We start from the raw sequence: 288,358 nt of genomic DNA on the forward strand, positions 1-288,358 counted from the left end.
GGTACCTTTTTACTTTTTGAGAGAAACAGAAATATTTTGCTCCCCCTAATTCCAAGCTCCTTTGAATACCTATGGTACAACTTTATCTCATCCTTAGTGTGGCAAATAAAACTCTTTAGTGCTTATGAGAATGCAGTTATTTGCTGTCCTTGCTGTTGCAGATTTACTGTTGTTTTCCCTCTTCCCTGAGCTGTAATGTCCTCTACAACTATAGTTGATGTTGAAGAGCAAGAAAACATTGTTTGAATTCATTTTATCATAGGAAACCCCATGGATGCTGGGAAGAGCAGGAGTTGACAGACAAGCCTTTACAAGCTTAGCTGAGAAGCAGAAAGGAGAGGAATGCATTAATCAGCACTGTCTCCTGTAGGTTTTTTTTTTTTTCTGCTAATGGCCAAGATATGCTATAACTCTAAACCAGCTGATTCATCCTTCCCCTTTTGTTGTCAGGATGTGCTAAGAGCTGCAGGGTGTCATGCCAAGAGCTGGCTGCTGCCTGCCCTGGAGCCAGAGGGGCTGTGGGGATGGTGCTTTGACTTTAATCCAGGAAGCAGTGACAGAAGGGGAAAGGCAGAAAACTTTGGCTACTGAGGGGGTGTGTGTGGGCATATGTGGTAGACAAAACCCTTGAGAAGGAGAGAATCTGATCTGAGAAGGGATTTCTGCTGGTTGGTTGGGGTTATTTTCTTTAACCTAAGTGCAGCTAGATTGATGATGCTGTCAGGCCCTTAGTGCCTTCTCCTCAGTGCCTTATCCCTGGCAAGTGGTGATGGATACTTCTCTTCAACATTACCCATATCACATTTGAGAGTCTTTTATGCAGAGAGATGACTGTAGGGTAAAAAAAGTGGGAAAACACTACAAGTGGTGTAAAAGTTACATTTGTCTAAGGGAAAATGAATGCTGTTGGTGTTTGTTCTGAAGCAGCTGGTACCACTTTAATTTCAAGATTTGTGAGAGACAGGGGGGAGAACAGGTTGTACTTTCATGGCCCTCAGAATACAGCTCAATGGGAGAGCACATTTGCACCTGCTGGCTGTAGAGGTTTACAGGTGATTTGTTGTGATCCATTCACTGAGTGGAAGGAGAAACTTTTGTTTTCACCACAAAACATGGTACATGTTCTTTGTATGCAAATAAAATACAGAAGCTGTTGGTCACCACTGAAGATCCCCACACTCTCCATTTGGGTTGAATCTTTAAGTGCTTTGCAGCAGGGCAGTGCTTCCACGTGATATCAGCATGGCATAAACATGGATTTAAGGTATTGGGTTGCTGCATTCCTTCAAGGCTTCCTTGGGCAAGCAAAGAATGAAAAAAATCAAGGGATTCTTCTTGTATAACTCTTGTGACATCAGTAGAAATGAGATCTCACAGAGGTTGGGCAGAAGTGAGTCTCAGATGCTGGAGAAAACTCTCTCCTGAGAATTTCTCCCCTGGTAATTCTGCAGGTGAATCTCTCTTTGTAAAGCATGTACATTTGGACTTCTGTAGTGAGAAGAAAGGGAATGGGGAGAGGAAATGGTTCTAAGTTCTGATGTCAGAGATTGTATGGTCAAAGTGATCACTTTGTAAGCCTTGCTTTGTAGGTTATTACTGAATATTATTCCATTGGAAGCCAGAGGGTGCCTGTATTAGCAAAGAGAGCCCTGATCAGGTGGAGAAAATGAAGATGGAAAGGCAGAAGAGAGTAACTATAGTGAAATACATAATCCCACAGGTCAAGAAGCATGTTTCACATTCACCTGCCTGTCAGTAGTAGCTCAGCTGCTGTGTGAGCCTGGGGAATCATGAGTTAAGGAATTTAGGCTCAGCCTGCCAGTCTGGCCTCTGCCTTGTTAGGATGGAAAAAATCTGCACACACTGATTCCACTCAACAGCTGATTCCAGGAATGCCATACAAGGATCCATGTATAAGGACCTTTATAGCAGCTTTCTGTATTCCAAACCTCTTAAACCATATTTTGGTGTCGTTCAGATTTCCCTGTTTGAGAGAAAGGCTGCAAATCTGTCAGTAAAAGAGCTCCATGTGTCACTAGTACTTTTTATGTTGGAAGGAGGAGGAAGATTTGAGTTGAAGGTTTGCAAGTCAGAAATTGGGGCTTGGATTGCTTCTGCAGCTCTGTTATGTGGCCTTAATTCTCATAAAAAATGCACATCATCTGACTCTTTACCCTATTTGTAACTTTGTTTTATGCATTCTGGATGCATGTAAATTTTCTGGTGAAATTTACATTCTTTCTGGAAACAACTGAAGGCAGATTTGAAAATGAATTGTCTGAAAAAACTGTATGGCTTTGGCTTTTACAGCTGCCATATTTTAAAGTATTCACCTGGATATGGAACAAAAAGCAAAAAAACATTTAACACCTCCCCACACTTCCTGTTTCTCATCCTTTCTGTCAGATGGCATTTCTCAACTCCAGCAAGAGGTAGTACAGTCTCTCCTGTAGTAATTCCACCCAGAGTTTATAGAATTGGTGCAGAGGCAGTTGCCCCTCTGGCTGCCTCTGTTCTCCCCCTAAATAACTCTTGCATTAAAGTATCCTGAGGCAGATTTAGTGTGCACAAAGTGTGCACTCTTCTGCAATGTGTGGACCAGCAGTGGATGAAAATAGAGATGCTGTGAGATTGGGAAATATGTTTGTATGTCCAAAGGAAGAGAGAAGGGCATTGCATTAATAGAACATAAATGGCATTGTTAATTTTGGCATTAGTGTTGTATGGCTTTTTAGGTACGTGGCAAATTGGCTTTGATTTTTTGGATTTCTTTATGTGCTGTGTTACCCCAACAGCTCTGTGTATTGCAATGGTTTGGAACATGTTTACTTGTAAATACATTTATAAGTCTTATTGTAATGGCAATTATTGCAATAACACTGAGCTGCAAATTAAGTGTCATGTCTCGATGCCCACTGGGATATTTTTTATCCATTCTCCATTAATTCTAACTATTTACTATCAGCAAACTTTCTATACTTGAACATCAGGAGATGATCTTGGAGGGGTTTTCTTTGTTTCTAGGTACTGTGAAGGAGAGCAGTGCAAGTTATCACTGTTTAGTAAAATCTAAGAGTGGACTTCAGAATTCAGGACAACAACTTTCTCTTTACAGTTGTTCTGCTACTGCTAAATATTGACTAGCCAGCCAGTATAATTTCAAATGGAAAATAGCCTTGTGATAACTAAGAAGGTTCTTCATTAAAATAACAAAGTAGAGGGAAGTGGTAGCTAGAAGCAGCTTGTCCAGAAGGACCATTTAGGAATAGGCAAAAGGTAGCCCTGAGCAAGATGTGAACAATAAACTTTCAGGAAGTGGTAAAAGGAAAAGGAACAGTGAATTTCACCCATTTAATTTCCTTTCAGATGTATTTGTAACCTATTTGCCTTTCCTTTTCCCTTTCATTTGATTTCAATAGATCACAAAGAGGACTTTTCTGTCACTCAGATGTATTGTTCCAGAACCTTGAGGGGTTTAAGTTGATACAGCATTAACTTATGCCATTAGAGTGTACCAGCACTCCCAGCCTGGCACTATTTGCCACTAAAACCACATTTTGTCAGCAGTAACTGCTTTTCTTTAAGAGTGAGGTTCCTGAGTAGATGCTCCTGCTCTTTGGCAAGGTGAACTGAGCTGTATCGTGGTCCTGATGATATTGCTGTTTGACTCATTCTGTCAGGTGAATTCAAAGATTTATTTTCTAGGCAGTGTCCCAGCTTGCATGACTCTGTTTTACTCCTACTTGTGGAAATCAATCACAGGGAGCATGGCAGAGGAAATTACCAGCATGAGCAGGGAGTTCCTTGAGCAGCAGCTGATGCCTGTGCCAATCAAAAGGTTTTGCTGTTTTCCTGCCCATGGTTGCAGGGGTCCATGTATTATTTGGGATCTGGCACGGGGTATAAAACAAGAGCTCACCCATAAGAGCTTGACTATGCTTTTTATATGCCCCAGAGTCTCTTGTCTATAACTTACTAGTATGATAATCATTATGAAATCCTTTATAAGATTATACATTGCAATCCAGCCATACATTAGAAAAGCATTAATATTTTATGCATTCCCTGGAGGTGAAAGTGATGCAATAGTTACAGATATATGGATAGAATATATATATATGTGTGTGTGTGTGTATGTTTCTCAGCTGAATAATGAAGGCTTTTTTGTTGTGGAACCATGCTGTAGTCCTGATAAACTCCAAGAGCAGGATGAGGCAGGGAATGTGTTGCCATGTGCTGGAGCAAGAGGCTTCTTGTGGGTTTGTAGGATGGCAGCACAAACTGTAAGAAATTCTATGTCACTGTGTGTGGCCTGCAGGAATATCTGAGCTGGAAGGAGGTGGAATAGCAGGGGTGGTGCTTGTGAGCTTGTCAGTGTCATATTCAACGTGTTCAGGAGCTTGAATGAAGCTTTCCACATCCAAAGGCTCTGGTTCCAGGGAAGTGGGGATGCTGCACACCCTGCTCCAGAGCCACAAGTCAGTCCTTGTAAGGTCAGTGCTTACCAGAGCTTGCAGGAGCCCTGTAGTAATTAAGCTGAAATCTTCAGTGGAGCTTGCAGCTGCTGCGTTACTGTTGGCAGAAAGCTCATTGCTGAAAATACAGCAGAGAGAGTTGTTGTTGTTGTTGTGGGCAGCACAGGCACGACTGAATCCCTAAATAACTGCTGCCTGTGCTGAGCTGCCTTCCCACTGCAGTGTATTTCCTAATCTCTGCTGCTTCGGTTTCTTGCCCAACAGTGACACTGCTTGCTTGCTGTTTAAATGCTGTTATTGGTCGATGGCTGGTGCTGACTGCAGTTCAAACAAAAACAAATGCTGAGGGTCGGATTTAATTGCTTTCTGATGTACCACTCTCTGTCTGAGAAGCAGGTAGCCTTGTTCTTAGACAAACTCTGGTTTAGTCTTGATTTTAAGTCAACCAGCCAATCCACCCAGATCTCCAGTTTCTGGTTCTGCTTATTGCCAACAGATTGGCATTTCTGTATCTTGGTTTCAGCAAATTCCCTCCTTGTAGAGGTTTCAAGGCTTGCTTTCCTCAGTTGGTGTGCACTGGTGCTCAGTGGCTCCAATAGGGCCCCTCAGTGGTGTGCATTTAGGGATGTGAATGTCCTTTCCAGAAGTATGGCCCCATCATTTTTATGGATCACTAAATTGCAATGCTGTCCAAGGCAAAACCAGCAACAGCAAAACCATCCCTAGTGTAATATTCAACGTGTTGTGGAGCTTTAAAAGAAATGGGAAAGAAATTGGTTTCTGTTAGACCATATAGGATAAAATGGCCCCAAGCAGCAAAACCACACCTTTCTGGAAACTTAATTAAAATTATGGTGAAACTGATTTGTCAGAGGGAAATAAAAGCTGTAGCCAAAGCACTGGAAATTTTCCAGTGGAAAGACATCTATTGCTGAGTAGTGTCATGTTTTGGGTGGTGATATGGGATACTGATGGACATCAGTAAATGCTGCATGTTGCTTACACTAGGTTTTAGATATTATTTAAAGAACTTGAGAGAACACATGGCTACCAAGTGAAAGATGATTGCTGACTGATAGGATTTGAAAATGGATTTAAAATCCATCTCAAAAATTGAGGTATATGCTCTTGATGCTTTGTTTTCTACACTGGCTGTGAATGCTCTCAAAAAGCTGCCCAAGGACTACACTATATGTTAGGGGTTAAAGAACTTTCTTATTATTGTTAATCTAATTTCCATTTGAACTTAAGCCCTTTCACCTGCCCATTCCTGGGGGAAAATGAAATATATTTACCATAATTGAACTGTAGCTTAATTTCTTTAGGTACACAGTAAGCCAATGATCTCTGGAGAATGTGCTTCTGTTCTAAGAGGCTTATGAACAGAGGAAAGCATTAAATAATAACACAACTTCCAGATATTTATGACTGCAGTGAAATCACCTGACATTGGAGGCTTTATTTTTTATAATCTGAAACTGAATTAATTCAGGGTATTTGGTGGTTCTTAAAGCATTCCATACTTTTTAAAATTATCAATTATCTTTTCTCACCCTGTAGCAAAGAGACTTATACAGTGCTCCACCAAATAAAAGCCATTAGCAAAGCACCTGAACTTTATGTGATTGTCTACAGCTAATATGATTTTGGAAAGTAGAGGATTTTACCTAGTACATACTGGAATTTGTTTTTATTGTACCCACATCAGCACAAATTACCCTTCTTTAGATATAAATCTACATCTGCCTCTCCCTAGTGTTGTCACTGGTGTTTCTGATGGTTTTTCACATGTTAATATGTCAGAATATGTGCTCCAGGGACCTCTTCCCAAGGCATCATGCCATGTAAACATGACCCAGACAAGCAAAAACTGGGCTTGCTGCTCATTAAGCATCTTTATTGCAGTGTGTCTGAGTGGTGATGAAATCCAAGTGCTCTGTGCAGGACCGTATGTCAAAATAAGGACTGCATAAAGAAAGAAATGCTTTTTAATTCTGGTCATCTTAAAAGCCCAATAATTAAGGTGATGGAAAAGATGGCTTTTACTGCCTACTCTCAGAAAAAGGAGGAAACATCATATATAATGTGCCCCCAAAGGAAAGGATGACTAGATATAAAGTTTTTTAGGAATAATTTTCACAAAACCTTTCCCAGGAAAAAACAAATCACAGCTATATTCATAGCCTGGATTTTATTTAGTTCCTCACTATTGCAGCATGACTATGGTTCTGGCTGCTCTTAGCAAAGTTAGGAAATGAGCTAGCTTCAGTATTAATATAGTGAGTTCCATTTGCAAAGCCAGTCAAGAGCTTTACACGGTGTTCCGAGATACCGGAATTCAATTCACAGCATTTGCCAAAGCTCTATTTTTATTTTGTCTTCATCTGATGTTATCAAGGTTGTTCATGTTCCAAAAATGGATGAGTTTAGCAATAGTTAGCAGTTGGTAATAGGAGTCAAGAAGACCAAGGCTTTTAACACATTCAGAATGTTTAATTTCCCCTCCATCTGATGATAATAACTTAACATGTAAAAAGAAAATAACACAAAATTATGTGGATTTAAAAAACCTCCCACGCACCTTATGGAATTAAAATAGTGTGTGGGCCTGGAACCACGAGTATGTTCACTAAGTATGATCTCCAGAAGCATGTTATATTTGAGAAAAAAAATTAAATGAAAAATTAATCATTGCTGTTTTATCCAAACACTTCATTTTCCTAACATTTTGCTATGCCCATTAGGTAATCATGCCATTTATGTTTAGCTACGTTTTTTTCCTTAGGGTGGCATCTGTAAAATTTAAATATCTGCTTATTCATTTGGGGTGTTTCTATAACTGGAACATAACATGGCAGTAAATCTTGAAGTATGTCCAAGGAAAGGTCAGATTCTGCTGAAATTTTTACTTATCTGAAGCTTTTTCACACCGAGACGTATTTCAGAGTGTAGTCAGCAGCGTGTTTCTGTAAGGTTGGGTGGTTTTGGTAGTGGCATGAGGAGCTGGTTGGGAGTGTGTGTTCCCAGGCAGGCTTGGCACAGCCCCAGGATGTGCAGCGAGCTTTGCAGAGTCACAGAACAGCCTGACGCAGGAGACACGCCGGAGATAAGTGTGGGAAATCCTCCCTGCCTCATCATCCCAGGGGATGTGCGGAGCGGGCAGGAAACAGCCAAACCCTTCTCCGAGATGTTTCTAGGAAGCAGTGCCATTGAAAAAAAAAAACAGCAACAAAAAAGCCCCCAAAAACTCAAACAAAAAAGCCCCCCAAAACCAAACCAACCAAAAAAAAAAAACCCTCACAGAAACCATTTATAGTATATATTTAATCATAGGGGGTAGAGCTCAGAAATTGTTAAAACAAGCCAGCATAGCCACAGTCGTAGTGGGGTACATATGTTAGGGTGTTTTATTAATAACTAGCCTTTTAAAATTTATCTAACAAAAATCCAAGATGGCTGTGGGAAAACTGTTCCTTGTAATGGCACTCCTAGTGCTGTAAAATGAGATTAGAACATGTTAAGGTATAGCCAATAATCCTGTTCTGACTGTTGTGACAGGTCTTTCAGGTTCTAAGAATTAGATCAGGTTAGAAACATGAGGAGGAGAAACTGGAAAATCCCCAGAGCTGAGAAAGGTGAAGCTGAGGGTGGGGAGCCTTCATTTCCTATGGCCACTTGTCCTAAAATGCTGCCCATTTCCCAGCAGAGCAAGTAATCCCAAAATCCAGAGCACTGCTTGTCTCCACTGTTCCCAGAGGCCCTACATGGATGCTGAACGTGTTTGTAACATGTTGAACATGTTGTTTGTAAATGCTCTTTATAGTGTCCCCACAATCACAACGTGAAAAGTCTAAAATTTGTGTTAAAATGTGCTCATTTTCTTGATCAAAAGGACAACGTTGCTCACAGTGAGCCCTTTGGAAATTTGAGCTTATCTGGAAATAGCATTGTAGCTGGTAGAGACTAGAAATAGAATAGAATGTGGGGGGTTTAGTAAATATATGTAGGATGCAAGAGTCAGATGCAGAATGACATGGCAAAGATGCAGGTACAAAATACAAATACATACTAACCAGGTTTTTCACTTAGTGGTGGTGGCTTTATGACAAAGATCACAGCCAAGAATTAAATTTAAAAGAAATTTAGCAATTTTTTTTTTTTTGTAGTACGTATACTTTGACAGGTTTCATTCATAAACCTCCTATACCAAGAGCATTTTTCCAGGTATTATTACGGAAGCACTAAAAAGATACAGTAACTGTGAGGAGGTTTTTTTTTTTTGCCAGAAAACATTTCCTGAAGAAGACAGTCGTGCCCAGCAAACCAGAAATATGCTATTTTTGAAAGAATTTGTATATAGAAAGCATCTTCAGGAGGAAGAGATGGAATGTAATCTTCCTTAGGTATTCGCCTGTTAAGATATTTTTTTCATGTACTGCAATCTAATGCTAGCTCATGTAAGAGGGGCTTTGCACATTCCTTTCTCATTTCTGTTAGGAAATTAAATCCTGATAAGGTTCTATATGATGTCTCTTATCACTCTGTAGAGTAGCAATTTAAAGACCAGAAACACATATGGTTTTTCATCTTTATGATCCAATTTTGACCACTGGAGTTTGTTTCCTGCTGCTGTTTTCACAGGGGCAGAAAATGCTTTGTCCAAAAAAACCACTTACCTCTCTGCTGGCCTTCAGTTTGAGGAATGTTCTGTTAAATCCAAAATACACGGTTGTAATACTGAGCAAAAATTGGCTTCCTGCTAATAAATTCATACAAATAGTGTTTGGGTTTCTCTTGGCTTTCTTGTTAGCTCCTCGTGTGAAGGGCCAGCAAACTGCAGATGAGAAATGGTGAGAAAAAATGAAGCATCGCTTAGAGTCAAAGAATTGACTGGGCTAGAATTTAAGCAATGAGAAGAGAAATTTGGGGGTGTGAGGAGTCTGTGGTCCCTGTAAAAAGCCAGGGTGGGTTTGGCAGCCTGGAGTGCCAAATTCAGCCCCCACCAGAGACCCTTCACCAGTGGAAAGCCAGGAGATGAAGGAGCAGCAGCACAGATGCAAACGTGTGCCCTGCATCCTTACATCCAATCTCATTTTGCAGTGGCACTCCCTGCACGTTATTTTTATTCTCCAAGACCCTCAGTGAGACAGTTTTGTTACAGCTCCTGCTTTTTGACCTTTAGGGTGTTATTCCAAAACTAATCCGTGTTTGGCTTTCTGAAAATAACATGGAGGACATAATGGAGATGAATATCCAATCAAAAAATCTTAAATTGCTGTCTTTAAGGGTTGATCTTTAAATATAATCTGCCTGCAAGTAGATTACACTTATGGTCATTTGGGTACAAATGCACTTTTATAAGAGAATAATTCACTCAGGAAAGCGAGCAGAGGGAATTTAGAGAAGATGGACAAAAATAACTAGGAAGCTCAAGGAATCAATTTATGTTCAAGCATTAAAGTAATGACAATAAAGCTTTACCAGCAGAGGCTACAGAAACTTCAGTGTCTTGCAGTAAAGCATGATTATTTATAAAAAAAGGAGAGAAAAGCTTGAAGAATATTTCATTTCAGTGTTAGGTCAAATAATTGATGGTGATTTCCAGCTGGCAAAAGGGTAGCAGCAAAGACATTTAAAAGTGGCAAGTTTAGGCATCATGAGGGACTGTCCTGCCAGTGTCTGAGTCTGCCAGGCTCAGGCTTAATAAATACAAGGTACAAATTCCAAGATGGGCTTCAAAACCAGTAGGGTTGGATGTATTTTTGTTGGTTTAGGAGGTGGGTTGTTTGGTTGTTGTTTTGTTTGGTTTTTTCTTGTTTTCAAGTTCTCAAGATAAGCAAGTTTAAGCATAATATTTCTCCATGAGTGGTGAGAATTTGGTGCAGTTATTTTTTTCTTTCTGCATGTATTTTTGGTTTGGCTGGTTTTTTTACAGTAAATGCATTTTCCTGTAAAGACTGCAGCACATGGGTTCCCAGGGAATAGTTCAGTTGTGTTTTGACTCTTAAAACATTTTATACTTTCTTTTCCTCTCAACTTCAGGCATTTAGAATGCATTAGGGTCACTGGTTCTAGTGGGAATGCTGATGTTAAGGTTAGTTCAAGGGTAATTTAATATATTTAGGTATTGAAATTCTGTAAAAGCCAAGATGCTTTATTTTGAGTGTAGGTCTAGATAATAGATATCTTGTATTGAATTCAGGTTTGGGTGGAGAAAAGGAAATATGCAGTTGCAGAAGTATGTCAAGTGACACTGGAGTGTACATAGGAATAATGAAAGTAGAAAATTAAGCTCCTATCTAAACATATATATGTGTGTGTATATATATATATATGCATGCATGCATTGTATAATGGTTAGGCAAAGAAGAAAGAAGAGGAGCATAATCTTTAATATTGGAGAAGGTTTTTCTTCTGTGATGCTTCCCATGTAACTGTCACAAGGAATTGTTGTTCCAAAAGGCCATGTGAACATATCTGTAGAGTAGAAAAATAATGGAACTAACCTGTTCCAATCTAATAATAAATAAATGACATCAGAGTGCTCATTATTTTAATTAAATTAATGAGAAGTCATTAATAGTTATGATACTTTTTTTCCCCATCACGTAGACAAGAGGGATTGTTAATTCAGGGCTCAGCAATACAAGAGCATCACAGCTCCAAGGCACCCCAAAAATTGGATGAAAAAACAACATTATAAGTTGTTGTTTGGACACAGATTTGTAGCTTATCCATGGCAGTTGTCTTGCTGTGGTATAGTTAATAGTATTTTGCCTTGTCTTCTGATCACACAGGTCTTACAGATACTCAAAGAAAATGTGCATTTGGTAAAACTTGGCATGATTTATATAGCTTGGAGCAATGAGTAAGTTCTTACTTAATTAAATGAATTATGTAGACATTTTTTAATTGTCGAAATGCCAAACCAGATACACTGGGCTTTGCAACTCCTCCCTATTTTTAGAGCAATACTGACTTTATTTCTTACTACATTTTTTTTCCAGGCTAGTAATCTGTAATGTACTTGAGCTATTTTGATATTGTTATCTTTAATTAAGCACATCACTTATTAATATTTTGTGAGTTGGATTACATTCTTTTGATAGTATTTTAACATGCCAATTTGTAATTATGTTATTTCACTAGAGCAGACAGATTGGTAAGTCATGAGTTATTAGGGAAAAGAAATTGTTCTAATGAATAAACAGGGCCTTGCAGACAGTAAGCTGATAGTGTCAAGCATCACTCAGGAGGGCCAAAATAAGGACCTGAAGGCTATTTATTACTGGACTGCAGGTATTTATCGTATTTAAATCATAATTAATACAAACTGTGTGGTTTTAAAAGTATGGCAATGCATCATATTATGTAATATTAAAAATATCCTTCCCCTGCACATGCTTGAAACTGTTCTGTGTTTTGGTTTTGTTACACCTAGTGCCCTGTGAAAGTGAACCAGTTAATGCCTGGTGTGATTTATGGTGCTTTAAGCTGGGAGGTCGTAACCATAAATATTGTAAAGGGCTTTGATTTCCAGATTATGCCAAACATTCCCACTTTGAAAAATGGATCTCGCTGAAACGTGCAACGCTGGAAAAGTAAACACAACATTTTAAATTTAATTTCCATTCTCTTCTGTGACAATTACAGATCACATGAGAAAGGAAGCCATCATAGCACATCACAAATTGAACTCGATGAAATGTATTACAATTTGAATCTCTGGAGTGGTTTTTCCTCCGGTGGGGCTCTAATTTATACCTGCTCATTCAGGAATAAATAGTGCTATTTTCTGACTTGTCATCTGTCTCACCTCACCTCTCCTCAGCTTTTACACTGAGAAAATGATGTCGTTGAACTGAATGCTAAAGCAGCAAACTGTGTTAAGATTAATTTCACACTCCAGCCCTTAACAACTTTAGAATGAGTCCATTAATTCTCTCATTGCTGTGACAGTAGATGTCCAGTGTGGCACACGTACACAGAGGGTAGGCACGTGTCTATAGAAGGAGAGACAGAACGATTGAATGGGTGAATACACAAATGAGGGAATGCTGGTGGTGCTCTGAGTTCCCCTGAACTTCCTGATCTCATTACCACCACCCAGTGGAAAAGTCTGGAGCTAATGCCAATTCCTGGTGTCAACTTGAGGACTTCTTCCCACGGAAATTAGTTCTCCTTCAACAAGTGAGCCCAAGGTCACAGATATGAAGTCTATAATTGACTACTGAATACTTTTGATCATTTTTTTAGACTCCATATTTTTGAGCTCTGGAAAAAAATTGTGTGGCTGTTTGCAGGGAAAATAATCTGTGTTTGTAACAAACGGCCATAAATAATCTGAGATCTATCCTAGATCTCAAAATTTACAATTTTCCTATTTATTTGTGGATTTCCTTTTATCAGGTTTTCCCCTTAATGGCTCATTTACTTTTGTTAAAAGATTTTCATTTCTTGAGAAGCTTTCTTACCTTGGGAATGTTGTATTTTTTAACTGGGTCAAATTAATTTTTAAAAATTAATTGCTAAAAATGACAACTTGGTGCTCATTATGTAGTCAAATTCATCTCCAGAAAAGTACCAGATGTAGAATGGCTGCTTGAAATCTCTTTGGATATTGTTTATGATGTTCATGTGCTGTTTGCTTTATTGTAATGCTAGTTGTGTACATTGCCTGCTGGATTTTATTGAGCTTTGGTTTAATGCTTGGTAGAATCACACCCATTCTGTGGTCTTTTGACTTCTGCTTTTTGATTTATGAAAAGATATAATTTTTTAATTTTTTTTTTTTGTGTTGCCACTGAATGATTGTTCCTTGCACTGTTGTGCTAGATTGTTGGAGAAGGGAAACTGAAGATGATTTTATATAGCAGTCATTTGGGAACAGTCATGGAATGGTTTGGATTGAGGCCATTTAAAAAAGATCATCTAAAAAACAAAAGCACCTGAAAACTCCCCTGCCACATGCAGGTATACCTTCCACTAGAGATGAAAACATTTCCTCTGAGATAAAATCAATTTTTTTTCTTATGGTTTTTGATATTTTAATTTCATTAATTCTTCTAGGTTTTGACTTGGATGTTTGGTTTGAGTGGATATTGGGAAACCATAATTCCATCATGGACTGTTTCAGGGATTCATTTGCTTTTCACATAGAGACACTCTATTTGATAGAGGATTTACTTCTAAGGCGGTGTTTAACATAGCACAGTGAGTTGCATTTTCAGTGTCTGAAATGCTCAGGAGTGCTTTGTGCAGCCATCAGGTGTTTTGGCTTGGGCCATCAGGTGTTTTCTGGCCTTTGTAAAAATATCTTGCTGTTTGATGCTGTTATAGTACATCAGTTCCTTGTTGGTGTCACCTCATGTTCAGTGTGCCATTTGCAATTTTATTTTAAAATTTTATTTGTCTGGTTTGGTTTATTTGTTAGGAATGGATTAGGGGAGAAAACAAAAAGATGCAGCGTTCATGTGCTGTTAGGGAAATTGTGCAGCACAAACATTAAGAAGGGAAGATAGAGAGAATGCTGTATTGTATCCACTAACAACACAGGTTTTCCCAGCAGTACCCTAAAGAAGACAGTGGTAATGTTGGTGATTGGGAAGAGCAAGGGCAGAGAAGTGTTTGCATTTCTGAACACTGGGATGTGGTGCAGGATACAGGTGCGGATATGTGGAAAGAGGGAGGGGATGATTCTTGCTGGACAAGCCTATTCTGCACAAGCAGTGCTATGAAACTGTGTGCTTTGCAGGGCTGAAGGAGCAGAGAAATGAAAACAGAGCATGTTTTAGTGCATCTTTGCTGCTACTTTTGAGGTTGAAATGCAAGTCCAAGCCTTCCCAGTGCTCTCCCTGTGACACAGCCCTGGGGGCTGCAGGCTTTAAGGCACTGCTGCCTTTCCTTATCTTTGTGATAGCAGAGCTGCACTCGGCTCAGGGGCTGGAGCAGGGAGCCCACTGTGCTGCTCCTCACACAGCACGAGGGATGTGCTGGGAACTAGGCTACCAGAGCATCCCAGTTTCCTCTTTTTCCTGCTGCACCACCCCCACAGCTGATGAATGAATGAATGCAGTTGTAATACAGTGTTAAATGCACATCACCCCTTAATGCCTTTTAAAAGGTACTCGGGATACTCCCAGCTTTCCTTCTGCTTCATGCAAGGATGATGGGCCTCTGAAATAGGGAAACACATGCAAGGCTCAGTAAAAGGAAAAAAGGACCAGCAAAAGGAGACTGAAAGTGCAGGAGATGGTAAAAAGGTGTGTCTCAGGCAGAAGATTACTTACAGGGAGATATTCTTAGGATAAAGTGAATTTTGTTGAATTCAATAAGAATTGCTATGGGAATTTAATTGGGTTTGTTGTGACTTGAGCACAGATATTCCTTTCTATCCTTGATGGGTATGTTTCAAGAGAGAATTTGTTTCAATCATTTGATTTGTCAGGATTTGTTAGTAACACATATGCTGTGCCATGCTTTAAAAACTGCTAACCAAAAGAGTTGATACTCTTGAATATTTTTTCTGGGTTATGCCAGGATTATTTCTTAACTAATGAATATTATTAAATATTGGAATGCAGAATATTGAGTATTTCTTACAGGCAGAAAAGCAGTAGAATGCACAGGAATCAGTTTCATTTGTTCACTGGCTTCTAGTTTGCAAGTTTTCCAGAAAGTCTCTCAAATCCATAGCCTGCTTCTTGAGTTGGTATTTGCTGTTTTATACAGGAACAACTCCTTGGAGATTTTTCCCAAATGGAAGAATAAAACAATGAGTAAATAAGCAGCACTGGTTATTACTACATAGCAGAGATTCATATAAATAGCAACATAAACAGCTGAAACCCCAGATACTTACCCAGGAGAACAGGACAGAGATGGAAATAGGGAATATTGATGGTCAGGGATTGATGAAATCAGCAATTTATTAAAAAGAAAAGATTTGGGAAGGAAGAAGCATCTTGGGCCTGTGTGATTATAATAAACAGAATAAGCATGAAAAGTTAGGTGAAGGCTTGAGATAGATCAGAGATCAGCTAAAAAAAAAAAAAAAAAAAGACAACCAGAATAAGCAGGACTAGAAAACATGTATTTTGCTTGTCAGGTGTTATTTGTTGTCCTTTGTTTATTCAGTGCTTTGGAGGTTTTTAATTGTTTGTTGTTTTAATTGTTTGCATTTTAAGTGTTTGTTTTTCCCTCCCTTAATAGAGGAGGCCAGTGGATTTCATGAGCAGGAGCTATAGCAGCTTTCAGTGCTGTTGCTCACTTCTGTTTGGTACAAAGCAGGGTGAACCTTTGAAACCTGAGCTGTGGGAGCAGATTATTTCTCTGCTGCTTCAAGATGTTCCCAAGTCCTTGGACTCTTAGCAAGAGCCTGCAAGCAGTGCCTGCATGGCTCTGAAGGGCCAGAGAGCAGCTGTACAGCCCTGAAGCTTTTAAAAAACCCTGAAAGGGCCCAGGTATGGCTATAGCAGCTGTGAGTAAGTGTGTCAGCAATGTGTCTGTGCAAGGATTTCTGGGACAAAGGTTCCAGTTTTTTGAGATGGTGGATGTGTGGAGTTTCATTCCCAGGCAGAAGGGTCCTCACCTACCAGTAATGTTCTGTTTAAAAGGTGGTAAAAAATTGTTCTAGTCCCAGTTGGAATATATTTATTCCCAGCAAAGAGTTGCCTAATTTTATTTCTTGCATAATTTCATGTCTTTTCTTCTGACATTTTTGAGAGGGATCCACACCCATGGTTCTGTCTTGAAGGGGAATCAGGCCTTAAGTGTGCTGTGTTTTTAAATTTATCAGGTATTTATAATATTGACTTGATTTTCACATGGCAACGAACTTGCTGGTTATTTCTAGATGTACACGTACATCCTGATAACCAGAAAAATCTGTGCATATAAATTATCACAATCTTTTTTTGGCTGTAACAAGAAGCAGCAAATTCTGATCTCTCACCTGTGGCTCAGTTGTCAAAACTTTCCACTTTTGCCATTTCCATAATTCCTTGCTAAGTGTTGGAATTGCTAAAGAATGAGTGACAGCTGTCAAAATTTACTATTCACTGTGTATGATCCGAGGCAATGATGTTTATCAGAAAGGGGCACATCTCAAAAAAATGGGGCTTCCTTCATGAAGGATGCAAGCACCTGAGACAGTAGTTTCTGCCAGGGAAGTGTTTGTGTGTGTCCCCATCCTCAATCATCTGGCAGCAGCTCATCAGTTTTGGAGGACAAGATGATAGGACACTGCTATTATGTTGCCAGCAGTAAATGCTGACTAAGAGACGTGTTCAGATGTTGCATCATGTTTCTGGGCTCCTTTTCTAAGGTGCTCCTTCTTTTGGCACTGGAAATTCATCCCATCAATCTTGATTTTTACAAAGCAGACTAAAGGTGAAGCAGGTTGGACGATGAGCCAGCTAAGAGCATTTGACACCTCACATGAGAAAAGCTGCAAATCACAGATACCTTATGGGGGGAGAAAACCCCCAACAAAACAACAAACCACACTTAAAGCATCTTCCTTGTGCACCTCTTAGACTGTGACAAATTCTGGTCCTGGAAGCCAGCTCCGGCTTGTGTGCTGCAAAAAAGAAAGGATCACTTGTGCTGGGGAAGGAGCAGGGGCATGCCACAGCTGCCTCATGCTGATGTACCTAATGGTTTTTAGCCCACTTTGCTGGGGGCTTTGTACAACCGAGCCGAGCACATCACACGGGCGCTGAGGCTGAGGATCGCAGAGTCTGCGCCAGAGCCTGCAAGAAACCATGCTCGGTGTCCTTTTCCTTGCAAACGCCCAAGCCCTGCGAGGCCGGGTGGGCAGAGCCGCCTGCGCCGGCGGGCCCGGCCCGGGAGAGCCGTGAGTGACCGCGGGGAGAGGCGGGGGAGCCCCGGGAAGGGAGGATGCGGGCACTCCGGGAACGGGGGATGCGGCCCCCAAGGAAGGGATGCGGTGCCCGGAGCGGGAGGGATGCGGGCACTCCGGGAAATGGGGGATGCGGCCCCCCAAGGACGAGGGATGCAGGCATCTCGGGAAAGGGGGGTGCGGCCCCAAGAGCTTCCCGTGACCCAGAAGTTTTGCCAGCCCGCTCCCGGTGCTGCGGGATGCGGCGGGGATGGGCTGCGGCGGCCGCAGCCCGGCGAAGGGCGGGATGGAGCTTACCCCGAGCGAGGATGGGGAATGACCGATTTCCCCCAGTTGCGTTGTCACGGGCCACAGGAGCCGAGAGCGGCGGCCGATGGGGAGCGGGGGGGCTGCTCCGGCCGGGCAGGTGGAGGTGCCTGTGAGTAGGGTGTTAGAGAAATATGTAACAAAAAAAGAGAAAAGGGCGCGGTGGAGGCTGCTCGGAGGAGGGGGAGGGCGGGAGCGTTGGGCTGGGGGCGTCGCACCCCGGGCATCTCTCCATGCCCACCCCCCCAGATCCCGCAGGAATCACACTGGTCGCCGTCCCCACCCCCGGAAAGAGGAGGGCACAGCCCACCTGCGGGGCTGGCTGCCTCGGGGCGCCGGCTCTGCCCCGTCCCCCCGCCCGTCCCCCTTTACCTGCCGGCGGCCCGTCCGCGGCGGGGGCAGCGGGGCGTGGGGCGGTGGGTGGCGGTGGAGGCGGCGTGTGACAGATGTCCTCCTCTGACAGCGCTCGGTACCAGCCCAGTGGCTCCCTGCCATTGGCTCAGTGCAGCCGACCGGCAAGGCTGCTCGCTATAATAGCACTATGCCTGCCAGCGGCGGCGGCAGCTCGCTCGGCTCCGCCGCGGCCGCCCCGCCGCGCATCCTCCTCACCCTCCTCATCCTCCTCACCCTCCTCCCGCGGCCGCGCCGCGCCTGAGGGGCCGCAGCCCCCGCCCAGCCCCGCCGAGCCCGGCCCGAGGAGGCGGCCCCGGCCCCATGGAGTGCTACTACATTGTCATCAGCTCCGCGCACCTCAGCAACGGGCACTTTCGCAACATCAAGGGAGTTTTCCGCGGCCCCCTCAGCAAGAACGGCAACAAAACTCTGGTAATGGCTTCTCCCCTTGCCTTCCCCTTCCTCCTCCTCCTCCTTGGCCGCGGCGGGGACGCGGTGCCCTGGGGGCAGGCGCTGCCGCGTCCCCGCAGAGCTGAGGGCGGCCCGGGGACCCTCATGGGCGGGGAGCCGCAGGGCCGGGGCTCCGCAGCCCGGGGAGCCCGGGGAGAGGCGGCGCTGTGCCCCGGTGCTGTGCCCCGGTGCTGTCCCCGGTGCGGGCACAGCCGCGGGTCCCGCCCGGGGAATTGCGGGGAGGCAGCCGAAACTTGTCCGCCGGCTCGTCCGAGCCCTTTGGGTAGGGAGGTGCGTTTGAGCAGAGCCTGAGAAACGATGCGCGTTTCGGTTTGTTGGCCGCCAAGTTCTCTCTGGAAGCAGAACTCGCGGTTTGATAGGGCTCGGTGGGTTTGGGTAATTTGGTGTGGCGGATGGTCCGGGAAGCCTGCACGGGCTATTGGGGCTGTTTCTGAATTGGTGCTCCGTACTCGGGTATCTGTGCATCTGTTGGGCTTGCTGTGGTTTTGCTGACTTGCTGGAACTCGCCTCGTGCTGCTCCTGAACTTTAATGGAAGAGTGACGGTGCAGTAGCCTTGGCAATGCATTTGCTCTCCTGCCTGCTCAGATAAAAGGGATGTGGGATAGCGGCAGGCTGGGTGAGCTGCATGGCAGAACATCTCAATCACGGCGCAGCACAGTGTGTGGACAGATGTCTGGAGAGGAGGATGGAGCCGAACGAGGGGCTTAGCCACGTTGTTTATCTCTCTCTGCCATCACTGCCTCATTCTGAAATCCTCTTTGGAGGAGATGGAGCAGAACTTACTCACCACATTCTTGTTCCCTCGAATGCACGACCTATATTGATGGGGAATTTACTGAAGTACTTAACATTTGCTAGAGTTGGCAAGCTTGCAATTTCTTCCTAAATAAAGAGATTAAAGCAAGTCTGAGCCAAGTCATAAAAATAGTAACTACTACGAGAGAATCTGAGGCAGATTTTTGGACTGTTTCAAATGTGAAGTTCCTGCTTTCACGTTGTAAATCCTTACAATATTATTTGCTGTGGATTCTGCGTATTTTTCTGTCAGGGATCGCGTTCTTGGAATTTTAAACAAGTATTTGTAGTATCCATGAGATGGCAATATGTGTGCAATATTTCACTGTTACAGTTGCAAACCCAAGACCTACTGCAGAAATATTTGGTACATTTCAAATAATGGCATGATACATCACCTTCTTCCTACTAAACAATTTCAGTAAAGATGCATTTGGCAGGACTGAGAATACTCTGATGTAACTTTTGGACTGTGCATTATCTAGCAGTTCATAATGGATTCTGCTTCAACAGCATTTTTAAAAAAATATTTTTATTCCCTTGGCAACAAAAAAGAAAAAGGCAACCTTGTATTCTCAATATTCCTGATTAATTTATTTCCTGATAAAATTATTTGTGACCAAAATATTTTGGGAAAGACTGGTGATAACTTCAAAGTCAAGTAAAAAATAATTATGTGGGCTTTTGAAGGGCTCATACTCTGAAAAAAAACGTACTCTGGGAAGAAATTTTAACTCAACCCTGCTGTTCATTGAGACAGATGTGAGGGGACACAAGGCAGAGTTGGCTGTGGGACTGCCACGAGAGCCCTTAGTGTGGGCACTGAGCACTGGTAAAGTTTTTGCTGGATTGAAAAGGAAGAGTTCTTGATGTGGGCTCTGTGGACAGCAAAATGAAATCCTTCCTTATGAAATAAACGGTGTAGATGCAGGCATGAAGGCTTGTGTTTCTGTTTGGACTATTTTTTAATTTATAGGAGGTAACGATGCCATGAAGTCGTGGTACTATCTCAGAATGGACAGTTCTGTGGTGCTGAAGTACCTTTACATCCATTTCAGTGGGAAAATCAGATGTTTCAGAGGGTTGGTCACTTTCACCGTAAACAAGCTTTTCAGACTTGGAAGAATGAAAATATTTGTTAGTGTAAGCTAGACTAAGTCTTGAGAAATTCCAGTAAGAACACAGCCTTTTAGTGTGCTCATGCTGTCTTCCACCACAGAACAAGACTAGGAGAAACAGCAATCTGTGAAGCTAAAAATCAGAATTTTTGAAGCTGCTCTGACTCAGACATATCTTCCTATTTGCTGTAAAGCATTCATTGTCTCTTCACCTGAGCTCCAAGCTTTCAAAAATCACTGCTTCCCCATGAACCAAGGAGAACCTGAAAGCAGCCTCCCTTTGTAGAGCACAGGATTGCTTCTGTGCAAAACTTACCCTTGTTAAGTTTTGGTTCTCCTTCAGAGTTCTGCCACCATGCTCTGCTCAGAAATAAAGGTGAGCGTGTGTTTCAGTGGAATTTCACATCAAGTAGAAAAGTGCTGGGTCTAGTCAGATGTCAGATGATGTTGTGGTTTTGAGGTGATTTTTTGTGGTGTATCTTCAAACCAGAGCTGGTCAGGTTTCAGGGGAGAAAGCTCCTTGGACCTGATCACTACTGTCCTATTCTAGAGTGACCTGATATTGCCCTAAAGCTCTTTTTTTCTTTTTATTTTTGGCCCTGCTCTCCAGGAGAGGTCACTGAGAGATTTTTCTTTTCCCCTGATTGTTTGTCTCTGTGGGCGATCCTTACGTGTTTGTCCTCTGCCTGTGTGCTGTCTCACACAAAATTAGTAGTTTCAAACTCTCTGAAGATTTGGTTCAAAACTCCCAGAATACAGCAGGAACAAAGAGCTGGTAGGGAGCATGAAACACAAAGCTTTGGCCTTCCATAAAGGCTGCTCAGTGGAGAGCATCAGAGAGTTACTTTTTGGTAGAAAAGATGGAGTGACAGTGTTTCTACTGCCTTGGTCTTTCTCTATCTGTCTTTAATGCCTAGTGAGTGTGGGCTTTGAGATGGGGTTATTTGGGAGGGGGAGAGAAGTACAAGAAGGGTAAAAATACAAAGTAGGAGGAGGAGGATGGGGAAAGCCACACTTCTATTCCTCAAGAGAAGGCATTGGGAAAACATGAGCTCAGAAAGTGGTGAAAGTCATAAAAGGGAACAAAGGAATGGGTGGATTTAGCAAACTTCGAGAGCAGGTTACTGTAAAAACTTTTAAAATTAAATAAAATAATAAAAGTTGCTTGTGAATGAACCTTTAGTCAGGTGAGGGTGGGAAAGGAAGGAATTTGTGTCTACATGCAGTTTGGGTATCTGAGGGCTTTGCCCAATGCATGTGGTCCCACTGGGGTATGGATCCCTTACCCCATTGTAATCTGCTATTTCCTGTCAGGAAAATAAATCTGAATAAGGAATTGATGGGAAATGGGCCCCTGTGGAAGAATAGCCTCCAAACTCTTATTAAAAAGTAACTTCAGAAAATGAAGTATGGTTAAAATAAATTGGTGGTGTTTGTGCTGTCAAATAAGAATTTATCCTCTCCCTGTGCAGTTTGTATTGCCTGAAATATCCTTGAAACATGCAGAGTCTCCTAACAATAGCTCATCTGCCACTGGAGTACTCCATGGCAGCTCTTTGGAAGGTTTTGTTGTTGTTGCTGAGTGCTGTCACCACCAGCCATGTGGTCCTTGTGTGGCAGATGGTTTCTGAGCTAGAAACTCAAGACTTACCATGTGGGTCAGTGCTATGCGATGATGTTTCAAATTTCTAGTTGTCTTTCTATATTTTCATGCTTTTTGGTGTTTTAATCAATGAATATTGGCCTGATTGCTTGGCCATTTCATGTCAGGGTTTGATATTATGGCTGTGAAGTTTTCCCAAGGATGTTCTTTTTGGCTGTAGCAGTTTAGAAAAATTTTTGCTGCAAACTCTTTGTTTTGCCTATAGTCCTGAACTTTTAATGCACTTACTGTGTTATTTTTTTTGGCCTTTTGTTATTGCTGCCAAATTACAGTAGTCTGTCTTTGTAATTCATCTTCCTTGCTGTGGCTGCTGTCTTGCAGTTTATAATCTCAAAAAATATTGCAACTTGTATGGAAAAAAAACACTTTCTGGAGAGAGAAATCAGTTGTTTGGAGTTGGAACCACAGGTGATTTTTTTAAATCCTTTAAATGTCTTTCAGTATGTAAACCCCAAACTAGGATAAAGTATTTATCCTGGTTAATACATAAAATTTTTGGTTGGTCAGCAAGAGAAGTGACTCTGGCTTTCTGAGTAGCTGGTATGTGGCTGGTGACTGAGTATCTGCTGTTTCACCTTAGGGTATTGCACTGGTGCAAAGGGCTCTGTTTCCTTGAGATTTACAGTGTGGAAGTGTGGGGATACTTCACATGTTTTAATTGGACAAATAGATTTTCTCTGGTGGTGATCAGAGTGAGTGAGGTGCTGTCACTTGGCTGAGGAGGTCAGGGAAAAGCTTAGACCTCTGTGTGGTGTAAATTGCTACTGTAATTCCAGTTTCAAGTGTCTTGTTGATAACAGATGGAAAGCAGATAAGATTTGAAGGTCCTGATAAGGAGTTGGTTAAAGGACCAAATACACCAAACTATTTTTGTGATTAGCAGTGACCTCTATATATGTAGGTATATACTTTGGTTAAAAGTGTGACCACAGGGCACTCCGGGGGTAGAATGGAAACAGTGGTCCCCAGATCCAAGTTAGTTAAACTGTTATTTATAACTATCACAAGTTATTTAAAACTGGAATCAAACTCTGAACTCCATGCCCTAATAATGTAATTAATTTGTTTATAACTCCTTTTAGAAGTCCTAGGGCATGCCTCTATTTTTGTGAAAAATTCCATGGAGTTCAAACACTGTCACACTTGTGCCCTCTGAAAGTGCCATCTGTTGCTCAGGCTGCCTGTTGTCTTCAGCTCTTTTACACTTTGTAGAATATTTCTGTATTCCCACACCTCCTAAAGTAAATAGGTTGTGGCAGACATAAAAATGTATTATATGAGAATTTCTATTACAAATACCATTCCCTACTACAGGAAGAAAGTATTAAACTAAAATATTTCCTGATGAATTACAACAGCAGCTGTAATTCTGCATGATCAGGGTAAATGTCCATTGGTTTCAAGCTATCTAGAACACATATAAAATAAACAATGGTTACCATAGGTTTATTTTAAATACTGGCAAAATGACATCCTGCACTTCTGTTTGCCATATTGTACATTACCAGTAGCAGGAGGGTAATTTTTCAATGCTATCTTACACATGCAGAATTTAATAGAACTATTGCAATACATTGTTTTTCATCGTTAATGTTGCAGAATTTGTAGGGTTGAGTTGCTAGGCCAGAGTTGTATTAGTTAAGGGAGAAAAATCACCTGTTACTTCCTTCAGTGGTTATGTTCCCTCTGGATCTGCTAATGTCTTTTTTGACCTAAGTTTGAAACTTGAAAACATTCACATCTTTTCTGTGAAAGAAGCTGAACAGCCCTAACTCATTAAAATATTAAAGTGGCAAAATAAATTTGGCCTCATTTAATTTTAATAATTAATAAACATTACTTAGATCGTGATTGAAAACCAACCACTCAGAAGGCAACAGAATAATCTGGTAAAGTTTAAGGAACAATAAAATCACAACTGTGTCCTACATCTAAAGTCCGTTTGTTTGATCTCAGGTTACTTGGTTTACTTGTGTGAAGCTGTCTCTTAACAGTTCTGGCTCAAAACATTATCAGCAGGCATGTTTTGGTGAGTTTACAGGAAACTTTCATCATTTAAGTGCATTTCCAGAGCAATTCAGAGAGGTCTCCAGCCTCGTGCAGCGAGCTACAGCACTCCTGTGTCCATCACACTCTGCGTGACTCCATCATCTGGTCCAAAAAATAGCAGGAGCTGGAGTCCAGCATGCAGCAGATTTAAATTGGGGCAGCTTCTGCTTCAGAGCTATTACTGAGCAGGCTTTTGTACTGTAAAAGCTTATTAAATGCATGGTAAGCTTCAAACACGTCGGTGTTCTGTTGAATGTAATTAGACTATTACCATGGTTAAATTAGTACACTTGTTTAGTTTTTTTCCAGATCCAGGCCTTAAAGAATAAGTCTGAGGAGAGTCTTTGCCTTGAATATTTTCTGATGCAAATATCCATAGCAATCTCCAAGCTCTGAGATACACAACGTTAATTTTAACATGTTGCTCGCACTTGGAAAATGGTGTTGCTGACATGTTGTTTACCATGCTGCTAACTGGAAAACAGCAAGCTGGCTCCTGTGTTTTCCAAACCACAGATTTTTTTTTTTTGAACTCTTTAATCAGACTTTTCCAAGGTGCAGATTGCAGTCCTAAAATTCTTGGCTTTCCTGTGGGCTCTGGGAAAATGCAGGTTTCTTGACCTTTGTATCAGCAGGGATTCACAGTTTAAAAAAAGGAATAAACTGAGTTATGGATCTAGAGGACACTGAGTGGTGACTGGCCTCTAAGCTGAGCACAGTGGGGTTTTATGTAGGACTTGACTAAGTAGCTGCAAGATCTCTGATGCCCCTAACTGGTGGCAGTTGCAATATTTCCTTTTCTGTATGGCGTTCAGGCATGTCAGCAGGAACAATTATTGTCTGCAAAAATCAAAGCCATTGAATAGATGCATCTTAAAATGTAGGTAGGGATGAGCTTGAAGAATCCCACAAAATCAATACAGAACATTTTCTGTGATTTAATATCTTAATGCAGTTAATAATTATTTATAAGGGAGATTCTTTAATGCTGCCTGGTGGTAGTGGAAAGTGAGTTGATTTCTTTATTTGCTCACTTGTGATTCAGTTGTAAACATGGGAGAAGAGGGAGTGAGCCTTCCTATTTTGGCCAGTCCCTTAAAAACAAATACTCATCAGACCCTTCTATTTTTCCACACATTTTTGGAATGAGAACAAATGCTTTTCCCCCAGCATTCTTGAGAGACTGTTATATGATGAGCTATGACTTACTGTTGTTTAAAAAACCCCAAAGTAAACAAAACAACATTTACTCACAAGGAGGCACAATATTTGTCATGTTTAACCTTGTTTGTTCAAGGGAGATAAGGAACTGTCTGAAGGCATCAGGAACCAGGAGATTTTTAACTCACAGTGTAATTAATTTATTTTGTTAAAATATGTTTACAGTTCCTTTCCTCTGAGGACTGGCCAAGGCAGGGGTACAGATGGGGCAGAGGGGTTTTTTATTTTTCTCCCTTGGCAGAAAATGTTTGTTCTGAACACTGAGTTATGTGTGAGCATGAATTTCTGTGGGAACTATATTTTTTTTTAATTTTAATTAATTCAGGGAATAAATTTCCAAATATTTTTCATATGGCATTTTAAATGGGTGGTAGTTATACAGACAGTGGTGTAAGAAAGGAAATGCAGATTCTTTCTTCACAGCTGTGAGAGCAAATCCAGAAATAATGCCTGGAGATCCATCTCCATGTCTCCCACCTGGCATTGCTGCCCTGATTGCATGTGATAAAGAACAGGTTTTGTGTTAAAATTCTGCAAGTGGCTTGGAGAATGTTGAGAATTGGCTTGAGGAACTGAGACATTTTTGTTGTTTGTTTATGTTTAGATGCTCATCAGCATTCCTGGTTTGTACCAATGACTTAGGACTCGTCAGGCTTTGTGTCTGACTGTGGTGATTTGCATTTTTGAAATGATTTTTTTATGTCTGTGAAAATGATATTTTTAGAGAGGCTTCTTTCCCCAAATAGCAAGTGATCAGGCTACCTCCTCTGGGACCCAGCTGAACTCAAATATTCATGTTGCAAGATTTCTCACAGCCAGCATTGAGCTTGATTGCCTACGTTGGCCAAGGCTTGGTCAGATTTTCTTTCAAACTTAGCAGTGCACAATATCTGTTAGAATTTGCCTCTTTGCCTTATGGAAATGAGTTTCTGGGCTTAGGAAAGGAGCTTCCTTTCCATCTAACTGATAGCATACTTCCACAATGGATGGAAATCAATGTAGGAGTCCCTGCCCATGGCAGTAGGGCTGGAACTAAATGATCTTTGGGTCCATTCCAGCCCACACTGTTCCACATTCTGTGATCTGACACTTGTGAGACTGTAACTGGGGCTGGGGCAGGATTTTCTATGTGCAAGTGTCCATGAAGTTTTTACATTTTTTTTATAACTACATCTTGATTTACGTGGCAGAACACAATTGTTTAAATAGCTGCAATTTCTAAGTATTTCATTTCTGCTGCAGCTGTTTTTGACAGGAAACCACAATATCCATTACAGAATATCAGCTACCTCTTCATCAAATGGGTTTTGATAAAATGTCTGGAGTGAAAACTTGGGGCACACTTGGGTCTGTAAAGGATTAGGATGCATAGGGATTCTGCCCAAGCAGTCCATGAGACAACCTGAGCCTAAATTTATATATAATGCCTTTTTTTTAAACTAGTCATTATTGAAATGTATAATTATTTAGTGAAGTTTGCCTAAAGTTATGTAATTGCATAGGCTCTTTTGTCTTCCCTTTTGGAATCAGTTGGCTTTATCATGAGAGAGTATAACAAAGACAAACATGTCCTAAAACTTTGCCAGCCACTAAAGCTGCCTGCCCCAGTTGTAGTTCTGAGCCTGTTTATAGAAGTTGAACCCTCATCTGGGTTGGTGTCTAAATTTTTAATAAAAGGGCAAAGTAAAGAAGTGGTCTAAATGTCTTTATACCAGAATTCTTGTGCTTCTTATAAACTTGAAGCAGAGTACGCTGTGGGTGTAGTCTCCATTTTTGTGGTTTTTGGTTTTTTTTTTTCAAGCATTCTATTTTTATAAAGTACTCATTATTGTAAAAAAAAAGTTTTTAGGTTTGCTTAAAAGTGAGACTCTGGTAACTTAATTTAATTGCATAAAGAACATTGTGCTCTTCTACATCAGTAGTAAACAACTGCTTCCACAAATGGAGCAAGGATTTTAGTAGCCTTTTTTAAAGCAAAATACCTTTTATGCTGCTAGTTTACAAAACATTCTTAAAATATAGTTAATGCTTCAGGATACTCTGAGGGTGGCAGTGGAATGTACTGCTGAATAAATGGGTTTTCTGGCTTCTTTCCATTGATATTTCTAATAGCAATGCTAATTTTTTTCTGATAGTTTTATGGAAATATTTCATGAGGGAGAAAAATCAAGATAATATTTGCTTGTCCTTCTGCTGTGCAAATGGGCCGGTAAATCATCTGACACCTGTTTGTTTGGCAAATAAGTGAATTTGCATGAACTAGCAGGTGGAATTAAGGATCAGAAAGAGATGAAAGCAGTTTTAAAGGAATACTTCCAAAGGTTTGTGGAGTTGTAGCCTCTTGTATTACTAATGCTGAGCAGAGAGAAAAGATTCCCACCAGCAGGATGTCAGAAATGTTAGAGGTTTTCTTTATGAAACACCTCAGAGTGCTCGTGGGTATGGAAGTGTCATGGCAATGTAATTAGAAAAGTCCAGCAAAACCTGGTGGCTGCACCACCAACTCCCTGTGGTGGCTGAGTGGGCCCAGAGTGGAGCTGCTTTATAAGGAATGGAGAATTAAAGATGGAAAAGTGCAGCTTCCCAGGGAAAGGAAACTGCAGCGAGCTGCGTGAAGGAAACCAAAACTGCCAAGGTATTTATTTAACAGAGAGAAGATGTAGAGTCACCAAGTGGTAACACGTCATTGGTGAGTAATGTCGTGATGGAAATGGAGAAAACCAGGACAAAGGTTTGCCTGGCCTTGTCACAGCAGTGGCACTGTCTGTGTTTTTTCAGGTTCTTGTTCTGGGAAAGGCTTGGAGAATTTTTGGTCAGTCAGGCTTGTCTTGGAGGTGTGTGATAAGAGGCAACAAGCTCAAGTTAAGAGATGGAAAATCCTGATCAGATATAAGGGAACAAAGTAAAATTGAGGGTGGTCAAGCACTGAAGGAGAGGCTGTGGCATGTCCATCCTTGGAGATGCCCAAAACTTGACAGAGCAGCATTAATTTAATTGTGTGTGCTTCTAAGCCAAGTGCAGGACTAAATATCCCTCTGTCCTCATTCAAGGTTGCAATTTCACATTTGATCTGTAGAAGAGTAGCTTTTAATGGAATCCTCTGTGGTGAGGTTCTTTGGGGAGTGAGGCACGTCCCTGCTGTGCCCTGGTCCCAACCTTTTGGGACTCCTGGGTGCTCCTGGCTCCCCTCATCCCAGCTGGCTGGAGCACTGAAATCCTCTGGAGAGCCCCTGATCCGTCAGGGGTCTGAGACACAGGGCTTGTTTCAGCTCTGAGGAACAAATAAATCAAATGCAGCTATTAAATCTGCTTAGGATTCCTTTGCAGGGATTCCCAGGCTGAGTCATGCCATTCGCAGTCAGTGACCCAACTTGTAATTAAGGGAGATGATAGACTCGGAACTTTTCCAAAACTAATTCGTATTTAGCTCTCACTTTCCACAAATCGTGTGCACTATCAGCAGGATTTTATTGATTGCACTTTTTCATATTGAAAATTACTGGAGTATATAGCCTTAATTTTGGGAAGGCTTTTTAAAGGTACTCAGGAACACAACTGACAGGGAAATTGAATTGTTGTCATTGGAACAGCTTTATGCAGAGGCAAGGAAAGCTGAAGCCAAGCATTGTGTGCTGCAGTCCTTCATTATAGATTGTTCCAAACAGGGGGAAAATGAGAAACAAACTATCAACCTTATCTTGTTCAGCCCACAGAGCTCTTGCACTGTGGCATGGGCAGTGTGCACTTCCACTGTTTGGGTATTTGCAGGAAATTTCTCAGATATTTTGCATCTTTTCATACAGTGGGTGTGGTGTACTTACAGTTTTGATATAAGTATATATTTATATACTTATACATATACTTTATATACTTTATGTACTTATATATATTTATATACTTGTATATGAATTGTAAAATATATTATAAAGTATAATATATATAAAGTATATATATATAAAATATATACTTAGTATATAAGTATATAGGGATATATATTATATTTATATAAGTATATAGGAATATATGATTATATATATATTAAGTCTATATTTACATACTTAGCTTACATTAAATATTTATATTTCAGCATGTATTTTTATACTAGCATACATATACAATATTATTAATATTTATTCTGTATATTCAAGCCCATTGTTTAACACAGTGGTGTGGCATCATGCTCATTTCCTGTAGCCCTTGATTGTCCTAAGGAAATGTGATCCTGGAGGAAGGAAGTGCCAGGGTTCTTTTTGAGTGGCTGAAACTCTATTTTCTGTGAGAGGGGCCTTGTTGACTCCAAGGGTCTCCACTCAGCTGACTGGAGCTGAGAAGTTCCCATAGAGAAAATCCTTGGAGAAGCTCCCATGGAGCAAATCAGTTACATGTGGGGATTGTGGATGTTCTCCCTCCTCCCCATCAGAGGTAGCAGAAATTTGGAGCTCTCTTTGAAGTGCCCTGCTCACTGCAGGCCAGGTAGGTTGTGGCTAATGCTGTGCTGTAGCCACAAGATGAATGTTGGATTTATTTTCAAACCAGTTAGTGGAGTAACTAGGGCCATGCATAATCACCTTCTTAAAAAAAAAACCAAAACAAAACCTGTCAGAAGTTTTATGCATAGTAAATGTGAAAGCTACAATATGGAATGAATTATCAAATGGCTCAAGTTCAGTGTCTCTCTGAAAGCTACAGGAGGGTGTGCAGAGGAAATTGCATTTGTATTTTACACCTGGCAAATTGAATTACAGCAACAAATCTGTATCATTACAATTCAGAGACCAGGATTTCTTCTTGGAGCTGGGTAATTAGAAGCAGAACTATACTTGAAGGTTCAAATTGGATTCTTAGAAAGAGTCCTTTACATGAATTTGACCTATGCAGAAATCAGTGTTTTCATCTCTTCTATTTTAAGAATTTTGAATCATAATGTAAAGTGACTCATCCATTATTTCCTCATCTCTTCATCAGCAAGACGCACAAGAAATTATTCCTTTGATTGTTTCTCTGCAAATGGGAAATCTTTACAGTTTCTTCTCTTTTCAGCAGGCATTCATAAATCCAATTAACATTAATGAGTCTCACATGTGTGCGTCGAGAGAGAAGCAAATGGACCCTTTGTCTCTCTGAGTGTGTGTTTAACTGCAGAAAATGAAATGAAGGAGAAGCTTTTGGTTAATAACGGGTTACCAAGTCAGGAGCTCCTGCCTCATTTTGCAGTAGCTAACACATTCCCCTGGTTCTCTCTCCCCTGTCAAGGGTCCATGTAGGAGCTGTAAATGCAGGATGAGCAGTGCTGTTGGTGAGGTGGAGAGAGCTATTATTACCTCCAGTTCTTAGATTAATTACTAATAGGTCATGTTTTCAGAGGAGTGGCAGGATTGCAGTGGGGTTAATGCGACTGTGCTTCTGTCTCATGACACAACTCCATGGGAACAGAGGTAGAAAAAGTAAAAAATATTAATAGCTCAGTGACCTATAAAGAAGAAATACTTAGTGCCCTTCTTTAGAGGTTCTGTTGTCTCTCTGAAGAGCAGGATTGATGCTGCAAGAAGTGGGTGACATTTTGTGTTATTCAGCAACATTTCTTGTTTACTTACAGGGGCTCTTAGAGCAGCTACGACTTTCCCAATGACACAGGAGGTCTTGATCAAGCTCAGTGCTGTTAGCAAGTGAATGGGGTCTTAGTAAATTAAATACTGCCTCTAGGAAAGCATCTGCTCCCGTTGCTGCCAAAACAGTCTGAGCACAGGGTATTTTGCTTAATTTAATTTGTTGCAAATTAGCACCAACATTCGATTACTGATTTGGGTATTGGGGTTGGGAAAGAGGACTCCGGTCGAGGAGACGTTTCCTTGGATTTGGCAGTGCTGAAGTTTGGGATGGGGTGGGTGGTTCACAGCAGTGCCACAGCCCACCAGAAGTCCCGCTAGGGTCCTCCCACAGTCTCCCCCACCCAAACCTGCTGTGTGTCCCCAGAAGACAGTCACAGCTGACATGTGGAAAGGCTCTGAACAGCTCAGCGTGGTATAAATACACTGAAACCATATGGTCTATCAGAATCATAATATCACTTCAGAGGTTTAGAAATAGTGTGTTTATTAGCTGTAATCACTTCAGAATTTTCATTGAAGTGAATAGCTGTAAGTACTCAATATAGCTGTATTTCCATACAAACCTTTCTGCGGTGTGGTTTGGAATAGAAGGCACCATCATTCACCCAGAAAAAGAGTAGAAGGCTCTTTGGGTATCCCCTGTGTCTGACAGCCATCCAGTGGATCAGGATTATGCTTTGACAGAGCTGTAGACTGTGGCTGGCTCCATGTAAGATGATCTAACGTGTACATTTATATCAGATGTTCTATGCTTTAAAATAACTGTTGCTGCACTTTTCTGCCATTAAGTATTTCCTGAAACTATTACTATTTTGCAACTGTGCTTCCTTTGTGTTATTTGGAAGGAAGCCCATTTTGTCCTGACTAATTGCTGTCTCCTTGATGGCTACATCCTTCAGATATTTGTCAGCTGGAAGAATCCTCATTACTTGCACCTTTTCCAAGCTTGGCATGCTCAGCTGTTTTCCCTTCTTTCATTTATCAGTTCCTCTGGTTTTGATGATGGCGTGGCTTTTGTTTGAACTCGCTCCAGCACTTCAACACAAATCTATCAAAATGCCTCCCAGCAGTCTGTTTAAAAGGTGAAATGAGAAGAATTCCAGGGGTGTTGCTAGTGCTTCCTCGATGTGTAGGTACCTGGGGGGGTGGATTGTGCAGTCTGCCTTTATTGTGGCATGTGCTTGTGCTATACATAGTCTCACCAGCATCACTGGGACCACTCACTTCACTCTATTCTTATCATTTCCCTGTCCCTCCTCCACTCCCCAGATTCCTTGTCACAAATGCTGTGTTGGGCTGCGGGTTGAGTTTTTTAGTTTCCTGGAGTCTCTGCTTGTGCTGTGACTTCTCTGTTGCCTTTGATGCATCCATTAGAATTTTCAGCTTCTCAAGAAGGTGCTTTGATAAATTCTGGGTTAAAACACTTGTAAGATAGGCTTGTTTGTATTTTGTAAGAATAATGTGATCCTTGTCAGGACCTGACAGATTTATTTCCTTCTGCACTATTAATTGCTCTAAGTTGTGTATGTGTGTGGCTATATTTGTTCTTTCTCTTGTGACAGAAGAGAATTAAACATGAATTACTTCTAGACAGAGACATAAGTCTTATTTCTGACCTCTTTGTCTTTTAATCTTTGTCTTCTTTTCCCCTGGTGTGTTTTTTTCTTTGTGGAAAATCTCCCTGGCTTGGTGAGCATTTTGTGCTGTCCTGCCTGGTGCAAACCTCACCTTGGTGTTTCCATTCATTTTGTAGCACAGCTCTTTGACCTCCCAGTCAACTTTAGCTGACTTTGCTCATGTGATTTTTTGTTGGGGATGATCTGAATCCACTGAAGGTTTCATTTTTTGGGGAAAAAAAACTCACTCAAATTTGCTACTTTCATGGCAAACATTTGGGAAATAGATGCATTTTGTTGGACTTAGATCTCACTGTTGATTCTCATGCAGTTGTACAGTTTAATTTTCTCAATTTTCCACCCTGACCAGATTGTCATTCTCACCACTTGCCTACTGCAGCCATCATTTCTTCATAGACTGAATTTTTCAAATGACAGACAGAAATTGAATGATGCTGAGCTTCACAACAGACAAATTCTAGTCACCCTAAATGCATTTTTACTTAAGAAAAAATACAAGGGCAGTGAAGACGTGTGGTTATTTAATCTGGAGAAGCATCTTGCTTTTGCAACATCCATTTCCCAGGGATGCTGTACTCTGTGAGGCTGCAGAAATACACATTATTGTCAACTTTCTCATAGCAGGATTAGCTCTTACATCTGCCTGTCCTCTTTCACCCTTCCTGGCTGCAGGGGGGGCACAGGACATAACTGGCTGTGATTTTGTGTTGCTCTGCTTTGGGGTGACCCTTCTGTTTCCTTCTAGTTTTCTCCCCAAAAAATGAAACCTTCAGTGGATTCAGATCATTCCCAAAAAATCTGATAAGGAAAGTCAGCTAAAGCTGCCTGGGAGGTCAAAGAGCTGTGCTACAAAATGAATGGGAACACCAAGGTGAGGTTTGCACCAGGCAGGACAACACAAAATGCTTTCACCCTGGGTGGAGTGCCAAGCCTGGCCATGAAAGGAAGGAAAGGAAACATCATAAAACACTAAAATGCAGTGCTGATGAGCTGTTATGCATACCTGAACACTTTAAAAAATGGAATAAAATCCTGGGCCTAGTGGGCGAGCGATTTTAGGACAGAGCTCTGTGTTTGAGAAGTACTTGGAAGAAAATAAACAGATCTAGTGATTACTTTCCTTGAAGTCACTGAACACTTGTTTTAAGGGGGAAAAAAAAAATTTAAACTTTAGTCTTTTATGTTTCTTGCTGCTTTATTTCCATTTGCAACTGTGCTTCCTTTGTGTTATTTGAAATCAAGCCCATTTTGTCCTGACTAATTGCTTTCTCCCATTTTTTTCCATTTCTTTTACATCCATGATTGGGAGGCATGGGAGCTGCCTATTACTGTGTTACTTGTAATGGAGAAGATGATTTGTTAAATGCAGCTCTGTTATGGACCCTGCACTTCTTTATGTCTGTCTGTCCTGGGCTTTGCTCTGCTTTGCTTTTCTTTTTCATGTACCTTTTCCCATATTTTTACTTTCTGCCCATTCCTCCCTTACGCTCGCCTTTTTAAATTTTAATTTTTATTTTTTGAGCTTTATGGTGTTTCATATCCCAGATCTTTCCAAGCTAGTTTTCAAAACTGGGTGCCATTTTAGAAGTAGATGAACTGCCTTTGCTCAGTCTGAAAATGAGAATTCCAGCTCTGAGATTTTGTTTTGACATTTATGGTTTTTTGTCAGGAGTAAAGAAGTGTTTTTGATTATGTTGTAAGAATAAGGTCTCTAATACAGTCTTAATTGCCTTGCTTGTTACTTTGTTAGACCTGCTACAGGTTTAATGATACCATTGCAGCTGGCATTTAGCTGATTGGAAAAACATGACAATTTTTGTATTTAGGTGTTGCAAATGAGAGAATGGTTTATGCTGCTCTTATTTTGCTGCTTGTGATATTCTCCATTTGTTCTTATATTCAAGTAGGGTGTGATAGAATGATAGTGAAAATATGTTTTCTAGAATTTTCTTGCAATAATTTTTCTTTTTTTTTTTTTTCTGGACAAGGAGATAATGGCGAAATTGAAGTCTGTTGTTTCAAACTGTTCTTCCTCATGATGGTGAACACTTGACCAGATTTGAATTCACTTTCAGGTCTGTAAGATAAAGACCTGAGCTTTTGTTCTTAACACAGAGGCACAAAGAAATGATGAAAAAGTGATTTTGAAGAAATGAGAGGGGGTGAGGAAGCAAAGCAGGACGTGGCTGGTAACAGAGAGTATGGATTTCCTAATTTTCATTGCCAGGAATGTTGAGGCGAATCCAGTGGCTGGTAGCTGGAAAGAGAGCAGGTTCCATGCTGGAAAGAAAGATGGACTTTTTAGGGAAGTCTGTGACCCTCTGGCCATTTCTTAAACAGATCCCAAGGACCTGTGGCAGGATGTGGCTTTAATGAAATTGGGAATTGCTCCTTGTGTTGTACTTGTGAGCTACAAAAAGTCCAAAAATGAAGGAGCTGCTTCAAAGTGCATGCTGAAAATTTAAAATGGATTAAACTTCGCGTTTGCTGGAAGGCACAGAGGAAAAACAAGATTGTGAAACTTTGGACCCTTCCTGTCAGATCTCATTAAAGCTTTCTTGATCAGTGTCCCTTTGCTGGCTGCAGCTTGTCTCCCTCAAGGACAGGATGTCCAGATGGCAGCAGCCATGCAGTACTCTGATAAACATTTTATGTGTGGTAATTCTGTACCTGTAACTCTGCAATTCTGTGTGTGTGCACACGCTCAGGTGCTGTGCCCGTGCATGGAGAATGGTCAGCTCTGAGCAGTCTGGCACCCTGTGCACTCCATTCATCACGCTGATGCTGGAGGGTGTAGGAAAGCTAAATGGCTGGAAAGCAGCTGCCTTGTTCAAAAAAGCCACTTAGTGAGACATTTACTAAGGAAGTAACATCTTGGAAAATATTTAGTGCCACTTGAAAAAGCAACTTTATGAAATATTTAGGAAACAGCTTCTTTGAGGGGGAAATCTAGCAGGTTTTTTTTGTGCAGTAATGTTCCCATCTTTTAATGTTGCAATCACTCAGCTGATAGGAAGAACATCTCTTCATTATTTAATACTTAGAGTCACTTACCACCTATAAATACAGTTGGTACTGGAATATATAAATTGTTTAAAAGTGTGAGATATTAGAAGAGAACTGGCTTCCTTACACTGTATTAAGTAGACTAATTGTTGAGTGTGTCCCAATTGCTGCACAGGCAGGGATCACAGGATGGGCCTTTCTAGCCCTTGAACACAGCACTCCTGACTCTCTTCATGTAACCTAAAAGTGGGTTTTTTGCAAAGATTCATGCTTATGTAGTGCACATTTTGCCTGCTTAAGTTGCATTAAATGCCAATTTCACTATTATATTTATTCTTTTTAAATGAATACAGTGGCTTTTCTCTTTCATTTAATGTTGCCTGCATGTAAATTTAATTAATCCCCTCATAAATACATACCTGCACCCCATCCTCTAACATCTAAGCTTTTGTTGTTAGTCTTGCAAACACTTCTTTAGCATCAGACTTAAGTGTGATATTTTGAGACCAAGACATGTACCAGCCATTCCCATCTCATCCTTCCTAAAGCCAAGTGTCTGTTTCACTCATTTTCAGTGTTTGTAACCACACATTACAAGTTGTCAGTAAGTGACAGCTTTTAAAATACGCTCCTGTCTTGCTTTTCCAGTAATAAAATGCACTGTAAATGAGATTTCTTGTATGGGCTGCTCCAGCTGGGCAGTGGTGAGTGAGTCACATCCTTATCTGGATGCTAGTATTTAATAGATATTTGTGTGTGTATATATATATATATCTTCCTTTCAATGCTTTAGGTGTATTTGAGCCAAAAAGAGCCCAAAGTTTGCTCCAGGCTGCCCAAAGTTTGCCCCATTGCCTCCAGCTCAGGGCAGGCACAAGAACAGCTCACGGGTGGAACTTTCTGAGCTGTGGGAGCTGCCCTGATGGGGCTTAAATGGTGTAGATTTATTTTTGCCAGTGCCTGCATTGATAATTTATTGCAGAGAGAGGCTGCAGTTTGGAAGTGAATGACCTTTCCCCCACGTGTTGGTGTGATTTGTGTGGCAGTGCCACCACAGGGGAACTGGGTGGAATCAAACTCCTCCCTGTGATTGTATCCCAGTGTAAATTCAGCCACCAGCAAAGATCCAGACCAATGGCTGCCCTTTGGATGGCTTTGGAACATGTGTGTTTGGTCTAGGAAATTGGAATGAATCTAATTTGCAGTCAAGTCTCTGATCTGCTCATGGTACATGTTTATTTACCAGAGTTGCATCGAGCTAGAGATTCATCATCTTGTGCAATTTCTTTATCATGTAGATGTGGCCATATGTCTGCACGCAATGTAGGCCGAGCTATTTCCAGAATCAGGATTTCACTCTGTAAGATGAAAGTGCAATAGATATTATGCTTATAATAGTTAAACTGTTTCCTTTGCAGTGTATCAGGTAATAAAGCAAGACACAGTTAAAACATATCACATTTTTTATGTGCTTGCATGCCAACATTCTTTTGCACAGATGCACACGAAGCACACAGAATTTCTTCCCTGTGTTGTTGGCAGTGTTTTGACGAGTAAGGAGGCACAAGAGGAGCAGGACTGTAAAGCAAAGAGCAGCAAACCCCTGGTGTGTGTGCAATGATGGGCCTGGGGGCTTTCCTTCCTGCTGGCTCTGATCTGCCCCGGCGGGCTGAGGGGCCAGCAGCAGGTGTGATGTGCTGGGCAAGTCCTGCAGAGCATCTTCCAGTGCCGCTGGAGTGCTCCAGGACCTCTGCATGCTGTGGGGAATGAGAGCAGCTGGGATGGAAAATAAAGCACTAATGCAGACACATCTGCTGGTGTGCTGGCTGCTGCCAAACAGCCTTCACTGGATTCAGGTTTTTTTCTTTCAGGTGAGAGATGAAAGTGTGGGCACAGGTGATGGTATGAAAGCCTGGAATGTCTTTATTAATTTATATTTGCAGTTGGGCTTGCTTTTTCTCCACTAGAATATTCATGTGTCCTTTGAAATTAATTGGTCTGCTCGTCATTAAAACCAGTGGGGATCTCATTTAAGTAAACACCCAAGAATTAAGCTTGCATGAAAAGTTCAAGTTATTCCAAGCATTTGAGAGCAGAATCAGTGCAGTGTCTGCCTGTCTTTTTTTTTTCCCCTTGGATTGTCTCTTTCTGGCTTCATTTAGGGGTAATTGCATAGACAGAAAGAACTACACCTTCACCATCCATCCCTGCAGTCTCCAGATCCTCTCTTAGTGATTGCATCTTTAAGTAGTTTATCCTTTCCACTTCACTTTATTGAGCTGGGTTCACAAAACAAACCTTGTGATTTTTCACACTGCATATGTTTAATTCCTAATCTCTTTCCATTTAGGACTGTACAAACCAGGTCAGAAAAACAAGGGCCCAATCTTTAGAAATGTTATTTTAGGATAGTTAAGCCCTTAATGCTGTTCCATCTGACACCAGGCAGAATTCATTGTGGAAGTTCAGCAATTAAGTCGAATCACACGCTGTGCTCCAGGGCTGGCAGAGGAGCTTGGCACCAGCAATGCCCTCTTGCATTTCCTTAGCAGCTGTTCCCACACCACTGAGTCAAAATAACTTTGTGCCTCCGTCCAGCCTTCTCTAATCACCTCCCTGGGACCCAGGCATGGGGAAAAAATGGAATTAGTGTAAGGATTTAAAAGTGAATAAATAAATCCAAGGTGCCTCTGCTCTGTCTGTGGACAGGAGCTCTGGTGGACGCTGTGGGATGTCTGAAGGGTCTGACTGCTCTCTCTGTGTCCTGTGCAGATGGAATAGGGATTTCTCCTGGCTGCAGAGCTCCTGGTGTGGCCAGGGCAGTGAGTGTTACTGCTCCTGATCTATGTTCTTGTTTCGGAGTCTCCTCCTGGCCGTGCCAAGCCGAGCAGCAAAGGTCGCTGCTCAAACTTCACCCAAGTTTGTGACAAAATGCCTGTTGACTTTAAAGCTCAGGCTCCTTCCTCTTGATGTTGACTGTTTGTGTGAGACTTTTTTCCCTGATTATGTAAAATCTGTGCAAATGTTTGCTTTAGATGATGAAATGTGTACAACATGAACTTCTGGGACATTACTGCTCGCTGTTGCTGTAGTAAAATGCTGAGATATGTATAAAAGCCTGCAGTAATTGTTAGAATATTGATGATTTCATGCATTAAGAGACTGATATTTTCTTCTTTAATTTCACAAATATATCTGTAGACTCCTGACTTTTTCAGAGAAAACCAGTAAATGGGCAAGCATGGTTTGTGTATGAAAGTACTTTACACTGACAGCATTTTCCTGTTGAATGAAGTACAAGTTACTTGTACATATTTTGAATTACAAGGTTGCATGGTTGGTAGGCAGATATTTTGCTGTTATTTTTAAGTAGGAATTAAACATATGCAACGTGAAAAATCACAAGGTTTGTTTTGTGAACCCAGCTCAATAAAGTGAAGTGGAAAGGATAAAATACTTAAAGATGCAATCACTAAGAGAGGTTTGTGTATAAAAGTACTTTACACTGACAGCGTTTTCCTGTTGAATGAAGTACAAGTTACTTGTACATATTTTGAATTACAAGGTTGCATGGTTGGTAGGCAGGCATTTTGCTGTTGTTGCTGATGTATAACCTGGGCTGGCAGCTCCCCTTAACAACTGGACATAACAGCCCTGAATGGGGTGGCTGTTACCTGCCTGTGCCGGCTCCTTCTGTTCAGCTGGCTTTTTGCCCGCCTTAGAAATTACTCAATAAAAATTGAGTCAAATATATGAGCCTGGAGTGATCTTTGTAAAATCCCTCCCCAAGCACCTTCCTTGTTTTACCTGCGACATTTCCTGTTGTTCATTGGATCACTAATGTTTTCTGTGAAGTTAAAGTTGGGGGGAAAAAAAGGACTGGCTCTTCTCAGTTAAAAAGAGGAGGATCAACCTGATTTTCTAATAGATGTGTAAGCTGAAAGAATAATACACAATTTCTGATATGAACTTGAAGTTTAATAGTGGCATAGCTAGAAACAGTCATTTATGAACTAATAATGTTGATGGAGGGGGGGGAATGTTGAGTTATGACAATGAGCAAGACCTGAAATTACAGCTCTAGTGACATTCTTTAAAAGAAAAACCAAACCAAATCCAAACAACACTTAATTTCTTTTGGCTTTAGTAAATATTGTGTGGGTTGTAAATGCACACTTCTAGGGAAAAGTTGTCTGTAATAGTGTATTTTTCAGAATATTTTGGTAAAAGTGTGACTATTTGCTGCCACTCCTTATAGGTGCTCTGATAACCTGGGGTTTGGTGGCTTTTGTTGTTGTTTGGTTGGATTTTTTTTTTTTTTGTTTGTGCTTTTTGTTTCGCTGGGGTTTTATTTTCCCTCATTTTCTGTTTCTAGCTGTAGATTTTGATGGAGAAAGACTCGTGCCTGAGCTCAGTTTCTCCAGGTGCACCTGAGGAAGGTGGTTTGGCTCTGGCTCAAAGCGAGCATAAGGGCAGGAGCAGTTCAGCACAGCTGGGTGCAGGGGAGGGGAGCCAAAGCCTGGAAATAGCCCTTGGCCATGTCCTGGCAGGCAGGAGCTCAATCTGATGACTCCCAGGCAGGGTGGGAGGGTGCTGCAGCCTCTTTGTTGTATGACATTGCAGAAACCTTGAGGTGATCTCATTTTCTTTGCCAAAAAGTGGTTTATTAAAAGCACTTTTGTGTTGCAGCTCCTCGCGATTCCAATAGAAAATTCCTGTAATTGAAATGAAGCTGCTTTGGTCTGTATCCTGAATACATCTGTTTGAAAAAAAATCTTGGGGGGGAGAAGGAAGAAGTGTTAGAGGAGATAATTAGAGAAAAACTAATTAAATGCATCGCTTTGTATTTCTGTGATCTCACTTTGGAAAAAAATGTATATTTAATACTTTTCACTACTGCCCTCTTCTCTCCTGCTCTCCTCTATTTCGTTTCAAAGATGCAAGTGTTTTATGAGAGAAGATTCTAAAATACATTTTCAATGCTTTGAGATAATTCTAAATATTCATCTTTTTTACCAGTTGACTGGACTCTAATCTCCTTGAATGCAAATTCTGATTAGGGCATTCAGATATATGAAAGGCCCAAGATGCATTCAAGCAACAGACTCTGTCTGAATTATTTTTCTCTCAATCTCTTAAAAAATTCCAGTATCTGCTAAATACTCGGAATGTCTTTGAGAGATCAGAAATTCCCAGTACCTGATGAGCATTCCTGGATGTATCTCTGATGGTTGAGGTTTAAGCAGCCAAATGCTTGGCAGAGGAGACACATCCCTCTTGCCTGTGTCCAGACTTAATACTTGTATATTTTGTTCTCATGGAAAGCCAACAGAGTACACATGCAGGCAGTTCAGCATGGAAAGCAAAAATGGGGAGAAACTTGCCGCTTTCCATGATGATTTAAAAGCTGCAAAGCTGTGATAAAGTCATTATTGCTGCTCTTTGCATGTGATGTTTGTTGGCAGGGAAAATGTTCTTGTTCCCCACAGGCTGCTCCCAAACTCCTGACACACCTTCAGCCCAGTTATCTGCAGTGCCATGGGAACACAAATCTCAGTTTTGAGGGGTAAGAAAATAAAAAGAAATAATAGTAAAGAACTGAAACAACGCTCCCACCCCACCCCTCAAAACCCCAAACAACCCAACCCCCCAAATTCCGCGGGATTTTTAGGTAGGAAACACACTGAGAAACACGAGAGCTCATCAGCTCCTTTGTTTTTGTCTTGTTGGGCTGGAGAAGTGGAGAATTTGCCCTTTTCCCTGAGAGTGTGTTCTCATCTCAGAGTGAGCCCTGCTCTACCCTGCTGTGGGGAGTCTCTTTTGCTTTGACCTGTTCTGCTCTTTTCAGGTTGCTCACAAGGCCTTGGGTTTTTGCTTCGTTTTGGTTTTCCTTCTTTTTAATTTAATCATGCTTTTAATTCAAAATCTACCCATGGAGTTTAGGGCATATAGTATTTATATATGGTAGTTTAAAATTACAGCACCTTCTTTTTTTCCCTCCCTGCAGATCCCTCAGTAATTACAAGAAGGATAGATTATTTTATCTACAGCTTTTCCAGGCACAGTAATTTAGTCAAGAAGGTCACCTCTTTGCTCCTATTCAAAAATCTGGTTTTGCAACTTTTAACATTGTGTATTCCTGTGGGTATTAGCCTAATAAGAGAAATATAGGGAAAACTGAAATTATTTTGTGGAGGTCTGATAAGGATGGAAGAGTTTAATTGTTAACTGTTGTTAAGATAATAACTATTTTACATTAATATACCTTACTGACAATTTACAAATAAATCAGCGTGGAAGTAAGGTAATCATATAAGGCTGCATAGCAGGTTTAAAGTAAATATTCCTGGAAATGTACAGTGTGAGCAGAGTCCCACTCATCCCTGACACAGAACTTTGAAAGAGATGCTGGTGTTTCATATTCCTGTCTTTTATTACTAAATAATGAACACATAGACACAGTGTGCCTCATGTCAAGAGTTTTTTTGTGGGCTGTAGCGAATCACTGACAATTCTGGCTGGCTTGCACACAAAGACTTTTTATCTGGCTTTTTATTTTTTTTTATGTCTATCTGAATGCAGATTCTTTGGGGAACAGTTGGGATGAATTCTGGGCTGGATGACAGACATTTTCAGCTCAGAAGACAGGTATTAGTCAACTTTGGGCAAATAAAGCAGGAACAGAATTTTGCTGTTGGGTGGAGGATGGCACGGCTCTCTCTCTAGTTTGTGCAGACTTCCTTTGAGTTCCCTGCCAAGCTCAGAAACATGTTTGGATGCAGCACAGATCTCACTCTTCGCTGGAATGTGAAAGGATAGCTCTGGGCAGTGGAGTTGGTATCCAATCACACACAGCCTGCCTGTGTCAGCCTCAAACTACAGCTGCTGTTTTCTGTGCTGCCAGGAGCACAAATCCAGCGTAAAATCCCTTTCACCTCTGCCTTCAGGTCTGAGCCAGCCCACGCTGCAGCTCCAGCAGGGGTTTGGTGGCATGCAGGTTTGGCATCCATGAACATGAATGGGGGCATCTTGGGCATCATCCACCTTGGATGAGTGGGATCTGCAGTGTCATCTTTGGTTTAAGAGTAAGGGAATAAAGTAGAGGGCGGATTCCTGAGAAGCAGAGAAGAAAGGCTGGACATACAAGCTTTGTTCTTAAAAGGCTCTCGTGAATCATAGCTCACCTCCATCTATGCTGTGGCCAGCTATCCACTGTGATGAAATCACAAATATGTGGGGGTTTTTTGGGAGCTGGGAAAGGATTTTTGTGTTAAAGATCAATAATTACATGATTTTATGTCCGTATCTTATATGCCTTCAATTTAAACAACTTTTGGAGGCTATATCAGCCTTAAAAATGCTCTGAGTACTGTCAAACTGTTGGATTAGAGGCAAATGAGATGGGAAATAATCAGTATGAGATGCTGAGGTGGGTTAGAATGGATTTTGGGGTTTGGCTGCATTAGCTGCCATCAGCAAGTTGGGGAATGAGAAGAAAATATACAACCATTTGTGTATTTTTTCAATCATACTGTTATTGTTGCACTGGAATTGAAAAGGGCCAATGTGTTCTTTAGGGCTGTTGTAAAGGGGAATTAAAAATACTACAGCAGGTATTTTTACAAAGGTTGTGGAGATGCCAGGGAAGAGCTGCCTGTGACCTGGCTGAGGATTGAGTGAGTTACAGCACCTCAGGGGAGACAGAGAGTAAAGGTTTGTCCAGAGGGACACTTTCCCAGGAGAGGGAACTGCACCTGGGAACAGCCCCGACAGCTCAGCTGGCTGATTCCAGGGCAGCCTAATGGGCTCATGCTTTCATTCCCAAGCAGTTCAAATTCCACTGTATTCAATTTTTAGTTCCTATCAGTGCCATAATTTGAAGCAGCCTAAACTGATTATTTTATAGAATAGATTCACATATTTGATGTAGACTATTACTTTAAAGTTTAATGTGTCTGATTTAGTCTTTCACAGTATAAACCAACATTTAAAAAAGGACACAGCTCAAGGAGAAGCTAGTCTGCCATGGCTCAGGTGTCTGTTCTTACAGCTATTCAATACTGTTTCATCCCTCTGACTGATGAAGGCATTTTGGACTTTGCCTTAGACCTATGTTCTCTTTTCCTCTCCAGTGTTTATTTGCTCCTCCAAGCTTTCCACTTTTAAATTTTAAAAATTAATTACTTAAAATTTTTTTTCTTTTGTTGTGTAAGTCAGCTTTTCCCAAATCCTGGATTTGTGGGGATGGGCACACATGTAAAGCTGACTGTGTATCGGTCTTGACAAACCAAAAGGGAAAAATTTGGTATTTTGGTTTTTACTGAATGGTTTAACTGTGAAATAAAAGTTATGTACGTTTGGGTAGTTCTTTTTCTTTTCCAGTTTGGGGGAAATCCGACATGGCACAACATTCAGTTACCACACCCTATTTCTTGCCATACTGATAATGTAGAGACTAAAAGGAAAACCCCAAAGAATGAAGGAATATGAGAAAAGTATGAAGCAGGATCATTTTATTTTTCTCTGCAATTTCAGGTCTGTTAAAACATCCACCACACCGGGGCAGCAGTCAGCAAGCGTAGGTTGTCTGAGCTCCTGCTCCTGCCTCCGCTGGTGTGGAATGTTTGGCATTCTGGAGGAGACCAGCAATTGATTTTGGTCGCCTGTGTGGTTTCTTTTGAGGCACGCTCATCTTCTGATCTAGCAGGATTACCTAGCAGTTGCTAACTGCTCGGGTTGGTGTGTATGGAGGGGAGAAAAGGTAAATAAATGTGTTACCAGCTGATGGTCCTGTCAGCATCTCTGTCTGCAGTGTTCTCATCCAGGTTGTGAGAGGCGTTTTGTGGATATGCACGTGGCAAATCAGCCATGTCTGCTTATCTGCCAATGGGAAATCTATGCTTTAAGCTCTCCTATTTCCTTCTCCTTTGGATTGCTGATGTTCAAAAGGTGATTCTCTCACTGTAACCTGTGCTTAGAAGGGGGTTTGCAGGCATTACAGGCTAGGTCCATTTTCACACCTCCAAGGTTCATACTGAACGTTATATCCCTCTCTTGGTGACACCTGTGAGGTTTTGTGCCATTGGCTCTTCAGAGCACATGGTAGGAACCTGATGGATGAATGGGGCACTGCAGGCTCCAGAGGCTCCTTCCATTGCTTTTGCTTTCACCGAGTCCCAAACCTCATTGAGAATGAGCCAAGGTATGAGCAGGAGTGTTTGTGTGTATTATTTCATATCGGATTTAAATAACGTCAGCATTCTGATAGCCTCACTGATAAAGTGTTGGGGTGTTTTTTTTGAGATTAATCAGTTATTTTGATCTTTTTTAGGGCTTATTTTAATGGACTAAAGGAAATTTTGTTTCCAAAAAAAAAAAGAACCATCAGCAGAAAATTCAGCTTGTCACAGTTCAGTAGATGCCTTAATAGAAGAAAGGCTTCTGTAATATTATTTAAATGGCTCAAAATAAATAAGTGCATGAGAAAAGCAAAAGTCTTAGGTGAAGTACTTTGCAACATGTGCTCTCTGGCTTAATCATGCCTATCCATGCTCTTGAGGAGGCTGCTGGGATTTACATGTGAATTGAGGGAGTTCATTATGTACCTAATGACTCTTTCAGGTTGGGTCCTTATATTTTAAAGCAGTTGTTATCCTCTGTAGATCTATAGCGCTGATTTAAACTATTGTGTGACAAATCCCATTAAGGTGATGAGTTTGTTATAATCTGTAATAAATCCTTTTGGAAACGTCGTGATTATCCCTGATGTTCTCTCAGCCCATAGATTCTATCATGCAGTGAAAGTAAATTAGTCTGGTGAGGGAGAGAAAATGAGGAAGAATCTGAAAGTCACATGTACAGTAAAGCATGGAGTGTCTAAAGAATGAATGTGAGTATGTTGTCAATGATAATATTCCATCAGAGCTATTAATAACCAGAGGGAAAGTAACTTATCCTTCTTTTTGCTGTTTTGGAAAGGCGGCACTGGATGTGCCCCTGGTTTTAGTCCCCATGCACATTGCCCTGCATTGTTTATCGCTGTCCTGAAGTGGTTACTCACTCTTCTCTGCATGTTGAGAAGATGGACAATTGAATACCAACATCTAAAGAAATCCTGATTTTTGTACTTACACCTTGTGTATGTGGCAAGGAGCCAGTAAAAAAATCTGACCTAGGATGACTGAAGCGTCTGGCTGCAACATTATTGAGAAAAAACGCAGCGCAAACATGGGAAAAAATGTAGTAATGTAGATAAATTAATTAATCTCTGGATGTCTTGGTAAGAGGCCCAACTTATTTGTAATAAATCTTGGAGCTTTTTCAAGAGGGAAGTTCTTTTGAACTGTCAGCTTGTATGTATGTCTAACAAAACCTATAATTAGATTGGCATAGTGAGTAGGTTCTGGCTTCACAGTATTGAGAATGCACAGTGGTTTCACCAGACTGAGGATGAAATAAGGGTTCTGTTGAAGTCAATAAAACATGTGTATAAATGTTAGTAGGGTTAGTATTTTATCTAAAAGTATGTGCCAGAATTGGCTGCTAGTAACTGGTTTTGTGTGTTAAAATTATTTAATTATTATATTATTGTTTAAGTGACTTGCAAATCTTGTATTAAGTTGACATGAATTATCCATTCCTGTTTTATCTTCCTAAAATAATTACAGGGAGAATGTTTTCTCCAAAAAGCCAAGTCCAGTGTCTACATACATTGGCATTGGTTATCATCCATCTGTACTTATGTGTGGGTAAAATACATGTAGGTGCATATGTTGTATGTTTTTAAGTATGTACAGGTGTCCTGCTCAACTTATAACCTCAGCTCCATAGTTTAGTATATCCCTCAATTATTGGCGCAAATATTTTATTGTTACAGGCCTACCAATATATTAACCTGCTTTGTTCTGCACGTGTCAAACCCTTCAGTGTTATGTTTTGGTAAATCTGCTTTGAGTGGTCCTCACTGCTTTAAAGCCAGAAGTGTCAGCAAAATGCAGGTGTATTCCAATGTACAAACATATTAATATTTTGTGGTTTTTTTCTTTTTTTTTTTGGTTAGGTGTTTGTTTGTTTGTTTGTTTGTTTTCCCAATGAGAATACATCGAACGGTAACATGTCTCTGCCAAGCAAAGATTACCAACATTTTAGTCTTCAATTTTCTCCTGCTTTAAGTCCTAAGTGGCACCTCCAGGCTGTCTGATGAGCAATGAACAGGGCACAGAATAGTCATTGTACTGTGTAATTTATTTTCTTTTCCCTTTGAGTTTCATGTGTTGGAAGCAGGGCTGTGTGCAGAAGGGTGAGGGGTTAATGTGTGTTTTCCAGGATGGGTTAAAGGAGGGGTGGGAGAGAAGAGTGAGGAAAGGCTGGAGAGGTGCAGGGATGGTTTAATGTTGTTTTTAAGGCTGAGTTGTGAAGGGAAGGTTTGTTGTTCCTGTAATCCAATTAATTGTTTTCACTGTTTGTTTGGAGGTTTACCAGCAGTAGGTGGGAAATGCCAAATAATGAAAATATCTCTTGAAATAATGTTATTTCCAGTAGGGCTCTGGCCAAAGCCTTCTGCCCAGCTCCTGATGCACCCTCTCACTGAGTGCAGGAATTGGGAAATCCTGTAGGAACTGGTGTGGTGCAGAGAAGTGTTCCACAGTCTGGCTGGTCCTGAGGTCAAAGCAAGGCTGCTATTTAAACCAGAAAAAGAAAATTCTTACTGAATATCCTGCTCATTGCGTTGCTCCTAAATGTCTTGGAAACAGATCCAAAGCTCCAGAAAATTCCTCTGTAAAGTTCCTTTGGGTTTTTTGAGGACTTTGTCAGAGGATCTTAACAGTCTGTTTTTGAAATTTGGTGTCTATTACCACTGATTTTTTTTTATTTAATTTTATTATTAGTTTTTCCTTTTGACAAGGTAGCAGTTCTGTGCCTGGGGCTCTCTAGGTGTTTTCATGGCTTGCTATCTCCAGCATAATTCAGCAGACTCCAGCAACTTTTGTTACAGATAGTCCTTTTTTTTTTTGCAATTATTAGGTTTGTGTGTATTAGATTGTATTTTGCCAAACAAACCCTCCAGGATTCTGTGAATATTGAAGTGATGCTAAATGTTGATCATTTAGGAGGAGCTGTCATTCTGCTGTATTGTTTTACTGCAGCTTCTTGAGGAAAAAAAAATATTGACTATGTTCACAATATTTAGTCAAGCATTTTTCCTCCTAAATTTAGGAGGCAATATCTTTCATGTACCCTCTCTCAATCTCTCTCTCAGTTTCTAACATTTTCTCTCTCACATAATATTTAATTTCCATGGCCTTACATTTGCAATTACTGGGTATCCTAGAGAAAGAAATGACCAAGAGTAGTAGGTAGCACTTTGCCAAGATTATTTATTTTTCCCCAATTTGCTCTGACTATTGTAGCAGTTCCTCAAGACAGCTGACCAGAAATTTCCATGTCCTTTGAGAGGAAGAGGCAAGATATTGAGAGAAAAGCTGATCTGTCCTTGGAGATGCCTGTTTGAAGCCTTTAAAACATGGAGCTCCACTTTTACTCATCAGGCTTTCAATTTCTCAGTTGAAAACTCCCAAATTGACCTCTGAGTGTTTCAAAAGCAATCTCAAAACACTAACCCAAAACTTCCAGGCATCTTCCAGCCTGCTCCATGGAAGGGCAGGTGTTTCACCATCACCCCTGCTCTCTAGGAGAAGATTTCTGCTTCTCAATCCTCATTTGTGTCCCTGCTAATTCCCAAAAAGCCTCACACCCACTCAGGGCTGGCTGATGTGCTGAGGATGCTCTTACAGCAGTGAGATGATGGGAGCAGCTCTTTAATGGGGGGTTATTTCCTTTGGTGCTATTACGTTTCATTAGAAGACTTCAGATCATCTGAAATGCAGAAATGTGGTCCATTAGGTAAATGGTGAGTTTGTGACCTTTGAGTCTTGGTTTTCCACTGGTTTTTATTTCAGCCACGTTAGTAGGTTTGCAGGGCTTTGTGCTCTGAATTGCATTTGAAAATTTTCATGTTAATAAATTTGGCCTGGGTGTGAGGAGAAACTTTAGGAGTTTAGGTGCTTGCTTATTTCCAGGTTTAGATGACTGGTGTGTTTGTTATGAGTATTCCTGATGGCAAAACTATTGTTAATCCTTACAGCTTCCAAAATGTTTGGAATCATAAATGTGAGTTTGTAGATTGTCTCTTGATATTTATCTATTCATTTCTAAGGAGGCACTTCCTTTATTTTTACCATCTGTCCTTAGAACATAACCAAGCAATGCTGGTTCCAGGCAGCTTGAACATGTCCCTGTTTTAAGTTAAACAATAAATGTGGTGACATGTCCCTGTTTTAAGTTAAATAATAAAGGTGGTGGTCTATTTGCTGGTGTAGATATGGATCTGGTGGCTCCTTGAGCAGCAGCCTTCAGGGATGTCTGGTGCCCTGTGAGGTGTGTGAGGCTCTCCACCCCATGGTTTGGGGCTCATCCTGGGCTTTGGGTGATGAAAATTCTGCCTTATTCTCCAAGTTAGTGACTGGGAGCTGCTCTTGGATCTGATTCAGCTGGGGTGGAACCCCTGGAGAATAAATATTGCTTGGGAGAGCAGGGAGCTCTCAGAGACCTATGAGATGTGACAGCATTCTGCTTAGCTGATAAATTGCAGTGTAGCAGGAAGGATGCTACAATGAGTATTGATTTCTTTTGTGCATGGAACTCATTTTGCTCCAGCTTGTGAATTGCCTTCATGAGCTGACAATCCATTAAGGATCACTTTGTGTGTCTCTTCCTTCATTATTGCTTCTTTTACTGCTTTCTGCTTTACTGCCTTTAAAATACATTGTCAAGGCAAAAATAAAATAGGTACAGGAGAAAATCTAATAGGAGCAAAGCAATTTGGCTTTTGGTAAATTACTTTATTGCAAAAAATATTTTACTGAGGGACAACCTGCAAAGACAATTTCAAGGAGCTAAACATATTATATTAAAATTATTTTAGAGTAGGGTAGCTCACTTAATGACTGTAATTTTGTGTCATAAAATGCACCTTTTATTGTAAGGTCTTTTTTTCCCCCTTAGTCTGAAGACCTAAAATATCAGTTTTATGTGGACATAATTTAGTCTTGTCCATTCTACATGGCCAGTTGGTGCCCCATATTCTGAATATGTGCCAATGATACCTTCAGAGATGCAATGCTTGGTTTTTTTCATGGACTGGAGAGTTGCTGCTTTTTAATCAGAGTAAACAGGGAAGCACTATGTTCTTCTACATTAAGTTTTTGCTGCTTCAAGGAATAAATAGGGAAGTTGTATGTTCCTATACATTAATTTTTTTGCTGTTTCAAGGAAGGAGACAAGCTTTGTGACACAAATGCATTAATTGTAAAATCATGGTTTTTTGCTCAAAAATGAGGCATTTTCTTTGGTCATGTAATTATATCAAGGGTTGTAATTAAGAATGTCTAGGTAAGGCTATCAAATGTTATCAAGTGTTATCAAAAGTTATCAAATCAAAAGACTAGGAAATTAACAGGACCAGTGCATTGTACTCCATTTTGGCAGGAAGTGTATTACTTGTGTCACCAAGATAATATTTTAACTTAAAATAACTTGCCAAGTGCATTTGTTTTGTATCCTTTTTGAGCTGTTTTGTTTGGTATTGAGGCAAGTTTTGTCCTCCCCTCGGTCTCCTTCTGTTAACAGTGTCCCAGTGTCAGGGATGGATGCTGCCTCTCTGCAGAGTGATTTTGATTTGTGTTCTGGTGGTGGAGAGCCCCACTGAGGAGCTGGACTCTGCATTTTTAGGAAACAGATGTTGCTCTTCAAAGCCACTTTAAACACCACAACTAACATGTCCTGTGGCCATTAAAATTCAGTTTAATGTAGCCAGTTAGACAAGCAGAGTGGCTTTCACATAGCAGGATTTTTTCTGGATTTCTGGTTTTGTCCCCCGGCTGGGACATTTGTGCGAGGCTCTGATTCATCTGCCTCCTGCAGCTCCCGGGTTCTGCTGCCAGGAACCCTGGCCCTGCTTGCTGCCAGCAGCTCTGTGCTGGGCACTGACCTCGTTGATGGCATCCCCTGGCTCTCAGAGCAGTGCTGCTCACTCAGCTCTGCCCCAGAGTGGCTCCAAGTGCATTAGGATGAGCTCTGTGCAGGTGCTCAGCCAGGCTCTTGGTACTTCTTCTTTTCCTCCCATCTCTTCTTCCTTACGCTTTTAGCACTGGCTGATCTCTGTCTTCCCATTTCTCCTGAGGAGTTATGTTCTAGTCTCTATCTATTATAAAATAATAGTAATTTAGGCCAATAAGCACCACCTGGAAACTTGATTGTGTCTTGCTTTGCTTGGAAGGTCGTGGCAAAGTACAGAGGTAAAATGAATGTTTGCTCTCCTTAAAACACATGGTGGTGTGGGGTGCACTACAGGCCTCCAGCCCCACATCAGGAGAGGAGAAAGAATGAATTAGATGAGGATTTCCAGGGCAAGCTCTTCTGGAATAGGCTTAAATCTGTCTTTTCTGTATGTCATACAGATGAATTGGGGATTATTAGTTGATGTACAAGTGAACAAAACTGGTAACCACTCCCCCAGCTGCACGTGCCAAATCAGGAAAGTTTCAGTTTGGTAAATTAGTTTTTGTGCAAATAATTTCCCAACTTCTTTACTAAGGTCTTTTTGGTAGTAAACCATGCTCTCCTGCTGATAGGATTAAACACTGGAACTACTGGACTGAGGAAGTGGCTCTAACTATACCTGCATGGATCCTTTAAAAACATAATATATTTTAGGAAATACATAGAAGAGAGCTTGGATGCTGTTTATAAACTCATCAGCACATTTTTTATTCTATATTTACATTGGCCTGACTTTATTGTTTGGATTTCAATTAGTTTTGTTTTTCCTTAATAACAACATTTTGTTATTTTGTTCCCTCTTTTTTTTTTTTTCAATTTTACTAATGGGAAGAGCTTTTTGTTTTGGGATTTTTTAGTTTTTAGTTGTTCTTTTCCTTTTTTTTTTTTTTTTTTTTTTTTTTTTGTGGGGGAATCTGACTTTAATTGGTGCGTACTACTACAGCATTCACTTTTTTTTATTTGTTTAGGGTCAAATCCTTGGCCATGTCCATGGAGCATCAAGAGACACAGAAATAAGAGGTTTGTGCCATTTCTGCATCCCATTGAGTGTCAGGGGGGCTGGAGGCACCGGCTCCGTGCTCAGGTCCTGTGTCAGCAGAGCTTTCCTCAACCTGTTCTCCTCCCTTTTGGGGCTCACTCAGGCAGTCACACGGGCAGCTGGGGCTGGAATCATTTGTGGATTGGGCTGTAATTTGCTTGCAGTCCTCTCAGGACTCCTGTGGAGGATGGTTACAGAGCAGCTGCTCGTTCTCTTGCCCTGTGTGCATCTCCCCCCAGCCTGAGCCCTCTGCTGTTTTCCCTGTTGGATGTTGTGGGCCCAGCCACGGTTGTGTTTGCAGCATCACCACTGTGAGCTCAGAGCTGTTGAAATCAGTTTTCACCTCTGTTCTCCTGCTGGCGTGTGTTAAATGTGATAGTTTTTGCTGTGTGAGTGTGTGTGTATCTTCTTTAGCAAATCGACTCCTTTGGTGTGGATTTGGGATACTGGATAAATTCAATATCCCCATTGTGAGCCAAATGGAGTTAAGTCTCTGGGTTTGTGCTGGAGTCATAAAACTGGCATAGATAGACTGGAAGACTGGTTTTTTTTGTTTAAAATATGGGATAGCTTGAATGTAATACATGTGGTACACAACTGTGTTAAATAAAAATTAAGAACTTCAAACTCAACATATGAGTATAAAAGCTCTACATGTGATTATTAAAAACTACTCTACATGTTAGTATAAAAACTCAACATAGGAGTATAAAATCTCTACAGTAAGTATAATGCTCCCCCCCCTCCACAAAAAAGAAATAATTCTGAGGTGTGGAATGTATATTGCAAGATGCTGTAGCAGTCCACCTTAGTTTTACCTAAGTATTTAGTAAAAAGAAAAGCAGTAGTTGTGTATTTCTTCACAAAGAATAAATATTTTTCTTAAATAAAAAAGGCATACTGAACCTTGTGAGGCCTTTCAGTGGGCTCTTACAGGCCATAGCCAGAAGTTGATGGAGCAGTGGTGGGCAGAATGGAAAAAAAAGAGTCAATTGAAAAATTCTTTTATCTTTTGTACTTACCATTTGTCACACAGACAATCTCCCCATGCCTTTTCCATTTGTACTGATGTGCTGGGTACTATTGTTTCTGTTTTTGTTTGTTCAGAAGTAGTTTCAATATTCCAAACATCAGTGTGCTGTCAGTTTTGTTCAGCAGTTCTTGTGGTTTTCTCCTAATGCCATTGCTGATTGTTAGACCTGTGCCTCAGCCAAAATCAGCATATTTCCATAAAATCATAGTTTATGATTTAGAGGACTGAACCTGGTAGCTCCTCATACTCTTAGGTTAGTTCTTCTGTATTCACAGTGTGTTAGTGTAATAGTTTCTCTGTCAGATAATGAATAAAAAAACTTTTTAGAAATGTTTTTCCACAAAGTCATTCATCTCCCAATTTCTACTGTTACCAACTGTAAGTTTACAAGGATTATGCAAGGAGAACAAATTACTGCTGAAGTATTTGGTGATGTATTTTCTCCTTACAGACATTAAACTCTGTAAGTTTGGGATTGGCCCCTTTTGTTTTTAACATCCCTTTGCCTAAAGGAAACTCACTGCTGCAAGATAAAAGAAAAATAGCTTTAGTACCATGCTTGGATGAAGCCGGTCTGCTTTTGATTTATATTTATTGAAAATCTTGCTGAGTGTTAGCTTGTGCTTACAATTCCTAGCAGGCTCTTTTTAGGCTGGGATAGACTTTGATGGCTGAGTGTGCCAGTGAGCTGGACATGCAAAAACAGCATGTGTGGTGTTTTGTGGCACTTGTGAGAAGGTTTAGTGTTTGTACCAACCACAGCAGTTGGTTCTGTACAAAACTAAACCCAGCACAAAGCAGTGACTTTCCCCAGGCTGAGCTTTGTACGCACAGCGGATAAGAAGCAATGTGGGCTCAGACTCCACAATTCCCATTGCCAAATTAAAGTGGGAGGTCTAAAGGAAGCTGAAAAATTATTAAAAAAAAATAACCTCTTCAAGGGGAAAAGTACTAATTTTCCCCTAATTGTAATGAATAGAGCAGAGCAGATGTTTGCAAGGCGAGGCAGGTGATGTGTGTCATTGTGTGAACCTAGCCAGGGGAAGGCAAATACCTGAAGCTGTGCATGCTGGGACAGGACAAACTCCTTGGTCCCTGTGCTTGGAGTGTGCCCTGGGGTGCAGGATGGACAATTTTAGTGGATATTGACACCTTTCAGTAAAATTCCTTTAAATTCTCCTTGGGAAGTTTTGATCTGTTAAATCTGTTGGTTTTTTTTTTTTTTTTTTTTTTTTTTTTTTTTTTTTGTGAGGTGTGCTGTTTGAGATGCACCTAGCCAGTCTGAATAAATAAAATCATTAGCACAAAATACATCATTAATTCAATTTGAATTTTATTCAGATTGCCTTGAATTCAGGTTTAATTGCTAGTGAATTGTCTTAATTCAGTTTTATACACCAATAATTTAAAATACTTTGAAGTATAATTTTCCTTTATAGTGTCATGATACTGAGAAGGAATGCAATAAGTGCATAACGAAGAAAAACTTGAAATAATATGAAAACAATAAAAAGGGCAGAGGAATTTTAAGGAAAAAGTTATTATTTAAGTAACTTTCCATAACACAGGTTTAAAATATTTAACTCCTTGAACTGTGTGGTTTGGACTGGTTTAACTGTACAGTAGGTAAGTTAATGCAAGTTAATCTTAGATTTTTGCAGTATTTATAGTGAAATGCTTGTCCTTTGTTCTGAAGTTCTCAGTTTTTAGGGTGACATAGATAATGACATCCCTTTTACCCATGTGTCAGGCTGGTCTGAAAGGTGATGACTGGAAGTTGGGGATTAAGAAAACATTCAGCATTACTTGTTCACATCTGTGATGGCTTTGCCAACAGTAAAAGCCCCTATAATAGCTGTAATTCTGATCCTGTGCTAAGATGCTACTGGGCTTACCAGGTCTTTTAATTTGTATTACTTGTTCTTTGAATTAAAATGTGTATTTGGTCATTAAGGCACGTGGTCAGGTTTTATTCTGATATCCTTGTGACAGCAGTTTCTGAGGTGACAGATCCATGTGGGGACTGGGTTGCCATGGTCCGGATTGAAAGAACATGCAAATGTTTGAGGGGACCCCTGTGAGGCTGCTTTGTGCTGCAGTGAGGATTGTTTGCTTTGATTTCTGTGGCTTAGTGGTTTAACCTGGATGCAGGAGAAATGACTGCACCTTGTGAATTTATCCTTGACCTTGAACAGGGAAATAAAAACCACAAATTTAGATATGAACACAATTAGCAACTATCAAACCCCCTGAGTTACTGAAGCTTCAGTTATCTGTGGTGCAAAAAACAAACAAAAACAAAACAAAGAGAAACGTTTTTATTTATTTTACGTATTTTTGTTTTGTTGTATACATCTTTGGGAAAGTAAACTATCTGTGGCACACTGATTAGTGGAATGGGACCACAATTTTTGTCTATTGGCTTAAGGAACTAGTCCTGCTGAATATACTAAATATAACAGTGAATGATAATATTTGCATAGTTGAGTTATGCATATTTAAAAATATTAGATATACTGTAAAATAATTGAAAAAGAAATTAAAAGTTGTATAGCTACTTTTGGTCAACCAGAAGACAGCCTTCATCTGAAATATGACGTCTGTTGGTTTTCACGTTCTGAACATCTATCGCAAAAATATCTGTGTGATTGCACATAAATATATACTGATAAGCATGAAGCATTTTTTTTTCCTTCTCTAATCATTTTTATTTCAAAGCTTAAAAAAATTATTTAGAAATTAAGAATAAATGTGCTAAATTTATCTTAAAACAGGACTTGAATTGGAAGCATCTGAAAAATGATCCCTTTTGAGTGGAAATGAGCTGTGATATAGACAGATGTCATTGCTTTTGCTGTAAATTTATTTTCCTAGTGTGGCACTAAATTTACTGTGGAGAATATACTGTCATGGAGGAGTTTTTTCTGGGCAGCCTGAGTAGAAGCTTCCATTTCTGCAACTGGTTTTGTGTCCTTCCCAGCTTCTGGCCCCTCTTGTTGTGTTGACCAGTTTGTGCACTCCAGGCAAGAGGTGCCATTCATCTGCTCTGCAAATTCTTTTTTATTAAAGAAATACCTCTGATGAGCCCATTGGGGGTGGGAGTTACATGTTTTGATGTTTTCAAAATATTAATTACATATTTTGATGTTTTCAAAATATTAATTACATATTTTGATGTTTTCAAAATATTTATGTGTTGCAGAACAACTGCTACAGTTCTTCATAGCGAGCTGCTCTTTCTTCCCAAGGTGTGTTTCCCTCTTCAGTACAGTTAACCCACTTCCAATCTGGACCAACTAATTTTCCACTAATATATCCAGACCTGCAGCTCCTGTGCACATATTCCATTGGATGCATCCAATGGGTAACTCAGAGGGATGCTGGAGTTGTCTGATGGCAGCAATGTTTCTCCAGAGAGAGTCAGTCACAAAGGAGAACAGGGCTAGGCTGGCTTGGGTGACAGGAAGATGCTTTTCCATGTTTTGTCAAATTTTAAAACGAAATTATTCAGTTATTTTTGTGTATGCATTTCCAAGCAGTAGAAGGAAGAGGAGAAATTATGGTTTGGGTTATCTGATTGATCTTGGAGTGTTCATTTTGTGCCAGAACACTTGACTGCTTGGGAAGTCATCAATAGGTTTGCTAGTCCTCCTGAGGGAGAATCTGGGTTGGAATCAATTGTCCCACAGGCACATTGCCTTGACAGTTTTAGTTGAATTTAGCCAAACAACTTCTGAAGATACAGATTTCTGATAGCTTCAGTATTTTAGCTAAATTCATGAAGATGATCTTTCTTCTCAGGCTGTGGCTTTCAGTGAAATGCTGGTATTGCTAAAAGAATACAAAATTAACTTACCACGGGTGGTTGTGGACCCTTGTTCAATCAGCCCATTTACTGAAGAACAAAACCCTTGATAGAATATTTTACAGGGTTTACAGCATCCTATCAATAATGGATAGCCTCACCAACAAGCATTTAAGTTCTAATGAAACAACCCCAAAAATATTAATTATTAAATTATAGAGCTGTGTTTTCACAGTTTTAATCTGTTTGCCTTTGGTTTTAGATAAAGGCTCCCTGCTGGTTTGCGTTGTTCTGTTCTGCTTGAGATAATCATCAAATAATGGCTAATTCAATACAATGATCAATTCAGTTGCAGATTAGAGCAGCATTCAGCAGTAAAAATAAATATCCCCAAACTGTACATACCCAAAGTAGTGTTTAATTCTAATCCAAATGACACTGGGTGTTTTACAAATTTGCATGGCTTGTTTGCAGTCTCGAGTCAAACTGAGATAATGAGATCTAAACACCAGGATTTAGGCTTAGGCACAAATAACTCAGTGTCTCTAAAGGCTTTGGGCTGCCTCACTTATACATATGCAGCTCTTAAACTTTGTGACTTCAATCCCTGATAAACAGGGTTTTTAAAGTATGAAAAGAGGTTATCATGAAAGAAAGAACACTCGGTTTATTGTTCCAGGTAAAGTCTTTTGGAGGTGATTACTCTCTCACGAAAACATTGTGTTCAGTCCTCTTGTGGCACAGGCATCTGTCACTCAAGCAGATGTCACCCCGTAAACCTGAAAATACAACTTCTTTTTTCTATTCTCCCTGGATAAGTGAAGCCTTCAGATTGATACAGTCAGTGACATTTGTTTAAGTGACAGATGTTCACGTCTGGTAGCCCTCACTGGGGAGGTGACCTTGTTGTCTTGGTGGGAGTTGTGTGTCAAGCACTGTAATTATTTGTATGCAGGGGATACGTGCCTTTATCAAGGCTGAAATTCCTAAGGATCTTCTTACACTCCAGGCTGCTGTGTGTGTAATGGAGAGGCTTGGAATTAGACAGCAAGGTTTCAGTGTTTGCTTCTATCCTGCCCTAAATACAAGATTAACTCAATGAACTCTGTAGATGTAAAAAAATCACAGAACACTGGAGTTGTAGGGAATGAGTGCTATAAGAATAGGCTTAAGACTCAATTTTTTGCACTTGTGCTTTTCTCCTGAATGGTCTAAATGTTATGATCAGTCCTAAGTGGAGGGTTTATTTGCTGAGGAATGCCAATAGCTGCAGGTACAGAGACTGCTTTTGGTCTGAAGAAGTGAAATCTCCAAACATTTCTGGTCAGTTTTAACTCCTAGTGAGTTCTAGATGCTGTCCTTACCAGGCATATGTTTGAGCATTGTTTGCACAGAACATTGTCTAGGAAAGGGAATGGAAGCTTTTTCAGCATGCTGGATTCTTCTTGAATTAGCTTTTGGATGAGTGCATTCACTCAGGGAAAAATAACAGTTCACATGGTTCTGTCTTCACTGCTGCTGTCTTTGGTAATCATATCAGTTTCTGTTCATACATTCTGAATTTAATGTTTGTTATCTGTCATTGAGATATGCTGAGTCTCCAAAATTTCCTCTTTGGACAGGCAATCTCTACTTAACCCTTCCTCTTGGGGCATGACTCATCTTCATTCAGTTTCCCCAAGTGATTTATTTCTACCTCCCCTCAGCTCCTTTATTTTCTAGCTGTACCCAAAAAGTTCTGTGACAAGCAGTCCTAGAACTCACATGCCTATGGTCTCAGAGCTGCCTCCTCAGGCTTCCAACTTGGTTTCATGTTTTCTAATTTTTCATAGTGGAAGAAACTAAACATTCATTTCCTTTTCACCTTCTTTTTGTCACTTGATAATATGCAAATCCTAGAGAAGGCACCCACATATATTTGGGATTACTGAGATGGGTTTTTAATTGAAAATTTGGAGACAGTGCCTCGGACACCTTGATCTTCATATATTAACTTCTCGCAGCTGTTCTTCCCAAGTCTCTGTGAAGTAGAGCAGAAGTCTAAACCTTCTGCTTTACATTTGGCAATGACATCTGGTTTTTTGTTGGTTTGTGTTTGAAAAATGAATTCTTAGTTTCATCGGAAGTTTTGCAATTGAAATGGAAGTGCAGTGCTGGGGTCAGTACACCTCTGGTATGTTCCTTGTTTACAGCAAGGATCTTTGGCTCTTCCTTCCAGGAATTGCATTGTGTTAGGGAGAATCCTGGGATTGGTGAATGACTGCAGCAAGAATTCAGTGACTGCGGGATGGGTGCCTAAGAATAAAAGCAAACAGAGTTTTTAATTAAAAAAGAAGGTCAACAAACATCTGTGTAGGAATATGCTTGTATTTACTGCATGAATATGTACAAAAATGGGGTAGTCATGACTGCCATAAGAAGATTACACTTCCAAGAGGTACAAAATTAAAATCAATGTTTAAGCATCTGTGTCTGGGTCCTCAAATAAGCAGTGGCTTTTTTTATTCATTTGTTTGGTGTTTTCCTTATTTATTTGTGGAGCTTTTTTATTTCTCTGTTTTTTCTTTTGTTTTTATGCTGCTGGACTTAATATTTCTGTGCTTTAATTTCTTGTCAGCAAACTAGGATTAGCAGAACACCTCTGAGGAATGAAGTGAAGGTTAATGCATTAGCATTAAGCACTATAGAAAAGCTATTGAGAAAATTAATAACCCACTGTTCAACTCTCAATTTGCATTGTGTGCAGTTCCAGGTTTGGTTTGCTTCCCTTTTTGCTGCAGCTCACTGCAAGTCTGGGTTACAAGTCTCAGGCTGTTTGCACGTAAAAAAAATGCTTTGTTCACTTAACAAGTCAGTTTTCTTAAGTGAAATTTTAACCTTTTTTAAAATAAAAAATTCATAGGCCTCAACATGGTGATGTTGCATTACTCATGTAGGGGTTGACTACAGAGTCCAACTTAGCTCTTGTCTATGTATTTTTCATACTGATTCTTCTACTACTTAACATCTAAAAATTAATTTAGGATATTAAGTTCTCAAAATATCTGTTTTCATTATATTCTTGTTTGTAGATTACACTGAGGAGCTTCCTAAACAGACAAACAAACCCCCAAACATCCTTTTTTTGGTAACAAGATGGTTGTTTCAAAAAAAAAAATTATTTGCTGGGGGATGCAAAGTTTATTTTTGCCCCACTCCCCAAGGGTCGACCATTACGAACAATTACACAAACTAAAAGTAAACTCAAGTTTTTGTATATTTATTAGGAATGGTTATGAAGATTTGCCATATAAGATTGCTTACCGTTTACTAAAAATTAATTAAAAGTGAGGGAATCTTTTATCATGAGAACCAAGATTATTAAAACTAGTCTGAAAATAGACCTCTGGCACAACAGACTCTGAAGATAGAGATTTTTGATAGAACCAGTTATTTTCTTCAGGTGTGTTTGCAGTGCAGTACATGACAAAAATGAAGCATATGTTGTGAACTCAACACTATTTTTAAAGATTTTTAGTCCATGAATCCTTATCTTTTTAGTTAAGAGACTTCATTTTTCAAGCATATCTTAATGAATTTTCTTTACGGGGAAATACAGGGAAAGTATTCACTAGTAAGTGACCTGCAAGTTTTTATACTAGCAGGGAAATTGGTAATTCTTTCACATAATTTAGGTAATTTTTTCGTGCATATTTTAGGTTACTGCAGGGACCTGATCTGTGTAGAAGTCTGTGTATACATTTCAACCCAAAGTGCTCTCTCAGGGGAGGATTTTTATCTTTCAGCTGGGTATATTCTCATTGCATGAGTCATCAGCCAGGTGCTGAGTTTTCTGACTGTTGTAAATGTATCCTGTTATTTGATTTCTAGTAAGAGGGAGAAGGGCAACCTCTGTCCTTCTGTACAGCTTCACAGAGAAAGAAAACCTAATTGACAAGTACTGAAAATCTTTGCTATAGTTCTGCTTCTCAAGTTTCTCTCCTTTTCTAGACAGCCTGACCTCCTTATTTCCCATCTCTTGCTTATTTTCCTTTACAGAAGGACAATATCTGCATTTTCAGAGCGTTCTCTACCTTAATTTCCTATCTCTGCATTTACTGCTCCCTGCCTTATTTTCATATAATGCTGCCTCTACCTTTGTTATGTTAGAAACATCTCTTTAGCAACTGAGGGAAGATTAGCATTTCAAGGCATCAGAAAGGCTTCATATAAAAATTTGACCTTGATCCTTCTCCATGTTTGGTTATCCTGTGGTGCTTGGTTGTGTTTCTGCACCTTTTCTGGATTTGATACATTTAAGGATCCTTCTTGATACCAAATGCCAGTTATTTGAAAGCTGTTTTTCATGACAAAACAAGAATTTTCCAAGCTTCTGTGGATGTTAACTACCAAGATGTAAATGCTGATAGGAGTGATGCTAAGACAGCTCACAGAAAGAAGATTGAGTGCACTGTGTTGTCTGTAGATTTGCTTCTGCTGGGTTTTTAATGATCTGCGTGTGGTTGAGCATTTGTGTATTTTAGTTTCTTGTACTTCACATATGGAGTTCTGGTGTAACTATAGGCTTTTTCACATGTAGGAATAAAAGTAGAAAGAACAGTGTTGATAATCCACTAAGAAGACATGTTCGAGTTGCCTTGAATATTTTTTGTGTGCCCATGATCTGCACATGCCAAATCCCTGAGCTGTGTGTGTCAGCCCCTGGCCAGAGCTACGTGGCCCTCTGGGAAAGGAGGGGAAGGATGTTTTTGTTGGCATTTAAGCACTAAACCTTCAAGATAATGATAATATTCTCAGCAATGGTGTGAGCAGCAGAAGCAGGGCAGGGATTGTTGTACAATTGTCCCCTTGTGCTTGGCACCTCTGAGGCTGCATCCCAAATCCTGTGTGCAGGTCTGGGCTCCTCTCTGGAGGGAGCTGAGGGGCTGGAGGGTGTCCAGGGAGGGAATGGAGCTGGGGAAGGGGCTGGAGCACCAGGAGGGGCTGAGGGAGCTGGAGGAGCTCAGGCTGGGGACCTTTCCAAAACTCCCTGACTGCAGAGTGCAGCCAGGTGGGTGCCAGTCTCTTCTCCCAGGGTGAGTGGCAATGGGCTCTGGTTGTGCCTGGAGAGGGTTGTTATTAGGAAAATCTTCTCCAAAAGGCTTGTCAAGCAGTGGAACAGGCTGCCCAGGGAAATGGTGGAGTCACCATCCCTGGAGGGCCTTAAAGGACGCAAAGCTCTGGCACCTGGGGACATGGGTTGGTGGTGGACTTGGCAGAGTTAGGTTACTGATGGGACTCAATCATCTTAAAGGTCTTTTCCAACCTAAATAACGCTGATATTTTCTGCAAATAGTTTCCTTTTTCCATCAAATATTTGTATTTGGATTATTTTCAAAAGGTACTTAAAATCTTTTGGGAAGATGCCATTTGTTCACTCTCATAATTTTTAATCTCTTCCCATTTTCTCTTAACACAGCATGACTTTTCTAATCTGACTTCCCTCCCCCAGGTATGACCAGCTGTGACAAATCATTTTCCATCAGCCTCTGTGGCTTTTGGCAGACCTTTCCTGCAGTCAGTGTATCTGAGGGGATTGCTGCTACATCTGTCATGGGATTGCACAGCTCATGGCATACACGAGTACTTATCTCTCAGGGCATTATTTCTTCCCTTTGAATGCCAATACAGATCTCTGTGATGATTTTGAGATGTGTTTGAGCCTTTAACAGCCTCACAGGCAATGCCAAGGTGAGTGTTTCACCACTCACCCTGACAAAACAGACTGCAAACATCTCCCAGGTTGCTGCTTGAAGCTGCCACCAGCGCGGTGTCTCTGCTGGGTGCTGTGCTGTTGGTGTGGAATTATTACAAATATGGGAACATAATATGGTATAAATTGGTGTGTAATGCAGTGTGGAAATTCAGGGTATGGAAATGTACCCCTGATCCCACTCTGTAGTGTGCTGCCTTCAGGATGAAGGATGATGCAGGGTGTCAAAATGGGATACACCCTAAACATCTCATCTTTCCTGTATGCACCCTGTCCTTCTGCTCACTGTGCTAACTCAGCCATGAGGGAGCTTCTCAAGCTCTCCCCCAAAAATGGAGTAACTTTTTTCCTGCCTTGTAACTTTGGCTGTACCTAACTCACATCCATTTTCCTGAATGCTTTAGGAACAGTTCTCATTTGCCAGCCTTTTTGGGGTAACATAATACTAGTGTCTAGCAAGTGCTGACTGTTGTGGATTGGATGGAGCATTTACAACCCACCCTCGGTGTTTTGCCAGTGTTTTTGTGGTGCTAGAACTCAGTGTGTTTCTGCACTGGGTGGGTACCAGCTCATCTCCGTAGGGCATGATGGCCACTGCATGTGGAAAGGGGCCACAGAGCTTTAGGGAGACAGCCCTGAGTGAGAACATGCAGCAAAAACCTCTTCACCATCATCCTCTGTACACAGGCTCCAATTATCCTGCTTTGCTGCTAAATCCCATTGGCTTAAAGGCCTCAGTGCAGGAATAGTGAAAGTAGATTAGGGTAATTATTAACCATGAGTCCTCTGTCCACCTTGCTTCCTCATCTGGAAGAAATTATCCCCTGCTTAAGTTCAAGTGTGTTAATTGCTCTGCAGCATAACAAGCTCTTAATCTTCAGGCTTCTAAAGAAGTGTCCTCTTGTGCCTTCAGATTTTCATCATCTTTTAGGCTTCTTTGTGTGCTTAAAAAAAATTAATTTAAACTCTTGCCAATCCATCATAATAAAGCTTCAGAAAAAATTCATTATAGGCTTTTTGTAGGTGACTTGTGAAATAAATATTTACTGAAGGCTGTTCCATTATAGTGCACTGCAGGTTCTACTTGGAAATTCAGTCTTTGGGTATGGGAATATCGCAGCTTTTTCCATGGATAACTGTGGGGGCCTGAATATATGTATTGTTATAACAACAACAAGAATACAACAACTGAAGTATAGTAGGAGTCCTTGTGAACATCTATATTATATTTGGTGGGTCCTAACTATTCTAAATGAGTCACAGCTGTGAAGTCCTTAGTTGGGCAGCAGCTGTGGCTCGTAAAGATAGCTGGGATAAAAGGGGTGAGTCAAGAGCCCAGGAGGAGCCCCTGAGAAGACAGGAAGGACTGTGCTGCAGGGAATAGAGAAGAGCCCCAGCAGAGAGGCAAGAACAACACTGCAGTGAAGATTACAACAATTGGTGACCCCGACGTGATGAAGAACACGCAGCCAAACATCGAAAGAAGGTATGTAATCCCCCGGACAGCCGAGAGCTGTGGCAGCCAGAGAGCTGGGACTTTAGGCTATCATATGGCCTTTGAATTAAGGAGCTGTAACAGCAGGAAGCTGTAAGAATATGGCCTTTAAGGAAAAGAGCCTTGGAACATCTAGGGATCTGTGTGTGTGTTTAAAGACAGCTGAGAGCTGTGGCAGCCTGAGAGCTGGGACTGTATAGGGATATGTATATATTCTATGTATGTATCTAAGACAGCCGAGAGCTGTGGCAGCCTGAGAGCTGGGACTGTATGTATATTGTAATTGTATAATTTTTAAAAGAAAAGGGGGGAAATGTGGGGGCCCGAATATATGTATTGTTATAACAACAACAAGAATACAACAACTGAAGTATAGTAGGAGTCCTTGTGAATATCTATATTACATTTGGTGGGTCCTAGCTATTCTAAATGAGTCCCAGCTGTGAAGCCCTTAGTTGGGCAGCAGCTGTGGCTCGTAAAGATAGCTGGGTTAAAAGAGGCGGGTCAAGAGCCCAGGAGGAGCCCCTGAGAAGACAGGAAGGACTGTGCTGCAGGGAATGGAGAAGAGACCCAGCAGAGAGGCAAGAACAACACTGCAGTGAAGATTACAACAGATAACTTTAATGGGGTACCAACATTTCCTCTCTAAAATACTTTTTCTGACCCTCCAACTCCCATTTGTTTTGGAGCCTGCATGCAGGCTGCAAATATATAAATATACAAAATATATTTCTATAAAAATATAGAAATATAAAAAAATATATATTTTATTTGTATTTCTATAAAAATATAGAAATATATATTCTATAGAAAAATATAGAAATATATTTCTATATTATTTAATTTTTATATAGGTAATCTTCTAAAATTCAAGTTATCTACTGCAAGACCTCATGCCATTGTTTTGCAGCCTGCACACAGGCTGCAAATGTATAAAAAGAAAAATATAGAAATATAAAGATTTCTATTCTGTGTCTATTTCTATAGATATGTATTCTATATAAAATATGGAAATATATTTCTATATTATTTAATGTTTATATAGGAAATCTTCCCAAATTCAAGTTATCTATATATATATTATCTATCTATCTATCTATCTATCTATCTAATATATATACATATTCAAGTGCTATCTGGCTGTCATGCCAGATAGCACTTGGAGTATCAGAAAAAAAAAATTATACTCCAGTAATCACTAGGATGTGTTTTTAATCTAGATTAGGAGAATAGATTGTGACCATTGACTTTATGTAGCCCTCAGGCCCAGCCATTCAGCACAGCCAGCATGCCCAGGGATGGCTCTGGTGTGAAATGCTGTGATGTAGAAGCTGGTGTTAGTGCACTGTGCCTTGGCAGTGTCATTGGGACACCACCAGGAATACAGCTTGTCCAGTGTGTTATCCTGCATGTGGTGCTGAAGCTGGAATTCAACACCAATTTAGTTTAGCAACATGGCACTATCAAATTATCTGTGCATTTGCTACTTGTTTTATCAAGTGTGTTGGGGTTCTTAAAAAATAAGTTCATCATGTTTTAATGTGCCTTTTTTTTTCAACAGTAAGTACAGAAAATGCATTTAAAGATAATATTTCTGTAAACTGACATAATTAGAGAAACTCAGGGTCAATTAAATGCTCCAAGCCTATTGTTTGTGAGACGTTCAGCCAAATTTCTCCTGGTGCTTTGAATCAGAGCTGCCTAGCAGTGTTCATGCCTGGGAAGAGCTCAGTCTTCTGGGACATGCTCAGAGCTGTGTTTCAGGCTGTAAAATAAACACTGCAGAGTTTTACTGCTGCCTGCCAGGGTGTGAGGGGCAAGGCAGGATGCTGGTCTGCATCCCTCTCATCCCTGAGTTTGACTCTGGGTGTTGGTCTGCACCCCTCACACCCCTGGGTTTGACTCTGCTGGAACCTGTCTTACAGTCTCCTTAACGATTCAGTAGTTAAACAACAAAATATATCATTTTGTGATGGGGAGGGATTAAAGGAGTTAATGGCTGTGTTTGCTTTCAGAGGCATGTGTGCCTTCCATCAAAATAAATTAGTCTCTCAGGTTTCTGAGGAGAGTATTAGACCTAACATCTTAATATATTCCAAAGCTGTGTGTCTGAGAGAAGTGAATTAAAGGATTTTAAATTTCTAATTACTTGAGATGTAATTAATTTCCTCCTTTTTCTTAAATAAAGTTAGATGAGAAAGTGTGGTTTAAAAAGGCAGAGAGGATGTGAAGAGGAATAACTGTTATCCTGTGAGAACTGCTGCAAAGCAGTGAATTAATTTTATTTTGTGCATGACAGATAGCAGGACTTTACAGATACCAAGACAGTGCTTCATTTCTGTTTGAGAAATATTTTTTTTTTCTTTTTGCTGTTGTAACATGCTGAGGACCAGCACCTTGGCCTTGCACAGGGTACCTGGAAAGCTCTGTCCCAGGTGCAAGCCAGCTGCTACCTGAGCCCCTGTGCCTGCAGGGAGGTGAAACTGCAGCAGAAATAACTCCTGACAGTGCAACTAACACCAGGGAGAATTATTCTGAGTTACCCTCTCTGTAAGGTTATAGCTCATGACATCTGACTGGGGTTTTGTGGCAGCCCTCAAGATTTATCAGTGCTACCTGATCTCCCCTTTATATCCTGCAGTAAATTTCAGGAATTCACAGCTCCTGACTTCTGCCTGCACTGCTGGCACCAAATGCCAGTTTTACTGAATTTCTCAGGGACGTATTTAACTCAACACGGTTCAGTGAGGAAAACCACCCAACAACCTCCTCTGCTTTGACCAATTAAGAGCCCTCTAAAACTGGTGAATATAATTTTTGTGAGAAGAGATGCTGCATTGCCTTTAGATATTTTCAGAGCCCTGGCAGTGTTATCTCTGGATTGCAGAGCAGCTCAGTGCTGACTAAGGGCTCGGAACCCTCAGTTGCTGCACTCTGCTGCCGCAGTAGTAATTGAAGCTCTGTCTGCTACGATGTGCCTTCCACATCTCAGGGCTTTGTTTGTGGAAAAAGGAAGGTGAGTGAAACTTGATTATGGAGACTGGGCAAATTTTACAGCAGTAGATTGGCATGAAAACAAAGCCTAGTCATAAAGTCTTGTACCTTGGAACATTAAAAGAAGGTGCTCAAATTAAGGTGGATTTCTTACTTAGCACATTTTTGTGCTAAAAGCATTAACTGTGCCCAGTCATCCAGCAAGTACAGGTTAGCAGAACCAGATTTGCAGCACAGCCTTTCCTATCACCCAGAAGTACAAAAGCCTCTTTCTTCCCATGGCTCTGGATGCTCAGGAAAATCCACAGTGATCACAGATGAGGTTCTCTCACAAACCTGGTCTGTTTTCATCAGCATCCTTGTACATGGTAGTCACAGCTGCTGGGTGAGATGGTGGCTTTGAGCTCTAAGAGAAATGAAGCCTGACTATTGACAGCACCTTCCAGGCCAGTCTCACCTGCAGTGACCCCAGACTTTCAAGGTGTGAGTGCTCTGCTGGAGGGTTCATGCAGAACCTGTGACAGTGTCCACAGAGGTCCCAGGATTACGGAAGAGATGAGGATCTGACTCCGTGTTTCACAAGACTTGATTTATTATTTTATGATATATATTACATTAAAACTATACTAAAAGAATAGAAGAAAGGATTTCATCAGAAGGTTAGCTAAGAATAGAAAAAGAAAGAATGATAACAAAGGCTTGTGTCTCAGACAGAGAGTCTGAGCCACCAGACTGTGATTGGCCATTAATTAGAAACAATCAACCTGGACCAATCACAGATGCACCTGTTGCATTCCACAGCAGCAGATAATCATTGTTTACATTTTGTTCCTGAGGCCTCCCTGCTTCTCAGGAGGAAAAATGCTAAGGAAGGGATTTTTCATAAAAGATATCTGTGACACAGAACCTCTCCTTCCCAGCCCCTGCTCAAACACAGCAGTGAGGCAGGATTGCAGTCAGTCATTCTTCAGTCAGTTCTTCAGCAGTATGGGAATTAAGGGCCAAGATGTTGGTTGGACCCTTCCTTGCCATTTTTGTGTTCTCTTCAGTGTTCTTTTACAAGATAAGAGTATTTCCCCTCCATCTTGCCACCTTTATGTTCACTCTGTACAAGGCATCTTCATAGAATTAGCTGCTGATACCAATGAGCACGTGAGGGATGCACATGAAATGGGCTTTTGTGGGTGTCTTTTGGTTTGTTTTTTTTTTTTCATTTTTTTTAATCTCATGTGATGGCACAATGCTCATCTTAACACCAGGGTAAAGTCCTTGTAAAGGTTCAGTTGCCATCCTAAACTGCAAGATAATTAAAGTTGTCCACTGAAAGAAATCTAATACATTTCTATTTTCAAGTGGACAAAGTAACTTTCACTTTACTTGCAAAACCAGTTTTACACAGCTCTCAGAACCTTTTCTGCTCGGGCTTTCCATAAGATTTCTTCTGTCCAGAGGATTAGCAGGAAAGAAATGTGTTTGGGAAAAAAAATGGAAAGTGTGGAAATTAAACAGTAGTTTACAAAAGAAACTAAATAATACTTTCCAACCACCTATTTTATCCTATTAGTTGGTTGTTGGTTTTCAGTTGGCTTACCTGGTATTCAGCTGGATTCACATATACAGAGCCTATAGATCAGGAAGGACAGAATTCTTCTTGCTCCAGACTCATACTTTGGGAAAGCAATTTACCCAAAAGCAAGTGTTCTGCTGGATTGAAATGGAAAATTCTAGCTGGTGTTCTGTACTATAATATTTATTTTCTCCCCAGTGTGTTCAGCTCTTATTTCTTGCTAAAGACTTTTCTCCTTTCAAAAATCCTTCTTCTCACTTGTGTTTATGCTGCTGTCCACAACTGCTGGGGAATAAGCTATTTGGAAACTTGCAAGTCACTGGAATAAAGCAAGGTTAATCTCCAGTGTTTTTCAGCAGCTCAGTGTCAGTGACAGCATTTATAACCTGCTCCCTGAGAAAGAGCTAAAGCTTTAAAGGAGTGAGGATGAAAGTGTAACAATCCAAACTAATAAATGTTGCATAATGGTGGGGTTTTTCCCCCCCTCTTTGCAATGCTACATCTGCAGTCTCAGCTCGCTCCAGCAAAATGGCAAAAAGGAAAATGCCCATTTAACAACCTTCCTGCCACCACAAATCTGTATTTGGAAGCATTTCCTTACACAGGATGAAGTGGTAGAAAATTGTCAGAGCTGTTTAGGTCATGTCCTCTGCTGGGATGAATAATCATTCCTCCTGAGAGGAACTGTGCTAGCAGGATGAGAACCTAGCCAGAGGATCTTGCTGCTTCTGGTCATAAAAAATATTAACTTATAATTTGGAATAAGGAGTAATTTTGTCTAAAAGAGCTGGACTTGGGTAGGATTTTGCATGTCCTGGTGCTGCAGTGCTGTGCTCCACAAAGCACCAATTTCACAGCGTGGCTGGGGTTTGCCTCTTGCAGAGAAAAACAAAGGCACCAACATTAATCCCAGGGTAGAAGTGGCCAGCAGCAGGAGCAGCACCACAGACACTGATTTTGTGCTGCATTCTCCTGTTCGTCTGTCACCTGAGGGGGCCTGACATCTGCAATGTCACAGGCAGAGCGAGGTTCTCAGAGCGGGATCTCGACTGATTCCTCATGAAGCACAGACACCTGGAGCTTTAGGGTCAGGTCCCCTCCAGGAGGAAGAGCAGAGATGATCCAAAGCCTCTCCTCTCTGTCCTGCTGCATTGCGTGAGCCGGGACAGCTGGGGTTTGTGACACCTGGGACCTGACTTGTGTGCCAAAACGCCTCCTGGCATGAGTCCTCCTGGTGGGAAGGGCACTGGGGAGTCAAATCTGTTACTTCTCAAATAGTTTTGGGATAATAGAAGAAGTTGTGCAATGCTGCCAGGACTAAATGATTGAATAATTGTGCCTGGAGAGAAAACCTGGGAGGCATTATTGATGGAAGCTGGGTTGTGGTTTTTAACACATTGCAGGTGGTTGTGCTTCCCATTTGATCTCATTCTTTGTGCAGAGTCAGCATTAGTTTCTCAGAACAGCAATAGTAGCTAAAGTTGAATGACACATTGTAGAAAAAAAGCCTAGTTACAGCCAAATTTGCAGTCAAGAGACAAATAATCAATATATTTGTAACCTGGGCCATGCCAAAAGCCCAGATGTAGGCATTGGTACCTGTCACTGTGTGTCTCTGTCATGTTGGCCTTCCTTGCATATATAGATATATGTATTAAATGTCTCACAGCTATCTATGAGTTAATAAAACTCCCCCACACTAAACAGTTATTTTATTAAATAGCTGAACATTTGATGTATGATGGACTAATTAAGATAAAGAATTAGGAACCTCACTGTAGGGGGATACAGCATGGGTAAATGAAGGTGGTATAGAAAGCAATCTTATCCCCCAACGAGCAGCAGCTGAACCAATTACCAAAGATAAGGAGCAGCCTGATGTTAACAGGCCACACCTGTAGCCAGTAAGAACAGTGTTATAAAAGAGTGGATTGGTGGGATCTGGAGTCAGAGGGCTGCTGCAAGGACCAGGAACAGTCAGTGCTTAGAGGAGCTGCCTGCGGGAGACATTGAGGACTTATGAAACTCTGGTGGTATGGAATCCTTGCACTATAATGGTAATAGAACTCTTATAAGGCAACACCTCATGACTGAGAAAGGTAAAATTGCTTTGTCCTTTGTGATTTAGAAGTAGAAGTAAAATCAGATAGCCCCAGTTTGGGGCTGCCATGTGATTTTTCCTCACTGGAGGGGCAGATGCAAAGATGCAAGTGAAATTAAGGAGAACTGTGCCCCAGGGCTGAGAAGGGGATATTACACAGACCCCATAGCAGGGAGCAGATGAATGCTATAAAGGACTCAAGAAATGTTGAGAAAAACTCTGGGGCAGTGCAGAAATGCTGTGAGCCCTTGAGTCTGTTATTTCTCAGGGAACTGTTCCAAGTGATCCAGTGCAGCCAAAGAGAGGCTGTAACTGTGCCCTTGACCTTGCAAACCCCAGAGTGAGCCAATTTCTGAGAGCCAGAAGGAGGCTGGATGGAGGGATGGCTCCTCCAAGAGCCAGTGTGCATCCCACCCTGAGTGCAGGTGGTGATGATCCACGCTGATGCTGCACTTTGAGATAACTTCAGCCCACCCAACATTGAGCTTGTGTGGGTGAGGTGTGCTGAGTGCTTTGAGGTGCCATAGGAGGGCCATTTTAATTTTTATCCATTACAAACTGAATTCTGGTAGGTTTCAAGTAAAGCCTCAGATGTCAGAATCTGCCCTGCAGATTTTGCATGGTCACGCACTCCATAAATTCAGTTCCTGGAGGGTGTGTTTACAGAACACTGCAGAAGGAGTTAGAGTATAACCAATACCCATAAGAAACCATTCTGTATTCTGAATGGTTTTGGTAGTTTTACTTTCTTTTGAAAAGACACTGGCTGTGGCTGAATATATAAAACTACTGAATGGCACTGGCAGTCTTCTGGTGAATTATGAGCGCATAATGAAAAATTTACCACTGGTGTAATTTTGTGTAATATTGTATTTTATTGGTAACGTTATTAACATTCTTAGAGTTGCTCAAAGACCTATATCCAAAGTTTTTATCCTCTTTAGAAAAAGGGCAGTTAATTCTTTTGTGCTCAGTGAAGTAGGGACATCTGCAAATTATAGCTCTGTTAGATAATTGCATGTTTTGAGTAGCGCACTGAATGCGAGTAGAAATAAATGATGTGTAGTGATAAATGTATCATCCAAGTCCTGCAAAATAAGGGGACTTTTGTTTTGTTTTGCCTTCTTCATTGCAAACAGCATAATTGAACTATTTCTTCTAAGTTTTTCTGCTCTCTTTGTAGCTTGAAGAAATAGCTTTGTAGCTTGAATTCTTGCTTGTAGCTGGAATTTGAGGGCAGAAAAAAACCTCAAAAGCATTGGGGTTCTTCTTCTGCCCAGAAACAGTTACTACCAAAGTGTTTCTTGCTCATCTGCGTCCTTCAAAACCAAAATCACAACAATTATTGCAACACCTGTGGTAGCTTTTGGGGATGAGTCTGTTTTAAACCTGGGTGTTTTCTGTTGTAATTTTTATTGTGGAACAAAATTTCAGTAGAATGTTAACATACATGTTTGTATTGGTAGATTGCAGTGTTTGGCAATCCTGGGTGTTTTCTGTTGCAGTTTCTACTGTGGAACAAATTTCAGTAAAATTTTAATGCAGATGTTTATATTGGTAGATTTATATCACTCCACAGCGCTAAAATACCTGTGGAAAATTCTTAAATTAGAAATAAAATGTTTTGTAAAATACTTGATAGCTGAAAGTGGAATCAAAACTATTCAGATTTTAGTACTTCTGTCATACTGTGTGCATGTACACAGCACACCTAAGGATGCTGCATGTTGGGTTTTGCTAGGAGAACTGTGAGGATATGGGGGTGGTGCATTTGTTTGTAAGGACTTGGCAATATTAAAAGCAAGCTTTTCTTTTTAACTCCTCTATTTTGAACTCAGAGCACAAGGGGTTTGAGACTTGGCTTTCCTTGAATTATTTATGATGTGGAACTGCTAGACAGTGTGCTTTAAAAGTGACTGATAAGCCAGAACAAAAATGGCTGTGGTGTCGCCTTGTCGGCGCATCTGCATTTCTAAAGATTAGGCAGAATTTGATAACAGACTAAAGATTGTTTCATTCTTTGAGAATTTCTTCTCTTCATCTGTGTTGCATTTCTGGAGCTGGTATCCATGGCAATTCACAAGGATGATTTAGGAGCTGGGCTTGAAAGTGTCTGTGAGAGTTGTTATTCTAACATACTTAACAGCATTACTTTGTGAGTTCATTTATTGATGTGCTGAACTGTTGTCAGCAGTATATTTCAAATTTCCCCCTCCTCCATTGCTTATAGAATTTTTACTTCTGTGAATTTTGGCTCCATTTTTGTGGTAAGTCTGAAATCCAAATGCATCTGGGTTACACCTTAATGCTTTTACAGCTTAGGACAAAAGAGGAATTGGGGTTTAGGTGAGCTGTAATGGCTAAAGATGGTGATTTAAACTCTTAGTGACCTTTTAGTTATGGAGGATCAGTTTATAAAGCTTGGTAAGTTTACTCATAACAATATTTAAATTTTGAGCATCTTCAAAGTTAGGTGAACTAAATCTTGTCTGAGAAGAGGAAAGATTACACAGGACAAATAGTTCCTGATGATATTTGAATTTCAGGTGCCTGAGGAGCTAAGAGAGCCGTTGGTGAGAGCCAAATCCAAGGATTATGATTTACTAAGTCATTATTTCCCCAAGACTGTCTTTCCTTAAAAAAAGATTTATTTGTCTTTTGCTTGGAAGTGTTATGAGCTTCTGCTGTTCTAACATATTTCTGAGACATTCCTTCAGCTCAACTCAATGATATTTTGGTTTGATCAATAGGTCTGTTTTGCTGTGAAGTTATATTTATTCTCTGTTTGAGTTTTCATTAGGTACAGGAAATATAAGTTGTTTCTCTCCATTATTGTTCTCTCAGCTATGGGTTTATTCCTTCATCTCCCCTTTCTTGAATTCCAAGCTCCCCTTGGGAGCTTGTCTTGTGATTTAACAGCTTGAAGGAAATAAATAAATGTCAGGACAGAGCTTGTTAACGTCATTACTTGATATGAAACTTACTTTAAAGAAAATTTTTGAGTTCTGCTTTGATTATTATATCTGGTACTTTTAATATACATGAAATATTAAAGTTAGGGTTATTTTAAGATATTGGCAGAGTTGTATTGTGGTCTGAACTTGATCAGCAAATTTAGTACTGAAGTTCTTAGATACAATAGAAGGAAGAGTATTTCTGGAATGCAGTAGGTCTCATTACTTTGGCTTTGTTATCCTTAGAAGTTATGTTGGTGCACATGGAATTGGCTCCAGATGGATTGTATACCTTAGGATATTTTTTATATACTGTGAAATAAATTTTATTGAGGAGCTTTGTTGCAAACCCAGCAAACTCACTCAGTTTTAATTCTTCCATCAAATCTAGGGAGACTGGGATTTGCCTTCTTCTAATCAACTAATTCAATACCCCATTGTTTTTTCTCTCACCTTTTCTGTATACATTTTTTGTCTTCTGTGTTTTCCTAGCCTGTCACAGTCTGTTGCACTCAGTTAACATCCACACACCACAGGCTGTAAATCACAACCGAGTCTTCTCCTCAGAGAAGATAGTGGACAACATTTTGAGTGCTAATACTTAACTGTTAGTTAAAAATAGATTCATTCTGAACTTTTTAGCTATAGCACTGTTAAAAAAAACCCCAAAAAAAACCAAAACAAAAAGCCAAACCCACAAATGGTTTCTTTTGGAGGCTGATGAGCCCTGGGAGTGAATCACAGGATGGCTGAGGCTGGCAGGGATTTGGTGCACTCTTCCCTTGGCTTTCTGGCTGTCGTGCAGCCCAGGGTGCTGGCAGGCACCTTGGCTGTGAGGACAGGCTTGGGGACCCCCAGATCCTGGGGTTTTCCCTTTGGCAAGTCATGAGGATTTTCCCATTGCCTCTGTCTGGACTTTATGTTGGGGCATACCCAGAGCTCTGCTCACTGTAGCCAACAGAAAGCAAGAACAGCCCTTGTACACTCGAATGGAGGAGAGTTTGGGGAACAAGGATGCATCGTGCTGAAGCTCTGGGCAGTGACACAGCCTGCAGGGATCCTGGAGCTCTCTGGAGTCAGCTGAGGCTGCTGACTCAACCTCGCTGATGAGGCTGAGGCATTGCTTGCTCAGCTTCCAAGCAAAGATACTTCAGGAATTGCACAGTTTGGCAAAGGTAAAGGAACAAAGGGAGATGCAAAGAAGATTGGATTTGTGGAGGTCCTTCCTGGTGCAGATAGATGTGGTGGGCCAGTGAGTAATCTAAATGCATGCTTAGCATGGCTTGGTGACATTTGCCTTTGCTATTAAATTATTCAAGTGACATTGCCTGTACAGGTTAGCAAACCATTAACCTGCCCAGTTGTTGAAAGCAAGTTGCTTTTTGTTAAAGTGTATTGAGCTATAAAGTATTTTGTAGACATAATTGATTAATCTAAATATTTAGTTGGCTGTGTTTTGGGGTGTTTTGACAGTTAAGCTTTAAATGTATTTTTTCAGTACTGTGCTATAAAAGAAATCTCACTTTCGTGAATAAATACTTCATTGATTTCCAAGTCATGCAGATTTTCTTGGCTTCTGAAAATGAAGCATTTTTCTTTATTGCATTTCCATCGATTCTTTTAATGTCTTTATAGTTACTTATTTTTTTTCTAATGCATCACATAGTACAAAGCACTTCCAACTTTAAAAGTAGTCCTGTGTTCCCTGGAAGTGCTTCTTTATGTAAATCCATGCTAAATGTTTAGGCTGTAAAAAACCCTGTAACTGGCCCCCTGCCTGAAAAATGATAAAAACTTTTTAAAAAACTATATAGAACATGTAAACATGCTTTTTTCAACTATTTAAAAAATACTTTTGATATGCTGCTGTGTTTGGAGAGCACCTGTGTCATTTGCAGCATCTAGGAGCTTCTCCTCCTTAGGCCTTGCTGTTTTACTGACAGGACTCTTGTGGAGACATCCTGCAGCATTTGGGGTTCCTGAATTTACCTGGTGCTCCAGGATTAAAACTTCATGGATTTTTGTCTTGGGACCAGTAAAAGTGTGAGTAGAAAGTTGAGGAGACTTTTTCTACTATAGCAAAAATTCTTTTTCACCACTAGCCGGGCTTTACCTATCTATTTGTGCATTCAGTGTAGCTCTGATTTCAGGTGGAGACTTTATTCCTGTTAACCTATAATTTGCCTAAAATAATCCCTAATGCTGTCCAAATATGTGATTTTATTTAGGGCTAATTAAAACACTATTAGAATCTGCTAGCTATGCTGAGAAAATGTGTGTTCGTCACTTGTGGACTCAACAGATTTGTAAATCCATGCTTTTGCCACTTAGCATTAATATTACTCTACAGACAATTTAGACATTGTGAAGCCATTCAAAACTGCTCTACTAGAGTGACTTATTAAAAACATGTTATCTAATTCAACAGCTCATTGCTTTGAGCATACCAGCTGGTGTGGCACAGAGCTAAAAAAAAAAAAACAACAACCAAACCAATGAGAGATTAATTTGTTGGACAGAATTGTTGTTTTTATTACAAGAGATCTTTGGCAGGAGGGAAAGCATAGCTTTTATTTTCTGTTAATCAGGATAGTAAGAAGTTTGATGTAGTTCCTTTTACACTGCTTCGATGTGAGTATATGTGGAAGATCTCTGGCCTCTGAAGGAACTGCAGAGCTTACAGATGTCTTGGAAAACAGATGTGGATTGGGGATTTAGTACATTCAGCCTGTGCCTTCCCCAGCTGTTGCACCCCTGTTGGAGGATGGAGAATAACCACATCTGTAGGAGATGTTGTGGCAGTGATGGAATTTCCCAGCCTGGTGTTAATGTGATAAACAGGGATTTCCTGGGACTGGAGCTGCACATAGCTGGTGTAATCCTTGCAGAGTGAATAAGAATTTAACTGGAATGTGCCCAGTAAATGAGGAAGATTGTACAGGTGCATCAAAATACAGGGGAAGATGGGATACTTATTTGGATTATGCTGGTTGCTTTGGGATTATTGGAATCTGCACTAAGGATGAATTTGTGAGTTGATTTCTCCACAACTTATAAGCAATATGAGTAACTTTGACATCTAAATACCATGGTGGTTTAATGTGCTGGAGGTCACAAAGGTTCTGTTTTTCCGCAGATTTGGACACTGAGGCTGGGATCTCTTCCAAAAGTGTCATAGAATCACGAGTGGTCTTGGTTAGAGGACTTTAATACATCTTGTTCCAATTCCTCAGCCATGGGCAGGGACACCTTCCACTATGCCAGGTTGCTCCAAGCCCCATCCAACCTGGCCTTGGGCACTTCCAGGGATCCAGGGGCAGCCACAGCTTCTCTGAGCAGCCTGTGCCAGGGCCTCAGCAGCCTCACAGAGAAGAATTTCTTCCTAATACTTGATCTAAACCAGCACTCTGTCAGTGCCAAGCCATTTCCCCTTGTGCTGCCACTACATGCCCCTGTGAAAGGTCCCTCTCCAGCTCTCCTGTAGCCCCTTTGGGCACCCGGAGGCTGCAGTTTGTGGTCACCCTGGAACCTTCACTTCTGCAGGCTGAATAGCCCTGACTTTCTCAGCCTTTCTGTGCAGCAGAGGTGCTCCATCCCTCTAAACACCTTTGTGGCCTCCTCTGGGCTGGCTCCAACAGGTCCATGTCGTTCCTGTGCTGGGATCCCAGGGCTGGATGGAGCAGTGCAGGTGGGGTCTGAGCAGAGCAGAGAGGCAGAGTCAGCTCCCTCAGCCTGCTGGTCACCCTTGACGCAGCCCAGGACACAATTCCTTGGCTCAGATCCTGTGGCCTGTTTAAACTTCCCTGCACCAAAAGACTGTTGTGGAATAGATCTCATTTATGGAAAATAGGGGTGGCCACTCTAGAATCTCCAAGTTTGTTTTGTAAACCTGTGCATGTACCTGTGAGTAGCTCAGAGGTTTTAAGAGGAATCTACCCACATAACTCAGCAAGACTTAGTATGATGCCAGTGTAGGAGTAGCAGGTTGTTAATCCTGAGCAATGACAGAAACATTTGTGCATTCACTGTGGACATTTTTAGTAAACTAAATCCATTTATCCACCGAGCTTTTTGCAAAGTGTATCTGTGACCTGGGGTTTGTGGTCTGTGTATGCTTCATGTTTATGATGTGGGTTTGTTTTGAATGTTTGCTTTTCTTCCAGAAACAACTAATTTCTCCTATGTCTGATTTTTTGGAACTATTTTTCTTGAAACTTTCTGTTTCTGGTTTCTTTTCCCAAAATTTACTTTCTTGAATGGCAAATGTTTGTTAAAGCTAATAATTGTCTGAATATAAGTAGGAAATTGAGAAACCAGTAATTTTAGTAAAACATATTTAGATTTGTGGGTGGTAACTGTGATTAATTAGGGTGTTTTGAAGTAAATTTTCATTATGTTCTGCCTACAAAAGTAGCTGTGTACATAGAATCCCTTCTGGCTTCATGTTATGGGAAGGGCCTTGACCGCCAGTATTGAATGGCTGCTGCTCTTCCTTTGTAATCCTTTACAGTTCTCTCATGGGCTGTGTGTGATGAACACTTAGAAGTTGCTTTTACAGAGTGGATAACCTGTTGTCATGAAAAAAATCGAATTTAAAACTATTAAGTAGATGTGAGTTTTGTCCATGAAAATAACAATTAGACTGGAATCTTGCTAGCATCCCTCTCACGGGATCTGAACCAGACACTTTCGATGGAAGAAACACACTGAAGCAAAAAATCGTTTTATTATGTTCTTCAAAAGTCTATTAGTGCTTTAGTGGGCTTTCTCCTAGTGCTTTTCTAGAAGGAGAAAGAAAATTATAACTCTCTGGAGATGTTCAGCATTGTGGTTTTTGATGGGAAATAGGGGAGGTTAAAATACCATCCTTAGTCTGGAATCTGCACAGACATCTGTGTTTGTACACACTCATGTCCCTTCAAATTGTTTCTGTCTGCCTCTAAAAATACTGCCACGCACTCTATTTGTCTTGCAGAAATGAAATTTCCTCTAATGTCCAACATCATGAAAAATTTGATTAAATATCTTAGGATGGATTTGTCTTTCAAGTGTTTGCTATCGTTTTCGATTATAATGACTTGTAACATCAGGCAGAGACATGAGCTTCCTTGTTTGTCTCTTTCCCCCCTCCTTTTCCACTTTCATGTCTCCCCCCTCTATTCTCCTTCCATTTCTGTGGTGGCATGATAAACATATCCATACTCATTATGGGAGCTCTGATATGAGCAAGTGAGTATAAATTTCCCTTTGGCTGAGATTTTGGGTTGATTAAGTTAGTCATAAAGGAAGAAGGCCAAATTGCCCTCTGCATTTCTGGATGTCTGATGGGAGTGCAGTCATTATAGCATCATAATTATCCTGCAGAAGAACATATTTTGTACTTTCTATAGGATAGTGCATTGACAGAATCAGTACTGTGCTGTTCTTGTCCTGTTTATGCCCATTTCACTCACATTATCTCAAAAACAACAACAACAAGCAAAAATATCACAAGGCTGTCTTGATCAGTGCTGCTGACTGCAGAGATGGATGCAATTTGAAGAAAAAAAAAATCAGTATTATGAATAAAATTAACCAGGGGATAACTTTTTTTGGCCAAGTGTGGTTCAAAGTTGGCATCAAAAAGTGTCCCAGGGCTTCAAGGCTCTGCAGTGTTAAAATTCCCTCTGTAAATCCAATCTGCTGGTTACTGCATTCCTGCCTCTCAGGTGCCCATACGAGCTCCACTCCTGACTTCTTCTCAGGGCAAATTTGGCAACTTTAGGTTTCAGTGCTGAGCCATAATAAATGTGTTCTGCAGCTTTCACTGAGCACTGATTGCTGTGCTTCTGCTCCCAGTGGGATCCTGTCTGAAATATTTGGGAGTATCAGCTGGTGTTCTACGTTTCCTTGCAGGCTTATACCTTGAGCTATGCTGTTGTCTACAGATGTTAGCCCTTGGACATGTTAGATTAAAAACATCAAGTGAAGAACCTGAGGAGCTGAGGATTTGGTGCTGATAATTCAGCAATCAGTAGGGTGGTGAGGAGAGCTGTGTTACTGCAGCTGCAGGTTCCTGAGGCTGATAAAGTACACATGCTGGGTTTTCCTAGGGACTTCTTAGTTTTGCAAAACCTTCCTAATGGATTAGATTTGAAATCTGGACTGGGGGAATCTAGGATGTTAACAAGTCTCCCAATTTTATATTTAACTCATGCTCTTGCTTGGGCTAATTTAGAGGTTCATGGAATTGTGGAATGGTTTGGATAGGACGAGACCTCAAAGATAAACTTGTTCTACCCTCTTCCATGGGCAGGGACACCTTGCACTATCCCAGGTTGCTCCAAGCCCTGTCCAACCTGGCCTTGGGATGGGGCAACCACAGCTCCTCTGGGCAGCCTGTGCCAGGGCCTCAGGGGTAGAATTTTAGAATTCTCCCCTCACAGGGTAGAATTTCTTCTTCACACCTCATCTAAATGTGTAGGGGGATACTGTATGGGTAAATGAAGGTGGTATAGAATGTAATCTTATCCCCTAAAGAGTTGCAGCTGAGCCAGTTGCTAAAGATTGGGAGCAGGCCTGATGTTCACAGGCCACAGCTGTAGCCAATAAGAACAGCATTATAAAAGAGTGGATTGGTGGGGTCTGGAGTTAGATGATTACTGCAAGGACCAGGAACAATCAGTGCTTAGAGGAGATGCCTGTGAGAAACATGGAGAAGGTATGAAACCATGGCAATATGGAATCCTTGCACTATAATGATAATAGAGCTCTTGCAATATAAGACAACATAAACCTACGATCTTTCAGTTTGAAGCTGTTCCCTCTTGTCCTGTCACTACTTGCCCTTGTACAAAGTCCCCCTCCAGCTTTCTTGCAGCTCATCTTTAGATTTTGGAAGCCTGATGTTTAATTTTTTTGTTTTAAGTATTTGTCATTCCTGCATTCTAGTACATAAAGGAAACCCTAAGGCTTTTGCCACCTTCCTTTCCACATCCCAGAAAACCCTGTCATCCTGAAACTTTGAGGATTGCATGAGGCAGATTTAATGGGGATTACTTTTCAAATACCTGCGGGGATGTATTTGCAAACCTGTACACTCTCACATTGTGACATTGATGTTTGTTCTCTGTAATTCATATGTGGTGCGACCGTGCAGGCCTTACTCTGTGTGTGTCTGCTTATTTGCACATGTGCATCTCTGTTTCTGAAATTAAATATAAACTCAGGATTCCCTTCTAAAAAAATAACCTTCTAAAAAATAACTTCTTCTGAAAGTTTTGTAGTTTGCCAAAAGATACAGAATTTCAGATGCTAATTGCCTCAAAAATTTGCCTGTGTTTGTGGACCCGCTATTTTTGGACCTTTTTAAACGATTGCAGTGTAAGGGAAATGAACAGTGTTTTTAGAAGCTTATGTGTGTTAAAAGCATTCTATAAAGTTGCATTAAGTAGATTATTATGCTTTTAAAATATGATTTTTGCCCTTTTAAAAAATTTTTATTTCATCCCCTTGACTTCAAGAAGCCTTTTTTCAGACTCAGCAGTTGGTAACATTTAATTTTCTGTCATTTAATGTCTTTAGAGATGTGTTGACATTTCTGCTTTTCAGAGTAGCATTTCTACTTCCTGTCATCAGCCTGTGTGTTATAAAGCACCATATTAACCTTTCTAGCACATTTAGGTGTTGCACACAAGACACTTTTTATGGAATACTGTGCCACTTGTTAAATAAGTTGTGCATATTGTCTGAACACTGAAATTCAGTCAAGACAACTATGGGTGTCTATATATTAATGGTTTCAGGGTACAGCACGTAATTAAAAGAAACTTTGGTTTGCCTTCAGGAAAAATTCCAAAAACCAGTCTCTGCACTGAATAGACTGTTTGCTGCCCTTGACTTCTCACAGTCTTGTAAAGATTTTAGTGTTGGTTTGAAAGAGCCAGCAAACACCTAAAGGAAGTGATGGGAGAGAAGAAAAAAGGTCTCGTGCAAGACTTCTCACCAAGCGCTTAATCATGACAGATGGCTCTGATGTGTGAGTAGTCAGAAATAGCAAGGGAATGGGTTTAACTGAGGGCATCTCTTGTCCTAAAATGTCAGGAGCTGTGTGCTGCATTTGGAAACCACAGAATATTCATTTGTCACAGGGCTCCATGTATTTTTATAGCTTTTTAAAAGTACCAGAAACTGTCAAAGTATATTCAATCCCCAAACACATTACACAGTGTGAATACAGGAGGAATAGTTCCAGCTTTGTGCTGGAGTGATGGAATACCTGGAGCTGCTCTATCTGCACAGGGCTTTAAGGGTGGAAGTGTTTAAGTGCTGAAATCCCAGGTCAGGTCCCCAAAGCAGCAGCAGTGCAGCAGTTTTGTGTGCTGCTTTCAGCTGCACGTTCTTGGAGCACAGGTGATGAGTTCAGATGCTGAGGCACTGGGAGCAAGCTCCACTGCTCCAGGTTTCAGAGCAGATTTGGCTGGCAGCAGGTCAGATGGAAATTGCTGATGGAAATTCAGAGGAGGTTTACCCTGTTGCAGTCTTTCACTCTTTACATGAGGTCTTTTAAAGTTCCTGCATTTTTAATTTGTGGCAGCCAGCTGAGAATGCTAATGACACTATCTGATGGTGATCAGTGATTTTTTTTCACATGTCCTTCTAATCATAACCTTAAAGTGATTCATAAACTCCAAACACTACACTGGCTTTTAGTTCACCAGGCAGTTAATGGTCTAATACATCTGCAGAATAAAAATCCAGCAATCAACCTTTATTCCTATAATTGTATGACAAAAACAAAGTTAGTGACACGAGGGAAAGAGACTAGGAGAGGCAGAGTGTTTGTTAGGTGAGAAAAATAATTAGCAGGATTTATTCTAAGCTGAAAGCACAGCTGAGAAATATTTGGGAAACAATATGCAAAGTAGATAAATAAAGGATAAATGTGATTTTTAAGTTGTATGTTCACAAATGGTTCTGAACTCTGGTTCTTTATTCATATCATATTAAGATCAGGCCCATCTTAAGGTGAATCCAGGCTGGATGGAGCTCCTGGCCTAGTAAAAGCTGTCCCTGCCTGTGGCAGGGGAGTTGGAACAGGATGATCTTTAAGATCCCTTCCAACCCAAACCATTCCATGATTCTATGATTATCTAATTCTTACATTGAAATTAAAAGTCTTAATTTCTGTTAAGTGAGCAAGAACAAAAACTTTCTGTCCAAAATCCAGTGGTTATGGTCAGGAAGAAGCCTGGCATAATGCACAGCATTTATGTTTTTTGACATAAAATCCTTTCCTTTGTGTCACATCGTGGTCAAAATGATGCTGCTAAACAAGTTGGTTTCAGACCAGGAAAGCAACTTAGTCTGAATGTTTGCTCCCCAACTATTTCTGTTTCTAATCAGTGAAGGTCCCAGGCCCCTAATTCTACTTTTGTCCTGTCTCTTGATGCTGTTATGTGGCTCAGAGGCATTTGCCTGGTCCTGTTCTCTGTGGGATATAATCTGTCTTGTCTGAAAACATATCTACAATCACATTCTGCAGTTGAGGAGAGATTTTGCCAGGATGTCACAGATGCTGGAGAGAGCAGATGACTGAGAAACTCAGAATATCAAAACTTCTCCATGGCATACAGAAATGGGCTCTGGATTTTGTAATAATATGTGTGACTGCAGGCTGCACACTAAGCTTTATTTCCAAGTCCCAGGTGATTCAGAAAGCAAATGTCAGAGCCTTATTAAATGAGTTAACATTATTGTTAGGCAGAAAAAGTCAAGTGGATTTTTTTTTTTTTGTTAGGGGTGTTTTAAAGAATATTTTTTTTTCCCCATGTGATTTTTGCTTCCCAATCTGGACAGGTTGGAAATTTTGCCCTCATTCTGTCTCACTCTTTGTCCTGGCTACAGGGGGAAAATGCAGAAATAGGTGTTGTGGTTTTGATGTGAAGCAGTTTGAGAGAACTCTGCAGAATCTGTCACATGATCCAGCTATCCTGTGTACACACTTTGTGGTGCTGTGTCTGAAGCAAAACTTGCAATTTGGGGAGCATCAGCTTTGTTCTGAGATTAGTTTACTTTTAGAAAGCATTGAGCAGTGCCAAGGGAGCTCTAAATGCTCTCTGAACATTGTTGGGGTGGCTCACACTGTGATGGTGAATCCCTGCCCACATCCTGGCCGGTTCATGGAACAGGCTGTGAATCTTCTTCCTCCTGAGTGTGGTACATGTGGCTGGCAGCAGGGAAGTAGGGGAATGTGTTTGGTTTTTAGGAAATGAGGAAGCAGAATGAGGGAGCTTTGGGATTTTGTTGCAAAGAGTTCATGAAGAAAACTTTATTTTTAAAGAAGCATGCAAATATCAGTAGGTGCAGTGGTTGATAAAAGCCAATGAGTGAAAGCACTGTAATAAGGAATACAGGTAATTTTGCAGTCAAATAATGGTGTTTTTTGTTTTTTTTTTTTTTTTTTTTTTTTTTTTTTTTTTTTTTTTTTTTTTTTTGTAAATCCATGCTGTCACTGTTGTGGTGTTTGTGAGGGTCCCCAGGACAAGGTGAGAGATTAAAATCTGACTCCATATTCTCAGAAGGCTGATTTATTATTTTATGAAATTTTATTATATTAAAGAATGCTATACTAAAACTATACTAAAGAAAGAGAAAGGATACAGACAGAAGGTTTAACAAGAATGATAATGCAAGCTCCTGACTGACACCTCAGTCTGACACAGCTGATGGTGATTGGTCATTAATTAAAAACAATTCACATGTTTGGATAAACACTCTCCAGACCACATTCCAGAGCAGCAAAACCTGGAGAAGCTGAAGCTTCCCAGGAGAAGAAATCCTGGCAAAGGGATTTTTCAGAAAATATCATGGTGACAACTGTATTGTTGAATTGCTACCCTCTCAGAATTCCTGATTGAGACGAGGTCAGTGTTGGACACAGGACATTTATAAGTGCAGAGAAAAGATGAGATTTAATAATCCATATTCATGGCCATGAATATTCATGGCATTGAATTCTGTCATTTGTAAGGTGGAAATATCTCAAACATAAATGTAGCAATGCTTTTATTGCTGAGTGATGGTTTTGATAGATTTCAATGGCATGTGCTGGATGTGGTTGGGTCTTTTTTCATTCATCAGTAAATACTGAGAAATTCATCAGTAAATACTGAGAAATTCATTGGTTCACAAGTTGGGTCCTTTTTGATTCATCAGTAAACACTGAGGAAAAAAAAATAAAGTGATTTTGCTCCTAGAACATCAGATCATATTAAGGTTTCAGATACTTGTTAAAGCCACTTTAAGGCAGTGAACCAGCCGTCAGATTGTTGCTTTTAAACATCTGGGATACCCTGTGCTCTGTGCTGTTGCAAATCCCTAATTTTCAGCCAAAAAAGGGGTTTTATGGCTCTTTTCATCTACTTTTCCATGACTAAAAGCTTATATTTTTTCATTTTTGTGTATAAACACAAAGCACTTAAGAACAATGAAGCACTTTTGTCAGATGTGGAGGATAAAAACACAGTGAAAACTGGAAATTTCTGGAAAGCTGGATTGCATTTCAAAATGCAAAAGCAGTGAAAATGGAAATCCTCATATTCATCCATCTGAAGTCATTCCAAATTATGCAAATCATGCCAATTCCAACGTCATTGATATTTAACTTCAGTTATAAATAGAAATACTTTGCATTTATTGAAAGATTAAAAATCCCCCATTTTCAATGAAGAATTATAATAAACATTGTCTTCACTTTATCTTGAAGTTGATTAAAAGGATTGTGGAGAAGTTTCTCCTCTATTTTTCTCTCTCCCTTTTAGATTTGTTTCTTGTCTCCCTTAGCATCACCAAGGTTTTTTTGTTTTCTTGTGAATATTAGCACCTGACCGAAACCAAACTTGCTGTAAGACAAATCCAGGTTTCCTAATAATTACATTACTTCAGATTCAGAAGGAAATTTGACCCAAAATACTGTAAAAAAACTTGTAGTCTTAGGAAATTTACTTGAGGAACACTTAATGTTTTTGGTTTATGAATGCTGCAAGGCAGAAGGGAGGAAGCAAATGCTGCAAAAGATGCTGCAGGTATTTTGCCTTTATTTTCTTGCATGGTTTTAGCCTAAAGCAGCTGAATGTTTCTGGAGGCATTTGTCTCCTGGCAGAGGCGTTGGGGGACTACAGGATGTGCTAAACAGAACCAGAACAGCTGGGCAGAGTTTAGACCTGATAAAGGATGGAATAGGCCTGTTGTAAAGCTGAACTTACTTTGTATTTGTCTTTAACAAGCACTGTTTATCTGTCTTTAATTAGGTAAGTTAATGACTTAGACCTCCTGGTATTTAGGGTATAGAGATAATAGTTTATAACAATTAATTTCCTAACTCCTCCCTAGTGCCAAACAATTAATCTTCAAAGGCAGCCTGGTTATCAAACTTGGTGATAGGAACTTGGACTATAAGCCTCAAAATTTTTGAGCCCTGTAAATTTATTTAATCAGGGAAGAGTGTTTTTCAGGGAGAAAGCATAAAGAATGCCATGTCATTTGGATGAGGAAGTCTAGGAAAGTGATCATGCCTTAAGGACACGAGGAATGAGCTGCCCTTCTTCCTTCCTGTGGTGGCAGAGCGGGATCAGGCAACTCCATCTACAGAGTGCTTCTGCCTGGTCTGAGCATCCTCTATCCCAAGTGGAAGTTATATGAGAAATTTGTAGCTTTTAAAATTTTTAATTCACTAAGAAAATTATTAAGTGGCCTGAATCCTCCACTCAGAATTAGTTAAATGAAAGGATGCTAAGAGATGTCCTGTCATTTTCCACATTCAGAAATGGAATAATATATTATACTTTTATGTGCCAGAGTTCTTTAATGTGAGAAATAAAAGATAGCCATGAAAATGTATTGAAAGACTGAAAATAGTATTTCAATCAAAGACTATGAAATATTAATTTGCTTTTTTTGTCAGGAATAGAATCCTCTGCTAACAGTTCAATCCTTCCCTTGGATTTTTCTCAGTGTCAGGCTAGGTATTGGTGCTGCATCTTATTTTCTCTTCCCATAGTTTGATATTGAATAATGGATGTTTTTGTGTAGTTCACTTTGTTTGTACACAAGTCCAGCATGTGAGTTCTGTGCTTTTGCTCTGCAAGGTCTGGCACTGCTGTTCTGAGGGCCCTCACTGGAGAGCAGAACTCTCTCCCTGTGTGCTGTTTTTTCCATTGCCTGCTCGTTCTACATGGGTTATTTTTTCTAAATCACTTCTTGATCTCTTTCCCTGAATGAAACGAGAGTCCAACTCCTGACCTCGTGCAGGACACCCCAGCAATCCCACCCTGTGCCTGAGAGCTTTTTCCAAATTCTTCTTGAGCTCTGTCAGGCTGGGGCTGTGACCACTTTTACCACCTTTTTACCCTATCTTACACCTTAGTTTATTTGGAGTTGAAACAGATTTATTTTTATTTTTTAACTACCACAGTTGACATGAAAAGCCTGGCTTTGGTGCTTGGAAAAAAAAGTTTTGTTTTCAAAGGTTTTTCAGAGATCTGTTTTTCCTTTGTATTGAACTGAGTAGACCCTGAGAATAATCTTCTTTCTCTCACTTCCCAACAACAAGAAAAGAATGTATCCTCAATATTTTCTGGTCCCTGGAGGTGCCTGCTTGGTAATACCCTCCCTGCAGGGCTGAAGTGCAAGGTCTGCACATCTCTGAGCTCAGCTGCCAAGTAGAGTTATGTGTCTTCAAGTGCAAAAATTGAAGTGGAAATAAAGAATTAGATTGTCTCAGCCAAGAGTGCAATCAGTGGTGAGAAACTGGGACTCTAAGTTTCTTAACATAGCTGCAGTGATTTATGTGGGGAGGGAGGAGGGTTTGAGAGAACATGCTGACATGCAGCATTGGTGTTTCAGCGGCGGGCGTGGGCTGATCCTCACTTTGCAGCTCCCAGCTTCTCCCAGTTGTCTATCCCACCACATGTCTGTCTTCTCCCTCCCAGGCACTGTCATGAACCTCTCTGTGACCATCTCCCATGAGAACACCTCAGTAGTGCCACAAGCTTAAGGGTGCTGTGAAAGTCTTTTTTATAAAAGGATTTATTCAGACGGTGTATCGTTCATGATTCCTTCAATTTAATACACACCATGCAGAAACCTGTTCTTGAGATGCTCAGACTCTTCAATATCAAAAATAGACTCAAGGGAAGAAGGTATTGAGGGAGACAGGACAACCTGTCAGCAGCCTCTGGCTTAACATATCTGGTGGGAAGTTCTAATTTACCATCAAAGTGGCAGCAGCTCACTTGGTGAGGAGTGCCAAGGAGACAGATGGCAATGTTGAAATATTCTCTGTTGTGCCTATCATCAGGTCTAGTAAAAACAGAACTCAGGAGCAACAACATGTTGTAGTAGAGTAAATAATACTTGCTACCACTTTTTTATAGGGAGTTAGGCTGTTTGTTGGAAGCTGCTGATGTACAGCTGAGCTGGATTCTTTAATATGCAGGGAGAAGAAATATTAGGTGGGAAGACAGGTTTATATTAATATTGTGCTACCTTGGAGCAGATAAATTAAAATTTCATTCCTGTAGAAAAAGATTAACTTTAATGTTCAAGTTCAGTGGAGGTAAGCCCCAGAGTGCAAGTGGGGATAACTCAGCTTTGGCTTTGGGTGCCTGCCTCTCATTCTTGGCTTTTTGTCCCATATTCAGATCTGGCTGATGCTCTGCTTGTTTTCTTATATTTTAAAGGCAGCAGGCCTTGCTTTCTGGTGAGAGGCTCTATGAAAGTGACATGGACACCTGAAAAGTGTTAATTGGTCTGTCACCCTCATCTCAGTGGGAAAGGTGAGGCTTTGCTTGAGAAAGAAAGATTTACTTAAGTTGTTCCCTTTGAACAGGGACCTGAAAATCAGGGTTGAGTGGTGTGCTGTCCCTTCTGGCTCTGTCCATGGATCTGGGCATGTCTGAACCTCTCTTTCTTGGTATGTGCAGTGGTGATGCAATGGTGCCAGGAACAACAGCATCCACTGCAGGCATTTTTGCACTGCCCAAATGCACTTGGCTACTTGTAGGTGGCATCAAATTCCAAAAAGCTGCCATTTGGGAACAACATGGGCACTCTGCTACTTTCTCTAGATCTTTTACTAGCTGCTCTGTTACAACTTTAAGTCTTGAAGGTTGATTTCTAACACAAAAGGAAGCAGAAAAGTAAGAACTAAGTTGTAGTTTTATGAAAATATTGCTTATGTCTTTGTTATTGCTGCAAGTTGTCTTAAAAAGAAGTACTCTCAGTCTTTGAAGGACTAGCTCCTTTCTGGACAGACAGGCAGAACAAGAAGAATATAAAGTACTTGTAATGATATAATGATCTTTAAAGGACACAAATATTAAATAGAGGGATCATATATGTTAATGTTGGTGTTTCTGGTGGCAAGCTGATTTGGTGTCTGCATTTCTTTGTCTGCATTCCAGTCAGGGCAGTGATTCCAGCTGGACTTTTGAAACCTGAAGGAAAAGGCCCTGTTAGACCCAAAGACTGTATTTATTTTCCTTTCTGTCCTAATTTCTTTGTGTGCAAAGATAGAGAGAGCTGCCAGTATTTAATTTCAAGAGTTATTCTTTCTAGTGTTATTGTATTCCACAGGTATATTCTCAGTGTAACATATTTTATGACCTATTTTCCCTTCTTCCACAAAAGAAATTTTGTCCATAGTCTTGTTCTGTTAGACACATTCCAATAAAAAATTTAATCTTGTACTAGTCTAGGTTTTGGGAGGGAGCAGGAAATAGTCCATGGATGTGGCCTTGACCCTCAGGAGGGATCTTTGGTTACATTTCCAGCTTCAGCAGACATCAGGGCTTGGTATGTAAGCTTTGCAGAAAATCTGACCTGTAACATACTGTGCAAATTAATCTTAATCCTTCCTTATGGCTTCCTTTGGAGTCACTTAAGATCCACAGGTTGCCTTGTAGGCAGCAGCAGTAGAAAAGCTCCCCTTCCCTGTAAATGTGAAACGTAAAATTCTCACTGAAACTGAAATAAGAGTTTATGGTGTTCCCGGCAAAACAATGCAGTCCCTCAAGATTTTGTTTTCTCTCCCATTCCAAACAGAAGGAAATACACTGGACAGATTAAAATGGAAGGCATATAGGATGGTTAGGTTGCTTAAAATTAAAAACTGGAAGAGAAAAACAAAAGTAAATAAGAGAGACTTAAATGATGTTTGAGCAGCAAAGATTTATGATTTTTTTTCTTCCTTTAAGATGAGCAGATATATTAGTAATTCCTATCCCAAGGACATGTACTCCTTGTTAATGATACAAGGTAGATGAAGTGCAGCTAAATGCTTCCCTATTTAGTTTAGTATGTTTTCTATAACCAGGCAAGTAGGACAGAGATGTTCTGCATTATAACAAGCACATCATTAAAATGACAGATGACCATAAAATTAAATCTTCCTGTCCCATGGGGTATTTTTGAATGTTAAGTGAAAGCATCTGCAACTGATTATTTTGTCCTTGTTAAGCTCAAACAGTCCAGAACTTTGAGTTTTTAAATGCAGGTTCATCTCTTACATTGTGTATTTGTGATGAAATAATTGAATAAAAAGACTCAATATATTTTTAATAACATAGACTTATCTCACTGATTGATTGTGATTTCAGTCTGGGTTGAGATCTTCCTATGCATGTATTGTTTTATTCTAGAGGTCTGGCTGGCAGTCTCATGAGTTCAGTTTGTATGGAAGTATGTTATCAGTCTTTTTTTCCATTTAAGTTATATATTAATTTAAATGTTTATACTATATTTGTTTCTTTTTATTTAAATATTTATCTATTTATATAGAATATAAATTAATATATATTATTTTTATATTTCATCTTATGTCTAAGAGCAGCAGATATAGAGGTAGATGAGAATGTTTTGGCCATTACATTTGGGACAGAAAGAAATATTGAGGGATAAAGAGGAAGGGTCTGGGCTGACACTGAACCCTTATGAGGCTTACCTGTAAACTTGCAAGTCTTATATTTGCCAAATTGCTTTTAAATTGTGTGAACTAAGCAGTTTGGGAGGTATATTGGCTGAATTACATGAACATGTGGAAGTGGAGATTTAGAAGCCCTGCTTTTCAGCCCAGTATGGTGCAGGATAACTCATTTCCAAACAAGAGTTTATCTTGCAAGCCACTTTTTATAAATAGGAATATCTGCACTGCCTCATCGTGTCCCACAATATCTGGCATACAGCAAACACCCGAATTTAGGTCCTTTTGTGAAGCAAGCCATGGGCAGGCTTCATTCTACATCCATAAATGGTGACTTCCAGATTTCTCTGTTGCTTGGTTTTAACTAGTTCTTACTGACTCTGTTTTGAACCTAGAAGAGCCCAAAACAAAGTATTAAACCCAAAATTTATTCAAGTTGTGGTGTCTTTGTGACTGCATCTTCATATCTTTGATATATGGAAACTTGAGTTTGCACTAATGCTAAAATTTTGTAAATGTAACAGACCTGCATTTAAAAAAACAGAAATGCCTTTTTTTTCATCCTGATGGCCAATTGCATATAACAACATAAGTCAGTAGCAATATCCTTGACCATTTAATTTCTCTTTGCCATTCTAAATGATACTCATCTAATGTAAAAACAAACCTGAAGATGGGTTTTCCACGTGAGAGGCTGTATTTTGTGTGGAAAAATGTGATGCAGGGCTTTATCATGCACTGCTAATAAGTTTTAATAATTTCTTGTTCTCTGTGTACTACTCTGTATAACACAAATATCTAGAGTAGATCTAGGAAGAAGGCAAAAGTGATGGACCCAAGGAAACTGTAGGTCCAGGGAGACATTCACTGCTCTAGTATTAATTAGATATTAAACTATTTCAGTTGACTGGGTAGAACTTGGAGATAAAGTAGTCCAGGTTAATCATATTTTTTCCTCCGAGTTAAACAAATTTTCTTCAAAGTGGCTACAAGGGAAAAGAAGGTGAACAAAAAATCCCACCAAACCCCTGGAGTGATAATAAAAACTAGACAGTGCTTTCTGACCTGCTGACCATTTGCTGCTTTATTTACTGGGGCGTAATTATTATTAAAAAGAAATAAATCTAAACCAGATCAGCAAATAGTCCTGCAAACTCAGATAATCTGTACATTCAAGGGCTACAATTTTCCTATTTTACAGCCTTCTTAAAGACACTGTACCTGCAGAACCCACAGCTATATGCAATCAATTGATTGCTAAAAGTTATTATCCCCCTAGGATGCTTTCCTTTTCATATGTGCTAGAACATTAAATTTAAAAATTAGCCCTGCTGTGAAACTAACAACAGTCTTCAACTGAAAAATGTCAATCCACTTCAAACAATTTCAAGAAGATCCTATTTTGCCCTTCACTTACCCAAAAAAAAAAAAAAAAATTTAGAGTGTGAAGGGGCTGTGCAGCACAACCTTACTGGAGGCCAAATCCTGAAATCCTGCCTGGCTGAGGATGATGGAGATGGAGCCCTTGGCATGGCCTTGCCCCTGTTTTGCTGCAGTGTCTGAGGGAGGTGACAGTGGGACATTCACCAGCTCCTCTTGGGAAGGTGACAGGAGCTGAAGGACTTTGTGAAGAGCACTCCCCACTGAGCATCTTCCTCTCCTCATCCTGCCTGGCAATTTACATCTTTGGTGAGACTGAGCTGCTGGGTTTATTTTTCGGTGCACAGGAACAAAAAAATAATGTGCAGTGTGTGAGAAAACCCTGAGTAACTCTTAGGGGTTGGGGGATGGCAGCACCTGTGACCAGACCTTTCCTTTGGAAACTCAGTCTCAAAGAAGCTGAAAACACATTTGGGCTGCCTGAAAAAATACAGACAGAAAACCTGATCTGGAATGTCTCTCTAATGTTCCAATGTGTATTGGGACAGTGTAGTGGAAAATGTTTCACTGTGAGAAATACAGCTGCTGTACAGTCAACTGAAATAGTTTAATACCTAATTAATACTAGAGCAGTGAATGTGTCCCTGGACCTACAGTTTCCTTGGGTCCATCACTTTTGCCTTCCTCTTCCTAGACACATCTATTTGTGTTATAGAGAGCAGTACACAGAGGACAACACAAATACAGGCGTGTTTGTGTGGGTCAGTGGAAAATCAAATTTTCCACTTGAAGTTTTGCTGTACCTTCTCCCAAGTTACCAGAGATGTAATAGATGGTAAAAGAAAGCCCATGCTAAAAACTTTTAAATTTTGCGTTTTGCAAAGCCTACTTTTACATGGTATTTTCTTTTCCTTGCAGTGTTATGCCAGCTCTGATTTTGTCCCCTTTCGTATTTCACAGTCATTTCATGAATTGCCCTCATCCTCTGCTTAGTTTCAATTGCAGTTGCCATTTTGGTGTCTCTCTAAGAGTTTCCAAATTGCTGTATCAGCTCTCAAAATACCAGACAGTCACTAGTCTGATTGAAAAAGCAATTGGAGCATTATCCACCACATTATTTAGGAAAAGAGGAGCTCTGCTGCTCAGTGTTGAGGCAAATCCAACTCTGTCTCCTGCAGAAGCCACAGAGCTGCATTTTTTAAGACCATAATAGGTTTCTTATGTTCATTAACTTCAACATTTTGTGCCATTCAGAATAAATCCAAAATCATTTGAGCTTATAGTGGAATTGATATTATTATTATTATCTAGAAGTCTTTGAATCTGATTTTCCTTGCATTTGAAAGGGCAACTTAGTTATGTTTGCTCCTTGACAATACATAAAATTAGCCAAAATTAATGCAGAAACATGTCAAAAAGAAAAAGGAAGTGCTGTGTTACAGGCAGTGGGTTAGATTGATCTCAATTAGCTTCAGCCACCTACAAACTGAGCAAGGTTTCAGCTCCATTGCTCTCTGTGGAAAATGCAACCCTCCCATTTCAGCCATCTCCAGCAGAAAGGGATCAATTCAGACCCCTGCCACCTCCTCATTTTTGATTAACTGTAGAGGAAGGCTCCAAAATGTGCAGGATAAAAAAATTCCTTATTTGGTTTTGGCTGAAAACCCTCATGTAGAAAACTTTGTCATCAGACAGCATTTACCTAGAGGAGCAGAAAAGTTTTAAGTTATTGTGAAAGTCAAATGTGTTTGCAGTAGCAACTTTGCCAAACAGAAAGCTGGTTTAGGAAGCAGCACACGTGCAGGATTCAAACCAGCAACTGGATATTTGCAGGCTGTCAGGCTCTAGCAGCAAAGGGGGAAGCTGGCCTCATTGGAAATGGGCTTCTTACAGGGTTTGTCATCTTTCCTGCTGCCTGTCACTCCTAATTTCCACACTGAGCTGTATTCAATCAGAACATATAGCAAGTGTATGGAAGTGTAATAGCTAAACCCTGTGAGAGTTTTTGCATGGGGGCAATGAAGGAGGAGAGGTTTAAATAGCAGCACTGTGGAAAAGGGAGATGTGAGGAAAAGTTCACTATGAATATGGAAGAAACAGCCTGATTGAAAATAATTTTTCAAACTAAAACATTGCAAAGATCAAGTATATTTTGGTAATCATGGCAATAATTTTCTTTTTTTAGAGTGAGCAGGTAAAATTTTGCTGACAAGTTGTATTTAAAAGTGATATTTTTTTATTTGGTGCTAAGCTTATGATAGATGGTGTGTGGTATAATGTAGTTCTGTCAATGCTGAAATGGATATTAGCTCATTTTTTTCCTGCTTTCTTCTTTTGAATGATCAGTCTGAGCTTGGCATTTAACTGAAATTCAGATTTCATTAATTTATTATTAATAGTAGTTGCTTCCAAAAGTGCAAAGGAATGAGAAGCTGTTGGGGGTTTTAACCAGCAGCACAATTTATCAGCTGTGTTTGTGGAAGTTTGTGAAGGCTCATGTCTCTCTGGATTGGAGAGAGAATTCTGTGTGTCTTAGGAGCTCAATTACTGTCACCTATTTCTTGCTGAGTCCCAGGTGATGCTCACTACATTTGTGTGAGGAAAGCAGGAAAGCTATCCAGGCTTGCTGCAACTCATCATTTTGAGTGAGAGCTTTCTCTGACGATGCATGAAAGACATCTGTCATGTGCTGCTATTCATTGCTCATGGGTAATAGCAGCAGTACTTTGTGTAAGTGTAACTGTTTTGATTTAAACTTTATCAAGTGCTTTATATAATGGATAAATAAAAAAAAAAAAAACCAGTCAAGACTTCTCTGGCAGCGCAATGTTCAGTCTCCAGCAATAGCCACATGCAGCTGCTGAAGTCTGACCTCCAATCCACTGCAGCTCAGTTGCTGCCCAAGCTGCTTCAGGACAATTTTGAAACCTTTTTCTTTTATATAGTAATTTTTCTAATCTGCCCTCCAGCATTTTTTAGCATCTGCAGCATCCTGTAGCAGTAAGTTCATGGTTTAACCACAGCCTGGGTGAAACTCCCTTTTTTAATTTTTTTTTGGTCCTAAACTGGTCTAATGGTAGTGCCATTAACTGGTGAGTGATTCCTGTGTTAGAATAATGAGTAACTGCTCTCTTCCATTCATTCTCTCCCCATTATTCATGTTTTTGAAACAATTTCTCCCTGATTATGATTAGAATGGCCACACAGATATATGAGATTGACTGTACCTTAAAGCCTTGTTCCATTTTTGTTATATATATATATATCATAATAATACACATTTTCTGTCCAGGAAAACCCTTAAGGCTGGATTTTCTTTATTTCAGCTGAGTAGTTTTCATTCTGCCCCTGCAGAGTAAGGCACTGTTTGCATGGGCACAAGTGGCAGGTAATGTTGGAAGGAACAAGGTACACATGTGGCTTCCATCCTTGTGCAGACCTTCTCAAGAGCAGGGAATAAAGAGCTACAAATAATTTACAGTTGAAAATGCAAAAGTATGAACATTTAAATAATAATTTTTAGGCGATGTTCCTTTCATGTGAAAATAGCAGAATTTAAGGTATCTACAAAATGTACTGGGTCCAGAACAGAAAGAAATCCTTCAAATTCATCTGTATAGCCTGGAGGCCGAATAGACTGTGCAGTTAAATAATGATTGGATTTCATAGCCTGTTTATTTACAGGGGATGCATTTATGCAGTGTCTGTAATGAAAATCTTGCCTGTTTATGAATTAGTGTTGGTTGGTTGTTTTTAGTTGGGTTTTTTTGGTTTGATTTTTTTTCCTTTTTCACTTGGTGTGTGTAGGATCTGCCATGCAGAGATAGGGTGGTTTTCTTTCTTCTTTGCTGTTTTAAAAAACAGTTTTTCAGACTGTAAAGTAAGTCTTGTATTATGCAAAGAAATGACTATTGAAAAGGAAAATGCACCCTTAGGTAGCATTCAAAAAAGCAATATAATAAGAAAAAGAGTTTTTGCAATGCCTTGAAGGCCAAGTCTCTCTATATGTTAATAATAAATGCCCCAATTTCCCAGGCATGCTATTTTTATAATATAGTTTTCCTGCCTTAGGTTTTAGCTAAATAAATTATGCTCGCTGTATGCTACAATTGGAATAGTTTGGTAACATCATGATTGGATCTGTGATAATTTACAGCATGTCATAGCTTTTCTCTGAAGCATGAGAATTGGTTTATCTGTGCCTGTCTGTGGCCTGATGGGATTAGCACTGTTTTTTTCCAAGTGTGTGCCCTTGTGATCTTCACACAGCGTGGACTTTTGTGGTGTGAAAATTCACATCCAGCCCTTTGGAATACCTGGAGACAGCTTGAAGGGGCTCTGCTGATAACAAAAGTGAGGGGTGGTGTTCTTATGCTAATGTCCCAATAATTTTTTTTTCTCCTGCACACCTGAATTCATGTGCTCGTAACAAAATAGAATAATTCTTGTGCAGGCCATTATTCTTTTTGTTTGCAGGGAAGATTTGGAATTTATGGCATAAAGCCACCTATAACAGCATAGCACAGAGTTTTTGCAAGTCACCAGGAGTGCATTTGAATTTATCAATGCAGGTTGCCTTTGGAGCTGGCTTTGTCCTCCCCTTTTCCTGGTCCTTTAATCCAGCTGAGCATGGGTGATGTTCCCTGCCCTGGCTGAGCATTCTGTGTTTAATTGGTTTTGTATGAAAAAAATTGTTAATTGTTGCTTTCATTGTGTTTTCATATCTTCTACAATACCATGATTTAGCATGACTTAAACCCCAAAAACCAGAAATCCTGTGTGGCTTTATCACTATTGTTAATGAAGCTGTTGTCCTGGTTTAGGGCAAATTTTGGGAGGAAAATTGGAGAGGGAAACAAGCATCATAAAGTCACCCCAGGACAGCTGTAGAAAATTACAGAAAAGAACAAAGTAAATCTTGTAACAAGGAAGGTGTAAAAGGTTTCACTTTTTAAAAAAGCCCTGAGATTTTGTTGGGCAGCATCAGAAATAATGAAGGTGACATGAAAAGATGCAGAGTTTCCAATGGTGCAGTTGGTGAGAAGTACAAAATCCTAGCAGGAATAGCTCATGTGATAAATAGTACTGGGTAGTGACCTGGTTTTAGCTGTGTGTTTATGATATTTCTCCTCCCCATCTATCTTGCCTGCTTTGTCATATTCAAAATTGATGACCGAGCCTTTCCTGAACTTGTGTCTTCCTGCCCCAGGCCCTGCATGTACTGAGCTCGTTCTGTCTTTATCCTACCAAAATGAGAATCATTCATTTCAGAAAATCCACTGTAGAACTGGGAAAAGGGCAGAGCAAAGTAGCACCCAACTGTATTTTTGTCTTGTGAGTGAGGAGATGTTCTTGACATCAACTGTTGCACAGAACAGGATTGCAAAATATGGGATTTGAGATGGGATGTAGGGCCAGTCCCTGTTGGAAAGAAGTTTACTGAATAGGAGGATCTGGTCTATCAGAAAGGAAAATTTAGCCAAGCAATCAGTGAAAAAAAAAACACATGCAGAGGGAGAAAAAGCCATTAATTTAGCACAAAATCAAGATCCTGGAAAACAACATGAATCAATACATCAAAGACGATGAAAAGAAGGAATGCTTTGTCTTTGTGCAAATGTTAAGTGCCTGCAATAAATAAAAAGTAATGAAATCCCTAATTTATAATACATTTGAACAGGTTGCTAATAATCTAGCCTAATGGGAAAATTCATATGATTGAAAGGCTGAAAACGTATTTAAATAGCACTGGGAGGGAAGAAGAGGAGAAGTGGCTAAAATATGTGATATCTCTATGAAGTAACTCTCTGGAATGATCCACAGCTCCAGTTTCTGATAGGGAATGTGTAAAATTGGGATCCAGCTCACCTTGTGCACCAGCAGGGAACAACAGGGCCAGTTCCTCCTGCAAGGTGTAGGAAGAAAAATCAGTGTTATGGGAGACTTGAATTTGTATGATGTTACTGTGATCACACTGCCTTTTAGCAGTATTGTTTGTGTTTCTCTTTAAAAAATTATATATATATATATATATATATATATATATACAAACAAATATATACATATATATATATATATATCATATACTTAAATGTAACTGATTAATCTCTTCCTATGAAATCAGATTTTTAGAGTGTTCTATGTTAGGGCTCATTTTCCCAGATAAAGACGAAATTAGTGGTGGTTGAAGTACCAAAGGGAGTAATTAACCAAAGTACAAAAGAACATGAGTTAGCTGAATGGTGAGCTGCAAGAATGGCTTTAGAAAATCTCTGTGTGTGAGTGATGTGCATAGATCTGTCCGTGTGCTCAGAGCGCTAAAGGAGCCGGCTTGGAGAATAATTGAAACAATATTGTTCAAACAGAGAAAGCAAGGAATAAAAACAGTAAACCAGACACAAAAAGCCAAGGGTTAAATGATGTTAATAAGTATAAGTCAGAATGTAGGAATTGTAGAAAGCTACTGAGGAATGTATGTGTGAATGTGTACAAAAAATACATTGTATATGTCTATAAATATACCTCTAAATAAATCTATGGTGAGGTAGGATCAATATTGTAAACTATTCTCTTTTCATTTATGCTAGAATTTTAGGTAAAATAATATGTAAATATGTATCTAGGTATAGCTATTTTATTGTAACTTTAAAGTATGGTTACTTAATTACTAATGAAAATGGGAAGTATTTGAATGATGCCATAGGAATTAAAAACAGAAGAGTTTGTAAAGATAATGCAGAAATGTCAGAAATTCTGGGTAATTATTGATGTTCTGTATTTGGAAAAGGCAGCAGAAGAGCATGACAAGGTCTCATTCCAATTGCAACAAAGGATTCTTAATAGTGGACAGTAATGTTGGGCATTTTGCAATCAACAGGTTTGAACTGAGAGTTTCTAAGAGTCACAAAATATCTGTTTGAATCATTCTCTTGAGTGCTGCTGTTTGTTTTGTTTTGTTGTTTTTTTTTTCTTTTGTGGAGTGTTGGGGAAGTTCCAGATGATGGGAAGAAATCTAATGTTGTGCCAATAAAAGGCTAAATGGGAAGACTCAGATAATTATAAGTCTGTCAGCCTGACATTGATCTCAGGCAAAATAATGGAATGGTTTCTAAAGAGCTCAATTAATAAAGAATTAAACAAGGGAAATATAGTTATTGCTAATCAGCCTGGGTTTATGGAAAACAGGCCATTCAAATTAGCCTGGTATCATTTTTGTGGTATTACAAATTTGGCTGATGAAATGAAGTTCTGCAGGGCACTGACTGGGTACAAAGTATTGATGAAAAGCTGTAAAAACCATGTGCTTATTTAAAAAAAGTAGATCAGGGAATTTTCTTTCATATTGGTTGTTTGTTAGAGCTTCCTGGAAACATTAATTTCTGCTCTTATGAGAATTCAGATCTTGAAGATAGAGCAGAGAGCAGGAGGAGACATTCCAGATTTCCATCGGCTGTGATCGATGGAGAGCTGCTGAGCAAAGCTGCGAGAAATTTCCATGCATCCATCTTGCCCACAAGTTTTATGGGAAGGCCAGCTGTACTCCTGGAGAGCTCTCACAGGAGTGAGGTGAGGCTCTCCATTAGACAAATCACCTAAAGGCCACTTCAGACAGCTCATTTCTCATCCCCATGTCAATTGGGTTTTATTAATGCTTCATGCACAAGTGGAGAACACAGGAGTTTTTGAAGTTGGGTCAGCTCTTAATGAGCTGTAAATAGGGCTTATCTAAACACCCTGTAGTTGCTTGAATAATGAATTTTGAATAATTGACTTCACTTCGTGTTTCTTTTAGATAATTTTTTCATTTTTTTCATTTGCAATCTATTCATATGCAAATTCTTACGTCTGAGTAAATAAAAATTATGTGGTAGCATTCATCTAGGGGAAATAATTTATCCTCAAGTCAATATTTTATCCTCAGACAATATTCTGTGGGCACATATATTTGTAAAAAAAGTTGTCTGTGAAAAAAATATGGATATCCCTGTGGAGATTCATGATGTTTAAACTTTTTTTTTTTTTATAACTTCATGATTTTTTTTCAGAACAAATAAGCAAAAGAAGTACAAAAAGGTGATACACTTCTGTTAAACACATGGTAATTCTCTAATTAAGATGAACAGTCATACATTAGATTTTAAATTTCTGCAACTTTTAACATTTAGGTACTGCAGGAATTACTGTGAAAACTCCAGTGCCAACTTTAAATGTGTAGCTTGATACCATTGCTCATTTATGTAGACATATTAATTACATCTTTAGTCCTGATTTCTCTAAAAGGCTTTTGCTAGCAGGTTTTGAATCCATTTTTAAAAGGTGTGCAAGGTGAGAAAAGTCTGCAAGTAATTTTGGATGTGAAAAGATTTCTGTGTAATTTTTCATTAAAGGCGGGAGGTACAGAGGAGTCTGTTCCCTTGTCCATAAATAATGAGGGCTCCTGCTCTCCCCCCAAGCCACAGCAATTAGGGCTTTTGTGAAATTGTTCAGATGCAGCAATGAATGAGCAGTTATTGAAACTGAGGGACGTGACAGCTGAAAATGAGAGGAGAGCTTGAAGTCGTGGGTAATTCAGTGTGACAGAATATCAGAATACCACTGAGGCCAAGAGCATGATTAAAGAAAAATCAGTGTCTCTGCCTTTAGATCTGCAATTACAGGGGATGGAATGTGAAAATGGAAGGGAGTAACACTCCCACCCCCAGTTCCTTTAAATAAATTTGAAACCAAAAAATGTAGATAGGAGGGAAAAGAAATATTCTTAAATAATTGCTATTTTCCCAGCATCTTTCATGGAATGGTTTTAATGACCTGGAAGAGATATTTTGGTACTGGTGACAAGATGTTAAATGAGAGCTATCATTGGTCTGTCCTCATGTGTTTGTTCTTCTCTCCCTTAATTTATTTGGGAGATAAGTAGAGAATTTAAAAAAAATGTATAAAACACACAGAATTTGCAATTACAATCAAGAAAAATTTGCATTTAACTTTGCAGTTTATGGTAATAAACTTGTCAATGCCAGTGTAGATTATTGACTTGTAAAGTAGATAAAATATATGTGCAGCTTTTAGTGTGCTACTAAAACATTGGTCATGCAAAAAAAATCTATGAATGCATCTCCAAATAAATAGAGATAGTGTAAAAATTCTGAGTTTTTTTTCCAAATCAAGTTTAAGCTAACTGTAGCACCAGGTTCATCTGGTCCAACTCAGGTGCAATCCTAAATCTAATACCTCTTTTTCTGGGTTTCAACTATGGAAAATTTGGCAGCCCAATAGGAAGATGATTTTACAAGACAGTATGAATAAAAATAGCGTATAGATTTTCAAAAAATTGTTTGCAAAAATAAATATTTCAGGGGTATTGGAATATTTGTGCAAAGAAAGGACACAGCTTTTGTCAAAACAATGTAATGTGCTAAGTTGATTTAGCAGTGGTTATAATCAGCAGTAAATTATAATCATGCTAAATGAGCAGGTTTAGTATGTGTAAGTGCAACACAGAGGAAAAGATAGTGCAGGTGTTTGTAAAGTGAATAAAGTACTCTGATAGATTAAAAATGCACTGCTGAAAGTTTGAAGTGCAATTTTTTCTCTCTCTTTTATTTTAGTATATTTTTAATAGCTGTCTGGATTTTTTTTTTTGAAAGAGACAAACCTGGCATTATAATTTGGGGATCTGTTTCAGCAGAGTGTAGGGATGATGTGTGTGTGTGTGTGTGTGTCTGGAAACTGTGGGAATAAAGGATCATACTGTTTTAGAAATCAAAATACAGAATTATGCTCTCAGTGTTAGAGACACGGGGAGAGGAGTTAGAAGCCTTGCTGAAGGCAATTATCTAGAGCCTTGCTCAACTCTCTGAGCTGTTCATATTAAATATACTAATTCCCCAGGCATTAGCTCAGCTCAGGGAAGTTTCCTTGGTTTCTCTGCATTGAAATTGTTCTGGGGAAAGGCAGGGAGGCCAGGTCAGTTTGGGAGGCTAAAAAGAACAGGGTGAAGTGAGGGAAAAGATGCCTTCACTTGCTGTTTGTGGAGGATTGAAGGCCTCTGTTCTTTCAACTCCTGTAAGAGCCTGAAAGAGAGATTCGGGACTGCAGGGGGCTCTCCAAAATGCAGTTTATTCCATCCAAGAGGTTACAGCAGTCCAGGGTCGTGGGTGACAGAGCTGTGCCCACAGCTGTCAGCTCCAGCTGCAGGCAGGCCTGAGACCCTTTGGTTTAGGTTACATTGCATTATAGACTTTTCTTGGCTTAGCATCTTAATGCAGTAGAACCAATCTATACCTTAACTATTACCTATAGCCTATCATAACTACTACAATTACCATATTCATGTTGCTATTCTCCAATCATTAAAAGTTAGTACATTACAGTTTAAGCTGGAAGTTGTTTTTCAGTTTTCTTGCAGAGGAAAATTCTGAGACCTTTTTTCTACTTGCAACTTTGCTGACTTGTTTGCCTGTGTTCTCTTTCTGTTTGGTAAAAACATCTTGTTTGGGGTGGGTTTATCCTTTGCTCTAAGCCATAAAAAACCCCTTCTAACTAAAACACTTTTTGCCTTCTTGGTTATCCAGTCAGACTGGCTCAGCAATTCTTTTCTTCTTTATCAAAACTTGCTTCCATCTCTATTCCTTCATCAGACTCTACATTCAAAAATCTTTCTGCTAAGTATTCATACCTGTAAGAATTTCTTGTCAAACTTTCATCCTTCCCAACAAACTTCTGCATGAGGGAAGGAAGAGAACTTCCCAAAAACACAACAGGAGAGCCCCAGTGCTGAGCACAGGGTATTGCATTGTGGTGGCTGGGGGATAATGCATGGCCAGCAATCCTTATCCCAAGGATCTTCTTGCTGAGCAGAGATTAAACATGCTGTCTCTCCTTCCTTTTGAACAATTCCATCCTCTCTCTTCTCATTCTCCCACTCCCAGTTGTTGCACTTCCTTTTGATTGCCTATTCCTGTTCCCCAATTCTTTTATTTCACTGAGCATTTGGAAACTAAACAGGTATTTCCCATCTTGGCATCTCTCATTTTACTGCTGTGTGGATTGCTTTGGTTTTGGCTGGTCTGGTTTTTCCCCCCTCTACTCTCACCCATCTGGAGGAAAGAAAGGGCTTCCCAGAGAGCTTCTGGGAGTGTTGCTGGGAGTTTTCTACCATATAAATGGATGAAATAGGGTCTGCCTGAGCAGTGTTCATTTTCTGGTGGTCCCAGCTGTGGTCTGTAGTGTTTACAGCGGCGACTCTGCAGTGCTCACCTCAAAGTCCCAAAGCACCCCAGCAGTGCTGCTTCACTGAAGGATCTTTTTTCTTTTGAGATAACTGCAGTTTTGAAGCTGTATTGAAATACAGAGCTGCTTTGTTCTGAGGCTTTTCCTCCTCCTGAAACCCTGAAAGCATTGTTGGTCTGCCAGTGTCTCATGTAAAATAGCTCAAACATGACTATGTATAAAAACACACATTATAGATGGCCCTGTTAAAACCCTTAAGGAAAGTGACACATGAAAAATGATGTATTTCCTCTCTAGTGCTTTCTGGCATTTAGATTTATTTGGCTGATGCTGCTTGCCTTTATCCATGTTGTCCTAGTGCCTGGGAGCCAAACAGGTTTGATTTGTGCTGGCACAAACAGTGTGTGAGAAGTAGGTGAAGCAGATCATTGCAGTCAGTAAGAGGAAGGGAACATCAACTTTAACTCCTCAGCAATGCAAGAGACTTCTGCTTGCTTTTTTCTAAAATATCATCTGCTTGTGCTACCTCAAACACAGTTTTTCTGAAGGCAGAAAATGTTATTCTCAAGCATCAGAACTTAAATCCATTTATTAATGTTGATTCTCGATCATATTCTGGTTTAGTGAATTTCAGTTGAATGCTTTTTAGGGTCTGCAATTAACACTAAAACAAGCAATAAATATGGGTGTGTTTCAGTGAAATATAATGCTGGACAACAGCTGGATATTGAGAAAGCCTTTTGTGTTTGTTATGAAGATATTGAGGTTAAAAGAAAGCATCTAATGAAAGCATATTGCTGGCTGAAAGGCAGGATTTGGTTAAAAAAAGGTTTTTCTGCAAAGCATAAACACAGTGTAATCTAGGATTCATAAAATCCTTGGAATTTTACTTCAAAGTACAGTTAAGCCCTTGATGCAGCTCTCACCTTAAAAGTTAGAATCTGAAATTGTCATCTAGGTTCTGTATCTGTGTTTAAAATTGCCTAATGTGATTAATTGCTTGGCATAGCATTGTAATTGAAGTATTTATTAAACTGTATAAGTATGCTTCTTTTTATCCATACAGTTTCTTTGTGAGGCTGAGTTTTAAGGCCTGAAGTCTTAACAAATTATTCAGCTTTCCACAGCAAAGCAAACACAATTTCCTCCCGTGCATATTTTAAGTAATCCAGGCTTGGGGGAAGGGCCTGTCTTTGGGGATGGTGGCTTCTTTTAATTTCTGCCTAATTCTAAATCCTGGAAATTAAAGATGAGGAGCAGAAAAAGGAAGGTTGCAGTGCACAGGGTTTTCCTCCCTCCTTTATTAGCCTGATAAGGCAGTACAAACAAGAGGCTTTCTGCTGTGCTGCTCTGGAGTTGTACATTGGGGTATGGTTTGGAGATTTATCACCTCACAGGTGGAAATAAATTCTTGTGAGGAGTGTGTAACCTTTGCTTCTCATTGATTGTTCTTGTATAGATAATTTCTTCAGCTCTGCCATCCCCCAGCAGCTGAAGCTCAAGCTGCCATGACCCAGAGACATTTCCCTGTGCCACACTCAGATAAGCAAGGTTGTATCCATGGAAGAAATTAATTGGTGAATCTATTACTTGTAATGTTTTCTTTCCTCTGTATGGTAATTTCTTTTACTGATACAGAGACAGTTTTGATAAGACAGTGGCAACCAGATATGCTGAATGTGTTTGTCCGCAGCTGCAGGAAGATGAACTGCATGCTGCCTGCTAAGCAAGGCAAAATATATTTCTTTTTGTACCCTTTTGAAATAATGATTATACCTGCAGCCTGGAGTATTCTAAGTTGTGGTTTTATTAGATTTCTTTTTGAACAAAGACCACTCATATATGCCCTGTGGATCTGATCTTGCAGCCAGGTAGATGGTGATACCCCCATGAGTAATCTCAGTAAGATGGGTGCCCAGCAGTGCCAGGATCAGTCCCAGGGATCCTGAGCAGCTGGATCTGCGCCTCAGCCACAATCTCTTGCTATTAAATACGATCATGTGAGCCTGAATATCTTGCAATTAATTGAGAATGCTGGAGCCAGATCACTAAGATGAAATTCAGCCATCATTATTGTTTCTGGGCTGTAATTTATAATCTGTATCCCTGTAACATTTTACTTTGATTGCAAGGCTTTGCATCTTCTTTGCACTGCCCAAACCTGCTTTTCCTCATGTGCTCTGAGTGCTCCACTGTGTATATATACATGATCTCCTCTGCTCTGGTTTTGAGAGTTGGAGTGAAAGGCTACTTCATCCTTCATCTGTAGCAGACTCATGATTGGATTTTAATGCAGTTCCAGGTGTCCTTTGAAGATCAGCAGATATATCAGTGTGCTCCTGGTTGAGGAGAGAAATAAAGGCCTCTGGTTTTCACTTGGAGAGTTGTGCCTTTAAAAACCTCTTGCTCAGGCTGGAAAAGAGGAGCTTCGGGGTGAATTGTAGCCGTCCAGTGCCTGAAGGGGCTAAAAGATGCAGAGAGACTATTTACAAGAGCCTGTAGTGGTAGGATGAGAGGGAATGCATTCAAACTGAAAGGCTTAGATGGGATATTGGGAAGAAATTGTTCCCTGTGAGGGTGGGCAGGCCCTGGCACAGGGTGCCCAGAGAAGCTGTGGCTGCCCCTGGATCCCTGGGAGTGTCCAAGGCCAGGTTGGATGGGGCTTGGAACAACCTGGGACAGTAGAAGGTCCTTGCCTAAGGCAAGGGGTTGGGAATGAGATGAGCTTTAAGGTCCCTTCCAGCTCAGGCCATTCTGTGATTCTATGATTCTACTTCTGTCCGAAATGAAAAGGTTTTATATATTGCACTTTTTACAAGACAAACAGTAGAATCTCAGTGATTTCTGAGATTACAGGATGCATAATTGTCTCCTATTTAGTTTCCATGACCAAAGCCCAGAAATGCCACTCTCCTGACTGAGCTGCCACTCACACTTGTCCTGCAAGCCCCACTTCTCTCTGATGCATTCTGGCTCTTTTTTATATGCACCTGTATTTGGTAGCACACCTGCAGTATTATTTGGGGGGGTGGAGGAGGGTGCTCCAAGCATTTGACAGAATTGGGAAAACAGTTAGATTTTACAGACTATATACATAATAGAGTCACTGTCATTGAACTGGGTATAGATTGGATTTAGCACTTCAGTACTCCATGGTTTTTCCCTATGGCACTTAAACAGTAGGTGAGAAATCAATGTCAAGCATTTAGCTGAATTATTTACACAAACAGAAAATGCTATTTGAGCTGATAATTTGAAGGCTCAAATTATCAATTATTCTCTTTAAATAGGAAACAGTTTAAAATTACCATTGAGCAAAAAAAAATGGGATTTTTTTGGGGGGAAGTGTGGATTACCTGACCCTGATGTGCTGAAACACAGAGGGAACAGGGTGTTGTTCCATGGAATTGGGATGAGCACCTGCCTTCTGCCTGAGGAACAGGGCGTGAGAGGGAAGTTTGGGTCAGTCACTCAGGTCTTTGCAGAGCAGCATCACTGAGCAGGGAAAGCTTTGCATAACTCATATTTTAAACACAAAGTAATATGCTTTTACAATACTACTGCAATGATTTTCAATTTTTTTAGCTGCCAAGATTTGCAGTTCTGAGTTAAAAAAACGGATGTGAGTTTATACTTGAGATTTTACCAGTTAGAAATGTGCTGTTGGAGGTGCTTATTATTGCATTCATAAGCCAAGAAAAATATACAAAATAAATGGCAGAAGACCTTGGTAAGGATCACCTGCGCATTTTTGCTGTATATGGGCATTAATACATTTATTGCAAAATGTAAGTGGGTATTGTATTCAAGCATAATTTTGGAATGAGATATTAAGCACTTTCCCAAGGCAGGACCAGGCTTTTCCTAGTTAGGGGCTTTACTAATCTCAGGAAAAATTCATCTGTGCTGAGCAGGCTGTTAAAATAAAATAACCCCAGTTGCAAGGGGTATCAGGACGTGGTTCTGCAATTCTTATTTTGAGACAAGTGTTGTCTTCCAGATATTTTGAGTGTTGGTAGGTCAAGCAGAAATTTTGTGGGTTGCCAGAAATATTTTTAACAGACTTCCAAAGTGAAAATTAACAAGGTGGGTGGACTTAGCTGTCTATAAATAGAAAATCTAATGTTTTTAGTGCTCTAAAATATTTTGTCTGCCCAGCAGCTACTGCTCCACAAATGTGTGGGTGTTCTGTAGGTCCTGGCAAGTTACAGACACTCCAGAAAATCAAAAATACTGCCTCATCTCTAGGCTTGCTAAGGCAACTGAATCCCAGTATGTCTTAAAAGAAAATAGTAAATTTTTCTTTAAGGCAGAGAGGAAAGCTGTTCATCACACACAGTCAGAATGCAGTGATTAATGCCTGGCCATAAGTATTACGCCTTATTATTTCTGAGACAGCAATAAAATGCCAAGAAGGGTGTTTCAAAATGTAAAACATGAATGAGGAAGCAGACTGTTTAAACTGGAGGGCTCCTTCATCACGTGCAACTAGCAAATGCTACTTTTTGTAGGCTGCTGTTTGCCCAAGGTACTTTGAATGAATATGAGCTGTACTCGTTTCTCAGAGTATATGCTGCATATAAAACAGCCTTGGTTAATCATCATTAGAACATGAAAATTGCATTAAAGTACTTTCTAAGTACTTTTCATGACTTTTCTGCATTTTCCAGGAAACTTCTGGCATAAGCAGAGGTATAATTCAAGATTAGATGCAGAAAAACAGGGGTAGATAGTCTGTAGTTAAAGACCTTAAAATGTTTTCCATAAGCTGCTTCTTGTACATTACTGGGAATTGCTCAGCTACATTTAAAGTTCTTTAAAGGTGATGAAATCAGGGTGATGGAAAGATGCTTTCTATGTGCATCATTTGTATTCCTTCTGAATTTGCTACATCATTTATGATGCAGTCTTGAAATTATAGTGATCTTGCATGTAAGGAAGTCTGACATTGTAAATTCAATGAAGATTTACCTGCCTTGAAAAATAGATGAGTGGCTGAGTATTCTTCATCATAAATGCATTATATAAAATCATAGCAAACCAGGCATTTCATGAAATGGTGCTCAGTGACTCCAAAGTGCTCCCTTTGACTTGACTCAAGCAAACAAAATTGCATGTGTTCACACTGACAATATAGAGTGTGGGTTTTAAAAACTCTTAAAATATTGTACAGAGGCAGGAATATGTCAAAGATGGATAAGCACTGGCTTTTAGTGACTCTGAGGTTTCCATGTGCATTCTTGAAATGTGGGATTTATTACACATGTTCATCCAAAAGGCAGGAGTGAAAGACTTTGTGAGCTTTGCTGCAGATCATGGAACTGTGCTGAGCACCAACTCTGTGTGCACTGCACCTCCAATTAGTGTTATTTCTATACAGGGGAAATTAGTTATTTTTACATACACATACAGAACTTGGAGAGCCAGAACAAAAGGATGGATCAAAATGCCTGAAACCTGGGAAAAGTGCTGTATTGAATATCAAAAGGAAAAATTAATCAAATGTGTCTCTGAGAGCTGTGGCCATACACAGCATCTGACGTGAGATTGGTATTTCTCTGAATTATTGGTATTTCTCTTGATCCCAGACAGATATTTCTGGGACCATTTTGCATCTCTCCTGTCACATTACCTTTTTCCTGACCAAGAAATGAGGCCACGTTGTGAGTCAGTCCAGTTTCTCTCTCTGGGCTGCTGGATGCTGAAGCTTTCACACTCAAGAATATTTTGTTTCATGTTCCTGGTGAGGGCAAAGGCACATGGTAACTCTTTCTGAGCTGTGGGTCTTGGCTGCTGTCAATGGAGGCAAACTCTGACGCTCTGGAAGTGCTTTTTGAAATGCTTACTAGTATTACATAGTGCTGAAATATTATAATACTGCTGGTATGAACGTGTGCTAATGTTCATATTCTCACAAAGGGTGTAAGTGCCTTTGATTTGAATGCCTTTGGTAATGTTAGTTCATTCCTTTTGATAAAGGTAGAACAGGAGCCTTTGTAGAAGAGTCAGCTTTTGCAACCTACCAGGGAACCTGTACTTAGTGCATTTTCAATGTTTATAATGGGAGAAGAAAGAAGGGGGGAAAAGTTAAAAGTAAGAAGCACTAACAAGAAATTATTCCTAATCATATTGCTATTCCTGAGGCATAACAGAATTCTGGAAAAATCAAATTGCAGGATGCAAACCTCGGGTGTCAACTTGTCACTATGTTACATTTAAAGTGGTTATTAAAATCATTATGCTATCAACCTGTGAAGTTTGGGCACACCAAATATAGCAACCTGCTTAATTGCTCAGTGTTTTGCAGTGAGTGAAAGAGAGGGAGGTGGGAGCGGAGAGAAAGGTGTGTTTTCAAGGTACCCTAAAAGGCCACTTTTCCTGTGGAGTAAATTATGCATTTGTTGTTCAAAAAGACTTTAGTCTTTAAATATAAAATATTTTATTAGAAATGCAGCTGCCTTCCTGTCTACATGGCTTAGAAATGGTTTTATTAAGATCTTCCAGCAGTGCAGCACAATGCATATTGACATGACTTGGTGGTTCTAGTAGTGTTATTGACACTGGTCTTCTCTTGGGAAATCGGATTAAAATGAACTGGTATTGCAAAAATCACTGTCTAGAATACTTAGGGTCAGGTGTCAAAGTCTAATTTCCCATGGGACTAAAGCTGGAGAAACTCAGCTGAACTTACTTCAGGTTTATATTTGTATAAGGAACAACTTGGTTCTTGGTTAGCATGCTGCTAGAGACTTGGCTGTGAAAAGGCTGAAATGTGATTTGAGGATAAAACAGTAAATTACAACATTGCTAGAGTAACTACATAAAGCAGGCAATGAAAATATAAATTTGGGGTGTGGAAGAAAAAGACAAAAAAACCCAAAACCTCCACCAATTAGTTTTGAAGAGTACATTTACTCAAAAGGTGTGTTGTCTCCATAAAAGTGAAGAACGAGGAAAGAAAAGTAATTTCTCCAAATACTTTCTAAAGTATTTGATTACTTGATTTCTTTGTGTTTGTCTCCATTTCTTTAAAACTGGGATTATTCTTTTGCTTGTCCTACACCAGGCATGATATAGAAGCAGAACCCATCCAGGCTCTGTTGGGATGTGGTAACTTCACAGCACCTGATGGCACTGCATTCAGTGAACTTCTCAATCACTGAATTTTCAAGGTCCCTTTCAGTTTTAGTTAAGAACTGGAGGGCAGTCAGTCTTTCTTGCTTACCTGTTATGTTTCTAGACTTTAAAAAAAAAATGCAGAAAAATTCAGCTGCAAACACTGAAATAATTTACCGGGTATATCTCTACAGTCTGTGGTTGTCATCCATTGCAAATTCTCCTATGTGTAAAAAAATCTGAGGAAAAAAAAATAAACTTGATCTTAATTTTCTCAAATATAATTTTATGGAGATTAGAGCATTGAGAAATGTGACTGGAGGTCAGCATCCACTAATTTTTTTCCTTCTGACTGGCAATTCTTGCTATGTCACAATATGATTCATTAAGACAAGCATGTACTCTGGTAAAAGATGTGAGTTGATTCTTTTCACTACAGGCATTTATTTTTCCTGTAAGACTTTCTAGCAGAGTTGTTGTAATTATCAGTTGTACATTGCCTACAAAGAAATTGGATGTACTAACACATACTCCTTTCTGTGTAGAAGATTTTCATCCTTCTATAAATGTATTATTTAATTTTGGCTTGTCTCATCTTAGAACTAGTTAGCACATATGTAAAAAAGTTTATTCATATACCCACTCATCCAAACAAATTATTCCGGATACTCTCCCTACTGTGATATGCCCCCATAATTAATTCAAGCACATTTTCAGAAAATTCATGTTCTTATTGGAAGCTAATACAATATTTGTAACATAAACATAAATTTCTTTTCCTGGAATTTCTGTGGTTTCTTGGCATCCCTCTCTTGAAGGCAAATTGTCCTTTACTGTGTGTTTGTACAGTCCTGGTCCAGCAGATGGACCTTCCTGGCATACCATTGTTGCATCAATATAGATGTAAATTATTGTGTTTAAGGAAGTGGCTGAAGTAGGAAACTTTTCCTATGAAATCTCAGACAAAGTCAGCCCACAATGAATTTCAGCATTTGCCTTATGACATCCATTTAAGAAAGCTGATTTGCTTTCTGTGAACAGCTGTCAGAGATAAAACTGGCCCTTTATCTCTCAGCTGATACGAAGCTTCATTCTAATACAAAAACCATATGAATATTATGATTATACAGAAGCAAATAACTGAAAAAAAATTTCCCATCTTCTTTGGAAGGAAGGGAAAAGAAATTCTAGGTTTTGAGAAGTGGGTCTGGTGGAAGAGGTGTCTGTGCTGATGGAAGGGGGTTGGAATGAGATGATGTTTAAGGTCTATTCCAACACAAACCATTTTCTCATTCTAAATTGTGCCATGTTTGTGTTGTTTTCATTAGTCTCAATTTTCATTTATTTTAGTTGTTCAGATTGCACCTAGAAAATCACATAAACTGTTTAAGCCAGCAGGGTTACCTTCCTGTTCCTGTGAAATAAAGGCAGAGTAAAAGGCTGAACTGAGGGAGGAAGGTGGAAGTTGCTTGGGAAGCAACAGGCAGTGCTGCAGTGGAATAAAAGATAGGGCTTTGTTGGTATGGTCTGTTTGGCTATATGGATTTATAAATTCATTGAGGAAAGGTTCAAATCCTCTTCCAAGCTGGTGCTTCAGAGGAGAGTGGCTGGTGTGTTGGTGGGTGGGTGCCTGAGGGTGCTCTGTCTCTGGGTTTCTCAGGGCCCTTTGGAGGCTCATTTCTAGGAATCCTATTATATGTTGAGGCCTGTTGATTTGCAGTGCCATTCTGATTCTCAGGCAGATGTAATTGAATGTAGCATCTCCTGCACTATTTTCTGCCTTTACTCCTTGTGGTGGTGCTCCTTGGAAGTGTTGGGATAAGGGAGAAAGAAAAGGGACAACAAATTATCCATTTCCTTTTGCCAGTCGTTAATTTTATCTTCTCAGGTTTGGCTCCATCAGCTGTAATTTGATTGTCATGCAGCATCTCAAAACCTGTTTGCTTTGGAGTAACAAATGCTCTTACAGTAAACTATTCCTTTGGATTGAGCTTTCAAGGTGCTTGCTCAGCCTCTCTTGAGCTTTGGTTATAAATACAAATCCTGAATCAATGTCCAAGGTGAGCAGCAGTTTCTGAAGAGAGAGTGTGGCTGTCTGAGGCAAATAGCCCAAGCTGATTATGTGCATCACTTTGTTCCACTGCACTTGACCCTGACACATTTTGGAGCAGGCAGGTCCTCCTTATTTCATCAGTGCCATAGTTAAAGACAGTGGCCTGTCATCTTGTTCCCTGCTGAGGTCAAACACCTCAAATGGAGGGGGACATCAGCATGATCAGATCTAAATTGCTTGCTGCATCAGTTTCTAGCTGTGTTGTAGTTTAATATCAAAGCTCCTGGTTTCCTTGCAGGTGTAAAAGACACATGTGGTGTCGGGGGAATGAGGGGAATAAAACGGTGAGGAGTTAAGGTTTCAGCCAGATGATTATTTATCTGAATTTCCAGACCAGGGAGAGCTGGGCAGGCATGGATTGCAGAGCTCTGCCATTTGTTGACTGAATTCACTGGTTTAGAATAGAGTTGTTTTAACAAGTTTTTTGAAAGAAGTGTTGGCGATGCAGTAATACAAGCGTCAAGTAATTCAATACGTCTGTGGAAACCCAAAATACCTCTTCAGAAATATTTCAGAAAAATTATGTTACATCATTTAAAATAGACTGTGGAGCAAGTTCCATGATCATATTCCAGGATTCTTGGTCCACACAGAAATCTGCTGAACAATACCAGTTACAACTTTTTTCTGACTATTGCCTGGTGGTACATTTGCATATGATGTCAAAGTTCCCAAAACTGCAGCTCTTGCCCCAAATATGTAATATCACATTTTAAACAATAAAAGGGGCTGCATTTTGAGTCTTAAGGTTGCCCTCAGAAAGGGCTAAACTCACTTAAGTCTTGTCTTGTTTGCTGTTTTTGTGAGCATCACATTACAGGAGACTATAATTGACCAAAAAGCTGCTCATATGTTAGGGCTGGACAGTCTTACAGAAATCAAATGTTTTGCTCCAGATACTTCCTTCATATCTAGACAAAGAAATCAGCAAAAATTGTTCTTGAAAATGGGAATATCATCTGTAGGTCCCTGAGACTGAGCTTTCACATCTTCACTAACTTCAAGGTCTCAGCTTTCCTCGAGAGATCTGGTTCTAACAGGTTGGATTCTATAATTTAGAAAAAAAAAAAATCTTCCCAATATAAAAGCCATGCAAACTTCTAAACAGAATTTCGTACATACAGAGCTGAGAAGAAAATGCAAACATTGTAAGTTTGGTAATTCAACACATCCTGTTGATGGAGAGTTTAGAGGGATTTTTTTTTTGCTTTGATGTATTACTGATTTTATCAGCCCTGATCAAATCTGTGATTTATATGCTAAAGAAAGTTTGTATCTGTAGTTCATCAGCACTTTTCTTTCCCTAAGTCAGTCTGTTCTCTTTTATTGAGAAGCTTTTCTTTGCCATTAAAAATGGACGGAATCTGTGCTCTGCCAAACAATTGGAATAAGAGGTGGCTGAATGAACAGCCCTTAGTTCTCCCCTGTTACCTGGATATGAATGGCAAGGAAAAAATCAGCTTCAATGGGCTTCAGAAAGGTGTGAAATGAGAGAAGAATGATTTCCAGGAGACCTCCTTCATTGGGTTGGTTTGTGTTTCAGAAAAGCTGCCTGAGAGCCCACCCCTGTACAGGCTCTGGTAAGGCAGCTCCTTTTTGTGCTTTAATTAGTGGAAAGGTAAACACTGTTTTCTAGGCAGGTTTTGGCAACTCCTCAGCCTTTCATTCACACTTGTTTTCAGTTGTCACTCCATAAGAGAGCTGCAGTGTGCTTGGGGCTCTTTTAGAACCTTGACAGAAAAAGTAGCTGATGTCCCAAGCATGGCAATCCTCCGAGCCATGCTGTAGGAAAAGGCTTTTTGCCTTTCACATCTACCTTAAATAGCTGAATCAAAGGGCGGGGATCTGCTGGGAGCCATTGCTTCAGCACCAGTACATGAGGCTTCATTACTGCCCTTGAATTTTTCCAGGTTCAAATAATTTGTCTAGGTGCTCTTACACTTCATATTTACATATTTTAAATAAGGAAATCTGTTCATCCTGAATATATCACTTATAATCAACTCTTGCTAATATATGTAATTCATACAACCTGGAGTAAGTCCAATCTGAAGTGCAGTCTTTAAAATGATGTTGAAATGAAATCTGTGAAATTGCTTTTCCATGATGAATGCAGGCATGGATGATTTCTTTTTAAGATCAAGATAAAATTAAGGTTGTTACTTGTGTTCACTCTGCTGTTTTCATACTAGAACCCATGAAAAGACCACACGGTAATCAATGCTGGAGTCAGCTCTTGCTTAAGTGTAGCTTTTGCAGTACATCTTTAGTACTGAAATGAATGCAGTACATCTTTCAGGTCTGAAATGAAACCATCTGAAGCAAGTCTCATTTTGTGTGGCATTTAACAAGTGTGAGATGATAATTGCTGTCACTGAAGCATGACTGCTTTTGTAATGAATACTCGCTGCCAGCGGTCAGAGTACGTAGCTCTGTGTGTGTAATGCAACATGCTTTAATCTTAAAATAATTAGTAAATTTGCAGTTGAATTTATTGTTCAATGAAGTTCTATTTCACAGAGGTTCTGCCTTCTACAGTCAAATGATCAATGTTTGCTTTTAATTAGGTAGCACTGGAGAGATCCTTGTACACCTTTTTCTGTAATGGCATTGTGCTTCCAAATAGTTATGTGGATAATCAAATCTGGAGAGCACGGGTTTAAATTGGGTAGTGGAGTGCTGGCCCTGCACATCACGTTTTCTCCCCTGTGCTGTTCAGTCAAATCCATGTTATCTGATTTTTACAGTGGCTCTCTTGTATTTAGGTGGGATTGTTTGACTCCTTCACCTTTCCATTGATCTTGCCCACGGACGATACTGGTGTCACCTTTCTGCTCGTGTATAAGTCAATACCTTCAGCAGTAGATTAAGAGCTACTCCCCTCTGGCTGGAAAAAAAAATAAGAAAAATTAAGTACAAGAGGCTGGTTTTGCCTTCTGGTGCTCCTGTGCAGCAGCAGAGCTGGTGGGATGCTCGTCGCTGTGTGCGAGGGCTGCAGGAAAGTTGTCAGCTTTCTCCTGACATTAATAAATGCCAGCATGCATGCCGTGATCCTCTGTTCAAAAATGCTTCCCCCAAACTCAACCTTAGTGCTGAAACACTAAAATGCAAAATTTAGAAGTACAAATGTGTATCTACATACATAAAATCTTGTACATGTGTCACTTTTGGAGAAGGAACAAGACTTGAAAGTCTAAAGTTTTGTCATCATTATATAATCATAGATTTTTTTTAACATTATTTTACTGTTTCAGAGGTAGGAACCCAAACCATAACATAGTAATGAATCATAACTATTAGTGTAATAAAATATTAAAAAAAACCTGCAACAGAACCTTCTCAATATAAGATAATTGAAGTGAGGAATGAAATCCCCTGTTTTGTAGGACAGAAGTGTTATTTATGTTTTTTTTTCCCAAGAACATTCCTGGCTGTCCTTCTGATGTGGTCAGCTGCCCAAAATAAAGACTGAATCAACTAATACTGGTGTCAGGGAGCTCTGAAATTATGCAAGCAGGCATTTCAATATTAAGAATTTGCATTTTTACTTTGAACTGTTGAACTGTTTTGTCTACTACTTCTCTTTGTGACTCTATTACTTCTAAAAGCTATTTAAAAATGCTTTGTTTAACAATTATTGATATGAAATAGAGAATAGTATGATTAGAATCAGGTAGGGAGGGGAGAAAGTATTTATTAATGGAAAAAGTAAAAGCTGCTAGTAAATATCTTACCTATTTATGAGAGAAAATAGTGTAGGAAAGCTTTTTTAAAAGTCAGTGAACTTGTTCTGTTCTCATTGCCTTTAAAATTAAGTGTGCAAGGTGAAGATTAAAAACTGTATGTTCAGTGGCTGAATTGCTCTTTAAAGCAGAAGTCAAACACTGGCCCCAGAAAGAGAAAGGACTGAAAACTTTTTGGCTTTTTCCTCCCAATTCTGTAAATCTGAGGAATTGTTTTTCACAGCAGTTAATTTCATACCCACCTCCCTTGGCAAGGTGCCTCCAGAAAGGAAGCAGTCTCTATGTAGAAAATGTAGAGAATGTATATATACCATTTACAGAATCTTTAAAGGTGAGTCTCCTATGGTTAGTGCTTGACAATTCCTAAAGGAAAATGTGTAACCCATCCATGTCATGCTGTAGCACAGGGCTTTGCCTGTGTTACACCAGGTAGAAATTCTTCCTTCCTTCCTTTCCTGTCAGAACGACTGAGTTGGCCAAAGAGAGGCTTTCCTTTAATAAAGGTAAAAATCAATACTTCAACAGCTTTCTTGAAAGGACTGAACAGAATTATTTTAAAAACCCAAAGTGGTGACCACCATCACAGCTTCTCTGTTTGCATCTCTTGCTCTCTTGTGATTATTGAGCTGGAAATCCCAGTTTTCTTTTTTTTTTTTTTTTTTTGTGCTGAGGACACAGTAATGAAAAAAAGTTTCAAAAATCTCACAAATTCAGGGTGCAGAAAAAATTATTATAATCAACAGCTGTGTCTCACATTCACAAGGAAAGAGTCCAAATGAAAGCAGGATTCTGCTGAGCATTGATTCTTTCAGCTTCTTTTTGAGGACACAAATTGTCATTCACTGTCTGCTAAAATCCCTGTTTTTCTACTATTGTTGTTAAGGCATTTTTTAAAAGACAAGATTGCTAACAGCTGCAGCACCTGTTAAATTTTCATGTCAACATTAAAGAGATGACTAATTCATTAATCTAGTTTAGATTAGAATGACCTTTTCTTTTCTTTGTATTAAACTCCCTTTCCTGAAAAATTAGTGTTTTTCTCCAGGTCGCTTGTATTGATTACTAGTGCTGGTATTTATTCATAATTAGATGTACAGTAGGCAAGAAAGCCATTTTTTAAAGCTTGATCTAAAGCCTTCTGGTGTTTTTATTTCACTCTCTTTTCATAATAAACCTTATTAAAGGCCTGTAAATAGAGGGAGTGTACTTTCTAAAGAGCTGTAAGAAAATTAAATGGACCCAACTGGCTTTCAGAATTTTGGGCTAACCATATCCAAAGTGGGGTGGCTGATACAGGAGTGCAGTCAGTCATTTTGCTGGGTCCTTGGACAGTCTATGTGAAAATGCAGCTTTGATCACAGTATCTGCACAAACTCCAGCCAAGAACCAGCTTTGTTCTGATTTTTGATGTTAAAATTACAACTTTCTCTTCAGGAAAGTAATTATTTCTTTTTTATCCCCCCTTTTCTCTTTTTTTTTTTTTTCTTTTTTTTTTTTTTTTTTTTGATGTTACATGAGAGAGACTCGAGCAGCCAAATATTAGAAAGATTAGAAAGAAGCAATTTGGCTTAGAAAGAACTCTATAGATTGTGGAGGGTGACAGGAGCTGTCAGTATTGATTTTCTGCCACTTTCCTGTTTGACCTTTTGGATTGCAGCGGGCGCTCTTAAGAGGATTTAGCTTGTACCAAATTAAAGATATCACAGAACAATTGCTGACTCATATTGTGGAAGCTGGCTGAGCTCTGCTGCCATCAGTGCAGGGCCATGGTCATTACTTGATTTAATGTGCTCTTGTGGATCAAGTTGTTTGCAAAGCTGCTTATGAAAACAAGGTTGATGATGTTAAATGAAGTTGCCACCTGCTTTATTCTCACACACATGCATGTGTGTATTTAAACATACTGTTGTAGGCTTCTGCATGTGAAATTTGACATGCAAACCGATGAAAATATACATCAAAAACTCAGATAAAACAGTGCTTTAAATATGCATCTATAAAAGCGTCATTTGCGTCGTTGAGGATGAAATTGAGACAAAAAACCCCAAGTGCTTTGTCTTCACGTTACACCTCCTGGCAGCAACTTGACACGAAACTTCAATGTGAGCATCCTCCTCTGAGTACCTTCCACTCTGTTTGGAGGAAATAGATTGCTTGTCTGGAGTAGTTCAAATACTTTAATCTCATTTAATATTCATGAAGCGTTTTGCTATATGATTGAATTCAGTTTGTGGAAATAGTTATTTTTTTCACTGGATGCCCAAAACGCATAGAATGAATGTGGAAAATAATAAACAGGTGAATTCTTTTTAGTTGTTAGGACAATTCTAAGAAGCAACATGTTAGTATGCAGGTTTTTGTTTGGTAAACTGTGCACTAGGTTAATGTATTTTAAAATAGCACAGGAATATTGATCTGGAAGAGCTATCTGTGCTGAGTGTTTCTTTTAAAAACCAAATTGAAGTGGTTATTTGTATTCAATCTGCTATTTTCATACTAAAACCCATGAAAAGACCTCATGGTAATCAGCTGTAGGAGTCAGCTATTGCAGAAATGTGGCTTTTGCAGTACATCCTGCCCTGCGTGTGTGCATCTCAATGTATACACGAAATGGCAAACCCATGTCAGCCTCAATTAACAGAGAGGCAAAGAACTCAGGAGTTTATGTATATTTCAATAAAGTAGGGTCTAATGGAAAAGAAAAACAGGCTACACTCTGAAGATGCTGCTCATTAATATTGTAGGGTCCACAGCTGAGTCTCAAGCCCAGAGGAAGTCAGCCTGTGCTGCGGTTGCTCTGCTCTGCTGAAGAACCAAGTCTAAGATCCCAAGACCTTTAAGCTTTGGGCATACATGTATTTCTGTCCATTCACTGTTTTCAGTAGGCAGTGCTAAGCTCTGGATCCAGGCTGTCAGGTTGTTTCTTTTATAAATAGCCATATTGTGTTGATATAAAACGTTGTTGGTTTACTACTAACTGTGGCTAAGCTGGAGTACTGTTCGTGTGACTCCTGCATCAGCCTCCATGCAGGTATGCAGGGGGATACACCATGGGTAAATGAAGGTGGTACACACTGTAATCTTATCCCCCAACGAGCTGCAGCTGAACCAATTGCTAAAGATTAGGATGTTAACAAGCCACAGCTGTAGCCAATAAGAAGAGTGTCATAGAAGAGTGGATTGGTGGGAACTGCAGTCAGCTGGCTGCTGTGAGGATGAGGAAGAGTCAGTGCCCAGAGGAGCTGGCTATGAGAAACAAAGGAGGTACGAAACTCTGGCAATATGGAACCTTTGCAGTGTAATGACAATAGAACTGTTGCATTATATATGACAACACAGATACTCTTGCTTTGTAACAAAGATGGTGATGAGGTTTAGAAATGCTAATTTTGCATACATTCCACTGATGAGTCCTGCTGTGCATCCAAGCAGTTTCCATGGTGTGGGGCATTTGTCTGCTGTTTGTTTCTTCAAGGCAACTGGAGTTTATTTTGACTAAAAAGAGAGAACTTTTGATGTGGCAGGTGCGGCTTAGGGCCAAGGAAGAACTGAATAATGCAAGGATATGAAGTGTTTGTTTGCAATAAATTGGTTTCTGTTACCAAATGCCTTGAGCTCACCACCAGTGCTGGCATCTCCTCTGTATGCATTTGTGTCTGGTGTGTTGAGCCATCCTTTCTCCCTTCCAGTCTCTTTTTCTACTTCTGTCAGAGAATCCTTGAGCTTGTGGTCATGCTGCTGTAACTGCTGAGCAGTTCACAGCCATTTAGCAAGTTCTTTGTGAAAATTGGAAAATAAAGATCTTTGGATCTGTAGTTTTATGGAGACCTAAAAGAGCAGAGATTTTTTTTTCCTATAGAGCACATGGTATTAGGAGGCCTTGATTTTAGTTTTTTGATAACTTTAATAATTTCTTTTGGACCTTTTGCTTTTGTTGTTGGCTTTGATTTCCCCTGTAAAAGGTTGGTTGCTCTTGGCCATCTCTCTCAGCTGTTCCACATCTCATACAACCTTCCTGTTGTTTGCTCTGGCATGGTGAAATGGAACTTAACTGGTTATATGAATTGATTCAGATTTTAAGAAAAATTTTTCCCCCTATTTTTAACCTAGATCATCTTGCTGGTTTATTTAGTTAAATGTGTGCTCCTGCAATCAAGTGTGCTGGCACTGAGCAGGAGTAGCCAGGCACAAAGAAGAGGAGGAGGTACCTGTAGAGTACCACTTCAGTTTCTGGTGACTGAAACTGTCTTTTTTACCCTGTTCAGAGTCCCTAAAGCAAAAGGAATCTGTGGGCACTTCTCTAATGGAAATGATCAGTAAGGTACATGGAATATTTGGAGTTTCAGACTGGACCTGATAGGTTTTGCAATGTCCCGGTGTCTGGGAAAAGCCGACGCGAGTGGATTAGCTCTGCTCACAGAGGGTTTGTGGTTTAGCATCTCCTCCTTTAATAGCTGGTCTGAGCCCTGCAGTGTGTGACAGATTGGCAGAAATAGTCCCTCAGACTTTACTCGGATCTCAGGCTCTAGTCTGGTCCTGAGCTTTTGTCAGTGTGTATTGAAAATGTATTTAAAACCCAATTTTGTTGGCTGACAGCGTGACAAGATGTCATTCCCTGCATTTTTTCCCAACTTCAGGGACTTTTTTGACAGTGTTCAGTGCAGAAAAAAAGGACAGGACAGTGTGACTCAGGGTGAGTCTAAATGCATCATTTATGCTAACATGTGAGCTTTAGTGGGATATTTTTGAGGAAGCTCTGGCTATTTTGTGGATGCAGCTCATTTTCCCTGCACTTGTCAGAATGTAGTTAATGATCAGTGCTCAATGATCATGGGCACTGCTCCATCTCCCTGCGTTGTCTCCTACTGCTGGCACCAAAGCCACTCCCAGCATGGCCACAGTGCTGGTACTTTTTTAAGGGTCTCCTTGGAAGTGTCATTGGTGGCAGTGGCCAGTCATTTTTAGGTATTTTCTATCAGTTTGTGTACGCCTACGGGATGTCAGGCACTGGAGTTTGGCTGTCCTTGTGGCAGGGCTGGCTGCTATTGAATGCTTGCCTGAGTAGTAGACAGCAAATAGATCAATCAAAGTGCTATTTTATGCCTTTTCTGTTTCTCACACTGTCAGCTGCAGAAGTGTTGGCCTAACCATGTATCTTGACACGTGGCTGTACCACAGTCCTTTATATTCTCCTAGTTTGCTAACACAAAAATGAAAAGTATCAAATCAAATTTTTTTCTTCTTCCCTGTGGCCGGAAGGTGGAGTGAACTTCTTGCTTTTAGGCGTGTATGAACCTTAGGTGGTATTTCCTCTTAAGCCTCCATTATCTTTTTCTTTTACTGAAATTTTTGACTATCAGCTATCTGGCCATATGGCCTCAAGTCTTCAAACTGAAGTATTAGCATTGACATAAAATACCTATTTTCATGAATTGCGTCTATTCAAACAAGTTCTCATACAGGTGAGGGTCACAATGATAAATGCTTAGTTTGCCATTTGTTTCTTACACAGAGACAAACTCATTAAAACTCGCTGGGAACAGATATTTCCCATGAGTTGTTAGCTGCTGTATTTAGCATAGAGGCAGCTGCTACAGCAGCAGCTGCACTTCCTCCAATATCCTTTCATTTCTCCTTTTTTTTATTTTTTCAACCTGAGATGATTCAGATGTTTGCAATATTTTTTATTGTGTTTTCAGAGGGAAGGAAGAGCCGGCCCATCTCATCTCAAAGCTGCTGTGTCTCAGGCTGCCACAAGGTCACTCCTAATTTAGCTAGCACAGATCTGCCCGGGTAAATCAGGACCCCTGCAGGGCTCTTCTCATTGTTTGGCAGCTTAAAAAACAATCTCAGGAATGAAAGAACAGGATCTTCAAAATCTCTTTGTGTATTTGCAAAGCACACTTCTTACAGTCTCATTTCTCTTTGCCGAGGTAGTGTTGCTGCCTTTTCACTTAGACCAACGTCCTCATCACGCTCAAATACTGATTGTGAATAGGATTTTGAATCAACTCAAGAGTAGAATAAATCTTTAGAAGGATTTTTTTCAAGGACTGTTCTCTATGGCAAATTTAAACTTAATCCCATTTCCCATTAGGGCAAACTTTTTCACTGGGCTTCTGAGCAAAAAGAACTATTTGCATTATTTAATGATGCCAAAAGGAGTGATGCTTTTTTTTTCCTTTCTTTTTTTTTTTTTTTTTTTAGATGCAGTGTTGTTCTGACTGTGATAACACTGAGAGGATTAATTTTAGGAAAATAAATATTTATTGCATCATAACACAAATCTTAAGCTCATACATATTCATAACTAGACAACTGGAGGCGATCAGGAGAGTAATTCCTAGTGGGCTTTGGGGTTTGATGGTGTGGGACTTTTTTTTTTAACTCGAAGTTCCAAGCCTGTACTGTGTATTGTGTTTAATACCCAGATGCCTGTGTAGGATGTGGTTCTTTCCAGTGGGATGAACCCATACACACCATCAGCTCTGTGTCTCAGTGGCTGGGCAGGGAATGTATGAACCTGTGCTCATGGCACACACCGTAGGGCCAGCCCTGATGGATCCCCAAAGCTGGAGAAAGACAGTAAATTTGCATGGAAAGACTTAATGGTCTGGAAAGCAATAATAAAATAGAACCACAAAAAGGGTCTGTAAAGAAAAGTCACTGAGCCTTCAGCAGGGATTCCCAGGAGTGCTGAGTTCAGTGGGGCTCCATCCATCGCTCCCAACTATTTTATTTTGTCTGTGAAAACATCATTGATTAAATGTAAAATATCACTTGAAATGTCCTCAATAGGAGAAATGTAATGCTTGCATTTTTGAGAAGTTGTTTTGTATTTTAAGAACGATATATCAGATTTTTTTAAAAGGAGAACACATTGCAGTTTTAACCAGTCACGGAGAAATTGTATTCTTCAAGGGAATGAAATGAGACAGAAACATCTTTATTTCAATTCATGCATTATATTAATTTTGGCTTTCTTTAAAAACAAAAACTTTAAAAAATATAAGAGAAATATAAGAAAAAATTGTTTTGAAAGCTTAGTAAGAGAAAAAATCACTACATGCTAAAAATCTTGTAGAAAAGAAAATTATTACAATCAAGCATGACATGCCAAATCGAGGAAAGCTGAATGCAATAGTCACCAAGAACTCTCATCCTGAAAATATAATTATGCAAAATTTCAGGTGTGAGCTGTACCCTAGGCCAATCACATGCTCCAAATTAAATCTATTTAGTATGGGGTCAAATTTTCTGTTTCCCTGATGCCTTGCCCAACTGGCAATTTTTCCTAGACCAAAAACTAACTTCACCAACTCATTAGAGCTCGAAGAGCTCTAGAGCAACTTTTTAATACAAATTAATAGCAGCCAGTCAATTGGCAGTCAGTTAACCTATGGGAAAATAAAGAAACAACTTGCCTTTAGCCCTGTCCTTTGCCCTTCCTCAGGGCAAAGGGAATGAAAAATGTGGTCGTAACCCTTGGGTTGAGGGCTGCCAGGCACAAGCACTGACATCTGTTCCAGCACTTGGTGTTTGGGCTCAGGAGGGGCTTTCAGCCCATCTCCAGGGCTGTGAGCTCTGCAGGGTTCAAGGGCACTCACTCCACTCAGTTCAGTTGTGCCAATGGAAGAATCAGAGGAACTTGATTTTCCCAAGGAGTGTAATTATGTTAGACACTCACCTGTCAATTGGATTAAGTCAAGTAGCTGTGAAAAATCTTCAGACATCTACGTGCCTCCTACAAGGAAATTAAAAGCCAAAATGTTTTAAATCCCAGGGTGTTTTAAAATCAAAATTCTGCTCTAATTCAAGTAAGTGACTGGACTATTTAATGGAGAGGAGTAAAGGAGATGAATACCAGGCCGCTTCTTCCCATGCTTATCATTCAGCAGTGATGAACATTCAGTGAAGATGATATCCAGAGCTAAACCATCTCTTTCCTTTCCATAGCAAAGCCTCCTTCAGTTCCACTCTGTCAAAAGATTAGATGGTAGAGATGTGGTTGATAATTTTCTCTTCCACATAACTAGACCTGTGTTTTTCCATAAGCGCTGATAAAGAGCTCCTTCTTAGTACAGCCTCCCAGGCACAAGTGTGTGGCCAGCACTCTCACTTTGCAAGTGCCTGCTCTGCCTGAAAGTAGGTTTTACAAAGCACCAGAATAAATAAATAATTCTACAGGCCTCTGCCCACCAGTTAGTTTTAATGGCAGAAAAAACCAATCAAGTGATTTTATGAGTCCCAGTTAAAAGTAATTATGCACTATAAGTGCTTTAAGTGAGTAAATGAGACAGGCAAGTCTGGTAACGAGTTGCTGCCTCAAATGTGAGCTTCCTTTGCAGTAAATTCAGTCTCACCATGGCAGGGCAGTGTTGTGCACTGAGTCCAGCCCTGGCCCTGCTCTCATCTGTCTCACTCCATTTGGAGCAGGGGCTGTGGGATCCAGCTCTTGGCATTGGTAGGTGTGTGCCTGGCAAATGTGGTGTTGCAAAATCAGGATGACTTTAGCAAGCAAACAGCACTAATGGGAATAAATTTTGCTGTTTCATTCTAATTTCACAGTGTTATTTATCCCAATGCTGGGGTGTTTATCCAAACATGAAGTGCTGTCTGTGTGTTTATTGGGAAGCTGAGAAATCATAAGTTTTATAACAATTTGCACGTCTCCAATGGCGTTTTCAAGTGTGCGTTTTCAGCAGAATACTGATGAGCTCTCCTGTATGTGATAAGTGTTTTGGTTGGAACTGGGTGTCTGCAGGTTGTCTTGAAGCAAAAATCCAAGGTAGTGTGGAGTTTATTCAGCCTCTGATGTTTAATTAATATTAAGTACCACTCCTTCCTGGGGCCCATCCCCATCCAGTGCAGTGGGGTCACTGCTGGAAACACCTTTGCCCAAAAGCAGAATGTCAAAAGGGATCAAGGCAGTGCTGTTTGTGGCCTTGTGAGCTGCAGTTTGCTATCACCTCCTAAAACTAATGGCAAAGTTTCAGCTAAGGTAATCAAAAAGACTTGAGAATTTTCATGCTAATTATTTTCCCAGACAGCTGTCAGTCTCCTTCCTGAAACTCCCTCTGCACTGCTTGGAGATGAATTTGTCAGGATCAATGAATAATTTGATCCATGTCTCTAACTGCATTTTGCTTTGGTCTCCCTGCCTTGATAAGGACAAGAACCTTATAAATAATTAGATTTGTTACTAGACTGTACTAATATTATTAATGTACTCTAATTTTTTATTTATTCCTTCAAGTACGTCAGTGGGTGATGGATAGAGTGCTTACATGAGGAAAGAAAGTGCTATGCAAAGATATTAAAAAAATTCTATATACCAAGTAATACCAAGATTGATAGTAGAGGAGATGTTAGTAAGTTGTACCTTTTATTCCACAAAATCTGCTGTCTTTATAATACTAAGTAAATCTACCATAAATTAAGGAATCTTTTGTTAATTGTGCTCATGGATGTCACAGTTAATTAACTATAGGAAAGTGTGCTCTTAAATTGTGGCTGATTTTTTTTTTGTAACAATATATTTTTAGGGTTTTTTATGTAAATATAGCTAATGCAGAGTTTTATCAAATCAAGAGTATCAGTTTGTTGGGTTTTTTTGGTTTTTTTTTGGAAATGTCTAAACAACAATTTTGCTCTTTTGTTTAGTTATTGTAACAGGAAAAAATGCTTAAAGTATTTTTTGTGAAACAAGGTTACACTGGAACATCTGTCAGGTGTAATGGGCTCTAATCCAGAGGATCAGACCAGAGCAGCCTAATCCTCTCTGGGATGACTATACCAGTAAATTATCCTGAAGAAGGGCTTTATTTCTATAATACATTTTGCTTTGCACTGACTGCAGGCCTGACCCTTTTAAGTCTACAGTAAATGCAGAACAGCCTACTGCAATAAAAGGAGCTCACATTTATTGTAAAGTAAGAATATTCACACTAGTAATCACCATGGAATAGATAACGTATTATAATTTCACATTCTTCCCTTTTTTTGTGTCTAGCTGACCTTTCTGCAGATAGTAAAGTGTGAGCCTGAAGTGCACTCCATAAAAATATCCCCATGGCTGAGGCATCCAGTGAGCTCTCCAAAGTTATCTGTGTAGAGTTCAGCACTCCTGTAGCATTCTTTCTTTCTTTCTCTCTCCTGTAATGGGAGCACAAAGTCCAGTCTGGTTTGTGACAGCCCCTCTGTGAATAAAGCCTGCTTTTAATCCAATTTATCAGATGTTTGCAGTGGCATTTGCATAGGCTTAAGGCTTTGGAGGATGGAGAAGATGGATTTAGAGAAATAAAGCTAGCTGATAGATGGGATCACTTATTAGAGATCTTTCATATAAATTATGAAAAATAGCTACAGTGAATTATAGCTGTAGGCTTTCAGATAATAAGCCTTTCAGGAAAAAAATAATGAAACTAAGTGACACTCAGTTCTGAGTTTTATTACCAGGCTGAATCGAAATTCAGAATTCTTTTAAAACTTTCAGGACAGTTTGCAAATCTTGATGAAAATGAAACTAAGCTTGATCATATCTAACCAGTTTGAGATTTTTGGCTGCTACTTTACTCCAGGAATATTCCTCTCCAGTAAGTTTCCAGGTTGTTTCTGTCTGCAGTCCATTGCCTGCTGCTCTCAAGGTCCAGGGACTGTAATTTGTTCCTGTCACTTTTTGGACAGTTATCCCTCATCAATATGAGCAGGGACAGGGAAAGCCTCCTCTGCCAAGGCAGCACTCCTTGCAAAATGGACAGGAACAGCCTGGCAGTCAAAGAGCAGCAGCCTCTATTCTCCTGTTTCCAGCTTCTGCTTGATGCCTCAGGTTTTAGCTTTTATATTTTCATATTCTGTGCTGCTTTAGTGTGTAGTTCTGAGCTCCATATTAGGGGATGGTGAGCTCTATTCACAGAGCAGGGAGACAAAACAATTCCTTCTCCAGCTGGGGACCAAGGACAAATGACCCAAATCTCAGGCCTGAGAGCATAAACAATGGGAACTGAAGAGATAAAAACAAGCAGGATGGGACTTCATAACCTAAAACTGGAATTGGGCAATTAAATCTTAATATGGAGATAGACCAGAACTTATAAAAGTGAGAGACCCTATGACCAGGTGTCCATTTTGTGACTGTCTTGGGTCCATCTTGGGTGCAGCCCTGGCTGAGCTCTTGGGCTGCCCAAGGTGGATCCATTGAGGCCTTTTAATAAATCCCTACTCTATTCTTTAACTCTGCCTAGTCTCAGTTCTAGGTCAGCCTGCACAAGGCATCATGCCCATCCTTGAAACCAGACCTTCCCCACTCCCAGTGACTCTGGGCTTTGCTCACTGCCAGCAGCAGGAGCAGTGGGCTCAGTCCCAGCCTGGCCCAGGGGATCCCAGTGACAGAGAATCTCCTGAACACCATCCTTCAAGGGTGTTCTTAAGGGGGTTTTTGTGTGTGTGCGTGTGAAATGTAACAGGCTGAAGCCTTGAGCTTTGTCTTTCTGCCCCTGGAGAAATGGGGAAATTTAAAATTGGATGAAGTTTAGTAGCTGCATAGGAACATCTGCCAGCAAAATATTATACAGCAGCAAAGGATGTGGATGATAAAGGAGTTGTATAAACGTGTTTAGTGCTGTGTCATGATTTTAAAAAAAATCTGAAAGGGAGAGAGTAGAAAACAGAGACTAAGAGAGGATTAGTGCATGGCGCTGTGTGTAGCATATTCTTGGATCTTTTGGAGACTGTGGAAAGAATAAGCAGAGGTGATGAAGTGTAAGGAATTCACGAGTAAAGCAGAACTAAGTCCTTCAGGGAGCAATACCTGAGAGAAGGTGTGCTAGGGCTCCATGTACTTAACAATGACCCAGTCAAAGGGAATAAGAGCTAAGTGTTGATGACCTTTTCCAATATGCAACAGCTGAAACCAGCAGAATGCAGGTGCAGAGCAAAGGGAGTGATGCTGAGAGTCACTTTCCTTGGTTGTACAGATCAAAATCTTGCGCAGATTTAAAATGTTGAGCCAATACAGCCATTCATATGTTCCCAAGGTCAGGTACTTCTGGTTCTTGTCATTTAGAAGTCCCTTTTCCATGCATGATTGAGCCCCATTATTGTGTTCCACTCCATCTACTTGCATTTAATTTAGGTCTGTTGCCATTCTTCACTTACCTTTGGAAATTTGATGTACTATTGTAATGTAAATTAACCCTGTGCCCAAAAAAAAAACCCCAGCTGAAGGAATTTAGTGATAGAAACCCCAAGATCCTTTGCAGTAAAGTTTTCCATGGATTTGCACTATCCCAGCCTCATTAATATGCATTGGCATGCCAAATGTAATTGCATTCAGGTTAGGTTTTGCTATGAAAAAAGTATATTTTTTTTCAAAAATGGTGCTTTAAGTCAAGGACATCACCAGTGAAGTTACATAACTTTATTCAAGGTATTTCACAACGTTAGTAAGTCTTACAAAAGCTTGCTTGAGGGTTAACCAACAGCATGATGTAAGATCTTGATGAAAAATTATTCTTCAATTCAATGTTCTTGACTTAGGATCCATCACATTGACTCTCCATATACATATATATATATATATATATGATGTAGTATTCAAGAGTTCTGATAATTCCCACGAATGCAGATGTCCTCCCTTTGTAGACTGCAAGAATTACTTTTAAAGTGTTTCAAGGAAGTGTTATCTCCTTAGGGTCTCCATGCTGTTTCCACTGCTTTTCATACATAGCATCCTGGTAATACCTGAAGTGGTAGAAAACCTGTATTTTTTGCTAGTTGATACCAAGAGCTAAATACAGAGTTTCCAGGTGAAATTTCCATAGCGCATAAATGGTATTTTCAAGTGAGTAAAGTATTGCTGTTTCTTGAAATAAAATGCTAACTCAGTTTGGGTTTAAATGGAGCAGATTTTGTGAAACACCACTGTAGAAAAGTGTTAGGAATGTGTGAATTTGTCATGTGTCAGCCAATATTCAAAACACCACTCTGAAGTGACTTGCGCAATTCTATTAATGGACAAAATTTTGGTGAGGGAGTATTTCAGTTTGGGTATGAATCAACAGTGTTTGCTAGCAGTCCAATCATGCTGAATTATAGTTAAAGTGCTACTTTAAATAATAAGTACTTTCTGGATATAATTTTAATTTTATGACTACTGTTCCTCTCTCTCTCGAATAAACAGCATTGTTATAAAAATATTCTAATCTGATAAACATAAATTTTCCATTTCAAAGTCCCCAAAATACATTGGAAGTATATGAGTCGTCAGCTGTGAATACTGCAACCAAATACAGTCTTTTTCCCCAAATAACTCAATTTTGGATGTTCTGATTACAAGATTGTAAAGTAGGTGTTACAATATCTACCTGAACCAAAGAATTCACAGTGAAGAAACTCTGAGAAACAAATCCAAGGGGGTTATTCTGTTAAACAGTGTTTGACCTGTTTGGGATTTTGGCCTGAGATTCCATCATGACACTGAGGTTACACATGCTCAGTGTTCAGCTGGTATTACACTAATCTGACATGACAGACCATTTCCATGCTCTTTCACAACAGGCCCCCATTACCACCAATGCATTTAGGGAATTAAAAAGCCTTGTATGTAATTTTCTCATAAATGGTAAGCAGAGTTGTATGTGGTGCATTGGCTGATGTATGGTAAACAGAAGTGTGTGTGTGTGTGTCTTGATATGGGATGGCAAACACAAAGGGATGAAGATATTAATTACATCTCAGCTGTGAAAGTGTTCCTCATGTTTCATATCTACAGGCATTCAAGAAGGACCTAGTAATTTCTTGAATTTTGTTGGGTTTCTTTTATTATTTTTGTTTTAGTAAGCTAAACTTTCTTGTAAAAACCTTATAACTAAATTATTGCCATTTCTATCTTCATGCTTATTGGGTAAATTACTGAGGAGTGAGGCTTGGATCAAAATGAACTTGAAAACAGCCTTCAGCATGATAAATATTTGTATTTAAATAGAACCCAGGGAAATCCTTCAGGCCTCTGACAGAGCCCTGAAGGGGAGCTGGCAACTCTATAGCAAACTGAAGTGTGCAAATGTTCATCCTCACAGCAGATCCAGTAAATATGTGCAGTGTAACACAGCAAATATGGGAAGGCTTTTAGTTACAGAGGTGTGTAAATGTTTACAAATATGATTAACTGCAGAGCCCAAAATCCATTGGCAGCATCAAAGGCAAAACTAAAATTACTTTTTCCTGCCCCCCTCCAGGATTATGCTGAAAAGAAAAACACGATAGCAAAAGCTCTGGAAGATCTGAAAGCCAACTTCTACTGTGAACTCTGTGACAAGCAGTACTATAAACACCAGGAGTTTGACAATCACATCAACTCTTATGATCATGCTCACAAGCAGGTAAGGGAAATCTGCTCACTGCTTCAGCTTAGGAATAATGAAATAAAATGTCCTTCATACAGGCTGGGAAATCATATTTGATTACAATTGCAGATTCTGGAAAGCAAAATACACTGTTTTCTCAGAAACAAATCTTACCGTGGAGATTTTACAGTCAAAAAATTCTGAGGTGGGAAGAAAAAGAAATTTGAACAGTTTAATATTGAAGAGGAGCAGGGAATGGTGAATAACAGTGAATAATATGATTAGAATTGTAAATGTACAGTTTCCCTCTTACCAGTTTAATTTTTCAGGTAAATGCTGTGGTATACTTCCAATGTGACTTACTGGGGAAATATTTGTTGTAACAGATGTGCATAAGAAACTTGACATGCTCTTTGGTAAACTTTCTTTTTAGTGCAGATACAGTTCTGAAATGGGCCATGACTACTTAAATTAGTGCAGGTACAGTTCAGAAATGAGCTATGATTTTATTTCAATGCACTGTATTAAAACCAAGTGTGTCAATGAAAGGTTTCTGTGTGTTAGCTCTAAAGCATCAGTATTTATGTTTCTGTCACCACATTGTATCACTTCACCTCCAAGCTGTGTGTCTCTCTTTGGTGAGATAAAAGCAGTGCTTCCACAGAATGAGAGAGGCAATGCATCCCAGGGCAACATTCTGATCTGCAGAGGGGTTAAATCTATTTAATTCAAAAGGAAAGACAAGGCAGCTTGACTCCCCTGGAGTGATGTGTAATGATAGTGTAAAGATATGTAATAACTCTACAGAAAATTCCTACATAGGCCACTCAGCTGGTAATTATTCTGTACCTTTTCTCTTGTTTTTTTTAAATCTGGTGAAATCCTATGGCAGTGTGTCTGGATTGATTGCTTCTATTCTAATTGAATCTCCCTTTTTCCTGTTCTTCTGCTCAGGGTGAGCAGACTATATGTTTTATATCTGTATTATATAGAATAATGATTTGCTTTTCTTTAGCACCAGTCCTTGAAACTTTTTTCTCTCTCTCTCACTGTTGTTTTTATTTAGCCCATAATTTACACTGTCAATGTGAGTGTTAGATTTAGTTTGGAGAGCTGTGAAGATGTGGACCTCAGCAGCAACAGCAATCTGTGAGAAGCTGGAGGGAAAGATACATATATTAGATGAGAAATTAGCTTCATTGCATCCTGTAGCTGTTTATTGTGAGTTTTAGTTAAAGTACAGCTGGAATTGATGCTTCACGTGTTATATTCACACAGCAGCAGGTCATTGATGGATGGCAGGAAAAGAGAAGTTATGGGCAGAGTTTTCCCCACTTGACCTCACTTAGGATTTATATTTATTAATTTTTTTAGTGCTGTGAAGCACTTTGAAATAATGAGAACCTGCAGGCTGCAGTCCTTGTTCCTCCATTCAGTATTGATGAAAAATTGATTTTGAAGCTGAGGTCAGGTGTGAGATTGAACAGTGTTTTGAACAGAGATTGAACAGTTTTATTTTTTCCAGTGTTTCACATTGAAATTCTGGTTTTCTCGTGGCTTTGGGCAGGAGAGGGTGGGCACTGCACCAGCCCCTGATGGAGCCTGGCAGATCCCGCCTCTCCATCTTTCCTGCAGGGAGTCTGTGTGTCTGTCTTTGCATGTGGCTCTGTGGATGTGTTTGGTAAAACACAGGAAGCCATCCCCTTCCTCTGTTCAACATTCTCTAGTCTAATATCCCTGCTAGGAAATAAAAAAAATGCAGTTTTCAAGCAGAAAAAATTGTATGGATGCTTGTCTGCCCAAAGATTTTAACTGATGTTACTGGCAAATAAAACCTTGGATTCCTGAGATAAAATGTTGAGGTGAATTCTCCTGGAATATATTTTTTGTGGTGGTTTTTATTAGTGCTATAAAGAAAAAAGATTCCTCTTCCCATATTTTAGGTGTAAAAGCATATGCTGCAGCTCAGGCTCACTCTGATTAGCTCTGTTTTCAAGAACTTCACACCAAATGCTTTTTTTGGGGCAGTTTTAGTAAGCCTGCTGGAGACATGTGCAGGTGCTACTGTTCAATGCTCTGATTTTGTCCTGAGACTGCCTACACCCAATGGCAGAAGTTTTCCAGCAGTTTAGCAGAGGTGACAGGAACTAGAAATCTGCCTTTGGATTCTGCTTCCTATTTTTTCTTTCCTTTTTCTCTTCTATCACACCTTTCTGCAATAATGGACAGGTAAGGGAGGTACTGTAGTACAAAGAGTTTCCCAGTACCCGAGGACAGTTGTGCAGCCACTTTGGTTTCAGTGATCCCAGCAACCCAAGAGTGGTTTTTGTGTGATGAAATGGATGAAAGCTCTGCCTAAACCTGAGCTCACCCCAGCTTTTCAGAAAAGCCATATTTAATCCTAATTGTGCAGTCTGTTCTCACACCATCCTGGCCATGGGAGGGTTTGGCAGAGAACATGTTCCTAACAGCTTCTGTACCTCAATTCTATTGTAGAAGACATTCTTTCCATCCAGTCAAATGTTGCTAGCACACAAAATTTGCAGGATTTAAACCAGGAGATTTGTTATGTGGGTTTCTTCCATTGGTTGCGAAGCCTTGTGCTGTCACTGTTGGTTGTGTTTTTACTTGTTGTGTCTTAACAGCTTCTGAACACCCACTCTGAGGTAGCATGAGCACCTTCTGAGCAGCCCAGAAAGAAAGAACAGAGCTCAGGCAAAGGCAATTTTATTTCCTAGGACCTGAAGGGGTTTAGTGTCTCAAGAGCCCCACTGCCTCTGTTAGTGCTTTCCTGTCCTGAGCTTTTACAGTATTGTTTGGAGAGCACATCTGCAGCCTTTATGAAACACTCCAGCAGCAGCAACTTGCAAGCAGTCAGTGGTAATAGAGAAAAATGAACTCTCTGCTTTGCTTTGAAGGATCAGACAAAGAAAAAACACCCCTAGCAAAATAAAATGGTGATGTCTATGAAAGCAGCAACGTTCTGAGCTCAATACAGAGTGATCAGTAACTAAGGCAGAGCTGCTATCATTCACTGTAGTAATGAGGGATTGCTGTTTGATAGCCTAAACCCACAGAATGTGGGATTTGAGACCCATGCCAGGGCAGATGTGTATGGCTCTCTTCAGCATCTCCTCCATCTCTGGAAGGAGTTCTGAAGTGCTGAAAACCCCTGCATTGAGACACTGAGGGTTTGATAAATGCAGCTGAGCATTAAACCCTGAGGCTCTGAGCGACCTCCCTGCCACAGCTGCTTGGGCTTGGTGACCTGTGCTGTCCTGGGCAAGAAATGTGTGCCACACAGCTCAGTCCCCTGTGCCAGCCATTCCTCCAGAGGCTTTTGTCACTACAGGAACAAAGGGGGTTTCAAAGTCTCCATCCCAGAACTTCTGATTAATCACCCAACACCACGGCAGCACACCCAAGCTTGGTGTTCTCTGCCCTCCCAGGAGGGCTCCTGCAAATACCAAACAACAACAATAACAGCAAAAGCTGTGATGGAAAATAAATAGCCCTAATGTATTTGCATCTACAGATGAAAATACAATCAATTAAGTAAATTATAAGCAGGAATTTTTCCCCACAGAACCTTAGGTCATTTCTCAAACTGTTTCTCTCGGGGTGAAAATGATCACTGTGCTCTACAAATGTATTTAAAATTGTACACAGGGAATAATGCACAAATTATGCAGGAAGACTAAATTAGTACTTGTCCCCTTTCCCTATTCCAGACACAGATTTCTCCTGTCCACATTTTTCTCCTCTCTTTACATCTTTTTTTTCGCACATTTTTTGGCATCAGTGCCAAATAAGCTGGAGATAATCTTTATTCACAGTAGAGAATTTCAATCTATAGTCAGTCAAAAGTCCAAACTTGAATAATTTTCATGTGTTTGAATAAATATTTTGTGGAATATGGATGGAGAACAAGAAGTTTGGAAGTGGAAAGTTGTGATTAGACATAACAATAATATAACCCCATACTTTTACTAAACCTGCACCTCCTATGAGTTACAAGGCATGCAAGGTATAAATTAAAAGCAATATAGCACATTTGGGATGCCCCTATTCCCAGCAAAGATAATTGGATGTTAGCAGTTGTTTGAGCTTGCAGTTTGAAAACAAAGCAAGGAATCCTTGCAGTCATCATTACAGCTCTTTTTAAAAGCTCTCAGTGCAGTGTTATTCCCTGTGAAAGAGAAAATCCCCATCTCTTTTCCTTGGCTGGCACCTGCAGAGGGGGCACTGCAGTGATCTGCAGCTCCTGGCACAGCCCAGGAGTTTGTGTCTGTGTGCAGGGAACGGCCAAGCACTGAGAGTGATACAGGAATGGAGATGAGCTCCTCACTGAGAGCCAGCAGTATTTGATGCTGTGTTTCCTCAGGCCTGCTTTGTGCAGGTTAGCTCTCCCTGGGGCTTTTGGAATTGGGCTGAGCCAGAGGCAACGTGTTGTATGCAATTTCTGAAATGTGGAAATAACAATTCTCAAAACACCCTGTTGTCTTCTAGAGCACTATGCCCAGAGCTTTGGTGTAGCGCAGGATAAAAGCTGAAGAGTTTCAAGAATTTCTTGTAGGTTTGCTTCATGAGCAAAAAGAAAAAGCAAGGTGTTGTGTGCCAGATTTCAGGCTAATGTTCACTAATAAGAGATTTCCTGCAATAACCCTGCTGCTCTTGGATCAGGGAAGTGCCTTGCATGGCTGAGGGGTGGCTGCATTTCTGCAGGGACACTGAGGGAAGGGCAGCAGGATGCAGGTGCAGTCCCAGAGAGCATGACCCTGGCAGGGAGGCACTTGCAGTGCCATTTGTTTTCATTCCTGGCAGCTGAATTTTCTGGAATGAAGAAATTTTATATTCCTTCCCTTACTTTATCATGTTTTTCATGTTAGAGAGCTGCATCTTGGTGTGTCCTTGTGGGCAGGCAGTCATAACTATCCAAGCATAGAAGAAATTCAAACATTCTGTGTTTGAATCGATCCTGTGTACTCCTTCCTTAGTGTTATTGCTTTCCCAGAATGTAACTTGGCATGTCTCCCTGTATTTCTTTATTTTCCCCCCACTCAGGAAAACATACTCATCTTTGTAGCCTTTCTAAATATTAAGGGAACACAAACAAATGTTCAGCTGTGCATTCCTATACATAGATGTTTTTGTAATGCACATACAGCCATGAAATGAGCGCCCCTCATACACTCTGCTCTATCACTCTATTGGTTTGATTTTTATTTTTTTTTTGTTCATTAAGATGGATCTTTAGTGGCTGGATTGGTGGTTCTTTGGGGTTTTTGAGTTTTTTTTTTTAAAGTGAAAAGCTTTCTTTTAAGTTTTAAGCACTTGTGCTGGCATTAATGCTAATAATGGTCACCACCAGGTCTATTAATTATAGCTCAGCACTGCTGGGAGCACTGGAGCTGAGCTTTGTGATAGACTTATGCTGCCTTTTTCAACTCCTTTAAATAATGAAAACAAACAAAAAGCCTTCTGCTGTTAGTGTGAAGGGAAAGGCAGAAGTGCCAACATGACAGGAGCCCTCTGGGCCATGAGGAAATTGAAGATCCCACTCCTCTGGGATGTGGGATGTGTCCAGAGCGCACAGCGGGACTCTTTATTCCACTTTACAGAATGCATTTTAAAATTAAATAGTTAAGTTCTGTTCTTCATGAATATTTCAGCATATTTAGAGAGAAACTTCACACACTCTTTCCTGGATAAAAGAATTTTTTGTTTTTATTTTACCTATAAAATTTAATTCCAGCATTGGCTTCTTGATGGGTATCAGTGTAACAGAGTAGTTAGGCATTCTTTACCTCCAAACTTGTACTGATGGGTTAGATGAGGATATTTTTGAATAAAGTATTAATCCGGCAAAATCCAATTTTGTTGCCAATGAGTGTTCTGTTTTCTCATTACCAGAAAAAAAAAAAAAGACATATCACGATGTCCCTGACACAGTAATTAGAACAGAAAAGAATACTGTGTAACTTCTTCTGTTTTCATGTTTGGGAAATTTGATTCTGTAATAATGTTTGATTAACTAATTGACTTATTTTTTTTTTTCTGAAGAAGTGTTTTTAGAGCAAACACAATTACAGCAGAGGAGTAGATACCCCATCTGTCCCACTAATAGCCTGCAAACAGAATATTAACCCCATGCACTGACACTACTGATTCCATCAGGAGCCTGTTTTTTACTCCAGGAGGAGCCTTACTCAGTGGCAAAATAAGAAACTTAGTATTTATCCTCAGTTCTTTATTTTTTTTCTGGTTTTGAATTATTGCAGCCTTCTCATTTCTGTCCTTTTCAATATCCAGATCAGCCCGATAACCCAATAAATCACTAACATTAAATTCTCATGCAAAAAAATTTACAGGTTTTTTTTTTTTTCGGCTGCACATTGCTCATTTATTTTCCAAATCTAGATTGTCAGTTCAGCGAGGGGAAAAAAATTACAGCACAAATGCAAAGCAGGAGGGAGGGACAGGAAGAAACATTGGTTGCTCCATACATCCTGAATGTTCCTTTCCCTGGCACGTGTTTGTACTGCTGTGGGGTTCATCCTTTTATTTCAAACTCTATTAATATATTTCAGTCCAACTTGGTCTTTTTAAATCAGTTCATGAAAATGACTTCATACAAGTGAGAAAAACTTGGGGCTAATTTTTAAACTTTGCTTTACCATATCAGAATCAGTTTTCTGCTCTTTGGCCAGCACTATTGCAAAAGTACTGGGTTTTTGTTCATCATATAAGATAAGAATGGATACAATAATTAGGGCTTGAAGATAGGAAAACATACAGTTTTTTAGTTCATGATTCTGATTGTAATGCACCTTTTGACATACAGTGTTTTGATGGGGAGAAATGATTAAAAACTTGTACAAGCATGGAGATCAGATGATGGTTTACCTATCACACACTCAGTTGTATCAGGCAATAGATCAGCTAAGCAATTACCTACAAGAAAAATACTGCTTTTTATTTCTCTTTATGCTTTAACAGAGTCAGTGTTCCACAGTTAATTAAACTTCACTATGGCTGCAAAACTCAAACCAATCAGCGGAATGCCTTTTCTGCCGTGTTCAGAAATTCTAGATGCAGTTCCACTGCTGTCCTGAAAGCAATCAAGCAGATTGTAGATTAGCTGTAAGTAATGAATAATATGAAAAGCATTTTGTTACTCCATGGTTTTGAGCTGTTGAGTGATCAAAAAGAAAGGGAAGGAAAAGCTCATACATTAAATTCTGTTGTAGTATATTAAATTCTGACCCCTCAAGGTGAACAATTTCTTACAAGAGGATCTAATTTGCTAAAACAATTAAGTGGTGTATGTCAGTGGTTAATACTATGTGCCTGATCCTGCAAAAGCCACCTTGTAGTTGCCCATTTAGGAGTTTCAGGTTATCTTTTTCCCCTCTGGGAGCTCTGCCAGTATTCCACTTCATGCCCTGCAGTTTGTGCATGTTGGTTTCCATGTGAGAGCTTGTTCTTCTCTGGGAAGAACTGAGCAACCATTTCAGCACAGACCACAGTCATTCTTAGGGCAACTACTGCAGTCTTTGCTGATCCTTGCAAAATCAACCCTCCATTCAGCTCAAAAAAAAGCCTGTTCTTTTTTTAGTGGTAGCTCTGACCTGTTGATGAAACCGAGCGTTGCAATCAGAGCTGCCTTTTGTGAGGAGATGTGACAAGGCAAACAAACTGCGTGGGAGTGGGAAGAGCTCTGCCCACCAGCCACGGCCCTGCTGCTACTGCAGCTCCAGGGTGAGCTCCTCGTGGTCATCTGCTGGTCAGGAAAGGCTCTGAGCCTAATTGCTAATGAATGCCTAATTACTAGAAACAGTCATGTCTTCAGGCTCCTAAGTGTGACCGTGTTCACTGGGGTCTGAGGATGAGGGAAGAGATGAGGATCTGACTCCATGTTTCAGAAGGCTTGATTTATTATTTTATGATCTATATTATATTAAAACTATACTAAAAGAATAGAAGAAAGGATTTCATCAGAAAGCTAGCTAAGAATAGTAAAAGAAAGAATGATAACAAAAACCTGTGGCTTGGACCAGCTGTGATTGGCCATTAATTAGAAACAACCACATGAGACCAATCCCAGATCCTCCTGTTGCATTCCACAGCAGCAGATAATCATTGTTTACATTTTGTTCCTGAGGCCTCTCAGCTTCTCAAGAGGAAAAATCCTAAAGAAAGGATTTTTCATCAAAGATGTCTGCGACACCTAAGCCACTCAATGGAGGCAACATGAACTTGCATTTTCTTCTCTTTCTCCCCATGCTGCGAGTCCTCTGCTGGTTGGCTCTTGTTTTCAGTTTGGATTTTCAATTAGTGCTATAGCTCTACAGGAAGGGTCTGAGTGGCTTCTGAGTTTAAGCTTTCCCCACCCTCATGCTGCAAAGGAATGAAATGAGAAAGGCTTAAATAAGGTGAGCATTTGAAGGGACAGATGATGTGGGCAGCAAGTGTCTGTTCTGTCCCCTGCTGACAGACAGGCAGTAGCCATGCTTGGAGAGCATTTCAAGAGTCAATGAAAAGCAAAGTTAGAAATGTAGCCCTGCCTTGTCCTGTTTGTATTTTGGATTGGCTGAGGTTTTTCCTTCATCTCATGGATACCATACACTTTTTCCAGACATACCTCCTGGTTCCCTCTGTGTTTCACCCAATCTTGCTCTTGACAAACATCCTTGAGGATGATTATGTAAAGGATTTCTCAGTTTCTTCCAAAGTCTCCGTGTATGGCAGAGGAGTGGTTCGGCATCACAGGATTTTAAGTGTGGGTGTCTTTTGGGTGAATGATTATAAAAATAGCAAAAAATTAAAGCATTCAGAAGACCATATAAATACAAGCACTGCATGCCTCCCTCTTGCAGAAATCCTTCTTTCCTTGGATTGTCTGTTCCAACAGTATGTTGCATCTTATTTTAAATTAGAACTGGCAAGAGACCCATGGTATACTGTAATATAAATTATAAATCACATTAATTCAAGTTCATCTATGATTAATGTGACTACTTTTAAATGCCAGGCTTCTCTGATAGCACTTACTGCTGTTGTCTTGGTGTGCAGTCCTGATACACATAATGATAACAAGGGAGGGCACAAGTAAGCCCTCACCTTCCCTTTTTCAGCCCTGAAATTCAACCCAAATTGAAAACAATTATGTAATGAAAAGCCTCCAACTTTTTAAATGCTGATTTTTAATTTTTTATTTTAAACTATTTTTAAATTTATTTTTTTAAATATTGTTAAGTTCTTGCTTGCACTGTCATCTGTATGCCACATCTGGTACAGGATCTCATTGTGCTACATGATTTATAACTACAGAGCAACATATCTGCTTCTTACAAATTGCTTGTAATGAGAGCTGGATGCAAAGCAAGAGACTGCCAGAGATGGGGTGGCAGAGAAGGGTTACAGCAGTACTGGAGGTTAGGGATCATTATTGCAGACTTTCTCAACACTCACAAAAGGGACAATATAGAAAAAAACTAAAAAAAGGGAATGAAGCGTTCAAATGGTGCTTATCAAAGTCACCCTTAGTTTTCAGTGTCTTTGCTAAGTAAGCCTCAAGCTATCAGGAATGGTTCTCTTTCTTCTGTTCTGTGAGCGTGAGCCTGCTGCCACCTCTCCTTCTCTCTCATCTCCCTTTGCAGTGCCACTTCTCAGCCCCAGCAGGAGGCTTTTCTTCTGTGCCATTTCAAGACTCATTTCTTGCCTAATGAATCCTTCTTTTCCCCTTTGTTTAGATGAGAGTACAACACACGCTGCTGATGCAGTTTACTTCGTTCTCCTCCCTCCTTTCTGCCCACAGTTTTGCATTTCTAAGGAATACCCAATTAGTGCACTTTCCTTGGCACCGGCCTAATGTACAGGGTTGGTTAAAAATTATGGATTGTATAATGAGAAATACATTAAAAAACATCATCTAAGGTAAATTTTTTAGTGTGGGTGAGAGCTTTATGTGCTCACTGAATGAGAACTTGAGTCTCAGCCTGTCTCACATCTGCTTTGCCTGCAAGGCTCACACCTCATCTCTGAGTTACTCCTTGGTGACCAGCACCTGCAAGTGCTGACCCAGGATAACTGAGTTCAGCCGGGATCTCAAAGAGGAAAAAAATGTCTCTGAGGGGCAGGTGAAATCACTGGGGGATTAATAGCTAAAAGAAGTACTCTACAGGGAATATTTACTGGGCGATTTTTTGTGCTCAGATGCTTAAAAGTAGGTCAGGCCAGAAGCAGATGTCCATCCATCCCATGCCAAAATTCCTTCAAGGAATATGTTGTATATCTGAGACTATTTTAGGATCCTTTTGCTTTTTTCCTAAACTAAATTAAAAAAAAACAAAATCAGAGTGAGGAGGAGTGAACGTCCAATCAAACCTTTCATTACAATGAAAAGCTTTACATTACATTTTATTACATGAGCACTAGGATTTGTAGTGGTGGGACCTGGGCAGCCTTAAAATGGTTTAAGATGATGATGGTGATGATGATGTGGGGGTTTATTTGACTTAAATAATGCTAGATAATGTCTTAAATGACAGCCAGTTTTTCCCCAATGACTCTGCAGGTGGCAGATTTTCTTTGCAAGCACTGCTCGGGTATCTTGCTTTGGCTCTGCCCACCTGCCTGGCTGTGAACAAAGGGAAGCCAGAGGAGCTAATGACTCATCTCTGCCTCCATTAACAGGAAGATCAACGAGGCAAAAATAGTGTTGTATCATTTTCCTTAAGCAGTAGAGAAAATACTGTGCATTAAAAAGGTGCTGGGTCTGAAAGGTTCTCATTGCCTGAGTGTGGGACAAGTGTAAAAATCTGTGTGTGTGTCCCAGTCGGAGAGCAGCTCCACTGGCTGCTCATGGAGTGCTGGGGATCCACAGGAGCTGCTGTGCCCTCCCATATGGGTGGGCACACAGAGGATGGGCTCCTTGGCAAACCCCTCCAGCTCCATCTGACCTGGAGATACTTGGCCTGTTATTTATTGTTAATGAGGCAACAGAGAATAACAAGGTTCAAGCAGTGCTCTCTCTTTTCTTGGTCCACTGCAGAGGGTGAGGAATTCTGCAGGTGAAGCAAACCCAGTTCTTGTCCTGATTTTTAAATTTTTTAGATTTTTTTTTTTTTTTTTTTTTTTTTTAGTTTTTTAAGTGGAATCAAAGCAAACAGAAACAATTTCCAAACTCAGTTGACTCTTGGGATGAGCCTCACACAACTGGCTGTGCATGCTGTGCCAGGTCTGGATTTGATGGGGAACTGGAGCAAGGGGAACACGGACAGCTGGGGAGGGAGCAGTGCCCTGGGTAGGTGCCTGTCACTCCCTGGATTTTGTGTGGCTGGAGGATGTAAGGAAATGGGATCCCACTCTTGGCATCCTGCTCTTCATGCTCTCATTCACTCCCGTGCAGTTTGGAAAAAATAATAAATAAATAAATAAGCCCCACCAAGCTCATAATAAAAAATCTTGAAATATTAGTCACTTCTGGGAGCACAGATGATTTCTGTGGAGTAAAGTGCCTGGTATACTGCTAAGGCAAATATTTTCTTGCACATTTGTAACTGCTGTCATTGACAGTAAAATTGCTTGAAATATAAAATAATGGTAGTGTGTTGCCTACCATGACAGGAACTGTAAGAGGTTTTGACCTTTAGTAGGCTTTAATGGGTGCTCTACAGAGGAACTGACGCTTCCATTTATTAACTTGTAATTGTCCAAAATAAAATCTGCTTTCTCCCCGTCTAGTAGATTGAAGCTTAGGGTATGTTAATTGTGCTGGCTCTTCTCCAAGCCTGACACCTTGACAGCTCTTGTCAGCTTTTAAAAGTTATTCCCTTATGAAAACTATCCTAGTTATTCTCCCATAATGGCCTTGCCACTCATCTCTTCTATGTTTTTTAATTCTGACATCAAAGTTTGCACTTAGCGCTGACCCCCTGACAGGAGAGCGTTCTCTAATGATGAGCAGTAGGTCAGTGCTCCCTGTTCTGGAGGAATGCAAAAAAAAAATTAAATCCAGCACTTTGCTTAGCAAGTGTACACCTGGGACTCTTGCTTTACTGAGGCTCAGGTATTTGCTCTTCATTAAAGAAATGAGGTTGTACAGTAAACTGATTTATTAGCTGTACCACCCAGTGTGCTAATCTCATCAAATCTCACACTGTGCAGGACTAGAGCATCTCATAATTTCTAAAAAAAGGCTGCTAATTAACATTTATGTGCTCCAGGACATGGTGGTGCTGAGACTGGTGGCACATTTTCCTTGGAGCTGGCACTGGAGCAGTATAATTGTGCTGATGGAGTTGCTGCCTCAGAGGTATAAACCTGAGGCCTTGACCATCATGGTAATTGCAGTTCCCAGGCTGCTTGCAGAGGAGGGAGGGCTGAAGCTCCAGCTGTGCACTGGCCAAAATCCAGGCAGGTATTTAGATCACCTTACATGAATCCCCCCTGCAGCTTCAGCTGGTGGCAGTGGCTTTTTCTCTTTCCCTTCTGACTGTTTGGTGCAATTGGTGTGCACTGTCAGAGAGCTGCCACTGCCTGAGCCCAGAGCAGTCGTGTTCCATGGATAGTACGTGTGCTCCTCAGCCCCAGTGCCTGGACAAGAATAAAGCCCCCCACTGCAACACTGCAGAATTGATTGTTATTGGAATTACAGGCTTTGGGTAAGGAAAAAATACTACTGTTTGTGTTGGAGTCCTGGAGCCACCAGAAATCACTGGTTTGTGCATTTGGGTTACGTGTCAGCAGACGAACAGCACTAATCAGATCACATTGATGAGAACACAGGGTAAAGGCGATGCTTTTCCTTCCATTGGCTGAAAGTGTAGTAGCAGAATATTTTTTGGGACAGTCTGATGTGTTTTGATGGAGGGTTTTGTTCTTCTGATGACTTCTCTAACATGCTCTAGAATGAAATTTTTTCTCCTCATGCCCTGGAAAATGGTGAAGTTACAATCACAGTAACTGAGAGAGGCCTATAAACTCTTGCTCTTCAATCCCTTGACTGTGCTAAGAAGGTATAATTGATAATTTATCTATGTTTAGGATCCTCAAGAGTGAAAGGCAAAACTATGAAAATCAGTAGTAATTAGAACTTACATTTCATATTCTTGTTGGGCTGAGCCTGCAAAACCAAGCTGCCAACTCTGGCTTCCCAAATTGCCAGGTCCAGAAACACCAGTTCTTAGAAACACCAGTTCTTAGAAAATATTACTTTTACCCCAGGTTCTCCCATTAATTTCAGTATTAAGGTTCACAAATGAAAGACTTTCCCATCACAAACCCAATTCAGAGGGCCATTATGACAGATCAGAAATAGCTGAGGAGCTGCACAAGAGAGGAAGGATCAACTATTTTAAATGGGAATGGATGTAAAAAGTATCATGACTGAGTTTTTTCTGAATGTTACATCCTATTTGCTGGTGGAGAACAGAGTCATTAGGCTCTTCTGTAATGTGTCAGTGGCTGGAGAATTCTTCCAGGCTGTAAGTGGGGGAGGCAGTGGCACTGAGCAGGAATCAGGTCACAGATTGCAGATGTGCTGAGCACAGGGCACCAGCTGGTGTCTTGGAGGTCAGCAGGAATTCCAGCAGGATGATTTATTGTCGGTGATACTGCCCCAGGCAGAGCAGAGTTGGCAGCATCAGAGTGATGTGCCCTCCTTGTAGGCACTCGAGATTTGTTCCACAACATATTTTGAAAGAAGACAGCAAGTCACAGCTCTGCTAATGCATCTGCTTGCAAGGGTGTGAGGCTGCTGCCTGGGATTGGATCAGACTCCTGCTTTTTCCTGATTGCCTGCTTTTTCTGGTTTCATGAGGGAGAGCTTCTGGGAGCTCTCACTGCTGCAGTATGTGTGAGTTTGATGAATAGACTCACCTCGTGCTGCTGTCAGACGCAGCTGAGTGTGTGTGTGCTGTCCCAGGGGAGGCTCTGAATCTCTGCTGGGGAGACAAAGATCCAAATCTAGGTTTTCAGGGGATTTGTTCATCAAAACTTCACCTTCTTTACTGATTGGATGAAAGCTTGATTATTTAACACTGCTAAATACTGATATTTTAGTGCGAGAGGTGTGACTGTGTTCACAGGGGTTCTTGGAATGAGGGAAGAGATGTTTCCTGACTCCAGGAAACATCCCTGACTCCACGTTTCACAAGGCTTGATTTATTATTTTATAATATATATTACATTAAAACGATACTAAAAGAATAGAAGAAAAGGTTTCATCAGAAGGCTGGCTAAGAATAGAATAGGAAAGAATGATAACAAAGGTCTGTGGTTCAGACTCTGTCTGAGCCAGTTGTGATTGGCCATTAATTAGAAGCAAGCGCATGAGACCAATCACAGATGCACCTGTTGCATTCCACAGCAGCAGATAATCAATGTTTACTCAATCAATTTTGTTCCTGAGGCCTCCCAGCTTCTCAGGAGGAAAAATCCTAAGGAAAGGATTTTTCATAAAAGATGTCTGCGACACAAGAGGTACTTTAAATTATGCAAAAATTACTTAAGCAGTCCTTATATTTTGTGTGGATATAAAAGATTTTTTTCTTCACAAAGGAAATGTTTACCCAGTATCTGATTATCCTTCTTAAATTTTAGAGGGGGAAAAAGTGCTGAAACCTCAGTGGAAGGTGTAGGTTCAAGGCATAACTCCATTCAATTTATGCAGCCAAGTGTTATACATTAATAAGACTTTGTGATAAAAGAAAACACTACAGAACTTTACCCAATTTATTAAAACTAAGTATCTATTACTTTAGTTCCATCTGCAGTGATTTTCCTGCAAGTTATTTCCTTTAATACAAATTTGGGCAGTGGGATCAACAATTGAGCTATAGGTGTGTGCCAGCAGCTCACCTGGGGACCTGCTTCCTTAAAATTTGGGAAGCTCCTACCAATTCCAGGTGCAGGTTTTGCAGCACAAACCAGGCTCTGGTGTTGCTTTTACAGAGTGGTGAAATGGGAAATGACCCTGAAAGAAGAAATATTTGGAGTGATGAGACTGAGCTGTTTTCCTGCCTTGTTCTGGGAGTGATCTATGACTTTGCTGATCTCTGTGCCTGTGTTAAGGCAGGACAACACGAAAGGGGCCAGGGGGATTGCAGCCCATTCTAAGAGATCTCAAATCTGACTTAAATTCTGCTGAATTGTGCTTTTTGCTCTAACTGGAGGGCATTTTACTGTGTGTATATTTGTGTTAGAGCTAGTCTATAATTCTGATCAGGAGCTGTCCAAGCTTGGTAACTTGATGAATTCCCTGAGCCTTTTTTGATTCTCTCTGTGACTGTGCAGTGGCATCCTGAACAAGCAGGCAAGAAACAGTTTTGGGGGATGACATTTTGATGAATGGATTCAAGACTTTCATGAAGGATGAGTCACTTTGGTGGCGCTGAGAGAGAGAGAGAATTCCAACAATAAATCCAAAATGTGTGGAGAGAAAAAAGTGCTGCCTTTGTAAAGCTTTCCTAAGCATCATCTGTGGCAATTTTGCAAAAAAAAGGGAGAGTACGTGGAAGAAAAAAACAAGTGTCTTTCTGGTTTTTTGTTGTTTTCTTTTCCTATCCCAGCCCAGAGGCACTGCAGCGTTTCGATAAAAAATCTTGAAGCAGGAATGTGGGAATGTTAAGGCAGAAGTAAGAATTTGAGCCCAGCCTACTTTAAGGGATGTTGTGAAGACTGGGAACAGGTATCTAAAACATCTGCATTTCTATGGGAGATAACTAACCTGTGGAGAAAACAGCCAAAGTTTTGGTAGGATAGAAGGAAACGTCATGATTTGCCTCTGTGTTTCTATAGCTATTTGTAGGAAATGAAGTACATAAAGAAATTTTAACCTAAATTTGTGAAAAGGCTTTCCTCTGTTCTTTGCTAAAAATGCCCATAAAACTTTCGATAAAGAAAAAGATTGTGCAGATGACAAAAATAAAAATACAACGACTTTTCTGAATGAGCCAGGAAAATAGGGAGGTCACTCACAGGGTGCTCCTGCTAAATTAAAGACAACAAAAACACCTGTTTCAACTCAAGAGAGTAAAATCTTGTGCAAAAGCAGAGAATCTGGGTCCGTAAATACTTATTAACTGTGGAGTGCTGTAGCAGTGGTGCTTGAGGATGGTGAGAGGTTTGTTTGCAGGGCTGGGAGTTCTTACAATAAGATTCTATCTTTTCCTTCCCTTGTCTTTGCAGGAAGAGAGGGCAAGGGTTTCACGGCTCTCATCGATGGTTCTCACTTGCTGAGTACTTTGTTTCTTTGAGTTTGCTGCAGGGAAGGAGAGGGAGGCACTTTTTAAACTTTTGTAAACATACAGTTACGTTGACCTTGAGATGATAAAGCTTCTGCTCTTATTTTCAGTTTTCTGTGGCAATGCTTTATCCAGAAATACCTTCACATGGAGTATAGACATTTTAAATCTGTCTTCTGCTGAGATGTACAGAAGGTCCACCTAGTTAATTGCCCCTGTTATTTATGTGTGCCAGATAGATGGCTTTTTATGGGCTATTTTTTCTTCTTTTCATCAAACCTTGAGCTTGTGGCAGTTCAGATTTCAGAGTTGTAGGTAGTGCCCTGTGCTGTCTTCCTTGCAAATTGGAGCCTGTATCATGCAAGTGGATGGATTTCTATCCTTGCTGTCGTTGTTGCAAAGAGAAGGAAGAACAGGTTAATGACAGTTTTCCTTGGGAATTGCTTTCTGCCTTTAGGACTGCGATTTGGGCACGTTTCTGTTGGGTAATGAGCTTTACGTTATTAGTTAATTATTGTTTTTCTTAATTTCCTGGTGATTCTTAATCAAGGGCAAATTATCTCCTCATAGGTTCATATCTGACTGAGGTAGAGAAATTTTGCAATGAATTCCTTCTGGGTTGTGTTGAAACAGAAAGCTGGACCTGCTGTAGCCATCATCAGCTCTGCCCTGTGTTCCTCAAGGCTGGGGTACCCAACCAAAAACCTCCTGCACTTATGGGGGTGAAAGAAACACCCCCAGCACGCAGAGCCAGGGATGTGTTAGTTTAGCTTCAGCAAAAGTCCTAACAGCCTCACAGAAAGAATTATTATTAGGCCAATTACGATCATACAGGCACTTAGAGTCCAGATCATCTAATTATAAGGGCTCATTGCTGATAATGATACAGATATAATAAGCTCTCTAGTGCCTGATTCTTTTCTGGTGTTAATGGTCCTCCTGAAGAAGAAAAGGGAGGTGTCATTACAAGTTGTCAGCAATGTGAGTTCTTCATGTGGGGGAGTGTGGTGTTGGTCCCCTCTGTGCCAGGAAGGAGGTGAAGCTGATGTTGTTGGTTTCTTTCTCCTCACTCAGGTCTATTTGGGGACATTTTAATGTGTTTACTTGCATGAATACATGCTCCACTTAGTTGATATTTATCCACTGCTTCATGATAATTGCCTGAAAGTAAAATTTGCTATAAATAATAACTTTTACTTATGTTGGAGGCTTTTTCACAGAATCCCAGACTGGGTCAGGTTGGAAAGGAGCACAGTGGGTCCGTCTGGTCCAACCTCCCTGCCCAGGCAGGGTCATGCCAGACCAGGTGGCACAGGTCTGGTTGAGCAGCCTCAGGTCCCTCAGCCTCACCTCAGGAGAGATGCTCCAGTCCCTCCATCGTGTCTGTCACCCTGCACTGGACCTGCTCCAGGAGCTCCATGTCTGACTTGTCTGAGGAGCCCAGAAACGGACAGAGCACTCTGCATGTGGCCTCACCATGGCTTCATTTCCTTTTTATCCCTGAACTCACTTTTATCCATATTTTAAGCTTGCATTCCTGTAGCAAGCAGCAGTGTAGCATTAGTGAGTTGTTTATAGCTCTGGGACCCTGCTGCCATCCCATTCCTTCCACACTCAAGGCCCCTGCTGTGAACTTGTGCTGGTCCTTTTGGGAGTCTCTGTCACAGGCTGTTACAGCCCTGCTTTCCCCCAGCAGCCTCCAGGCTGTGCTTTACTGATAATTAAAGGAGCACTTTATTAACATAGCGTGGTGGTGCACACATCCCTGCTCTGCAGTTGCTAACATTTCACTCTGCAGAAGCACTGGGGCAGTAAAAGACACACATAAATACAGACTTGCTGGCCCAACACCTTTTTCTTAATATTTTTTTTCATGGTAATGTTAGTGGTGTTTTTACAGAGTTGCTTTCCAACACACTTCATCTGCATCACTGAAACTGCAAACATATAAAATCCTGACATTAATTGATCTTGCCTTGCAAGATGCAGACTTTAAATTTAAGATTTTTTTTTCTGTAATCTGTAATCTTTTTTTCTGTAATTGTTTCCCTCCAAGGGCTCTGTGTGTATGGTATTACAGGTTGGCTTAAGGATAACTAAGGTTTTCTCTGTGCCACTTTGCCATGGCTAAGATGTGTCAAAATTTGCAGAGGTTCATTCTTGTCTCAGTTTCCATTGGCCAGATTTATGTTCTTTGAGGAAGTTTGTCATGGTCCTGGGATAATGGTGGCAAGGACCAGATCCTGCGGCTGAGGAGCAATTTGTGAGCACAGGCTTTGAATGGCTCAGTGATCCAACATAAAATTGGTCTGATAAAGGGATTGTGATTTAGCTCTGACATAAAGAACTGAAATAAAGAGCTCACTTTGGGGGAATTCATGTGTCTCCTTCAGCCCATCAGTTATCAGTGTATCCTTCAAGGGTTGTGGGAAATAACCTTTAGAAGACCTAACTGTAAATATTAATTCCTCATTTTTTGGTCACTGTGCACATTGTGGAGATTAGAAAGATTTAAGGTTTGGTAGGTTCATTTCAGTCTCTGTGGCAGTCAGTGACCAAAGAGTCTGAAACTAGAAAACACAGACTGAAAATGTCTGCTATCAATTTTTAATTTGCTCGTGGAAAGGGTATTGTGTCCTCCTGCAGCCAGGAATGGAGTAAGAGTCGGGATGGCAGCAGGATCCTGAATTTCAGTGCTGCAGACACAGTGAGCGCTCTGGAAAGCTGATAAATGCCAGTGGACACTGGTAGGTGCTGGAGGGCACTGCAGTGAAGAGCTGTTGGATGGAGTCTCAAAGAACTCAGAGGTGCCAAGTGCATTATTCATGCAGAAAACAGCAGAGTGGCTGCTCCAAAATGAGCAAAAAAGCAGCTTTAGCAGCTGAGCCATCCAATCTTGCGTGCTGATGGGAGTATCCATTTTGTAACCTAATCCCACTGCAGAGCCATTCTAAAGGGAAATCCAATTTTCCCTCTCCAAAGAGGTGTAGAGGTGACCTTCCTCTGAGAGGACTTGTTGGTGAAGAAGTGGCTGCTCCTGTGAAATGGTTTATGGAATATGAATGCGGATCAGACAGGGATTTTTTGCGTTAGCTTAGAGCTCCCTGGATGGACTTGAGAAGAAATGTTGTGGAGCTGTCAGTATTTATGCATAGAACATTGTAACTGGCCAGAAAAAAAAGTACAAATCATTATTTCTCATTCAGTGACTGGTGAATGAGATATCAGGAAGATATCTTGAAGCAGTGGCTCCTTGATTCAATATTTTTGTTGCAGTCAAGTCAAATTAGAAAAGATTGGATATGCAGCGCTCAGAAAGATTATTCTGGATGCATAAACTTTGCTGCTGGAGTGAAAGGAATAGTGGTGGATCATTTTACCAGATCATTGGGATGGTGGAACGTGGGAATGGCACCTGATGTCTGAAATGGTCCATGCTGGTTTGTCCCTGCACAGCTGAAGAGGAGCTGTGGCTGCTCAGGGCACCCCACACTTGCAGCCACCTGGGGAGAGGTGGAGTGAAGCCCTTTTCTCTAACAGCGCTGAGAATAAACATCTCTTGTCAGGATTTACTACATTTCATGTGATTTTAGTTTGGTTTTTTTGTTTGTTTTTTATTAGAATCCCCTAAGTGGCAGGAGAAGGGGAGGTAACTGGGGAAGTGACCCTTAAAGAAATGGCGTGTACCAATCTTGTATTTAATCTTTGTGACTGATCTTTCTTAAGTGTTGCTGGAAGCTTTCATGGTGGATTTGAAACCTCTTCTCCCCATGAGCTCAGCAGGAGTTTCCCCACTGACTTCAAGAGAAGTATAATAAGGCCTAAAATTATTAAAATAAATACTTTTAAACCACAGACTCTGTAACCACTTTCCAGATGTAGAACGCCTGTGTCAGCTTCATGCTCTTTTCATTATCTGGTAAAATTATTTTGGTAGGTGAGATGCTAATTCTGTACTTCTGTGTTGTTTCCTTTGTGTGCCCTTAATATTTATGGAATATTCAGCTGATTTCTGCTGAAGCTAACAAAAAAATACCCTGCAGCTTGCAGTAAGCCCAGGCTGCTGTTACACACGTGGTCGGGAGCTATCACAGTGAAATATTCAGTGTGCAAGGCTCAGCAGTTCTGCAGGCTTAAAACAATGTTTTTGCACAATGGCAACACTGCAGCCATTAAGTCAACTTCAGAAAAGCACAGTTATGTTAAAACAAAAGAAGCAGAGGTGTTAATTTATGCTTCATAACCTTTAATTTGTCAGAGTGCTATCTGCATCCTGCAGCAGGGGATGCTGGAGAGGAGCAGCAAGGCACAGGCACCAGAAGGGTGTCAAACCAAGGGAGGCTCCTTGTGCTGGGGAGAGCATTAATCATCCCATAATGAAGTATGTGTTTGTTTCTGGCAGATAATTTGAGAGAGAAAAGAAAAAGAGCGAAGAAATTTCTTTTTCCTTCTATTGCTCCCTTGTACATCTTTTGCAGTTACATAATCAGGAGTAATTAGTGAGATATTCATCAAGGATAACTAGCTTTCATGTATCTTACAGGTGCAACTGTGAAAAATATTTAATGTTCTGATTTTCCCCCATGATTCTGAAGCAGTAATGTTTTCATTAGGTTTTGCTTTTCATTTTAAGCTCAAGAGTAATTTATTTTTTCCACATAAAGTTAGGTAGGAAAATCTAACTTGAGACACTCTACAAGATGCTTCAACACAAGTGTGTAATCTCACCACCTAATTATGTTTCATGAAAAATTTATTTCTGTCTTTATATTAGAAAATTAGAAAGGATCAATATGAATTTTCAGTTGTATATGTATAACATAATACATGTATTTTTTATGTAGGTTTTAAAAGGAAGAGCTGTCTCAGCAGTTCTCTTTTGCAGACTGCACAACAAAGTGTACTACTGTGTATCCTACAAGTGTGCTCATGAGCAACTTGGAGTAGTTTGAGAAAATTTGCATCACATCAATTCATTTGAAGTCAGTGAAAAATCTTCTGAGTCATGAAGAATCTCATTTTCTCATCAGGCCCATGATGGATGAGTAAAGCAACACCAACCTTCCTTCCCTCTGAATTCATCCCCAGTCTGGGATGATGCTCATGACATCTTTTTGCTAGAAAAAGAGCAGTTTCACATCTACTGAATCAACCTTTTGGGCTCCAAGGACTTGCTGTTTTTAAATCCTGCATACAACCATGTGTGTGTTAGATTTCTTCTAATATTAAAAGACCATCAGGAAGGAATGGTTGTTGAAATATGAGGGGAAAAGGATTATTCACAGCCTGCATGCTATTTGTTGTCATCTGGAGGGCTTATCATCTCATCATTTACAATGGGATTCTGTTGTAAAGTTGTGGGGTTCTTGGTTTTTAGGAAAAGTTTTAAATTTTTCAGCTCAACATGAGATTCAAACAGGCAGAGGCAGGCAGAATCAGCTGCTAACTTGGGACAAACTGAAAGTCATTACTGAGCCAGCAATAGATTAATTTTATTTTCAAAAGGCCTCTGAAAAGCAAAGTGAGCGGTCCTTACACTGATAGTGTGAGAAGGTGACTCCTGCACAGAAATCCTACAGATGGTGTTTGGGAAGGAGTGGAGACAGGGTCAGGTAAATGGGGCTTTCCACGTTTAATTCTGAAATTTCTGCAGGGCTGGAGGTGCCCCAGCCCCTCGTGGTGACATCTCCTGGTGCCACCCCCTGGCAGGAGACTTCCCCTTGCTCTTATCAGCAACTCCACATGGAGAACTGCTAAAAACACCCCCTTGTCTCTTTCAGGAACCCATCACAGCCATTAATTCCATCGTGGCAGCATGACAAAGAAGGAAAAAAGTCCATTAATTTCTTTCTTAGCTTGCTTCTTTTTCATTTCTCCTTTCTGTGGAAATAACGTGCCTTGTGTAGGGAAGGCCTGCAGCACTAACAGGGTAAATTCTTTGGATATTCTAGTATTGCTTTCTTGGAGCTTGAATTTTTTCCTCTAATCTTTACAACAGGAGAATATACTAATACTACTAATAATAAATATATTGCTATGAAAAGTATGTAGAATTGAAGACCAGAACACAAGGGAGATGCTGCCCTGTTGTGCTGTGTGAAGGGGTTTGCAGCTGCAGAACAGTAAAATACATATACTTATATTTATATTTATATCTATATTTATATTTATATTTATGTTCTCTCACATATGCTCTCATATATGTGTCTATATATATATATGCTCTCACAAAGCACTGAAGGCAGAAGGAAAATATGTGCATTTTGCATCTTAGTAAGCAATGTTTTCTGCTTTAAATGGCATATTTCGTTCCCCATTTGAGCGTTTACAGGTGTTACATGAGCTGTGTTCTAGTCAGTTATTATTTATAATTGATTAAGCTCGATCCTCTTTGTGAAAGACACTAATCTGGTTTGGTGTGACAAGTGTTTATCTGATGAGTTCTTGTCACTCTGTTTGCCACACCACAATTCCCATGAAGCAGCAGCATCCCATCTTAGCTAGCAGGGGGTTACAGGGAAACATACACAGCTTCTAGAATCATCATTGGAAGCTAAATTAATACTCATTGCATATCACAGAGTTTTTAAAAAAAAAAACAAATTGAACACAAGCAAAAAAAAAAAATCTTTATTAAATGTATGTTTTGTACCATGTACAGATTGAGAGGGGAGAGATTTTTTTTCTTTTAATAAATCCAAATGCCAATTTTGTCTCACTTCCAGCACACTGCTGAACTCCCAACCCATGTTTGAGTAATTAAGAAATTTTTGAAGGGCAGGAAGGAGCTGCATTGGAGTTCCAGCTCCTTTTAGGGTACAGATGGAGCTATAGAAAGGACAGGGCCTGGGGAAGCTCCTACTGGACTTGGGATGCACAAGCAGCAGTGAATATCCCACGTCTTTGTGATCCCAGCCTATCGCTGGCAGGACAGGTGGAGAAGGAGGGGGCTTGGCCTTTTATTTTGATGAGTTATTTTTAAGAGCTAAACCCACATAAATTAATGATTTAGTGACTGCTGGGGATGCAGTCATTTTTCCTGATAAAGTGAGAAGGCAGTAAAGCATCAAAATTTGATGTCATGGCTGTTAAATTCTGTAATTTTATACTTCCATTGATCAGAAAATGAATTTATGGCTACGTATTTTCAGCATTGTAAAAGTCCGCATAATTTAATTGTTAATCTAAGGTCAAATGTGAATTAGCATAATAATATCTGAACTGCACTGCCCTAAAATCCCCTGACAGACATCTTTCTGACTCCTGCTGTTATAAAAACTGTTCCCATTGGTTCTTAACCCCGTTAAAGTTGTTCCTGGATAAGCTTTGCAAGGGTGGTTTATGAGAGCCTGTGTGAATAAGCAGTCCTTAGATGGTGCCTCTGTGCTGGTGGGATGGCTGTTTCTGCTGTGAGATATTAGCACCACAGAGAGAGCCTGTATCAATCCTGATGCTTGCTATGACTTCCCCTTCAGTCTCATTAACTTTTTTTTGGTTAAAAATCTCACTGCCGTTATTCAGAGTCAGTTCCGACAATGTTAAGTTATATGTTCAAAGTTATAAAATTATAATATATATATTTCTTATATATATATAAAAAAGTCTGGGGTTTTTTCTTCCCCTTCATTTTATCACCTTAATGCCCTAATATTAATGTACATTGGGTTTCACTATTCAGCCTTTATGTGCTTTTGCTGTCCTGGGTCTATTTATTAATTAATGCCTTTCTCTGCATTTTGTAGGTTCATTAGTTTAAAGGGCTATTGCTACAAGTGTTTAAATCTTGAGTTTAAATTTAAAAAAAGCCAATAGCCAGTTTTTAGGGGGGCATAAGGCTTGTAATAATGATATAAAAAGTGCTTTTAATGCCATGTGTCTTTGGTTTTGAGAGGACTTGATCCAGGGTAGGATTTTCAGGCACCTGGCTTTGGCAGCAGAATCTTGGCTTGTGGTTTCTCTATTATAAAATTAAAAGGAAAATTAGGAAACCCATAATTAGGAAATCCAGAATTAGGAAACTTTTTTGAAAAGCAGTGTGCTGAAATGAAGTGTTCAAAGTGGTAAACGGGGAAGACAGGGATGAAGTGAAGGGACCAGGAGTGGGGTCCTGTTGGAAATCCCTTGATCTTAGGATTCCCTTGATTTTTCTTACACTTGTCCTCCTTGAGAAGTGCAGCCACACCTGCATTTGGAGCTCCTGTGGCCACCTCATGGATAGTTTGATCCATGCACAGGTACTGCACAGGATTCTGTAGAATTCTTGCTTTCCATCTGGGCTGAGGAGCCTCAGCTCAGCACGGGTGTGCGCCAAGATACCTGGCTGAGCCTTTTAGAAATAGTTGGAATATTTCTGCTTCGGGCCCTGTGTTACAGCTAGATTTGCTAGAATAATCCAGCTGCAGGAGCACATTACAAGGCTGGAGAATCAGGGTCAGGCTTCCCATCCCTTCAGGCTGGGCAGAGTCATTGGCAAGCCGAGGGGTCCGTGCTCTGCGCCTCCATCGTGGCAATGCACAGGATCAGGATAATGATGAAGGCATTGAGGTCTCCTGGAGACGTGTCATTTAATTATTCATTGGGCACCGCTGGTTGAACTCTGCTGGCTGGGTCACACACGTTTTTGAGCTGCTTTGTAAGCAGGGGAAAAGGCAGGAGGGAATTCAGTGCAGAATCCCTGGCTGTTAATTATTGGCCTACTGATCCATGGAAAAATCCAAGCATAACAGGCATTAAACTGCTATTGAAGTTAGCATTAGTGAACTGCTCTGCCACATGCAAAGGCAGAAAAATTATGAGGAAAAGGTGGTTTATAGGAACAAGTCACACTTGTTTTTCTATTGCTGCTATTTACTTTGAAAAACTTTAGGGGGGTCCCTCTGATGGTAAGAATGCATGGACTAATGGTATGATTGGGTGATACCTCATTTTCATTTGCAAAATTTTAGTGAAACCAACGGTTTTGCCCAACTAAGGGCAGCAAAAATGCAGTGCCAGCAATCCTGAGCATGCCTGAGTGCAGTAAGGGAATGCAGGTGATGATAGTTCATCACATGGCTAAGAGAACAAAATTGCTACAGTATCAAAAAAAGAAAAAATGGAGGGGATGCAGTTACTAATTTAGGTGATCTTTTATTTAAAGGAAATAGCATTTTTTTTAAACACCAGGTGCACGTCTTGTGGTTTAGAACTAGGAGGAATTCCACTTAGACATGAATAAAGACCTCAGGAGTTGCCAAGGTATAATCGTTGCCTATTGTTAAAGCACTCCATAAAGGGCTGAGATACCAGTTGTGAGAAGAAAAGAAACAAAGCCCAAGGAGCAGTTTTCTGTGCAGGAAAGGGAGGGTGTAGCTACCAGGAGGTCTGGCAGAAGGGGAGCTCTTGGTTCTCCATGTTATAAATAAGAAGCTTGACTCGGCCAATATTCAAGCAGCAATCAATTTATTAATTAATATGGTAAAGTATGAGCTTATCTCATCCAGAAGAGAAGAACAGGCAAAGGCTGAGAACACAAAACTTGTGCCACACCTACTTGCAGCCATCCAAAGGAGAACAATTTAATTTCTTTAAAACTGAGAGCAGGCATGGAGTGCTGCTAACTTAGCAGTGAGACTAAAGGGTTCAGAATCTGGTCAGACTCAAATCAGTAATTATAATCATCCCAGTAATTACAGAAAAGTACTGCAGCTGGGAGGTGATTATGGATTTGTATACACCTCAGCTTCTCCTTTTCAAGCATGTGAGACAGTGCCCTATTATCTTCCTTTTGTTCCCTTACTTTTCACTTCTTTCTTTAGCACTGGAGAGGAAAAAAAAACCCTGAAAAAATATTGAGCTCCTCAAAATGCAATTAAATCCTCTCTTTAAGTGCCAAGGGCTGGAGGTGAGGAGGGGAAGGAGCAAATTTCATCTCTTCTCTTGTGTTTTGAGTACTCAAAAGTTTCCTATGAAATGAAGCACTTGAGGTTTCATGAGTGGCTGGTGGGAGGCAGGGTCAGAAGCATGCTGTCTAGGAAAACAGGGGAGCACAAGGGTAAGATATGTACAACAAAGATGCTCCACGCTTCAAGTATTCTTTTTCTGGGAAAAACAGATGCAATATATCTAGTTTTGAGTGTACTTACAACCTTACACTGTATTAGGACAATAAAAACAAATTTTTATCAGTAGAAAATTTTGATATTTAGAAAATATAAATGGTGGAAGATGTGATTATGTTTCAGGTTATTTTTCTCTATCTATCAAGGATATCAAGGCATTTGGAAAAGAATTCAAAACTTGAACACAGAGAGTGGCAGTCATTTTTTCTGCAAGTTTCTTTTCTCTACACGTTTCTCCATATTTATTCTTGGCATTGAATGGACTGCCCAAGTAATGTTAGCACCACCCAAAATGGCAATAACTAATTCAGTATGTGACTGACTACTAGAATATCTCAAGATATGGATGATCCTTATGGATTGGTGTGACTGTGTTCACAGGGGTCTTAGGATGAGGGAAGAGGATCTGACTCCGTGTTTTAGAAGACTTGATTTATTATTTTATGGTTTATATTATATTAAAACTATTCTAAATGAATAGAAGAAAGGATTTCATCAGAAGGCTTGCTAAGAATAGAAAAAGAAAGAATGATAAAGAAGGTTTGCATCTCACTCGGTCAGAGTCCAAGCCAGCTGACTGTGATTGGCCATTAATTAGAAACAACTCTATGAGACCAATCCCAGATCCACCTGTTGCATTCCACAGCAGCAGATAATCATTGTTTACATTTTGTTCCTGAGGCACCTCAGCTTCTCTGGAGAAAAATCTTGAGGAAAAGATTTTTCAGAAAATGTGTCTGTGACAGGTTGGCCCCATAAGGATCATGGAATCCAACTGCCTGCCCCTTGCAGAACCACCTAGAACTAAGCCATGTGTCACCTAGAGCCAGCTGGTATGTGTGAGGTGTTTTTCTGTGAATAGGGGAGAGAAAAATTCACAAAAGGGGTGAAATGAAAAGAGTTGAGAAGGAGCAGGAGGACGCTGCTGACAGGGTTTTGCAAACTCTTTTCCTTAAGATTTTTTCTCTAATAATGCCTGGGATGGCAGGACAGGAGCTCTGCAGGTGTTGGCATGATGATAACAGGGGTAGAGGGACCATGGTGAGCTGAAGAGAAGAGCTTGGAGAGCTTCCACAGAGAAGCAGTGGCAAGTGCCATGCCCAGCATCTTGGGCAGAAAAATTCCAGATTTAATATCATCTGGGGATCAACAGGCTTTTTAGAGGCTTTGCAGAAAAATACCTGAGTTGGTCTCGTTTTTTGTTGAGATCTCAAAAATCTGTGGGGAATGTTTCGGGGAGGAATCATGAACAAAATTCTGGGTGAACTTTGCCTCACCCTACTGAGGCTGATCTATAATATCACAAAAGCTACAGTAAAATTTGCCAGGCTGTCTCTAGCCTGGCTAACCTGTCTCTAGCACCTCTAGGTATTTTGGTTATTCCCTTGAAATCCTTAAATCTGCTGAATGGTTGGGTTCAGAATAATTCATGCTGTGGGCACTTACCAGCCAGTAAGAGTCATGAAAAGGTTTCTCATCCCAGGGGTTTTTACGTGCATTTATGTGGCTGTTTCTTGCAGAGGCTGAAGGAGCTGAAGCAGAGGGAGTTTGCTCGAAATGTAGCATCTAAGTCACGAAAAGATGAAAGAAAACAGGAGAAAGCCCTTCAACGTTTGCACAAGCTAGCTGAGCTAAGGAAAGAGAGAACCTGGTAAGTCCATAGCTGCTCAAACAGCAAAAATACTTTTAAATTAGCCCTCCACTGTTTGCTTGTGCTGTGGGATGCAGGAGCCCCTTGGCTGTAACACCACACACATGAGTTTTTAGGGCGTTTTGGAAGCATTCTGTGCTCAGTGTTTGATTCACACTGTGTGCAGGAATGAATGTTTAACACTGCTTTTTCAGCTGAGCTGAAATGACACATATTTTTAGTTTAAAAAAAGATGTGTTTCATATATATTTCATAAAACCAGGCACTTTGGTTGAAAGCTGAGTGAACTAGGTCATGCATTTGCAGGCTGACACTACTTCATTGATGAGGTGAGGAACACAGTCTGTCTCTCTAGGATGTAACAGATCTCTGCGATTTAGTTTTCAAAATGCTCGCCTGGGAAAGCATCCAGAAACCTAGCTTTAGATCTCAATAGCCAGATTTTTTATATTAAAAGGTAAATGCTTCTTTTTCCCCTGCTCAGCAGAGTGTTTACCTCCCTCTGCAAAAGTGACTCCTTGCTGCTCGTGCATTTTTAGTATTTAGGCAAGGTGTTGAAATTCGAGTTGAGCTTGCTTGTTGTGACTGAATTCTCAAAAATATGACACAGTTCTGACACTGATAAGCCACTGAAGATATATGTACTTGTCACAGTGTAATCTCTGGAGAAGAAAAGAAAGAAAAAATGTAGATGCTCATGTGCAATGTTTTCTCTTTATTCAGCCTTCCCCCCCCACCCCAAGATGAACAAACAGAGAAGTCCAACCAAGCTGCAGCTCCTGTTCAGAAATATTCTCTTTGTCCCTAGTTTGGATGGCGGGCAGTGTCCTGAAACAAATTCTGAATGAGCCAGGTGGATGTGACATCAATGTTGTGGGATCTGTTTGACAGGAGGAACACAAAACCTAACTTTTTAATCTTCCTGTGATAACTCATGTGGAGACTCTTTCTCCTCCATGAGTGTTTCAACTGTTCATGTTTTATACTTGAGTATATTAAATATCATTCCCCCTAAACATGCTCCAAAACTTGAATTTTGCATATTGCATGAGAAAGAGGAAAGAATAATTGCTATTTTCCTATTTCCATGCTAGTGAAGCACAGATTTTGCAAGGCTTTGTTATTTCTGTATTATTTGTTATTTTTTTAAAAAAATATCCTTTTGCTAGTTCCTGAAGAAGAATTTTTATTTGAGCCTAATTTATCTATCTCACAGTTGCTATTTACTTCCACTTTGCATCCTTAGAGGTGTGGCATGGACAGACACACAGGATTTTTTAAACTGGCATTTTCTAGGCTGGTTTTGTAGAAGCCACCATTTTATTCTGTGAAAGAAAGGATTTCTGTGTGGGTTTAATATATATTTCAAATTTATAAAGAACTGGGCAAGGCAGGAATTCTCATGAGGAATTGCTATCTCATAAAACCTCTACCTTAATTTCTAGACCTGACAGGGTAAAGACATTATTCTTCATCTCAGCACTTCTTGGGGTCTTAAATGACTCTTGAAAGTGTTACCAGTGACTCATCAGTGAATATTGCTCTGCACTGTAACACAGAGTGATTTGACTAAAACAAACAAACAAATGGTTTTAACGTAGGTCCATTACTCCTAGTGCTGAACAGCTTCTGTGGATCCTGGAAAATTGTCAGCTTAAACACTTTTTCCTCCTCTCTTTGCTTCCTATTAAGTCAAATAGAACAGATGGGAAGAGGACATGAAATGAAGAACAGAAGTAGACAGTGATAAATTTTTTTCTCAAGAGGGATGAATCACTTACTTTACTTCTGCCAGCTGAAATCCTCTCCCCAGTTTTATTTCTCCATGAAAGAAATTGCTGAGGGTGGTGATGGTTGTGTCTGCGCACACAAATAGGATGGGAGCTGCTGGGGGGTTGCCTGTGGGCAGAGCAGCAGTCTCTGGAATGGTGGCTACGTGGGAAGTGCTCTATGAAGCACCCTCTGCTTTAATGTATTTTGTAGCATGAAGGAATGTAAAACTGCAATCTGTAGTAATGGTGTTGTAACCAGGGTGGTCTGCTGGGAGGAGAAGCAAGATTTTTGTGGAGACAGTTTCTTCTTTGGCCAGCCAGTGTGTCTAGGTAAAGTTAACTACTTTGTAGGAATATTAGTCCTTCAGCTGATAACTTCACATGAAGGAGGTGGGAGCATAAAATTTACTCATCTTATTTTTTACTACTAGCCAACTGATCTTTATTGTAAAAGATGGCATTTGTTTCTACTACAGAGTCTTCCTCTTTCCTTAAAATCTCCCTTAAATGCCAATGTAATCACCTTGTTTCTGTCAGCAGTTTTCTGAACATTATTGACCCAAAGTTTTACTTTCCTTCCTAGTGCTCCTGGGAGCGGCCCTATGTTCAAGTCCACCACGGTGACCGTGCGAGATGACTGCAGCGATGTGCCCAGAAGTGCTGCCACAGATCCTGCCAAGAGCCAGGACTTCAGCTGCACGCTGATGCACGATGCACAGAACTGCAAGGACATCGCTTCTGTTATTTCTCCCTCTCCTGGAGAAGCAGGTGGTCACCAATCCGACCCTAACAAATGCGGGGAGCTGCTTCAAGGAGTTCAGGGACACAGAGTGGGGTTCTCCTTTGCTTTTCCCAAGAAAGCAGCAGTCAAACTGGAGTCTTCAGCTGCCGTTTTCTATGAGTTTAATGAGGACACCTCCGTGGAGCATGGATTTAGCAGGAGGAGTAGGTTTGTTCCAGGAACGTGCAGCCTTCAGTCTCCTTCGGCAGCAGCAGAAATAGCCGTGTGCCCTGAGGAGAAACACAGCTGCTCTCACCTGCCGGTGGAGAAATGCACGGACTCAGCAGAGGCTCCTGAAGCTCAGGAGCTGTCCAGTGAAGGCAGCAGGGTGCTGGAGAGCCCAGCCTTGCCTCCTGCCATGCCCCACTCAAAGCAGCTGGTGTCCCCAGACACGGATGGCCACGGTGTGGATGTGAGTGTGGCCGAGTTAGGGGACCAAAGGGTGGCCCTGGCTGCAGACAGGGCCCAGGTTCTGCCCCTGTCCCCAGAGCTGCAGGCAAACAGAGCTCCTGAGCAGGAGCTGGTGGAGGAGTGCTCCTCTCTGCAGGATGCTGCAGAGGAAAACTGTAATGATGGGAACAGGGATGCACCTGCAACTGAAAGTGAAATAAAAACTCTGGGGGATGATGCAGCAGCTCCAGCACCGTCTGAAGAAGATAGTGGAGCCCCCAAAAGCAAACCAGATGTATACAAAAGACCCTGCCAGCCCTTTGTTCCTGTTCTCAGCAAATATGGATCAAATGTTCTTCAGTGGCCATCAGAAATGTTAATTTATACAACTACAGACCCATCAATTTCTTATAGCTGTAATCCTTTATATTTTGATTTTAAGTCATCAAGAGCAAGTGAAAGCCAAGAAAAGCCCAAGCATCAACCAAACATACCTCATTTGCACCGTAAAACTGAATCGGATCATATCTTAGTCTCAGATTTTACAAAAAGACCTACTTCAGAGTGTGATTATGAAGTAGAAGTGAATAAAAATGTGTGCAACTATACAATACCCCTGTTAAGTGATGTTTCCCTCTTCAGAAATTGTGACCTTGCAAAAAATCAAAACAAAGTGTCCTTGGATGAGTCATTCAGGATTAGAAAAATAGAAAAGTATCACATATCTCATAACCCCTCACGACAAAACACTGTGATAGATGAGAAATACAACAAAGTCTGGATCAAAGAAGGCCATGAAAAATGCCTTCACAAAAGCAGAAAACGGAAAAGGAGAAGAAAATTATGCCATTGTCATTATCATCACTGTGGAGACACAACAGTAGCAGAAATGGAGATGTCTCCAGTAACTGAAAAAGAAGTTACTTATAGAGATGAAAATAAATATCAGCACCTCCAAAATAACGCAGAGAAGTGCAGGCATGATGCAGGAAATATCTGGTTGACCGCAGCTGAGGTGCAGCAGCCACAGCCAAAATTCAGTATTGACAATGGTCCTAAGAGAGTCGTGTCTGCCTCAGATCACATTCACTGGGGCAGAGGCTGGTGTGACTTTTGGAGTGCAAAAAGCAGCGCCCATCACCACCACGGCTGTAAGGGAGCACACAGGAAGAGCAAAGGCAGCTCCCGGAGGCAGGCCAGGCAGCTGAGCTCCAGGAGGCACAGCCTAAGGCACTCCAAAACGTGCTGCAGATGGAAAATCAGGAGGCCGAGCTGTAGCCCAGAGCATAAATGTTTGGGACAGTGCAGTGAGGAGAAGGGGCCGAGCCAAAGCCAGCCCGCAAAGAGGGGTTACAGTGTTCTGACAGAAGAGCCCGAGAAGCCGCACCGCAAGCGGAGGCAGCACACCTATTCCTGTTCGTCCTCCTCGGATGAAAGCTCCTGTGGACAGGCATTATCAGCAGAGGAATACCCAAGGCAAGGACATGCTTTAGGTGCCCACCACAAGGCAAAAGGGAAACGCAGGAAAAGGAAGGCGAGGATCCATCATGTTTTCCTCGACAGGAACGCAAAAAGTGAGACCTCTGAATCTTCCAAAGAAAATTCCGCCGGTTGTACGTTAAATATTTTGGGGGACTTACCGACTCAAGACAATCTAGAGGGAACTAATGCAGCTCCCAGGGATGATGATGCAAAAGAGAGGGATGAAACAATGGAGCTGGAGGAGAGCAAGGCACCTTTAGAAAGTGCTGACCCGCAGGTGCTGGAAGATGATAAAGCGACGGCGTGCTCAGTGATGGAGAGGGCACCAGCCACGCTTCCCGATGGCACCATCGCAGCTTCTGCTGCTCCTGCTGCCCCCCAGCACAGCGCTCCAGCGGCTGCTGTCAAACAGGGTGCTCCCCAAGAGGGAAAGAAAAAGGAAAACGTCAACAGCCGCGAAAACCCAGCTCGTTACAAAGTTCCCGTCCCCAACAGACACTTGGAACAAACTCCTCCCAAATCCTACCTTTGCCATTACGAGCTGGCCGACTCTCTCCCGCACGAGAAGATGGGCGAGGTGGCCGGTGAATGGCTGCAGTGCAATCCTGGCATATTCAGCAGCCCCCCTCCCTTGCCATTCAAAGAAGCACACCTCAACACGCACACCTTCCTAACCACCGAGCAGCTCATAGCCCCCTTCCCCCTGCCCGACCAGGCCCTGCTCTTCCCTCCCGACAGCCCGGAGAAGTTCAAGGAGCTCCCCTCGGAGGCCTACCCTCCTCAGCAGATGGTGCCGCAGAACGTGCTGTCGGCCAAGGTGAAGTTCGCCCTGGCCCCACCAGCCCTGCCGCCGCTGCCACCGCCGCCGCTGCGCTCCAGCTCGGTGACCACCATCCACCACACGGTGCTGCAGCATCACGCCGGCGTGCTCAAGGTGCTGCAGCCGCACCAGCAGTTCCTGTCGCAGGTGCCGGGCCTGTCCCGAGCCCAGCCTTTGGCCCAGCTGGCCGTGTCCCCGGCAGGCCAGGCCGCGCTGGTGGCGCCGCCGCCGCTGCCGCTGCTGCCGCCCGCCGTGCTGCCGCCCGCCCCGCTGCCCTTCCCGCCGCTGCCGCACCCCGCCGGCTTCCCCTCCCTGCTGGCCCCGCACCCCGCCGTCATCCCCCTGCAGCCGCTCTTCTAGGACACACAGAACAACGAAAGTAAGGGGAACAAAAGGCCTTCACCCAAACTGCTGTTTCTTAAACTGGTTAAAATCCCTTGCTCCTCGGGAAGCATTTACTGTAAGTATAACGATGCAAGAGACATTGAGACCTACACTATTACTAAAGCACTGAATAGTCCGATATTAATTACGAACTATATATATATATATGTGAAAATCATGTCTTAGAATATGTATAATGTATATAAAATATATTTATAGTTCTATAACTTATGTTGTAAAGTATTCACTTTTTCGTTTTTTTATCTTTGTGTATTTGCACCTATTTAATGTTTAGACAAAGCTGATGCACTATGTTTTGTACTATGTTCTCTGAAACTGTAAATCTAGTGACAAACTATCTCTTGCAATAAATTTTTGTTAACTACTTAAGCATATCAAAAATCTTTCATTATAAGCCTCATGGATGTTGTTCTTCCATGTCCTCCTGCAGCTGGATAGCATCCTCTGCCCCTGCTATGCTGGGATAACCAGGTTTCCTACACGCCAGTGATTTATCAGGGAGGCTCAGAGGCCAATACCTCGAGGGCAGCTGTCTCACCAAGCCAGAGAGAAAGGGTAATAGATGTGTTTGTGTTAGCAGCTTGATGTCACCGTGACAAATTTTGCCCACTTGTACTATGTGCACACACTGCTGACTGGTGGAGCTGATCCCTTCCATACCAAACCACAGAAAGGCAATGTAACAAACATAATGCTGGTGCTGGAAGGGGAAGAAAGGCCAATATTGACAGCAGCTCGGCTTGGAGGGAATGTTGCTTGTAGTGGAAAGGTAGAGCCTTGGTTCCACCCAGCACAGAGAGGTCCTTGCTGCTGGGCAGCGTGTGAAGGCAGCGAGAACACAGCAGCATGAAGGGGACGTCAGGAAACCCACCAGGATTTGATACAAATCCTTACACAGCAGCAGGAAGGGGACGTCAGGAAACCCACCAGGATTTGATACAAATCCTTACACAGCAGCAGGAAGGGGACATCAGGAAACCCACCAGGGTTTGATACAAATTCTTACCTCACTTCCCCCCCGCCCCCTTCTTCCAGCAGCATTTCACTAAAGAAAATAGAATACCACAGAGTAGAGATTAATTGAAGTAATAATGTACTGCCATTGTTTCTAACTGTGTTTCAGAGACTTCTCCCTACCTCTGCAGCCTTTTCATTGCTGTCAGACCTCACCCAGCTCTAGCTGGTGCAATCTCCTCATTTGCTCTTAGCATGAGGTGTATCAGAGCCATGCCTGCGACGGTCCAGAATAAAAGCAGAAGTCATTCTGAGGTAGAGCCATCCCTTTGAGTTAAAATGAAGTGTTATCATGTGAGTGAAGCCAAGGATTTGCAGCATGAAGGTTAGTGCTAGAAGTAGGCCCTCCAGAAGAAAAGGTAGGTAGGCTCTCCCCATTAATTACTTCTTTTCACCTTTTTATATACTCTAATAAAAATCATATAAAGTCGAGCTGAAAGAATAGTGAATTTTAAGCATTATTAATAGACATTGCATATTAATAGCTAAAGGCATAAAGTAATGCTATATCTTACAACATATATATCTGGATCTTATTTTCTGCATCGATAGCATTAGGACTTACCTGTATGGATATTGCAAGAACTTACATGTTTGGATATTGCAAGAACTTACCTGTACGGATATTGCAAGTTTTAGTATAATATCACATCAAAACTGTGGCAAACAACATCTTGCCACTGTGGTTACAGAGTCACCTGCTCAAGGCATGTTGTGCGGTCACAAAGGGCTAATCTATGTGTTAAAAAGCAAAAAGTTGCCAAGGAAGAGCAGATGAGCAGCCAGGTTCTTCTGGAGAGTGCCCGCATCCCCCACCTGAGGCTGCAGCAGGGAGTGGGAGCGGGGAGCATCCCCCCTGTGATGCCAGAGGGAAGGTGTGTTTTCTCTAGCTCTAACTTCAGGTGGATGCCCATTTCTATTCATGTGGTACCTGAGAAATACAGGACTAAGTGACTCTATACTGCTTTATTTCCAGAGTCTGCTGCAGAAGGTGTTTGTCTCCCCTGTACACCTCCTGTGGCCAAGCAGGGGAATCTCCTTTGGGGGTGGGAGGGTTCTCCTGGGTGATTTGGGTCCCTTGGGTGACTTGTCCTGGCTCTGGCCCTTCTGATCTCCCATCAAAGACAAAACCCATCTCATCATAGAGAAAAAAAGAAAAAAGAATCCACATAGGACTAATACGGTTGCACGTTCTGGCAGGATAAAGATAGCCAATTTAAAATTTTCAGTTGCAGTGTTCATTGAAAAATCCCATCTGTGAACTTGGAAGGCCACATTTTTTTTCACCAAAATGTTCCAACGCCTTTGAATTCTTCTTTTTTCCTTACAATTTAAATTATTTTAGGTTGTTAAACAGTTTTAAGACATTGCACAATTCTTTATTATCTACTGTAATTGCTGTTCAATAGTGTATAAACTATTTAAAATATAAGACTAATAACCATAAAATGTAATAATTTTCTAAGATGGTATTGCCTTTAATGCTAGAACTGTTTGTATATGTGACTTCATATGTAAAAGCAAAAGCAGTATAAAAATAAATCATAAGTTAAGTTTCAAATTGAACACACTAAATTAAATTACCTAATGAAATATTCTTTTGAGTTTCTGGTTTATTATTAAATACATAATTCCTAGTAAGTTATATAAGGGTAGTTCTTCTTTTGTATCTTTTATCTGGTATTTTAGATTAAATGTGTATTTTTATTCCATAAATTGGTAGTCTGATTTAGAAACAAAAACTATTGCAAGTGCTAAATAAGTGAACTTTTTTATAATTCTGAATAAATTCTACCCAATTCCTTAAATGTAAGTAATTTACTTCTGAATTTACAAATTTGCGCAGATCTAGTGTGTTTAAGTTTCATGGCCATTTTGCCAAATTTAGAATTTACTGGGATTTCTTCCCAGTGCAAGCAGTAAAAGTGTTGCTCCCAAAGGGCAAGATTTAGACCTTGGGATCAAGCCCTACGTGAGGTTAGAGATTTGTGATTTCCCAGAGCAGCTCTGCAGAGAAACTCCTGAAAAGGCACTCTGTTCCACTGAGATGAGAAGAAAATCTTTATTTTGGTCTTTAGAAAGTTGCAGCCTGCCCAGACTGACCTTCCTGGGGACGTTCCATTTCTCAGGTAACGTGAGCCATGAAATAATAATGGTTTATTAAGGAATTAAGGGATGCTCAGAGGGACATTTTGGATAACTGGGCTCTTGTCTTGTGTCTGTAAGTGCACAGAAATTTTTAAATGTTGACAATATATGGAAAGAATGGGGCTGTTAATTTGGTGTCCTTCACGATCTGGAAGCTGCTCGAGCTGTTAATTGCTGGGGAGAAATCAAGTTTCAGATTCTACACAAATGGGCAATGGGTTGTGGCCCACTGAAAAACTGCAGGTCACAGACTTTGGGAAAAGAAACAATTTGTGTGGAGGATCACTGAGTGAAAATGGTTTTACCTTTCAGTTTAATCAAACAACAACTAAATGGTCATGAAGGGATGTCTTCTTTACCTGATGTGTTAACTTCTTATTAGCTTGTCAACATTTTGCCCTTGTAAGAGCCCTTTTGGGCGTGGTATTGGAACAAAGCTTTCCAAAGCTATTGGAACATCCAATTCTCTTCACTCCTGTACATGATGATGTGCTGCTGATACAACAGATCACATGGCTATAATTCTTCTGACAAGTTTCTTTTCTGCAACTGTGCTTTTCCCTCAAAATAACTGTTTTCTGTTATGATAATATTTACTCGATATGCTGCAGTTAAAATACAGCTTTAAATGTATTTGTTCAGGTTCTTCCTTGGTGTAAATTTATGTACAGCCTCTGGCTTTGGTTTGTAACCACCAAAAATCACTCGTGCTGCAATGCCAAGGGTTTTGTTGACTCCCCCAGATTAAGGCAATACATTATGACCACGTGAATGTATTTTGAAGACAGTTCCTTGTTTGTAAGTAAGGTGGTAAATTTTAATCTGATGGGTGTTTTGCTGTGGTGCTCAGAGTGTACATGTTCTAAACTCCATACATTCATTTTCTGCTCTCCAATTACTGTGCATTGCCTAAAGGCTTGTGTATGTGCAGCAGTGCACACATTTATGCCATGTGCCTACCAGTTGTAAAATATTACAGCTCTATATTAACTCTCTTTATTGAAAGTAAAGACATTTCTACTGTATAAAGATCATTGGATATTTTTAAATTAACATGACTGACTATCTCAATGTGTGTGTTATTTCATAGATCACTTTGATTTAGTATTTGCAGCAGGCATGGTTTTGTACATTATGTTCTCCCTTCTCCTCTTTACTTCAGGAACTATATAAAGTTTTCTATTTTTCTCTGTGACTAAGATTATCAGAGTTTATGGGAGTTTGCCTATTTCTGAAAATGAACCAGGCCATTTTATTACTTTCATCTGCAATAATTAGTGTACCAACTTTACAAAATATAAGACATCTTATTTTTTGCTTCAAGCTTCTGTTTTATTTTATGGATATTTATAAAAGGTTATAAGGGAGAATTTCTACCCTGCGTCTAAATTTTGACCTGTTAGTGAATTTTTGAAACCGATGGAATCCAAGGAAGATTTTCCATTAGTGTTACTGAGGATTTATTTTGACTGGAGCATGAGGCCTCTTTATTTATTAAAACTGCCTAATACTTGCTGCTTTCAGGTAAATAATAATTTCATGAGGTGTGATGAGGAGCACAGTCTGGTAAAGAAAAATGAATCCATTTTTAATCAGTCTTCTACCTCCTTTGTTGCCAAGCTGTTTATATAATTAATGACTATAAAGTTATATCTTTAAAATTTCTGTTCTGTTTCATCAGTGTTTTGAAACATGGGCATGTACATGCTTCTAGTCTAGTTTCTACATGTTCTTCTAGTCTAATACCAAAGAGAAAAACAGTTCAGTGGAATATTTATTTCTCTACATGTACAGGCTCACTTAGACATTTTATTAAGTAGAACTACATTAATACAATATGCAGGTAATATAATGCATCAGCAGTCTTTATTTTTGCTGGGATAAGATCAAAATGTGCAAATCCATGTAGAGAAAAGCATTATTAAGCTTCACATGTGAACCCATGATGAATACAGTGTTATTTATGAGAATTAAAGATGGTTGCTCTTAAAACAGTGGTGGTGTTTGTTTGACATGAATAAGATTTTAAAAGATTTCTTTTTCTCAAAAGATATAGTAAATGGGAAAATAATTTTGAAAATGCTTGTTTTTAAATCAGCTGGATGAAACCTGCGTACCTTTCTCATGGATGAGAAACAGCAAGTAAGTATTGGATATTCAAAATCCTACATGACATAAGGAAAAATTTTACATTTACATCAGGAAAAAAATTTTACACTTCTAGTGCAGTGTTACCTTGATTTAATCCAGTGAAACCTGCAGGAGGAATTAGGAGATTCATTTAAATGAATATATTTGCACTGCTGTGGATACAGAGAAAGTGAAGCCCAGCTCGGGTCCAAATTTTTTCTTGCAATGCAACTCAGATTTAACAGCCTAAATAATTTGACCCCAAAGCTTCTTGCATGTAACAGACTCTTGTATAAATGGCTTTTATGTCCCTGGAGTGCTGGAAAGAGTGACAGTGCAATCCAGAGAAATCTCTCCTCCCATGCCAATAATGCCTGCTGAAGCAATCCCTGTAAGAGGTGCTGGAGGGAGGAAACTGGACAATGCCTAAATAATACTTTTTCCAAGTGGGGTTTAAGTGAAAATGGAACCTTACCTGCATTTTGGTGTTTATACATCTCCAGGTGTGCTTGTGTGTGTTTGTACACATGTACCAGCTTACTGGTTTAGGATTGTTTTTTCCAGGCATATTTAAGTAGTGGTATGAATATCTTATTTGAAATCTACATAGCAGAAAGGGAGAAATCACTGAAGGGAGGAATATTGACACAGAAAAAGAAGGAAAAAAAGTGGTTATAATATAACAAACCTATCTTTTCCTCTTGAGGGTGGAGGGAAGTTGCATAAAGTTATTTCACTTGCTTTTTATCGGGTGCCTCTGCTTTGTATCTCTTTGCCACTGAAATTAGCAGTGCTGTTTGCCTCAGCTGGTCTGTCAATCCATCAGTGTCAAAAAAAAAAATAAAGTCAGGTTAGCAGGAGAAATTCTGCATACTATTTGCTCCTAATAAAGTCCCTTTTGTCTCTGGAGAAATTATTCATGGAGAGAACCCTCAGTGTGCAAAATAAGCCCATTGCTCTCCCTGCCACTGCCTACAGCTGCGTGTTTGCTCACCTTTTTCTAACTTGTCATTCTCCAGGAGCAGAAGAAATGAAAAGGGAGTTATTTTCTTCCAGTGCCACCAGCTGAAGAAGTCTCAGGTCTCCAGCTGGGTTTCCTCAGCCCTGTTGGATGTTGGTGCAGTTGCCTGCTCATGGCAGAGGTCAGTCAGGACTCTGTTCTTCAAGCCATAAGAGGAAACCAAATCCGGGCTAGGTGTATTTTGTGGTTTATTTTCCATAAAGTGATGTGGGCCACTGAGTGTGTTATTGGTTAATAAAAAAGGCAAAATGCTATTGAAGGTTGTAAAAAGCAGATTAAATAGAAGGTAAGTGTTGGGGTGAGACACAGAGTGTTGATCACAAAAGGTTTCTTGAGGGAGCTGTGTAAGGTGAGAAATTGATAATGAAGTAAAAGAAGAATAGTAATAATATTTTGCATAAAATGTGGAATACCCTTTCACAGACAACATCTGTGCAAGAAAAAGCACAGTCTTGAGTCACCAGTCAAGTACTGGGAGCTGAGTTTTGGGCAGCAGTGTTGTATGGGAAGTGGGACAGTATGCACAGGGGCAGCAGGAATTGCTACTCTCAAGAATGTCTTGAAGGACAATAGCAAGTGGTTTTCCTTTTGGAGGCAAAGGAAAGGCAGGGATGAGGGGGCTCAGACCTGCCAATATTCAGGAGCTGGATGGTGGAGCAAAGAGCTACAAATGAGGCTGGGTGGAGGGGAAGCACTGCTGCAAGAATTCTTAGAGACAGTTTCCATAAACTCTACTCAAGCCTGCAGAAATCAGTGATAAGTGATCTCTAGAATCCCTCTGCCTCCTTTTTATTCACTTATCCTGGTGGGGTATTTCTACTTTCAACCCCAGGATGGCGAGGGCTGGGTTTTCCTGCTGCAGCACTGTGGTGTGCAGGAATCCTGCAGCAGCTGGGGGACTGATTCTCTGGAAAGGCTGAAGACACAGGCAGCTCTTTGGAGTGTTTTTCAGCTGCAGGGAAACACAAGTGGAGGCCAGTTCAGTGTGTGGGTGAGATGGGAGTGCATCAGGCTCTGTGTGCTGCAGTGTCACAGTGTCACATCAGAGCTGCCTCTCCCCTCCGTTGTTCAATTATCTCACAGGGTTTGGAGAGATGCATCAGCAGGAGCACCTAAATGTGACAGGGTTTTCCTCAAATGCTGCAGCCACCCCTCTTTGCAAGATGTTTTTAAATGAAACTACATGCCTTTTGATGGCAGAGCTGAGACCCCTTTGCAGGGAGTGTGGATGTCTGGGGAGCTGTTGGCTGCTTTGCATCTCCACCTTGCAATGGGGAGGAGCAGTGCAGGGCTGAGCAGATATTGCCAGCCAGAGAATCTTGTTCTGAAGCACTGCAGAATAGGGCTAAAATTGCTAGAATGCTGCTGTAATTCTAGCAACAGGGAAGCAAAACCCTCGTGGTCATCAGGGATTCCCTGTCTGTGACCATTCAGCCGGCAGCTGTCTGAAATACAGTGGCCTCGTGGATGGAGAAAGCTCCATAGAATAACTGGCAAGCTTTCTTTTCATCTTTTAAATCCATAATGCATGTATATATACATATTGTTAATAATTCATATTAATGGAGAGCTCTTGCCCAAGAGCACATTCCCCTATCACAGAAAATAAATTGTTTAATGATGTCTAGGATAGAAATCAGAGGCTGGCTCTAAATCCAGCTATTATGGAACAGTGCTAGACATGCAGTTCACACTTCCATAAACAAATAAATTCATTACAGTTTAATAACAGTGGAAATAAAAAATGTAAGGTAATTTAAATAATGTGCAAAATAGAGCGATATTTTATCCCAAAGCCATAATGCCAAGTACTCACATTCTCAGGAATTCTTGAAAGCCTTCGGGGCTGCCCTTAGGTGCAGGTAAACAATAAGGTGGAATTTTACTGTTATCATTGTGGCCTACATTTAGAGGGAGGCAAAATTCAGTTTTGTGGTGGTAGTTGTCCAAGCCTGGGTGTTAGATGGAAAAGAGTTTGGTGCTGGGTCACTCAGTAGGTTTGTGTACGGGTTTATTGGATTTCAGAGCAAAAGATAGGATCTACAGAGCCTCCCCACCACTGAGGAAAAGCAGGGTATGGAGATGTCAGTGGTGCATTGCAGGGGTGGGAAGAATGGTGAGGAGGAGAAACAGGACCTTTCAAGCTCAAATTGCAGCAGTTTTGTAGAGAAATTTTGCCAATTGGCTGCACCCTTTGATTGTTGGCTAGTTTAAGCACCTTGTTTTCATGTTTTGAAACAAAATAAAGAGTGGGATTTATTTCTTGCTTAGAAATGGGTAATAGCAGGGGATTCAGTAGTGACTGACTTTTTGTTTTTCTAATCCCAGCAATTGAAATATTCCTTATGATGGTGGGTTCTGTCCTGTCCTGCTGGCGTTCTCCCTGGGAGTGCTCCTCTGCATTGGATTGCTCCTGGCCCTCAGAAACAAACATTCCAGGTGACCCCAAGTGCTCATGTTTTACCTATCTTCCATCTTCCCTGCAGTTTCATGGATCTACAATCCATGTGGGCCATTCCAGTTGGGTGCTGTGTCAGACTGGGTGATTTTTCATGGTGATTCTGTTATAAATATTTGTGTTCGCTTTCTGATAGTTCAGCTTCAAATAATTTTTTGCTTGTCCTATTAAATGGTTGCTCTGTTTCACAGAATGGTCACATGCATCTCTCCCTGGGGCTGGATTAGGTGTTGTTCTAGGTGATGTGTAAATCTCTTATGCTGTGATAACAGCAATGTCAGCCTGGGAGAGGGGTCCTTTCCTGGCCAATGTTCTATTAAAATAGTAACAAGTTGGTATTGGTTTAACTTGAAATCTGCATATCCTCATCTGCAACATCTCTGAATATGTGTTTGTAGCCTCAACTCATCTCTCTTGGTGAGGCTTTGATTCTATGAAGGTTTAAGTCAGAAATCTCAAGTCAGTCTTGGTTTTGAATTCAGGATATCCAAGTAGGCCTAGATTTGACAGCTTTTGGGGTCTGATTGGAATTTCTGGGGCCATTAAGTGGTTCTGAAGGCTCTTTCTGAGACTGCTGAGAAGAATTTTGAAAGCTCTCTTAGCGCAACCCTATCCCACTGATCATCAGCCTCACAGACTGAAGGTTTAACATCCCAGGCATGCCATATCTGTGTACTAATAACCATAAATGGCATCTCAGCCAATTATTTTCCCAGAAGATCTCACCATACCATTTGGCATCTCACCCAATTTTTAAAATTACCAAATTCAGTAACTGAATTTGGTAATAATTTTAAAAATGCTGGCTGTATTATTTTTCTTTTCAAATCTGTGCAGCAATTTGCGCATTCGTTCTCCTTTTGCAAGATTTTGAGAGCTGGCTTTTTCTTGATGTTTGTCAAAGGGAACTAATTTTTATCCAATAATACATTTTTTCTTTCAAATCACCCAGACATTTTAATATACTTGCTCTGTTACAGAATAAGAAAATGACTGTTTATCCCAATGGATATTTTTTCAGGGAAAAAAACCCCTCATTGCTTCTTTGAGGGTTTAAACATGAATTCTAGTTTCCTCTCAACTCTCTGTCTTGTGATGCTCCTTGTCAGATTAATGTGTTTTAAAGCTGTTGGTTGGTACCTGAGCTGTCAAAAAGGAAGGTTAAAACCACACCTTTCATTTTGGGGGACTCATTTTGCATTGCAAAATACAGAGGAAGAGAAAGCAAACCTTTCCTGCTTACTGCTGGCATGCATCTGAGGCTGGCTATGTGTGCCATTATGTTTTGGGGTTAGGAAGAAATTTCAGTTTCTGTCAGCCCTGGATATTCACACTAGAACAGATTCAAGATCCTGAAATGGTTTTGGTTTTGTGAGGAACAGAATGTACAGAAATGAGGGGTCATGGGTTTGATTTTTATCTCAGGCACAAACGGGGCGTGTGACTCAGGACAGAAATAATTTCTCTCTGCTTCCTTCAGGAGCCTGGAGCTGTTAATTTGCCTTCCAATGCAGTGGATACACTTACCTTATACAGTTAATAACTAGATTATATATTTATATTAACTTTTTAATTTTCATGAAGTTTTCAGCTAGGAAAAGAGAGAGAGACAATGTATTAATGTAATTAATACTAACAAAGTACTTTTTCCAGATATAATTTCAGAAGAAATTGCTGAGAAAATCCTCTGTGTATTTTTACACAAATATAAATAATTTCTGAAAGAAATACAGAGGATAACCCATGAGTTCAAGCAACAGGGAGGCATTCTGCAGCAGCTCCCTTTGGTCCCAGGTTCTGATGAGACCATCAAGGCTGGCCAAGGCCCATAAACGCTGCAGAGGTTTGGAGTGATCTTGTTCACCAGTGCCACTAATCCAGCTTTAAATCAATTTTTCAGAACCTGTCTCCTATTCTCCTCTCAGTCTGAGTAATAAAGCGCATTCAGGGGAGATGATGCACATGAGAAAGTGCTGCTCATTTCACAGGACTTGAAGAATAATCCAGCACTATATATTTCTCTAGTGTTTCAGTTAGTGTTTAAGTGATTCAGCCATCATTTTGGCTATGCACTTATTATAGAAGGTGCTTGATTTTGATCTAATATGTTCTGAAGTCTTTTAAGACCATTTTTTTACAGTTTCTTAAAGTAAGAGCCTGTTCCACTCTCAATGACCATAAATAACTCACTTTTCTGCATATGGATATATCACCATATCTTGCAGTCAGGTCAGTTTTTTTACATGGAGCAAAAAAAACCCTGATGTGGGAAAACAACCTGGAAAAAACAGTGAAATCAAAGAAGAGCAGATCTCTATGCAGATATGATGGATAGGCATACTTTAATGGAAAATTAAGCATTTAAAATCCAGATCTTGCCTCTGTGCTTCTTTTGTTGAAATTATAAAATATGCCAATTTTTCCATTCATGCCAAATATCAATTAGCAAGACAATTAAAAAAAACCCAGCCAAAACAAGACAGACCCTTGCTGTCACTGGCAGAATGGTTTCTTTCACTGGGATATAATAAAATGACCTGGCTTTTTTTGGGTAAGGTTTTGGCTGCTTGAAGTCAGTAACCCACAGCTCATTGTCAGTGTGTGTTTTTGTAGGTACTGTGTAGGAAAGGACAGGCTGACAACAGATTTTCAGAGATACTATGCTGGATTTTGCTGACAGGCAATATTTTGGTCCTTATAAATAATTGGATCTTATAAAGAATCATTTGCTCAATTTTGATATGTCCCACAACTTTCTCAAATTGTTGTTTAGTGCAAAAATAAGATTGTAATTGAATTATTTGCAGATTTTTGAAGAAGTATTTCTTGTTACATTGAGCGTGATGAACAGTGATTTTCTTTGTATGTGCGACAGGTCACTTCTGTGTACAGATTTCTTCCAGACTGAAAAATGCCAACCAAAACTGTAAATGCATTTGGACCAGGTCACATTGAAAAAATGTAAAAATATGTTCAATTATGCAATGTATAATTTCCCTTTCTCCTTCTGTCGCAGGTGGGTGTTGTGTGACAGGATGGAGTGTGCCTGGTTGCCACAGGAATGCATCATGCAAGGAAGCTTCTAAATAGAAAGTAGTTAATCTAACTAAGCATCTTTTGGTGCCACTGCCTCATTCCTTAATTCCTTAACACCTACAGCATTTAAAAGGCAGATATTTGGAAATAAGCTTTACCCAGCAAAGTTACGGAGCCCTGAGAAAACACCTGGAGGAAAGGCAAGTGTGTAAATGTGCAGCTCAGGGGGGATGAGTGTTTTTATCTCTCACAAGAGAGACACAATTCCTGTCAGCTACGGAGCTGATGGGATCTGAACAAGGCTTTTCATGCCCGTTGCCTTCCACTCTTCATCAGTTCTGCTCTGTCATGGTTAATGTTCTCCCTTGCAGCAACCTTAATTGTTTTTTGAGGGTTAGAAAGAGTGATCATAATCGCAGCTGTTATGGATTTAATTCTGATCTGCAAAGAGACCGCGCTGTGAGCAAACGTTTTCATTTTGAGCATTTAAATCAATGGTTTTCAATTACAAACAGAGAGCACAGGAGCTGGAAATGTTCCTTACCAGAGGGTAGATCCTGCCCCTGTTTGTCACTCACATTGCTTATTTTTCAGGCATTCACAGCAGAAATTCTGAGCTCTGGAAATAAAGGATGTGGTATCTTGTTGTGGTGTTATGAGGGTCCCCAGGATGAGGTGAGAGATGAGAATTTGACTCTAAGTTCTCAGAAGGCTGATTTATTATATGATGATATTTATTATATTATATTAAAAGAAATGCTATCCTGAAACTGTACTAAAGAAAGAGAAAGGAGACATCAGAAGGCTAGACAAGAATGAATAATAAAAACTTGTGGCAGACTCAGAGAATCCAACACAGCTGATGGTGATTGGTCATTAATTAAAAAACCATTCACATGTTTGGATAAACAATCTCCAGACCACATTCCAGAGGAGCAAAACATGGAGAAGCTGAGACTTCTCTCATCTTCTCAGGAGAAGAAATCCTGGTGAAGGGATTTTTCAGAAAATATCATGGTGACAGTATCTACAAAAAGCATTCCAATTGTGTATGATCTCTAACTAATTGGTGAGTACAGATTAAAAAAAACAGCTTAGGTGGCCATATTCTCTTGAGTGCCTTGCCATGAAATGGCATTTGGGCTATGAATGGAGTGGATAGTCTCATTTCTGTCCTCCTTTCTTCTTCCCCATGTCCAAGTTTTGTGTACCACAGAGGTTTATTCCTAATGTGCTGCTCTTTGTTGTTGTTTGACCTGTTAGTGTTTATTTCTGTTCTTCCACCCTCAGCTTACAGCAGGGTGGAATTGTTTTGTGCCTACATCCTGGCAATGCCATGGGGGAACCTCCAGGGAAGCAGCTGCTGATTATGGCCAATGTATGAGGAGAAATCCAGTCCCTTGAAAGAACATAGCCAGGAGCATCACTTCATTACAACAACTCCACTTAAACTCAGCTTCTCACTGTGAAATTCAGAGTACTGAGACAATGGCAGCAGTAGAAAAAAGAATCAAAACTCCCAGCTGAAATAATGCCCAGAAATTGCATTCACTCAGTGCCAAAGGCCTGTGGATGGCTGCAGTCTAACAAAGCTCTTCACTGAGCTAGTTCAGGTAAGCACACTTTACATATGAGTAAATTTTGTGTCATTTTTCTTGTATTTCCTCCTAGATATTTGGAGTTACAGTGCAAATATTCTGTCTTATCCGAGTAGCTGTTTACTTTAAATTGTCTCATGAATTTAATTAGGTACTTTTGAATTTTGGTGCTGTTCCCTGTCAGTGCAGCCAGTGATGGGTGCCAGTAGTAAATGCCTTATTGTCTGTATATCACATTACACTGACACTTCTGTCTACACATCTGGTCACCTGTGTGACAGGGCTCTATCTGCTCTTGGAATTTTGTAGTGATAATGGAACGTTAAAGAGGGTAAAATACATGTGTGGGTTTGTATTTAGGCACACATTTTCACATCACTTTCAGTCACTGAATCATCATTAAAAAACACAACAAATTGCAAATAATTAGACCTAAAGTCAGCACAATATATATGCCTATATATATATACACACACACTATATATATTTGCCTATATATACTATATATGTACACTATATACATATGTGTATATATATAGTACATATATATGTATATAGTATATATATGCATATATAAAACTATATGCATGCACAAAAATATATAAATATATATAAACATATAAATAAATAATATATATATAATGCTATAAGCTATAAAGCAAATTGCACATGCATCCCATACTTGTTTCTTAATATAACAGCATCCAGGTAGTATAATGCTGCATTTTCCAGTTATGAAGAATAACAAAACTAACCAGGATGACTGATTTCAGGCACTTATGCTTATGCCCCACCTTATTCTACATTGTTTGACAAGAGAGTCTTGCCATTAACACTTTAGAGAAAGCCTTTCTTTGTTGGTTGAAAAGCCAGACCATAAAATAAGTGGTGATGTGAATTGTGATGTGCTGTAGCTAATACTGGTTCAGTACAAACTGTGTACGTTTGTCATTGATGAAATAGTTCTACTGGGTTTGGGAATGGTAGAAAATTGCCAATGTTAGAAACATTGGTAAATATTTATCTATATCTATATCTATCTATCTATCTATCTATCTATCTATCTATCTGTAAGAATCATATGGATATCAATGAATCAACACAAACATTCCAAAACTTGTGACAAAAGCCACACTGCCCTGGTGTTGCTCTTACCTTTGGTGTGATGTGAAACCACTTCTCAGTGGTGTAAAGAAACACTGCTCAACAGTGCAGGGTGGCATAATTTAAAGCCTTAATTAAACATGCATGAGGGAAGATTAAATCCATTTTTGAAATGTTGTGTCGTTTAAAATATATATTTTATTTAGTACATTTGCTATTAATTTTAATCTCAGTGATAAAAATATATTGATAGAATTTAAATGAAAATTTCTGTTGAAGCTTAAAGCTCTACAGAGAAGTGTGGGATTTTTTGGGTGTTTGGTTTACCTTTGGGTTTTTTGGCAAGGAGATGCAGTGTGTGGTAATGAGAAAAATTCCTCAGAGTGGTGGTAGAATATCCATCCTTAGAGGTTTTCAGGATTCAGGTGGACAGAGCCATGGCTGACCTGCCAAGTTGCATGGAAAACCATCGACCCTGGTGATTTCATTAAAGGTAAAAAATTACTGCTAAAAATCAACTCAAGCAGAAGTGGGATCACAAGGGACAGCTGAACCTTGTGCATAGAGCAGGGATAAATCAGCATCTCCATTAAACCCAGTGCCTGCCAACTGACAAAAAATCATAATTAAAATCCAGGTTGGGTCAATGGCATTCAAATCTCAGATTATTTTCCAAATTAAGAAAGTTTTTAACCAACTCTGTGTGTGTTTTCCTTTTTAACACTGGTGCAGAAATCACTTGTGAAGTTCTGAGTCAGGGGAAGGACAGGTGGCTGTGTCTGAAGACACATGGCAAGGCATAAAATGTGAGAATTTTCATTCTTTGTGTAGTTACCAGTAACTTAATCCTGTTTTCCCTGCATGCAGTGTCGGGGTAGAACATATTTTTACTTATGCTTTGCTTTTAATGGTTTAAATTCATTTTTGACAACTGACATTTTCTAATCTCTTTGGATTTCATCAAGCGTTGATTTGTTTTAAAAAAACCACAATTATGCTATATATTTATTCACTACATCAAGTGAAACCTTTTCACTTTGAGATGTTTGGGGAATTATTAGTTTTATTGATTATTTTACAGTTAAATTGTATTCTATCAAGTTGAATGGGTCAAAGGTTTTTCAAACCCCTTTATTCATCCAAGTAATTTAAGATGCAGTTCAGTTACAGTGGCAAAACTGTTCTCACTTTGGTTCAACATCTCAAGTTTCAAGTTGTTCTGGTCCCCTTAGATCATCCTATTGATTAGCAAGGCATTGATTTACTGGGCTGCTCTGCCAGCAGCCATAAGAACACAGTTTGTTTGTAGCCTTAAAAAATATTCCCAAGCACTGCTCACAGATTAAGTTTGAGGAGTAGGCTCCATGGCTTTCAGTCAGATTTCTCTTTAAAAATATTTCTATGTAGAAACAAAAGAAAAATTTATTTAATGTTAGTTGCATTTCCCCGCGATGAACAGCTTAGGAAAAGAAATTGGAATTAACAGATTCATCTTAGCACAGTAATGTTTATTTTTTTTTTAATTTTAGTTTGCACATGCATTAGTTTTCTAGAAGATGTAATTTCATTCAGGCTTTTCATTTTAGTGCAAAGCTAACATGCTTAGACTTTTGCCTGAAGTTGCAAATATTTCTGTGCAGCACAGATGTGTAAGACAGAGATTGCTGAGCGGGCAGTTTGCAGTGGGACTCTCTGCAGACCCCTGCAGCAGGAGGCCCCTCAGCTCCTCTTCAGGAAAATGAGCAGGTTACTGCAAAATCCATTCGCTCTGTCTCCCCTCTGTTTCCTAGAGCAGCTTTCCCTTTGTTCCTCTCCCGGTGAGGTGACAGAGTGTCTGTGTGAACATGGGACAGCATCTCCAGGCCTCCACTCTCCCTGGTCAGCCTTCACTTGGAAGTGCCCAAAAACAGGGTGTGGATGTGGCAGCTGGGGACATGACTTTGTGTTGAGCACAAAATCATCTTAGAGGTCCTTTCCAACCTCGGTGATTTTATAATTCAAGGAATTTCCTCCTTGCATGTTGATCTGCCTTGTGGAATGAAATTTCGAAACCTTCAGCATGTTATTTTGATGTGTCAGTTATGCTCTAAATCTGTTCTCTCTGGCCATTGCAGATTTAACAGAACCTGTCCAAGTTGAAGGAGATTGTGAGAGGGACAGGTGAGGGGTTTGTGTTCAGCCACAGCCTGAAGCAAAAGGGACATTAGGGAGGCTGCTGGGGCAGGATGCAGGAAAGGAAGGAGAATCTATCTGTCAGTTTTGATATAGAGAGGGTGGTGGGTTTGGGGGACTCTGGTCTCACTGCCACATCTGACTGTTGGAGTAGAAAAGTGAGGCTGGTTGTGTTCACAGAGTATTGGGTTTTTTTCCTTTAAAGTCAAGCAAGGTATGACAAAGCACCCAGGAAGCTTGGGGAAAAGCAACCTCTTCACTGCAAAGAAACACACTTCTCAGAGCTGCAAAGTGAGACAATATTGAAAGTTCCCAGTGGCTGACATCAAGACAAATGCCAAAAGTAAATGTAAGTACAGAAAGAGAGGGGAAATAGCAGAATCACTGAGCTCTCAAGACACATGGCAAACACAGATAAAACCTCTCTACTGGTAATGGCCAGATATAAACTCTCAATTCCCTATATGAAGCATTTTGCTGCTGCAATGCTGAGCCTTTTGTCACTTTTTCCAGAAGCACTGATTATCTGGCATATAGAATACCATTATTTACCATATGTCTTCATGATCTAACTTGTCTTCCTTGCTGGGTTTAGTGTACCAACCTTCCTGCTCTGTTACTGTCATGTCAACTTTAATTACTCTGCCTTTAAATGCTTACTACAGCAAAATGACTTTGCAGTGGATCAGTGTTTAGGAGCATCCACATTCATAGAACATTCTCTGACTGGTGCATAACATGCCTTTGATTCAAACATTTAAAATGTCAGATTTAGGGCTTTTATGTCTAGAAATGAGTATTTTACGATTTAATCACTAAAGACAGCTATGCTTTAATAAATATAATTTTATATGTGGGGAATCCTATATTAATGCAAAAAGAACATCTTGTTCTTAACATTAGCTGTTAAATTTTATAACAGTAAATTAATAAGCTTAAAGGGACAATCCTTTATAAATAGTTGGGTGAAGAAGCACAGACCAGCCCCTGCTGCAAGAGGATGCACATGTGATAAGTCATGCTTATACCTAAGATGAGCCATAAATAAGAATAGCTCTGTATTGATGCTTTTGTTTGAGAAAGCCCGAAGACTCATTACAATACAAATTGTGAGTTATCTTTGGTACAGAATTTCCTGGTTTTTCTGGGCAGCCAGACAATGGAGCTTTTGGAATCTTAAGTGTTTCTTATCAACTTCCCAAGAGGAAGCTCTGCTGTGATTACTTATGATTCAAATATGACCTGCCCACGGCTTTGGCCAAATTCCTCCATTAAAAATAGAAGCAACTGTACCTTGCAGTTCCCCAGTGTCTCATTGAGCTAATAGCTCTGCCTTCCCACCACATTTTGCACCTGGAAGTGCACTCTTAAAAATAACTCCTGGTTCCAATGCCATTCCTCAATAAAAGTTCCTTTCATCCTTTTGGTTTCCTGCCTCAGGAAGGATGAAGAACCCAGTACCACACATGGGGAAAAATCTGGGAGCAGAGCCAACAGCAGCAGCAGGAATGAAAGCCAAACACTGCAATTCCAACCGGAACAATTCTTCCCTTTTCCTGCCCAGGAACCTAAAAAGCCCCCTGGAAAGCCTTGGAATCAGGGGATTCCTGAATAACACACACCTGTGGGTTATTTCCCTTGTGTTTGATAATGCTGCAGTGAGTGCAAGGTAGTCACTTCTGTTTGTTTCTATTTAAAACAAAACTGGAATTATTTGGGTGCCAGTTTTTGGCTTCTTTTTTCTACCTTTGTTGAGGTTGGGATTGAAGGCGCTTGAGACAATAGTTTGTGTTCAGGCTTAGATGTTTGTTTTTTTCTTATCTCTGTTACAAAATGCCACCCAAACCCATAAAGAAGGAGGAAGAAAGTAAAGAAGAGCAACCTGCCTCTGCCCTAAAACCCCCATATAGCTTCATATTTATTACTATATTCTAAACCCAAAACTCTAAGTTTTCCACCCTGTGATATTACACACTTCTAATCAACTACACACCCAGAATCCCAGTGCTATCAATCAATTTTGGAAGCCTTTTCCATGGCCTCAGGTCAAATGCAGAGCTGTCCTGGGAGTCAGAGTCTGTCAGCACAGAAAGTCTAAAATTCTCAGCATCCAGAACTCCAGCATTTGGGTTCTCAACAGGGAAAACAGTATTTTTTTGTTTTCTTTAAAGAAAAACAAGAAAAAAAAAAAAAACCTGAAGAAGACCCCCAGTAAAGTTTTGTAAGATGATGCTGCAAAGTTGAAATGGAAGGTATTCCCAGGTACCTTTATGGCCAAGTATTGTATTTGCAGGGATCCCCATGGCAGGGAGGAATGATGAATCCGACTCCATGTTCTCAGAAGGCTAATTTCTTTTTTTGTGATATTATATGATATTCAAGAATACTATACTATACTATACTGAAGAATACAGAAAAGATACTTACTGAATGCTAAAAAGATAATAATGAAAACTTGTGACTCCTTACAGAGTTCCAAGCTTGGCACTGATTGGCCAATAGGTCAAAACAACTCACACCAGAATCCAATGAAACAACACAATAGTTTGTGTTCAGGCTTAGATGTTTATTTTTTCTTATCTCTGTTACAAAATACCACCCAAACCCATGAAGAAGAAAGAAGGTAAAGAAGAACAACCTGTCTCCACCCTAAAACCTCCATCTTGCTTCATGTTTATTACTATATTCTAAAACCCCAAACTCTGTTTATCCAACTACCTGTTGGATAAACAATCCCAAACTCATTCCAAAGGAGCAAAACACAGGAGAAGCAAATGAGATAATAATTGTTTTCTTTTTTCTCTGAGGCTTCGCAGCTTCCCAGGAGAAAAATCCTGGGCAAAGAGATTTTTCCAGAGAATGTGAATGCCACAGCCAAATTCTATTGCCACTGCAAGCTAAAGCACCACTACTCATGTTTTGAGCAACCCTAACAAAAAAAACCATTGACCGCACTGGAAGTCTTATAAACGAGTATTTATTTATCTTCTGCAGTCATCCCTGCTTTCTGTTCCTGTGCCAGTAAGGAGCTTAACTTGAGGATAATTCAGTGGAGTGCCGTGTCTGGGAGCCGCGGAGACGGGCGTGAAATCGTTGCATGAAATTGTTGCATCTCTCGGGCGAGCGGGAGCGCGTGGGCCATCTGCTGCACCCAGGGAACTCTGGGGACACTTGTCACATTGATTGCACTCAGCCACGGCCCAGGCACGGGGAAAATGCAGCTCCTCATTACCAGGGATCTTGTTTAACTCCAGGAAGTGGTAATTCAGAAACGAGTGGCTTTTGGTGGACGTCTCTGGGAATCTTTAATTAACAGATTACTCTATTAACGCGCGCATTGTTTTCCAGGTGAGTGAGATCATTTGCCCCTGGGGCTTTTTTTTTTTTTGCATATGCCTTCTGTTCCTCCAGCAAAATATGTAACAAATTGAAGTATTCATTTTGATTACATAAAGCACATGGGTATACAATTATATGAAAAGAAAGATGACATTTGTTGCCTGCCTTCCCTAAGGCCCCTACAGGCTTTGCCCTTCACTGAAAAAATAAGGCATAAAGTCATTAGAATACGTGCTTTTTGTTGCACATTTTAGGTTTATAAAGCGAAAGCCTTTACTAGAAACTATGGGATAATGATTCCTTACAAAATACACAATACATTTTTCTAAAATAATACTAAAATAACACGTTTTTCTCACAGAAGTTTTACATTCTTTCATATGTCAATCGTGTGACCATTTTGGAGCTTTTAGGAATGCATTTATTTAATATTACCAAGTTTATATGATAAATGTGTATTAAAGAAATTAAATATTCATGTAAGTATAATCAGTTTACTGCTTAATTTTATTAATCTTTTTTGCTCATTATTTTATGCTTTACTAAGCAATTAATCTGCATTTGAATCCCTTTATATGTTTTACAGGAACACTTTCTGTACTCTGAAACAGTTTTTCAGCATATACTGGGCTGGAAGAACTAGTTCATTGCAATCTCAATATTTATTGGAGCATTAAATGAAACATTGGGGGAGAAAGTTAGCTTGCATAACTAAGATGACAACAGCTACAAATTATATAAAATCAATAGGGATTTTTTGAAATATATTTTTGTGGTGCAACACGCAGAGGAATTTATTTGGGAAGAGTTCACAAAATTAATTTGAGGCAAGTCGGAAGTATGTGAAATGGTTGTGAAGAAGAGTTTCCTTTGGTTTTTCCATCATGGGACTTGGATGTAATCTCTGTTGAGTTTCTATTGTTTTATTTTGTGTCTTCCATCTTGGGGAATTTTTTTTCCTTCTTTCCTTCACCTAGCTGACTAAGACAAGGACTCCTGGGTTTATCTAGACCTGGCCTCTCTCCCACTGCATTTTTTAGATGTGTTTTCTGGATATCTTGCAGAAATTCAGCGTGGGGAACTTGAAATTGACCCAAGCTGTGGTTCCTCACCTCTGCCGTCCACACAGGAGGATGATGGGTTGTGTCTGCATTCATGATAACAACAAGTGGTTCCCTCCGTAGCTTGTTTTACTGCTGCTGTTTAAAAATTACTACACGTATCAGTCTTTAGATTATGCTGAATGTTTAGTAGGCTCTTTCCTACTGATCCTGTTGGAAATGATGCAGGTGATCTTTGCAGCCTCATCAAGAAACCTGCCATCACTAAGGCAGACTAAGCTAGAAGACACTGACCAAAAAAACCATCCTGAAACCACAGACAGGAAACTGGGCTTATTTTTCAAAACCTAAGCTTTCCATCATGCTTCAAGTAAGAGAGCATTCCATGCCTTTCCACTGTTCTGAGCAACAGGGGAACATGCATTTGTGTGATTGTGTATGTTTGTGAGCTTTTGTGTTTATATCCAGCCACAGAAAATCTGTTCCTAGCGTCAACAGCGCGTTACACATATTTCACATCGAGCTACTTTGTATTGCAACACCTGCCTCCGTGGTATTTTGCTCAGGGAGGGCTATGATGAGTGCTATCTTCCATATTATTAAAGGATAACATGAGCATTTGCTGGCATGTCACCGTAGCAAACAATGACTTGTAGCTCCCCTGAAAATTCACACGCGTTTTATTGCTGCTTGAGAAAATAACACACATCTCCACTGCAGTTCTAGTCATTTTCCTGATTGCTAAAGGATTTCCCCTCTATTACCTCTGCATTTTCTGTGTTGCCAGGTGTGAAATGAACAGAATCATAAAGTCAGGCTGTTTTGGAGAATAAAAACAACAGCACGGTCTGTGCTGCTGAAATGGCAGCATGCTGAAAGTGGAGAAATGCTAGTAGCTATTGGCAATGCAGCATACGTGACAGATAGTAGAGTGTGAAAGACATATTTGCCAATTCCTGCAATTAAAGGCAGTTAAATATATATTACTGCCTCAGGAAAATATTTCATCTTGTCCTTACATTTCAGCATGTGCTAAAGTAATTCTGAAGGGAATAGGACTTGCTTAGAAGTAAATAATACTGATATTTAAGTGTTCCTTAAATATGGCTGGGCTGCCAGGAGGTGACACGTTTGCTAGTTGCAACAGGAGTTTCAGCAGTTATAAGTTCACAGGTTTGATCCTGCTCCTGGTAAAACCACTCAAGCTTTGTTTAATATTCAATTCAAATAGCAGTTGTATCAGCTGAGGTGTGGCTGTGGAAGTCTAAAACTGGCTTCATCAGTTTTGGTGACAGGATGGGGTATCTGGGGTTGGGAGGGTAAAAATCACCTAAAGAGAGTTGTATGGGGAGCCACGGGAATGTGGATTCCTCTTGCCTGAGGCGCTGGTTTGCTTCATGGACAGCTTGGGTGAGAAAGGGGTGAGTAATGTGCTGGGGCTGTGTGCTCTCACTGCCTGATCTATGAATGGGATAACACCTCCTTCAGACAAGGTGCAAACACTTTAAATATATTGCAGGCAGCTAGAGTGGAAGAGATTTCATTAAGATTTCTTTTTGAAATACCAAAGGTGTTACCAAAATAGTGCACTTGTATTAAAAAAGAAATGTTGCTGAGAAAAATCACTTGTGAAAACCTCAGCCAAGGAAAAATTAGAGTGAAAAGCCTAACAACAGCAACAAAGACAGAAAGAAGTATAAAACCTGAAGCTCTGGATGTTGTTGTTTTTAAATAGTAATTTAATAGTAATTAAATAGTAATTTAATAGTATAATAATACAGTTATTATATATGGACAGACTGACAAAAAGGGGCAAGGGAGGGAGAAGAACAGGGGAGGGTTTGTTGTTTATTCCAGTCAAAGCACTAGAAAGACATTAGCTGGTCTAGAGAGTAATAATTAAAGTTCTGTGTGTTGCTCTTTGTACAAGCTTGAGAATTCCCTGGATCCACGACCTCTTTAGTAAGTGGCAAGCTACAGGCAACATGTTTTTCTCATTTAGCATTCTTTCCCCTCTTAGGAGGGAGGAGTAAGAAGCTGATGAGCAGCACCTGGGACACCTCTGTCTAGACAGGACTGTTTGCTTTTTATGGGAGAATCTTTTTTTCAGGGTGTGTGTGTGTACAGTTCCTAATGTAACAGAAACATCTTTTTGGTGCAGAAGCCATACAAAGAAATAACATTTAATTATAACCCATTGTGACTTATAGCCTCTGAGGGGGGAAAAATGAGTGCCAGAAGCTTATTGGTAAGGGAGGTCAGGCAAGGAGGAAGCTGCAGGAAAAGCTATCAGTTTTCCCTTATTGTCTTTTGAGGAGAGTCTCAAGTATTTGTAATCTTCTGCCTCAGAAGGAAAGCAGAGTGATCTGTTTCTGCTTATGAGGTGTGGAACAGACACCTATTTAACATGTTGGGCCATTAAAGGGTAAGTAGAGCATAAACATCTATGCAGGCAAATGGCGACAGGCTAAGGAGTTTCTGGTGAGGCTTTGGTTGGTTGGTGTTTGCTTTTATTTGTGCCTTTGCATTTGATTGGGTTTTAACAGAACACTTTTAATTCTTCCTCTGTAAATGTACTGGAGAGCTTGTACACAAGGGTAATGAAGTTTTGGGTGCTTAATGGTCCTTTTGGTAGGTGCAAAACCGTGTTTTGGACCTTTTCACCATCACGGGTTTCTTGTTTCCTGATCTCATCCTGAGTTGTGATTTATCCTTTAGGAGGCTGTTGTGAGGCTCTGATTGAGTTTGCCATTGTTTGATGCCCTGTGCTGTGCTGATGGCCTCATGTTTGAGCACAGGCAGCCACGAGCAGAGATTCCCCTCTTTGTCACCACCTCCATTTGGGTGCCGTGCTCTTGGCACGTGGGCACCAGCAGATGCCACCGAGTGTGAAGAGTCATTTGGCACCCGTGTGCCAGTGCCCTTACGAGGAGGGGCTTTGTGCAGAAGAGGCACAGCTCTCAAACTGCCCATCTAAACTCATTTTGCTTGGCACTGAGCACACTGGCTCCGTCCTGGGCGGGCAGGCACAGTGCCACGGCAGCAGATGGGGCAGAGGGAGGGGAGCACTCAGGAAACCTTGTCCAAGCACCATGTGCGTGTGTCTGAGGGCAGGGTTTCCAGCCAGCAGCCTCAGAATGGCTCCCTGTCCTCGGCTCCCAGCTCCAGCTTGAATGGCTCACTGATAGATTTTTAAGATGTCAGCCCCAGTTTCGGAATGTGCCGTAGTTCTGTTGCTCTTGACAAAATTATTATTCTGGCCTGAATGGTGCACTTGTGCAGCACAGCCTGGGAATTGTAACCAACAGACTCACAGCATAATGATCCTAATATTGATGTGATACCATAACCAGTGTGCTCTGTTTCATATTTTGTAGCGTATTCTCCACAGAGGGTTACCTAAAGAAAGTTAGAAACTGCCTCACACAGGTGGCAAAAAAATCACAAGCTAAATGTAAGGGTTGTAACAATCAATTCTATTTCAAAATAGAAACAAAATATATGCAAAAATATATTTGTTTGTGGCACTGGTGGAAAAGGCAATGTTCGAAATTAAAACAATATCACAATCTATAATTAGCTGTTTGTTATTACACCAGTGGTGTGTTTTTGAGGCATAACAGAAGTAGATCATTTTGTGGAGCTGGCTGCTGCACCTGTGATCCAGCAGGGCTCCTGAGTGCCCCCTTTTATCACTTGATAACAGCCCTGAACCCCCATTTTGGGTCACATATTGTATATTTAAAAGTGACAAATACTGGAGGAATAAAAAGCTACTATTGATTCCACTGATGCGGGTATGTGAGCAAACCCCTTCAACAATAACACCAGTGAGTGCAAGACAAGAATTCTTCCAAACTTCATTGGGTAAATACTGCTTTACAAAAAGCACAATCATCCTAGAGGTACTGCATGTTCTGGATAAAGCCATTTTATCTTGAACTGATGTAAGAATATGCTGAACATTAAAACTGAGGCTGGAGTGACAGAAACAGAAAAGTAGAATCAAAAGAAAGCAAACAGGGTGTGGACTGACTCATGATATTCCTTGATCTGTCTGTAGTTGTCACACAGGGCAGTTGTTAATCTCTTCAAAACAGTTTAATGGCATTAATATCACTGTGCTGGCATCATTTGTTTTCGTGATGCTTTGTCACTTCAAGGGAGGTTATTTTTCATACCCTCACTCAAGTACCAAAGTAGGATAATCATAATTTTTTTTCCAAGTTTTACTCTATGAAGTTTTCTTGAAGGATAGAAATACTTGGGGCCTGACTGGTACAGTTTTTTGATCTGTTTTGTTTGGTGTTTTGTTTCTTTTAATCCACTCCCAGATGAGAATGCCATTTGGGATGATGCAAAGAGATTAAATACGAGTTTTTCCTCTCTCAGCAGGAGAGAGGAGACTTGACATCCGTAAAGTTATATAATACAGAAGTAACTGCCCTGACAGTAATATAGTTAATAGAATTAGTAAAATTAACTATAAATATAAAGTTTTATATTATAATATATTATGTTATATTTTTTTTATATATATGATATTATATAATATGATATATAATATATAATAAATGTATACTATATACTATATAATATGTAATATTATATATATATATATATATATATATATATATATATACACACACACACACATAATATATAGCTTAAGAGGAGGCTTTGCAATTTCTGTAATGTACTGTTAACCTGTGCCTGGTGTCAGTCTCTGCTGAGAACTCCAGGGAGCAATTTGGGGTGTCCTGTTGCTGGCAGTGTAGACTCTTCTGTGTCCCCAGTACTGTCCCTGCATCCTCTGCCACTTCCATGTGCTAGAAGAGCAAGGATGTGCATGTCCCTATAGGTAGTTTTCAGGAAAAAACCATCAAATGCAAACAGTAATTGTATTTTGGGACCAGTGGGGATGTGAAGAAGCCTTGGATCTTGTTTGGTTGGTGTCACTTGGCTTAATTCAGCAGTTTCACTGTGCAGTGTAGGCAAGTCCCTGGGGTGGATTGCATTGCAGGTGCATAGGGCTTGGAATGAGGTTTTCAAAAATCCCCATATGATCTGTTCAGGCAGCAGAGATCAACATCCTAATACCCTCAGACACTTGGCTTAGTTTTTTTTCTCTTCAGGTCAAAAGGATTTAAAATATTATCCCAAACCTCTGGTTACCTGTCAGGAAATACTTTCCTTGGGAGATACAGAACAAAACCAAACTTGAACAGAGCTGCTGAATTTACTTTCAGCTTTGGGATTCACTGCAATACCCCTTACACAGGTCCTGCATCTTGTGTAGCACAGAACCATCAATAACAAGAGCCAGGAATTGACTGGGGATCTGTTTTCCTTTAATACTGGCAAGAAAAGGGAAAGCTGAGACCAGTTAGGGCAAAGAATACAATCCCAGTTAAAAAAAAAACAAACAAAACCCTCTCCTGTTTTAATAATACTTTGATTTAAATGCATTGCAATGTATCAGTATTTATTGTAGCAGGAGAGCAGCAACACATTGCCTCAGCCTTGCTGACTGAATGGTAATTAATGCCCATTCACAGAAATATATTGATGGTATGTTTAGCTTGCATAGTGAGAGCTAGCATATTATTTTAGGATGGGGGTTTTTTTTTGGCCTTCAGAGTGGTGCTGCATATTGAGGTTTTATTTCCCTCCGCTATTCCATTACCAGAATGAAATGCCACCAGTTAATAGGATGGCAGAGTAAATGTCACAAGCTGAAGGGACCACAGGAATGTGTATTTGCCACATGTAGAAGCCGTGCTTTATTACGAGGCAATGTGGAATTTATGAGCATTGCTATAATATTCCAGATATGCCTCTCTGGTAATATCTGATATATATCAGTGCTAAAAGTCAGGATACTGCAAAATCAGCTCCCTCTTGCTCTCTGTACCTCTCTGAGATGCTCTGAAGCTATAGTCCCAGTAATGCACTGTCAACTGAAGCAGGTAGAACCAGCCCCTGCATGTTATTTATTGGCCTGTGAATGCAGATTGCAAACACACTTTATTACCTGCTAATTTACCTCCCGCTGGCTGAAGGATGGCCAAAGTCTACTATTTGTTTTATAGGAATTCATTATGCCATTAACCTTTCGCTCCTGTAGGCCACGAGCAGGAATCTCCTCAGTTAAATCACTCCTGTAATAATGCACTACAAATGAAAACAATGATTTATTGCACCCCACGAAGACTAATAAACATAAATTATATCCTAATGCTCTGCGTGCTGCAGGTGATTGTGTGCACAGCTAGTTACTCTTTCCAAAGACTGTTCTGCTCTACTCTGAAACAATTTCGTGAGAATCATGCCCATTTTGGTATTTGAGGGAACATCTTCACATCTTGCATTGAAATAACAAGGAAATCATCAAAGATGATGGGGTTTCTGTATTTAGTTTTTTTTTTTTTTAAGGAGAAAGAAGGAAAATAATGGGGAAGACCACAGAGTTTCCCCTCTCCTTTAAGCTGTTGCTGCTCTCCTGTGTGGATGGCATTGAAGGCACGACACGTACTCCAAGGGTGATCCAAAAGGACATTTATATCCTTCCCTCTCCAAGTCAAAGCAAAACTTTCTGCACATTTTCCAGGGTTTCAATAAATGTTTTGTGACAGGGTGCCTCTGCAGTGAGTGCAGCATGACACTCTATCAGTTCTGCATTTTCTGCACCTTTCTGATAGCCTAAAAAATCTGTCCTGCCCATTTCAAGCATTGCCAATTAAAAAAAAAATCCTCTGCAGTATGTGACATTCACCTTGATACCAGTGACATTCAGAGAGCCTGCTGATTTTTAAGCTAGTGATTAAGAACTGTCTGAAATAGTTTCACACATGGTTTGTAAATCCTCAGCCAGAGCTTTTCCATCAGTGCCGCTGTGAAATGTTTCTCCTTGGCTTTGCAGGTGTATTAACAAATTCCTTTGCAGGAACTCTCTGTCTTGAAAATGAAATAATCTCTCTCCTCTTGTAAACATTTATTTTTTACAAATACAAGAGCTGCTAGCCAATGACTATAATGTAACACTAGATAGAGGTCAGCCTAGAACATGAGCAAAGTAAACTAAAAATCCAGAAGTTTTCTCCCGTCAGATAATTTCATGCTTAGAGCATGAAATACAAAAGTGTAAATTATCTGATCAGAATGACAACATCTATTTATATAATTTAATTGATCACATAAAGCAACAATTGACAGGGTAGTCTCTGTCCTGTTTAATTGAATGCTGTGTGTCTGAAAGGATTGTAGAAACTAAGGACATTTATTCTGTTTGTTTCCACATAGAATTGATATAGCTGATTTAAATCCTTATGGCAGTTTGTACCTACTGGGGAAGGTGAGGGAGAGAAGAACCAGTGCTGAACTCCTCTGAATCTCAAGTCTAAGTTACTGCCATCATGCTCTTAGTGATGTTATGCTCCTTTGATATTTTTTAGCTATGGAGTTGGATTTCAAAACAAGAAGAAAGAGAAAACTGAAAGGAGTTCATGCAGTCGTGACTGCCAGCAGCAGCAATCCCAGTGTGCCCTGACCTGCAGGAAGGCTGCTCTCTGCAAGGTAGGCAGCATCCCATCATTTGGCTGAGTTGCCACTTGCTGAATGGAAACTCTTTTCTTGTAGGCTTGTTTTGCAAGGTCTCCTCAGCTCCCACACAAAACTGCTCACAGGAGCACACAGCTGAAGGCAGGGTGCAGTCCTGATAATCTCGTGCATGGAGGAGAGCAATGGCATTAAGCTCTCCCATGGGCATGGGGCACTTCAACCTGTATGGCTTGCTCTAAATCCCAGCTAACAGTGAGAATTTGGCTTAAAAATCTTGGTTAGCAACTCTAAATGAAAATAATTATCCATTTATATTCTTGCCACTAGGGCTGAGTGCTATGCTCAGAAGTAACACCCAAGGAGCCCAAAGGATGAATCCCACAGCTATACCCAGAGCCTTCCTTGGACTAAGTGCACTTCTGGATCATTTGGTAGGGAATAATCCAGTTTAATCATATGCTTGAGGGGGAGGAAATTACTCCAATTAGAGTCCCTTTATTGTTAGTCTGAACAACTTATGCTCATCGTGTAGCTTAACATTGTTTATTTGAGTGGGACTCAGCCACTGTGATCTACGTACTAATAAAATTAGAGCTCACTTCTTTATCTGAAAAAATAGAGATGGTCAGTGGCACAACTGCTGTAGCTCATATTAATCCTGAGTCAGGGTCATGGTGGAATAGTTGAAAGACTTTGTTCTTTTTGTTGTCTGATTTTCAGAGAAAATTTTTGCACTCACACTTTATCTTCTTTCTCCTGTCCCGCTCATCCAACACTTCTTGATAACTTCTGTATTTATTGGCCTGTTCCAAGCAAAATTGGCAGCTCTGCCTGAGCTGGGGTCTCATAGCTGTGAAGTGCCAATGGTTTTCATTAAAATCACTATTTTGGCACGTGCTGTAGTGTGCCTTTGGTGAAGGTGGAAACATTCCTTGTTCTGCCTGCCAGCAGCCTGAGTACCCACACGGCTCTGTGTTTGTCTGGCAATGAGGGAACAAGTGACGGTGCACAGAGGAAGCTGAGAACCACGTGGGGGTCCTGCTAGGAAAAAGAGGGAAGTGGATGTTTTTTTGTCATGATAGAGGAGGAAAAGTGGGATCAGCAGGTGAGATTGGAGGCAGAGGAGCTCGATTTGCAGTAGTAAGTGTGTTACCAGTTTACAGACAGCAAAGATGGATGTCTCGGATGTGCAGGAAATCAGGCTTCATTAGCTCTGCTCCTTGCAGAAAAACATGTTATTAATTGCCTTTGGTCTCCAGGGGAACCACTAGCCCTGTTTGAAACTATTCTGCTGCTTATTGTCTGAGCGCTGAGGCATGCTCTGAACAGAGGGATGCCTTTGATGCTGATAGATCAAACTCTGCGCTGAAATCTGCTGAGATGAGGAAGCCTGAATCAGCAAAGCCAGCTCTTAAGGAAACAGAGATCCCTCTGTGGAATAAAGAAACGAGTGCTGCCAGAGACTGGAAAGATGAAGTCTGTGCTCTTTAAAGCTCAGCACTCTCTGGGGCCCAGCCAGCAGCCTGGAGGACAGAGGAGAAATTACTGGAGGATTTCCATCCAAGGAGGAAAAGAGCCCTAAGTGACTGTGTGTGGGAGTGCAAGGACAGCCTGGTATGATGTGTGGGTAATGCCTGTTCCCGTGCTTGCAGGCTTGGAATACACAAAGCAGCAGCATTAGCAAATGCTCTACAGTGATAGGAAAAACTGCCTGGGACTCTTTTTTCCTCTAACTCCTAGTACATGTTGAACCTGTATATTTAGTTTGAGGCTTTCCACCTGTCCTTTTGGGTAAGAATTCTGACACTAAGAACTGTCTTCTGCACAGATGAAGTCCAAGTCACGACTTTTTTGTTTGTTTAATCTCTTAAATATCTTACAGTGAAGGTCTGTGAGAGGGCAGAAAAAACACTGCATTATTGTTGGAGAAGTAGTTCCCAGCTCTGATTTTGTTCTTCAGCTCACATCCTGCTTGTCTCTGCCTTTTTGCTTTCACCATAGTAACCCAATACAGGTCTGGTTATTGCTTGCAAAGGTAATCACTTTGTAGGTGTGCCTGCTGAAGATGTGTGACATAAATGATTGGATGCTGCTAATTTACAGGGAAACGCATTTACCTGCATGAACCCATCCTCTGTATTTCTCCAGAGGAGTGTGGTACATTTATCTCTGTGAGTTTATCTGAATCTTCTGGGGTGAAATCTTCAAGTGGATGGGCTCTGGTTTAGTGCTGCAAGCTTGTGATGCAGTTGTCCAAACCCCTGGCAAGCTTCACACAGCAACTGCAGTGCTCACTGCTCATGTGTGAGGAATTGGGAAGGAATTTTGAATGATTTGTAGGCAGGACCTCTGAGTTTTTCACATGATGCAATTTATTTTTCCTGTCTTCTGCATAGGCAGGAAGGGTGAATTTGGCTCACATCTTTACTGGATAGTTCAGAAGGTCACAAGACCTCTAGTTGCAAGACTTTTTAAGGATTTGTTGACCAGTAAAACACTATCAACAAGGATATTTATGTTTTTGACTCAATCCTTAAATATTTTGTCTTATGGACTCATGCTACAGTGTAAGCTTTTTTACCAATCATGCTATGACGCACAAACTTACAGTACTGTGCTCTAAAACTCTAAACTTTTCTGTGTCTCTGCTTTAAACTATAAATCCTCATTCTTGCTTCTAGCACCTAAGTTTGGAAGCCTTTTCCAAGGTCTCAGATCAAATCCTGTGTTTAATTCTAAGCTTTGGCTTCCAGGCCCAAAGTTCTAAGAGTTCCCCTGCATTCTGGATTCCGACACTCATTCTGCTCCTGAAGGAACACTTTGAGCAGAGGCAATAGCACACAAGTGGAATTTGCTTTGAACCACAGCTCTCTTTCTCAGAATTGATGTAACAGGAGAATGTTTTTGAAGGAATGGATAGGCATAAAGCACACACTACATGCACAGAGCAACATGTGACTGATTGTTTTTCTCAATGGGCTGGATTTTAACACCTTACAGTTGATAATGGTGTTTAAAGTTTAGTTGCTATGTCACAATTGTCAAACAGGAGAGGTCTCAATTATATGGTAGCATAATTACACATTCTAGAAATGTCTGGACATTCACTCAGTGCCATGGTCTGGTTGACAAGGTGGTGATTGATCAAAGGCTGGACTTGGTGATGTTGGAGGTCATTTCCAATCTAAGTGATTCTGTGTGATAATAGCTTAAGGGCAAAAGAAATTTGGGAGGTTCAGTCAGTGGAATACTTATTTCGTGGAAACTTTGGAAAGGCATTAAAGCGGACAAGTACATTAACAAACTTAAAGTAAGCTTTTTATTACTTAATATTTTTTCACCAAAATTCAAAGCTTTGGCACTCTAAGTAAAGCAGAAAGTGGAAATCTCAGCAGAGCTGCATTAATTTTTCAAGCCCTAATGTGCCAGACAGGGAATAAGTTATTACATCTGTTGCCCTCTGGGAGAAAGAATGAAAAGCACAGAAATGATTCTTCGCTGTTAGGATGGAATAACTGGATAATAGCTGATATAAGCAGCAGCACTGCTGCAAAAAAGCTTTACAGCAGCTTGTGTGTCATCATTAGGAGTGAGCATTTCTCTGTATAACTAGTGTGGCAAGATTAGGAAACGTGGCAGGGCTTGTTTGTTCTTCTCATGGGGCCCTTTACAATTATGGGGGAATTTCAAGTGAGTGCCTCGTGTGCAGCTGCTGATGATGTGTGTGAGACACTCCTTTCTTCTCAGCCTGTAGACATTGCTTTCAGGATCCACAGGCACAAACACAGCTGTCCATGGCAAGTTTATGAGGGCAATGTGGCGCTCCAAGCTGTGGTGCCTCCAGGCAGGTTTAGGGATTTGTTTGCCACAAGCCTGGCTCCTGGGTGGGCTCCTGGAGATGATGAACTGAGTCCATAACATCCGTGTCCCTCTGACAGGCAGAAACGTGTGCTGAGTTCTTTGGTGACTCGTTTTCCAAGGGAGAGCCCTGGAGGCCTCTTATTAATCATTGTCTTCTCTGTAAATACACTCATAAAGCTTTCTAAGCATTGTGATAACGGGGCAAATAAACAATGATAACCCCAGAGGAAAATGTGGGAATTACTTGTGTGTCCATGAGCTCACCTGGGACTGAATGTACCAAAGCACCATCCCCAAGCTTCACTGGCGCCTCAAGCTAAAGTATCTCAGTCTTTTGTCATCCCCAAGAGGTAGGAAAAGGCTTCAGAGACAGGGCATGGAGCCAAGGAAGAAAAAGAGTGTGGATTTTTAGCAGGCTCTTTATCTGCCTGTCTCCTTGGAACATCAGATATTACAGTGGCACGTGGATCTGGAAAGGCACATGGACAAAAGGGATGGAAGCACTTCAGGCCTTCTCAGATCAATGTCCTTTGTTGGAAGGAGTATTAGAACACAATGTATAGATTTTTATCCTCACCTCTAATTGATCTTAGTGCAGCCTTATGTAGCATGCTTTGTTGTGGGTGCTGCTGGCTTGTGGGTCCAAGAAAGCTCATTTCTGATGGAACCAAGTGCACTGAGGGTTTCCATGCACATTTCTCTCATTAACACTGAGCTGATGCTGCTTCTCTAGCACGACCCTGCCTTGCTGGGGGCTCATCTGAGGTCTGAGGTACAGCAGGCTGTGACATTTTGCTGTGCTGCAGGTTGTAATGCATAAACAATTTTAAGGCTAATGTGAGCTAATGGAGGAGTAACTGCAAACTAAACCTTATGGAAACATTCTGTGCCTGATCTATTGCAAGCACCATCTAAGTGTATTGAGGCAGACTAAGGGTAGCCCTCTACTGTTCCCTGCAAGCGTTCTTTAATTTTCTTAATGCCTTTTTTTTTTTTTTTGCATTGAGCAATGCCAGGGCAGGTATCAGTATGTGGATTTAGCTGAAATCAGCTTTTTTTAAAACGTGGCTCACCACTCTATTTGATTAAGGGTTATTGGAAAGCTTCCACCTGTTCTGTGTAGATTAGCTGTGCCTTAAGCCTTATGTAGCTGATTTTGAGAGGTTGTCACTAAATTGTGGCAGGTCATGTGCTCATATAACTTATATCAGAATTGTCCTTGAAAAGCCAGTGCAGCAATTCCACTGTGACATGGTTGGGAGTGAGGAGTCCTCCTGGTCACAGCTTTGACAGTGGTGCACCAAAGGTGAAATCATCTGTCTGTAAACACAAAATAAGCATGAACAAGCACGTGCCTTTTTTTTTATTTGTTGTGTAAACAAATATAAAGAAAAAAAAAAGGAAAGACATTTAATACCCCTGCCCTCTGGTAGCTTGTAATTAGCCCTACATATGGAGCTAAGCATCAAACCCCCAAACTGTGCACAAATTAGTCTTTGATTCCTGAGATCTGCCTACCTCGAGAGGGGAACCGTAGTTAAAGGCAGCCAGCAGCTCAGGAAAGGCAAGATCTGCAAATGCTAACAGTAAAGCAATCATAATAAGGGGAAGCTTTTCCAGTGTGAAGGGTAATCTGTCTCAGAGGTAGATTAGCACTGACACATCCCCTTTAGACGAGCAGCTCAGAACTGACAGCCATTTGGAATTATGTCTGGAGATGCTGTCAACACCCCCACGTCATGAGAAGGGGGAACGTGGTCTCTTGGCTGCCTGCAGTTGCAGCCATCTGCTTGGATGGTGGGCTCCTGCTCTGGGCTTGGCTGGAGTGGTTCACCAGGGCTCCATGGGTGCCAAGCAGCAGGAGCTGGAAAAGAGCAGGTTGTGTGTCTCAACACACACTGACTGCAGCTTTTGTTAGGAGCCCTCATTCTGCATGACTGCAGCAGCATCACACACAGATCCTTGCTTTGCTGGCATGTGATGATGCTCACATGTCAAAGCAGAGACAAATAAAACAGATTTTGAGGGACTCTGTACCTGCCAAAATGCACTGCAGTGGGGCACCTCAAACTTCAATCCAAACGTCCTCAGAAGAGCCACCTCCCGAGATTTCTAGATGAATAGGAAAAATCACTGCCTTTTCACCAGCCACTGAATCAGCTGGAATTTATGGCATGAAATTGTTCAATCAATTCCAGAATGGGGGAAGTCAGTCAGAATACCTAATTACATGGTTATTGAATATGGACAGAGCACTCTTTAAAAAAAAAAAAATAAAATGTAACTGTGCCACAGAAGTGGAGAGATCTGCGTAGCTGGGAGGCAGTGCAGCTGTAAGGAATTTTATTCAGATGCTGTGTGGATCACTTTCAGTTCTGTTGGACACTTAACAACAAATTTATTTCAGTTTAGGAAAAAAACCAGCCCGTGGAGATTATTTCACTAGGTCTTCAATATCTTGATTCTGATTCTTACCTTACTTAACTGTGTTTTTTTCGTTTTTCCTAAAAGTTTTTTCAGAAAGAAAAGGAAATGCAGTAATTTTGTACCTAAATGAAGTAACAGTGCAGATACACCAGAAGTGTAGTCATTGCATCACTGCTGCTCTCATTTGTCTTGTTGGGGAATGATTGTGTATAGCATTAGAAAGTTTTAAGGTTAATGTCTAACCCCACAGATGTCTGGAGACCCACGTTGCAGCCTCTGTAAGACAGATGCTTTTACAGGGCCCCCAGGAGGAGACACCAGAGGTGGTGTTGGACACAGATCTTCCTTTTGCCAAAGCACTGTGTTTTAAAGTGTCTTTTTTTTTCTTTTAACTAGAGAAAATTGTGCACACTGCTCCATCCTTCCTTGTTTTAAAGTGGTACATTCAGTCTTTCTGTCAAAGATCTGCTGTTATCTGTCTTTTTTCCCTAAGAAGCCCAGTTTCTTCTGGCATGTAACTGACTTTGCTCCTGTATTTTTTAAACATGTCTACCTTTCTTTTTTTTTTTTTTCCTTATATTTTTTTTTTCATTTCCTATATCCCTGATTTTTAACACAAGCCTGCTGGTGACTGAATAATGCCACCACCAAATCCCAAACGAGTAGGAATAAAGCTTTTTTTTTAATTTATGCTTTGATAAAATTGCTTTGGAATTATAAAACAGAGCAGGTTTCTTGTTGGGGGATACAGTATGGGTAAATGAAAGTGGTATAGAATGTAATCTTACCCCCTAAAGAGTTACAGCTGACCAATTATTAGAGATTGGGAAGAGGCCTGATGTTAACAGGCCACAGCTGTAGCCAATAAGAAGAGTGTTATAAAAGAGTGAATTGGTGGGATCTGCAGTTAGTTGGCTGTTAGGACAAGGAAGAGTCAGTGCCTAGAGGAGATGACTACGAGAAACATCAGGGAGGTACGAAACTCTGGCACTATGGAACCTTTGCAATATAGTGACAATAGAAACTTTGTAATATAGTAACAACGAATGGTGACCCTGACGCGATGCGGGAGAAAAATGGCCCAGTAGATTCGGGAGAAATGACCCTGACGTGATTTGGGAAAAAGGACTTAAATGCTAAACTATTGGTAAAATATATCAATTCCAGCTATTAATGTTGGTTAACTATGAGTATAAAAGATTTTGAAGATAAGTACTTTGTAAACTGGGAAAAGCTGCAAACCTGAACTAACCTCAGAAATATATATATTCTTACTATAATATGTTGTCTGAACATTTGTATAACTATTAGTTCTGAATGAAATATGAGTATGTCATAATGTTAATTTATTTGAATATGTACTTATAGAAATGCTGCAACTCTGTAATTAAAAGAAAAAGGGGGGCTTGTAGGGGGATACAGCATGGGTAAATGAAGGTGTTATAGAATTTAATATTATCCCCCTGAAGAGTTGCAGCTGAACCAGTTACTAAAGTTTAGGAACAGGCCTGATGTTAACAGGCCACAGCTGTAGCCAATAAGAAGAGTGTTATAAAAGGGTGGGTTGGTTGGTTGGGGGAACTGGAGTCAGCTGGCTGCTGTGAGGACAAGGAACAGTCAGTGCCCAGAGGAGGTGCCTACGAGAAACATCAAGGAGGTATGAAACTCTGGCAATATGGAACCCTTGCAATGTAATGACAATAGAACACTTGCACTACATGACAACAGTTTCTAGCTGATCACACAACTCCCGAGGGATCTGTCTCTACCTAGACATGACAGCAGGGGTTCAGGTGAGAAGTTTCTCTCTCCCTTCCTACCTGGTATTGGCCATGGTGAGGGACAGCCTGTGCCCAGGGAAGCAGTGCCCAAGCCCTGGGAATGGCTGCTCCATTAGGACAGTGGCCAGTGTGCCCTGGAAGCCCTGCAAAGTTGTTTGCTAATGCATTCCAAAGAATTATTGCATCTGTTATTTCGGCCTTTTCCAGCATGACCTGTCAGAGTTTTCTGAGGTTACTCATTGAAGCAAACGCTCTCTACCTCTCCCATTTCCAAGAAGCCTTTACCCTTGGCTAGACAAAGGATGACATTGCTGTGTCACTAATCTTGCCGATTTTCACAGTGTTTGATAAATGCTTCTCAACAGATTTCATCACATCCAGCAGATTTAATGCTTCTTTAGATAAGGCAAGTGCCTAACAGTAACACTTTCCTCAGTCAATTCAGCTACAAGTAAATACTGTGTGTGATTATAGGATTAAATCTGAAGCAAAAGCCTGGTTTTGTAAGCAGTTAAAAATCTCTTGTTGAAGCTCTTCTTTCTCTCACTTGCTGTAGAAAAGGGACTCATTTTCCCTTGACAGGTTTTCAGTTATAAAAATTGATTGTATGCTTAAAAAAACAGGTTCTTGGGAGAGCTTTAATTTCCTCTTGAAAGGATCATTTTTTAAATGGAAGTGCACTTGATTTTGGAAAATTTCAATTTTATTTATTCCAAATCTCCCTGCAAATCTATTTTTCTGCTTGATCCATTTTTCCTTTTCATACTCGTGTAAGTTGCCATAGCTACCCATAAATTGCTGATTTTTTTTCCCCCAATTAAATCTCAGTAGTTATGAAGGAAAATGTTGTTACTTTTAGCAATAAGAGATTTCCTCTTCAGCCCCTCACCCGCTTGTTGATTGTGCCTATTAAAGCAGCAATAATATTTCTCTGACTCATCCTTACCTGATGATTCAGAACCTCAGACATGAGACTCCAAACTCAGAAATTACCGCAGTGGGTGTTAATATCTGTGTGGGAAAGGGTAAAGCTTGGAATCTGTAATGCCCAACATGTAACCTGAGGCTCTGTGAGAGAATTCCTATTTCCTAATGTGGCTCTCCATCATTTAACACTACCCAGAGACCTCAAAGCTGCTCCCCAGCACTGGAAGGGTCCCAGGAGCTGCAGGTGTTCCCCGGTGATGCCTTGTGAAACTGACCTAGGGCAGAGTTAAAGAATAAAATAGGGATTTATTAAAAGGCTTCAATGGTTGCACCTTGGGCAGCACAAGATGAACCAAAGTGGTCACAAAATGGAGAACTGGTCACGGGGTCTGTCACTTTTATAACTTCTGGTCCATTTGCACATTGGAGTTAATTGTCCAATTACAGCTTTAGGTTATGCAGTCCCATCCTGCTTGTTTTTCTCTCTTCAGCCCATGCTGTTTATGCTCTTGGGCCTGAGATTTGGATCATTTGTCCTTGGTCCCCAGCTAGAGAAGGAATTTTTTTGTTTCCCTGCTCTGTGAAGAGAGCTCACACTCCTCTAATAGGAAGCTCAGACCCACACACAGAAAGCAGCACAGAATCTGAAAACTATAAAAGCTAAAACCTGAGTCATCACAGGGAAACACCCAAGCATTCGAAAAGGGAAGGAAGGAGGATCTGGAAAACTCCCATCCAGTCAGCCTCAATCTCTCTGGAAGTTTTGGAGTGACCGACCCTAGAAGCCTTGTGCTAAATTCTGTACTGCACAGGTGGTCTCCCTCCTTGTCCTCCATGGCTTTTTATGCATTTGCACGTATTTGAGTGGATATCCACAAAGTGGGATATCCATTCACAGGGATATCCAGTTTAATGTGGCAGGGAAGTAGAGCTCAAGGTGAGGTTGCAATCCACTTGCTGCCCTTGGCTAATTTTCTTCCAAAAGCCTGAGAACCAGGAACTTTGCTATTGATCTCACTGCAAGAAATGAACAAAATTTTTATTATTTCATCAGAGAAAAGAAAGCCACAGCAGTTCAACTCTGTCTCCTCTCAGACAGCTCCATTTTTAACTCCATAGTTGAGGCAAACAAAAACCCTTCCTTAGATTACACGGTTTAGTGATAACATATCACACCAAGCATAGCCCAAAACACTGTTGGAGTGGCTTCCTAAAACTTATCAGACTTCCCAAGCCATGATTTACCCTGGCACTCCCTTGAAAATTTCAGCAATGAATCAAACTTATTGTTTTCTGTTTCTATGGAAATAGAGCAGGAGCATTAGGAAATCATCTAGTTTGTCTCAGCTGATGAACAGATGAGGGAAACACCATCCCAAACCTGAGAGCTGGTTCAGACCCCCACAGGGTGAGAGCTCTAGTCTGAGTCTGATGCTTTAAGGATGCTGCATAGCAAGGCAGGGTTTGAGGGCTGTGTCACTGCCTGCGGGGCTGTCTGGGTAACACTGATTAATTATATGAATATTGCTGTGACATATTTCTTTGGAAAATGCAGAAGAATCATTTATTCTTCCCTGTGAGGGTGCTGAGGCCCTGGCTCAGGTTGCTCAAAGCAGCTGTGGCTGCCCCATCCCTGAAAATGTCCAAGGCCAGGTTGGACAGGAATTGGAGCAGCCTGGGATACTGGAAGGTGTCCTTGCCCATGGCAGGGAGGTGGAATGAGATGAGCTTTGAGGTCTCTTCTAACCCAAATCTCTCAGTGATTCCATGTTTCTATGGCATAAACAAATGTTGCTTTTGAAGTACCCAGCGTGGTTTCAGTGTGCTATGGCCAAAACCAACACGGACCATATTTCCAGATGTGTTTTCTATATACACAGGTGCAAAGGATGGACAGACAAACACGTGGCTGTACCAGCACTTGATTTGGCAGTTCTTCCTTCGTAAAAAAAAAAAAAAAATTAATTCTTATATGTGGGGTTCTTCATATCTATTCATATCTTCATATCCAAGTAGTCTTGGCTGGAGCTTGATGTACAGCACAGGCAGCTTTTAGAAACGTTTGCAGTGCTCACAGTATGTGCAGCAGCACCTAAAGCCCCTTGGAGGGTGTAGGTTGCTGGTGTAAAGGGGCCTTTCTGAAAAATACCCGGTATTTTCTTCATGGGAGATGAAATAACTCAGTAAAATAATGGGATTACGTCCTTTATATAATTTTAAGTGAAGTTAGTTTGGTAGTTAACGTTCTTGGCAAGGATTGTATCTGTTTTAAATGATGGTTTATTTTAATGGGTTTTTTTCCATACTGTCATGCAGGTACCCAAGGGAAACCCTTCCTTAAATGAGCAGAGCACCTCCATTCCATTTGTGCTGGACTTCCCTGGTAAGTAGAGAACATGATCTTCACTTCCTTGGAACAAGTGCAGACATGTTAGTAAAGCTGAATATTTGAATTAAGCAATGCTGGAACTAAAAACATGCTGAAAAACACACATCCCAAATTTAAAATGCCAATAGCAACACTGTTGTTATTTATCTATTTTTCCTAGAATTATTTTCTATTCTTCAAATGTGACAGGCTCAAGTGTGGGGCCTGGAAGGTGTCCCCAATTTTGCCATATTTAAAGGACATGGTAATCTCAACATTGCCACAGTGAAATTTGATACTATTTCATCCCTTTGCTCACATGATCTATCACTATTTAATTTGAAAAACTGACTGATCCCTTTTTTCTGATGTCTGTTTTCACCATCTTCAAATCTTCAGGAAAAAAAAAATCTATAAGTATTTTTTGAATAAGTAAGCCTTGTAGGGTTCTGGGAATCTCAGCTTACCCTTTAGATGTTTGACAGGCTGGAGAATATATTCATGTATAACAACAAAAGGAAATGATGATACATCTTCTCTCCTCTGAAATACTGTCTGCCTAAAATGAGACTTTTAAAATGAACACTGGAAAGAAAACCTTGTAAAAAGCTTATTTCCTTTTGACAAGGTATAAAGTGACTTTCTCTTTTTTTTTTTTTTTTTTTAAGAAAAAGGAACAAATTCATTTTTTCCTGTTTAGACTAATTTGAGGAGGAGTAGAAGGAATATAATGGCTTAATTATTTGCACGGTAATTTTTGCTTTTCTGCAGGAGAGTGAACATGTGTATATGAAAACCTTTATTAATAATTCCCAGGTGTGTGGCGGAAAAAACAATCTGTGTCAGTCAAAATATCCCAGTTATTTGTTTCATTACATGCAATATAATTGCATTTCATCCTTCTGGCTTCAAGAGCTGAATCTGGTACTGCACTTCTTTTTACTGGATGCTGCAGAAGAGATATAATTGAGCTTGAGTAAGTGAATTTTGTTGTGGAACATCAGCTTGCCCAGCTGTGCCAGGGAGCGACTGTGAAGTTCAGGTCTGGATTCTGAGTTGAGATATTGGCTCTGATACTTTTTGCTCAAGTTGTGCCTTCAGGGGCACTACCAGGGAAGCTGAAGTCACAAATGTGGGGCAGCAATCCCACCTGGGCAGGTGTGCCTTCCTTTTCTGCCTGAATGGAAGCAGGGAGAATGCAAACAGGGCTGCAAAGAGAAAATCACTGCCCTGGGCAGAGCCACACACCACAATAGCCTGTCCTGCCTTTTAGGGGCTCCTCTTGCTGGCCTCAGGAACGTGCTTAACTGGGACAGGATCACCAAGGTCAGCAGGTTGTTGGGTTGTTTTCAGGCAGATCTGGGTGAGACCAGGCTGGAATTTGCCCCACCAGCTTCACCTGGCCTTCCCCCCAGAGCTGCAGCCCATCAGCCCCAGAATGTTCTTTAAACTCCATCCTGAGGGCTCAGGCTTGGGTAGAACTGGTTTAAGGGTATCTGCTCCCTGTCCTTTGCTGAGTTGTTGTTTGGATTTCCTGGAGTGACGTGGCTGAGGATCACTGGATGGGTTTTGTTGCTGCCACCATCCTGGACCAGGAGCCCCACCTGTGAGGTCAGTGCCTGTAGTTTTGAGTAGAGAGCAATGGAGTGGCTTAACATAAACTGATTTTCTGAAACACAGAGCAGGACAAATGTGTGTTGCCTCTTTCAGAGTGCTTAGATTTTAAATTTGTGCCTGGAATTTAGCAGGTTTACTTGGTAGCAGTTGGTTGGTGGCACTTCAGTGAGTGCTACAGCACAGCTGTCTGTCCTTAGTGAAATACAAATCATCTGAAGTTTTGTACTGGATTCAAATGAAGCGTGGTCAAGTGATACATTACTATGCAAGGTGTAATAGCTGAGTATTTCAAGATAATTTTTGTGTGTATGGGAAAGTCAAACTATCTAGTTAGTACCTTACACAGTGTTTTTTTCTTCTAAAACAGTTTTAAGCCTGGCATGTGCAGATTCAATTCACCACCTACTTGAATGAATCAGATTTGGTAGGAAAGTCACTGAGCTTGCTCTTCTGAGAGCCGTACGAGTGTAAACTGTCAGGAGGCTACAATTCCCTCATTTCTCAATGAGTGGGGCACACGCTGCTTTTCCTAGGGAGGGGTAGAGTCTTGAGAGAGACACTTAAATTCCCAGGCTGTGCTGTCACACCCTGCTGAGATTTTGGCTTGAAAACTCAGTTGCAGTTCGTATTTCCAGATCATAACTTGCATCTGCTGTGGAGCTCTGAGTTTTGGGATGGTGTTGGGTGCTCGTTGTTATTTCTGGATGCTGGGAGGTGGCAGGACAGCAGCAATGTGGAGTTTTGCCTTAAATTCCTCTATAAAAGAGAATTAATAATTCAACCCTCAGAGCTGCACCTGCTCAGCTACTGTTTGTGAGCAATGGGGCACTCAGGGCTGGCAGTAACATTCTGAGAAGATGCACACATATTAAAAAAAATTCTTTAAAATAACAATTTAGAAAGCATGTTTCCAGGGACAATCCTTGCATGTTGTTTTCTGGCTTCTTTTGTCAAGCCCAAGATTTGATCCTAGCTGGTACTAGCCTACTTCTTTCTGCTGAAGGCAATTTACTCTTCACAGAGCACAAGTGTCCTGTGATTTGAACAAAGTTCCTTTCTAACCAAGCTGGCTTTCCCTCAGGAAAAAAAAAACCCCACTGTCCTACACAGCCATTGGATTTGCATTGGTGTCCTTAAGTGGTTTTACTGTAAAACAGAGCTCACACAAAGATCCCACGTGGAAAAGATCCACTTGCAAAGAGCTGTATTGATGGTCCTTTGATTTGGTGTATTTTTGAGATGTGGCTTTTTTTTGACATTTTAGCTGCCTGTTATGCCATGATGTAAAGCACAGTGACAGCTATATTTACACTGGCTGTAAATCTGGTTCTGTAAACACCAGATGAAACTTAAACTTGGACACACATTCCCAAACTGTCACTACTGTGACAACACAGTTCTGTCCAGAAATGCAATGAAACTGGTTAAATCTGCAGGGGTGTTTAAGAACCTTGGCCCTTAAACTTAAGGGATGGGGCATGCAGTGCACCAGATCTTGTTATTTTTTGGTGGATGGATGGATGCATTCTTAGCAGAATCATTCCTGTTGCTGGAGATGTAGAAAGTCATAAGAGAAAATTGTAAGACAGTAGGATTTGGGAGGGGTGAGGGTGGCATGTTGTTCTCTGGTGGTTTGTTCCATAGGCTGTGACTAATACAACAAATTTATCCTAGAGAACTGATGGAAGAGATGTTCTCAATTTAAGTTTCTGAGCCAACTGGGGCTCCACACTCACCCTTTTCCCTCCACCTGCTCACAAACACTGAGAGATGACCTCGAGTGGGCTGGGTGGGATTTCTCCCACATGACAGAGCCGAGCAAGGCCAGCTCTTGAATATGCATTGCATCCCTGGGTTCCTTCTGAATGCCAGCTCATAAAATCACATATTCCTGAGTAATGAATAAATTATACTGATCTGAATAAATGATACTGTTTCAGCTCAAGGCCCTGCAGCTGTGAAGGGTAATGGGCTGGCACAGAACCATTCCTTTCAGAAATGGTGTGGGATAGGACTAGGCTTGCTAAACCAGGCTTCTGGGAGGGTGTGGAAAGGATGGGAGTACTGCTTTTAGGAAGTGGTTGCCTTCTTAGTGGTGAAGTGTATTCCACGTACTCCTCCCAAACTGGTGGCAGTGGAATCAAGCAAAGAGAAACCACAGACATAAATAAAGCATTTTGGGGTGTGAATACCAAGGGTTGTAGAGGTCAAGAAGCACAAACAACTTATTTGAAGCCTGAAGCATTAAAATTGATGACTTTTAACTTTTAACTTTTAATTTCCCCTTTTTATTTTCTTATGTTGCCCTGCTTTGTTGACATTCTTTAATCTCTAGTAAATTTTATTGCATGCGATAGAAAAATTGAGACTCCTGCAAAAGGACTTCAAGAGGGCTTTGTTTTTTTTAAGGCCCTGTGGTTCATTTAATTTGGGTTTTGGTGGTGGTGGTTTTGGTTGTAGTACTATGGAAATATCCACATCCTGTAGAAATGCATGCAAGTACATTAAAGGTTGTAAGTCATTAAATGGGAATATCAGGGAAAAGATGCTTGAAGGGAAATGCCTGCTAAATATTACAATTTTTAATAATACATAATAATAATTTATCGTACTAAAACATTATTTTTCAAGTGAAGAAAACAATTTTTTTTATCTAAAAATGATTATTGCAGAAAATTATTCCACTTGAATGGGATATTGGTGGAATGAGCAAATAACAGGAAAGGTGGGAACAATGGGGGTTGTTCAGATATGAGTGAGTGAAGGTCACAATGGCCAGATCCCAGCATCAATTGCACCCATCTGGAAAGTTTTCTATCTTCTTGAGGATAAAGAAATGCTTCCTTGAGAGATTTCATGAGTGCGTATTTAAGTGACTCAAACTTTCCAAAACCCCCCTTGTACAAATTGTGGGATCTAGTGGGAGTTACATATGGTTTTTTATCTGATAATGGCTATTTAAATAAGAGATTTAGTATCTTTCTGATGTTTTTAAACTAATTCTTCTCACAGCAAAAGTAATCACTTTCAGGGAAAAGTACAAATTTATTTTTTTGGAACATTACCTTCAAGTGCCATAAACATAATAGATGTACAAAATAACTGTTAAGGGATCTTTAAAAGCAAACGCAAAAGCTGACTTTTCTTGGATGCATTTTTTTACTTGATAGAGTTTGTTAAGATATTTTAAGTTCCCACAAAACTTTGCATGTAATACATATTCAATGTATGTATTATATGTCACCATAATACATATTCAATATATGTATTATATGTCACTATAATACATATTCAATATATGTATTATATGTCAATATAATGCATATTCAATATATGTATTATATGTCATTATAATGCATACTCAATATATCTATTATATGTCAATATATGTAGTATATGCTGATTATATATCTCAATATATTGCTGAGAAGTTTGGTGTTTAAAGAGTTTCTGTGCAAGAATAGGATAGAGGCTTTGGTGCCTTAGGTGAAGTAATGTGCTATTGAATTATTTAGAATAGGATCAAATTTGGGATTGAATACTATTCCATGTGAGAAAACATACTTCAGAGGTCTTGGGGATTAATATATTAAGTTTTTCTAGGCCAGGTTGCTCTTGAATTGTCTTGTGGTAATAGGGTTTGTTGCATATTAAATAGGTTGATAATAAAAGCAGAAAAACAATTGTGCCCAGCTGGCATCTTGGCAGACTTAGAGCATTGATCCATCTTTTGTGGTTGCATTCTTATTTGTGACAAATATCAAAGTTTATTACTGCTTTAATTTCAAGAGGGTTATATCTGCCTGGCAAGTGCTCCCCTGCTGTCATTCCACATGAGGGGACCACTGTCAGTGCAGCTAAAATGGCAATAATGCAGTTTTTGTGCCACACTTTGCTCATGGTCAGTGGGTATTACTGAGTGAGATGTTCAGCCTTGTTGGTTCTCCATCCTGTGAGCCCAGAGTGTCCTGCTCCCATTGTGTGCAGGGGTGGGGGATCATGTGCCACACAATTTCCTAATTAAGTGGCACATCTTTCACCCTTGTTAATTAAAGAGAGGGAACAAGCCAACCTCACAAGTTGTGTGGGCTTTTTTTTTTTTTTATTTTCTTCCATGTTCTCTAGCTGTCAAACTGCTCATTACTCACATGCTGAGCTTTTTGTTGCAAAATTCCTCTTGTGAATTCCCTGCTTGCAGCTTTAACTATTGAAGGGTGAGGGCAAGACGTTCAGGAGTGTGCAGCTGCCTTGTAGGACAGATTAAAAAAAATTAATAAATCTATGTATCCACTATTCTATTCTATTCTATTCTATTCTATTCTATTCTATTCTATTCTATTCTATTCTATTCTATTCTATTCTATTCTATTCTATTCTATTCTATTCTATTCTATTCTATTCTATTCTATTCTTTTCTATTCTCCAGTGCAGAGGGTGTTCTAAAATCATCACTTTGTAGCTGGGATTTTGGAGATTACCCATAAATAGTAGATGGTCTAGTGTTTTCCACTGTTTTTCCACTAGTGCTTTCTAAGGAATACACCGTTTTTGAGGATGCTGAGTGTAAGTGCTGCAAGTATTGATTAGTGCAGGATCAAAAGCAGTTCCTGATTGAAGTTCTGGGTTGTGTTACTAATTCATTACCTCCCACAAGTGTGGATTTAAGAGTGTGGGAGCCTTGAGTGGTTGCCCCATTACAATCTCACCCATGCAGCATGTGCTTCCTTATCAAAAAACTGCAAAGTCAATAACATAGGCCACTCCTGCCTGTTATGTCCATGTTTTCTGGTCCAAAATACATTGGAATAAGCTATAATCTGATACTGTACTGGTGTAAATTGCAGGTATGTGACTGTGTTCACAGGGGTCTCAGGTTGAGGGAAGAGATGAGGATCTGACTCCATGTTTCAGAAGGCTGATTTATTATTTTATGATATATATTACATTAAAACTATACTAAAAGAATAGAAGAAAGGATTTCATCAGAAGGCTAGCTAAGAATAGAAAAAGAAAGAATGATAACAAAGGCTTGTGGCTTGGCTCTGTCCAAGCCAGCTGACTGTGATTGGCCATTAATTAGAAACATCCAGCATGGGCCAATCCCAGATGCACCTGTTGCATTCCACAGCAGCAGATAATCAATGTTTACATTTTGTTCCTGAGTCCTCTCAGCTTCTCAGAAGGAAAAATCCTAAGGAAAGGATTTTTCATAAAAGATGTCTGTGACACAGGTGTAACAGGGGCATGCCGGAAGGAAACCAGATGTGCAGAGTCAGACAGCTCTGAAGCTACACAGCTGCTGCACTCTGTTGCAGATCCTGGGCTTCACACACACAGATTTTGGCTGTGCAAAGTATGAACAGCCTGTATCAAATGCTTCAGAGCTGCTGCAGGTGTGGTTTGACTGCAGAGCAGTTGTAAAAGGTCAGGCAGGCCCAGGGTTGAACATCCATACATCACACAATTACTGGCTCCCTGTGGCAGCCCTGGCTGGGGACGTGTGTGCTGCACTGGGTGTTGATGACAGGGGAGCTGTTGTGCTCCCCTCTCCACATTTGCATGTGTGGAACTCGATTTGGAGAAGGTAGCTGGAATAATAAAAAGCATTAGCAGCATGGTTAGTTACTCTGTGGTTATAATTAAAAGGTGCTAAAGCTGGTTAATGAATTCTGGATGTTGTCAGCACGTCCTTCAGTATTAACTGCACGGGTGTGGTAAGGAAAAGGTGTGGGAGGATAGCACCATGGAGGGTCCCCTGAGTTTGATTAATGAGAAATCAGATTTATGAGAAATACAGAATATCTGTTTATTCACAGGGATAAAAAATACAGATAGTCTTGAATTTCTTGGGTAAGGGAAAGAAGTGTAAGTATAGACAGAGCACAGGCAGCTGATACTGTGTAGAAACAAACAGAAAATCACAAAACCCCCAAGTGAATAAACAAAACCAGCAGCAAAACCAACACCAGGCCACCAAACAATGAGAAGAACTGAAAGCCTTTAAAGTTAGGGAAAGAACTTGGCAGAACTGGCAGAACAAAGCATGCCTGGAAATCTCCCAACAGATCTTGGTAACATCTGTGTTTTTAACTGGAGAAACTGAATTGCTTGTTTGTTAATTAGGAAGGCTGGTATGTTGCTGTGAGGAGTTTGAAATGGGAATAATAAACCTGTCATGAGGATTGCCATTCACTTTTCCTAGATACATATTTCTGCTCAAAAGTGAGATTTCAGAGGAATGTTTTGGTCATCACAGTAGCCACTATGCTTGATACTTCTGTGTAAGAGTTGGGAAAAAGCACATTATCAAGTGCCTTGAAAAAATACTTTATTCTTTAAAGAGGCATTCTTTGTTATAGCTGGGCATTAAATATTCCTGGCCAAAAATACTTTTTACTTCAAACAAATTCCAGTTTGAGAGGAAACACCACCAGTCTTCCAAGGGCTAAGAATAATCTTGGCTGAGGTTTAAGTCTTAAGAGCTACGGTGAAACACGATCTTGGCAAAGATCCTAGATAGAAAATTCTTTAATTTAACAAACTCACCAAAATGAAGGGTTGATGGTAGGAGAGGGAAGCCCCCAACCCCCTTTCTTTTGTTCTCTAGAAATACCTGCTCTAGTTGTTAGATTGCTGGAGGATAAATAGCTCATCAGCCTGTGCCAGTGTAAAGAACAATTCCACAGGACTTCTTACATATCCAGGTAGAGAAGGATCAATTTTACCTTCAGCACATTAAACACTGCAGTCTGGAGGGTAGGGCACAAGGAAGGTATTTCTCTGCACTTCATCAAATCCTTGTTAATTGTGCTCCAATTAATGGCAGCTGCTAATACAGAATTTCAGATATTTTCAGGAGAGGGCAACAGCTGACGTCCTTAATATTTGTTCTGCTAGATCCAGGTAAAGATCCACAGTTCTGAGTGGCTTTCAGTGCAGGAATAATGAAGTTTGTGTGTTGGGCTTCTGGAAACAGTGCAGACAAAACTAAACTTGGCTGAAATGGAAGGAGGGGACACGTGGGGAAGGATGGAGAGCCAGGCTCCTGCTCCCAGCCCTGTCAGGGGAGTGGGAGCAGGGACAGCAGGATTAGATCTTTTGTTGGAGCAGGTGTATTATTTCTTACCAGTCAGGATCATCTGATATATTTCAAGCAAATTGACAGAGCCTGAAGGTGTAGTCAGAAAGTGCTGGTGATTTATTTCCCCACTGATTTTCAGCTCCAGTGGAATGCACAGATAAAATGCAAAAATATAACAGCTTAGAAATAACTCTTCTGTGATTATATCTAGGCCTTTCCTCTTTAAATATTCAGAGTAAATGTAAATGTATTCATAGCATTGTGTATTCTGCCTGTAGAAATGCATTTGCAGCGTGTCAATGTGTTATAAAAATAATGGAAAATACTATTTTCTAATAAAAAACCTCACAAAAATTGAAGGCAGCAAGGCCAGCAGAAGTTGTCCCAAAGAGGATGTATCGTTCCCTGTATTCTCTATTTGAAATTCAAATTGTAATTACAACATTGTACTTTGAGATTGCTCTAACAGTGATTTAGATTCTTTCCAGCCCTCATTTCTCTGTGGTGACGGGGCACTGCTGGTGACACATAAATTCCTCTGACAGATATGGTTAGCTGCCTTAATCCTGCACGGGCACTGTGCAGGGAGATGCTGTAATTACTTGAAAAGGTTGTTTAAAAAGGCAGAAAAATCACTGGCATGTTTATGTTGGGCACCTAATTGTTTTCAGGACGATGGTGCTGGTATCTTTAGGGGTAGGAAGCTGAACAGGGAAGTGGCAGGAATGTGAGGAGGATCTGGAAGCTCACATGCACACAGCATTGCTGTGGGGTGTATATGAAATTAGGGATATTGCCAGCTGTGGTGTGCTGGCAGCTGCTGGGATCATATATAAAAATAATTAACATTATAAAAATTATAATTTTATATAGAATTTGTGTATAGATTTATATACTCTGTATATATTATTTCTATGTATAAATATAAATCTATAACTTACATGTATAAATTATATACTATAGATATAATTTTAAATTATATCTGTGTCTGTCTTCTGTAATTTCCTTCCAGAATATCTCTAAATATCTAAACCTTTTCAGTGCAAGAAAATGCACGAATCTATTGCAATTTAAAATATAACCTTCAAAATATGGACGTGGATGGAGACATTACATTTGCTTAAAGAGAATTTATTTAAAGGTTAACATATCTATGAACAATTGTGTCCTACCGAGAGCTATAATATAAAATCCTGGAAGTCAGGCTGTCAAAATTTAAGTTGTTTTTATGAGGATTTCCAGAGAAAAGCTGAGATAATATAGCATATCAATAATTTACTTTAGACATTTTGATTTGTATTTATTAATAAATGCAGCTTGCATATGTAGTTTCCACAGTAATTAAATTGTAATGCTGAAGGAATGGAAAAGGTGATGGGCCTTTGGCTGAGAGCAAGGGGAACATGTCATGTGAGCTTAAAATATTGCTAGTCTTCCAGAAGCCATTAACTATAAACAATGTAGGCATTTTGATTGCATTTTAAGGAGGAAAAATACCCGACCTTGAAAAACAATATATAACTTTGTGGGGAAAGAAACAAAACTATACACTGGAAACTATTACAGCTCCACAGGGGAACTAATGTATGTGCTGCTCCAAAGTAATCTTTCCTACATCTTAGTTAAATAAATATTCCTCACCCTTCTGCAAGCCTGCCATTCTGTTTCTGTTATTCTAATGTACCCTGTGCTGTCACATTGCCTTTGTTTCAGTTCTGTGGTGTTGGGCTAAAAATCCACATTGTTTGAAACAGTGCTTGATGGATTCCATGTGTTTGTACTTGGGGTCTTCCTGCTTGGGAACAAACTTTGTCTTTGGAAAGACTTTGTGGAATCCAAACCTCTACATCTAAAAGCAGGGAAATGTGGAAGTCTCTTCCCTCTCCAGCTGTTGAATTCTTGTAGGAAACTTTTGATCTTATGGAATGAAAAGGGGCTCAGAGCTGAAGAGCTGACTCATTTCATTAGCAGGGCTGAAATCGCTGGCACTGCAGAAACAGGATACAGTTAATGGGATTAGTAAGGTTCTGCCACAAGTACATAAAAATACAGCTTTAAAATTATTCTGATAATCATAGAAATGCTTCATAAGTAACTTTTTAAGGCAATATTCAAACAGCCTTACAATAAAGCTAAAGAGCTTCAATTTTTTATCTATATAGGTATATGAGAATTTGGATTCTAGAACAAAACCAGGTTGATTGTCATTGCAGAACAATTTTATTTCTTCTAACCATAGCCTTATCCCTCTCCAATGGTATTTTTAAAATGAATGATTATGTATGACTTGATTCTGATGATATCCTGATCACAAAAACTCATTCTGCAGCTTACATTTAAACTCAGTTTTAGTGAGGTATGATAACCAATAATCAACAGTGGTTTGTGGTGTGGCTGGGATTTTTTGTAGCTACCTACTTTGAAGATTCTATCAAAAACCTTAAGCATACCTTAGTCCACCTTTTAAGAAAAGTAGACAGAAAAATAAGCATCTTTTCAAGACTGCAAAGCAGATATAGCAGATAAAAGTAGATATTATTTCTTCTCCAAGCTCTAACTTCTTAATCACATTCTCCCAAGAACATGATTTGAAGGATGAATAGCCAAAATACGTTCCTTGCATATACACCAAATGTATGCAAAATATAAGTGCAAGGAAATACCTACACACATGGACACAGACTTGGTCTTTCCATTCATGATGGTGGCTTTTTAGTCAAGAAAAAAATCAAGGTTAGTGTTGATCTCTTTGCCTTATCCAGCAAAGCTTGTAAGTCACAATTTGAGGGCTGCTTAGAAGGCTGGAAGTCTGAATCAGTTGCACCATTAGGCTGCAGGAGAAAGACTCCAGTTCACACATGTTCTTCTTTCTTTTCTCTTTTTTTTTTTTTTTTTTGCCTTTTTGAAATGGAACATCAACAACAGTTCAGCGGAGCTCAAAATTAAAGCTCAGGAGCGATCGGTTAAATCTCAAAAAATTGCAGGGGGGAAATAGAGTGAGAAATTAGTTTCTTAATATTGACATGATACTGCAACCTTCATTATAAATAAGATTGTCAGCTGATATCGCTTCAGTTTTACATATGGATTTCTTATGTCTGAGTGGATCGTGAAAGTTTCCTCACAGTCCAGCAAAATCCAAACAGATCTGTATGAAATGGGTTAATATTCATTAAACAAGGGCTTCCTGAGGGAAAGTAGATGTTTGCACTGCTGCTACCTGTGGTGCCTGAAAACCTTTCTGCAGATGACTCTCTTGGTAATGAACTCCATTGGCTCTGTGTCCTCCATTTGAAGTTGCACTTGCCACTGGTTTTTGTCATTTCCTTCCTTAGGCCAATGTAAAGATATTGAGGACTTGTTTGACTGCTAAGTGAATTATTGTATGTCTATGCACATATATATATATGTTAATATATATATTTAAGTATACAGAGCTTAATATTACTTTTTTTTTTTTGAATGCATGATTAGTTTTTGTGATTTTACAGGAGAAAAAATAGGGCTGAAATTAAACGCGAAATTGGGACAGAAATATGAAAACTGCAGAGTAGCTAAGTCCCCTCACGTTCCAGACTACTGCCAAGACAAGATATTCAGGAATATCCCCTGAAGGACAGATATTTTATATCTATGACAAATGCCTAAATAGCTAGTAAGGTTTTTTCTGCTTTATCTGTGTTTTCTTCATTATGCAAAAAATATGGGGATATTCTTTCCCTGGGTGGATTAGCAACAAACTGGGATTCTGTGCAGGAATGATTTCTATTTCCTTGAGTACATTCAATGGTATCTGATGAGATTATTTCCTTTCCCCACCCAATGCAGAGAAACAAGGGCAGGATATGGAAAGAGGGCAAAGTAATTATTAAGCTTGCCATGAAAATTCTGTGCAATTCCCAATGGTGTGCTTGTGACAGTTCTTGAAATAGATGTTTCTGATTTAAAGTGATTTGCATGGGGATCAGACCTCTGATGGTTATAGGAGCTGGTTATGAACTGAGTTTAGATGTGAAGAAAATGTATATTTTCTACCCCTTGATGCTGGCAAAGCAACATTGACCCTCTCCTTATTGAGAGTGAGTTATAGAAAAGCTTCTGAATGTTCCCCAAGATGTTCCAACAAGAATAACACATCTTTAAATTAAATTTTGACACTTTTCCATCCAACAGACCTCCTGTAATTCTCAGTTGGGTGCAGGAGTCCCCTGACTGACAGTGCCCTAAGTGTTGCATTCACTCTCACAAACTCTGTGTTTTCAGGCTGTTTCACTATCCCAAAGTACAGTTTCAGTGTGTGAAATGTACCTTCTGTCTGTGCTCTGCGTTTTCTGTCTGTTGTTTGTGTCTCTTGAGCTGTCTGAACAATTGAGAGTTGCAGAGTAACAGACTGAGGCTGAAGGCACATCTTGTTCAACCCCCTAATTAAAGTTTTTGAAATGTTCCTTCACATGGAGTTGGCAATGCTTTTTTTTTTCTCTCTGCCCAAAACTCCCTTCAGTTTTTCTGTGTCTGTCTGGGTTGCATCAGGTGCAATATGGTAAATTTGGGTTTGATGGAAGTTGTCAATGGAAGACATTTAATTAGCCGTGTTGTCCACAGAATAAAGTCTTTATTAACAGGGTGTAAAATCACAATAACATTCTTTGCTGTCATATTCATTTACAAGTTTATAACTAATTAGCTGTCAGTTCTCAGCCTTAGGCCCTGTCTTGCACACTCCCAGAACATTTTCCTTTTTCCAAAATACTGTTTCCAGTAAACCTTCTCTCTCAGGCATTCCCAATGTGCTAACTGGGGGGGGGAGGTTTACACACCTTTGTTTGGTTATTAGCTAGCTAATTTACCTGCTCAGTTTTTTATTTCGGTGTTTTCCCCACTTTTTCTAATGCTTCAAGAATTTTGTATCTGAAAGATAAAGTTCTTCCACATTTTTTGAGCAAGACCTTTTCTACCTCTCATTGTGCAGCTCTGAGCTTTTATTTAGGATAGCTGCCACATAATAATAATAATAATAATAATAATGATAATAATAATAATAATAATAGCTCTTTACTGCAGGTATTTGCTGCCTCCCTCTTGGTTGAAGGACATTTCCTACTGTTAAAATATGAATGAGTGAAGGGCAATGAGTGATGTACCTGGTGGGTTTTTGGTTTTACCTCACAGAAGCTGTTTAGACATGAAGTGTTTTCTCAGGAAGGGGAGAGGAGGCCAGGCAGGGTGGCATGCGTGGAGCTGGAGGTGGATTTGTGACTTCAGCTTTGGTGACAAAGACAATGGATTTATTACTGGTAGTAGTTTCTAATTTTAGTATGATCTTTATGTTTTCCTGAGGCACCTAGAGACAATATAGGTTGCAATTTTTTTTGTAGCAGAATAACAGGCATGTAGAGATGCAAACAGATTTATCTCCCAAGTGTCTTGTCTTTGAATAATGCTTTTCCATCTGCATATCATTGATGTTTTTTCTGCCCAGAAAACCTTATTTTATTCCTCTATTTTCAAGTCCATAGGATCTTTATTGATTGTTTTTATACTTAAGTGTTTGCAGGTCTTTCCAGTTTATGAATTTCAGTGTTGTGCAGTTTGCAGGTTCCAAGAGACCCATCCTGAAGACAGCAGCCAGTTGTATAAAGCTACATTAGCCCTGCTGCTGTTACACTAATGAACTTTGATGGCATTAATGAACATTACTGGCATCCCTGCCCACAGCAGAGGGGTCAGGACTACAAGATCTTTAGTCACTTCCAACCCAAATCATTCTGTGGTTCTAGAATTTATTATACTAAAATAATAAATTACTTTTTAGCATGTCTTTATAATGTACTTCTAAACTAGAAAGTGATTGCAGGCAACTTGGAATTTGAAAAAGACCTTTAAAAAAATCAGGTAATTTTCCACACAAAACAATAGGCAAAAGTAATACCTCACAAAGCAGAAGTTCTTCAGGACTTCAAATCTCTTTTATTTCCTCTGAAAATAGTGCCTGCTGGCAACAGAAATGGTAACCTTTTTCAGTGTGACTTCATCTTTTAGAAGAAATAACTTTAAAAGTTCAGTTTTAAATAACCAGGAATCTGAAGGCCAGCACTTGAAGATTGCATGGTACAAGCCAGCCTTGCAGGCCCTGCAGCCTGTCCATCTCCTTGCTCTTTATCCCTGTGTTTTATCCTTAAGAAAAGTGGTCAGAGAAAAAAATTCTTTTTTATTAAACAATAGAAATAAGGGATAACACTGAAATCAATTTACTGCAGCTGGTTCTGTACTCTGTAGTGTAGCACTGCTGACTTCTGTGGGTGCATCTGAAAAGCCTTTCATATCCAAAGATTGACTCCAGGCAAAGGTGAAAACAGGAGCAACAAAGCAAAAGGAAATGATGAGTCTATTTTCTGAGAGGAGAGGTGGAGGGAAAAAAAAGATTTTCCTTATTAAGTTTAGCAGGGTAGGACAGGAAAGGACTGTTTTCAGAGAAAATGACTTTTCATCTTCCTGACTTTGTTTTACTCAGAGCATTTTTATTTCTTCAGTAGTAGAAGTGGATGCCAAGGAATATTTTATCCATCAGGTTCGTGATCCTGAAGGTGCAGCTTTCCAGTGGCCTCCTGTGTGTCATCAGGTCTGAAATACAGCAAAATAAGGTGCTTAAAGACGGGGCTCAGCCTGGGCTTTGCCATCATCCTTGCTCTTTTTTTAGTGTGTATTAAACATTTGTTCTGTGGTCAGACTCTGCCAGTGAGGGGAATATTGCACCTGATCCCAGGAATGCTGGCCCTTGGCATTGGGATTCAGCCCCCTGAGGAGGGAAGGTGTCAGGGAACAGGAAAATTCTGCTGCCTCTCCTCGAGAAAATTAAGTCTTAGAAGTGATGCTGTGCATCTCTAACCACAGCCAGGACTCTTTAGTTCATTTCTGCTTTTGTTTGCTTTGATTTATAGGGGTGGTTTTGAAGATTTGGGGGTTTTTTGAAGGTTTTTTAGCAGATCAATCCTGATATAATTATTGGTCATCCATTAAATATTCACTGTCTACTGCCTTTGTCTGCTCTATCAGAGACCCCTTTCTTCAAGATTGTGTCTTAAAAATAACTTTCAGTCTATAAAATGAAGGGCTTAAAAAGGATACATGGGGTAATCAATGCTGCTTTGGTTGTTAGAAGTAATAGCTGATATTCTGAGAGAGATTTCCCCATTAATATTGGATGCCTGTAAGAGGATGTGGCATTACAAAGCACAGAATTAAAATATCTATTTTATACTGTCATTCATCTTAAATGTTCCCAGCTGAAGCACGTTGCATTTTAAAAGAAATTAACAAGTTACACATTTATTCCACCTGAAACGTCTGTATGTTATTATTTCTTCTCTAGCTGTTGTTTGAGGTTTCTGCTGAAATGAAGGCTTTAATAGATACTGAATTTTCACATAATAAGACACAGCACATGCCCAGTAAAATTTACAATAGGCTTCAGAGAAAATGCACAAAAGGTCAGAGAAAGGAAGTGCTGTTATCTCAGTTTAATGAATAGAGAGCTAAAGCAGAAAGGACAAAAATAATTTCCTCACAACCACTCAGCAAGCCTACAGCAGGAATGAGAATGACACCTGCATCTTAAGAGAACCTGATGGCTTGATTAGCAAAAAAAAACAACTTAAAAAAAATTAAATTTCCCCTTTCTTTTTTACTAACTGGAATTGTTTATTGGAGTACTTTGTAATTCTCACATGAAAGAAGGTGTAGAAATAATAATGGTTATAACTTCAAAAGCATGCTGGCTTGGCTGAAGGATAACACTGGGAGGAACTCTACTGGACTGGATTTTTGCATTTAATCTCCAGGTATTTCTTTTAAAAGACAATTCTGATAGCTAGCATCAGATGCTGTTGCTAGTCTGACTTTTGTAATTGTGCTGATCTGTCTATACTGTGTTTTGTTAAAAGTAATTCATGTTCCCTTTCTATGAAAACTGGATGTTAAAGAGAGTCACTGCATCTTTGCTTCTGCCACGTGACTTGAACAGTAGAAAACTTAATGTTGGATATGGTATTTTGTGGTACTTAATGTTGGATATGGTATTTTGTGGTACTTAATGTTGGATATGGTATTTTGTGGTAGTTAATGTTGGGTATGGTTTTGGTTTTATTGTGGTGCTTAATGTTGGATTTGGTATTTTGTGGTACTTAATGTTGGATTTGGGTTTTTGTGGTAGTTAATGTTGGGTATGGATTGTTGCGGTACTTAAAATCGGATATTGATTTTTGTTTGTGGTCAGAAAGCTGCCAGCACAGTCCCAGCATGGTCACCCCACATCTGAACTGCTCATCCTCATGTGCAGGCATGAGGTGGGCAGCAGAGATTTCCTTAGTCTCCTTAATTCCAGTAGAGCATCAATTTCTAAAAAATATTAAAAGGTAAGGTTGTTCAGGTGTTGCTTTATGTTTTCCCTGTGATATTGCTTCTTCCCTGGAATTATCATTTTTCTTCTCTCTTAAATGCTCCAGGGAGCTGTTTAAAATGTTGACTCCTATCCACAAACAAGGACATTCTATTTCAGCACAAACACCTCATTTTCTGTTCAGCAAAATAGGCATGGCAGAAAAAAAAAAAAAAAAGATTTTTATGGTGGAGCAACCCTCATGTCAGACAGCTTACTCTGCATTTTCCAAGTGCATTGCATGTGGAGTCCACGGTGATGACAGATACTCCTGGTGGAAAAATTGGCTTTGAGTTCTTTTTTTGTTTGCAGAGACAGTTGCAGTAACGAGCAATGGAGGCAGATGTTCAGGTGTCTGCCCAGTGTGTGACATTTGGGAGCTGCAGAGAGGACGTGGCTGTGAGCAGGGGGGAGAGCTGAGTGCTGAAATAGAAATACCTGCTGGTGGCAGCCAGTGCGTTTCCTCGAAGAGGGAAGCTCAGGAAACCTATTTTTCACTGCCAACAGAATCATTCTCCAGTGATTTTCTCTAGTAACACTTTCCCAAGTCGAGCTAGCTCAGTGTGAAGCTCCCCCTTCTGAAAAATGGAAAGGGTGTCAAGAAGTTTTGAGGTATTGATCCATGATAGATGGTAGAAAAGTGTTTAGTGAAGTACTTAGGTGCTTAAAACACACAAAACATTGCTGGACATAAAGGCAGCATTTGATAAAATCAGGGGTGGCCTTTTTGCTCCTTGCTGAGTAGAGCAAACAAATCTGTTGTATTTTCTGTGCATTTTCTCACTGGCTTTTGAACAGTATCCACAGACAAGGGATGAAGTCCTTGACAGTGACTGAACATATCTAACCCCTCTGAATTAACCCCTCTGAATTTCAGAGGTTCCATAAATGATGCAAATAATGGATTTGAGTTGTGAATTTGAGTTAATAATACAATAATCTTGTTGTACACATGATGCACGTGTGAAATTGTGGAGAAGCTCAGATTACTGGCATAACACTTCCTGTGCTGGTGCATGGTTACTCTTCTGGGGATCACCTAGGACATGCAAGGAATTCCTTCTCTGAGGTGTTAAAAATACCCTTGATCTCTGCACTTACAGCAGGATTATTTTTTAAACATAAGACAGCATTAAAACTAATACTAAATCTATTTGCATTCATGGGGAAAAAATACAATCTTTTAATATTCCCTTTTTCACCCACATGGGTGTCATGTCATAATCTGCTTAACCTTTGTTTTGCCTCTAATCTGGTGTGGAAATAAATCCTTTTTTTAGGGATATCCCCCTACGTGCTAGGCAACTTAGGCAATGTTGGTTTTTTGTTTTTGCTTTTAAATCTGTTAAAATGCTCACCTGAGGCAAAATTCAAAGATATCACCCTGTTTAAAAGACATTAAAATAAAATGGATTTTTCTTCATTTCCAAGTGTTGTACTTGATATATAATTATTTTTCCCCTAAAAAGTATATTTTCTCATTTCCTATTAGAAGCAAGAAATTAATTTAGCAGTGTGGATAGAGAGGTTGGAGAATAAAAGGGACCCAAGTCACTAAGGATCAGTTCCTAACTCAGTTGTAGAATAATCATTCTGGAAATGATGTCTGAAAACAAATGTGCTTATACTTTCACCGATGTTCTCCCTTCTCCTACAAGGAGTAATGGCTTTAAAATGGGAAAAGGCAGGTTGAGATTATATATTAGGAAGAAATTCTTTATTCAGAGGGTGGTGGGGCACTGGCACAGGTTGCCCAGAGAGGTTGTGGGCTCTTGCAAGTGTTCAAGACAAACCTGAATAGAAATTTGAATAACCTGTTTTAGTGGAAGGTCTCCCTGCCCATGGCATGAGGTTGGCATTGGATGAGCTTTAAGGTCCCTTCCAACCAAAGCATTCTATGATTCTGTGTGATTCCTCTAATTTTTGTCTTTCTCTTCTCCTGCTACTTAAATAGATTTGTTTTTACATCCCTGAATGTGGAGGAGTGGGGAGCAATAGAGTTGTTCTCTACCCAGTCTGCTGGTTTGGGTTTTTTTGGTTTTTTTCCTACCTGTACACATGTTAAGGCCTTACAAGAGCAGATGGAGCTCCTGCTATCACATTTCCTCATTGTCATTTTTAATCAGAACTGCTGGGCTCTCTGGCTACTGCCATCCTTGTGGAATTTACAGGATGGTTTCAGAAGAGGAGAGCTGCTTTGAAGGAAAGGTGTTTCAGCCATAACTGGTTCCATTCAAAGTCTTTTCTGTGTTGTTCCTTACTCTTTCTAGATTATGGATAATTATTTGTAAATGCATTTCTTATATAAGGTATCCATGCAGTATTTTCTGTAAAATTCACTTTGTTTTCACTCTTAGCATTTTTTTTTTCATTTCTGTTCTTGTTACTGGGCCAGGTGAACTAGTGGTTAAAAAGATTATAATTTTTCTCAGTGTATCCAGCCAAAAGTAGCTTTCTGTATTATGAGGGGAAAACTCCATTATAAAAATATAAAATATAAAAATATAAAACTCCATTATAAAATGGAACCAGACTTTAAAACCACATAAAGTACTCAAAGGAAATTAGTTCAATCTTTTAGTTGATCTCAGCTTACAGGTACATTCCTTTACTTTGACTTTTTCTTTCAGTGAGCAGAGTCCTGGGGAGCTGACCTTCCTGCAGGTAAGTCACACATTAAAGAAATTTAAAATATTAATCAAGAGCAAATACACAAATGTGCATGAACTGATGTGTCCTGAAAAAGGACCAGGCAGAATTCCTCACTGAAAATGATCTGGTCTTCATGGTTTAATTAACAGTATTGCACAGACAAATTGAGGGCAAGAGAATGATGTGGCAAGTGAGAATTTCTCGTGCTCAGTTGTTGCACACGATGCTGCTCCTCAGCAGTGGAAGGTGGTAATGGACAGGCTGCTGGCTCAGACATTAATCTTCTCAGCTACATCCATAAATGAAATGTCATGCCTAACAACTCCTCTTTTATTGGTATTTCATCTTAGCTTTCCCTGATTAAAATTAATGTCTGTGCATGTACGTATGAAAATGGGGATTAAAAGATCTACATATTCAGATGGTCAGAGATGGTTCACAAACACACAGAGCCCACTTTCAGAGAACAGATAGGAAAAAAAAACCCAGCTGCAAAAAGTCAGAGCACCTGTTCTTAACAAACATGACAACCTGCCAAAATTTCATCTTGAGATGTGCTTAAGAGTGTGACAGAGATAACCAGAAATTACTGTGCACTGGGATAGCAAATTAAAATCCAGAAGCCAGTGAGGCCACAGGATATTGGATTTAAGACCATGAAGAGGGTTGTCAGTGTTTTTGACATTTCATTGCTGGAAACATATCAGTGTACTCAACGTGTGGATATATTTGAATGCTAAAGCTGGGTGAAAGGCTAAGTCAAATCCACAGGAAAATTTGGCAGCAGAAGCAGCTGAGCATCCTCAGTTCCAGTCAGTCGTGGGGGCCGTGGTTATATCAATGTATATATGAAAGAAATATGGCAAATATTATTGCAGTGAAACAAAAGTGAGATGTTTTATCAAAGTTACAGACTGGCCTTGGGTCCAGCTTGGTGTGGCTGCTCTGCTGGTGTAGCATTGATGGGAAGTAAAATGAATGTTCCTGCCCAAGCTTTGCCATGTGCAGGGGTGTGTGTTATCACTAGAGAAGAGACACAAGTTTTACACTGAGTTCTCCAAGTGTTGTGGGTTTGTTCCAGGTCTTTTCAGAAAACACACATTGATGTTACTTCTCTGAGCATAACTTCAATCCCTAAATTCTAAATCCCCTCCATTTTAGCTTGGCAATTAAGTCTGTTGAATTTTACTTGTCCCGCCCTGCTGACTAATCAAGCTGAGCATTTTGTGTGTTCTCATACTTTGATCAGCTTTCACTAAATCAGAGGCTTTTTAGAAGAATGCTTCAATAAGCTGTGACAGAAAGGAAAAATTTTAATGAACTTCACATGTACAATTTTAGGGGTGTTTTGTGGATAACACTGTGAGACATGACTGACATGCTGGAGCATTTTGTCCTTTGCCTCATGGACTTTATTAAACTTTTTGCCTTAAAAAGGGTGTTTTTCCTCCTGAAACATAATCTCCCATCAGTTCTGACCACAGATCCAACCTGTGCTCTCTGACAGTAAATACACAGCCTCATCAAATCCCTCATCTTCCCACGTTTCAGCAATAATTCTGAGGGAATCTGAATAAATTACCTCACAAATGGCACAGCTGCTCCCAAACAGCAGAACTAATGAATTGTCATGACTGGAGAGGGGGAGAGGTGCCTTGCATCTGTAATCCCAGACAGCTGACAGGATGGTGCCTGCATCAGGTTTAGTCACCACTGCTAATTACAGGCTGAGGAATTACAGCCACTCCGAGGTTAATGGCTGGTAAACACCTGGAGATAACTTACAGCAAGAGAGGATTTGCCCTGCAGCTTAAAAAGGGGATGGAGGAACATTTTGTGCTGCTGTGCTGACCCTCCAGCAGTGACTGTCCAACCCCAAGCCTTTTAATATCGATGCATTCTGGTTCCAAAGGATTCTAAGTACCAAAACTGGGGACCTTTCCCCATTAATTTTATATCTATTTTAAGCAGAAATATATTTTTTTAACACTTGAAAGGCAAGGGTGCTCAGCTGGAAGAAAGAATTCAGTTCTTATTCTCCTCCGTCACTACTTCTCCTCAGCTAAATCTGTAATGTTGTAATGAAAAATGTCAGTGGTGTGATGGTTATACCAACAATAAAACCATTTGCTCTCTGTTTTTTATCTGAGGATACTAAATCTGACATGCAGTTATATCTCCAGAGTGGGTTTGAGTGAGCAGTGAATACCAGCTCGGTCAGCAGAGTTTTAAATCAATCCTAGTGCTTTGTAAAAGCAGCAGGACCTTGTCAGCTTAGAAAATGTTAATGGACTATCTGGCAAGCATGACTTGAATTGCAATTTCAAACTTGTATTTTACTATACTCATCATTTTTGGCTTTTATTATTTCCTCTCAACAGTAACTCTCATAAATTCTCTGGTAAACCAGACCAAGTGGTTCATGCACAGATAGAGAAAGGTGATAAGTAAGAAAGGTAGGTAAAGGACAATAAAATACTGTACATTTGAGTGAACTTTGAATTTGTAATACTGTACAAGCTTTTGTGTTGCTTAATATTCATCAGCCTGAAAATTTTGCTTCTAGACCTGTTGCAGTATTCATCCTCTCTGCTATCTAACAGGGATGGCAAAATCAAAAATCAATGTGTGTCTTAATACTGTGCTACTGACATGCTCAGACTTGCTTTGATATCCCTGCTTTGGAAATAAAAAATCCAAGAACAGGGAAAAAAAAAAACACATGGACATTTTCAAAGAAAGCTCTTTTTACTGATAAGCTGAAGTAAGTCAAGTTGTTTAATTTATCAAGATGACAGCTGAGAGGGGATTTGATTGCTGTTATGTGAATAGTTTTTTGTTAGCTAAAAGGGGGAATGCTGAAAGGTCCTGTAATTTTTCAGGGAAGAGCATGACACATTCTGATTTATGGACAAATTCTAATGACATACCCTGCTGAAATCTATAATCTTTCAAAAGTGATGAAATGAGCAGAGCAGTCCAAAGAGACAAAAGGTAAGTTTAATGTTCCTCTATCTTATCATATCTAACTTCTGGAAACAATGCAGGAGGATATGGAAAGTGAAAATACGTGCAATAGAGGGTTAAATTCTTTATTTAAATTCTTTATTACTATTTGATATATTTCACTGAGGATTATTCACCTTTTAAAAAGTGAAAATGAACACATAAGCTTGGGTTTCTGGGCTAGAAGTGTTTCTTATATTATCTGAAATTTGTACTAAGCTTGATATGATCTCGAAGTGAAAAAAAAAAATTAAAAACCCAAAGTTATTGCATTTGAATTTCTTGTTTCTTCCTGCTCTGTTCCAGTCAGTTCTGGTGGCATTTGAAGTGTCACACTATTTGTGTGTGAATGCAGAAGAATCTCAGTATTGGAGAACTGTCTAAAGCTCATCCCAGATCTCTCAAATTTGGCTTCTATGCAGAGAGATCTTCTGTGCAGACATCTTCAGGCACAGAGAGAGTGTGAAAAACTACAGAATATCTTTTTATAGCTTCAAAATGAAAAATGTAAAGATAAAGCTTGGTAATTCATTCAAACTTTAGAAAGTCATGAATATGCTTACATTTAGGTCATTCTTTACATATGTGGAAACCTCTTAGAAGGAAAGCCTTTTTATACATTCTGTTTGAGGCAAAAGTAAATTGCTGATAACTGTTAAAATTCCATTAAAAAAATCCTTAAACCAGTTCATACTATGGTTATCCTGGTTTGCTTCCTAGAAGGAACTTTCTTAGTTGTCTTGTGCAAATTCTTTCAGAGCAGATCTCCTTGGATATTTTTGGAACCAAACTGTGTGGTATGATGGACAAATGCCCACAATTTTGCAAAGTTGTTTGTTTTTTATATTTTTTTTGTTCAGAATTTTGTGTGAAATGATCTCTGGTAGCTGAACTCATTCACAGACACTTGATTGAGCAGAAAAGTGGAAGATAACAATTTCTTGTGCTCAGCAGTCCTAGCTGGAAGGGCCATTCCCAAAATTACCCACCCAAAAATCTGAGCTTGCATCTCCTAGGGCAGAAGGGAGCTCATGGTCATGGTCCCCAGTAAAGACCCAACTCTGTCCTGTGACAAGGGGCCAGGAGCCAACATGGGCTGAGAGTAGCAAGTCCCAGGGGCAGCTTGTATTTGTAATTTTCCAGGTTCAGAGTGGATCCTGGCACAGGATGCACTACACTCACGTGCAGCCACACAAGCTGCAGAGGAATTTGGCACAAATAACCTCCTGCAGCACATGGAACACAGCTCTGCTTGTCTGATGTAGAAGGATTTATAAGTGCATGTAAGCAAAAGCATTTTAACACCTTTTTTTATTTTTAAAGAAATAACTCAAGGACATTTTGCATGTTCAGATAATAATGATAAAAGAAAAGCTTGGATGAAACAAAATCTTGTAGTAATGCCTGTAAAACCTCCTGGCACTATCAGTTTTTGAAGTGTTTCACTCCAGTTTGCATTTATGCTAATGAGCACTTGAATATTTCAGTGGTTTTGTGTGTTTGCTTCAGCCTGACCCAATAGCATGCTTTTAAGATCTTATGCTCTGGGATAAAATCGTGCGTTTTGCCCACTCTTGGAGCAGATGCTCCTCATTCCTCACTTTGAAGAGTCCCTGGACCAAGCCTGCTTGCAGTGTTGTGTTATTTTCTGCCACAGATGATGGGCTGCTGCTGTTCCACGCATCTCTCAAATGGTCAGTGGGATGATGAGACAAACACCTGTTTGTTTGCAGTCTCTATAATCTGTACCACGCTTGCAGATGGTGCCCTGCACAGTTCTGTGAGGTATGTGCTAAATAGCCATGAATGACTTGGAAGCAGTGCTGGAAAAAAATATTGACATTAAAACTTTCAGCACTTCCACTCCCATCAGATTTTTAAACCTGGCTGAGCACAGAAAGGGGAGGATCTCGAGATTGCAAATGTTCTGGGGCTGCTAACATGCCATTTTTCAGCTTTGAGAGAAGTCTTGTGTAATACAGAAATGAAGAGGTTTACCCAGCAGAAAATAAGTGTTGCCACTTTATTGTTTTTGGCAGGAGATGGTGGTTCATCATTTGGACACATCAGGTACTTTCCTTGTGACTGTCATATAATTTAAAATGACAGTGCTTCAAATGGTGACAAAATGACAAAGCACTGATCTGTGGTGGAAGTCTAGCATGGAGAGAGAGCTGCAGCCAGGCAAAATTATTTTGAAAGGGAGTTGGAAAAGCACTTTGCTTTGGGTTTCTTTATTTGCTGGGCTTTGCCTTTGCTGATTCACTAGCAGGGACCCAGGAGCTGTGAACCTTGGCATGAATGTCCCAAGTTTGTGGGGTATTGTGTCCATGGCTCTCTCTGTGCTCCAACATTTGAGAACTTGTTTATACAACATTGTTCATCCCTGTGAAAAACTGCTGAAATCAAACCTGGTGCATTGCTGTGGTTGGAGTGCTTATATCCAACCACTTTGTAAAGAAAGAAATTCAGGGTTAAAACTCACTTGCTGGCTTGAATTGTCACAGTTACTTTTGAGATTCTTATGTAGCAGAGAATTTGCATTTTGGAGATATATGTTCAGCTGAATTTCCACAGCCTTAGAAATTCCTGTGAGTGCACAAGTTGCCCTGGGACAAACACTGTGAGCTGGTCAGTGTCAATAGCTGATGGCAGGAAAGTATCCGTGTGTGTCAAAATTCACTACTGCCTTCAGAGATCCATAATCCTACAGACTTTTTTTTTTTTCTTAGGGAATTGAGTGCATCTTAGAGGTGATAGTGAAGATAGATTTCTTTTTTTCCTACCAAAAAAAAAAGTAAAAAAATAGTGTATGTTATAAATATAGTGATTATATGAAGTCCAGTAAAAGTCCATCCTAACTGAAGCACATTCCTTTCAGCAAGGACTGAAGTTGAATGGATGCCTTGTGAAGGCTGACCTAGAGCAGAGGCCAGACAGAGCTAAAGAATAAAGCAGGGATTTATTAAAAGGCCTCAATGGATGCACCTTGGGCAGCACAAGAGCCCAGCCAGGGCTACACCCAAGATGAACCAAAATGGTCACAAAATGAACAACTGGTCATGGGGTCTCTCACTTTTATAAGTTCTGCTCCATTTGCATATTGGAGTTAATTGTCCAACTACAGCTTTAGGTTATGAAGTCCCGTCCTGCTTGTTTTCCTCTGTTCATTCTGCTGTTGTTTATGCTCTTAGGCCTGAGATTTGGATCATTTTTCCTTGGTTCCAAGCTAGGAAAGGAATTGTTTTGTCTCCCTACTCTGTGAATAGAGCTCACCATCCCCTAATATGAAGCTCAGAACTACACACTAAAGCAGCACAGAATCTGAAAAATATAAAAGCTAAAACCTGCGGCATCAAAATGAGATTCTTGAAGTGTACAAACATGTACCAGAGGAGTGTTAATGGATGACATTGCTATCTTAGAAACTGGAGCTGTTGCTAAAATGTAACACAGCTGTTTTAAACTGAAATTAATAGACAGACATAATGTACTATTTCATTTTTCTTAAGTCATTTTCACTGCTGTTCCCAGGAGAGGCTGTGGATGTGGGATTGATTTACAGTGAGGAGGATTTTCCTGCTCCTCATCCTCCCAATGGGTTTCCTCTAAAAGCATTCCTGCCCTCCTTCCCACCCCATGGCCCTGCTGGGCTGCAGGGGAGGCACACGTGGAGAGCTGAAGGAAGGTGTTCACACAAACCCCCCAGCTTTAACCCAGCCAAGGGAATTTTTTCTGTGCTGCCCCTGTTACTCAGTGTAGAAAGCACTAATACTGACGTTCCTTTTCCCTGGTCATTCAGGAGATGTGAATTGCCTGGCTGACTGGATGGTCTGTGCTTGTGGTTTGCAGGTTGGAACAATTCAGTGCCTGTAACCAACTCTAAAATGCCACCAATTGAACAATATCATGACTGGAGCTACCCAGTGTCCTTCAGATCAACAAGTGGCTCTGTAAGTACTGCTGTCCTGGTGGGAATTCTGAAAGGCAAAGCCAGCTCCTGTGGATGGTGGGAGCTTGGTCAGCAAATGACATGGTGGTAAAGAAAAAGCTTTTGTGCTTAGGAATTGTTCTATGGCTGTGTTCAGTTTGAACTTCTCTCGTGTTTTTTGTGATTTATATATATATTTCTAAACAAAGATAAACTGTCAGCCCTCCTAAAAGGGCTCATACATGCCCCTTTGGAACAAAGCATTAAATCCCCAATCCATCTGTGCTGCAGGAGACTCAGATTTGCCAAGTACTGCTTCAAAACTCAGGCTGGTGTCACTGGTCAGTGATGCACTTTAGAGATGTAAAATTTCTTGCTTCTACCTTGCATCCTGTGGTTTTAATCTTCTGTGGAGCTGTGCTGAACAGAGCAGCTGGCCTGTAATTGGGGGAGATTGCTGCAGCCATTTATCTCTGTGGGTGTTACTCCTGTTCTCAGCATTATTGCAGTTAAAATGGTTATCATTTTCATCCATAGTGTCTTCCTAAGACAAAAATAAGCATGTGCCACTTACCTTTTAAGTGTTATTGAATCATTTTTGAATCATTCCAGTATAGAATGACTTACTTTTTTTTAATCTTTTTTTTTTTTTCCTGCTGATCCGTGACCATAGCCCAGGAGCAGTTGTGCATTGTTATCACTCTCACGCTATTTAGCAGAAAGAAAGGCCTAAATAAGCTTAAAAGTTTCTGATGACCGTGAGTGGAGTGTCAAAATCCTTTAACAATCCAAAAAAATTTCAAGTTATTTTATAACCGTGCATCTAAATTCTACAGGTTATTCAGCTCTTGTTACACTGCCTGCTTTTCATGCCATGTTACTGTTTTCTTCTAACTCTGAATGGCCCTGGGCAGGGGCCCCTTTTGTTGAGTCAGTCATTTCCTAACTCACAAAATTGGGAAGCCATAGGGGATGGTCAGAGTTCAGGTGAGTTTTGGCAGAGGGCTTGTACAAACAGATTAGGGCATGAAAAATCTGATTTCAATCATTATCTTTAGAAAACATTTCTAGTGGGACCTTATATGGTCCAATAATCAGTCTGGGTGTGATCTGCATCCTGCCAAGGCTAATAAGGGTGTTTCTTTTGACTTTGGTGAACTTTAGCATCCTCATCCCTTAAGTGGGGCCATTGCTGTCTTGTTTCTCTTCTCTTTCTAACAAACTGGCAATGCCTAATGTACATTTAGGAAAATCAAAACACTTGTGGCTGTGGCAGCACACAAGTAATGCTATTAATGCAGGAAGAGAAACCTTCTGAAGGTCAAGTTACCACACATCCAAACTCCAGAAAGCATTTGTCATGCCCTGGGAATTGAGCTGAAATCTGACCCATCTTGGAGAAGAAACCACCACAGAAAGAACACATTAGGATATCTCTCACTGACATTCCCTGTGGAGCTGATTTCCTGGAAGCAGCATTAGGTATGGTGTGGGTAATGGTGTTCTGGGAGGAGGTTTGTGCTTGAAAAGCAGCAGGGAAGAGCAGGAGATGCAGCAGAGCTCACAGAGGGAGGGAGGGCAGCTCAGGGGAAAGCTGGACCCCTCTTCAGGTGTGTCCTCATAAATGTCAGCACGTGGACCTCATTCTGAAAGATTTAATGCCTCTGCTTTACATTGTAATCTACAAATAATATCAGCTCCATGAAGACTTTAAAATAGGAAGGAAGAGGATGAATAATCCTGATGTTGCTCCCATGTTAGAGCTCCTTGTACTGCAAACTCCACGTAAGTAAAAAATGAGAACATTTGACTGTTTCATAAAGCAAAGCATGTTTGATAGTGCCATATCATAAAACCCTTATCTTTTGGACAGCTGAGCATGGTAGTTGTAAAAGTGCCTGATTTATGCTAGGAATTCTCTGTGTTCATAACTTGTAATTGCTTTTATTACTTGTAACTCAAGGCAGGTGTGCATAGAAAGAAATCAGCAATTTCTCCTCTGGCCACATGATTTCATGTAACCCAGCCAAGCCCCTGTGCACACAGAAAGAAAGCAAAGCCCCAGGATGAAAGCTCTGCCTGGGATTACCTGGAATTAAATGGTGAACACAAAAAGGGGATTAATAAGAAAATAGCTGAGGGCTAGCACAGGTCTTGTCCCCTGAATAGAGTCTAAGACACAGCCTTATACCCTGGTGGGTCTGTTCTGTGCCTCTTTAGCCATTTCTGTTGTAATGGTTTGTGCTAATGTGGGCTGGAACAAATGTAATGGATGTAGGGGGTAGGGAAAAAAGCCCCTTCTGTTCTAATGTTCAGTTTAAAGTGATTTTCAGACAAAAAGAAAGCTGAATATATAGTGCACAATACAGTTCTAGCTAAGGTAAGGAGCTGGCTTGGAAGAGAAGGTGGTTGAGACTGAAAGCAAACACAGCACAAGAGAAATGTGAAGGGCTGTCTTATAAACTGTGTATTTCTCCTGCTCTGTCACTTTATTCATTATTCTCTGTCTTTAAGGTAAATATACATACAGCATGGATATTTTTTTCCATTTTTCTTTTGCCATTTGTATACTTTATTCAAACCATTTCTTTTCAATAGTGTTTTGCCTTTCTTTCCATGGCAACAAAGAGCCAAGGCTCCTTTGCTAAAGCAATGCAGTCCTTCACACAACACCCTCTCTGTGCTGAGGTGGGGACAAACCCACACCTGGGGTTAGGACTGCTGACATCCCTGACCAATATTGATGATAATGAGGCAGTTCCTAGCAAGGCATCATTGATAGGATGGTGTCACCCACAGCAAGTGATGCTCTTAAGTTTTATTACACTAAGTCAACCTTAAAATTTTCAAATCATTTACAGCTTTATCACACTTTTTCAGGAGTTGTTATTGCTCAGCCATTCCTCCTTTTCATCCTCTCACCTTCTCAGATGAGAAAAGATCTTTGATGCTTCCATTTTCTCACTCTGTGAATGGATCAAAGAGCCCAAAATGCACAGGGCTTTGAAACAGGAGAGCCCAGGAAGAGAGAGATTACACTCAGATAGAACACACTGGTCTGGTTCTCTAGTTGATATTTGTGAGCATGAAAGCATTAGGGACAAGTAACAAGGGCATTTTTAGATAAAATAATAAAAGTAATAATGAAAAAGTTAATTTTGTACTAAATACCACTGTAATATTATGTCTTGCAGTGAATTTCTAACTATTGTGAAGTGCTAATCAGTTTTCTTTCCTGCAAAAGGATCCATAGTCTAAGGAGACTCTTGAGTGGCAGCCTAGGTATGAGAAATGTTATTTGAATTAGGCATTCTTATCCATGTTTATAGTACTTTCCAGAGGCTCTCTCTCACTTTTAGGCCTTCTTCACAAAAGCACATTCAATATAAATGTTACTGCTGCCAGCTTGTATGCCTGAAAGGTCAATTCTTCTTTTTGTTCTAACTTTATCAGTTTCTTTAATAAAAGATATTAACTCTCTTCACAAGGCTGTCTCACAGAGAGAAGAAAAATATCCCCAGCTCCAAAGAAAATATCACTTCTATTTAATGATTAAAACAAATCAGTGTGAGAGAAGACATAAGGCAGCTACTAGAAAATTCTGGTGAGTAGCAGGCTATAAAAACTTCACTTTTCTGGCAAACCTGAAAGTTTTTGTTTTGGTTTCTTAGTAAAATTGAGCACAATAGAGCAAGAAATGTTTTAAGGCCAGGGCTCATACATTAAGAAAAAAATCCTCTCTGGGAGAGGAGACCAACCCCAAACTCACATCTTCCACTGCTGGAAAGGACTTTGAGAGCAAAGTCACCTTTGCTGAGGTGACCCTGGGGAGGCAGCACTGGATTCACCAGGGGAAACTGATGGGAGGGCACTGCCTAAGGCCTCAAAATGAGCACACATCAAAATCATAGGAGATTATTACCAATAAGATCATTCTAATACTAGCGATTTAACATGATTAACAAAAAACTACAGTAATTGCATTTACATAAAATATAACCACTGTGGTATTAAAATAGTGATTTTTTTCTAAGAAATATGTAAGTAGTTATTACTAATTAATAGTAACAAACCAAAACCATTGCAATTCCATAAAATGTAACAGTAATTAATAGTAACAAATTCAATTACATTTCTATAAAATGTAACAGCTATGATAGTACCATAATAATTAAGACTGTATAGTAGCAACAAACAAAAATTATTACATTTTTATTAAATGTTGCAGTAATTAATAATAATTAATAGCAACACACAGAGACCATTACATTTCTATAAAATCTGATGGTGATTAATAGTAACTGTCATTACATTTCTATAGATATAATTGTACAATGTTTAATCATTATGGTTCTAAAAAAAATATTTTCAAGAGAAGGTATTAAAAATATATAATATTTTTAAGAGCCTTTTTAAAAATATATACTATTTTTAAGAGTAATGCTAATAAGATGTTAGCCTAGTGCAGGTAACCAGACCTGTGGTGTTTATACCTAGTAGAACACAAGTTTTTGTTCTGAATTTCCCAGTTCCAATTCTGAGCGATTGCATTTTTGTTCCAGGTTCAGTATTGAAATTCCACCCCCTCTGGCTGGGAATATGAGAGAAGTTATCCCTGTGTGACAGGGAAGAGCCAAGCCTGTGCAGGCTTCATCAGCACAGTGTGCTCTGCATGGTCACTGCTTGATTATTCAAAGGTGTTTGTGGAAAATAAGTCTAAAGTTCAGCTTTGGGGGCTGATCATTCTTTCTGCGCCATTTAAGCACATCATCTCATTTCTAAGTGGTGCTGATTACAACAATTCACGGGCAAGCACAGTCATTTTGTGAATGGAAGGGTGAGAGAAGTGTGACCCTGTCACAAAGCAAAGCCCACGCTGCAGTGAGCGCTGCTAACAGGGACTAAAGGCTTGGGGGGAGCCTGGTTCCATGTGTGATTAAATGCAGCTCGTTGGTATAATGCCTTCACATTTAAACAGCTTAATTTTTAAATCACCAGATAATTGTGTAATTGTGGTATTTCTGTTGCCTGTGATGAATCAGGGTCTCCTGTCTAATGGTTCTGTGGAAATAAAATTGCCTGAAAGCAGCCTCTGTTGTGTGTTGTCAGTGTGGGGCAGGTAGATGATGTTTGACTTGACAAATGCACCTACAGCCACCAGGGCCACTTCACTCCTCATTCCAGGAAGGACATCAGCATGACTTCCTCCATGTGCCAGCCAGCTGCTTCTGATTTCTCCTTGTAGCAGTTATTTTTCAGGGTTTTGCAGCTGGGAAGCTGCACCATTGCTGTCAAAGGAAGGTCAATCCATTACAGACAGACCTGCTGGACTCGCCTGAAAAATATATACCCAAAGTATTTTGAATAAACAAGTGAGTCTCAGTGTTCTTTTGTGTCTTCGCATTTCACTGAAACACAAGCCATTTGCTAAATACATATAATTTGAGTTGAACTGGTATAAATGCCTGTCGAAGATAGGGATAACACCAAGGATGATAAGGAAAAAACAGCTAGATGTTGCCAATTAAATACAGCTGTAGATTTGGGAGAAACAGCTGGGTTTGTACAAGCAGTCTGTTTGTGCTTTGCTTCTTCATTTGGAATCCCCGGAGCCAAAAAACCCCACAAGTAATTATGGGCAACTTCAGGTCATCTTTAATTCTTTCACTTCACCCAAATGGGACTTGGCACACCATTTTCAAATGCAGCCACAGCCTACAGTGAAACTGCTCTGCCCCAGGCTATGGGCTCTGCTGAAGGCAAAGGAAAGAGGGGCAGAAAAATGAGTCCAGGCCAGCAGAAAGGTTTGCTGTGTCCCCTGTGCCTGCTCCCAGGGAGGGCTGTGTGCCTCACACACGGTGCGGGAAATGATTGGAGCCCAAAGATGCCACAAAGCCGTGGCCAGGAAGCTCCTGAGAATTTGACTCCAGCTTCTCATGAAGGGGGATTATTCCATTCTATTCTATTCTATTCTATTCTATTCTATTCTATTCTATTCTATTCTATTCTATTCTATTCTATTCTATTCTATTCTATTCTATTCTATTCTCCTGAATTTTTCTCCAGCTTTTCAGAATGCTGAAGAATTATTCTATTCTATTCTATTCTATTCTATTCTATTCTATTCTATTCTATTCTATTCTATTCTATTCTATTCTATTCTATTCTATTCTATTCTATTCTATTCTATTCTATTCTCCTGAATATTTCTCCAGCTTTTCAGAATGCTGAAGAATTATTCTATTCTATTCTATTCTATTCTATTCTATTCTATTCTATTCTATTCTATTCTATTCTATTCTATTCTATTCTATTCTATTCTATTCTATTCTATTCTCCTGAATTTTTCTCCAGCTTTTCAGAATGCTGAAGAATTATTCTATTCTATTCTATTCTATTCTATTCTATTCTATTCTATTCTATTCTATTCTATTCTATTCTATTCTATTCTATTCTATTCTATTCTCCTGAATTTTTCTCCAGCTTTTCAGAATGCTGAAGAATTATTCTATTCTATTCTATTCTATTCTATTCTATTCTATTCTATTCTATTCTATTCTATTCTATTCTATTCTATTCTATTCTATTCTATTCTATTCTATTCTATTCTCCTGAATTTTTCTCCAGCTTTTCAGAATGCAGAAGAATTATTCTATTCTATTCTATTCTATTCTATTCTATTCTATTCTATTCTATTCTATTCTATTCTATTCTCCTGAATTTTTCTCCAGATTTTCAGAATGCTGAAGAATTATTCTATTCTATTCTATTCTATTCTATTCTATTCTATTCTATTCTATTCTATTCTATTCTATTCTATTCTATTCTATTCTATTCTATTCTATTCTATTCTCCTGAATTTTTCTCCAGCTTTTCAGAATGCTGAAGAATTATTCTATTCTATTCTATTCTATTCTATTCTATTCTATTCTATTCTATTCTATTCTATTCTATTCTATTCTATTCTATTCTATTCTATTCTATTCTATTCTATTCTATTCTATTCTATTCTATTCTCCTGAATTTTTCTCCAGCTTTTCAGAATGCTGAAGAATTATTCTATTCTATTCTATTCTATTCTATTCTATTCTATTCTATTCTATTCTATTCTATTCTATTCTATTCTATTCTATTCTATTCTATTCTATTCTATTCTATTCTATTCTCCTGAATATTTCTCCAGCTTTTCAGAATGCTGAAGAATTATTCTATTCTATTCTATTCTATTCTATTCTATTCTATTCTATTCTATTCTATTCTATTCTATTCTATTCTATTCTATTCTATTCTATTCTCCTGAATTTTTCTCCAGCTTTTCAGAATGCTGAAGAATTATTCTATTCTATTCTATTCTATTCTATTCTATTCTATTCTATTCTATTCTATTCTATTCTATTCTATTCTATTCTATTCTATTCTATTCTATTCTATTCTATTCTATTCTATTCTATTCTCCTGAATTTTTCTCCAGCTTTTCAGAATGCTGAAGAATTATTCTATTCTATTCTATTCTATTCTATTCTATTCTATTCTATTCTATTCTATTCTATTCTATTCTATTCTATTCTATTCTATTCTATTCTCCTGAATTTTTCTCCAGCTTTTCAGAATGCTGAAGAATTATTCTATTCTATTCTATTCTATTCTATTCTATTCTATTCTATTCTATTCTATTCTATTCTATTCTATTCTATTCTATTCTATTCTATTCTATTCTATTCTATTCTATTCTATTCTCCTGACTTTTTCTCCAGCTTTTCAGAATGCTGAAGAATTATTCTATTCTATTCTATTCTATTCTATTCTATTCTATTCTATTCTATTCTATTCTATTCTATTCTATTCTATTCTATTCTATTCTACTCTATTCTCCTGAATTTTTCTCCAGCTTTTCAGAATGCAGAAGAATTATTCTATTCTATTCTATTCTATTCTATTCTATTCTATTCTATTCTATTCTATTCTATTCTATTCTATTCTATTCTATTCTATTCTCCTGAATTTTTCTCCAGCTTTTCAGAATGCTGAAGAATTATTCTATTCTATTCTATTCTATTCTATTCTATTCTATTCTATTCTATTCTATTCTATTCTATTCTATTCTATTCTATTCTATTCTCCTGAATTTTTCTCCAGCTTTTCAGAATGCTGAAGAATTATTCTATTCCATTCTATTCTATTCTATTCTATTCTATTCTATTCTATTCTATTCTATTCTATTCTATTCTATTCTATTCTATTCTATTCTATTCTATTCTATTCTATTCTATTCTATTCTCCTGAATTTTTCTCCAGCTTTTCAGAATGCAGAAGAATTATTCTATTCTATTCTATTCTATTCTATTCTATTCTATTCTATTCTATTCTATTCTATTCTATTCTCCTGACTTTTTCTCCAGCTTTTCAGAATGCTGAAGAATTATTCTATTCTATTCTATTCTATTCTATTCTATTCTATTCTATTCTATTCTATTCTATTCTATTCTATTCTATTCTATTCTATTCTATTCTATTCTATTCTCCTGAATTTTTCTCCAGCTTTTCAGAATGCTGAAGAATTATTCTATTCTATTCTATTCTATTCTATTCTATTCTATTCTATTCTATTCTATTCTATTCTATTCTATTCTATTCTATTCTATTCTATTCTATTCTCCTGAATTTTTCTCCAGCTTTTCAGAATGCAGAAGAATTATTCTATTCTATTCTATTCTATTCTATTCTATTCTATTCTATTCTATTCTATTCTATTCTATTCTATTCTATTCTATTCTATTCTATTCTCCTGAATTTTTCTCCAGCTTTTCAGAATGCAGAAGAATTATTCTATTCTATTCTATTCTATTCTATTCTATTCTATTCTATTCTATTCTATTCTATTCTATTCTATTCTATTCTATTCTATTCTATTCTGTTCTATTCTATTCTGTTCTATTCTATTCTATTCTATTCTCCTGAATTTTTCTCCAGCTTTTCAGAATGCTGAAGAATTATTCTATTCTATTCTATCCTATTCTATTCTATTCTATTCTATTCTATTCTATTCTATTCTATTCTATTCTATTCTATTCTATTCTATTCTCCTGAATTTTTCTCCAGCTTTTCAGAATGCTGAAGAATTATTCTATTCTATTCTATTCTATTCTATTCTATTCTATTCTATTCTATTCTATTCTATTCTATTCTATTCTATTCTATTCTACTCTATTCTCCTGAATTTTTCTCCAGCTTTTCAGAATGCAGAAGAATTATTCTATTCTATTCTATTCTATTCTATTCTATTCTATTCTATTCTATTCTATTCTATTCTATTCTATTCTATTCTATTCTATTCTATTCTATTCTCCTGAATTTTTCTCCAGCTTTTCAGAATGCTGAAGAATTATTCTATTCTATTCTATTCTATTCTATTCTATTCTATTCTATTCTATTCTATTCTATTCTATTCTATTCTATTCTATTCTATTCTATTCTATTCTATTCTCCTGAATTTTTCTCCAGCTTTTCAGAATGCTGAAGAATTATTCTATTCTATTCTATTCTATTCTATTCTATTCTATTCTATTCTATTCTATTCTATTCTATTCTATTCTATTCTCCTGAATTTTTCTCCAGCTTTTCAGAATGCTGAAGAATTATTCTATTCTATTCTATTCTATTCTATTCTATTCTATTCTATTCTATTCTATTCTATTCTATTCTATTCTATTCTATTCTCCTGAATTTTTCTCCAGCTTTTCAGAATGCAGAAGAATTATTCTATTCTATTCTATTCTATTCTATTCTATTCTATTCTATTCTATTCTATTCTATTCTATTCTATTCTATTCTCCTGAATTTTTCTCCAGCTTTTCAGAATGCTGAAGAATTATTCTATTCTATTCTATTCTATTCTATTCTATTCTATTCTATTCTATTCTATTCTATTCTATTCTCCTGAATATTTCTCCAGCTTTTCAGAATGCTGAAGAATTATTCTATTCTATTCTATTCTATTCTATTCTATTCTATTCTATTCTATTCTATTCTATTCTATTCTATTCTCCTGAATTTTTCTCCAGCTTTTCAGAATGCTGAAGAATTATTCTATTCTATTCTATTCTATTCTATTCTATTCTATTCTATTCTATTCTATTCTATTCTATTCTATTCTATTCTATTCTATTCTCCTGAATTTTTCTCCAGCTTTTCAGAATGCTGAAGAATTATTCTATTCTATTCTATTCTATTCTATTCTATTCTATTCTATTCTATTCTATTCTATTCTATTCTATTCTATTCTATTCTATTCTCCTGAATTTTTCTCCAGCTTTTCAGAATGCTGAAGAATTATTCTATTCTATTCTGTTCTGTTCTGTTCTATTCTATTCTATTCTATTCTATTCTATTCTATTCTATTCTATTCTATTCTATTCTATTCTATTCTCCTGAATTTTTCTCCAGCTTTTCAGAATGCTGAAGAATTATTGTATTCTATTCTATTCTATTCTATTCTATTCTATTCTATTCTATTCTATTCTATTCTATTCTATTCTATTCTATTCTATTCTCCTGAATTTTTCTCCAGCTTTTCAGAATGCTGAAGAATTATTCTATTCTATTCTATTCTATTCTATTCTATTCTATTCTATTCTATTCTATTCTATTCTATTCTATTCTATTCTATTCTATTCTATTCTCCTGACTTTTTCTCCAGCTTTTCAGAATGCTGAAGAATTATTCTATTCTATTCTATTCTATTCTATTCTATTCTATTCTATTCTATTCTATTCTATTCTATTCTATTCTACTCTATTCTCCTGAATTTTTCTCCAGCTTTTCAGAATGCAGAAGAATTATTCTATTCTATTCTATTCTATTCTATTCTATTCTATTCTATTCTATTCTATTCTATTCTATTCTATTCTATTCTATTCTATTCTATTCTATTCTCCTGAATTTTTCTCCAGCTTTTCAGAATGCTGAAGAATTATTCTATTCTATTCTATTCTATTCTATTCTATTCTATTCTATTCTATTCTATTCTATTCTATTCTATTCTATTCTATTCTATTCTATTCTATTCTCCTGAATTTTTCTCCAGCTTTTCAGAATGCTGAAGAATTATTCTATTCCATTCTATTCTATTCTATTCTATTCTATTCTATTCTATTCTATTCTCCTGAATTTTTCTCCAGCTTTTCAGAATGCTGAAGAATTATTCTATTCTATTCTATTCTATTCTATTCTATTCTATTCTATTCTATTCTATTCTATTCTATTCTATTCTATTCTATTCTATTCTCCTGAATTTTTCTCCAGCTTTTCAGAATGCTGAAGAATTATTCTATTCTATTCTATTCTATTCTATTCTATTCTATTCTATTCTATTCTATTCTATTCTATTCTATTCTATTCTATTCTATTCTATTCTTCTGAATTTTTCTCCAGCTTTTCAGAATGCAGAAGAATTATTCTATTCTATTCTATTCTATTCTATTCTATTCTATTCTATTCTATTCTATTCTATTCTATTCTATTCTCCTGAATATTTCTCCAGCTTTTCAGAATGCTGAAGAATTATTCTATTCTATTCTATTCTATTCTATTCTATTCTATTCTATTCTATTCTATTCTATTCTATTCTATTCTATTCTATTCTATTCTATTCTATTCTATTCTATTCTCCTGAATTTTTCTCCAGCTTTTCAGAATGCTGAAGAATTATTCTATTCTATTCTATTCTATTCTATTCTATTCTATTCTATTCTATTCTATTCTATTCTATTCTATTCTATTCTATTCTATTCTATTCTCCTGAATTTTTCTCCAGCTTTTCAGAATGCTGAAGAATTATTCTATTCTATTCTATTCTATTCTATTCTATTCTATTCTATTCTATTCTATTCTATTCTCCTGAATTTTTCTCCAGCTTTTCAGAATGCTGAAGAATTATTCTATTCTATTCTATTCTATTCGAATTTGACTCCATGTTCTCAGAAGGCTGATTAATTATTCTATTTTATTCCAATCTATTCTATTCTATGCCATTCTATTCTATTTATATTGTATATTTTAGTTTTGCTGAATAAAGTGAAAGGAAACATCAGAAGGCTAAAAAAGAATGGTAATGAAAGCTCATGACTGATTCAGAGTCCAACACTGCTGATGGTGAGTTGTCGTTTATTAAAAACAATTCACATGGAACCAATTAAACATGGACCCTTAGGTAAACAATCTCCAGACCACATTTCCAAGCAATCACATATTTGTTATTTTTATTCTTTTCTTAGGCTTCTCAGCTTCCCAGGAGAAGATCCTGGGTAAAGAGGATTTTTCAGAAAATACCATGGTGACACTTGACTTTTAATTTGTTATTCTAAACAAGCCTAGCAAAGCTATTTGAATATGTCTTTAACAGAGAATATCTCTTTTCCTTCCTAGCAGTTCTTTTGTTATCCAGTCCAATAAAGGGATGGATATAGTTTCAAGGGAACTGTTAGCACTGGTATAAATGAAAGCAGATAAATGGCTTTTAAAGGGTATTTTTGGATTATGGCCAGAAAACACCATGAAAAAGGCACTGATTTTCTCTTAGCAGTGGCACATGTGTAGGTCAAAGCCACAGTAAACCAAAAATACTCCCAGGCCTCTCTTCTTTTTTTTTTGTTTTTGTTTTTGTTTTTCCTCTTCTGTAACTTCCAAATGATAAACTGCAGAAGTTCTTGTCCCCTGAGACATGAATTTATGCAGCACATCTTGTGATAGCAGAATCCAAAGTACACTTCCTTGCATAATTATGTTAATCTTATTTTTGTTATTGTACCTGTTGAAAGGCATTTAGTTCCTTGTTTAGACAGAGACAGCCCTGACTTCTGTTTTAGCATCAGTTGTAAATTTAAAACAGGGAGGATTTTCTCACACATTAATGAATATTTTAATAAGTATTGAACTCCAGTTCTCCTTTTTATATCCCTTACTCTAATTTACTTCTGCCTCTGAGTGCTATGCAAAACCCATAAGGGGGACAAAGCCTGAGCAGAGAGACTTCAAATGAACATTTTACAGCTTTTCCTTGAGAGGAAACCTTTGTAATTTTGATATTCACATGTTGAGAAGAGCTATTAAAATACTTGGTTCTCTGAGCCACTGCTTTGCTTCACTTCGCTGCTTCACCTTCCCACCCTGTTACAGAACAGCCAGTGCACTCCATTCCTGTGGAGAGATTTAAATTGTAAATTCCTTGGGCCATGGGTTGTTACAATTTTTGCTCCATGCATTCATACTTTTAAGTCCCAAGAAGCCAATGACCTTGGCTGGACACAAAAAGGCACACCTTGGACAAATTATCCCTTAATTATTTCCACAGTCTCTTTTTGGCATCACACAAATTTATTCAGCCACACTGAATATGTATCCAGCTCAAGGCAAATCGTCTAAACTTTTTGCATGATACTCTGCCTTATTTATGAATATTTCAGCTTCTAACCTAATCTGTGTCTCCTACACCTTCTGTTTCTCACCATTTTTAAGGATAAATCACTAACTTCAAAAGTCAAGAGCACTGTCGTGAGTGGCCACCTGACAATATGTATAGCAAAGACTCCAAAAATTATATATATTCCTATTATTATATTTTATTCCTATATTATATTTCTATATTATATTCCTACCTTATTACATACTACTAAACACCACCACACCCATAAGTTTTACTGAGTTGGAAACAGACTCGAAGCCAAAGGAAAACAATCTCTAAAAGCTTAAGAAATACAATTTTACATCTTGAGTGCCTTTGTGTTTTGAAGATTTTTAAAAACTGAACCAAAATGTCTAAGATTTAGATACCAACTTGAGCTGTCAAAAATCACTACAGGTGTAGGTAAAATTATTTTTGATACAACAGAATCTAATTTCTGCCTCTTGCTGGGTTTTGGACAAAAGTGGCTGACAACTCACGCTGCAGTTACATGAAAAGATCACTGTTGAAAGCACAGACAGTTCCAACATTTTTCTACTACATTTGTGGTAAAAAAGACTTTTAAAAAGCTTATAGTTGTACAAAAATCAGCAAATATATGAGAAAAACAATGGTTTAAGATTAATTCTTTTGCCAAGTATCAAGTAAAAGCACTAGAAACAGATACTGCACTATTTCATGAAATCAGAAGAAGGTAAAGACTTGCAATTTAATGTCATTATATAGACACACTCCTATAATATTGTCATCATCTACTACTTGAGACAATGAAACCAATCCAAAAACTTCACCTTCAAATAAGTAGCATTTTATACTGGAAACAAACTGAACACATATGGCAACCCGGTGTACTGTTCAAATTAATCCTGGCAAATAATACTTAAAATTCATAGATATTCTCAAACTTAATAGAAAAGAACTCTTTAAATAATCCCCCTACAGATGGCACTGCAATTAATAACATACTCAGTGTAAAATGGCTATCTAGAGATAATGAAGATATCCAAATATAAGATGGAAGGAATAAAGGGAAGATATTTACCTCTAGATTTTCAGAACTTGAATGATATCCACTATTCAGAATATATGAAACACTCCAAAATATCACTGTTCAATGGGAAAAAAAAAAAAAAAAGAGGGAGGGAGACAAAGCAGGATTTGAGCTTAATTCTTGGATGCTTTTGAAGGACAAATAAGGTAAATGTCTGCGAGTACAATGAAGATGCAAGGGGCATAAAGATGCTTGGAGCTTTTATATCACATTTGTTTTGTGATAGAAATTTTCACATTACAAGGCTTTCAACATAACCTCAATACTTACAATTTAATTTCTTCTTTTATTCAGACCATAGAAAGATTACACAATGGGAGGGAAAGAAACCTCACTCAAACAATACTGAACAAAACACAGATGTAGAAAGACAGCAGAGGTTCTTTTTTGTGGTAATTATCTTTCTGACACTCCTTCATGTGATTTCCTACATCAAGAGGAGCCACTAACACAATTAAGTATTTCCAAGGTTTGTTTTGCAGTTTTCATGTCTAGAAATGTTCTGTTCAGTTCCACTAAAAGGACAGATAATGTACAGGGTGTGGAGGAACAATGATCTTTCCCTCATGTTGTTGGCTTCCCATCCACTACATGGTGTTTGCTGATATGATCAAAGTGTTTTCTATGGGAAAATGATTTTGCTCAAACTTCTATTAAAAGGGTTCAGAATTTAATCAAGATCAGTCTAGAACAGTCCAGTACTATCCTTAGTTTTAGATAGGACTATATATCGGAGATCCAGGATATCCTTATCCCTGTATCCATCAAACTACTGGTAATTTTGAATTAATGGCACAATGGAACTGCTGAGGAGTTTTCCCATTCTTTTAAATATTTTACCCCTTAGTGCTTCCATTAGCAATATGTACTTCAAAGAGATGAGAATATCCTGTAAGGTATTTTCAGACTAAGATTATTGTGGCAGGTATTTCACACTCAATTGTTGGTGCATTAGGCAATGAAAAATATTAGAGACAGCAGGCACTGATAAAGGGACAGTCTAATTATCTGAACTGAGCGTCCAATCTGACAGGAAATTTCATCTGAGTTTGAGTGTCTTTGGAATTAAAGGCAGTTATCTGACCTCAGCACTTATGGTTTTCTTAAAATTGCTATTGCAAGCAAAAAAATAAAGCTGAAATATAAAAATTTCCCAAAGAAAGACCAAAGAATAACACAGCACTTCTTAAGCTCAGTAACACCACCAGGATACCTGCTCACTCTGTCAGGATGCATGATCACCCTCAGTGATACCTGGTCACTCTCTGGCAACACTGCTGCTTGCAGCAATTTCTGCATCCAGTTTCCTTGGTGGTTTTTTTTACCCATATCACAATTTTACATGAAATTACAGGTGGATAATTGGAAGGAAAAACCCAACACCTTTCTACCAACACCTTCCAGATATTTTCTAAACTGAAAGTAAGGATGAGACCCATTCCAATAAAACAATGGAGGGCAGCAGAGATGCCCTCACTTGCCCATCACTTGCTCCATTAACAGCACGGACCAGGTGGCCTTTGAGCCACAGTGGCCACCAGCCCTGTTGTGACAGTTCACAGGGGTCCGAGGATGAGGGAAGAGATGAGGATCTGACTCCATGTTTCAGAAGGCTTGATTTATTATTTTATGATATATTTTATATTCAAACTACACTAAAAGAATAGAATAAAGGATTTAATCAAAAGGCTAGCTAAGAATATCAAAAGAAAGAATGATAATAAAGTCTTGTGGCTTGGACAGAGTCTGAGCCAGCTCCCTGTGATTGGCCATTGATCAGAAACAACCATGAGACCAATCACAGATGCATCTGTTGCATTCCACAACAGCAGATAATCATTGTTTGCATTTTGTTCCTGAGGCTCCCCAGCTTCTCAGGAGGAAAAATCCTGAGAAAGGAAAGGATTTTTCAGAAAATATCATGGTTACACACCCCGTGTCTCCCCATTCCCAGCACAAACTGCTATAGGGCATTGCTGCTGTGCCCTGCCCTGCAGCCTTTATGGAGTGGAGGCAGAACCTGCAAGCCAAAAGCTTTTCTTTCCCTCATGAGCATCTCCTGTGCTGCACTGGCACCTGTCTTGTGGCAGTTACAATGTTGTTTGAAGTTATCTCCTTCTCTGTCTTATCTGCCTCAATTTCACAGGAGAATTGAGCTGCTTTCCATGTGGGGCCAACTGCGTTCATTGAATGGACTCCCAGCAGGAAACCTCAAGGCCTTTTTGGGACAGACCATGTCATTCCAGAGCACTGTGTGGAAAAGGAACCAAGAAGCTCCTCCAACTGCTTCTGTACTACAGAGCAACTACCACCTTTCTGATCAACAAAAGGATTTCCAGTCTGGCCCCAGGATGTTAAATAGACACAGCCAGCCAATCCAAATATTATGAAATTGAATAACCTCCTCTATTCTACATAATAAAACCAAATTGCTCCAGTTGTGTCATTAAATGCCCTGTGCAGAGAGGATGAAGAGTCAGAGCAGCCCTTAGACTTGTGGCCAGCCCTGTCAGCAGCACGTCTGCCTGCACCAAGGCAGAACACCTCTATCCACGTGCTCCCTGCCAGCCTGGGTGACAAATGCAGCCCAGCCTTGGTGCTCCCAGCTAGCAGAAAGAGTCAATGACAGATAAAGCCCCTCTTTGCTCTGATCCAGGGATAGAAGGCATTGCACAGACAAAGACAAATGTGATGGCTGCCTGCTGCTCGGGCAGAGCCAGCCACTGCAGCTGTGAGCTGATTCAGAAAAAGCACAGCTTATTTTATGTTTATGGGTTTGAACCCAAGCTCAAAGTGTTTGTAAATGACTGGGGTGCTGCTGTGGCTTGGCTCCCACCTCGTGCTGCAAGCCAGGCCTGCTCACTGGTGCCACCAGATCCAACCTGCATGGAAACAGTTCCTGCCCTCCTCAGCACAGCTGAGTGTCAGCCCCTCAGGGGCAGCAAGGGCAACCTGAGCTGGCTGTCACAAACACCAAATTCCCAGAAGGACTGGGGGGACCTGAAGGGAGAGAGGCTCAGGAGGATTCCCCTGTGTTTGTAATGATCTGCCAGTGGTGTAGGACTCCCACTACCACCATGGCAAAATTTGTCTTCCAAGTGGCAATGCCAAAAAAAAAAAAAACTGACTATCATTTTTGCAAGGCTCAGCTTCCTAAATTGCAGTGAAGGAAAACAAAAGGCCATACCAGAGTAAAGTTTCATTTTTGTTCCTCCTTACTTGGTCTAGCCCCTTCTACTTCCCACATTCTAGCAGAGGAAAGGTCCAGGCTCCTATAGAAATATCTGGCGCTCTTAGTAAAACATTTTATACAAAGAGGCCTATCAGAGGAAATAAATAATAAATAATAAATAATAAATAATAAATAATAAATAATAAATAATAAATAATAAATAATAAATAATAAATAATAAATAATAAATAAAATTAGGTTCATCCCCAGACAAAAGGTGCAGTTGATGTCCCTTGACTCCTGTAACTGATAAAGAGAGGCTGCTCCTAAAGGGAATTATGACCCCCTAGATGGGCTGAGCCCTGTCTCACAGCAGTGGCCATCAAGTCCTGCTGCTGATACCTGGTGTGTTTGGCTGACTTGAGAGCCTGGGTCACATCTGAGGTTCCACCTCATGTTTTTCAGATGACTAAACTTAAACAATAATAAACCCAGGCAGATATTAGGCTTTAAAGCTCATACACCCTGCTCATCACTGAACCACTGTTTGTGATGTGTATTACTGTTAAATAATACACAAACCTGCAATTTCAGAAATAAAATGTGACAGCTCTCCGGCTACTGGGGCAGCAATGATCATTGCAGAATAACACCACTGAAACAGGAGATGCTGTTGGCTGTTATTACAGGGCCTGTTTCCATAAAGCTCCTATAAAATCCATATGCACAGTAACTATTTGCAAGTGAAAACAGTGGCTGATGTGTGCAATTGTTGACTCTGAATACAGAGCAGACATCTGCATGAGCAAATCGATGTGCATGCAAATTTCATCCAAAACTCACAGAGACAGCTTTGAGCCAAAGCCACAAATGCTTTTTGGAGTATTCCTATTGATTTCAGGGATTTTGCCCACCAATATTATTTCCACACCATTGACTTTACTCCACTGTTCTTAAATATCAAGAAGAGCCTTAAGTTTTCTTTACTTACAGCACAGTTCAACTGACATTGAGACAAACCAAGCCCAAATACTCTAAGAAGGGATAATCTCAAGAAGTAAGCTTGATAGTCACTAAATAACAAAGCATGAATCATACTGCTATTTATCATCTCCTGCAGTGGATATTTGCAGGCAAAAATCAGGGATTTCTTCTATTTATTTACCTATTTTCCCCTCCAGGAAGTCTGTTTAATGAGGAGAAACCTCCAAACTCTTAAAACCCATGTGTATATGTTAAAGCTTTTCAGTAAAGAAAACCCTTCATAAAGCTCAAACATGTCTCACAGTTATACTTTGCTGTTGCTGCTAAAGGATCAAAAAACCTACGCATGAAAATAAAATATGCTGAAAAGCTTTTCAATTCTGTAATTGTGTTCAGGTTGCAGTGGGATTTTTTTTTTTTTTGTTTAAATTGGAAGGCTCTCGATAATTGGAAAGCTACCAGGTTGCCCTCAGGCAGAAAAGTACCACCTACTCTCTAATATAATGCAAAGAACCAAGGGGTATTTGGTGCCTCTCCCTACCATACATTTGCTGCTACCCAAGGGTCTGGGCACTTCATCTGCTCTTCTGTGGGCACAGGGGCATCTTCTGCTTCAAATTCTGCCAGTCACCCTCTGTGTGCACCAGGTCCAAGGTACTGGTGAGGTCTCAGACAGAAATGGAAAGTGGCCAACAAGAAACAATGACCTCCAGCACTTCAAAGGGCTGATCAGTCCAGGAACGGTCACTTGTTGTTTTGCTTTGCCAAATTCTCTCAGGATTCCTCATGAAAAATTAAAGTTTCTATCCCTTTGGCTTAAGCTGCTACACTTTAATAAGAAGAGTTGTTGTTCTTGGTTTGCTGATTTATAAGGTTTGAAGCACTTTTGCTTTGCATTCTGTTGCGTGTAAGCTGGTGGTGAACTAGGAGGAATAATTTATAAATGAGATGAATTTGTATAGATTAGCCAAGTGCCTACTGACTGAGAATATAGCAATGTCTAAATATTTAGATGAATTAAGCAGCAAGGAAAGATAAATATTCTTGAAAAGAACACATTTAGTAGGCCACTGAAGTATAACTAGGAATAAATAAAAACAAGCAAAGAAAAAACATAAGAACACAGAGGAAAGGCGTAGCAGTATAATGAGGCAAACAAAAAATAGTTTGCATGTCTTTATTTATACCTCCCCCATCACTAAGTCCAAGTTTATGACCTCCAAAGTATAAAATACTGGTTAGGTGAATGATCTATATTACTATGTTCAACTGAGCAGCTTGGGACACACATTGTGTCTCTGTTGGCCATGCTACAATAACTGCTTTACATTCCTGTCACTGCCTGCAGACAAATATACATTCCCATCGATATGTACACATCCATACATACACACAGGAAAGGATTAGGTAGTGCAGCCACCCCTTACCTTGGAAAACAAAAATACTGGCATTAATTCCTGTCTGCCTCCTGATTGTAACAAGCTAGGAAGGGGAGGAAGTATTGCTCTCATACTAAATCCAGCATCACAAGAACTGGTTAGGCACAATTCTTTGGGTCTTTCCTATAAGTTTTGCCCCGTGGTGAGTTTTTTTCCCCTTTTTCCTTAAGGGAGAACAAACATCACCAGGCAACATGGCACAGCAAGTGGGCAACCTCTGTGGCATCCAAATACCTCCCCCAGTATTGCTTTCAAACTTTCCTAAAGAAATAAATAAATCTAAAGATTCTCCATTTTCTACTTCTGGATGAAAATAAGTTTGAAACAATAGGAAAGAGCTAAAAAATAAAATTAAAAAAAAATTAACCACAAGTTAAAAATACCCATTTCTCCAGTGATCATCTCATGTGATTCTTAGACAGATGTTAAAAGTATACTCTAGAAGTAAGAAGCACCACTTCAGTCTTTCAGTACATTTGTATTTTACTGACATGAGTTCTTGTCTCTGTTAATTATGGAGGTCTGGGTGAGGTAATTAAATTAAGAGGAAAAATAGGGTTTGGGTTGTTATTTTAATTATTTGAGTAATGCCTACTTTGTATAGTTTACCTTTTAAAAAATATAGTCTAAAATCTCTAGAGAACAGCCTAATAGCTCTGAATAATCCTAGGGAGAGTTTGACTTCATATTAATGGGTCTGCCAAATCACAAAATGGTTATTGCCTGCATATATTTAAAAATAGATTGTAGGATCTTAATCACTACTTTTAATCTTGAAATTCTTTCTGGAGGTAGCAAAGAGAGCTATGTGGTTTATGTCTTATCTTGTTTCTTCTAAAAGTTATTAGATTCCTTCTCACAACAGTCTGGTTTGTTTTCTTTCTTTTGTGTAAGTATACTTTAAAATGTATCAAAGAGAATTTACAGTTTTGTATAATTTTGGAAAACTTGCAACAACTTAAAATTATCCCATTGTTCTCATAAAATCATAATATTTCCATCAGATGTCTTCATTATGTGGAACAGGTCAACTCTACTTAAAAAAATCTATATTTACTTTATTGTAAGAACAAAAAATCCAGCATAGGGAGCCAGCTAAACTAGAAAACATTTCAAGTAAAATGGTTCTCTCTATTCTGGGCATGGCCTTACCCAATGCATTTCCCAGGTTATAATTTTTGAAGCAATTTACTGACAGAAGAAGTTAAAATAGTTATTTGACCTTTCTGGAGTAAGTGAATCTAAATTAAAGTATGAGTAATTACTGCAGTATTTAAATTTTCCACCTTCCCTCACTGATTTCCCCCCTCCCCCTCAGTAAGTTTATTAGCACTGGTTACTTGTTGCTTGTCTCAGAAATTAATTTTTAAATTTCAAAAATCAGCATAGAACAATTTTTTTTTAACTGATGCTGTGAGGTGAATTTTACTACCAAGCATCATTAAGATTTCAGTCTCATTTCAAGGAAAGAAAGTTCCACAGTCTGCAAGGAAGAACAGATTATTCCACAGATTAAAGACAAAGCCCAGAAGTATACATGATGACAGCTGCAAGAAAGCTAATATATTTTCAGTCTCTGCAAAACATTAGGTTTTTTCAGCTGAGTGATGGAGTGAAAAGTTATGGGTTTGTATTATGTATGTTCTCAAAGCCATAACAAAGGCAGCCACATTTTTCTCCATGAACTCTTTTAGAAAACTTCCCATTTGATATGGAACCCAGTCAATAAAAAGGGTAACTATGGCATTCAAAGCTATGGATGGAATTTCAGCCATAAATTAAACACCCAACCTGCATTTTTAAGAGTTTCATAGAAGTGGTTTACATCCCAGCCTTTAGGGGGCAAGGCAGGCTACACACTTGGAACAAAAAAATCCTGGATCTACTCAAGATGATGACAAACCTACCAAGCATGCAATGGTGTTCAAAGGAAGTTCATTATTATTGACCCAAAAAGAAAGAGACAGACAAGGAAATCACATTCTTCAATTCCTTGTCTCACCTAAAAGCACTAAAGCCCAAAGAACTTCCTGTCTGTTAAATCTGTGTGCCATCAGCCAAAACAACAACAATCCATTTGAGGTTTTACTGACACTTGAAGTGCTGGTAAACCTCCATCTCCTGTCATCCCTTTATGAAATGGATTGGATAAGTCAGGCTGGAAGCCTTTAGAGATATTAGCTGAAAATCAAAATGGAAGGGAACTTTTTCCTGACATATTTCTTCCTCACTCTTTGACATTTTCTCACATTAAAAGTAAATAGTATGATTCCTCTCTTACAGGGTACCTGGTTTAACATTAAGTCTTTTGGAAAACTCCAGTTCATCTCAAAACCAGATACTTCCCACCTAGTTCTTTTTCAAGCCAATAAAATCAATTTGATCCTTTGTGGGCAATCAACTGATGCCTCAGGTTTTAGCTTTTATATTTTTCAGATTCTGTGCAGCTTTAGTGTGCAGTTCTGAGCTTCATATGAGGGGATGGTGAGCTCTATTCACAGAGTATGGAGACAAATAATTCCTTCTCTAGCTGGGGACCAAGGACAAATGATCCAAATCTCAGGCCTAAGAGCACAAACAACATGGGCTGAAGAGAGAAAAACAAAACAAGGAGGATGGGGCTTCATAACCTAAAGCTGTAATTGGACAATTAACTCCAAAATGCAAATGGAGCAGAACTTATAAAAGTGAGAGACCCTGTGACCAATTGTCCATTTTGTGGCCGTTTTGGTTCATCTTGGAATAAATAAGGAGCTCTTGTGCTGCCCAAGGTGCATCCATTGAAGCCTTTTAATAAATCCCTACTTTACTCTTTAACTGTGTCCAGCCTCTGTTTCAGGTCAGCCTGCACAAGGCATCATTTCCCATCTTCCTAGGGCTACATCTACCCAAGCACCTCTAAGGAAAGGAGAACTATTATTTGTATTGTGGTTTTAATACATGTTTTATGGTTTAGTAAAGGTGTATGCTTAACTAACACAAACCCCACAAACGTCTCAGTAAAATGTTCTGTGTTGGAATGTCTCGTAGAATAAGGGAAACAATCCTTCCTTGCACTTTCTAAAACCAGCATGGTGCATTATATAAAACTACCTGTCTATAGAATTATAGAGGTCTTCACCTCTGGAAAATGCTAAATATTTGCAGTATTTCCTCTGAGTGACAGCACTTGTGACAAAGAAACAAAGACACATGATCCAGAGCCTTCCTTAACTAGAAAATTGATTGGACTTCTTAGACCCAGAAGGCAGCAACCAAGGTTGCCCAAGCCTCTCTGCAACATTTTGTTAAGAAATTTAGATTATATTGAGCTTTCTCAATTACATCTTTTAGGTTGTTTTCTGAAGCATCTTTCATATGTCTACCATGGGTTTGCTCTGGTGACATTTTTAGGAAAACAACTGGTCTTTAAGCAAAGAGAATTAAGAGACAGAAGTACTCAATGCTGTTGTCTGAAGCTGCATGCAAAGGGAAGTGTGAATTCCTCTAAGCTGATTGTTTCATTTATTCTGTTTTCATATTCCTGTTTCCATATATTAAAAGGGTAAAGAATACACTGCCTCATTTAGAAACTCCCTTCTCTTAGGAGTTAATTTTATCTCATTGTTAATGTTTATCAATAGATGCTTAAAAGAATCTGCTTTTTTTGTTGTTTTTAAGTTACTGTTGCAAGTAATAGCAAACTGTTGGGGAGGGCAGTGAGGTGCAACGAAGCCCTGCATTGTGTGATGATAAAAGCATACTGAGCCACTGAAAAGCAATGGAGAGGAAATAAAATGGAACTCTACAATATACCAAGTGTCATCACCATTAAGTTAATATTACACTCAGGCTCTGTGAAACCCCTGATTGTGGAGACCACATTTTCTTCTAAGTATTTAGAGGTATTTTCTGTCCACTCATGTACAAAATTCTACTTCAAGTTAAGCTTTTAGCTAGTATGCAAAATAAAAATTTCCCTAGAAAATGCAATAAATTTTTTATCTAATTCGAATGCTTTCCAGTTCTGGCAATGTACAGCTATCTTTTCTCCAAGCATTGTTTGTGACAGCCATCCTAGCAAGAACATGTTTTTGATTCACATCAATTTTAGATAGACAACTGGGGTGATTTTCCTCCTCAGTTCATGAGTTCCAGGAGTTTGCATTTACAGCAATAGGGATTTCATAACCCCCCCCCCCAAAAAAAAAAAAAACAACCAAAAAAAGCCAAACCAACCAACCAAAAAACCCATGAAAGAGTCTTCCATTACTGGTACATTTGGCAATTCCAAAGCACCAGGAAATGACCTCAGCTACCCAGTAAAAGTATCTTTTACATAAAGAAGGTCATAACTTGCAGAAGGCTCCAAAGCCTTCCTGTCTGTGATCATTTGCTGCTCTGTTTTCCTGTCCTGCTCACCAATAGCTATTTTTTACTCTTGCACTTCTCAGTTTTCTCATGCCATGCACATTCAGTAGGATGGAATCACATCCAGCAGCTTCTGATCATGATCAGAATTTACTGCTCAATCAGAATTTACCCTCAATTTACTGCTGCAATCATCCTTTGTGTCAGAGACAGACACCCTGCACTTCCATATCATCTGGACTCCCTCCTCATGCCAAATTCTTCCTACTTCTTTGGTTTTCCTCTATGGGAAGGAGCTGTAACACCTCTGAGCCCCTGAAATTTCTCAACTTCTACAGTTCTTTCAGGTTATTGCTCCCTGAATTGTTTGGGTCCTGATAGATTAAATTTCTCTTGCCTCATCACAAGATGCTCTAATATTCTCAAAGGAAAGGGGAAGATAAAAATGATTCTCTAAGTAAATATGTACATGTGTAAATATGTAAAAATTATTCTCTAAGTAATATTTTTTTTTACCAAAAAACGGTGAGAACAGATTTGAGTTGTCAAACTTTAGGGGCTATACTGCACTTGATAGCATGGCCAAACTTCTTGGGACTTGCCTTCAAAATGCAAATTGGGTGCAAAAATGGAAAACATGCAGGCCAATTTACTATTTTTCTGCTTCCTAGTTTTGGGTTCTTATGGGGCTTATATCTATCTAAATAACTATCCAAGCAGGCAGTAATTCAAGTATTCTCTAATTACTTCTGGAAATTTGAACAAATAATTTGCTGTAACCTTCCACTTCCCAGTTTTCCAAATCTATAAAGGATGGCAGAAAACCACTGCCTGAGGGGAGCTGCACACACAGGGAGTTAGTCAAGTATTTGCTTTCCAGGAAGGGAAGGTATGAACTGAAAATAAGAAATCAATTTCAGTCCAGAGCTGCAGCTACTAAAAGCTGCAGATGTTGTGGTACCCTACAGCTGCTCTTGCCTCGGGGCCTTTCAGACCTACCTGAGTGTCTGGGCCATGCACATCAAGATGACTTTGCCCACTCTGCACACCCCAGGGGAGCCCGGGCTCTGGAAATAGCACACTCACTTTTCCTCAGTGCAGGGTTCACCAGGTAATTACTCATATTCCAAGAATCATGAACACACAGCCAACGAAGTAGGACTTGTCCTCTGGCACTCACATGGGGTTTTCACAACTTAAATAACTAAGAACATGAAACAGAAAGTCACTTTTCAAGGTCAGTCTCACATTTTGAGTGTCCTGCTGATGAGTCTGGGCTCTGTGGCCAGGTCAGGAGACACTGACAGCCAGGGCAATGAGTTAAAACATCCAGAAAACGAGCAACACAAATGCTAATAATCTTTTAGTTCTGTTCTGCAGCTAAACAGTTTTATGAACAAACCCTGTAAAGGTTAACAGATCACAACCTTTTAAAAGAGTCATAAATAACATCCAAAAAGATCTGCTGGTTAAATGCAGTTTTTTTATAGATAGACATGTATATTATACACACATGGCACTATGTTTATGTTGGATTTCATGTGTACATATTTATAAAGTAAACCAACTACAGGAACATAAATTACCAAAGGCATCATTCTACAGTCCACATAATCTCAAAACAATTTCCCACTTTAGACCCAGTTTTGAAAAAAACAAGAGGACGGCAAGTCTTTTTGCCCATGAATCCCTCCTTGGAATATAAACCACCAATCAATATTTTTTACAGCCTGTTCTGTTATTTCACACCCAGTCACTGCTCTAATTGTGGGCAGGAACAAAGCACTGTGCTGTTGAGCTTAAACCTACTCAGAAATCCTATTTTTAAGGAGTCATACAGAAAAATCTAATCTGTCCTTTGCCTCTTGGTTTTGTAAAATCACTGTCATTACCGAATAACAGAGTTAAGTATTCCCCATAAGATCATGGAATAATGATCTTTGGAAATTTAGATATTATGGTTGCATTTAACTTCCACATCCATCCTGTCAGACTTTTACAGCTGGCAGTTAAATGCCATAATTTAAGCCTCTAAATCATAAATAAAAACAATAAATGTAGGGACCAAAGTTATTTAGGAAGTGGAGAAGAAATTCTGTGCCAAATTTCTGGTGCTGTAACTGTGGTATCAGTGTGTAACAAGAGAATTCAGGCCTTATTTCCCCCAAAACCAGGGATAGCCAGACATTAAGACTGACAATAACATAAGACAATCTTTCATGTATGTTGTGCTGTGACTAAGCTCTTGATAAAAGGTTCTAGAAGCCCTGTAAGGATTTTATTTTTGAATCAAGTTGGTTACAGAACACCCAGAAGCACCAGTGAAAGCTTCCTCATTGTTTGCCTGTGCCTGTTTTGCAGCCAGACTTGGAGAGGTCAGTTTCTGATAAAACTGTAGAAGACAGGAGAGTTAATGACTCACATCTGTGATTTTAAATTATTCAGTTGCCACTTGAGCACTAACCAGAGGCACAATAAACAGCAGCTAATAGGAGTCATGCATGTTTCATAAAGGGAAACTGTACACTCTGGAGTGTATTACATCCAGCTCTGAAAACACTCACAGTGTTTTCAACATCATTTAAGGCCAGTTCTTCCTACTATTGCTTTAACTTTCTGCAGTGGTACTTCTCATTGGTTTGAATCAGTTTTATTGAGGAATAGAAAACAGATTGCAATCTGTTAAAAAAATATTTCCTTTTCAAGTCATATAGATAGGGGGAGATCTTTTATGGACGCGTTGTCTCAGTTTCCCTGTGGCCTGTGCAATCCTCCTTTGCAGGGGCTGCAAGAACAGCTGCAGCCACATGTGCTTCACATTCTGCTGAGACATCCAAAAGCCTGAATACTCTCCAAGAGCCAGACACACCCACCAGGAACAGGAGGGAGTCACAGATTGCAGAGACTGCACACTGCAATCAAAGCCTTGCCTTTGCAGTCATATGCTCACCCAACATTAGCACCCTTCAGCAGGCAAATTCTCCTATTGTCAGCAGAGTTTGAACATGACCAAAGCACCTTTTTCCACTGTTTGGAAAGGAGTCTGCTACAGAAATACTGAACAGACACCCAGAAGAAGGAAGAAAGTAGGAAGTACTGGTAGGAACCTTAGAAATACACTTTTAGGCAGCTAATCTTAAGAGCCTGGGTCCTTCCTAGTTATGACAGAAAACTCGAACAAAGCTTTGTTCCTCAATTGTTCCTCAGTTATCCAGGAGAACTTTCTGCTGAGCTTACCTGCAGAGAAGTCTCTCCTGTTGGCAGTATTAATAATAGCAAAGCTTGTGAGACAGAATGTCAAAGAAAAAAGGTGGGATGAAATGATAAAGCTCAAACCTCCACAGAAGTGTTTGGCATGAAGTAACAGTCTGCTAAATCATAACTGAAGATGAAAAGAAAATTTTACTCTAAACAAGTGCATCATGAGCACCTCAGGAAGATGGGGAGAGGCACTGCTAGGGTATAGCCTTAGGCTGTTAACTCCCATTGTAATCTGGACCTGGCAAAGGCAATATTTGCATAACTCTGCTACACCGAGACTGCAGCTCACTGAGCTGTTTGCCACCTCCTTACACTTCTCATCTTTTCCTTCTGTAATTGGTTCCCTACCCTTGACCTGGGGAGACGGTGCCATGTAACAACACTCTGCCAGCAGAATATTTGTACCTCTGAGGGATTAATGGCACTGTGCTCTCTATAAAAACGGCTCTATTGAACCAACACGACTGCTCTTATAGCTCAATTACAGAGCAGTCATCCAGGAATTGAAGATGACTTCTGAGGCAGGAGAACTCATGTCCCTCCAGAAATGATACTTTTTCTCCAGCTGTGAAGCCATGACCCCTCAGGATCCAAGTCATTAAAAGAGCCTGACTATCAGAGGATCTGCCATCTGATTACTGCAGTCTGTCTTCAAAAGAGCTCTTCATTCACAAAGGTATTAGCAGGGAGTTAAAGTGCCATCAATTTCTCTCTGCTATTTCTTGGATAGCTGTTTCCTCTCTTCCAGCTAATAAGGTTAAAGAAGGAGAGATTGTCAGCCAAGCCAGAGTAAATTAAAAGTGAAACTTCTCAGTCATTGTTATTCCTCAGTTTCTGAAAAAATTTGACGTCTCCTTTTTGAGGTTTCAGTTTAAATGAATGACACCGAAGTTTTAGAGAAATAAAACACTTGAAACCCTCACCCTAACCTTTCCCTCAAACAAATGTCTACAAATATCCATGAAAGAGTCCATTTCTGATAAAGAAATGTGCTGCTTTCAGAGTGAGAACTTCAAATGTGCCAGCAAGTGGCACTATTCTGGAAGCCCCCACAGTTTTCCTTTGTGTTAGTTCCTCATGGATTCCTCATTATCTTTCAACACAGCCATTTCTAACTTTGGCAGGTTCACCAACGACCAGCAACAACAAAGTCCCTGTTTTTAGTCTATTTCCATGATGCATCTGTCCAGAACCAAGGTCCTTATAGCAGCAGAGGGACTGGGAGACACACAGCACCCTGTGCCTGAGCACTCCCCTCTTCACTTCCCCAGCTCATCCTCTGGAAAACAAGAGGTCCACAGAGACAAGAAGCAGCAAATCACCCTTTCACTGACTCCAGCCATAAAGAGAGAGGCATCCACATGGCAATCAACACACTGAATTATATTTTATAAATTAATTCACAGTTAAGCACCTCTTCTTTTATAAAGGTACATGTCTCTCTTTGAAGTTCCATAAACTCCAGCCGACTTTAAATTCTTTACATGTAAATTAAATGTGTGCTTTTCCACTGGTTTCAGGTGGGAGTAGCCAGTCTATACAGTGGAACAAGGACTGAAAGAACATTCACATGTTCCTTGGTTTCTGGTTCTTCTGAAGAGCTGAAAAACCTGTTTACTAGATTTGAGTTTGGAACCCTCATGGCTCCTTCCCAAACATGCAGAACGGGATTTTCCCCCAAGGTGTCTCTGCTGAGCTTAGAGCTCGGCAAAACAATCTTGTTAAACAAACAAACAAAGGAAACAACTAAAGAACCAGCACCACAACGATACCACAAACCACTGAAACACTGCAAAATGCTTTGCTCCATTAAGCAAACAGTTTAGGAACTCTGGCAAAGGAGAAATGCCCTTTACTGCTAGAATCTTTGAAATAACAACAGATATGGAAGGCCAGAACCCTCCTGAATCTAATTTCATTCATTCCTTCATGACATCTGGTGAGGTGAGCCATTATTTACTACAGGGATCAGTACACTCAGGTTATTGCCTAAAGAGATGGAATAGTGCTGTACTCTGCCTACAAAAAAATCTGAACTGCTTTTGGACAGGTGCTGACAACAGAGAGGGAGAGATAAACATTTTTTTCTGCATTAAAAGTCAGTTTTAAGATGATGATGATATCAGAGCATTGTAAAAAACCAGAAGTGACATAGCCAGAGATGTGATTAATATTCTTATTAGGATGGATGTACTACTACTGCCATAGCAATGGAAAGAGAAATCAAAATTGCCATAGTAATTAATGAAACTATGAAGAGGCTTGAATGCTATAAGTAGTAAAAGAAGAAAAACATGCACAACTAGAAATGGAGATGAAAAACAATCTGAACAGAGCTCAAATTAAATTAAAATGTCCCATGTTAAAAATAACAATAAAATGGAATACAAATGCAAAGGTAGAAAAGAGCCAGAGGAGCAAGATCTTCTCAAGACCAGAGAAGGAAGATCTGAAAAGAGGAATTACCAAACTCTTGAAGGTAAAATAATCTGAGTCATGATTGAACATGATGGAGCTGATACATGCTTTTGCACATCCAGTATTAAGTACTATAATAAATATTTTAAAATGTAGTATTTTTAAAATTCCTAAAAATCTAAGTGTCACTTTTAAAAGATCTGGAAAGGGTTTAGGTAATACTTTTTAGCTCAAATGTATGGCAATGGAAATTCTTGATTATAAAGTAATAAAAGATATAGATATGAAAGTATTTTTTTTTTTATAAAATGTAATGCTAGGTAATGAAATATACACCAGCTTGGACCAAGGAAGCAGAAGAATTCCCCAATTAAAGACCAGAAGGCAGAAATTACCTGTGGTTTGATACCACTTCTTTTGGTTATTTTGGCAGTCAGCTGGATGCCCTTGAGGACAACAAAATCTCAGCTATGCAGATTAATCAGTGGAAAACCATGACCTAGAGGTGTCATAAAATATGACTCAGTGGTGTCAAATGTAATATTTATAGATACTGCCATAGGATTTCTTAAATAACACATTTCCAATAAACACTATGAAGCAGCAGATATTTTCAGCTATTTTAATATTTTCATGTATTGTTAAAACCATAACTTCATTTTCTATGCAATTCTCAATATTTAGCTTCAAGGAAAAAAAGGAATTTGAAATAAAATTTTGTTCCAGAGAGGCTCACTACAATAATAAGCAATTAGATTGAGGATAAATCAAATTATTTGTGATTAACTTAACCCCCAGTTTGTCCATTCTTACAAATGTTTTAATGGATATAAAATTAAATCAGTATTTAAACAATAAGAACCTCATGTCTGTTTTTAGGGTACAAAATACTAATCTCAAACTTGATTCCTTCCAAGTAGGCACCACACAGAAACTCACATTTCCCACTGCAGAAAATCTGCTACAGCTGTTTTCTTAACTTCAAATCTTCTGTTAAAGAGTGTAAACAACCCCCTGCCCTTTAGTCTCCAAGGGGCAAATTCTACCAAACTCTCCTTTATTCATCCCTACATCAAAAGCATGTATGCTGCTAAGACTCCAATTAATCTTTCAGAGCCCCTACCATCTATTTTGAATTCACATACCTTAAAGGAAAAACTATCATGAATCAAGTCTGCTGCTAATTATGACCCACAGCATAAAGTTTTCCCCCTCTGTCCAACATGAACTTTGCAATATCCATTATCATTGTAAATTATTTACTGCAGAGCTGCTGAACAAAAAGCAGGCTTATTGGAAACACTGTTGCTACACAAAATAGCTTTACAATACATTACACCTTCCTACTTCTATTAGACTTATTACTTCATATTTCAAGCAGAAGTAAATATTCCCCTTGTGGGAGACTACTGTCTATTTGTGTAAGACTTAATGACACAAGGTAAATGGCGCTGTTGGTTTGAGTTAGACATGCAATACACTTCAATAATGTGCTATTTCCCTCTGTATATGATGCAATCCTAAAGAAAACATGATTAGAAAACCCATTTGTGCTTGAAACTTCCTGTGATTGTTTTAAAGGCTATAGCTCAGATCAACATTGTAGTCTTCTTCCTTCATCGATTTCCATTATCAGTTTGGTTCAGAGAAATCCTGTCCCAGGAGGTTTCCTAAACAGATTTTAAGTGGATATAATGCTCTGGTTACAAAAGAAAAGCAAGCAAAACCTACTGATTCAATACATCCTGAAAGACACTTAACATGAGTAATAAGTAGTAAGAATTGCATTCAAAGATTTTTTTCACATTTTCATTACAATACATGTTCTTTCCTCAAAGAACACAAGCAAAATATTACTATGGGTAAAGACTTCTCAGATCTTTACAATAAATTAAATTTTCTCAAGAGCTTTCCTTTTTATTAGGAGTCTAAAACTAGGAGGATGTATCCAATCTCATCTGGTCTTTCCCTGCCACTGCTCATTTCCCCAACATTTGTAGCAAAGAATGTTTGCTTGGCTTTCAATATTCAGTGTTCTGTTAAAAAAAAAAGGAAGTGCAGTACTAGGAAAAACATATAAATAAGGACCATTGCTAATTAATGGACAAGTCATTTTTCAAGGAAACCCGTGGAAGAACCCCAAAGTGACAACCCCTGTGCGTGTGACTTTTTGTTAATGTCATATAAATAATGGTGGTGGGATGAGGCAGCAGGAGCAGAAACTCCAGAAAGAAAATGAATCCTCCAAGCAATGCCCTGATCCAAGTGCAGTCAATAAGCTCCATGAACTGAGGGCTCTCTGCAAAGCAATCATTTTCCTCCCAGCACCTCCAATAGATATTTAACCCTGAGAGGTTAACAGACTCTATGCTGCTTTAGAAAGTCCATTCAGATAAAGCTCTTCATTATTTCTATTCCCCCACCCCCATAAGCACTAATTCCTATTCAAGACAAGATTTCATCTTAACAATATGTGATCAAGAGATGTTTATTATTTTCCAGGCTCTCATTCTGGTGCTGAACTTCACCTAGCAGATTTGTCTTCACATTTATTCTGTCAATAATTAATTTATTTCTCTATTTACTCGTGCATTTTTCACTGCAGGACACAAAGCAGGAAGGAATAAGGAATTTAAGCATTTTAGAATGCTTAAATTACATAGACAAGCAAAATGTGTGTTGTTGGCATATCACTGCCTATGAGTCACTGCTTGAGGAAGTAACAGGATAAAGTCAAGAACACAACACAGATGCTCTGCCCAACCATATCCTGGCAAAGTTCATCACCAAAGTCACAAGAAAAGAAACCATGTCTGACAAGTAGTTGATAGAAATGCTGTTAAATGGGATTAATCTGTCCTGGGCCATGTTTACAGTCTCCTGACAAAATCAGAAAAAAAAACACCTGACTTGGACCAGAGCAAGGGAATATCTAATTCTGTTCCTATTGCCAGCAGGAAGATGATGCCTAGAAAAGTTATAAATGTGTGACAAGTACTTATAATACCTCCCCAAATCCAATACAAAATACCAGCTATTCTCAGCTAAGCAACTGTATAAACCTATCATTCACTCAGTCATCAGGGGAATAAAAAACTCTGAACCAAAAAACCACATATCAAAAAAAAAAAAAAAAATCATTACAACTGAAAACACACAATGTGCATGTGTATAAAGTTAGAATGAACTCTTCGTTTCTCCTAGCAACACTTAAAAATACCAACTTTACTTCTTTGGGGCAGAGGGAGGCCAGTTTGAGCTTCTCAAGAGCTGCAGCTCTTCAGGATCCAACTGTTCCCAGCTTCCCAAAGAACAATACACTGGAATCAACCTCTCACCACTGGCTTTTGATGTACAGCAGAAGAAATTCTTATGCACAGTGTCCCACTGCCTGCTCAGGGTTGCTTTCTACCTGTGTGAGAGTAACAGAGACTTCATCCAACCTTGACAAAAGTACCATTTGTAGATGGCGTTAAGGTCACCCAAAAATGATAATTCACTCTGATACTTCTTCATAAGCTGCTTTTTGGGGATATGAGACTCAGTTGTGCAACATCAAAATGTAGCAGCAGCCCTCTTGTGAAAATGAGCTGAGACACAGACTTCTTGTTTATCACATGTATGAAAGGGCTCCTGGTTTATTCCTCTTTGCAATTCAGTTATCCTGGCTATTCAGACTATTCAAAAATATCCACCCAGCTATTCGCTGGCTCTGGCTGCAGCCAGCTCCTGCTCTTGGTTTCCCTGGCAGACTGACTGCAGGTATTTCCCTCTACCCTATGACTGCAGGTTTTAGTGTGCAGACTCTCCATGCAGGCTGCTCCAGCTGCATGCTCCAGACTGACTTCACAGCAGCTTTGAAAGATAATAATAAGGTTGTGTAATGTAATAGAACCTAATTTCCAGATTTCCTAAGACTTGAGGCATTGTTTGCAGCAGAGCAAGCAATGCAGCTCCTGCTTGCAAGGATGCCTGCAGCAAAAGCAGGCCAGTGTGAGAAGACAGGCAAGCACTTTATTGTCACACAGTGCAGGCTGTGCTTCTCCTGTTTCTGCCCAGTCCTTCTGCATCTCCTTCCTCAGGAGCTTTCCTCAAGGTTTTTTTCCTCCAGGTTCTCCCCTGACCAGCCAACCCACACATTTTATCACACTTATCTTAATTAGTCACACTATAACCCATTAAGGGCAAGGCTGTCCTTTGGTAATTAATAGAGCTGTGACTTATCATGGACAAGGACATCTGGAATCCCTTCTTCTGCACTTGACATGAAAAGATTTTCAGAAGTTGCAGTTTTGGGAAGCATGTTGCAGAGCTGCTGAATGATGAGGTTGCTCTGTGTTTCCCTGCTCCTTGGGAAGGTTTGCAGTGCTCCCCTTCAGCACTGAGAGGCAGAAAATAAAGGCACACTCACAGAGTGATGCCATAATGTTAATTTATTTGAATATGACCTTCTAGAAATGCTGCAACTCCGTAATTAAAGGAAAAAGGGGGAGTTGTAGGGGGAGAGAATATAAGAATATAAGAAAATAAAGATAGTGTAGAAAGTCATCTTACCCCTAAGGAGTTGCAGCTGGGCCAATTATCAAAGATTAGGAGCAGGCCTGACTTTAACAGGCCACAGCTGAGAAGCAGATGCTATAAAAGAGTGGGGTGGCTGGCTGAGAAGGGAACTGGGGTCAGTGGCTGCTCTGAGAGGAAGAAAGAGGCAGTGCTCTGAGACATGCCCATGAGAAACACCAAGAAGGTGTGGAACTTTTGTGATAAGAAAACAACAGTATGGATCCCCTGTGATGAGATGACAACAGGGTGAGAAACTGCTGCTGCTTCCTGGGGGCACTTCACCTGGGAGGGGAGGAAACCAAGTGCTGTGCTGAAGTGTGGAACTAAAATACTCGAAATTACGTCTCCAAGAAGAATTTAGTCGCTGGAAGTCAAAGCCAGGAGTTCTTTAACGCACCCAGATTCTGAGTTTCAGCACTGTTTCCTATTAGTAGTCAATTTAACTTAAATTCCTCTTTCCAGCCTTATCCTTTGCTAACTGGAAACACACAAGAGTAAATACAGCCTCCCAGGCTAATGCAATATTCTGAAAGGATTAAATAAAATCTCTCTGAGCAACCCTAATATCGTTATACATTTCTCAAGAAGGCTGAAGGATTATTAAGTGCTCTATGATTTTGTGACTAGAGCAGCAAGCTACTTTGGGACATGTCTCAGCCTACATTAGCGGGATTTTTATACATTTGCCTCATCAACTGGATTATCAGAAAGAGTAAATTCATTTCGAGAGACAGATTTTTTTTTTAAGTACTGCAACAGTAAAGCCAACAAAATCTCAAGAAAATTTAATTTAAAGATTCTGAAAGGATTTTGTACATATGAACATTGGTAATGTGCAGTAATTCATAAAAAACTCAAGGGATTCTAGACTCATCTGATTTTTTTCTAAGATTAAGTTAAAAATACAATAAACATTTACTTAGTTTTGTTATTTTAAATGGAAGATAACATTTCTGCCTTAGAAAAAAATGATCCCAATATATGCTACTGAATGTAGAGCCTACTCATTGATTTGTAGGATTCTAATGGTAAAGATTAAAGATAATTAAAATTGCCTATGCTTGAATTCTGTTCTTCATATTCAGATACCCTTATGCTTAATGCAATTTGAGGCATAAGCCAAAATGTCAGCTTTAGAAACCAACAAGAAAAAACTATTTCATGAGATGAGATTAAGGAAGTCTTCTTTAAGGAATGCTAAGCAGAAAGCCACTGGAGAAAATCCATTAACCAATTTTCAAAAGAATAATTCCCCTCTAAGTATCACATGTAAATATGACCTGCTAAATATTCACCAATTCATTTACAATGGATTCCTCTCTTACCTTATTTATTTTTATTTTCTTGTGTCTTTATAGTTAGAAGGGGTTGAATTGGGAGCAGAGAGGAATTGTGCACAATCTACACCTCCAAACTGGAGCAGCTTGGGGCTCCAGGCCTGGCCACTGATGACACAGTTGCTAATTTTTAATTGAGATATAAGCAAAAAACCCATATTGTATTAATGAAAAAAGTATCTTTTTCTCCCCAAAAAATTTTTCATGCATTTTTAATTCTTATTCAAATCAAACTCCTAAACCAAATTAAATGTAGTTCTGATGTGGCAGAAATCTTCTCAGAGCAAGTGCTGGCACCAAAATGGTTTGTGATGACTATTCCTAAGCTTGTATAAACACTTCAGATTGCATCTGTGAAAAGGTATACATTAAACACCACAATAATACTCAGAATTTTAAAAAATACTGGCATAAGGCCACATCAATACCAACTGTTCAGTAATAATTAAGTCTGTAGGCACATGAGAAGAGAATTACTGAAACCGCTTTTGAAGCTACACTTAACATTACCAAAAGTACTCTGTGTATCTGAATTCCTACAAAGAAAAACTAAACTGTGCAACCATCAGCTTGCCAGTGCCCTGTGGTCCTTCAGAGCCTTTTGAGAAGAAAATGCTTTACTTTATGTTTGCACTATATGAATGTGAGTTTAGTTCTAATCACAAGGGATGTGTGCAGGATCCAGGCAGGATTAGATCTTTACCAGCCAGACCCACTACTGTCCATGACAGATCATTTAGTTGGTGATTTTTCATCCTTGAAAAAAACCTGTTCTGATCACTGGCTTTCCACCAGGAGTTTAAGTTTTTGTAGGAGCTGTGGAATATTCTCTAAGGCGAGGGTCCAGAACAGAGGTGGGGATATTTCTGGCCACCCTTCATTGCCCACAGTTTAACAGGACCAGAACCGATTTCTCCTAAACAGAATTTATGTTTTATGCTTTTTCCTCCCCCAATATTTTGCTTATTGAGAAGTTCTTCATCTTTTTTTTTTTTTCTGCAAGTTCTTTTACCTTTAATAGAAGTGCAAGAAAAAGAAAGCAGCTGCTCTTTTTTGTATGTGTATTTTGTTGTATGCTTATTCTCACCTCTTTTGAAAATGTCTAGAATTTATGACTGCCAGGTAACTTTTCCCTGATATGAAGGGAAATTTTAGTGACCCATAAAATTTGGAATTTAAATTCATTTATTTTTGTTACCATTAATTCCTGGTGTGACCATCACTGCTCACAGCAATTTACCACACACTGCACACTTTTATACAGCTGAAGGAACAGGCTCTGGGATCCCTCTGAGCAAATGACCATATTGAATGCTCTGTTCAAGTGACTGACTTTTCCTATTTTTCCTTATTCACACGGGGCCCCATATGTGCAAAGCCTGACTGAAGGCTGCCCTTGGGCTCCTGAAGCTCACAGGATGCAGCATTAGAGGAGACAACACTCAAAACTTGCTGGTTTCTTTTCAAACTGATTGCCAAGCTTTAAAAGCTAAAGGATAAACATTTGTGTTAAGTAGTTTTTCACTTTTTTGAAACCAGAAAAATTATTATGTGCGCATGAATTACCTTAACAAAAAATTCCTCAGTGCCACAGGGGGAAACTGCTCAGTTCTCAGGATTGGAGCAGTTTATTGATTCATTGATGGCCTAATTAAAAGGAATTGGTGAACTATACTTTCAGGGTCAGTATCTGCACTGCAGCAGCCAAACCACTGTATTCCACAGCTATGAAATGTTACAGCCTATAATTTTATAAGTACTCCTCTATAACTAATTCCAAGAAGTGCCCATCCATGGGCACCACACTCAGAGATTTTTATCCACTTGGTTTTGCCAGGGCTGGAGGGGAGAGGGAGAAGTGCCTCACTGGCACCCCTACATCTTGGCACCTTTTTCTTAAGGTTATAATGGAAAAAAAATCCTGTTGATTCAAGGTAGATGGTATTTAATCCCTCATAGTTTTCATCCTTTTGAAAACAGAACAGTAAATAAGAACTGACATTGTTTTAACCCTTACTGTCATTTTATTTCATTTGCAATGTCTGCATGCAGTTGTTATCTTTGCAGCCTAAAATTATTTACCAAGATTTTAGGATCTGCATATCAACAGAAACTTGATTAAGAAGTGCTGGTTTTATTTCTAAAAGTAATTAGGCAAGTTAATCTCCCAAATACATATATTAAAAGAGTTTCTGTCAGCCTCAGTCACCTTTCCCTCCTTATAAAACTTTCCAGAGAGTCTGCATTAAGAAGTACTTCAATTTAAATGGTTTGCCAGAAATATGAGCAACATTTCCTATGAAAACACCTCCCTGCAAGGATAATCTGTGCCATCTCTATATGGAGATCCAGCACAGCCTGGAGTGTGTGACAATAAAGTGCTTGCCTGGCATCCTTGAAAACAGGAGCTGCATTGCTTGCTCTGCTGCAAACAATCCTTCAAGTCTTGGGAAATCTGGAAATTAGGTTCTATTACATTGCACAACCTTATTATTATCTTTCAAAACTTTTGACCTCCAAGAATAATAGAACCAAACACCAGAGGTGTTTTTGCCTGTACTAAACCATTTCAGGGCCAAACTCACAGGTATTTAAAAAAAAAATAAATCATTCTGTAAGGCATTCAATAGGATGTTATTAAAGAACTGATCTTATCTCCTGGAAATCAATTCCCCTCACAAGTGTGTCCCCTTTAAATGTGTGTAGATAATCAGCCCTTCAGTGACCAGTGGCAGGAGCAGCAGCTGTCCTGCACTCACACCCTGCCCTGGGCTGCAGTGAATTATCTCTGGGATGCTGTACATTGCTCAACAGCACAGAGAGAATCCTCAGGACAGCAGCCTATGCAGAAAGTTGCCTCCGTGTCTGAATGCTGCCAGCTGGCCTAGAAAAAACTGATTCTTTCTTTAAACCAGACCTGTTACATTGCTGCTGCACAGAAGAGCGCAATAATCAATTACCCACAACAAAAGGCTGCATCAATCACTGAAAGTACCTCCCACATGTTCAGACAGCCACTTCAGAGGTTAGCAAAATTACTGATTATCTGGTAAATTGCAAGTGATTAATTCATAGCCTCAGAAAAGTTCCCACCACAGAGACAGCTCCACTGGTGGAAGTCTAAGCCTGACTCAGCAGCTGGTCTGTGGTCTGGGTTCCAGATGCCTGGGAACATGATCTTCTTCACATTTTATTGAAGAATTGAAAATTAAAGCCTTTAAACATATTTAATTAGAATGTTTGCAGCTGATGTACCTATTTTTATTTTAAAACGCCAGTTTTTATGCATCTGGATTGATGGCATTTCTGGAAAGAAACTGGGAAATCTGGAAACTTGTGGAATGCTCTTCCTTGGTGGGTTTGGGAGGAAGTTCTTTCATTGAACTGCCTAGGCCACTTAAAAGGCTTCACCTGGCTGGAAAGAACAATGAATTTCAGCTGTGAATGAATTTCTTGGCAGTGTCCTGTTGCTTTTTCAAAAGGCAAGCTGAAAAGCATCAAGATCCTGATCTGAACATACAGAATTCTCCAAACTATTATTTGTGTACAAACCACATGTATAAAAAAACACCAGCATGAAAGTTTATTAGATTGAAGAGAGACATTAGTTTTTTTTATATGTGACTTTTAAAAGAAAATACAACAGAAGATTGTGTTATATTGATGTATATTGAAAACAGGAGCTACATCAAAGCATAAATACTGTTACAGAAAATCAATTACTGGACAGGTTTTACTGATAAGTTCTCAAAAAAGAAAAGTGGAATTACATAAAGGAGGGCCTCAAAACTGTTCTGCCATACTGTACTAAATTGAAACATCTGTGGCCATGAGCCTGCAATTTCATACACTTGGGCAGATTACTGTACTTGTGTGAAATGCAATCAAGTTACTTTTAAAGACTTCAGAGTGGTTTGCAGATGCTAAAGCAATCATAATTAACATCTGAGTTGCCAAAACTTACACACCAAGTTTGTATCAAAATCAGTGATTTTTAAGAATTCTAGGTCAGGCTTTTAAACTGTAAAATCTCTTGTCACTGAATATCTAGCAATGATTAAACCAAAATGATTAAACATCTGGTTAGACTAAAATACAGTTGTTCAAGGAGATTAAGAACTAGCAGCCTCTAAAGGGGTGGAAAGAAATGGAACTGATTGCAGGTTTGTCAACCTGAGGCAGTAATTTCACTGCTTATCACTGTTTCATCAGCACATCTTTATATGTTGAATAAAGCAGTCACCAGATTACTGCTTCAATCAGCATCATAAAACATCGTGTTTCTCCCTGCTTCCTAACAGCTGGTTTAAGAGGAATAAAAGGTTTATTTGATGGGTATATTGGAAGATCTCCAAAGGCCCTATAAGCTGATACATTTCCACAGCTGGACTTTCAAAGTAAGCCGAGTCTTCACAAATACTGCCAAGCCAATTTTTTTGAGCATGAAGCTTTCTATTAAAAAAATCAAGATAATTTTGGTACATCTAGCACACAAATCTACTCACTCATCCTTTACCAAAATGTCAATCATGCCACCTGTAAGAAAGAAAAATTACTTCCTTTAGATATTATTGGCTTAAAATCTAATTCTGTGTGACAAAAGTGATATTTCACTATCTACAAATTTTGCTGCTAAATTGTGAGGTTACTCAATTATATATAAATGTATTAAATGATTTTCACCTTCTTCTCATTTGCTTTCCCTGTGCTGTGGAAGAGACCCATAAGAGCAGAGCCAAGTGAACAAGGCAGTGTGTAAAGGAATCTCTATGGCATGGACATGGACAGAGAGTCTCTCTGTACAGCACTGATTGCAGCATAGGACCCAAGAAACTTCATGGCAAACAGAAAATGAGACTTTTAGAAGGTCTATAACAACTTATTGCTACTCATTCTGAATGTTCCCATGGTGTTGAGCACCTATAAAAATTCCAAAGGACACAGCAAACACCAGCATCCACCCTCCTGCCAAAATTAAAAAAAGAAATCCAACCATCCCCTGAAGGAGAGAAGAAGGGAGAAAGGCTACAAATAAAGTACCAAGTAAGTTCTCTCTGGTATTTTTAAAAAGAGTATCTCTAGAATTACCTCCAATTATTACAATAATAATAACAATGAGGTAATTCAGCTAAATAAGGCTTGCATTTCTTCTCTCACTTTGGAACTGAACAAACAGCATCACTATGGATGCCAGGAATTTTGTAGTGATGGCAGTTGCTAAAAAACTGAGCACCTCTCCTAATATCCCATTATTTTATGTCATGCAGATGTCACTGTGAGGTGCACCTTTAACATGGCTGTGTAAAACTGTTCCAAAAGTTGCACTTACAGCTGTGGTGGGGCTTCCACAGGGAAAATGCTCCACGTGCTCACAGATTGCTTCCTGACACACTCAGTTTGAAGAGTCAGCTCCTCTTTGGTGAGAAGCTTTGCCTTCAGACTGCCAGAATAAATTCTCCTCTTGGGGAATCTAAATTATTATTACCTAACACATTACCTTCACTTTAGTTATTGAAAAAAACTCATTAGAAAAAAAACCCTCTCATTTCAGCTTGAGTTCTGTAGTCATGAATGAGAATGCAAAGGTAAAGTACAACACACCAAATTTTAAAATGTGTAATTTGAAAAGTGATGATTATTTGTACTATTAAGAGTTTTTATCAAAGCAAAAAAACCCTTCCAAGCAGAGTCCCAAGTTTTAAGGGTGCATTAGACTTGGGCACGTGCACCATGCAATACTCTAAATAGTCTAGTCCTGTTGAAGAAGTTAACAACACAGTCAATTTATTAAATTAAATTAAAACAGATTCCCAGAAATCCCTAAATTATGCCTGGGAGCTCTCCAGTCCCACCAGGATTAGGCAAGCACAAAACTGTTTTGCAGATATCTCTATTCCACCCTATTAAAAGGTACAGCCCAGCGTTTCCAGTAACATTGATTTTGCAGCCATGCTTTTATTTGAAAAAATAAGAGGCAAACAGTATGTTGTATTGTTCAATAATCCCATACTTATTGATCAGAACATTTGGCACAGGTGTGCAGGAATCCAGGAGTTTTGTTCTGCACACACCTCCCTCCTTAACCAAGGCTCTCATCTGGCAAGGCCAACCTTGCTACCCTTTAGTTTTGTCTTATTTTAAAAGTCCAAGTTGAGATCACTTAAGGATAAAATCACTAAGCTCTGGACTGGCAAGAGGTGTTATAAATCACTTATCTGGGGCAGCAGTGAAGCCACAGGTGTTCTGTTGTGATGGGGTAGAGAACTACAGTGTTCTAAAGCTCCTGCTGCTGCTCCACATCTTCCCTCCCCTGACATTAATGTTAATTTGGCTTGGCTTTGAGCCTTAAAATGAAATTTCCAGATACAGCAGGTAATACATTCAGGTGTGTGCATGTGTTTAAAGGCCAGCAGACAAAAGCAATTTCTTTGCTTTAATGAGAAAGAGCAGCAAACTGAAGGCAGATCATTCTCAATGCAGACAGGAAAGTAATCAAGGCATCCACTATGATAAAATAATACAGCAATGCTGGGAGAAGAGAAAACCCCTTGACAAGCCTCAACTCAAGAAGCTTCAGCCAGACACACTTCAGCACAAGCACTAATGATTCCTTCAGTGAACAAGGGAAATTAGGATAGGAATCTGTTTCTTCTTTTATGGATATGCTCAATGCTCATCAAAATCTTATAAGGGGGTTTTATGCATTGAGGTGAGAATCCAATGTAAAGGACTGCCTAAAACAGCAGTTTTAGCTTTCATACATCCAGATCCCAAGCAAAAAAACAAACAAAAAACCCCAACCAGAATATAGAAATTAAGAAAAACAGCACATACTGGCTGAACCTTCTGTTTGAACTCCAAGAAAAATCTCATGCACCTGACTGCCAAAACTGAACTATCCCTGCTGGTCCACAAGGAGCTCTGGGGACAACTCATCTCTGTCCTCCTGAAGTGTCCCAGGCAGAGCCCAAGATGGTTCTTTGTTTCCAAGACAAAAGGGGGAAATTAAAAATAAGGAATCAACCCCAGAGTCAACCATAACAAAAGACTACAGAGAGATAAAAACAGAGGATGAAGAAGCTGAAGGCCAGGATGGTGTTTCACACAGCATCCTTTCATTCTGCACTTGGTCACTCAGATGAAATATTCCTTTTTCAGGCAGCAAAGATCAAGATGGAAATGACAAAAGATAACTTACCACAAGCTCCAGCTGTCTGGGAAAATTTAACCTCCTCAATAGAATTTGTCCTGTAGGTAGTATTTGAAGACCAGCTATCTAAAGAGATGTTCTCTTCACTGGCTCCTGTTGCATCACCAAAATCAGGCAGGGCACTGCTTCTCTACCACTATAATCCTCTGGTTTACTTCCTAAAAAGAAAAACAAACACCTTCCTGACCAAAAAATAAGGAAAAAAAAACCAAACCCAAAACCAACAAAACAAACCCACAAAACCAACAAGACAAAAACCAGCAAAACTCAACAGCAAAAAACCCAAAGGTTTTTCTAAAGAAAAACTATTTTTAGAAGAGAAAGTACAGTTCCTTTTAATTTCCATTTTCCATCTCCTCCTCCTCATTTCTTAAGGACATTAAGAAATGTGCATTCTGCCTTAGGGATGGTGTCATATGCCAGTACCTACCTATACCTACAGTACATAACTAACCAGTAAAGTACAGACCCATAATTATGGTCTGAAAGAGGTGAAAGCTGGAAAACCTTTCAGTGATTCAGGTGTGTTAGGACTGATAAGATGGCAGGAGAGAGGTTACACTGGAAATTGCTTGATTTCAGGGCTGAGGTCTAGGAATAGATGTTGCTCCCCTGTTTATGCGAGCCAACACTCCCTATTCACTGGCAAAAGAAGAGAAAGATCTTGGTTTGATGCACAGGTGAGTTCTGCAAATATTTTTTAGATTATGTTAAGAAAAGTTGAGTTTTGTTTTGTTTTTTGCGTGTGCAAAGCAAACTGCCCCCCAAACCACCCAGTTATTACTTTTCTACCTAAAAATGTTGGCATTTCAGAAGCTAGATACTTATGGATTTATTCTGCTTGACATAAACCTGTGACAACTGCTCAACCTTTTGGACACAGATATATTACATTGTGATTAATCCTGCTTTATCTTTTGCTCCTTCCCTCTCTGACCAGGCATATTCTGTTAAGTCAAAGCAGGGAAGACAACAGTGTGTGTGTAAAAAAGGGGATAAAGAGAGTGGGGGAAGGTTTTTCACATTCCTACTTTCTGCTTCTATATTATGGTTTTCATCCCCAAGAAAAGAAAAAGCATCAGAACAAAATAGTTCTTCTACAGGCCGGGTATTCTCAAGGGGAGAACCAAAAGCAGAAATGACACTTTCAAGCAAAAGGGATTAACATTCAGATTGAGTTTTGGAAAGCTCAAGATATCAAGTGTGGAACAGGTGTTGCTCAGATAGGTCTTCAGAGCTGCTGCTCCACACTTGGTTTTTGTCACAGCACATGTCACAGTCGAGACAGCCACGATACACAGAGTGTCACCACACAATTTCAGAAAGCTTCAACCCACACACAGTAACCCCTCACCTCTTCAGCAGGCTGAAAGCATTTTACCCTTCTGTCCTTCAGCCCAGCCTTTTATCCCCTGCTGTTGCTGCCCTGCACCTGTGTGCCCTCTGTTCCCTTTGGTGGTTGGTCAGTGCCCCTGGGCACTCCATGGCTCGTTCCCTTCAACAGCATTCACCTGTCCTGCACAGCTGTGCCCACTGGGGGTGAGCCCCAATCACCCCAAACTGTGCCCACACCACGGCCACACTCCCCATCACCCCAAAGTGTGTGCCTGCAGGTTTGGCTTTTAATGGGAAGCACAAGAGAGGCAGCAACTCCTCCATCACCCCCAGCCTGTGCATTTCCCTTTCTTTTCAGTGACCTCATTGAGCAATCCCTACCTGTGACAGGCCAGTCAGGAGTCTATGTCCTTCCTTCCAAAATATCTAATTCAGTTTTTACTTCCAAAAACATTTTCCAGAGTAAGGTTCAAAGTGCCATCAAAAGCTAAGAAAATCCAACTGCTGGAATATTGGATTATTCCCCTACACCCCAATAATCCTGGGTCTAAGCATCCACAAAAGATGACTTCCATACTGAAAAGTTTATGAGCAGTCCAGATCATAACTGCTCTGCATCTATCAAACAAATAGTCTCTGATTTTTCCCCCATTAGTATTCCTTGCAAACAAGGATCTGTCTCTGGTACATTAAGGTGCCACGAGCTGTGGCATCTTCAAGCAGAGCTCTGCACTAAATGTACCTCCAGTGTGACAGCCAGGGGATGGCAGCCACAGCAGGGACAGAGAAAACCCAACAGATTCATAGCCCTGCCTCAAGAAAGCCAAATGCTTAAAATTCAATGTTCAATGCAATTAATTTTTTTTTAAAGGGAAACTCTCTGCATACTTTCTAAGAAATGGACTGTGGCAGCCACCTAAATTGTTTTCCACCTTGAAGGCAGGACTTGGAGCCTGTCACATTTACAACATTGTGACAACTGTTCATTTACCCTAAGTGATAAATCTTACAGTACCAAAGTCAGCCTTTTACACTTGTTTGATTTTTAATAACCCTGATGTGCCAACAGAGAGAGTCTGAAGCAGAGGAAGAGGCCTAATGCTCTGTGTAGCTCCTCATAACTAACTGTTCTGTGCAATACCTAAAGTAAATCCATCTTGGGAGAGGGAGAAGGGACTGAAATTATGTGGGCAAATAAAGCTAAAATAAACCAACATAAAAACCCCCAAATAAACAGCAGTGTACTCCACTATATAAACATAGTAAATACACTCCCACACATATGGGGAAAAATCAACGTATGAACAAACTAATAGGATTATGCAAAAGAAGCTTCTAATAATAGGCCCATAATTAATCTTTTTTAGTCTTGGGGCTCGCCTGTAATCATTCTTCATGTGCATAATACAATTTGGGCAATTCTAATTCTGTGCAAAGGACATGTCTTACAACAACCCTCCAGTTGTGAGGACTATTTTTGCTAATCTAGTTATGGCTCAGCAGATGGTCCAGGGTCCACTCCTAAGCCAGGCTTAGCTTTGTGCCACGCTTTCTTTATTGACAAAACAGGGGGCAACTTTTGTTTGGACCACCAAAACACTCTTCCCTTTGTATGAACAGATGAACTGGAACTGAGGAGAGTTTTACAGAAAACCAAGTTATCATGAGAATTACTTCACTGTACTCCTCAACTATTTTCTTTTTCAGTGATTATTGTGTCATTAAAAAAATGCTTTATAATTGATTCAAATAACGTCCGTAGGATGAAACACTTTATCTGACATTTTATGCAGCATTTGTGCATGCACATATATCTGTGTCACATAAAGCAACATATATTTTAAAATAAGTTTTCCTAAGGTTTAATAAATAGATGATCCTTACAGGAAAAAAAAAATACATCCTAGTCACTTCACGAATTTCCTGGAAGAACAAATATTTAAAAATTAAAAAAAAAAAAAAAAAAAAAAAAAAAAAAAAAAAAAAACAGGGAAGTGAGAAAGGAAGCTCTACAGAAATTCTACACACCACAAAAATAGTTTTCTTTTAAAACATGATATTTAGTGAAAATATTTTCCAGTTATGGAAAAAAGTATGGTTTTCAGCCCCTAAAACTAATTCAAACCTTCACACAGAACTGAGAAAACACGCAGGAAGGTGGTTCTCTCTTTCCTTCCCTAAGTTATTTATTCCAGTTATTCAATTAGGGAATGACTCTGCTGGAAGTTCAGACATTCTCTGGCATATATTCATCCTCCAGCTTCTCAAAATGCAATATGCTACAGGTGATAACTGAGGCAAATATTCCTTTCATGTTCTGATAGGAATAATTAAGGCCTTTGCCACACATGAAAAAAGTCTCCACCAGCTCTATCAAAAATACCTTGAGCACTGTCACACACTCTCAAATCACAGCCTGACTCCTCATTTTCAAGCTCAGTACTTTTTGCTCTGTTTCAAGGAGGTTAATTTTTTGAAGTGCATAGTGTTAGAGCAGCCCCCTGCAGGTTCCAAATTCAGCTGTTATTAGGGTACATAAAATGCAGAATAATATGGCATTGAAAAAAAGTCCAGTAGTGGCTAAGGTCCAATATTAGAAATAAGAAAAAAACCCTTAGACTTTTAAATGAGGAGAACAAAATGAATGAAATCTCAGTATATTCTGAGCAGAATCAGTGAAGCTTTCCCAAGTGCAATTTAGATGTGAAGAGATGGGTTCCTTGGTATTGATTTCTTTATTTTAATTTATATTATTGCTACTGCTACAAGCTTCAGCTGTAGTGTTGGGAGACATGAGTTAACATTAAATTAATGCCCATAGAGCTGCCTGGCTAACACAGGAAGGGTCCAAGGCTGCTGCAGAGCCACCTACCCAAACCTTGGGGCAAGGAGAAATGGGCTGGCTGCACATGCTGACTGGAAGCTAAAGGCTGCAGCAGAAAATGCATGTACCCATTGATCAAAATTGTAAATAGAAACTGTCCCAAGTGACAGCAGCAAGGAGGAGTAATCACTGGGCAAACTGCAGGGGAGGTGGCAGAGATGGAAGATGCTTCTACAGAGTTTACAAAAAAACATCAGCCAGAAGAAACTGAATAATGCTTTGAAAAATGAAGTGGGGAAGTAGCGTTCTTAAGGGTAGCAGGTAGATAAACAACTGTTTTTCATGTGGAAGAATGAAAAGAAACCATCCTTCCTAGGGCACAGCACTCACAAATCCATGACAAAAGAGCAGCAACAATGCCAGATAAGGATGGCAATTCACAATAAAATAGTAATGTTGCCATTACAAAAAATGCAGTCAAGGGGAAACTGCATGGTAAACTCAAAGCCAGGGCACATGGAGCTCCCAAGGCATCATTTAAAAGAGAACTGTTTGCTCCAGAATCTGTAGAAACCCTCCTGAGGAGATGTGCTCTATCAGGAGGCAGCACCCTGTGCCTGGCAGCCGAATGGGTTTGTGACACTGCTCACCTTGGGCTGTCCCCAACCAGCACTGGAGCTGCTGAGCTCAGACCCCTGTCACTCTGCTGCTCTCAAACACACCAGGCAGCTGCAGGGACACGGTCCAGGGCTTGTTATACCACTTTGGGCACAGTGTGACCTCAGGACAACAGGCAGCTACTGTTGTCATCTTATTGCAGGGTTTCCATTCTGCTGTCTCCTTATCACAAAAGTTTCACACCTTCTTCACATTTCTCTCAGAGCACTGACTCTTTCTTCTTCACAGAGCAGCCAACTGACCCCAGCTCCCTTCTCAACCCACCACCCCACTCTTTTATAGCATCTTCTTCTCATCCCTGGCCTGTTAAAGTCAGGCCTGTTCCTAATCTTTGATAATTGGCCCAGCTGCAACTCCTTAGGGGTGAGATTACTTTCTACACGATCTTTATTTTCTTATTTTTTATCCCCCTACAAGGTACAGCTCAAAAGCATCTCAGTTTCATCGCACATTCCTTCATTTCTTCATTATTCCTCATGGACTCTGTTATAGACATATCCCTGCCCTTCCAGACTGCTGCCTGCTTGCACAGTGTGGCAAAGCAAAGCCAGACAGGAGTTCTGCAGATTTAATAAGATTGCTGATAAAGTGTCACGAGCTTCAGTGCCTCTGGGGATCAGGTGTATTTAGAAATGCTATGTAATCTTCAACATTCTGCAAGTAACCATGGCTTGGGATTAAAGTATATAAAAACTTGTCAAGACTCTGATATACTTAATATCTGCTTAGTGACATCTCATTTAAATAAAAGATTCATTAACCTCAAAATGCTATTGTTTTGGGGTTTTTTTCATAGCAGCAGTATGATATGCAAGGCTGAGCTGATGCTTGCTTTATAAACAGATTTTCAGAGTCACTGGCTGAATGGGTTCAGATCTCAGCAGCCTGAAATTTAGTACACCCAAGTATCAGAAAAACACTGAAATTCATTAAATGGCTTTGCATACTGGAACCTCACAAAATATGACTGTAGCCTAATTTGAAGTTGTGTCTGCTCCCTAAAATTAAAGAGATACACTAAATTAAAATGACTAGATTTCATTCTACCAAGCATCCTCAGGATAGGTCTTTGGGTATTGTGGGGAAAATATTTGAAATGAGCCAGGTATTTTTCTGCAAGAATGAATATTAAGTACTGAGCAGGTGCAGCAGTTAATTTTCATAATGTTCTTGGTTATGCAGCTAATATAGCATTGCAAGTTTCATTACAAGGCAGAATAGATTCTAACAAATTTTGTTTTGACACTAACTGCCATTCAAATGAGCAAAAGTACCCTCATTTATTTTAATGAGGGCTGACATAAAAAAACCACATGCAAATAAGAGAATATTACATAAAGGCAAAAAAGTCAATCAAATCATGAAACATAAATAAAATGCTAAATATAGGGATTATATGGTCTTAGAGTCACAAAATTATTTAGGTTGGAAGAGACCTGGGCAGGGACACCATCCACTAGACCAGGTTATCCAAGCCTTGTCCAACCTGGCCTCCCAGGGATAAGAGTATTCACCTCAGTTAAACATTAAAGAACTGATAGTGAATAAAGATAGTCAGCAGATAAACAATGCACACACTCATCTGCTGTATTTACATGGAGTGTGTTTGTGGCGCCAGCAAAAGAGCTGCTGAAGAGGGAAAAGTGACAAATGTCCAGGTAACCAAAGCCAGCTCTGCTTCTCTGCCATTTTAGCTCAAACTCTAAAGATCTGTAGGTTCTGAAATAACTTCTTCATTTTTCCCAATTCTTCCTTTAGCAATGCCACTGTCAAAACCACTGCTCTGTACATACAGCAGAACTCAGAATGTCACTGCTCTGGTCAATGAATCATATTTGGTGCTCCACACTCTTATTCTTGCTTTCTCAGTCATCCTTCACCCTTCAAATGCTGACTGAATCCTAAGCAAAGACTCCATGAGAAGCAAAATTTTCTTGTATTTTCTGCCAATCTATTTCCAAGCATTTGTACAGTGTCATGTAAATAGCAGCATCATTGTATAAAACAGTGCAGCTGAAATGTTGTAATTAATTTTGATACCTGTAATCATAAACTGTAATTATCATGTAACTGGAGAACTATAATCAAGGAGCAAAGCCCAATTCCACATTTGATATATTTCACAGGAACAGCTCTGTGGTTACTCATCTAACCAGGAGAAAAAGCTACAAGAAGATTAGCTGTGCAAGTGCACTTTTAAAAGTCATTGTAATTAGAGATGCTCAACAAAACACAATTGAACAAAAGCAGAAAGGGGAGGGAAAAAAAAATTGTTTTGCTGGCCTTCAGAGAAATATCAAGCTTTTTACATTTCCACACCTTTTAACTGTAATTGTGATATAACTACATAAAATGCATTACAGACATTACAGAGCCATCATTCTTAAACCCATATGCATTTGGCTGTCTGAACTGCACTGACTCCCCAGCAATAAAGTGGAATTTGTTATTATTTATAGATCAATCAGGCCAGCTGTTGAGGCTATAGTAATATTTGCTTAGATTATCATAGCCCTATTTTGACAACAAAGATGAATGGACAAAGGCCTCTGCAAGAGAGAAAAAGCATAAGACTTAATAATAAATTACATTAAAAGGTTGAATAAAATCATTTGCACTTATTTTTCACACCCACACATTTGCAAGCACAGAAACACCTGCACTGCAGTGATCTGCCCTACAGTTATACCTATCCTGTCATGGAGCAGAGGAGACACCAGCTCTCAGTATTTCCTAACTCCAGGGCTGTTCTTACAAAGGAGAGGCTATTTCTGCACATTTTCATGTATTTACTGTCTTCTGCCTCTTTATTTGGATGTTCCAGGGTTGCAGTGGTGTTCTTTATCTTCCCTTCATCAATTCCTAACAGCTTCTATCTGTTCATTATTTTGTTCTGTCCTTTATTTCCAAATCTCAGTTTCTCACAAGCCTTCATGTCACTGTGCTGCTCTGTGTTTTAAACCTTGCCTCATCTACCATGTTTTCCTTCTGGTGCTTCCACAGCCTTTTGTTTCTTTACTCATACAAATCTAACAATCTGTATGTATTACAGATTTCAATGAGTTTTCATAGGAGACCAAAACCCAAGCTCTGAAAAACACTGCTTCTCTCTATATTAGGTAGTTCCTATCTACACAACTGTATCAAAAAAAATACTGAATATCCATCCACAAGGCTTGGGTCTGCAAAACCATCTACATGCTTTTAATTACACAAGTTACAGAGTGATTTGTTGGGTTTTCCTTAAAAGTTCACAAAATAGAACAACAGTGAAAGAAAACCCACAGGTGTAACCAAGTTCACTCCTACACAAAAGAGAAATCACTTTGTTCCAGCATTTGGGTGATTTGTGCTGCATTGAACTTTTCCACTATTCTCTTGTTCTGTGATGGCATAATTATCTTTAAGGATATTCCTGTAAAACTGGCATTTCATCTGCTGCATAATTTACAGGTTGGCAAAGTTTAAATACATTTAAATAACACCCTCACCATTAATGCCAGGCAGACAAAGGAGAACAAGCAGGATCCTGAGGAGATGCCATGCTGCTGCTTCACCACCTTGTGCGGGGCCTCTCAATGCCCTCACCTGCATTTCCCAAACATCTAATTTCACCCAAATCAGGCAGATGGATTCTGAACACAGCAGCAAGGAAACTCCATGGATACCACACTCAGTGCCCTGTGCCAGGGAGCGTGGAAGAAGCAGATCAAAGCTGATGTGTTGATACTGATCAAAATGGAAAAGATCAAGTGGGAGATGATCTTGTTCACAAAGAGGAGTTGACCGAAAATAATTTGTACAAGTTTCAGCTAGTACAAACTGTCCTTAAAATGATAAAACTAACAAAAATGTAAAAAATATGCTTGAACTGCAATAAATCCTACTAAAATAACACTCAGTCTAAAATGTGTGAATGGCATGGATTTTATCTATGCTATGCATCAGAAATGGACAATCTAGTACCCTCTACTTGCTTTAAAAACACTGAAATCTCTAGTACATACTCAAAAAAACATAAAAAATGTTCTTAAATTGCAGGCAACTGAACTTAATAAAAACCAAACAAGTGGATTAATGCCAAAACAGTCTTTACATCAATCCCACTTCATCCATGTCCTGGGAACCTGACGGATTGATAAATGAAGCATTTAATTATTATGGCAGCCACAGACTCAAGACAGATGTCTCTTTAGGAATTCCCACTTTGAACCCATATCTTCCAGTGAATCCAGCTCATCATATTGTGAAAAGATTGCCATTACCTCCAAAGGAAGGATTAAACTATGGCAAATTTTCAATAACATACTGCCTGGAATGCTAATTATAGCACTCTTTTCATGAATATTTAATTTTCTGTTGGGTCTTATGTCCTTGAGCTAAAGCCCATAACTTCTATCAATATTAATGCCAATTATGCATTCAGATCCATAGAGATCAGAGAAGTTACCCAGAGATCTTAATATGCCCAGTCTTGTTTAACTATATTGATTTTCAACTTCATCTTTACCTGGTGCTGTATAACAAGGATACCAAAATCACAGAAGGTTTCAGCCCTTTTTAAAGGGCACAAATGATGATGATCACAGTAGATCTCATCAGCATCTGATACAAGATAAAAGCTGAGTGAGCTCGAAAACACTGATTAACTACTAATTATTAGAAGAAGAGGAAAAGCTTGAGACTCTTCCATTTTAAAACCTAAAATCCACATCTGTAAGACTATCACAACTACCTCACTTAAGCTCATCTCAAAGAGGTGCTTCTGCTCAGAAATAGACTTTTGAGGATACAACTTTCTCCCTCATAAGTAACTCAAACAATGTGTCTGCAAGCTTGAAATACAAAAAAAAAAAGAAAAAAAATAATATCAGAGACAAGCCATGAGAAATTAATAACTAGAAATGATGAGTTATACTTAAGTATCTGTCAAAGTCTGAGGAGAAAATTTTATTACTTGGGTCTACTACTTACTCCTACATTGGTACATGATAACAAATACATCCAGGAAAAAAAAAATGCTCCATTGCAGTCAGCGGGGAAAAATGCTGTCAGGTGTTAGGGTTTTATCCACTGGGTGTTTTTTCAGATCATAATGGATTCTATCTACTGGGTGTTTTTCCATTCTGTACAGAATCGTGCAGAAGTTTCTCAGCCTAATGAAATTTTGAACTTATGCTAAGCAGTTTTGAGGTTCATTGGCAAAGTGAGAAAACATTTATTATAAAGTTGTTTTAAAAACTAATATTTCAACAAACCTCTGCTCCACCTGTAGATTTCTCCTCTTTCCCCATCTCAAATGAAATGAGTGGTTTTTTTTGTAGGTCCCATAATTCCCTCGAGTCTTTTTGCATGGACTCTCCAGGCTCTCTCAAAGACTTCAGCAGGCTACAACGAGAGCATTTAATAATCACATCAGTTTGAAGAAGACTTTTTTTAGCCAAACTAATTCCAAAGACAGACATCCAGCTCTTTGTCCAGCAGCCCATTCACTCACTCCAACACTCCAAGCCATGACTTTCAGAGCTCCCTTCCCAGTTCTCCCTTCCCTGCCAGCTGCCAAGCTTTCCAGAACTTGGAATTTGTAAGAATTAGAATTTGTACTCCAATTTTTAAGAAATGCCATCTCTTGATGCAGGTATGTACATACATTAAATTAAGCAATTTCTCTCAGATTATGTCAGTGTAAGGTGCTTTTCTCAAAAATCTATTAGAAAAGTTTTGAGGGAAAACTACATCTGTTCCATCTTGATTGTAGAACAAAAAGAAAATGTTTCACCTTCATTTTCATGGCAAAAATTTTATTTCTGGTTAACTTTGTTAAAATTTGCAAAGCATTAAGTAAACAAAGCAAAAGATAGAGTTTATTTTTTTCCTTTTTAAAATTATTTTTCTCCCCATAGATATTTTCAATTGTACAATTTCAAAATAAACACCCAAACCCACATTGTTTATCAATTTTCATAAGGGCCACTTTGATTTGTAAGAAAAGTCTTACTGAAATAATCCAGTGTTTGCAGATCTCTGGTACCAGGATTTGCTACTCTGAGTAAATTTTTAGGAGATTTCATATGGTACCTGTTTCAAGCCCTTCACATTCCTCTCTGCAGTTCAAAGGTTTTGTTACTTGTCTGCAGCACAAAAACCATCCAAGTGAAATTGCCTAAAAACAGCACAGCATGAGCGTAAACAGCAGCTAACAATTCAGAGACTAAAATTCTATCAAAACAATTTTTATGCTTCTCCATCAAAAAATATCTATTTTTTCTAGAAAGATTGCCATGGATACCGAATTTTGTCTTATATAAAATACAATCATTTTTCAAACACCACAACTGATCAACAATTTCCTTTTGCATGTGGAAGAGCCACTTCAGGGCCACATTTTTTACATTTTCCAAAAGCTCTCCTCAGGTTGAGGTCACTTTGCCTGGTATTTAAGTGGAGCAAGAGCTTTTTAATGCTTCTTAAAAGAAAGGGAATGACAAAAATCCATTGTGGTTCAGTAACCTCCCCAGTGTCAGGACACTTTGACATGTCACCACAAGAGCTTAAACACAACCCCATGAAACTTGTGCACAATATAACGTTCAAGAGGCGCTGCACAATTCATGCAATACAACAAATTCCTCCTCCAGCCTCACAGTTTGGTTTGTTTTGTCCTAATAAATAAATGCATAAATAAAGATGATAATTAATTTATTGCTGACGGTTACTTTTCACCAGAAACTGATGTGCTGCTGCTGGGGAGAAGCACAAAACACTGACCATCGAAAGGCCTGAATGAGCATCAGCCTCTGTTATTAAATCACACATTTCAGAAGAGCTCTGTGAATTTTCTATCTCAGTATTAATTAAGATTTACCAACATACAAAGTAAAGCACTGGCAAGCATTTTGCATAATACTGTCAGAGTACAACATAAAGCAACATTTCCAGATCTGCGAAGCTACACTGCACAGGAAAGCCCCACATCCATGTTTTTCAGTTTTTGCCACCATTTAACTTTTCACATATTAAATATTTGCAGCTTAATCTTAAATTTTCACTTTTTTAAGACTTAAAATCAGGCATTCTTATTTCAGAAAAACAAGGTTTTGACCAAATACTCCAGGTAGTGAATTACAAGATCATAGCCTGAGCACATAAAACAATTGTGGAATCATCAGCCTGAGCTATTTTAGATTAAATCTAGGTGGGTTTTTTTCCAAAAGGAAATAAAAAGTATGCATTTTAAATTCTAGATTTTGCATTTAGATTCTAGATAAAGTTCAGAAGGTCACAGCTTAATCTCAAAATGTACAAATTTTACCCCCAAAAAAACCAGTAAAAAAGTGATAAACTATTCCTCCCTACTTTTTCATTAAATGAGGAAGAAAAACTAATCAAATCAGAACCAAATCAACAAAGGGGCCAAACCCTCTCCTTGGTCCCTAAATCTACCATCTTCTCCTGGAATGGGCAATGCCATTCTTCAGAGAGGTTGAAAACAGGATTTGGAATGGAAAATTTACCTCAGGTACTGAAGCCTGGAAAGCACATAATTGCAACAGCAGCATGAAATTCACCCTTTACTCTGGCTTGAAATGCTATTTGCCTGGCTGGTTTATGGTGTTTGTGCTCAAAGCTCCTTCTTTGCACACACAAAGGCTTCAATGTTTACACTGTAAACATCATAGCAAGCAAATAAAAGCTCTGGTTAAGAAGAGCAGGGAAGCTGAAAAGCCCACTTTTAATTGCTGAATTCTTAGGGATTTTCTAGAAATTATTCCAGACCTGATGGTGTAAATTATAAGACTAGGTGCACCAGGCTGCCAACACACAAAGATTCCTGGTGTTCTCAGCCCCAGGGAGGAAAGGAGATCCAGCAGCTTTCAAGGTGGCCTCATTATCTACAGAAAAATACATTAAAAAGGAGCCTGTATATAGATGGTTGCAAATTCTGTAACCTCCCCATTACACATATTTTTGTATAAAGAACATTCTATTTTAAAGCAACAAAAACCAGCCCTGGATTTGGAGTGGGGAGAGCTGGGCTGGAAATCAGAGTGGAACAGCACATCCACTTGCTCCTCACTCTTCTCTCGGTCCAACACCCCAGCACACAAAAGGCTATGAAGGAACCATTAAGTTTGCACCACAGCTCAGCTGGTCTCCACTCCTGCTGCTGCCAAAAGGGCCCTCACACTCTGCAGAGAGGGATTTTTTTCTAATTAGCACTTCTCTGCCTTGTTAACACACAAAGAGCACTGTGGCATATGCTTGCCAGCCAAAACAAATGCAGTGCTAGAACTTGTAAGATCCTGAGACCACGATGTCTTGTCTCTTATTGCAATGCACAAAGGGTTTTATGTGGGTATGTTGTAAAAACTTGAGGAAGAGAGGGAACATGTATGCACACAATGAGAAAAAAAAAGAAAATAAATGCCTTTTAACTGTATTATATCTAAAGCATTTCTGCTAAAGCATCCGTTAAATTAGAAAGTGGACTGTTTGTCTGAACAGCAGAATGAAAATCACATCAAGCTTTTGTAGATGGAAGGCCAAGAACAACTCTTATTTATTTTTTGAGACAAATGCCACCTAGCAGTGACAGGAACTTGGCCAGGAAGGTCAAAACCAAAATGAAGTAGGGCCTTTGTGAAAATGGATGAGTAAATTTCTATTGATTTCTTTCTACTTCTTAAGGAATCAAATTGCTGCAAGGCTCACTATGGAGCTCCCAGGTTTTTGCTCAGTCGGTTCAACCTCGACTCAGTAACCTCTGTGACACATCTGTTTCAATTTATTATACTCAAGCCAGTGGAATTTGCGCTTCTTTGATGTCCTCATGGTGATTTGATTTTCTCTGGTTACACTGAGGGTCATTAGGTTTAATGTAGGGCAGCAGCACATGCACTGATTTGTAAGCAAATGTAATGCAAAGTGGTATTGGGTGTTAAAAAACCACAGCTGGAGCACAGGGGGCCCTAGACAAAGTCAAAAATAGAACTGAATATTCCTCTAAAAGAGAAAGTAACAGCAGGACTCAAAGAATGCAACACTGGTTATGTTCTGTTTTCTAAAAATAAACCTAAATACCTCAATAAATTAATAAATTTGAGGCCATAGTTGAGAACATGGGTTGAATGCAGGGGAAGTTTGTTATTCAAGCCTGAGAGGAAGAAGGCTTAGCCCAAAGGGGATGCTGAAGGCATTCATCAATGGATCTCTGTTTATACTAACAACAGACTTGTGTTTGCTCCAGAGTTATACAAGTGTATTCACAGGGACCTGGAGCTCTGCAATCCTGCAGTTCCAGCCCACTCTGCTACTGCCCTGAAGGGTTTGAGCATTGCCAAAACAATGTCTGCTTAGATTTGGGATTTTTCAACATGTTATTCTAATCTATTAATTTAGGCAGAGGTTGTGCAGCAAATATCAGTAAATTGTGAGTTTTATACAATTTTCCAAACCAAAGGCCAGCTGAATACCTGTTCTTTTTACCTAAATCCTTCTTGGACATTCAGAAAAGAGACACCAAACTGGGGGAAGCCTTTTTCCATGTC

At 39.6% G+C, this 288,358-nt stretch overlaps 1 protein-coding gene and 1 long non-coding RNA gene across 2 annotated transcripts; both read left to right on the forward strand.

Moving 5' to 3' along the window:
- Positions 1–18,216: 18,216 nt before the first annotated feature.
- On the forward strand, positions 18,217–164,370 carry ZNF804A (zinc finger protein 804A). The gene is made up of 4 exons (XM_058028255.1): positions 18,217–18,468; positions 130,248–130,391; positions 158,226–158,356; positions 160,712–164,370. The coding sequence occupies exons 1-4, from the start codon at positions 18,358–18,360 to the stop codon at positions 163,959–163,961; spliced, it is 3,636 nt and encodes a 1,211-aa protein (XP_057884238.1). The 5' UTR covers positions 18,217–18,357; the 3' UTR covers positions 163,962–164,370.
- Positions 164,371–230,659: 66,289 nt separating this feature from the next.
- Positions 230,660–235,794, forward strand: LOC131085676 (uncharacterized). Its single transcript, XR_009114670.1, has 3 exons — positions 230,660–232,517; positions 234,221–234,336; positions 235,295–235,794. It is a non-coding gene; the product is annotated as an uncharacterized LOC131085676 (long non-coding RNA).
- Positions 235,795–288,358: the final 52,564 nt, after the last annotated feature.

This window comes from Melospiza georgiana, chromosome 7 (genome assembly GCF_028018845.1).
Source record: "Melospiza georgiana isolate bMelGeo1 chromosome 7, bMelGeo1.pri, whole genome shotgun sequence".
Classification (NCBI taxonomy): domain Eukaryota; kingdom Metazoa; phylum Chordata; class Aves; order Passeriformes; family Passerellidae; genus Melospiza; species Melospiza georgiana.

What these genes read in the sequence shown, in the direction of transcription:
- ZNF804A (XM_058028255.1), top strand. Translation starts at nt 18,358, where the DNA reads ATGGAGTGCTACTACATTGTCATCAGCTCCGCGCACCTCAGCAACGGG. An exon ending in ATGATCATGCTCACAAGCAG is followed by an intron (nt 130,392 to 158,225) that starts GTAAGGGAAATC and finishes TGTTTCTTGCAG; the next exon opens with AGGCTGAAGGAGCTGAAGCA. An exon ending in CTAAGGAAAGAGAGAACCTG is followed by an intron (nt 158,357 to 160,711) that starts GTAAGTCCATAG and finishes TTTCCTTCCTAG; the next exon opens with TGCTCCTGGGAGCGGCCCTA.